This window comes from Pteropus medius, unplaced genomic scaffold, assembly GCF_902729225.1.
Source record: "Pteropus medius unplaced genomic scaffold, Ma_sr-lr_union100, whole genome shotgun sequence".
NCBI classification, from domain to species: domain Eukaryota; kingdom Metazoa; phylum Chordata; class Mammalia; order Chiroptera; family Pteropodidae; genus Pteropus; species Pteropus medius.
The window spans coordinates 3,386,538-3,607,555 of NW_024356248.1; the positions used below are offsets into that span (position 1 = coordinate 3,386,538).

At 38.6% G+C, this 221,018-nt stretch overlaps 12 protein-coding genes, 1 non-coding gene and 3 pseudogenes across 14 annotated transcripts; 9 read left to right on the plus strand and 7 right to left on the minus strand.

Moving 5' to 3' along the window:
- Window positions 1-26,126: 26,126 nt before the first annotated feature.
- CNTF (ciliary neurotrophic factor) lies at window positions 26,127-29,331 on the minus strand. Its single transcript, XM_039860447.1, has 3 exons — window positions 29,132-29,331; window positions 28,101-28,268; window positions 26,127-26,992 (listed from the first exon to the last, which is right to left on the minus strand). The coding sequence occupies exons 2-3, from the start codon at window positions 28,212-28,214 to the stop codon at window positions 26,504-26,506; spliced, it is 603 nt and encodes a 200-aa protein (XP_039716381.1). The 5' UTR covers window positions 28,215-28,268; window positions 29,132-29,331; the 3' UTR covers window positions 26,127-26,503.
- Window positions 29,332-30,117: 786 nt separating this feature from the next.
- On the minus strand, window positions 30,118-66,491 carry ZFP91 (ZFP91 zinc finger protein, atypical E3 ubiquitin ligase). 2 transcript variants are annotated; one of them, XM_039860445.1, is made up of 11 exons: window positions 65,967-66,491; window positions 61,406-61,434; window positions 41,098-41,313; window positions 40,807-40,843; window positions 40,029-40,127; window positions 39,363-39,497; window positions 38,542-38,592; window positions 38,038-38,116; window positions 36,974-37,088; window positions 34,314-34,413; window positions 30,118-33,971 (listed from the first exon to the last, which is right to left on the minus strand). In XM_039860445.1, the coding sequence occupies exons 1-11, from the start codon at window positions 66,323-66,325 to the stop codon at window positions 33,461-33,463; spliced, it is 1,731 nt and encodes a 576-aa protein (XP_039716379.1). In that variant the 5' UTR covers window positions 66,326-66,491; the 3' UTR covers window positions 30,118-33,460. The 2 variants fall into 2 exon arrangements, with proteins under 2 accessions (XP_039716379.1, XP_039716378.1); XM_039860444.1 differs by having other exon boundaries at window positions 40,029-40,130; window positions 65,967-66,439.
- A 55-nt stretch (window positions 66,492-66,546) lies between these two features.
- Window positions 66,547-98,804, plus strand: LPXN (leupaxin). The gene is made up of 10 exons (XM_039860446.1): window positions 66,547-67,915; window positions 69,467-69,539; window positions 73,513-73,670; window positions 79,006-79,052; window positions 85,651-85,750; window positions 88,372-88,539; window positions 89,443-89,616; window positions 89,735-89,816; window positions 97,085-97,233; window positions 97,562-98,804. Exons 1-10 carry the CDS (start codon window positions 67,775-67,777, stop codon window positions 97,829-97,831), a joined length of 1,362 nt encoding a protein of 453 aa, XP_039716380.1. The 5' UTR covers window positions 66,547-67,774; the 3' UTR covers window positions 97,832-98,804.
- On the minus strand, window positions 72,487-72,605 carry LOC120600880 (5S ribosomal RNA). Its single transcript, XR_005652300.1, has one exon. It is a non-coding gene; the product is annotated as a 5S ribosomal RNA (ribosomal RNA).
- A 9,330-nt stretch (window positions 98,805-108,134) lies between the features above and the next one.
- LOC120600792 (olfactory receptor 5B2) lies at window positions 108,135-148,554 on the plus strand. The gene is made up of 7 exons (XM_039860323.1): window positions 108,135-108,348; window positions 110,053-110,117; window positions 134,179-134,252; window positions 136,161-136,246; window positions 143,221-143,379; window positions 143,886-144,017; window positions 147,589-148,554. The coding sequence occupies exon 7, from the start codon at window positions 147,589-147,591 to the stop codon at window positions 148,552-148,554; it is 966 nt and encodes a 321-aa protein (XP_039716257.1). The 5' UTR covers window positions 108,135-108,348; window positions 110,053-110,117; window positions 134,179-134,252; window positions 136,161-136,246; window positions 143,221-143,379; window positions 143,886-144,017.
- Window positions 114,733-115,597, plus strand: LOC120600741 (olfactory receptor 1444-like; annotated as a pseudogene).
- LOC120600794 (olfactory receptor 5B12-like) lies at window positions 127,794-128,777 on the plus strand (annotated as a pseudogene).
- Window positions 139,243-140,290, plus strand: LOC120600793 (olfactory receptor 5B12). Its single transcript, XM_039860324.1, has one exon. It carries the CDS (start codon window positions 139,346-139,348, stop codon window positions 140,288-140,290), a length of 945 nt encoding a protein of 314 aa, XP_039716258.1. The 5' UTR covers window positions 139,243-139,345.
- A 6,401-nt stretch (window positions 148,555-154,955) lies between the features above and the next one.
- On the plus strand, window positions 154,956-155,650 carry LOC120600795 (olfactory receptor 5B12-like; the record flags this gene model as incomplete). The annotated part of the gene is given in 2 exon segments (XM_039860325.1): window positions 154,956-154,983; window positions 154,986-155,650. Coding segments are annotated over 2 exon segments (693 nt in total), but the record flags the coding sequence as incomplete, so codon positions are not given.
- Window positions 155,651-162,775: 7,125 nt separating this feature from the next.
- LOC120600675 (olfactory receptor 5B12) lies at window positions 162,776-163,876 on the plus strand. Its single transcript, XM_039860150.1, has one exon. The coding sequence runs from the start codon at window positions 162,911-162,913 to the stop codon at window positions 163,874-163,876; it is 966 nt and encodes a 321-aa protein (XP_039716084.1). The 5' UTR covers window positions 162,776-162,910.
- Window positions 163,877-176,051: 12,175 nt separating this feature from the next.
- LOC120600683 (olfactory receptor 5B12) lies at window positions 176,052-177,454 on the plus strand. The gene is made up of 2 exons (XM_039860165.1): window positions 176,052-176,080; window positions 176,489-177,454. Exons 1-2 carry the CDS (start codon window positions 176,063-176,065, stop codon window positions 177,452-177,454), a joined length of 984 nt encoding a protein of 327 aa, XP_039716099.1. The 5' UTR covers window positions 176,052-176,062.
- Window positions 177,455-185,749: 8,295 nt separating this feature from the next.
- LOC120600629 (olfactory receptor 5B2) lies at window positions 185,750-186,697 on the plus strand. Its single transcript, XM_039860047.1, has one exon. It carries the CDS (start codon window positions 185,753-185,755, stop codon window positions 186,695-186,697), a length of 945 nt encoding a protein of 314 aa, XP_039715981.1. The 5' UTR covers window positions 185,750-185,752.
- Window positions 186,698-192,356: 5,659 nt separating this feature from the next.
- Window positions 192,357-193,352, minus strand: LOC120600742 (olfactory receptor 1S1). Its single transcript, XM_039860255.1, has one exon. The coding sequence runs from the start codon at window positions 193,302-193,304 to the stop codon at window positions 192,357-192,359; it is 948 nt and encodes a 315-aa protein (XP_039716189.1). The 5' UTR covers window positions 193,305-193,352.
- Window positions 193,353-200,789: 7,437 nt separating this feature from the next.
- LOC120600743 (olfactory receptor 10Q1-like) lies at window positions 200,790-202,438 on the minus strand (annotated as a pseudogene).
- A 5,266-nt stretch (window positions 202,439-207,704) lies between these two features.
- On the minus strand, window positions 207,705-208,649 carry OR10W1 (olfactory receptor family 10 subfamily W member 1). Its single transcript, XM_039860257.1, has one exon. It carries the CDS (start codon window positions 208,647-208,649, stop codon window positions 207,705-207,707), a length of 945 nt encoding a protein of 314 aa, XP_039716191.1.
- A 7,046-nt stretch (window positions 208,650-215,695) lies between these two features.
- On the minus strand, window positions 215,696-216,655 carry LOC120600745 (olfactory receptor 10Q1-like). The gene has a single exon (XM_039860258.1). It carries the CDS (start codon window positions 216,653-216,655, stop codon window positions 215,696-215,698), a length of 960 nt encoding a protein of 319 aa, XP_039716192.1.
- Window positions 216,656-221,018: the final 4,363 nt, after the last annotated feature.

Below are 221,018 nucleotides of genomic sequence, written 5' to 3' on the forward strand. Positions count from 1 at the left end.
ATGATTCCACTTATTCGAGGTCTCTAGAATAGTCAAATTCATAGAAACAGAAAGTAGAATGGTGGTTGCCAGCAGCTGGGGTGGCGGGTGGGGGGGATGAAGAGTTGTTGTTTAACGGGTACGGAGTTTCAGTTTTGCGAGATGAGAAAGCTCTGGAGATTGAACAATGATGTGAATATAAAAATACACTACTGAACTATGCAATTAGAAATGATTAAGATGGTAAATTTTGTTTTACGTTATTCATTTTTATTATGTTTACCACTGCTGAAAAGAAAAAAAAAGTCATGCTGTCTGACAAAACAACCTGCAAGGTGATGCCTGTGTGCCACTAAACCGGCTGGAGAAGGAAGCTTCTCCTGCAGGCAACACCTGCCGTCCGCACTGCCCTCCGCACTGCCCTCTGCTGGTCGGCGATGCCCAGGCAGCGAGGAGCGCTCCCCGCGACCGCCCCCCCAAAATCAATCGTCCATCAGGAGCGGAGGTTCTTCCTTTAGGGTTTGAAAACAGGCAGAAAGTATTCTTTGCTCATGGAGTGAAAACTTAGTCAGAAGCCTGCACCTTAAACCACGAAGGTTGGAAGCCAACCCCTCCTTCGCTCTCTCTCTTTACACCTGCCCCTGAGTTTATACCTCCACATCTCTTCAACCAAGTGGCGGCCTCTACCAGCTAAACCATAGCTTGGCTGACGTTAAAGATGAAAAGGTATGATTTCCTCCCAGGGTGGTAGTTTTATCTCTATAGGCTACACATTTGATCGCCTGGGAAGATGTGTATATCACAAATTCTTCTGACTCGTGATGGAGAGTTTTTTCCCCCTAAATTGTTCGTGTCACCTATAAAGGCTGGCTGGCTGGCCATAGAACGGGTCGAATTCCTAGAATACTCTTCAGGAGGCCACAAAAAGATGGATGGTTCCAGCCAGGGTCAAATGTCCGTAATAACTCACTTACATATCCTGCATGAAGATGGCATGAGGGCTGGGCTAAGCCAGGACACTGGCAGAGCAGGCCCTCTATCTCTCCAAAGCGTCTCGCAGTCTCTCCTTTTCCATGTGGCCTCTCCAGCAGAATACGCAGTCCGCTTAGGGCTCTCAGAAGTGCAAGATTTAAGCGCCAGACTGACACAGCTTCATGTCTGCCTCATCGAATTGGTTAAAGTCAGTCACAAGGCCAGGGCAGATTCTCTGTGGGATGGGACCTCACAGGGGCATGAATCCTTGGAGGGGTGGTTAATTGGGGACCATCATTGGAGATCAGTTACAACAATGGGTAGGAAAAAGATGCTGAGATGTAGAAGGATGAGCAGAGAGAAAAGCCTGAATAAAAGTAAAAAGTTGGTAAAAAAAAAAAATAGAAGAGAGAGGGCTAGTTACAAGTGTACACTTTGTAAAGAACAGTAAATGGACAACTGGTTTGAATGCGAAGCAACAGTCACATTGCTGGGAACTTGAATATTAGGCTTAGCAATGTGAACTAAATTTTGTCCAGTAGTTCTCAAATCTAACAGTGCCACAGAATCTCCTGGGGACTGTGGAATGCCAACTGCCCCAGTCATCAACGTGACCTACTGATAAGACAGAGAATACTCCCTTAGCAGAGACTTGGCTTAAGGGGGAAAGGCAAGGTTAAAACTCATTGAGAACTGCAAGCTTGGTTTAAGGCAGGTTCTCTCACTGAAGAGGGAGGAAGGTCCTAATTAGGATTGGGTAAAAAAATCGTAACACAACAGTCTAAGGTTGACAGCAAAAGCAAGGTAAACAAATGATTCGGGTAATCTTAGGGCACAAAGCATCGATGCTTTCACCGAAGAGTTGATGGATGTTATAGAAAGTTTCTGTGATGAATAATGAAGGTATTTGTCTAGGTGAGAACCTCCTGGATTAGTAAAGCGAGGTTAATGAAGACAATGGAATAGTAGCATCATGTTAATGTAGAGAGTCAGCTCTGTGGAATGTAAGTAGTTTGGTTCTCAGAACTGTCAAATACAGATTCTTAGAACTCATCCTCAAAAGTTCTTATCCAACGAAATTCAAGAACCCTGTTTTTAACAGTCTCCACTGGGAATCAACACTATAAGCTGAAATGTGGAGGACACACACCACCCCAAAATATGCCGCTTTCGTTCATTGCTTATTTTGAGCTAAAGCATTTGAAACACAGCAAATGCAGGGAGATGCTTTCTCTGAATTTCCCTTATCTGCCTAGAGACAGATCCTCCAAAAGGAGCTCAATCATCACAGACTTCCTCCCCAGGCATTGTAACATTGACTCAACACAGAAGAAGAGGCTAGAATTTCACACCACAACCAGACAAACTTTGTCACAATCGTACCTCCCATCTATTCTCGTAAGGGCCCATGCACGTTTCCTAAAAGTCATTTACTCTTCCCTATAAGATCTACAAGCTCCCCTATGCTTTCCCCAGTAAGATGGTATTTAAGATTAAATTCTAAAACCACCTCTTGGAGTTACTCATTTTCCCCTGAGTAAGCGTCTGTTTTTCTCTTGTTAATCTGTCTTTTATTACAAGGAGTCTCAGTTAAGAACTCAGAAGGGTAGAGGGAACTTATTTTTTATTACTACGAAGTAACGGACCACTGCAGCTTTTTTGTTTGCACATCTGCCAGGATCCCAGCTGTGTTTCAGGAGATGGGGACATCTGTGCAAGGACCCCAGCAGTCACGCAAATGAGATATAATGATGGCATCGACTGTGAGTTTTGAAGACACAGGTTAATTTAGTGATGCCGGGCAGGGCTTTCCTTTCTCCCTGCCCATTTTCCTCATCTCTGATGGTTCTGAGTCTTCTCCAAGCTAAGTGACAGAGAACACGAGTATCCATTGCCAGCTAAGACTGACCCAGGAGAAATCCTTGAGGAAAAGTATCATGGGAAAGACAAAGAGGCCACAGGAAGTGGGGATTTTCAGGTGCCTTTGGAAAAGGAAGGGAGTGAGAACTAGAAGTTTCTTTGAGCCTATAGGTTCCTTGATCAGTGACTCAGGTGTGCCTGGCAGGGCGGGGATGGAGGTGCACACAGAGGGAGGAGGAGTGATTTAGAGGTTTAACCTAGAACTCCCATCAGCTCACATTCAGAATGAGAAAGGCCAGATTTTAGGATCCCTGGGCCTGCCCTGACTTGAACTATCAGAGCACTCAACTGAAAGAAACCCCCAACCCCCACCACTGACCTCTCAGCCTGTCTGACCCTTAATTGGTATAATCTTTGTTAAATTACTCTTTGTTCCTCTCTTTCTCCTCACGTTCGCAGAAAAGATGTTCGCGGAGATTGTCTCTCGTCCCGAAGTCACAGAACTACTAAGTACAAAGCTATCTCCCAAATCCAGTTCTGCAAACGCCGACCCACTCTCTTCTTTCCTTCGTGGTTATCTCCTCCTCCCTTTTCACAAGCAGCATGATTTTTTCAAGCAGTACGATCACGTGTCCCGTTTCTTTATTTTAAAAGTATATAGACAGATAATGCTGCAGTTAGTTAAAACTGTGATTCTATTGAAAGAAGTTTGTCCTTTTGTGGTATTATTGAAGACCACTTTGCATCCTCATTCATTCATTCATTCATTCATTCCTCCATTCACTCATTCATGTATTCCCTCCCCAACATTTAGTGTATGTTGAAATGAGACCCCTAACATGCAGGGCCAAGATTTAGTCAGTAGCCTCAGGGAGGGCGTTAGCAGTCAGTGTGGGTTCTGATTGGCTGGGCCTGCAGCTTGCAGGGAATTAAATCTTGGGGCTATTTCCTCTGTCGATCTGCCAGGGTAGTTGCGTGTGTGCCCCCTGGGGTGCTCAGGTGGGGTGCAGAACAGCCTGAGTCTGGGAGGTGAAGTCAAAAGGCAGAGACCCAGATCCCACCCCGGTACAGTCTGATTTTGTGCGACCTTACATGCACATCACTTTCTCTGGAAATCAGTTTCGCAGTGGATGAGATAAACGTGTACCATTTTGGTAAAAGAAAACAGTATGTGTCTGTGTGCCTGGGCGCATACATGAAGCCACATCAGCGAGGATCACCTACCTATTCACAGCGGTTTTCTCTGGGGAGTAGACCTGGGGAAAGGAGGTCTTTTCTATTTATCTAACCTCTTCACTCTTTTTAAATTTTTTATAACAAGCGTTTGTTGTAATTTTTAAAAAGCTGACAGTTTAAAAAGTCTTATCTGTCCCTGTTTTGCAGGAAGTCACGCTGCTCGTCAGAGGTCACACGGAGCCTTGGCATCTGACTCAAGGCTGTCCTGCCTGTTTGTTCTTTACGCTGCCCCTGAACAACCGAGGGATGGGAGACTGGGCCCCGTTTGGCTTTCCTAGGCCCCAGGCCTCCGCGAATGCTGCGCAGGGCTGGAATCCAAACATCCGCACAGAGTCTTCCTCGCCTTCGTCCTGCTGGCATCTGGACCACGTCAGCAAATGCTCGGCCACTGTTCAGTCAAAGCACGTTGATCTTCTCTTGTAGCCACTGCTGTAAAATGCCCACAAACCTGCCCCAGGTCCTGGCAAAAGACCTATCATCAAACATGAATTTCTAGACAGTTTTGGCTTTATAATGACATGCAGCATCTGTTCCTAAGTCATAGGCTTAAGGGACTGAGCAGGATGGAGAAATTGAAAAGATTACTTGCCCCTGTCCTAGGAAGATACATCATCAGGGGGCAAAAAACCTTACTGTTTTCTAACAGAACAGTCTTCTCTATAGCAAATAATCCATCCCAAATTACCTTATGATAAATCGATCATACTTCATCACAAAAGAATGTAAAACTAAGGGTTGGCAGGAACCACATGGTGGTAGAAAGAGCATTAGGCTTTAGATTTAGACAAATCTGGATGCAAACCCAGACCTCATACTAGTCACTTAACCCACGTTACTGAACCTCATTTCGTGCCAGGCACTCTGCTGGGCATTTTACATCCAACGGCTCAAGCCTCAAGAGGTTCGAATGGCGCTCATGGTGTAACAGATAAGGCAAGTGGGCTCAGGGAAGAAGACCATGCTCATCTGTACCCTGCTACCTCTGGACACTGCCACCTCTCCCATGCATGATGGGGAGAAAAGACTTCTGCTCCAAGCTCACAGTTGCAACCAGGTCCAACACGGAGTGATGCCCCTGGGTCGTGATCCTATGTGTCCTGTCCAGGAGCCTTCTTTAACTGCAAAAGCCCTAGGAGGAATAAAAACCAAGCCCCTGACACTGAACAGTGGATGGAAGCTGGGCTTTAGCTCAGATGGACCTGGATTGAAATGCTGGCTCCATCATGTCCCTACCTGTGACCCTGGGCATTTTACTTGACTTCTCCAGGGCTCAGTTTCCCAATGTATAAAAGGAGAGGTGAAAATGAGATTATAAAGCACCTAGCCCAGGGTCTCATTTTGAGCAGCTGCTGATCTCATGGAGAGGGGACTCATAGAGGAAAAACAGGAGGGAAATCCTTGGGCCCTGAACCGTTTGTGAGGTGTGCTCAGACCCCACTGAGATGTTCTGTCCTGCCCATAAGGCAGCACAGCCACCCCTCACTTCTTAGAGCTGCCCTGAGCCTGGCCCAGTCGGGGAAGGGGCTCATGTTTGGAATATCTGCTGAAGGCCCACAAGGAAATCAGCCTGGAGTGAAAGCTACGTGTGACCTCCCAGGTACACTGCCCATAGGCTGGTTGGCCAGCTGGGAAGAGGCCCAGTCTTCCAGACTGTGCCCCTGGGGCCACTTCCTTACCCACCCTGTGCCTAACACCTGCAATAGCAGGACTCTATCTGAATCCTGCGGCCAGGAACAAGTGATGACTAAAAATATCAGGTGCTCAATAGGTAAGGTGTAATTTTCTTCCTAGAGCTGACTTCTCGGGGGGGGGGGGGGGGGGGGGGGGGGGGGGCTCAGGCACTGACTCTTCATCAGCCTTGTTCATCTCTTCCTGGCCCAGCCCAAAGCCTGGAATCTGCTGGGGTTCACTCCCCTTGGTGCTCCTGATAAGGGAGCTCGATATTCTTTCTTGAAGACTTCATCGAGAGGCGTCTTGGGGAGGGGACTGCTCCTTTGGGGAGGAGCCTGAGTCGGGCTGAATCACGGTCCCGCAGCTGGGCATATTTCAGCTCCCAGGCCAAGGACTTACCCTCCAGAACCCCGAACCATGATGAAGCTGAGGGGCAGCAGGCTGTCAAGGAGAAGCTCTCCTCCAGCCATGGCCCTGTGCCTTGCCCCACTCCTGGTCCTGCTTTGTGCCGTGTGTGGCGGCACAGGGGATAAATGGGAACCCGGCATCCAAGGCTGCACGCAGGCGCCGAACGTGTCAGTGCTGGGGGTGCTGCCAGGAAGCGGCTGGAACAACCTGCGGAACGTGGAGCTGGGGCTGGTGCTGTGGCACAACTATTCACAGTGTCGCACCACACACGACGGCGAGTACCTACCTGATCCCAGACCACCTACCTGTACGTGGTGCCGTGGCGGGAGAGCGTGGTGGAGCTCATGGACAAGTGGCTCAGTTACACGGACACCTGGGCGGCCTCCATCAACGCCGAGGTATTCTATCTCCCTATGCTCAACGGCAAGTTCTCCTCCGACTTCCAGAACGTCAAGAAGCACGACTTGGAGCACGAGACGGTCACGACCAGGGTGCAGGTCCGCCATAACATCTACTCCGTGACGGCCCCGGGGATCCCCAACTTACACCGTGCCTTTCGGCAGCATCTGGTGACCATCAGCGATCACCTGGAGAACAGTGAGACCCGCGAGGCCGATTACCTGGCGGAGATGCTGGTGCTTCGGTTCGGCACGCACGTCCTCACGCACGTGGATGTGGGGGCCAGCTTGGTGCAGGAGGACCAGGTGAAGCGGGACCTGATGAGCGATAAGGCCATGGAGAAGACCAGCATCTCGCTCGCCGCCTCCGCTATGTTTTTCAAAGTGGTCAACGTCGGGGCCTCGGCCTCCTGGCAGGAGCAGAGCCAGCACTTCCAGGACTACATGCAGAGCACGGTGTCCTCCAAGACGCGCAGCTACGGGGGCAGCCCCTTCTACCCCGGCGTCATGCTGCAGTCCTGGCAGGACAGCATCGGCAAACGGCTGGTGGCCATCGGCAGGGCGGGCCTGCCCCTGCCGACGCTGATCAAGCCCGAGGCGCTGCCGGAGCTGCCGGAGCCCGCGGTGCACCGCGTGCCGGGCGCCGTGCACGCGGCCATCTCCCGCTACTACGCGGTCAACGTGCATCCCGGCTGCCTGCGGCGCTGGTCACCAGACTTCAACCCGCAGGCCAACGTGGACGACGGCTCGTGCGACGCCGGCGGCCGCACCAACTTCAGCTTCGGCGGCGTCTTCCAGGAGTGTGAGGCCGTGTCCGGGGAGGATGCTGAGAACCTATGTCAAAACTATCACGTCGCGAACCCGCTCACGGGCAGCACCTCGTGCCCGGCCAACTACACGTCCAGCACCCTGCACAGAGAGCTGAAGACGTCGACGCAGGCCCACCCCGAGTGCAAGAGACAGTGCAGGAGTTGCAATCTGTTTTCAGAGTGCTGCGATGACGTGTGCACCACGCGCGCGTAGTCAAGAGCGTGGTGCGCCTGGTCACCTCCTGGTGCGTGCCCGCCCAGACCGCCATGCCCGTCGCTTCGGGCTTCCTCTTCGGAGGCCTCTACAGCTCTGGCAAACCAAACCCGCAATGGGTTTGATCTGGATCAAATATTGGCTTCTATTAATTCCTCGTGCCTCAGTTTAGTCCTCTATAAAATGGAGTTAGCATGTTAAATGCCCTGGTTATTTGAGAAGATTAAACAAGCTAATGGATACAAAACACTATGGAACAGCCTGGACTTTCTAAATTTGAAATCTATCACATTAACACTCGGGGTCTGATTTACCGCTGCTTTCAGAGTAGGACCCCCAAATCAAATCAGATAGACCTGGGCTCAAGTCCCAGCACAGCTGTTTACCGGCTCTGTGACCACAGGCAAATTGCCTCACCTCTCTGAGAACTAATCTCATATATAAAATGGAGATTATCGTATGACTAATGTCATAAGTAGTTACAAGGATTAAATGAGATAATGCAAGGAAATCCCTTAGGACTGTGTCTGACCTGTCGCCGTGAGCTGTCGCGGTGTGGAGATAATTCTGGCGGTGATGTACTGTGATGTGTGGAGGCCGGCGGTAGCAGAGTGCTGGGTACACAAAGATGAATGACTCACAGCTGAGTGGGTCAGACACCCAGAAAATGTAAATTATTCATTGTGAAAACATCACAGAGCATCAAACAAAACATTATGAGAAAATAAATGAGGGACACAAATTCTAACTGGGAGGGAGCTGTCACAGCTCCTGAGATGGGATCGGACTAGGCTCAGCCAGGCGTGTTTTCAGATTTCTTCCATTCTGGCCTGGGAGGACCCTTTCTACAGCGACTGAATGGTCTCAATTCATTTCCTGAAATAGCCCCAAATGATATGACACTGAGCTCCCCTGCCGAGAGAGAGAAGAGGTGGAAATTAGGGCATAATGGAAGGTTTGGGCATGATATACAAAAAAAGGAAGGCAGAACAGATCACCCTATAAGTCCAAATCTGGACTCTTGTCACTACCGAAAGGAGGCACTATTAATAATTATATAGAACATGTCGACCAGAACATATGTCACTCCACTTCCATAGGTGACTGTTTGCCGTTGGGCTGACCCACCTCGTCACCCTGATCTCCAGCTAGCCGGTCCCCATGACACACACACCCAGTGTGTTGCACACACGGATCTCCACGTCCAGTCAGTTCCTGGCTGGGCTTCTGCCTATTGAGAAATCGTACTCATCAATCAAGACTGAGTTCCAATGCCACCTGCCCCCAAAATACATTTTAATTTACCCCCTTCTCTCCCTACCTTCACACACACCTTCGTTCTCCAGGAAGAATTCATCTCTGTCTCTTTAGCAGCATGTTACTATGAGGGTGTTGCTTTGCGTGAGTTCTTTACCCAGCTTGACCATGAGCTCTTTGAGTGGGAAAAGGATGGTGGTGTGCTCATCGTAGTTATTTCTACAGCTCAGCAGCAGGCAGAACATCTGAGGCACTCTACAAGTTCCCCGAACAGAAGAAAATCAGAAGAGGCCTTGTGAGGCCCCAGGTGGTAAGACCCAGCTACCAAATCCTTTTAGGGTATCTGCCCCTCTTGGATTCTCAAATGTATTATTATTTCATTAATAAACCAGCTTTAAGCCTTGTTTTTCCCATTCTAAGTGCTTGAATAAATACTCAGATAAATAAAACTCAGTTTTCATCGTCTCAAAATATTCTAGGTAAGTAGACAGCTAAAAATAAAAGGGGTGGGAAAGGGGGAGGTGACAGCCCGGTGTGATTGCCCAGTCCTCACATTCCTTTGAGAGCTCTGAGTAACAGGGGGCGGGGGGGGTGGGGAAGGGAGGCTGCGGAAACTGATCCCAGCTGTTGCGATATTGCACACTGTCTTCTCCTGGAACAGGCTTCTCTTGGACAACTGGGTTGTTGCTACCTTGTGGACACTGTAAATCATGTAAAACAAAGAGGTGTTCCTCTTTCTTTTGACTTCTAGAAAGCTTAGACCCAAATTTTGGCCCCTTCTCCAACATGATTTTAGTTCTAACTTTTCTGCCTTTGCATTCCCTCTTTATTGACTCATTTTTTCAAAAATTTATCTTACAAGTATGTATTCGCACAAAGCACCATATATAGACATATATGGGTGTGTGTGTATATATATACATATATATGTGTGTGTATATATATATATATATATATATATATATATATTTTTTTTTTTTTTTTTTAATAAAGAGAAATGAATATAGAGCTGAGGCATTGTGGAAGGAGACTTACAAGGAAAGGCCTGGTAAACCTCAGAGCCCCTCCTTATCTCAGCCACAATCTCATATCTCTAGGCTTAGGCTTGGTCCAAACCCATCTTTTCTGGTGATTGTTCTCTGTACTTCCTAGAGAGGCACTGTTGTAAACCCAGATAGTCCTGGTTATCCTGAAAATTTAACAATGAAAACTAATTTTAAATTTAATTGATGGGTTTTTTAAAAAGCAAGTTAGGGGTGTAAATAGAAGTGAGGTATGTATATATTATAAAAATAATGTGTCTCAACATCAAATGGTTGGGAATCAGTAAATTATAGACAGACAAATCAGCAAGGTTGGGAGCCCAAATTTCAGACTGGGGTTCAAGGAAAATCTCCTAAACTTCATAGTTTGGGGAGTCCAAGATAGAGAGAGTAGGAGGTAAGAAAGGCAAGGCATTTACATCATTCATTCATTCATTCATTCATTATGGGCTCCTAAGAAGAATGACCCTTTCCAAAGTGTTGAAGATAAAAAACACTGAAGGAAGAAATATAGCAAACAATCTTTGTGACCTTGAGTTAGGCAAAGATTTTTAGATATGACACCAAAAGAACAAGTTAATAAATTGGACTTTGAAGGAAACCATAATATGTCACCCCAAAATATGCTCTTTGACATACAAATTATTTTGAGCAAAACACAATTAAGAGGCAGCAAACACACCAAAAAGCTCCCCCTTTTTCTGCCTAAAGGAAAGCTATAAATTCTACTTTTACTGAAGACAGACTTTTATCAACCTAGAAATGACATCAAAGGAATCTGTAAACAAACCCTATTCCTTTAGTTTACTTATGTTTCCATAGTTGGCCGCCCTCGGAAGCCTAAGCTTTCCTTTCTCCTGTCATTTCTCTACAAATATACTCTTTGTTGAAGATGCTATAAAGGCTGGAAAAATAAGCCACCATTTTGAGTTACTGTTGGTTCTGGTTTCTCCTGCACGATGTGCACTGCATGCCTTAATAAACTTCTTTTCTCTTGTTATACTGTCTTTTTTTATTGAAGAGTCCCAGCTGAAAATCTAAATGAGTAAAGGTAAAGTTCTGCCTCCCCTACAACTTCATCAAAATTTAAAACTGGGCTGAGAGAAGGACTCAAAGCTCTGAAACATAATATTTATTTGAATATGAGGTCAGCACACATGGCTCACGGGCTAGGCACTTGTTTTTGTAAATAAAGTTTTATTGGAACACAGCCACACTCATTGGCTTATTATCATATTATCTCTCACTGCTTCCATGTTACAGTGGCAGAGTTGAATAGGTACAACAGAGGTCTTGCAGCACACGAGCCTAAAATATCTACTATTTGGCTTCTGAAATAGTTTGTAAACCCTTCATATGAAGCACACTATCCATCGGAAACCAAGATGTGTTCATTCTTTCAAGACTATGGTAACCAAGTGGGGACTGAGACTGCCAGACTGCCCCTCTACCACTGTCCAGTTCCCTCCGGCCTGGAGCAGCTGGCTCCTAGAATCCAGATTGCCTCCAGCGTACCCCAGCGTGTCATACAAACATCATCATTTCTGTGAAAAAGGTTGGGAAGAATTTATCTAAAGCAGTAATCACTCTCCCAGGACATACTACCTTCCATTCCCTTTATCACTATCTCTACCTGCCTCCATCCCGTCATTCAGGTGACATTTGGTGAGCATCTACATTATGCCAAGGAAGACACAGCCCCAGCCTTCAATGGAGCCCACACTTTAGCATGAGAGAGGCATGCACACAAATATGCAATGTGCTAAGTCATGTAATAGTAATGCAAAGAAAAAGGTTGGCTTGTACACCCAAATACCTCAGTCTGAATACCAGCTTTGCCAGTTCTCTGTTCTGCAACTTTGGGTGAGTCATTTAACCTTTCTGAGTTTCAGCTCGTTTCTCTATCAAGTGACAATGAGAGTAACATCAAGTGCAATGGGGCGTTGTGAGGATTAAGTAAGCAGCTAAATGCAGGGCATCTAGTTCAGCATCAGAACTCAAAATTATTATCAATCTCAGTAGCAGTGGTAGTAATAGTTGTCAGTAGTAGAAGCAATAGTGATAGTAGAGGTTGTATAAGGTACAAGTCACAGCAAAGAGAAGAGAGCAGTGAAATAGGAGTTTACTGATCAGGGATGTTTTCACAAAGTGACATGTGATCTGAATCTTGAAGCCAGAACAGCAGTTAGTCATGGGGAGGGGGAGATGAGGGTACTGATAGAATACAATGAAAACCTTCTTGGCAGATGCAAATTTGCCCAAGATAAGAGATGGAGAGTGGGTTTCTTGATATGCCTTAGATCTGCTAAAGTTCTGGTGACTGTCAGAATGAGAGGGGGCTCTGCCCTTGGATTTGGACAAAAGGACCCTTCGAGTTCCCTTTAGGACTAAGGCAGAAGAACTGCCCTACCCCTCGTGATTTTTCCTTATCTTTCTTTTCCTTTCCTTTTTCTCATGGCCTCTTTTATGCTGACTTGAAGAGGGTCACTGATCTAAAACCTCAAATGCTTTCTCATTGCTTATAGAATGAATCTAAAGTCCTTAGCATGTTTTCAAGGTCCTTATGATTGAACCCCAACCTTCCCGTCCGGCTTCATTCCGAGTCACTCAGCTCCCCACTTCTCCCTCCATGTTTCCTTCTCCGCTTTCGACTCAACATATTTCAAACCCGGCTTGCAATCTCCTCTGCTACCCCTCATGCCGGTTCCCCGTTTTGTGTTTCTTGCCTAAGTTATTCACTATTATACTAGCTGGGAGGGGGTCTTTTTGGTTCCTTCCTCTTTCTAAAACTCACAATCTTTCTCCCGAAGTTTTCAAACCAAATCCTCCATCATGATGTTCAGAGCTGTCTTCTTTTCTCCATTCCCACTGTCACTTTTAAGTCGGGTTCTCCATTATCTGGGTGTTTTGCTTCTGGTCTTGTCCCCATAAACCCATCTGTGCACAGCGGCTTAAGTGCTCCCTTAAAAAATGTAAACCCAATCGTGTCGCTTGACTGCTTAAATTTTTCCAACGGTTTCTCTTTGCAGTGTTGATATCCATTAGCCAAAGACCACCAGGACAATGCCTACAGTCAAACGAAGTTGGGTTTACTGGTTTGTTGCAATGAGGGAGACAGCACATCGTGGGGGACATTGGGGTACCCCAATAAGAAAGTATTAACAGGGATTTGTTATAGGATTTTATCTTGGTTAGGTTTGGGAATAATTACAAGCTGGTCCGAGGCTCACAGCCAGTTAGCCTAAGCAACCTAAATATTAGAATAATATTAGAATTATTATAGAATAGTATGGTAGAATAGAACAGAATAGCATAATAATCACACACAAAGTTACCTTGAGACCATGATAAATGAAACAAAACAAGCCCACTTCATAATTTTGTCTAATCACAGACAAAAGCAAGGTCACTGTGCCACCCACAAAATACTCAGTCATGGAATTGCCCCCACCTTCTGACAACATGTAATCTAGAGCAAATCTCTGCTTCCTTAGGCCCTCCCCCAGATCATCCAACCAAAGCTAAATCCTGTAATAATTTCTATCTAACACTCTGTTACTGAGATGCCTTGTGGCTTCCTATGGCAGGTGTTCTTCCTCACTGACACAAGTAATAAACTCACCTGTTTAACTACAGGTGCACATTTGGCCTTCTGCCAATTCCTTGAAGACAGGACGCTCATTCAGGGTTTTGCGCTTATCGGTTCCCTCTGACTGTAATACTTTACTCTCAGATCTATTTCCCGTCATTCAGATTGCAGGGGAAAATAAACCACTCGAGAGAGGACTTTATGGTCCTTAATCCTAAGTAATTCTACCATATTACCTTTTTTACTCCCTACATAATTTGTATCGCTCTGTACATTATATTATTGCGCATTGCCTGTTTTCCCCCAACAGAATGCGAATTTTAAAAGGTCAGCGACTATGTTATGCTCACTGTTGTATCCCAGTGCCTCTAACATTTCCATGAATAACTGTACATATCTTACCTTGAGCACAATAGCATCTTCTTAATGGATCGCTCTACCTCCAGCCTCTTTCGCCTCCAATACAGCTCTTACATAGCTGTCTGGATAGTTTTCCTAAAACAAAGGGCAGAAGCTAACATCATTCATCTTCAAAAATCTTTCATAGATTCTCTCTTGAAAGCATCATCACCTCACTCCTCTAATCTTGCCCGAGTGTCGATCAGTGTGAACATTACCGAACATGCCACATCTTCAACCTCTGTTGAACAAACTCCAAAAGAGTCTGGAGACTGTGGCTGGAAATGAATGATAAAGATTTATTCACGGGTCTTAGAGTTTGCAAACTGGGAACAGCTAGACAAACCCCCAAAAGTGTTCTGAAACAGAAAGAAAAGAGTTCTTACAGTAAAAAGTGAATTCTTGAGGAGGCTTAAAAAAAATTTTTTTTTTTTTTCTATCAGACTTTCAATCTTTAGCTTCCTATTTTGCCAAACACTTGGTCAAAAAGTTATTAAATACTTTCAAATATCTTGTCAGATTTCAGGCTGAGTCAAATAGTAAATATTTCTGGCACGATTAAGCAATTCCACAGACTCAAGAGTCATTTCTTCTGATGGTCAAAAGAAAGAAGTGACAGCCTGCAGGCAAACTGTCACAGGCAGGCGAACTGTCAAGCCAAGCCCTTAGGGCACAGGCAGTAATAGCAATCCCCGGGAGAGAGAAGACAAATATCCAGTCATATAGCCTCGTGTTGTAGGTATCTCTTATATCTGTAATTTTCCATTAGCCTATTACAGGAGATTCTTGCTTTTAATTATCTGCTCAAATGAGCAAAGTTTCTTTTAGGATACTTTTAGAGCTATTTTTTCTTTTTCGAGTTATTTTGACTTTTGGAAACTTCTGCAAATCGAAGAATGTATTATTCCATTGTGCCTAGAGAGGTTTGGAATTCATTGACTAAAGGAGGGCCCCGGCAGTAGAAACATGGGTTCTTTTACTAGCAGACATATTTCTTAAGTTTTAGAAAGACGTGCTTTTTCAATACAGCACAAAACATATTCATTTTTCAACACAGCACAAAACATATTCATGAACAGACCCAAATTTATCTTTTAGTTTCTCTGTTCTAAGAAGTCAAAAGCAGATAAACTTAGACTTCTTTAACAATTAATGTTTCAGTAGTTTACTTAATTTGGAAATGGTGTAGATACTCAAATGAGTTTAACTTGACTCATCATTTAACTTCTCTTAGCAAAACTCTAAGGTTTCAAGTTACCAAACGATTTGGGGTAACTATTTAAGTAGATGTACCATAAAACATAAATAATGCTGAAAAGTTTACCTAAAAACTTTGAATCCCATCTACAGTTATTTATTTTACTTGTTCTCAACAATTATATTTAGGTTACTTATGAAAATTTTATCGTACCGAGTTATTTTCTTGCTGACGACATTTGCAACGGAGATAACATGAACTTATTTGACTAATAAACACAGATAAAATAAAAGTATTATACTTAATTCTGATCATTCTAAAGGTATTTAACCAAAACAAACTCAAAACAGTTTTCACATCAAGTATTTTCTCAGATCGTGTGATCTGGAAAAACATTTTGGGTTAGCTTCTATTATATCTTTGAGAATTGTTTGTATAAGTACTTAATTCCGTTTAGGCAATTCCGCAGAGCTCTTTTGCAAATCAGCAATACCATCTAAAGGTAGAAAATACCACACAACACAAATGAACATATAGACAGACGCAAACAGATAATTTCATTTTTAAAATTTCAGCCATGAGACAGATACAATAAGGCAAATATCCACTAATTTACAACAGTTGGAATAAGTTAAGTTTATTCATGCAGATGTCTAATGTGTTTTCTTATTAATATTTGTGGAGAAGATAATTAAGATTTGTTATTTGTCTTTACTGAGGAGCCTTGGAATCAGACCAGCTGTTGGTCCTTTAAAAAAACAAACTTTTTTTTCTTCAGTTTGAAGAATTGAGGATGGTAAAGGTAGGTGGGCTTTGAGCTGCTTCTAGAGCTGCATTTCTGGTTTTGCAAAGATTTATAGGATAAGAATAATTGCTCCAATTCCCCCAAAGAATTGGGCTGTAACTTAAGTGACATCATAGGTCGAGTATATCTTCCTAATTTGCCTCCTTCCCTCTGGGTACATAGTTTTATTTTAGCTTTGAGGACAAGGTTTTAAATAGATTTTTTTTTTTTTTCCTATCAGGCTTTGAATCCTTAGCTTCCAATAGTGCCAAACGCTGAAGCAAAAAGTTACTAAACACTTTCAGATATTTTGTCAGATTTCAGGCTGGGTCAAACAGTAAATATTTCTGGCACTATTAAATAATTCCACAGACTCAAGAGGGTGCACAGATTATGACCTTCCAGAGTCATTTCTTCTGATGACCGAAAGAAAGAAGTGACAGTTGCAAATGGAATTGTTTTTCATTTCTTTTTATGAAAATTCATTGTTACTATATAGGAACGTTATGGATTTTTGTACATTGATTTTATATTCTGAAACTTTACAATATTCGTTTATTATTTCCAATAGTTTTTTAGTAGAGCCTTTAGGGTTCTCTATATAAGAATTAAGTCATCTGCAAAAAGTGACAATTTTTTAATTTATTAGGAATAAACCTAATGAAGCATTTGGAGAACCTATACACTAAAAACTATAAGACATTATTAAAAGAAATTTAAGAAGACACAAAGAAATGGAAAGTTATCTCATATTCATGGATTGAATTAATCAACATAGTTAAAAAGACCTTATTATCGAAGGCAGTATACAGATTTAATGCAATTCCCATCAAAATTCCAATGGCATTCTTTAAAGAAATAGAACAAAAAATTATCATCAGATTTGTACGAAAGCACAAAAGACCCTGAATTGCCAAAGCGATCTTGAGTAAAAAGAACAAACAAGGCCAGAGCTATCATTCTGTTTGACTTCAAATTATACTACAAAGCAACAATAATCAAAACAGCATGATATTGGCAGAAAAACAGACACACAGCCCAATGGACCAGAATTGAGAGTCCAGAACTAAACCCCACATATACATGAACAAATAATTTTTGACAAAGGAACCAAAAACATACAATGGAGAAAGAAAAGGCTCTTCAATAAACGGTGCTGGGAAAATTAAAAAGCCACATGCAAAAGAATTAAATCAGCCTGCAATCTATCACTATGCTCAAAATTAACTCAAAATGAATCAAAGACCGGAATCAAAGACCTGAAACAATAAACAGCACAGAAGAAAACATAGGTACTAAACTCATGGACCTTGGATTTAGAGAGGATTTTATGAATTTGACCTCAAGGCAAGGGAAGTAAAAGCAAAAATAAATGAATGGAACCATGTCAAACTAAAAAGCTTCTGTACAGCAAAAGAAACAATCAACAAGGCAAAGAGGGAACCATCTGAATGGGAGAAGATATTTGCAAACAATGCCTCCGATGAGGACCTAATTTCCAAAATATATAAAAAACTCCTACAGCTCAACAATAAAACAAACAAACAAACGAACAAATAATCCAATTAAAGACAGGCAGAGGATCTGAACAGACACTTCTCTCAAAAAGACATACAAATGGCCAACAGACATATGAAAAGATGCTCAACTTCACTAGCTATTAGAGAAACGCAAATCAAAACCATAATGAGATACCACCTAACACCTGTTAGAATGGCTATTATCAACAGGACAAGTAATAAGAGTTGGAGAGGTTGAGGGGGAAAAGGAACTCTCATACACTGCTGGTGGGAATGTAAACTGGTACAGCCACTATGGAAAACAGTACGGAATTTCCTCAAAAAACTTCAAATAGAAGTACCTAATGACCCAGAAATTCTTTTTATGAGTATTTACTCTCCAAACTTGAAAACATTTATCCACAAAGATACATGCACCCTGATGTTCATAGGAGCATTGTTCACAGTGGCCAAGACATGGAAACAACCCATGTCCTTAGACAGATGATGGATAAAGAAGATGTGGTACATATATACAGTGGAATATTATTCAGCCATGAGAAAAGATGAAATACTGCCATTTGTGACAATATGGATGGATCTTGAAATTACCATGCTAAGCGAAATAAGTCAGACAGAACAAGTCGAGAACCATATGATTTCATTCATATGTGGGGATATAAAACTAAAAGTAACAGACAGACATGACAGAGACTCATGGACATTGACAGTGGATTAGTGGTTATCAGAGAGAATTGGGGGAGGGGGCATTAGTGAAGGGTAAGAAGGGTCAAATATTTGGTGGAGGAAGGAAACTTAACTTTGGGTAGTGAAAACACAATGAGCTATATCTATAATGTATTATTGAATTGTACACTTGAAACCTATTTCATTTAATTAACCAATGTCACCCCAATGGTTGTGATAAATTAAAAAAAGAAAAATGAAAGCTTGCATGTCCAAGGCAGGTAAAAAGTCATGTCGGGCCCTTGGGGCACAGGCAGCAATAGCAATCCCTGGGGGGAGAGAAGATAAATAACAAATTCGTCACATGGACTTTCTGGTGTTTTATGTATCTCTTGTTATATCTTTAAATTTCCATTAGCCTATTACAGGAGATTCTTGCTTTTAATTATCTGCTCAGATGATCAAAATATCTTTTAGAATCATTTTAGAGCTTTTTTTTCTTTTTAGAGTTTTTTGGACTTTTAGAAGCTTCTGCAAATCAAAGAATGTATTTTTCCATTTTGCCAAGAGAGGTCTGGAATTCCTTACCTAAAGGAGGGCCCTGGAGGTAGACTTAAAACAAAGTTTTTCCTTAATGGTCATTACAGTTTTCAATTATTTTGGTTCAAATGGTCCATTTTATTTAAAAGGCAGAAGAAGAGAAATCAAAATGTTTGTACATATAACTAGCTAGAGTTACTGTAAAAGAAACTTTTGGGGACATCTAGAGGGTGAAGATCCCATCCATGTCAAAGATAAATTCTCCTGACAGCTGGCACAGCTGGACAAAAAGGACAAGAGATATGTCAACCGAAAGCCCCAGGTAGTTTGTTTAAATAGATACTGGTGCAGGAGATCTGCAAGCTCACTAGTTAGCGGGAAGCTGAGCCTGGACAGCAGGATTATAGGATTTATGCCTGGTCCTCCCCTACGAAGTCTCTTATTAATCAGCAAAGGAGTTTCAGAAAAAGTAAGTTCAGAATTTTTGTTTGTTTGTTTAGTTCAGAATTTGCTTTAGTTAGCTTCAAATTAGTTTCTTGAAGGGAGGCACTCTTTGAACCATTTAATTTCTTAGGGGCCTCTAAATAGCAATTCAAAAAGTGCTTCTCATTCAGCTTGTTTAAGATATCTAAGATTTGCTCACTGTGCAAGTAAATATCCTAATTTTGGAATCTCGAAAGATACCCAGGGTGGCCGGTGTAATACCAAATTGTGCTTCTTATCAGAAGTCCATCAAGACAGATATTTAGCAGATAGACCATAAATCCAGCTGGCATTGCAGAAAGGGGTTGTCTCCCCAGAACAGACTTAGAAAAAGGGTGACCCATGACAAAAACCAGTGTCAGAGGCCCAGAGAATAAAACCTCTGCACCTCAACTAAGGAGGGGGATTTGGAACCAAGAAAACTCACCATGGATCTTGGAGCTGTCAGGGGGACGACAGAGTCTAAAGGGCTCAAGCAGCCCCCTTGCTCGTACCTGATGGCAGCCCCCGAATTAAAGTGGAGTGTTCTTCAGGTTCCATGACCCTGACACCACATATGTGAAAGGGACTCAAAGAGTTCCAAGGTTTTGGCTAGAAATAAAGGATAAAGACTCATTCACAGGTCTTAGAGTTTACAAACTGGAACACAGCTCGGCAAAAACCCAGAAGAAAGAAAACTGAAGAGTTCTTATAGTAAAAGGTGAATTCCTGAGAATCATCAGACCTGCATTCTTAGCCCTAGGACTGGTCCGGGGTGGTTATCGGACAGCTGTCAGGCAGTCTGGATGAAGGACGCCAGGTGGTCTAGAGAATGGGCGCCAGGAGATCTGGTCATGTCTGGTGGTTTGGACGATGGATACCAGATCGTCTGGTGAGTCCTTCAGGGAGTAATCAGAGGGTTACCTGGAGGTCTGGTGTATGTCCAGATGTGCATTTCGGCATTGTCACAGGACTAGAAATTTCAAAAAGTTTAAGTTCCCAGACTAGTCATATCGAGAATAGAATCTTTCCTCCTGCCTCAGTCTTCATAATGTTGATAATTTTAGCATCTTGGTTCAAGTGAGTGCATTTTATATATTCCCTATCTTTACTCTTTGCTTGCTTTCAGTAGCCAAGCCTTGACAGGTGCTGTCTCTTCTACCCAAAAATGTTCTTCCACACTCTTCCTCTTTATTTTTTTTTCCCCCCTGAAGGCAAAATCCTAGTCATTTTCCAAAGCCTAGCTCACGAAGTGCCTCTGATGAGCAGCTCTGTCCAAAGCTTCCTTCCACTGGGCTCTTACAGCCTTCCGTTGTGCTCGGGGGACTACTAACCCCACTTCTGTCACAGCCGGTCATATGACTGTTGTCTTTCTCAGGAGACCACTAGTGTTTCCAGGGCGTGGAGCTCTCAGCTCTCTGGGCCTCTGTTTCTTCAGCTGTAAAATAAGAATCCGCCTGTCTACCTCCTAATGTTCCTGTGAAGCACAAATGAACGCACGTAACGCCATTAGATCGTGGACTGGCAGAGCGTAAACACCATCTAAATGTTTGCTATCATGAATAGTCCTTTCTGTATCCTTAGTTCTGAACCAGAGTAGGTGTCAGTTTGTACCGCTTTGAGTAAGCCTTAGAGCCAAGAACCAGGCTGGGATTTAAAAAAAAATTTTTTTTTTAGTCACCTGCTCAGTTTTTTTAGGTAACTCCCAACACCTTCTCTCCATCCTATCCTTGGGGGGACGGGAGCCAGAGAGTGTAAAGAGAAGAAAAAGTAGTCGAAAACCTTTACCTAGTGGTGTGGCATAAAGGTGGGTGTGACCTAAAGATAAGACACCTGTCTCAGAAATTTATTTTTAAAAAGCTTCCACTGGTCCTTCATTCAAGTGATACTTATAACCCAGAAGGAATAATATATTTGACCATTACCTCAGAATGTGCACCATTTGGGACACATGGGATATAAGACTACCAAATTACAGAAAAGTTGGGGGTTGGGAGAGTTATGAGCTGCTTTTCTCAGAGCTTCCAAAGGCTCATTGGAGGTAAAGGAGCTAGACAGCCCCGGATGCCAGTGTGAGAAGGACAGAAATAGAGACATCGGATGCTCCCTAAGACGAGGCTGGTCTAATGGAGAAGCGGGCAGGTGCCATGTGACATTCCCAGGACCAAGCTGTAGGTCTCATTCTCCAACTTTCCAACTGGGACACTAGGGCAGTTTGCTGAAACCTTCTGGCGTCCGCATACTGTGTAATGATGAGATCAAACTAAACGAAGTTTGAGTCCCTGTGTTACAGGGAGGATGCTGGTGGATGGCGGGATGGCTCTAAGTGCATGCTTTAAAACATTCTGGGTGGCATCTTGGTTTGCACATCTCCTTGACTCTCTAGAGAGCCTGCCAGACTTCTCTCCAGAATGTGTTGGACCCGCCTACTGTGACAGCAATCTTCTGGGTATAGTGAGCAGCCTGAGTCTCACTTAGCCCTCCAGGGAGGTAGATGATTCTGGAGGCCGAGAGTGGGTCAGCTCCTAGTGGCCAAAGGCCACAGACTCAACGGGGCAAAGTCTAGGCTGTAACCAAATGGAGAGTGGGTTGCAATATTGTTTCTCACCTCAGTCAGTCTTACACTGACCCGAGCTATTCGAGACATTAAATATACCTGATGTTTGCATGCCGTTTACAAGTACTCTCAGACGCTCGATTTGTCGAAGCCACGTGAAGTTAGGATTTGTCATGTTTCTTTCAGAACTGAGGAAGCTCAGAAAAAAATGGCTTGTCCCAAAGTCTGGGAACTTAATAGCGTTTGTCACAGAGCAAGATTTCGTGCAAGTCTGTACTGGATTTATCCGAGGAAAGTGAACTACAGAGATGGAGAACGAATTTCAGTATAAGATGATCTCGATTGCTAGGTGTGTCCCATGGCAGCGGAGCGGAGTGGAGTGAGTTTTGGAGCCAGAACTAAAACTCTAATTCTGTCACGTAGTATTAGAGGAGGAAGCTTGGACATTTCCCTCATTCGTGAGAAACTATCTCAGAGGATTAAATGCTATAAAATAGTGGCGAGACGCCTGCCATTAAGTAAATGCAGCATTCTATTTCACACTGCCTCGAACACGTGGATAAAAATACAGGATCTCTTGGCATTTGTTCACATTTTCCCCTATGTGATTTCCCACAACTTAATTTCTACCCTCACACGGACTAGAATGAGCTCGTCAGCGTCCTTCTGTCCCTCAAAGGCGTGATGGCAGTTCAAATACTTGAAATTAAACTATAGACAAGGAGACCTCCCCTCTCGGCGGGCTAGCTGACGCGGGTCGGGACAATCTACCTTTCCCAGGCTGACCGGCCGCGGGAGCTCCCCAGTGGCCTGGCATCATGGAGATTTACCTAGCACGCCTGATTGAGCCTGGCCTGGCTGGGAGGATTACTTTTCATCCAGTGTTGAAATCACTTGAAATTCCTCTTGTTCATCCAAAGAGACAGGAATAAAAGAAGCAACTCATGGTCTTGCTGAGCTAAGATCTGTCTTGTTAGCCATCCTTTGCATCTTCTCCTCTCGATCTGCCGAAGATGGGTCGATCGGAGTAATATAAGAATCTCACGCACGAGGATTTTCTCTCTCATGCCCCACACGGGTTTCATCAAAAAATCAAACGATATTTATCTGTAGGCCTTAGAGCTCTCTCGAAGGTTTTGAGTGGAGAGATGAAATTTTTGTCATTTTCGCTTTGAACATTCAAAGGGTTTCATTCTTGGGTCTGATGCTTGAAGCTGAGATAGGATGAGGCAGGAAGCCAAACCATTCTTTTTAAACACCCGGGCCTAAACACTATTGGTACACACACACCCCCAAAATCCTTTTTTTCTCCTTTCCCTCTTTGCCAATCTCTTTCTCATCCTGACAGAAGGCCCCCGGCTTTATGCATTTCCATTTTAGTCCTCAGTAGGGGGAAGAGAGGATTCACCAACAACAATCATTCTAAATGTTTCAGATATGTCTCCCTGAAATATTTACTTGTCTTCTCCTCTCGAATATTCACTGGTTTGACCAGTGGTCACCACAGTGAGTCACCCATCAGGCTGTACTCTACAGCAGCCTAAAATTACAGCAATTCCGGGGGCTAGGATTTACCTTTCGATTTTTATTAACACTCTGCGCGGTCCATTTTTAGGAGAATTCTCACCTCCCTCAAACATGATTATCTTAAAGCATGGAATAACCATGCTTGGCCTTTGAGTTTGTGGTAATTTGCAAATATTTTCCAAATCACCCTTCAGATCAATGCCAGAAGAATTTATCAACTCTTCAGCGTGCAATTCCTTAAGAGAATTCAGGGAAACCGACTCTCTTTACCCACAGAAAGGACATTTCTGGAGACACTGGGATGGAAGTCATCTTCTTTACGAAATAAGAGTTAGGGCCGAGGAACTAAATTCAGGCATTTTAATTATATGCACGTAAAGAACTAAAACCTAAAGATCAAAAATCTCTTCCGGATTGTGGATGCTTAAGAAATATAGACTCCCCCAGCATCACCGTTATCCCACATCAGGATTATAAAATACACACCTACAGCACTAGCCTAATGTCAATCCCTCCTCATTCGACCTGCTTGATGTCGTGTCTGCACATTCAGATCCATACACGTTTATGTCTTTATTATTATGGCTAAGCGCCCATTTCCCCCTTCCCCTGATCTTTTTTTGAGGAGTTCCCTCACACTTCTTTTGAGGCATACTGCAAGTTTCTTGAAGAAGAAACTGATTGATACACAGCTCATTTCAGTGCTGGAAGCAAACTCCTTCGACCCGCTGCTTACACATCTTCCTGTTTCCTCCCATTCCATAGCTAGAACTTGTGCTTTTTCTGGACCCTCTGCCATTTCAAGTGTGCCTCTCAGATATAAATATTCCTTCAGATGCAACTCGGCAGAGCTGACGCCAGGCTCTGTCAATTTCCTAAGCTTGTGCAGGTGTCTGCCCTGCAGCATTTGCTGAATATAAACACAAAATCCTGTGTGTGTGTGTGTGTTGGGGGGGAGGGGTCACTCCTTTTGGATTTAGCAAGTTTGTAACCAGTTATTCTCTCACAAAGAAGTTTTAGTCCTACCTTTCTTCATTAAACAAAAAGAGCCTAAAATACTATCCAGATAAATTGAAGAGCTTCATGTTAATAACTTTATCAATCAAAAATAGAGCTCTTAAGCAGAAGAAACAATTTAAGTGAGAAAAGCTTGAATGAAATACACCTCTAAGCATTCACAGAATTATCTACCTACCCCATAATTACAGATAAATATAACCAAACAAAACCTCTAGGGGTAGCCGGACCCAAATGTTTATTATTGCCTCACTTTTAACCAGGCAACTCTTTCCTGTTTCTCTTTATGTGGTACTCAGCCAACCATGGCGGCGCAACTCACACCTCCCTCCTGCAGAAAGAAGCGACTCCTGGCTGTCTTTGAGCTCCTTCCTTTAACTCCCTAACACTTCAGCCTGTGCCTTACAATTCGAGCCGAGCATTGATTTCTTATGTGCATCCAAGCTCCTTTCTATACTAGAGAGCAGGCCCTTGCTTCCCTTGCTTTTCCATAATTCCTAGCCCGGAGTCTTCTCATAATATTGACTTCATGGAATTTGGGAACATGAACCCATGTGGGAAAGGACACAAGCTAACACCCGTCCCATCTCATGCAACCTATGGGAGCTCACCCCCTCTGACTCAAGGGTCGGTTAAGAACACAGAAACCTCAAATAAGGAAACTAAGCTGATGTAGACCCCCAGTCCAGGGTCTCGAGTTTAATTAATTGGTAGGAAATGATACACCTGAGAACTTTTGGATTCACGCTTGTGCCACTAGTTCACAGGCCCGACTGCAAATGACCTTTCCCATGAACGCCCTTGTTTACCGGTTGGCACCTTTCCCGCTGTGGTTCTCTCCAGAACACGACACACAGAGCCCTGCCCCTTCGTGGCGAAGCGTGGAGGCTTTGCTGTGCATGGGTTCAGCATCCCTGGCACTCCCGCTGGGAACGGCGTCAGCCCTGCCCTCTCTCCTCATGACTAAGTCCAAGGAGCGTGTGCTGGGGAGTTCTGTGACTTTTTAACCCGAGCAGTATTCGCCCATCGTCCGTGAGTGCTTGGGTGACTGCATCACTGCCCTGATGACGGCGAATGCGTGGGAAGCGGGCATCGGCTGTGCCGACCCCAGATCCAAGAACGTTAGTGGACACTTCAAAGCAGGGGGTAGCACCGCACGCCCCAGCTTCCCAAGTTCGGAAGTTTGGTGGGATTTCCACTGCTCCTTCTTTGCCGAGTATGGATGACAAACAGTGCCTTTGACACTAAAATCGTGCCATTCAGGACATGTACAGTGGTCCCCCCTGATGCACAGGGACACAGTTTAAGACCCCCCCAGAGGACGCTTGAAACTGTGGAAAGTACAGAACCCGATGTATGTTTTTTCTTAACAGTAAGAGATGAACAACCAATAATAGATCAACTATGACAATATATTGTAACGGAAGTTATGTGAACGTGACCTCTCTCTCTCTCTGACAACTGAGACGGCCGTGACTCACAGGTGGGTAGTGGATACAGTGTGGATACGTTGGATGAAGGGATGATTCATGTCCTGTGGGGGATGAAGGGGGACTTCCCGAGATTTCATCACGCTACTCAGAACGGCGCGCAATTTAAAACTTATAAACTGCTTATTTCTGGAATTTCCCATTTAATATTTTCCGACTGCGACTGACACGGGGAACTGAAACCATGGAAACTGCAGAGGAGGGGGGCCACTGTCCGCGGCCGTTTTCTCAGTGTCAAGGACACATGTGCACAACTCCCACCCCGATGTGGCCAGAGGCGCCGTGAGAGAGGCTCATAATCGGGCCTCTAAAGTGAAGGGCAATAGGCTTTGGAATGAAAAAGAGCTGGGTTCAAACTCCGTGTGCCATTTGCTAAGTGGGTAGCAGGCCAAGTGATGAATTTCGGTGAGCCTGCTACCTTCTCTACCAAAGGGGAATAACACCACCTCCCTCGACGGGGTTGTTGTGAAAAATTATAATATACATAAAGCCCCTGGCATATTGCTTCGACGTAGTAGATACTCAATAAATGTTAGTTACTATTTTTATTATCCAAGAGTTTGAATTAGCTAGAGTCCGTGATTTTAATTCACGGTTATCGTCCTCTCAGAAGAGCCATCCAGGACCAGAGTTAAAAAATCTACTTATCCTGGGAGGCTGTTAGTTAGTGGGTAGAAAAAGTTAGAGCACTGAAGTGGAAGAATATTGCCCCTGCCACCACTTCCTGCCACCCCGACATCCCCCCACCCTCCCGCCAATTAAACCTGCATGCCCACTTGTCCACGTCTCCAGCGCTATTGATGAAAACGCCTGTGGTCTTAGAGGTGTTCGAAAATTTAAGAATGGGAAAGCAAGGCCTCAAAGCACTAGGTAGATTCCATTAGAAAAGAAGGGGGTGGGGTAACTGCTACATTTTCTTGTCGTTGGCAACATAGTGGCTTCCATGTGCTGAGATCCCGATCTGATGAGAAGAAATGACTCGAAGGTCGTGAATGGACCTCACCGTCCACTGGGAAAGCTCCTGCAGCACCTTCAGGCCCCACAGCTTCTTCTCAAAGAGACCACCTTCTCCAGCAATAACGGGCAGCCCGTCGGCCTCGTTGTGGGGGATCTTGTGTTCCAGGAGCGCCATCAATTCCTCCAGCTGATAAGTGAAGGCAGCAACCTGCAGCAGAAGGGTGTGTATTGCTTGATGGAAGTCACCTTCAGCTGGAGATAAATGCACTCGCTGGTCTTCTAAAAGCCTGGTCAACATCACGTGGAAGGTACGATAGGCTTGGAGGTTCTCTCGGAGTCTCTCGGCCTCAGTCAGCTCGCCCCACCGGTCAGTGCTCGCCGTTGGCACACCGTCCACAGAGTCCAGGTTTATGTTCTCGTTCAGGCCCTGATGCTTCACCTGGCCAAGGATACAGAAAAACATCACGTCGTCTGTAATCACCCGGACATTCTTGCTTAATCTCTAGATCTCATATAAAATCTTATTTGCCTCCCTGGTCAAAGATCCAAATCGTAAAGGAAATAAAAAGTCTGGAACAGGAACTCTTGATTTGGGGTCCATGAGAGGTCTTTAGGAAGACCCTCTTCTCCTGAAATTATACACACTGCTTTGACTACCTGTTCATTTTCCTGGGGAGAAGAATCTGCAGCTTTCATTAGGTCCTAAGTGTTGGAAACCACTGGCCTAGAATAACTTTGCCTTTGCACTTCAAACTCCTTCCTAGAAACTGGAATGTTTTAATCACACTGGAGTTTTAAGTATTGTAAACATACTTGAAGATGCTGGCCACACCTAGGTAGCCCTAGAATGTAGCCAACGGTGAGGACAATCCTTTAGAGAATTCAGTGGGAATTAGTTTTAAAAAATGGGTACTCCGAAGTGTGATTTCTGACTGGTGGGGCCGTGTGAAGCTACTCTCCACGGGGCCTGGAGCGCTTCCACAGATGGCGTAGGAGCACAGATGAGGGTCTCCCTCTCTCAGAAAAACAATCTGATCTCACAGTGAACGCCTGAAGAATCTAGCACTTCCCTTTCGATAGTGTGGGTAACCTTTCTATTCAGACCCAGAAACACTTCTGACACATGTAATTAATAAGTGGGTGGCTAATACGTTATAGGAGAAACTTCTTTCACGTACATAGCTCAAAAATTCAGAACAATGTCTACGAAGAGCTCATACTCAGAGGGCTCATGGTTAATCTATTCCGGTAGAATTCAGAGTGTAGGCAGCCTAATTAAAAACAGCCTCCAAGACGTAGAGCCAAAGCTTCCTAAAATCCCTTCCTAAATGTACATTTTCTTATTCAAGGAACATGTCTCGACAACCTAGATAAGGTCATATGAGTTTCCTTAAGGGAAGGGACCATGACAAATGACATGTGCCCAACATACGACTGACTGTATGATTGGGACTTTCATAACTGGTAATGAGGCTGGAGCATGATGGTAAGGAGTTGGATCGGAAGAGATGATGTGAAAATAGACAACAGAAAAATAGGCAACTTACATAAGATTCCGTAAGAGCAGTCAGGTCTGAACGCATCTTCCTCGCTAGCCAGATAGAGCGGCTACACAGGTCCCGGCGGTGAGGGGTCAGCAGGGAGTGCTCTGCGAAAGCCATCCCCTAGCTCAGCCGTCCCAGGAAACGAGTGAGCTGGGCTTGCTTCTGTTTACACTGGTCCAGATAACAAATGTGACTCTCAGACTAAAACCACTGGGCATTCTCTACTAGTGGAATTGTACAAACTCCCCTCACCACCCCCGCCTGACTCAGAGGTGGCAGCAAATTCCTGGCTGTGGAATTTTGTGCCTGTGGAATCAAAGGCCCCTATTTAATCAGCTTTTTCCCGCTGCAGCATCTGCCTCCATCTCTCTCCTCCACCGAGTGCCTAGCGTACTTGTTTTTATATCATTGTTTTGCTTTTGCACTTAGCAACAAGGTCACTATCACACTAATAATCCTCATGACACCCTGCCTAATTGCTATCTATTTTATACACACAGATAATCATTTTATTTTCACCCTTCCTTGTGTTCCCTATGTCCTTCCACTTTTTTCTTTTGGCTTGGTACTCACAGCATTACTTTATTGATATAGCTATCGTTTATGAAGTACCTACCATGGGCCAGACACTGTGCTAAAGGCTTTAAAGCCTTTATTTACTCTTCAGAATAATTCTGAGATAAATATTATTTCTCCCATCTTAAGAAGAAATTGAGGTTAAAGGAATTAATGTGCACAAAATCTAATAACGAGGCTCAAAATGTAAATATAGGTCTTTCTCTCACCGACTTTCCAATTCTATTCTCTAGGTAGTTCACATTCTGTTCAATAAACAATGTTTATGTGAGAGAGATCCTTTAAGAATATAGCCTCTTTTTACTCCCATCCTTCTGCTATGTTTTAAAAGTTAAATTGACAATTAAAAATCAGCTAAGCAAGCATCTCTAGTCTCAATCACGGTGCCTTCCTTGGAACTGCTACAAGAGGAGGAAGGGCTGCTCTTTTCCCAAGGACAGGAAACACCCAACACTGACCTGGTAACATTTCTAAGGCAGTCTCACTCAAGTGACAACATGCTTTTCTTTCTTCCTTATCGGTCGTACCACATGTTTAACGAAATAAGAGAACGAGTTAGGCTTTCAAATGAGGGCAAAAAGAGTTTAAAAGCTCTTAAGAGAATTGCTCCTCTGTCACATGAATGCAGCAGGTCAGAGCAGCGGTCCCCAACCTTTTTGGCACCAGGGACCGGGGCTCCTACAAGAATCTAGTCTGATGATCTGAGGTGGAGCTGAGGTGGTGATGCTGGCGCTGGGGAGCGGTTTCCAATATAGATGAAGCTTCGCTGGCTGGCCCACCGCTTACCTCCTGCTGTGCGGTCTGGTTCCTAACAGGCCATGGACTGGTACCGATCTGTGGCCTGGGGGTTGGAGACCCTTTGGGTTAGAAGATGATGCTAATTGGGTTAAGAGTTGCAAGTTTCATCCTCAAATGAATCAATTAGCTTTCACTATTTCATATGACAGACATTACCTCTGAAGTGAAACACATCTTTTCAGGGGCAAAGGGAGAAAGAAACAAGGCCTGGCTGGCTGTCACAGCAAGGCTTCTAAGAAAGTAGGATTCTGTCTTCTTTTTAAAAAAGTCAGTACTTGACATACACTGAGTTTTGTGAAGAAGCACTGATATTAAATGCTAGCAAGGTTTTGCCATTATCAGAGGGAAATTAACCTCACGGCATCCCTGACGTTCTTGTTACTAGATAAATATGGCCACATTTCCTAGGGGAAGGCTGTTGTTGAAACATGGGTTTTCCAAGTTTGCCATAAGATCACAGGATCATACAGCACCTCGGCATTAGAAATCAAGAACCTTACAGTCAAGTCGACCACCTGATTCTCAGCAGGAGTGAACAGTGTCTGCCACGAATCCTGCTGAGGGCACGTGGTTTTCTTATTTACCAGCATCGGTGTTTTCACCCTGGGACAACTGTAACTCAGTACAACCAAGGAAGACCCGTTGCTTCCATAAAGACAATTTTATTTTTCTTCTTTACATATTTATTTTGGATATGCCTTATCTAGATTAAGAGAAAACAAGGATTTGAAAAGCAGAGTATCCCTTTTATTATAATTTCTTTTTACATAACCTTTTCAACCTAGATTCAGGTAACTACCTGTCTCTCCCATCATAGGAGAAGGGTCCTGCACATTACAATAGGCAAAAAGGCTTTTAGGAAATAAAATATTTTAAATTGATCCATTACAATTTTTCAATTTTCTTGAGTACATTGGAAAGTGGGAAAAAGACAGGAAGGAAAAATGGTTTTCCAAACAACCAGACTGTAACATCCTCTAGGTTTAATACACTCTTTATATTTTTTCTCCAAACAGGTACAAAGGAGGTTCAAGTGCTCTATGTGGATGCTTTTCCATACCTTAATATATATATTTTTTTACTCCCAGTAATCCTGGCCAGTGTTAAATCTAAACTCTCTGAAGCACATTAAGTCTCAATTATGCAAAATAACCCTGGGCAAACACAAACAAGGGGGAAGCATAGAAATAATGCTTATATCTCAACTACATTTTCAGAATCTAGAACTGCCAATTCGAGATGGGGAATATGCAGTGGGGAGAAAAGGTTACAGAATGTGATTAAGAATCGGAAATTTAGAATTTTAAGATTAAAAGAGCTTCTCGGAAGGACAATGAAGTAAACAGCACGAGGAGCGTAAAGGAATAAGGGAAGAGGGCCCAGTATAAGTCGGTTTATTATCAACTCCATCTTATGCTAGCATCCCTTTCTCGAAAGGAAAAAGATAAAAGTCCATAAAAAATATTTCAAAAGGTACTGCAAACTGCTATGATAATTTGTTGAAGCAAATTGCAGGCAATTGGTAGCTACAAAGAGGACCCCCACCCACCAAAAAAAAAAAAAAAAAAAGGGAAAAGAAAGGAGAAAGAACATAAAGTTTCTATTAGAACGAACTAGTTGCTTTTGGTGGGGAGAGGAGTGTGAGATAGGAAAGAACACATTTTCCTTCTATCTCATAAAAAAATTTAATGCAGTTTGCTTTTATGTAGGTGGCTAAAATATCTGATGACTAACCACTAAAATGTAATTTATGGACACTAAGGATAAAATAAATGTGACAAAGACAATGTGGAGAATAGATGCTAGCTAGTGAAACAGAACAAAATGGACTTACATGGGAGGTGAACAACTTTGTTGTGGGCCCACCCAATAAATCTTATATTTCCAAATCTACTCAACATACCAAAGTCAACTCCAAATCCTTACTGTGGGCAGGAAAGCATATTCTATATCCCTTCTATCCTTATTCCATTTTCTACCCCCACAATGGAGGGTTGGCAGGTCTGCAACATTCTGAAAAGAAACAATAGTGCATTCAAGACTGTGCACTGTAGGTGTTTCACTCCCTATTCCCTGGCATCCCAACCGCTGACACCAGTGGGTGTCAAGTAAGCCTCTTTCAGAGATGACATTTTGTTACCCCTCTTTTTGGGAAAAAAACAAAAGAGAAAATTGATAAACTTTGTAGTTTTAGTGTTTGTGAAAAACAAGCTGTTCCTTATTTTGTTCTCAGCAAAACTTCATTCTTTCCAACAGCATCGCACATTTCTGACAAACAATGAACAGGGCAGGCCTTGAATTCTTGCTTCTGAGGTACACAGGAGGCTAGACATTGCCCTGATAATTCCCTAAAAATGAGCCAGAATAGGTTTTTAGTCTTCTGGGAGTTACAAACTCGTATAAAACCACTACCTGTCTCTCCCGTGGACAGCGATAAGCAATCCACATGATGAAAATCCTTATCGCAAGGGAAGTGGTAATTCCCAGAATTTCAGGTGAAAGCCAAAGCCATTACCATACAGACCATTAGCTTTGTCTATTGAAGCCTTTCCTCTTCTGAAGTGACATTAAAAAGGAAACAAAATAGAACAATTTTCTTTGACTTAAACCTGTACGACTCACAGACTATTCCTTCACTAATGGCAGTGTCCTTCACTAATCGGGAGCTACAATGAACCAATGACAATGATAAAGCAAAGCAAAAACAACGACGACGACAAAGCAAGGGGCCAGCGTTGGGCCAATAGGGAGGTATGTGTAAAGAAATGATGGGGACAAAACAAAATCAAATCTGCAAGAGAAAATCTGTTATCTATAATTCAGACCCTGAACAACCTTCATCCCCTCAAAATTCCTAAGTCTCAATGCTCTAAAAACTCACAGAGCACTAATTATGACAAACCTAACATTATTCCCTAAAAATTAGGCTTCCGAAAAAGCACTAACCTACTGTAGTGATTTTATTAGTGCTGAGGACCAGCTTAAAGGCCACTGGAGAGCTATGATTTGAGGCTGGCTGTGCTTCTTCAACCCTCTATCTTGCCTTCAATAGTACCTCTTATGGAAAGGACCCCATGTCAGAATAATCTACTCTCTCCCAGCCCCACACAATATAGCAAAAAGACAAAAAAAAAAAAAAAAAAAAAAAAATCAGACTTTCCGTTAATAAATAAGGAATCTCAGGTTCCACAACACAAAAACACACATGTTCAAAGTGCAAATTTCTGCCATTAGTCTGGGACTTTACTCACTGTCTCACTGATACACAGCCCTGTCCTATGGTCAAAGAGACCACGCAGAGGGCAGTCCCCTCCCTCTCGGGAGCCTGCTTCGAAGCAAGCGAGCACCACTGAGAACCATATGGACGTGTTAGGAGGGGGACTGAGCTGCTGGGATCAGAGAGGAGGGAAGTGGTCCCCAGGTATCCTTCCTTTCCGAAACCCAGTGGGGAATGGAGGAAAAGGGATGAGAGATGTGTGCTGTTTTAACAGCTCACCCTAAGGGGCCCTAAAGTGCCAAGTCAAGCTGCCAGCCTCTAGAGATTAGAATTACAGGATACGTTAGGGGACAGTGTTGCGATGGGTAAGCCAGAACCACAGGGCAGCAGGAAAGGAGGAGGGGTTCAGAGGACAGTAACACACCATTAGAGTTAAAAGCTGACCCGGAGCACATCAGAGTTACAGGCTGGAGAAGGGGATCTGCTGACGAGCAAGAAGTCCGCCTGGCTGGAAGTGAGCATGAGGATGACCCTCACTTTAATAAGAGCTTCTTATTTTTTGTCTGCCTTCTGGTAAAGGCAACATCGATTTTATAAAGGGGACAAGAGAGGGAGAAGGGGTGGGTGTATGTGTGTGTGCTGTGATCCACAATGGAAAGAGCAGGCCCTTCGGTTATTTTACTAGATTTTAAATGCTTAAAATTTTTTTTGTCCTTTTTATCTTTTAAGTACAAAGTCTGAGCTGTCCCAGTGCCCCAAATCTTCCCTGCTACTAAGGTCCAGTAGAGTCTGAATCTTCAATCAGAACCTCTGTGGTAGCACCGAGTATATCCGAGTTCATGACCAGCCCTTCAGTGCCGCCACTGCTGCCACCAGCCACAAAGATCTTCCCATCAGCCATCAGGCTCACCCGCTCCGTCCCACTGCAGTACGACTTTGACACGCCTTCTGCCTCTAGCAGGAGGCACTCTCCAGAGGTGGAGTTTCCCAAGGGCTCAGGAAGAAGAGGAAGCCCCTGACCGTCTGCAGGTTGTGTCAGGGACTCTGGGTTAGTGCCCAAGATATCTGTGCTGGTGATGAGGGCGCCTGCATTGGCAGCCAGAGCTTCGGCGATCAGCACCTCAGGGTGGCTTTTTGCTTTGTGAGCCACTACACTGTCCTTCTTCTCAAATTTTTTGCCACAGATATTGCAAGAGAACTGGTAGAAGGAGTCTGCGTCATGCTTCTTCATGTGCCAATTAAGGGATGCCTTTTGCCGACAGGTGAATCCACAGATCTCGCATCTAAGGAGAGTGGAAGAGGAAATGGCTGATCACACAGAGAAATAAAAGCTCTCAATTCAGAGTCAGGGTGGGAATGCAGAGATCACATTTATAAGCAACAGTCAGTAACATATACTTCTTGTGAAAGATCAGGAAAAAGTACTAGATGAACACTAATCTGATTTCTTCTGTTTGTCTGAAAGATAGAAAAAGGTCACTAAGTAGTTCCCCCAACAACGCCCACTTTAATCTGATATATTAAAAAAAAGAATAGTGGCAGCTGAAATGTTTGTAAAGGAGCCAACCCTCAGGTGGGGTACAAGTACTTCTCAGCCAGATGTTCACCAGTAAATAAATACTCACTGTAATGGCTTCTCGCCAGTATGAATCATCCGATGCACTGCCAGATTGTGAGAACTCTTGAAGGCCCGAGCGCAGTATTCACAAATATAATCCCTTTGATCTAAGAAAAGTAATGTGGTTAGTGTTCCATTTAGAATCCCTCTAAGAATTTTTCTTCCTGGTGTACGATAAGCAAGCAGACGATCAAGCAGGTCAATGCAGAGTAAAAGCAACACAGTGTTCAATGTATAAACCCTTGGGTAAACAAAATTTTTAAAAGAAATATATAGTTTTCATCTTTTTCTTTAAACCAATACATTCAGTAGCATGAGGACCTGTTCAAACAAACAAGGAAACAAAAAAACCTAGATAGAAATATGAGAACTGAAGTCATAATCTCGATTTTATCAGTAATCCAGATCTTAGATGAACTGCTTAGCAAGTAAACAACTACATTTTCCATAGATTTTATTCTTTAAAAGTTTTTCACACACTGTGAAAGCTGAATGCTTTTGTATAAAGAATTTGGCCTTCAAACAACAACGACAGACCAAAAGAACCACCACCGTGAGCAAAGAATTTGGCATTCCTCAGAAGAAAAGTAATCCACATCTAAAGTGGTAATCATCTACTTTAGGTTTAAAAAAATGTTACACAAGAGAAACAATTTACATTTCTCTCAAAAGATGCAAGTTGCTGCTATCAAATACATCTCACCGTACCTGTATCTACCTCATTCTCCTACCCCGTATCTTCTACACCATTCACAACTACCTCCCTCTGTCATTTCACAGGCCCCCCCAATTTCACAGGATTTTTGATGAATCTGTTAAGAGTATGGAACCTATGAGGCAAAGGAGTATTGGACTTAATTATTTCTTCATCACTTGGTTCACAAGAGAGTAGACAAACAGACGCTCAATATTGTTTGTTGAGGGAATGACACTGCATTTTCTATGCCTTACACTTAAGATTACCACAAAGAGTGAAAACACGAGGATAAGTTAAAAGGCAAACAGTAACGAATTTAATCCTATACTTTATCCCAAATAGTTTTAAAACAAAGTGTGGGGAAACAGGTTTTTCTCAAGCTTGAATATACTTGGGAATCACCTGGGATCTAATTAAATGCAGATACTGATCCGGCAGGTCTGAGGCAGGGCCTGATGCTCTGTATCTAACAAGAGCTCAAGTGATGCCAGTGCTTGTTGGTCTAAATGTCGAGTAGCAAGCTCTAAAAACGCACACTCCTAACCCAGGGGACCCCGCATTATCTCCTGGGTCTTGTCTACTTTTTCAGCTCCACAGTGGCATCATGGCAAACTGGTGCGGTACCCATTTGCTTAAATAAATTGTATTTTCAAAGGAAGTCCACATATACTAATTTGGAAAAGGAAAACTCACAACACTGACATAACACTGTATTAACTAAATATTAATATTTGGAATTAACTAAATTTCTAAAAGTGACTTTGTCATCGTAGACTTACGACATTTAGCTAGAATAGTCTAAAAACTGGTTGTCAGAAAGTACTTTTCTACAGGATAAAATAGTTTAACAGGAAGAAAAAAATGTGGAGAAATGGCAGCACCTAGCAAGAAGCAGCGCAGCCAGCATCGTCTCTGAAAAAACGTAACGTAATTCAAACACTGTAGACTTTGGAATAATTAAGACTGGTATTTTGAAAGTCTACCACATGCCAGGCCCTGTGCAATCATTAGCACTTTCTATGTTATCTCATTTCCTTTTTATAATAACCCATCATACTGGTTTCATTATTATTCTTGATTTGCCTTAGTCACACACACAGTAAATGATGCAAAGGGGACATATATCAGTATGATCTTGGGCAAGAGACATGAATGGCACCTCTGCAACTGGAATTCCCAGCCTCACCTTCTACGACTTGAGAAAGTAACATGTAATAATCAAGTGTCCAGCATATCTTTGACTAGCTCTCATATCCAGCCAAATTCTTCCCATTAGCTACACTGCACCAAGATTATCAGTAGCTAAAAATGAGTGGAATTTGAATTCACTTTATAATGTGTATAACCGAGACATTCAGTTTCTCTTTTTGAGTCAAACAGCTCCTACATGAGGTTACATGTGAATTCAATAGCAGCAGAAGTCCCAGGAGCTCTTCAGTAGTTACCATAAACTACAAGCAAACCTCTCTACCACTTAGGCTTTCTCTTCATAATCTTCACTTTTAAACCATAAGAGCTACTACAAGCATCTACCCGAATTGGAATTAAAAAATCCTGCTTTTGCTAAAAACTAGTTGTGTGAACACAAGTAAATTATTTAATGTTGCTAAGCTTCTGGTTTCTTGGATGTAAAACAAGGCCAATACAAGCAAACCTGGTGAGGCTGAATGGATGGCTAAGTAACAATATATGTAAAGTGTCTGGTCCACAGTCGATACAGAGTGTGTACTCAAAAAAAGACCATTAGCAATGTCATGGAAGTTCATCTCAAAGAAGTCAAAGGAAAACAATTAAAAGCCCTAGTTTATTCATCCCCTGTGAAATTTGTTTTATTACATTTTTTCCCACCTTTCTCCCACGCTTGACTGTAGATTCTTTTAAGATTTCTGTTAGAAAAAAAAATCATTACCAATCTACACTTAAAAGTGCAGTGTATTAGCTACTTGATAAACATTTTTTTTAAAAAGTACCGGTATGATGTTTGGCGTGTCGCAGAAGTTGCTTCTGGAGCCTGAAGAGTCGCCCACAGGAGGGATGGGGACATACATATTTCTTCTTCAGCAAATGCTGATATTTAATGTGGTGCTAAACAGTAAAAGAAAGTGAAAAAGGATAAAAATTAAGGCTTCCTGAATGCTTGTTCCTTTGCTAAGTTAAAAGCACTGAAGGACAATCAAGTACTTTGTATAAGGATAGGGGGAGGCAGTACAATCAAGAGGTTAACAACATCGGCTGTGGCAACAGGCTTGGATTCCAATCTGGGTTTTGCTGTTTACTAGCAGTGTGAAATCAGATGATATATACTTAAACACTGCAAACTCCAGTTCTCATTTGTAAAATGGAGATCATGATAACTGTCTTACAGTGTTCTTGTGGGGATCTAGAGATTACATATTGTATGGTGCTTAGTGCAGCAAATGGCACATAGCAAAAGAATACTAGCTAACGTTAGTATAACAGAGCCAGAAATCAGACCTTAATCTCATGTTATACTTGCTGCTAAACTGAAGATCAAACAGGCATTTCTTAAGCTTTAGTAATTCGTATTTCACTTTCATGTTTTCTGCCAGACCTAATGTAAGTTGTATCTTTATTCACGTTAAAAAAAAAAAATCTACACACTTAAAACCTACAAACTAAAATTTTTAAATTTATTATAAACAATATTCAATAAATCACTGGTTTGAGTTACTAATCTTATTTTTAAAAAGTACACATTAAAATAAAATCTGTTCATCTGTGTTTTGGAATGTCGTTACAATCATCTCTTATATCAGAAGTACTTACACCACGATGGGAAACACTGGAATTTTCCAAGATTCCAAGGAAATTCTCCATTTGGGCTCACGTTGTTAAACACCTTTTTTTTTTTTTTTTAACGTGATGATTGAAGTAATTTTACATTGAAAGATTTTCTTAACATTTCATGTCAATGACAAAGCCTACACAAGTTCACAAATTATAATTTGTGAACTATGAGAGCTAGTAATGGAGCGTGACCTGAAAGGCTGCCTTACATAACAACTTCACTGACCTGCAAATAACGAGGGTGAGCAAGAACAGTTCCACATCCTTCCATCTCACAACGAACATATTGGATTGGAGGTTTTTTTCTATTATCAATATGGAGGAGAAAAGTTAGCAAAAGAGGCAGTCTGTTGCCTTTCACTGAAAGTGCACTATTAGAGAATAGTAAGTTTATAGTATGAAGAATTAAAACCTCTTTACTAGTATATAGCTTGCATAGAATTTATGTTAGAAGTAACCAGAAATTGCCAAATGTTTAATAATGTTTATAAAAAACAAAGCAAAATAAACCAGCAACCCCCCTAAAGGGTAAAGAACTATTAAGATTTTTAGAAACTTTAAGATCCTGCAGTGGAAATAAAAATATAGTAACACTGAATCAAGAACATTAGTGAAACTGCTTTTGTGAAATTTTTAAATAGCCATTCCTGCAAGATTATTATGACTAAATATGAGTCAACTACCTACCACCAGAAAAAAGATACAACATAGTAGGAGTATAAATTCTCACCTTCTTTTGGGTAATCGTGGACTTTTGTCATCTTTTCGTCTTCTTCCTCTCCTATAATTAAAACAGAATAAATAAACTGCCCACATATTCCAGACTGAAGCTTGAGTGAAGTATTGCTGTAAACAATACTCAAGACCAAAGCACAGGTGGCAGAAACAAAGGGCAACGCAGAATACATAAAGTCACAGACATATCTTGCAACCAAAGATTTCACTCTGAAGTTAATTTCACTTTCAAGTAAGTCTGTATCACAAGTTAATATACATCTTCCATAAACTATATAATACTATGGAAGATGTGGATAAACCTCAAGGTTACTATTTGAAGAGCTGTTTCAGTGAAAAGTCTATCATTTAAATTTTGTCAATTTAAAAAGTAGAGTAAAAAGAGTGTATCACCTAAAACTCCCCAAAATATAAACTATACTCTCCTTGCGATAGAACCAAAAAGCCTAAACACTTGAAAAAATCTTATTTCTGCAACAGGAAATTGTTGCCAGACAGAAAATTTTTACCTGGTCAAGGTTATTATGTCATTTACCTTCTGGCCCTTCTTTCGAAGGTCAACATTTGCCACACTTTTTCTTGCTGTTCTATTCTCTGCATCCCTATACCCACTATCTTACCCACTCGTTTGTATGTCTTTTAAGCATTGCTTTGCATTAAACTTTTCAAACGTTTGAGAAGAGTCTCTGCAATAAAACTGTCAGCTGCTTGGGGCAGCAGTATGTACGTGTCAACATCCCTACTCACACTCCCACACCCTGTGTTCCACTAGGGAAATCTGTTAGGTTTCCATTTTAATAGCAATTGCCCACTCACTTCCTAGGCGGTTCCTCATCCTCCCTAATTTCATTCTCTTCTTCTTTCACCTCTACCTCTACTTCCACTTTAATTTCTTTCTTCTCTTTCTCTTCTTTCACCTTCCCTGATTTTCTCCGTGGCTTTGGGGTTTCCCTGAAAACACAAATACATTTCAACATTGTTAACTAGCAGAGGATCTTTTCAAGGAAAACTGACAAGGTAAAGCCTAGTGTTACCACTGACTTATTGTAAAATTATGATCCTCAGCTCATGAAATGTGATTTCCAGACAACCATTCCTCATATGGACAGTAATAAGTATTTAAAACCTATGGGATGACTCCCCAGGCTAATGATGCTCTAGAAGGAAATCTCACTATAGTTGTAAAGAAAAACAAGGTAAAAATAGAAAATTCTAAGTATTCAGGCAATTCATGATATCTTATCATAATAAAACATGCAGACATCATAATGATATGGAAATGATCAAAATAAATGGAAGAAAGGGCTGTACACAAGGGGGTAATAAGATAATGTTAGATTTGCAAAATTAGTGCATAACTAATTATCCATTTAAAATTAAGACTATACCCATTAGTTTGGCAATATGGCAAGAAAAAAGCCTGGCAACAGTTATTTCCTAACTCATTTTTCACTGACATATCTAGAGTAAAATGAGACATGCCTTTCTAAATGGGGTTTGTAGGTCTCATCTCTTGGGTCGTCTTTGAATGGTATTTCCTCTTCACTGATTAACATCTCTTCTTCCTCCTCCTCCTCATCACTACTAAAAAGAAGCAAATAAAAATTAGAAATTCTAATGTAAGGATTATATCTGAGAAAATTCGATTTTCTAATTTTAATATATGTGCTGCCAAAGAGAGCACTGGATTTTATTTGGTAATTTTTTTAGAGATAGCCAAAGAGTCACAAGAAGTTATCTAGACTTTTTATACTTAGTCTAGTTGAATTGCAATCCAGCTCCTTTATCCTGAAGACCTAGAACTGAAAATCCTAGATATGCTATCACTTCATTAAATAAGGTAATGACTACTCAATGACATGAAGAGTTAAAAATCAATCGACTCTATAATACCACATCTAGTAATCTGCTGTATCAAAAAAGATCCATCCACACACAGAAAAAAAAATTCGCATGACTTATCACTCAAGATACTGATAAAATTTCAATACCCTGATCTAAAACACTCACATTTCATATTACTGCCTAGCATGGAATAAGCCAGAACACAGAAGATACTCAAGACAATTTCTGAACTACATAACTAAAGGTTACATGGTTAAAACTGTCATCAAGAACAAAGCAAAACCTAAACTGAATACCAAAACTGAAGTTAATTTCTGTTACAGCTCAAAATATGTTCAAGTAGAAAACAACTTTGAATTGTTTAATATGACTGTACTCTAGGTCCCCAAGGGTTTAAGTATGAAAAGCTTCTTACCTAATGCCACCTGGAGATTGACGCTCTTCTGCAACATCTGGAAAAATAAAGCCAAAATGAGACTTACGTAGGTATATTTTCTCCCTATAACTGAGAGACTCGAAGCAAATTACTATGTGAGGTAATCACACAAAAGGAGAACATCTGCAAATTGTCAAAAAGGAACCCCTTCCTAGACTACCACACCTGCCCGTCCCTGAAAGTCAAGCTGTTTTGGAAAATGTTCGGCAGTACGTGTAAAATCAATAGGCCCCTGGCTCTTAAAATAATCACACTCTACTTGCACTGTACCATAATCAAGCGGATCTGTATTTGGTTCCGACTTGCAGATGAGCTGCAACGAACCAGTCTTGGACCTAGAGCTTCGGGTGGTCTCTGTGTCACGATGCCGAGAGACAGATGTTCTGCTGCTGCTACTGCGCCAGCCCCGGCTGGGCCTTGCTGCAGCAATGGAAACTTCCTGAGGGAGGGCAGAATCGTCTTCTTCCTCTTTCTCTTCCTTGGGATCTAGATGAAAACATATACCATTCTTGTTAAGTTTACAGTTAAGCAATAGCCATCTCTGTATACCTAATATTATACATGTACTCAATGAAAAGATGGATTTTTTTTCAGGGGAAAAACCCTTAGATTTTTTAACGAAATAAGAGAAAACACAAAATGGGAGAAAAATCAAATAAAACATATCCCTACTGTCATCTCTCTAAAGAAAAAACATCATTTTGTAAAGTAGTTAATTTTATACTGCTTTATCTACTAACAAGTGAATGGCTAAGAGGAGCATGTAAAATATATCAAAGTATATTCAATTAATGGAAATCTAACATTTAGATCTAAGACAAAAGAAACTAACGTGAGTGATCCCAGAAAGATGACTGGCTTGAAAAGAATCACAGGTCTGGATGTTCTAACCACTGACACTGTCAAGGAGTTGCTGAAGAGGGACTCCGTACCATGAACGCCTCCCCTTGACCCTCGCAGTTTCACTGAGAAATCATGGCACGAGTTTAAATTAACCTACAGGGCAAAACTCGACCAAGGCCAGCCCTGGTGCCGTTCTGTTCCAGTTGTTCTATAAGACACCGCACACAGGCACACACACCATCTGCTACTGTTACCCTGTATGTCCCCAGGCTTTTAAGGGAGAATTAGATAAGGTAGGGTCACCCTCTTCTGTGCAATAGATAACAAAAACATTTAGAAATTGGCTTTCAAACCTAGAGTAGCTTATTACTTGTCTCTACATGAGTTAGTATATTAAAAGTTAGGCTATTTCGATGATAGAAGAGTCTTTTAATAACCTCAGAATGGTAAAGGCCTTCTTAAGAATAGCAGAAAATTTCACGTCATAGGACTGATACAGCTGACTACATAAAAATTTTCTGCATCGCGAATTCCGTTACAGGCAAAGTCTAACAGCTCAATCGAAAAATGATAACTCGGTAAACAATATGGCTTTCAAACATGCAAACAACAACAAAAAAGCTCAATCCACCCATAATAATAGAAATTTAAATGAAAATGATAGTGTGACACCATTGTTCCCCTATCATATAGGCAATAATCCAAATGCTTGACAGCACAGCACACAGGCCAGGCTGCAGGACAACAGGCGTCCAACACAGACCAGGGCACGTGCACTGCCAAAACCTCTACGGAGGACAATTTGGCAATATCTTCCAGAATTATAAATGCACACATCTCTTCATATTCATTTCTGCTACTAGGAATTTATCCTACAAAACCACAATTACTTATAAAATGACACATATAGTCATTACAGCATTGTTTTTAGTAGTAAAAGAGTAGAAAACTAAATATCAGGAGGTGACTGGTTATAAGAATTTTGATACATCTAGTCAATGGGCAACAGCATGGAAATCAAGTCCATGACACTTAATTGAGCAAAAATCCAATATTCATGTAATACTCAAATATTATATATGTTTTATGCTTCTTATAGAAATAATAATAGTGCTGGAAAGATAATGCAAGAAATTGATAAACACTAGTCATCTTCGGGGAAGGTCCAAAAATACACCCATCAATTCCATCTTGAAGCTTTTACCTTAGGAAAACAAACTAGCACACAGTGGTTCACTGAGCATGTTTATAACAGATAAATAATGAAAATAACCTAACCTTCCACCAACAAGGAAGTGTTGAAATAAACCATATTACCAAGATGAAATGTTTACATAGAGGATCTGTAAAAAATGACATGAATTGTTGGCAAAAACATTGTTAAATGAAAAAATATATACAGACATTGTGTATGTATGTGTAAAAAGATCTGTAAAATACAGCTTCCTCCACTGTGGAACAAGGTGGTGACTAGGGTCTACTTCAGCTTTAACTATACTGTTTAAAGGTTTTATGAGAATATATTCAGGCAACAGAATAAAATTAGTTTGAAATGTAGAGACGACCAGCAGTGGGAACTTAAGAACCTGCCATAATTATTAAATCAGATGTGCATTTCTGTTCAGTTTTCCTTTCTACTCTGTTCTGTTTCCTACCCTCCCCGTGATCTACTTTAAGTATCAAAATAAAATAAGAAAGGGCTACAGTTGAAAACATTTTAAAAACGTTCTAGTCTAACTACAATCCAGTAAGTTTTACTCATCATAAAGTAACTGGAAAACCAAAGAAGATAATCTGGTCATGATCACAAAACTAGCTAAGCAGACTTAGATCTAAAAATCCTGTCTTATGACCAGTAATCAAGGACTTTTACATATAGATCATGACTGCTTTTAAAAGAATTTCTTCAAAGGGAGTCAGTCAATACCTTCCATAAAGTATTATAACATTAAATAATGGAAGGAAAATTTATTCAAACCAACTATGCCAGTTTGGACTTTAAACACACTCTATAATCTTCCTGTACCCCATAAAGAGCTCTTCTTCTTCATAATGAAAGAACTGTGAGCCCACCCCTTCTCATACTGTGGATCGTAGCCACTAGACAAATGATAGCAACCTGATGAGAATTGCTTATCGTTAGAAATAAAGCATAATAACCTGTCTTATTGAAGACCACATCCATCCCCCAAAACTCGTCTTAAAAAATTGTCAGAGTGATATCAGCAAAAATGTCCTTCAATAGCGTGTGTGTGCTCTCTCTCTCTCTTTCTCCCCTTCTCTCTCTCCTGCAGCTCTCTACCCACCCCGCCCTCCCCCAGCCCCAGCTCTTCCTTCTACTTTCCTTCCCTCCTTCCCTCTCTGCCAGAATCAATTTTGTAAAAACTCTGGAAAACCTTTCAGAAAGGTTTACAGCAATCAAGTAAACACTGAATCAAGAAAAAGTTAAGCAAGACATTTAAAAAAAATCTGTCAATTTACTTGTTGAACACAACAAGCTAAAGGAAACAGAGCTTTTAGAGACCACGCAAGACAAAGAATATGGTCTTTTAAAAAAATATGCTCAAAGAGCTATAGAAAACCACTGACAAAGAATTAAAGGAAACCAGGAGAACGGTGCTACAACAAATAGAGAAAGTCAACAGAGATAGTAATTGTAAAAAGGAACCAAATTCTGGAGCTGAAAAATATAACTAAAATGAAAATTCAGTGGAGGGTTTCACCCAACAGCAGATGTGAGAAAGGAGATGAATCAGCCAACTATAAGATGGGTTAACTGAGAGTCTCTAGTCTGGAGAACAGACAGAAAAAGGAATGAAGAAAAATAAACAGAGCCTGAGATACCTGCGGGACCAGTATGCATACCAACATACACATGAGAGTCCCAAAGGGAGCACAGAAAATGGAGCAGAAAAAATACTTGGAGAAATAAAGGCCAAAAACGTCCCCAAATTAAAAGACATGAATTTACACAAATAAGATGCTCAACGAACTCCAAAAAGGATCAACTCAGAGCTCCACGACAAGATGCATTATAATCAAACTGTCAAAAACTAAAAGAGAGAACCTTGAAAACAGCAAGGAAGTGACTTATCAGGTATAAAGGATGCTCAGTAAGAGTAACAGCCTGTTTCCCATCAGAAACCATGGAGACCAGAAAGCAGAGGGACTACCTTTAAAAATGGAGAAATTAAAACATTCCTAGATAAACAAAAGCTGTTTGTTGCTCCTGCCGTACAAGAAATGCTATAGGGAAAAGGTGAAAGGAAGCAGCAGCACAAATTAATAGTTAAAAAACAGTCATAGGGATTTAGAGCATAGCACAGGGAACAGAGTCAACATTATTGCAATGGCTGTGTGTAATGCCAGATGGGTGCTAGAGTCATTGGGGGGATAGCTTCATGGACTGTATAAATGCCTAACTTTTTTAAATGAAAAGGAAGGAAGGAAGGAAGGAAGGAAGGAAGAAGGAAGGAAGAAGGAAGGAAGGGAAGGAAGGAGGAGGAAGGAAGGAAGGAAGGAAGAAGGAAGGAAGGAAAAGGAAGGAAGGAAGGAAGGAAGGAAGGAGGGAAGGCAGGCAGGCAGGCAGGCAGGCAGGCTGGGTGGCTGGCTGGCTGGCTATAGAGTCTGAAAGGCTGAAATGAAAGGACTCTAGACAGTAACTCAAAGCCATACGAAGAAATGAAAACAGGTATAAAGGTAATAACGTAAGTAAATATAAAATAGTATTATTGTATTTTTGGTTTTTTAACTTTTTCTCCTACATGACTTAAAAGACAAACGTATAAAACAATAATTAAAAATCTATATTAATGGGCACACAAGACAGAAAGATAGCAAGTGCTGGTTCCTTTTTGCTTAACAGTTCATTCCTCGATTTCTCTCTTTCCTCTCACATTTTAGTATAAGCAGCAAGTAGAAACCAGGCTGCACTTTCCACACTTTCTTGGAAATCTTCTCAGTATATATACAAGTTAATCACTTAGATGTTCCACTTTTCACCCAACAGGCACAATTCAGACAAGTTCTCTGCCACTGTGTAACAAGGATCACTTTTCCTCTGCTGTCCAGTAACATGTTCATCGCTTCCTTCTAAGGCCTCCCCTGGTCATCTTGAATTCCCATATTTCTGCCAGCCTTGAGGCAATCTAGGTAGCTCTTTTTTGATTAAGTGCCTCAGAATTCTCCCAGCCACTGGCCATTAACCAAAACCATTTCCACATTTTTAGGTATTCTGCTGCAGCAACACTCCACTTCTGCATTAGTTTCCTAGGGTGGCCATAAGAAATCACCACAAAGACCTGCTTGTCTGCAAAGATCCTATTTCCAAATAATGTCATAGTCGCATGTACTCAATACCTTTTCTGGGGGAATCAATTCAATCATTGTAAATAGCTCTATTGCTATCAGACGATACAGAGCTCAAGTCAAAGACTGATATATAACAGACACTGAATACTGATAATAAGGGTCAATCAATCAAGATATAAGATACCTGATACATGACAACTGACGGGAGAAAGAGGCAGTACTGAAGGAAGTTGGATGCTTCAATACAACTTTAATGGATAGAATAACTAGTCAGAAGTTCAATTAGGAAATAGAGGACTTTAGCAAAACTACAAAAAAATTAGGCCAGACATATACACAAAAACAGCAGAATACACACACACACAGAAGATTCTCCAAGGTAGAACCTATGTAAGGCTACAAAACGGGTCTCCAATTTTAAAAGACTGATATCTTATAAAGAATGTTCTCTGATCACAATGGAATGAAACTAAAAATTGGTATCAAAGGAAAAACTAGAAAATTCCTGAGCATGTGGAAAATAAACACCACACTCTTAAACAACCAATGGGTTAAAGAAATCACAAGGTAAATTAGAAAATACTTAAAAATGCACTAAAATAAAAATGCAACATACCATAACTTATGGGATGCAGTGAAAGCATTGCTTAGAGGAAAATTTATATACATAAATGCCTACATTAAATAGAAAAAAAAGCACATTTCTAATCAATAACCTAATTTATACCTTAAAAAAAAGGGGGTTGGGGGGAATAAAAGCAGCAAACCAAACCCAAAGCTACAACAAAGGAAACAAAGGTAGAACAGAGATAAATAAGAAAACAGAAAACCAATAGAGAAAAATCAATGGAATCAAAAGCCGGTTCTTTGAAAAGATCAATGAAATTGACAAACCTTGAACTAGACTAAGGGAAAAAAAGAGAAGACTCCAATTAATAACACTTTAAATAAAAGTGAGGACATTATCACTAACTACAGAAATAAAAAACATTGATTATGAGAAAACAATGAAAAACTGTATGCCAACAAGTTAAATAAACTACATAAAATAAACAAATTCCCAGACACATACATACTAACTCCAGAAAGAGAAAATCTGTACATACTTATAACAAGTGAAGATGCTGACTTATTGATCAAAAACCTCCCAATGGAAAAAAAGTCCAGGAGCAGATGGTTTCACTGGCGAATTCCACTAAATATTTAAAGAAAGAATCAACATTAATCCTTTTCGAGCTGAATCCAGCAGCAAATTAAGACTATGCAGCATGTTAACACACTATGAACAAGTGGGATGCATCCCAGGATTTTGAGGGTTGTACAACATACAAAAATCAACTCATGAATATAACATATGTGAACAGATTGAAGAAAAAAAGTCCACACGATCGTCTCAATTGATGCAGTAAAAGCATTTGACAAAATTACAAATTTTCATGGTAAGAATACACAACAAACTAGGAACAGAATGGACCTTCCTCAACCTGACAGGGCATTTAACAAAACCCTAGAGCTAATATACTCAGTGGCAAAAGACTGAAAGCTCTCTCCCTAGGATCAGGAAGAAGACAAGGATGGCCTCTTTCTCCATTTCTATTTAAGACCGTCCTGGAAGTTTTAGCCAGAACAATTAAGCAAGGGGAAAAAAGGCACCCAAATTGCAAAGAAGTAAAACTATCTCTATTTGAAAATGATCTTATTTCTAAAGGAAATTCTAAAGAATCCACAAAAACACTATTAAAGGAAACACAAATTTAGCAAAGCTGTATAATACAAACTCAACAAAAATTAGTTGTTTTTCCATATACTGGTGATGCGCGATCCAAAAAAGGAAGAAAAGGATTGCATTTACAATTAAACAGAATAAAATACTTAAATATTGCTAAAATGGTAGGTTGAATATAATCTCTACCAAAATCCCAGATTCCTTTTCAGCAGAAATTGACAACTTAATCCTAAAATTCATATGAAAATGCAAGGGACCCAGATTAGAAAGAAACAACCTTGAAAAAGAAGAACAAAGTTGGAGGACTCACTTTGTTCTTCTCAAACTCAAAACTCACGTCAAAACTACAGTAACTAATTATTAGTACTACAGTGTGGTACTGACAGGAGGACAGACATATAGACCAATGGAACTGAACTGAGCATCCAGATATAAACCCATGTATCTATGGTCAAATAATTTTCAACAAGGCTGCTAAGACCATAAATGGGGAAAGAATAGTCTTTTCAATAAATCGTTCTGAGACAACTGGATATCCACATGCAAAGAATGAAGTTGGACCCTTACTTTGTATCATACACAAAAAATAACTCAAAATGGAGCAAAGACCTATATTTAAGAGCTAACACTAAAAAACTCTTAGAAGTGAAGAAAACCTACAGAATGGGGGAAAATATCTGCAGGTCACATATCCAATAAGAGTCTAATATCAAGAATATATTAAAAACTCTCAATTCAACAACAAAAAGTCAAACCATACAATTAAAAAATGGGCAAAAGACTTAAAATACACATCTCTCTAAAAGTACACAATGGCCAAAAGTATACAAAGATGCTCAATGTACGTCATTATTGAAATGCAAATCAAAACCACAATGAGATCACCACTTCAAACTCACTAAAATGGCTACATAATAATTTAAAAAAGTAATAACAAGAGTTGGAGGAGGTGGAGAAATTGGAATTTCTGTACATTGCTGGTGGGAATGTAAAATGGTAGTCACTGAGGAAAACAGCAGTTCCTCAAAAACACAGACATAGAATTACCAGACTCAGCAATTCTTCTCCTAGGTATATACTCCCCAAATTGGCAACAAGTATCCAAACAAATACTTGTAATGTTCACAGCAATACAACTCACAACAGCCAATATGTGGAAACTCAAATGTCCATCAACTACTGGATAAACAAAATGTAGCATTATCCAGATACTGGAGTATTATTCATAAAAAGAAATGAAGTACTAATACATGCTACAAATATTGAAATTATGCTAAACAACAGAAGCAAGACTTGAAAGTTATATATTGTATTGATTCCATTTACATAAAATATTCAGAACAGTTAAGTTTAATATTTTAAGGTAATTAAAGTAAAAGCAGATTAATGTTTTGTTAGAGGCTGGGGAGAGGGGCAAACAGGGAATGATTGCTTTTAATCAGTTAAGGGGTCTAACTTGTTTAGGATGAAAATGTCTGGAAGCAGGCAGAAGTAAGGGATGCACGACATTGTAAATGTATTAAATGTCACTGAATTTTAAGCTTTTAATTTTTGTTCATTAATTTCACATCCCCCTCTATATATGTATGCATATGTATGTATATGAAAAAAAATACTGTCAGGCTTCCTGAGACATTAACTACAAAAGGGTAATTCACACATTAGCATAAGCAATCCTGATCAGATAGAAAAGAACAAATTTTTTGTGTGGCACTTGAAAGGCAATTTCTAGCTGTTTCTCACAAAAGCAACTGATCGGAGGAGACTCTTGATATGTAAGAACAGAGGAAAGCCACAGCAGCCTAGGTGAACACCAGGAAGGTCACTGCCTGAGCACCATGCAGACACAGCGAGTACAACCATATCTTTGAAAGAGGAAGAAGGGACAAAGAAAGAGTGGTTGATAGTGTGAAATGAGATGCGAAGGTACTAGTGCTACTGGCAGGAATGTTTCTCCTAATTTTTCTAGGTAGCAAAAGGTGAAATGTAGGATTTATCTCAATCCTACAGCAACAGATAATTCTTTCAAAACCACCTAACTCACCAAATTCCGAGAGCCACCTGAGCATAAAATACTTCAAGATAGAAGGGTCATCCTAACATGACCTGGCCCTCTTTCAGGGTACCCCATTTTTCTATCTCGAGCTTAGACAAATTAAATGACTTGTTCAGGATTACAAAGCTAACATTGACCGTTGGATGAAACAGGGAGTGGCTGGTTGATAGGCTGGGAAAAAGCTAGAGTAAAGGTCTTCTCATTTCTTTAAATACTTACATTTCCTCTGAGAAACTAATAAACCTTAAACACTGGTTAAGCGCTTGGCAGTACAGTGGATTTTTCATCTTTTAAAATTTAGTCCTCATAACCATCATGTTATTGTCTTTATAGATGAGGAAAACAAGTAGTAACTGACGTTCCCCAGACTCACGTATTAAGTTGTAGAGCTAGCATCTGAACCCAGGTCTAAGTCCAGAGTCTATATTCTTCCTCTGTACCATGCCTTACCACATAAAAGGGAATAAGGAAAGCACAAGTCCAAGGGCTTCCTGCAGATTGGACTCATTACCACCTAGCCTTAGGTTCAAGAGCCAAGAGAGGGCCCCATTTATGTAATACAGTGACCTAAAAGACTACAAGAATGATTCCATAAGTGAAAGTCTAAAATTGCATGTAGTATTTTGCTTCAAAACAGAGAACTGGAGGATTTTTTTTAATGATTAAAAGACAGTAAAAAAGCTGAGAGCGCTTCAAACTTCAATTAAGAAATTAAATGATTTGTACATTTCGATCTGGTTTACTCATTTTTAAATCAACAAGACTGTGTGTATATGTGTTAATATTTAGATTTTCCTTTCTTGTTCTAATCATTTCCTTCACTGTTCACTACATCTGTTTTTATTTAATTTCCAGCAGACACCACCCACTGGAGCCTTGAGAGAGAGGAAGGATGAGAGATATGAACATTTACAAAATTTCTACAGATAAAAATTAGAATCACAACTCAGTGTCACTTATTTTCAAAGTATAGGCGTTAGGTGAATAAATTCTCTCTCTTCAAAACATTAAAAGACAGCTTAGACAAAAGTTTGAGAAAGTAAAAGGATGCTTTCTCTTTGAAACTGCAGCTCTGAAAACCAGTGTTCATTAACTTAATGGTCTCTATAGCTAACAATTAGCTCAAAATTTAACATTTCAGTTTGAATAAAGCAAGGTGAACTCCAAAGAATGAGTGGGCACTACTAGCTAGGTGATAGAGAGGAGGGGAAATAAGGTGGAAGAGTGCATGTAAATGTCATGAGATGGAAAATGGAGTAAGACCAGTATGACTGGAGCAGAGAGAACACGACAAAAACTGTCATCATTTATGTCACTGAGGCCGCCAGAAAATTCGTAATAAAAAAGGTAGCCACAGAAACCAGGGCAAGAGTTTAAGTAGGAAGGCATGATCAGATTTCCCATTTTAATGTTCATTCTGGTTGCAGGCGAGAGAATGACTTAGGTGGGTAGATTCAAGGAGACCAGCTAAGTCTACTGCAACAGACGAGGCAACGAATAATAGCTTGATAAAGAACAGCATTGTAGATGCAAAGAACTGGAAATATGCAAAATACCTGAAACAGACCAGACAGAACTAAAGAATGATTTAGTAAAAAATAGAAAGGTGCCATGGACTTAGTTATATATATGACCTCAACAATTGGATGGTGGTAGCATTCACAGAAAAAGATCAGGTGTTTTGATCAGGTGTTTTTCTGTTGCTTTGTTTTGAGACAGAGAGAATATGTATTCCATTTTGGACATGTCTGAGATGTCTGTTGAATAAAACATCTGTGCATACACAGGCCTTCCTATTGGCATTTTAATACTTTAAAAATAAAAAAAAGTTAGGGAACACCTGAAACAAAGAAAATCTTTAATGAGAGGCTAAATAAACGAATGAGAAAAACAACTTGAGAGAAATGGGCAATTCAGGGAACAGAAGAAATGTGTACACATATGCATATATCCTAGAATGGAAGGTAAGTATATCATTAGATAAAGAACAGTACACCATTTAACAAAGTTCACTCGGAAAAAAAAAAAAAAGCTCTTGGAAATTTAAATAATAGCAAAAATTAAAACGTTGAAAAGGTGTGAAGTTAAGCTGAGAAAATCTCTAAGGAAGAAAAACAGAAAGGGTTAAGAAATGGGATAAAAGAGAAACTTAAAGGCTGAAGAAAGCAAAAGTGACATAGTTAACATAGAATATAAAATCTGCCACAAATTAGGGACATGAGGTGTGATAGTTAATTTTGAGTCGAGCTGGCTAGGCTATGGTATCCAGCTGTTTAATCAAACACCAGTCTAGGTGTTGCTGTGAATATATTTTTTAGATGTGATTAATATTTGTTAAGTAGACTGAGTAAATTATCCTCCAATACATAGATGGGTCCAAAAGCAGAGTTCATGGAACAGAAATTTGTCCTCAAGAAAGCAACACAGAAACCCCAAGTTCCCAGTACTGTGGATTTTAGACTCAAGACAGCAACACCTCTTACCTGAATTTCCAATCTGGTTTGCCCTGTGGATTTTGAACTTGACGAGCGCCACAATCATATGAGCTAATTCCTTAAAATAAATCCCTATATAAACGTATCCCATTGGATTGATTTCTTTGAGGAACCCTGACTTATGCAGACTCTGCTACTGATAGTGATTCCAGAGGAAGAGAATCTTAAGGATGAGTTTTCTGAATTGGTTCCAGGGTTTCTGAAATTGGCTCTCTAATCTGATTTGATTTAAAGGCACCAAAGACTCTAACGTGAGCACCAGAAATCCATGGCATGACGTGGCAACAGAAATAAGCAAGATATCACCAGTGGATACCCCTAATCGAATACTTCTAAAAGACCAAGTTCTGGTGATCATGTATTTGATACCTTAGAACATTTCAAATAAGTATGAGATTGGCTGGTTGCTCTTAAATTGCACTGGATAAAGTGGGGAAAGATAAGGATGTGCTCAGGTATTCAAATTCCCAGCTCAAGCACCACATAAATAATCTGAAACGTTTTATACCTTCCCTGAAAGAAACCCTTATCCTCTGTAGCTGCAGAGCAGAGACTGATGAAACTAAACCCAGAGTCTCACACCAAGGTCAATCTGAGTGCCTAAATCGGCTAGAGGCAGAGACCAACAGAGTCCCTGAAATGGCCACACTCCCCAGGGTGATCAGCTAGCTACCTGGTGGCAGATAGCCACTACACCAGACCACTTCCATAACAGAAATGGCAGTGTTTTGTTCTTACTGGAATAGACACTTACTCTGGATATGGATTTGCCTCCCTTGCACACAATGCATCTGCCAAAACTACCATTCATGGACTTGCAGAACACCTTATCCAGTAATGGTATTTTACATGGCATTTCTTCCGATCAAGGAACTCAGTTCATAGCAAATGAAATGTAGCAATGGGCCTGTGCTCATGGAATTCACTAGTTTTACTGTGTTTCATACCATCCTGAAGCAGTTGGCTTGATAGAATAGTGGAATGGCAATAGCAAACATTGGTAAGGTGGTGAAGAGACAGAAACCATCATCTGCTGATGATGGGAACACAAGTGTCATAGCCACTAAGGAAAAACATATGTCAGTTTCTTAAAGTTAAACATATATTTACCATACAATCCAGCAATCCCATTCCTAAAAAATCCCATACTCGAAAGAAATAAAAACATTTGTTCACTTAAAGACCTGCCAATGAATATTCAAAACATTATTATTCATAGTACCAAAAAGTAGATCAGGTAATGAATAATAAATCAAATGGTGTATTTCCATACACAGGAATAAAAATATCGATACATGCTGCAACGTGGATTAATTTCAAAAATATTAGGCTAAGTAAAAACAGAGGCACAGAAACAAAAAACACATATTGTATGTACAAATCTATTTATAAAATGTCCAGAAAAGGCAAATCTACATACAGAATTGTATACTTGAACTAGGCGAATTTTGTCACATAAATTATGACTCATAAAGTTCTAATAAAACACGCACTGCAGCACTATTCGTAAAGGCCAATAACTAAAAGTTACCCAAATGCCCATCAACAGTAAAATGGATAAACTGTGATATAGTCCCACAATGGAACAACATACAATGTAAGTAAACAATCTATAACAAATGCAACATAGAGGAAATGTCACACAACGGTGAGCAAAGGAACTCTGTATGAAAGGGTACATACTGTATTATTTCATTTGCACAAAATTTAAAAACTAGCAGAACTAATTTTGTGTTGTTCAAAGTCAAAATGTTTACACTTGGAAATGGTCATGTTCTGTTTCTTGAGCTGGTGATGGTTAAATGACTGGGCTTGCCATGTGAACATTCGAGAAGCTGTACATTTATGATTAAGTGCACTTTTGTATATTTATACCTTAAGAGTTTTTTAAGTCACCTGTAATCCCAGAAAAAATACTCAGAACTATCAACTGTCCTTCAATCACGTTTGGTTAAATTAATGTAATATACATATGTAGCAGCCATGCCCACAAATATCTATTTAACTCTTCCTTTACTTAAAGAAGCAATCCCACTCCTAGAAATATAGTGGGATTCCCAAATAGTTTAAGCTAATGGTTTTCCAAATATAATTTGTATATGCCGAAGAGTCCCCAAGACCTTTTCAAGTTTTCAAGCTCAACTCCACACATACATACACACACACAGCACACACACACACGACCACAAGACACACACACACACACACACACACAGAGCTAGGATTTTGAGTTGGATTACATTACATTTATAGATCAACATGGGAGAAACGACATTTTTTCTCTTTTTAAAGTACAGTTGATATACAACCTTATATTAGTACTACTAGTTTCAGGTGTACAATATAGTGATTCGACATTTTTATACCTTACGATGTGCTCACTCCACTAATTCTAGTAATCATGTCACCACGTAAACTTATCACAATATTGACTATACTCTCCTTCCCCTTTTCATCCATCCCTCCATCCCCCATCCCCTCTAGCAACCATCCCTTTGGTCTTGTTTCTGTAAGTCTGTTTTGTTTGTTTAGATTCCACATGTAAGTAAAATCACATGGTACTTGTCTTTCTCTGCCTTATTTCACTTAGCATAATACTCTCTAGATCCATACATGTTGTTGACAATGGCAAGATTTCATTTTTATTGCTGAGCAATAGTCCATTATATACATATATATCTTCTTTATCCATTTATTAGTAGACACCTAGGCTGCTTTCATATCTTGGCTATTATGAACATAGATAGGGTGCATACATATCTTTTCTAATTAGTGTTTTCATTTTCTTTGGATTAATACTCGGAATGGGAATTGCTGGATCTTACGGTATTATCTATTTTGAGGGATCTCCATTTTTCACAGGGGCTGAACCAATTTGCAGTACCATCAAAAGTGCACAAGGGCTGCCTTTTCTCCACATCCTTGCCAACACATATTTGTAGACTTTTTGATAATGGCCATTCTGACCTGTGTGAGGTAGTATCTCATCATGATTTTGATTTGCATTTCCCTGATTAGTGATGTTGGGCATCTTTTCATGTCTGTTGGCTATCCATATGTCTTCTGTGAATAAATGTCTTTTCAACTGTATTACTTGTTACTGAGTGGTATGAGTTTCTTATATTTTGGGGGTATTGGCCCCTTAGCAGATATAGCATTTGCAAATATATTCTCCCATTCAGTAGGTTTGTCTTGTTGGTTTCCTTTGCTGTGTAAAAAGCTTTTTGGTTTGATGTAGTCCCATTTGTTTATTTTTGCTTTTATTTCCCTTGCTTGAGGGAACGTATCCAGAAAGATATTACTCAGACTGTCAGTTTATCTTCTATGTTTTATTCTATGAGTATTATGGTTTCAGGCCTTAAAGTTTTTAACCCATTTTGAATTTATTTTTGTATGTGGTATAAGAGAATGGCCGTTTCATTCTTTTTCATGCATCTGTTCAGTTTCCTCAATACTCCTTCTACTTGACAATACCAAGTCTTCAAATCCACGAACAAAGTACATGGATTTGTTTGCTTAGGTCTTTAATTTCACTCAGCAATGTTTTATACTTTTCAGTGTATAAGTCTTTCACATATTTGTCAGATTCATCCCTAAGTAGTTCATATATTTTGATACTATTTAATGGTATTATTTTTAATTTAGTAATTTCAATTTTTTGTTGCTAATATAGAAATATAATTGATTTTACATTGATCTTATATCATGTGGTAGGGGGTTCAAGATGCCTTGTAGCCTTTGCCTTCAGCCTTTGGAACACTGTCCTGAGACCTTCATGACATGAAAACCTCTGGATTGAAAGACCACTGAGGAAAGGAAACAGCCCAACTGGAAAAATAACAGATCACTGTATTTTAAACCACTACATTTTCAGATGGTTTGTTATACAGCAAAAGATAACTGATACAAGAGTTTAAGGGGAGTCACAGTAAAAGAAAACAGTTTAGAAATTCTCAGAGAGGCAAAATTACAAACAGAAACACTAAGAAGTTAGGATACAAGTTAGATGTTGAACTAGGATCAAAACACCAAGCCAGTTTAATGAGGTAAGTAGACATAAGACTAAACCACAGGTACCTCTAAGGTAATTAACTGCACTGAAGCTTAAAGGGTCTTTGCCTGGACGCAGTTAGATCAATCTGGCTAGTTTTAATTCAGAAAAGCGTGAAACTTCTTGGACTTAAAAGGTCAGGGAGAATTAAATCAGAGCTAATTCCTTTTTGTCAGAGGTTCTGGTCCACTCAGGATCATCTCAGTGTGAGGATAATGTTCTGCCCTGAAGTAGAGATGGCTGTCTCTTAGGGGTTTTGGATTCTTATCAGCTGAATATAGGTTTTCCCATTCAGGACCTTATGTTTCTTCTGCTTCAATTTTCTTCTACCAGGGCATTCTGCTGCAACTCTCAAGTGGTTCTGGTAGGGAAAGGGATTTCAATATAAAATAATTACTATACATAACATAATAAACTTATAACTGACAGAGACGGTTCTTATATCGTAATCAGCAAAATGTTATGAAGTTTTTGCATGTAAGAGACAGACTCATTTACCTGATTCATAAAATGTCCCATAACTGAAATTAGCTGATAATGAAGGCTTTCTAAGCCTGTCACAATCAACATACATCATAAATGATATATGTCTGTACTTCTGGATGTCTGAACTAGAAACATGATTAAAAGAAAGGAAGAGATCATTCCCAAGAAAGGAAGAGATCATTCTCACACTGAGAGAAATAATATGGTTCCTGCAACCTTAAGGAAAGAGAATAAAATGCTTATCTAATGTACTGTCAGCCATCTGAGACATAAGCATTATTATAATATTCAGAAACCTGAGTTTCTGAAACCTGATCAGACTACTCGGTGTATTTCTATAATTAGCTCTACTTTATTTTTCATAAATAATTAGTAAAGTCCATATTGAAATGTTAGCCAATCTCAGCAGTATTAAGAGAAGTCAGGGAAAGCAAGTTTTTCGAAAAAACTTATATTTAAGTCAACTTTAGAAGAGTTATCATTTAATTTGTGAAGGAGAATTATTTCACCTAAAACCGACAACATACCTAAGGATTAAGACTGAAATTACATGTGCCTCTTTTTTAACCTAGTGATTTTCCTTCCAGAGCTCTCTTCTACTCAAAACCTAGAGCATTTTATTTTAACAAGGGAATCCAGGTTATCAGCAAAGATTCAACATCTTTCAAGGAAGTTGTGAAAACAGTGTCCTAAATAACTTCTCACATCATTCTTTGCCCGGAAACTCAAATGGCAAAAATGAAAAAGTTAGACTTTTCTCATTGTAGTGCGGAAAAAAAAGTGGGAATGCCTGTTCTACATATTTAAGAATAAGATAAATACAGCTGACCCTTGACAATGCAGGCGTCAGGGGTGCTAAACCCCTGCGTACTCAAAACTCAAAACTCCACATAGAACTTTTGACTCCCTCAAAACTTTATTATAGACGACTGTTGACCAAAGACTTAATGATAACACAAACAGTCCATTAACACATATTTGCATGTTATATGTATTATAAATTGTATTCTTACAAAAAGCTAAAGGAAATGATTTTAAGAAAATCATAAGGAAAAGAAAATATATTTAGAGTACTGCACTTATTGAAAAAAATCCACTTATAAGTGGACCTGCACAGTTCAAACCCAGGTTGCTCAAGGGCGAACTGTATTGTTTAAGAATAGTAGAAATGAGAGGATAAGAAATAACCAAAGGTATTCCAACACAGGGAAAAAAATACTCTGATGAGATCAAAACCATAAAAATTGTTAAAAATAAATTCTAATTTTTTTAAAAAGGAGCTGCCATAATCTATAAATTAGATTAAATCAGTAAAAACAAAAACTATGATCCAGAACAACAACAAAAATCAACCTAATATTTTAGTAATTCCAGATATTATGCTGATTATAAACTGGATAAGAAATATAGTTAAAAGCCTAAACAATCTAAGTAAATTCCCAGATCTGTCATGAACTCATCTGACGACAATCTAAGCAATCTCTTCCAAACATTACTACTGCATAACAAGAAGAATACCTGAAAATAGTAAAATGATTTTGAATGGGTGAGACCCAACATTTAATATGATCAAATTTTCAAGCACCCAGTATTCCAAAGTATGGTTTTCCATAAACCCTAATTTTTCTGAGATAGTCCACACAGACACAGACACAGACACACACACACACACACACACACACACACACACACACAGGGGAGGGGGAGGAGCCCTCTTAGTTAAGTTAGATAACTGATGCATACTTTGGTATTTACATTGCATATTCCTCAAAATCAAAGTCTCTGAGAAGTCCTGCAATAAATAACCTATCTAACATTGATGATTCAAGCACTGCCTATATTTATTCGACTCTGGAATATTTATTATTTTATGAAACACTTGTGACACACTTTAGTAAACATTAGGAGAGTACTGTCTCCTTTTTTATTATGTTTCATCTTAGGCAGTTTTAGTTGAAGGTCTGAAAGTGTAAGAAATTAAAATTAGTGCATAAAATAACAATGGTATTATTGATAAACTACTTAGGCAAACCATCTGTTTATTTCATTATTGTAAAGATAACACTGGTTCAAAACACAGAACAGAATGAAAACACAGCCAAGTTAAAAAGAAACTAGCCAGGCTCCATCCCTCGAAATTTCTGCTAACACTCTTGAAAGTTCCACAATGATGATGATAATCCCCTGGCATAGAGCAAACTAAACTTTCATGTTTTCAGCTTTCTCCTTTTTGCTGCTTCTGTGTGGAATGCTCTTCATCCAGATATCTATCTGCATATTTAGGTGTGAGCTCAAATGTCACCATGCCATCTCATGGAAACTTAGCCTCTCCACCCTGAACTCCATCACACATTACACTGTTTTAATTTCTTCATTGCACTTATTTGATTACCAGCACAACCCAGTACCTACAATGGTGCTGGACATCTGGTAGATGCTCAATAACTACTTACTAAATGAATAAACACTATTTTTGCAAAGCCAGTTTCCATCTGTTTTATATATACCCAATCAGGGTTAAATAAATATATCAGGAACAGGGATCAATACTAATGTGCTTCTTTACTATTATTTCAGTTTGAAAAAGAAACATGGCACTTTTCAATTTAATAATTTAAAAACAGCAACTTGCTTTTTTGTGGGTGCAATATTAGTTATTTGTTCCATCATGTCAAACGTTCTTATCCTTAACTGAAGGAAAGCATATAATTTCAAGTTGTTTGGAGTAAAGACTAAAAATCCTGAAAACATCTTTTTAATATTAGTAATACAGAGATAGTCATATCTCTAGAAAATATCACAACCTGTTCAAAGTCTTGAAAAAACCTCAACCTTTGGAATGAGTATGAGTTACTTCACTTAAAATTCAGCAGACTGAACACGAAAACTAGTCTGAAGTAATATTCTACTTTTTGAGAAGTTAAATACAAGAAAAAGGGAAAGAATTGAAGTAAATTCTAAATATTAAACAGCACAGGAAAAAAGTGACTACTACACCCATTATTTCTTTATTCACTGATCCAGCTGTATAAATGTATGTAAGATACAATTTTTGTGTACTGTTCACAGAGTTGAAGCTACTGTAACAGGTAAACTAATGAATGGAGATGGGAGTTGGAGACTATTTCTTCAAAATTTTACAAACTTAACGGCTACCTTTTATGGAGTGCTCAATGGATGCCAAGTATTGAAATTATTTGCAATAAAAGACAGAACTTGAACTCAAATCCTGAGTTCTAACTTTAGATCCAGAGCATTTAAATGCTGGATTAGAATGGGATTGATTTTGAGACTGAAATGCCCACAATGCAGCTTTAGCCTCTCCATAGATGTACAAATACTGTTAAAGACGTAGTTGCCAATTTCTGATTTAAGACATAAGTTTATTTCTCAACAGGGGTTCAAAATTTTAACCACATCTGCAAGTTCTCCTCAAAGCAGCCCAAAATAATTTCTTGAGACATACTTTTTAGACACACAAAATAATTTTAGCTCTGATTAATAGCAGACTGGGTTTTTTTTTTTTTTTTGAATAAGAACTGCTCTGGTATTCGATTATCACCTGTCTCTACATTTTCCCCACATCATAAAATTTCCAAAATGGTCTCTAAATAAGGAACACAATCCCCTCCATTCCTGGCAGACATACCCTATTTTCCAAGTAACATCAGCAACAAAACCAAAAATTGCTAGGCAAAATAGTCACATAAAGCTTTCCATATTATATTATATATATTACATATATATAGGAGGGGAGGGGAGAGAGGGAACATAAACATATAAATTAAGTGGCACCCCTTAGTTATTAAGTACACTTCTATCAGGACTGGGCCAATATCAGACACAATAAATGAAATATGCTTAAAAGTATATTTGTTCCAGTTTTAAGAAGGATGCTATACAGTTAAACTTAGCATCAGGGAACAGTCAATAACTAGAACAAATAATGATGTGAATGAGCAACTGGCCCCACATGATAGGGTCAGTTTCGATAACCCAATCTGCAAAGCCAAAATAAAGTCTCTTTTAAAAAGTGCTTTAAAAGAAAAAGCAAACATTAGCTTCCCTTTATAATTCAGATAAACAGAAGACTACATTCAATTAACATATCTGGTTTGCTAAAACTCTTTAAAGAGAAACGACCTAATGATCCCATTTAATTATTCACCGGGATGCAATCTTAGAATGCTTTTCTTTCCATTCTTCAAACTACATTTATAATTTGAGTCTCTACCAGTATCTAAATTTTGTCTATACTTTACTTTGTACACTGTGTATCATCCCTTTCTCCTTGTTACTTCAAAAAAACAAAAACCAAAAAATGAACAAACAAAAAAAACAGCAGCTTAAAAACTTCAATAAACTGACATCAAATAATCTGCTTTCCCATTAGATTTCTAAATAATGCCAAAAAATTCTGCTTGCCTAAACCTTTTGTTATCTAAACAGGTTATATCTAAACAAGTTGTATCTTTTCCAATAATTCTTTACTAAATAAAAGTCACTTTTAAATGGGAACAATATGAATAATCAGACTGAAGCTCATTCTATTTTCTATCAGATTATAATCAGTGTAATGTAAATGAGAGGCAAGAATAACCAAGTCTTACCTTTGTCAGTTGTTACTTTTTCTACGCATCTGAAAGAAATGAGAATCAAATATTAAATGAACAATTTTACACACTTTAAGACGCAATTATTTATCTCTCAGGTTCATCTACAGAGTGACATAGACAGCATCTAGTGCAGTGTTGCCCAATACAACTTTCTGCAGTGATGAAAGTATTCTGTATCTGAACTGTCCAATATGATAGTTGCAACGCGGCTACCTAGTACTTGAAATAGCTAGTGTAATTGAGGAACTAAATTTTAAATTTTGATTAATTTGTAAGTTTAAGTAGCCACATGTAGCTATCATATCTAAGCATACAGCTAGAGTATCATTCCACAGTTGTTTCTACGTAAAAAAAAATTAACACCAAAAAATACTAATTTTGTTATATTAAGTGGTTATATAATAAAATGTCCTTATTTTACACAAATGCAGTAACTAGGGGTGGAATAAAATAATGTTTGAAATTTTCTCTAAAATACTTCTGGCCAAAAGAAAAAGAAAGGGAAAAGGGACAGAGGTAGCAAGTATGGCAAAAATCTCAATAATTGTTAAATCTACCTGATAAACACTGGGGGTTTCATTATACTATTGTATCTATTTTATATCTGAAAATTTTCATAATAAAAATTTAATGAACCTAAAAGAAAACCATAACGCTATTTATTAAACTCAAATCAAAATCTATTTCTAAAAAGGCAACAAGATCAGATCTCAGAAATAAATACAACTTGCACTTTACAAATTAGATAGCAACAGTAAGGAGTTTAATTTGTTATAAACTACTAATTTAAAAAAATGTTACTCCCATGTTTTTAATTTGGGAAAATTCCTATCATACATAATCGTTGAGTACAGTATAATGAACCAGCCCCCCTCCCCTTATACCCATTACCCAAATTCAAACATCAACATGCCTTGGATCTTTACCATAAAGATGTCATACAGTATCTCTCAGCAGTACAAAGTTTTCTTTTTTTGAAAGTAAACCTAATACAAATGAAGACTCTTATGTTACAAAAGAATATCCAAGTGAATACAGAAGCCATAACATAATGCAAATTCTGTTCTCTTTAGAAAGAATAGCTTTTATTTTCTCATTCTATATTTTTAAAAATAGCTTGGCATTATAACTTTATTTTAAATTATATTACCAATGTCTCAATAACGATTAGCAAAAGATAACTGTTAATCATCCTAATTCTAAATAAGAAGCACAAAAATAATTGCTAAAATTTGAAATGTAGAATAAACTTTCTGAAAACCTTGGGAATGGTTCAATGTTTCTACTATACTGATCACAAAAGAAGGTAAACTCGGGATCTTAGTTTTGTACAACTGAAGCCTTCTCCAAAGAGCCATAAGTTTTTTCAGTTCAAAATATTATTGCCTCTTCATTCTTACTATCCACGATCCTCATCTTTTCCTTACAAAAGTAAATACCAAGAAAAGTGTCACCCAAAGGTTTACTACCATTTTACTTCTAGCAAGAAAAGAAACCAAAATGGAATTACATATACCAGAAAATAGAGCAATATTTTCTTTATTTGTAACCTATCTGAACCTAAAGGAGTACATTTAAGAATACTCAGTTTTAGTTGGTAGGATTAACCAACAGCTAAAATAGAAGTTTAAAAAGTATTTATTGGCTGTTTTAAATTCTGATAAATGAGACTTACTGTCATATGGTAGAATGAAAAGCTTTTTTGCATTTTAACCTAATTTAACAATTAGACTGTTTCTATATTAGTAAACAATATGGAAACAATGGATGTTTTATTTCATGAATAAAAAAAAATTTATGGAATTAAAAAAATGTAAACAAGTATATACATACATCTGTATTTGAAATATAAGAACTTATTATTAGCCTTTAAGCTTTTATTTATATTGATTCTATCATTTAACTTTATGCCTTTCTCTTGAGTACATTCAATAAAAAAAATTTTATTTCCCTTCAGATTTCCTACTCTTCTCATTAACGTCTGAACATTCCAATGCAAATGTAAGTTGTTATAAGCTTAAGAAAGTTTAGAAAAACTGTAACCTAATTATCATTGAACTATAAAGGTCATTTCACAAACCATTAATTATCAGTTATAGATGAAGCAGATTTAAAGAGGTTAAGTGACTTGCCGAAAGTCACTTAGTATTAGAAAGCTGGGACCTGAAACTTTCTGCGTAAAGTCCAATGGTTTTTCTACTGTATTATTTTGCCTTCTAATAAGAAAAGAGGTTTCAATCAAACCAAACCTCTATTTTATATACCTTTAAACTACCGTACACTTTGCTGTCTCTTCATTAAGAGAAACAATTGTAGGTTAAACAGCTGATTACTGGGAATTTTTAGGGGTCGATGTTGGGATATGGAAAAATAACCTGAATAGAACAAGTTATTAATAGAGATTAAACCTCTTACTTCCCTTTTTTAAATTGTCATGATGTTATTTGGAAAACAGACTTGAATCAAGGTCAGAAGACATTTGACCAGGGTTCAGTAAACTGATCACAAAACCTCTTGAAATGTCTTAAAAGATTAAACTTCCTACTTAGTTTTAAACTTTATTTTTACCACTCTGAAAATCTGTAAACCAGGTCTGATAAAACCTCCAATGATCAATACACTTTCCCCTTATAGTGCAAGGTCCTTGAAAATGAGATCCATGTCTCATTTATCTTTATGAACCTTAGCTCAGCATAGTACCAGGCCCAATTACAGCTAAATTAAGGTTTACCAAGCTGAAATGCTTTAGGATTCCTTTGATTTCCACAGCAGTAAATTGAAAATGTGTAACAAAAAATTATGAGAACTTGTTTCAAAAATCCAATCAGAATTGCATAATTTAGTACACATAATCAAGAGATAGTTCTGAGGCTAAAAGAAAGTAAAAGAACACTAATATCTTTTATGATACTGGATAAGGGAGGGACACTAAGACTATTCCTTCCCACAGAATACTGTGGAGAAAAAAGTGAAGGGATTTAATTAAGTCATCTTTATCCAAGTTTGACTGTTAAAACATTTATATTGTGGAAACAAAAAGTCATTTAGTACTTTTTGGCCAAGAGGTAGGGAAAAAATAAACCATGACAGTAGGTAAAAGTACTACTCTAGCTATAATTATCTTAAGAGATCATTTCTATAAGTAAAACTGATGAAATGGTAGTAGGGAAATGTGTCAAGGTAAATTCAACTTTCGAATGCGTAGGTGAGAATGGAAAGGAATTTAAAAAATATATTAACATTCCTATGTATAACAAGAAAAACGAGAAAAAAACAAAATTTTGCAGAATTTATATGAAAACACACCAATATTGCCACTTAAATCTCTATCATGCCACCACCACTCAAAACAATAGCTTTAAATAAACATTCACTCTGTACCGGACTTTGTGCGTTAAGTGTTTCACATTATCTAATTCTCAAACTAATCACATAGGGATTAACATTATGTCCTATAGATAAGGAAACTGAGGTACCAGCTGTTTAATAAGAAATTTGTCCAAGGAATTTATATTCGAATAAAGCTAATGAGAATTTAACTCTTAATTTTGGAACAAACATGTTTCAAAATTTAAATATACCAGATCTGGTGTAAGCCAAGTCTTGCCACACTATTGGGGAGGGGCAAGTACTTAAAACTCTGACCCTGCTTTCACTAATTTTTTTCATTTGAAAGATAAAAGATATTTTCAGTAACGATATTTTCAGTAATGAATTCAATGGTGAATGTGATTAATTTCTAGAATTTACAAATATACGAGCTTCAGCGTTTTCAACATAAGAACATTATTTTAATAAACAGTTTAGTTATATTCCTGGTTCCTCTATTATCTCTAGGAAATACAGGAATTCTTTTCAGGTAAGTCTAATTTTTAAGGATGAAGTTCTTTCATTAAGACGTATGCCAAAACAAACAAAAAAACATACGCGACTTGGCGAAAACAAAAAAATGAGCGAATATCCTTAATCTAAGCTTATTATATAAAAGACTACACTTAACAAAATTGGCAGGGCCAAGTTTTTACCCCACTGGTAAGCACTAAATTTCTAAAACGAATGATGTGAAAATTCAGTGGAGTGGGAAAAGCTACGTAAAGATACTGGTACAACTGGCTCTTGAACTAATTAAGGGGGGAGGGGGGACACACTTTTGAAGGCTAAGATCGCGCTGTTGATTTCTTAATAGGGATGTGATGTAATACCGGAGTGCCGCCGTAAGAGGGAAAGGGATAGGCTGACAAAGGGAGTGCAGATGCCAGAGTGCGAGATAAGCCTGCGGCTGCAGGGAAGGGGTGACTCACTAGGGAGCAGAAGAGACCTATCCTACAAAGAACGATTTCACGGAGTGGGGAAGTGGCTCGACAGAGGACACTGGGATAGGGCCAGGAAGGAGTGATAAGAGAGCTACCAGGAAAGCGGTGTGACATCTGGCGTGCGAGCCGGCAGGGGGCAGAGCAGGAAGGATGTCACGTGGAGTGGGCGCTACGGGAGCCGAGAGGGTTGCGTGCGGAGCGAAGGGGGTCTTTCCCACCGCCTGGAAGACTGCGTTACTCACAGGAGTCGCGGACTCTTCTTGCCCTGAGCTGGAGACGGGGGCTTCGCGGCCTGGGACTGCTGCCCTGGGGCGTCCGGAGGCCTGGCGCTGGGACTGCTCCTCCGCCGGCGGGGATATTCGGCCTTCCTCCGGCGGGACACAGCGGCAGCAGCGGCAGCGGCCGCCGCCGCCGCAGCGGCCCGGCCCCGGTCCCGACCTCCCCTCAGCACGCGGCTGCTAGTGGTCCCCGCAGGCGCCGCCGCCGCCGCCTCGGGGGGCTGCTGTTGGGGCTCCTCTAGAGCCGCCTTGGCCGCCGCCGCCTCTCCCCCTTCCTGGTCCTGCTGCTCCGGGGGTCTCGGCTCTTCCGTCTCCCCCGGCATCGGGGCTCGTCCGTCCCCCACCCCCTTGTCCCAGGTGGCGGAGGCGGAGGCGGCGGCAGCCGCGGCGCTGCTCCCCCCGCCCCCCTGCCTCCCGGAGCGTCCTGCTCTCTCCCTCAGCGCTCCTCTCTCCCCCCGCCCCTCCGCCCGGCTCCGAGGGCGCCCCCGCCCCGCCACTCACGCCCTGCTACCGCGCGCGCGCGCCCCGACACGAACGCTCAGCGGACCAATCGGAGAAGAGAAATGGCTTCTTCTGCCCCGCCCCCACGGTCTCTCCGCAGCGACGTACCGGTTCCCTCCCCCACCGCTCCTTTCAACCAATCAGGAGAGAGCTCCAATGGAGCGCGCGAGGTTTCCTTCCCCGCGCACCCGTTCTCACCGTTAAACGGCTGTGTCTCGCGACAATCCTAAAGTGACCTTCCCCCCCCTCCGGAGCTCCTCGCGCGTTAGGGGCAGTGAGAGAGGCAGGTCTCGCGAGGAGGTTGGTGGGAAGAAAACGCACCTCTTTCCCCGCTTCGCGCGCACCCTGGAGTGGCTGCGCGCGCACCTGCCTCCCTAAGGAGCCGCTAATGCCACAAGGGCTCTTCCTAGCCTTCCTTAGGCCACGGAAGTAGCCTCGGCGTTCTTCTGCCTCCACCCTGATCCCACTTTCCTGTATGTGGTGGCCTTTCTGTCCCCAGCGCTGCCAGGTCTTGCAGGGAGAAGGGGCAAATTTTTAGAGCTGTCGCTTCTCCTTTAAGAAAAAAAGCCGCGTCGGCTGCCGGATGAAAGTCTCTGAAAAAATGGCGGCGGTAGAACAGAGGCGGGGTCGTGAGGGCAAGGAGGACCCGCCTCTTCGGCGCGTGCGCATGGTTAACTTGCCCAAAAGCATTCTGGGAGATGAAGTCTCATTTCTCTTAATGCTTTAGGGAAAAAGATAGGAAACCAGAGGAGAAGAGGATGCCGGGGAGTTTCTGACTGACGCACGGTGGGGAAAGTAGTTTAGTATTTACACAGAGCAGGCTTACTTTTCCAGGGAGGCAGTGTTTCCGGGTTAGGTGCGACGCCTGCGCAGATCTGGTGTAAATGTTCGGCCAGTTACTGGAGGATTTCTTGGGAAGATTTCACGACTTTTTTGCTTGGCGTTGGCGAAGCATTACTGGGGTTGTCACGTAACAGCCCTTGGTTTTGGATAGGTGGCACCTTATCTGCGACCAGCTAACGTTCATGTATGCAATATTCGTCTCGTCATCCTGCGTCTGACCCACTGAACTGAGCCCCCAAAGGTCAGGGACCGAATCTGGTTCCGTTGGGTCGCCGGGGGCGTAGCACAATTCTCACCTCTTATTTGATTGTTAATCAAAGTTTGTGGAAAGACTTGTGGAGTTGGTTTCCGGTAGACATTGTGGAGACCAAGGAGCTGGCGTCGGCTTCTTAACTTGGCTGCGGTCCTTGGCCTGGAGGGAAGTTAGCATGACTAGAGTCACCAACCCGAAGAGACTGAAGATCTCCCTCACGCTTCCCGCTCCGAAGCCACCTGCTTCTGCGGTTTTCAAATGTTTCTGCTGCACAGGAAACAGATTAGCAGCTTTGTCAGAATTTGTGGCCACTAGGGTATGCAACTAAATCGTCTTAATGCGTTAAACGAGAGTTTCCATTTGCTTATCTACACGTTGCGTTTGGTGATGACAGCGGGCCTTTTGCGTTCCTTTCTTGCCTCCTTTCGCCCATTATAATCAAGGGGCGATTTGCAGGACTAATTTCTTACCCCTGGGCGATAAAGCATCCAGAGATAAAATGCTCAAAAGAAAGCGATGTAAACAAGATCTGGCATCCAATTCTAACTTTCACATGAATCATTCAGTTAAACTGCAGATAGAGTCCAATATTTGCAAGCCAAGTGCTGAAGCGCATTTTTCCTCCTAATATTTTGACTCAGTTACCACTGCAGATTAGACAAATGTTTTCTGTTTTCTATTGAGTGTTCTGCACTTTGATGGAGCTAATGGCATTTCAGTTGTGCAAACTGGCATAGTGTGGATGGGAATTTTTTCAAACTCGTTTGCAGTGAGTAGACTTTTGGAAGAGCACTGACATCCAATGGCTGCTCATAGTAATGCAGAATGGGAGGCTCCATTTAAAAAAAAAAAAAAGCCTTAAGAGTCTCTAGGGTTTGGAGAATGATCACCTTAAAAAAAAGACCACTGAGTTGTAGAGGAAAGTTCACAGTCTTCGAAGTTAAATGTGGACTTAGTAGTAGCAAAGCTACCTATTAATTCTATTTAGGAAGTTACTATTCCTTGAATCTACTCCACCATTGGTAGAAATAGAAGTAGTATCTATTTCACAGAGCTATAATTATAGTTCTTTACACACTGGCTTCCCATAATAGGCCTTTTGTAAATGTTTTATTTCATTCAGGTGAATAAAATCAGTGGTAACAAAGAAAAGTTTTTCATCACTTTTCAGAAGACTGCTATAAAGCAGTAACTAGGGAGGAATTAAACTTAACTGAGATGTCTGTAGCTTAGCACCTGGTGTCTGAACTCTTCCAGTTTTATTCTTCATGACCCTTATAGTTGTTTGCATTTTGGACCACTGAAATAACCTGGCCTTGAGAATCCAAATGTGAGTTATGCCTCTGCTGCATTTAATGGATTTACAATCTATTCAGCAAAACAGGTAAATATAATTTCTGGATAATTAAGTAAATAAAGACGGCAAAATGAAATAATAATAAAAAAGACAGCTGGATAACTCTGATGCAAATTTTACGAAGGAGACTATGCCTCCACGGTTCCCCAGCTTCACATACACACACACAAATCAGATTCCTCGATGCACAGTTACTGTGGGATACCACAATTGAAAATATGCCATTTCCGTGAATTTAAGATGAATTCTGGCACATAGTAGGTGCTCACATTTTTCGCAATTAATTTTGATTCTTAATCACCTTGGCCAGCACCACCAGAACTCCAATTTTACTACCTGCCTTTCTGTTGGTCTCATTTTTAAAACTCTGACCTACAAAAAAGTGGGGGAAAAAAAAAAACCCTCACTAAATCAAAAGAGAGGAAGTGCTAAGCAAATACAGGAACCAAAAAGGTTGTAGAGGCTGCTGCACACTGTCTCATTCAGTTCCTTCGCGGTCCTCTCCTGCAGCACACGCCAAGGCGGCACCTCACAACCTCTGTGGCACGAGAGCATCTTGGGTGTGTGACAATGGAAGAGTTGGGTGAGTGAGGAGCTTCTTGGAGGAGAAACAGGGAATACAGACTTGGCTGCTGTCTCCATATGTGGTGGGAAGTGCTGCTGGCTAGATGAACAGTAGTGCTGGAAGATTTTATTTTCACTTCTCTCCTGACCTCCGCTTAGACAAGAGTGAAGCATGAGGAACTATGATTGTTTGGGGGAAAATACGGGTTCTTTGTTTTCAGTGGCATAAATGGCGGAGAGTGTGATGCTAACTACAGAATAAACTCTGCGCAAACAATTTGGGATTGAATTGTGATTGAAATTGTTTTATTATGAGCATTTATCCTTTGGGGGCTACTGGAGATCACAGGGTGATCACACAAGTTGGCAACTGCAGAGATGTGATTTGGGGAGAAAAAGAAAGAAGAAGGTGTTAGGAGAGGAAGACATAGAAATACAAGCATGAAGGAATTCACAAAGGTTGGAGAAAGGCCAAGGTGGTTTCATTTGTTCCATGATTTAGTGTTAAATCAAGAAAACGGCACTAAAATTCCAGTGATTTTATTGCTAAGCTATTTATTCAGAGGAATTCTGAAGGAACAGATTACTATAGCCTGCAAATATGATACCTCCTTCCATACCAAAGTATTGAAAACCAGCAGCAAAACTATTGGCCACATGGCTCAAGAGAGATCGCTGATTTCAAACTTTGGAATAATGAAAGGTTTATCATTCTTGGGACTCATTCCATATCGTTTGCCAACTTTCGTTGCTGGCTTCCTTACTAACACTGAGTCACTAACCCAATTTCCAAGCTGTATGTATTTCACGGTGTTCTGGATTTTTGTATATTTGAGGTATGTCAAAAGTGCAAACGACAACTACAAAAAAAACCCCCCACACTATCTTGCATATTGTCTTCTTAAAAAATTGGAGTATAATTTAAGAGCTGGAGGAATAAAGGGAGGCAGGCAAATTACAGGAGGGAAGAGGAAAAGGTGGTGGTTGATAAATACATATCGAACTGTTTTGGTGGTAAAGCCTATATGATACTTGGGGTAGAATATATTTTGGATTTGGGATAGAATCCAAATTCTTATCTTGTATGGGGGTTCAGGAATTTCACATTTCCACTTGAGTTTCACTAGAGTCCAGCTCTGCTCTTTTATTTTAGGGATACCTAATGGCTTTCGTGCAGGTAATTTAAAAAGGAGCTAATAGTTTTCAGTGACTTAAGACATTTTTACCTGTTAATTATTTTAGTGTCTGAAGCAATCCTCTCAAATGAGTAGTATCCACTTTTTATTTTTTAAATGAGAAACTAAGAAAAGCAAAACGACTAATTCAGCGTCACTCCCAGGTGCACCTGACACCAAAACAGATTAAGCTACAAGGTATTCTCCGATTTTAGAAGTGTACTGGCTCAAACGCTCAGCATCTGATTATTTTCCACAAATCAAGTGCTACACACAGACAAGGACTAGAAATTTCAGTCTAGTACCCCTTACCACCAGTCATCTGGTATTTGTCATACTGAAATTGGTCATCTTCAAATTACGGAATCTGGCAAAAGGCAAGATTGTTTTGGGGTGTTGGTGATATGTGCACTCAGCAAACAGGAAGAGAAAGGGCTGTTAACTCATGACCCAGTCGGGAGAGTTTCAGTAACTTTGGCTAGTGGGTGTTTCTAAGGGTAACTTTCTACTCTTAGTGATATGGTTTGCTTCTCTTGTAGAGAGCCTCCCCTCTCTCCTAATCTTTAACAGTCTTTTTCTTTTGAATCCAGGAGGACCCATGACTTCTGGTTGGAGCAAAGTTTAGAAAAGAGAGAAGAAAAGGGCTATTTCTTAATAGAAAGATACAGACTAAAAATTTGAAACTCAGAATTTTGGCATTTGGTCTGGATAGTAAAGTTGTGAGGAAAGAAGTTTTTTTTTCTTTTAGAAACCTTTCATTATAGAGAATTTAAAAATATACAAAAGTAAAGAAAATAGTTTAATGAAATCTGATGTTATTTATCAACCAGCTTAAACAATCAAGTCTTGGCCAATCTTATTTCACATACTCACCCATTCCTTTCATTCTTGTATTATTTTAAAGCAATTTCAGATAGTATATAATTTTAAACTCTATAAATATTTCAGCGTAATGTCTAAAATAAATATATATATACTTATACAAATAAACAATACCATTACCACATCCATAAAATCCTTAATAGTAATTCCTTAATATCATAAAATACTGTTATAACACCTAAAATGTTAACAGGAATTCCTTAATATTATCAAATATCCTTACATAAAATAAATTAATAGTAGTTACTTAATATTATTGAATATCCTGTCAATGCTTAATATTCTTGATTGTTTCTTTTTTCGTTTACTTGTTTAAGGTTCATATACTGAAATTAGTTAAAAGTCTCTAATGTCTTTTTTAATTTATTGGTTTCCCTTCCATCTCCTTTTTCCATTACAATTTATTTGTTGAAGGGTAATTCACCCTGAAGAATTTAGCTCAGTCTGCTTATCTCTAAAATGGTGCATAAAATTCAATATTTTTGTGAGATAGACGATTTGGAAAGAGCTATAGATTTTATTTGTAAAAAAAATGATTAGATCTTTTCTTATGCCATGAAGAAATACTCATCCCTCCAACATCTGAAATAAATGAAAATCTGGTGTAGGTTTTTTTTTTTTTTTTCCATGAGAATGAAGTTCATATTCCTTATCTGAGGACTTTGGAACTAGGCAGATCCTTAGAAATAATATAATCAGTACTTTGCAAACTTTTAAAAACTAACTTGTAAGAAAACCACTGGTGATCCACTAATGGGTCTCAACCCACAATTCGAAAAATACTATTGTAATTTAAGTGCTCCATTATATAGATAAGAAAACAGCTTCAGAGAAGAACATGTCATGCCCAGATGATCCAGAAAATCTGCACGAGAATGTTGAGAGTTGTTGTTGTTGTTATTGTTTTAAAGCCTACAGCACCTGGTCTTCCTAAGTGGTCTCCCATCCAAGTACTAACCAGGCCTGACCCTGCTTAGCTTCCGAGATCAGATGAGATCGGGTGTATCCAGGGTTGCATGGCTGCAGACATCCACATGAGAATGGGAACTGGAATTTCTGACTTGAAGTTCGTGCAGAGGCTGGAGGTCAGATAGCCCAAGAGCTGACAGCCAGGTTGTGTGCTCAGTAGTGATGTGACCTCAAACAATTTATTTGGCCCTTTCTTGATCTACAAAATGAGGACGATGATATCACCTGCCTCTAAAAATTAGGATGACTAAATTAAATATATAAACTCCTGACCACAGTGCCTGTCATGTGTTAATTTTTATTAATTATTATTAATTTCATTATATCATAAAGGTAATAGTGTAATATTTGTAAAGTCCAAGAAAATACAGGAGAAATAATCTCAACGATTTACATCACCACATCTTGCTTGATTTTGTGATATTTTTTTTTTTCTCAATTTCTTTTATCCCCACACCCTAAAAGACAGAATACATATACTTAGCTTTGAGAATTTTGTTAGGTGTTTGGAATATAAGAAAAAAATAATCAAGATTAAGAGTAAATGTTACTGTCCTGGTATATTTTTAAAAACTGTAATATAATTGCTCATATTTTTTTGATAAGAAAAATATGTAGGATTTACTTTTTTTTAGTTGGGGATCTTTATGGGCAGTTCACCTGAAATGAATGATAAAAATCAATATGCTGCAATAAAGGGAGTCAAATTATAGATTGAGAATATGAAATTGAATGCAACCATAGGAAACAAGAAACAGGCCATAGCGTGTGGAGGCTTAAGACACCTCCTGATAGAATAGACCACATTCTTGAAGTAAAATAAGGAGTAAGGGAAGATGTTTGAAAATAGCTTTAATGCAAGATAAGAAGGAGATGAATGGAGGCACAGTGGGGCTGTTTAAGGGGGAAATTATTCCAGAAGACTTATATATTTTAAAGCATGATACCTTGTGTCTTATGATATAGATGCTTTATTGGAGGAACTGGAACGCTCCACCCTCCAGGACAGTGATGAATACTCCAGCCTGGCTCCTCTTCCCGTGGATCAGCATTCCAAAAAGGAGAGTGACCGTGCCGAGACCTCAGAGATCCTTTCTGTTCAGGATGGCACAAGTTCTTTGCCGGTAACTTTTCATCTATTGGAGTACTTTTAAAACAGACATTTGTGTGCATTTCTGAAAATGAATTATATCTCACATAAATGATATGAAAGGACAATCATATATTCCAAGAAAGAGAACAATAACAACAAAAAATCCTTCAATGATAACTTTGAGAACTAATTTTTTTTTTTCTAATGAGGGCATAGTAACAAAGTATTCCCTAATTTACTTGGAATATTCTAATATTACTTTCAATAAGGCCAGGTGGCAGCTCAGACAAGTCTTTTCAGAGTGACTTTTTAGGGTCACCACTTTCCAGGTCTTATTTTCTGCTAAGTATATTAAGAAATTCAGTTATTCGTATACCCAGAGATGATGAAGCTCTAGGAAATAGCCATGAACGAACTAAACTCATAAAAGAGGATGCATAAAAACACCAGAAATCCAATTTGTTAATTTCTAGTTAGAGTTAAAACCATCAGGTAGAATAGATGCTCATATTTGCTGATATATGTATTCCCTTCCTATGAAAAATACATGTACCTATGTTAGGATTAGAAGGTTGTTTGATAAGAATGGAATTAGTCTAAGAGGAATTAAGTAGATGCTTTTCATATCTGATGTCTTTGGACTATGATATTCTGATCCTCCATTGTACACTAGTATATGAAATCACCAGCATCACAGACCTGAAAATCGAGCCCATGGGTAGGTTCCCCCTTTAACTGTTCTTATCTTTAGCTGAACAGATACCATTTTCAGGCTGTACATATATCTCCACACCAGTGAGTTACTGTCTTTGTTCTCACTGCTAGATTATAGCCATAAGCCCCAAATTGGTCTGCTATTCTGGCCCCCTTTAATTTTTTCTCAAAATAGCAGCCAGGGTGATCCTGTAAAATTTAGATAATGTTGTTTTTCTGCTCAGAAACCTGCAGTGAATTCTCATCTCATTTGGAGTAAAAGTCTTAGTCTTTACACTGGCCTTAATGGGGTGTCCATTTGTCTTGGTTCACATGGGACCAAGAGCCCTGGTTTTATGCTTGTCTTCTTGATATCCATTTATTGGCTTAACCTTTACCCCAGATTTTCCATTTTTTATAAAGTTTTCTTATTAGCATTTACATTAAAGTAAACCAGCATGGGTTAAAAGACCTCCATTAGTTTCTCCTGGCTTCTTTTACAGTCTCATCTAATAGCATACAAAACACACATGCAGTGAACAGTTCTTACTTCATTATGGCTAAGTCTAAAATGTGACTAAATTATATCTCGTCTCCTTTCCTGATCTTGTTCAGACAAAACCTAAGTGACAGCACCCTTTTAAGAGTAATATGCAAGGTTCTGGCTGTTAAAGCTAATTGCTTAAGCACAGTAGTCAAGGCCAGCTAATTCCTTTGGTCTTGGGAGGTGGCAGGACAATTTATGAGGCTTTCCCCGCTGCTGGCCACTTGGTTTACCACCACTCATGCATGACCTGCTGTGTTCCCCGTGGTGGCCTGTGAGATGCCTCTATTCTCGGGTTAGAAGGAAAAATGGGAAATTGTGGCTTAATGTCATACAAATTCTGTTTAGGAGATAGAGGCTAAGCATTCTGGACATGAAGTGTGGTATAATCTAAATGTTTATATTTAAGCAGTTTTGTCATTACTTGTATGTGTAAAGTTATAACTTTGTTTTATTATTTGGTAATGCTTTTTAAAATTTTGCGATAAATGCTTTTAGCAGCATTTGGCTCAAACTAAAACCAAAACCAAAACTACATGTTTAATTATCTTAAGAAAGTTGATGACAAATATGTAATTTGCACAAAATACTTGTCAACATTTACTGTCCACCATGGAGGCAAGTAGAGATATCACTGTCCTTTTAAAAGCCAGAAAACACAGATATGGTGAAGAAGCATCAGCATCTATTTCAAAAGTTAATAATTTAAGAAGAATGAGCCCAAAGATGATGACTGAACGTGTACAGCTGCAGGAGGTGTGTTTACATGTCATTGTGAGGCACACCTTTGCAAAACCGCCAAATGAGGTCAGATTTATATCAGTGTCAGCAGAGACCCCTGTTAGAGAATTTGTTATTTCCAAAATTGTTTAATTTTTTCATCCAATTCAAAGGGTCAAAATTAAACATCTGACATTGTTATATGCCATTTTTATACAATTGCATTTTATATATATATATATATATATATATATATATAAAATTACCCGTTTACAGCATATACAATATATAAAAATATATATACATTTGTAATTTAGTTGAAAAGTTCAACAATGAAGATATGATGTTAGTTTTTTATGGGGGGGGTGGTAATAATAGGAATACGGATTTTGGTGGAGCACAGCATTGTGGTAAAAACAATGTTCTTACATACTGAAAAACCTGTGGAGCAAAAATGTACTTGGAATTGGTTGTGATGTGCACAAAATTCATGACTACATTCAAATGAGCTGTAGTATTCTACCACTCAAAATAGAAACTGCAATTGTCAAAATTTATATACATGCACAATCAGAGTGTGTATGTACATATATACCAAGTAGTGTATGTGTATGTGTATGTGTATATATATATATACACAAAATTTTTGTGACAGAGCTGATGTTTAATCCTCAAATTTTTCAGCATAGCTGTATCTCTGTATTCCCTGTCATCTATTGGATTTTAGGAATGCCTGAGGCTTTGAAAAACACATTGTAAAGCAATCTAAATTTAGGTCACCTCATGTGCAAAATCAGTTGGAAAAATTTAATCAAATTATTCAATGAATGTAGCAGGAAAATTCAGCTTTTGAAACTTTTAGCAAGTTGCAATTACATAAAACAAAACTTGCAAAAAGGCAGAAACTCAAATCTCTGCCTTCAGAAGCCAGGGAGAAATTGAACAGATCAAAAGATGAGAACTCAAATGGTTTAATTATATGAAATTATACTTTGGAATGGTTTAATTATATGAAATTATACCTAATATGAAAATATACTTTGGAAAAAATCTTGACTTCGACAGAGCTCCTACTTGTAATTGGATAAATTTATATTCTCCACCAAAATGGGATGAAATTATGAAGGCTTATGATTTTGCAATATCCACATTTGGTGAAATGTTAAGAGGGATCACACAACGAGACAATGTAAAAGCTCTGTCCTGTAAAAATTTTGAAGAAAGGTGCTTTGAAATATAGCTCTTGTGAAAATATTGGGGCTGAAATATTTATATGATTTAATACAAAAAACAGAATTGAGAATATCTTTTATTAAGCAGATTTTTCTCTGAACTTATAGGTTCATGCGCATCTAGAGAGGGAGTACTTTCTCATTTAAAAATATTACAGTCTACAGAGAGGCATCAGTTAAATGTGTCAACTATTCCAAATATATTAACCATAAAATGCAGCTGTGCAGGAGATAGCAAATTTATAAAATATATGTAATAACTTAAAGGAGAAGATAAAAAACTTTATTAAAATAGATGGCATAACATCATACTAAAATATGATATAACTACAGTGGGAATTATAAACTTTTAAGTGTTTTGTTTTTAATATTATAATTCATTAAACTAAATTCCAGCAATTAGTGACCACAGCTTCAAATATCTTTAAATAAAAATCTGGTCTTATGCAGTAAAATAAATAAATAAATATATATATATCATATAAACAAAAGACATTTTCAGAAAAAATTCTACATTGCAATGTCAGAGACAGCAATGATAATTAGTTGGTTCACACACCGATTAAGGTGTGTGAACCTATATCAGAAATCATTATCTACTTGTGCTGTTTTAAAATGTTCAATTAATATGAAACTCTTAAAAAATATTTTTGATTTAATGTTTATAGCTATCTGTCATTTAAAAATATTCTAGAAAATTTGGTCTTGAAATTAAGTTTTGAATGGAATTATTGTATAGTTCCACGAATATAATAAAACCAAACTTTTGGTGAACAAATACACATTTTAAAAAGTATATAATATTAATTATTTTTAGTAGCCCTTTCATTTTCAGAAGTGTTCCCAGTTTGAACAATAAATTATGTGGTCACTCTACTTGTATGATCTGGCCCCCTTTACTCTTTGCCCCTGTCTCACTGGTTCACTCTGCTCAGGCCACAGAAGCTCCAGGGTGCCCTCCTTGCTTTTCCTTCTACCTGGACCAGGTTACCCCTGATATCTGCAAGCTTTTCTCACCTCCTATCAGTCCTCGCTCAAGAATCCCTTTCTCAGTGAGTCCTTTCCCGATCAGTATGTTTATCTTATTTATTTATTATTTATTTTTTAATTATTTTATTTTTCAATTACAGTTGATATGCAATATTATACTAGTTTCAGGTGTACAGCATAGTGGTTAGACATTTATATATAGCTTAAGAAGTGATCCTCTTGTTAAGTCTAGTACCCAGCTGGTACCATACATAGTTATTACAATATTATTGACTATATTCTCTATGCTGTACTTTACATCCCCATAACTGTTTTGTAACTGCCAATTTGTACTTAATCCCTTCACCTTTTTCACCCAGGCCTCCAAGGCCCCTCCCATCTGACAACTATCAGTTTTGTTCTCAGTATCAACACGTCTGTTTCTGTTTTGTTTATTTAGTTTTCTAGATTCCACATATAAGTGAAATTATATGGTATCTGTCTTTCTCTGTCTGACTTATTTCATTTAGCATAATACCTTCTAAGTCCATCTATGTTGTCATAATGGTAAGATTTCATTATTTTTTATGGCAGTCAATATATTTTTAATTGCCATTTCTTCCACCCCCAATTAATTTTGCATATTAATTAATTTATGTTTTACACATTAATTTGTTTATTATCTGTTTTTCACAAGGTCCAGGGTAGACAATTTTCGTCCATTTGTTTTGATTTGTTTTATTTTTTGGCTGCTACATTTCCAGTCCTGGCACATGATAGGTACTCAATGAATATTTGTTCAAAAAATAAATGAGTTGTGGACCAACCTTCCCTTAGAGTCCCACATTATTTCTTTTGGTGTGTTAAGTCTGATCATGTTAGATCCTTCCTCTATACGCCATCCTGTCTAGTTAAAGGGGCTTTTTGCTGACTCATTTTATGTGTTTGGTGGTTTCTATCTGAGTACTTCTCTATTTCATTGCTTTTAGGGCAGGGAGAGGGGCACCATTATTTGTTCACATTCCTGCTACTCTGCTTAGAATTTGGCCTTTCTCTGTGGGGTGGCTGGTATTCCTCTGCCTTCTAAAAGAAGGTCTCAGAGATATGCTAGTTATCAAGCTAGAAACATCCTCTCTTTCTGGGTGTAGATAAGTGCTGACATTCTACTAACAGGAATTTATTCTTTGTTCTCTGTCACTCTGTCTTAGGTGCAGCTCGTGTATACTACCAATATCCAGGAACCCAATGTCTACAGGTATTTTTTTATTATTAAATACTTGAAAAAATTAAAGTTATTAGATGATTATTCAGTCTGTGTTTGGACATAAATTTGCTTAGAATTTGCCCACCACCTTCCTCCTCTCTCCATACTCTTCGAGCAGAGGTGGAATTCGGCCAGGCTGACTTGGCAATGTCCCAAGGCGCCTGGCTTCTAGATGGGTATCCAGGCTGATGCGCTCTTCTGTTTCCTTCACCACCTGAAATAGTATAAATAGTTCGAACCATCACAGATGTTTGGCCCAGCTATTCCAGGCCACCAACAGAAATTTCAGCAAGATGCCAACAGAGTAGGAGCTGAACTAAGAGAGTGGGTCTTACTTAGTTCAGGGCTGAACTAAGGTAGTGGGTCTCCATGACAGACTGATGAGTGTATATTGTTTCATTCCATATTTGCTCAACATTTATTTAGTGGATGGAAGGACTTCCTTTTTCACAAAAGTTACATTTTGAAACAGATCCATTTACTAAATCGTTTCTGCTGACCAAAGCAGTAACAACAGTCTGAAAAAATTAGAAGGCCACTTTCCTCATTCTGTCTTCAGGTGCAGTTTTAAAAATCAGACAACTCTCTGGGAAACAAAGATCTTAAAATGTAGACAGTCACGGCTCATGCTTGGTACAGAGTACTGCACCACACCTTAGTTTCAGAATTGCAGCCAGTGGCCCATGCCTGACACCACATAAGGGAAGGACCTGCGTTATCAAGAAGTCTTTTTATAACTTCCCACTTGAGGCCACTTTCTACTCTGATGGGATGGAGGCTAATATATTAATACAACTGCCAGTTAATTCCCGTTCTGAGAAGTTGCCTGGGGCAGACCCCCTAGACCTCCTTGTCAACCCCTCTGTAAAAAAAATCAAAACAGAGCAAAACAACAACAACAACAAAACAGTACCCAGCACACAATAGGCTCATAGTACATATTTAGCTTTTTAAATCCAGGATGCCTAGACTTTGATGGGGACACTAATGAACATATAACATGAAAACCAGCTCAACCAGCAGCCATTTCTCTGATCTGTCTTCTGAGCAATTGATGGCACAACAATACTAACTTGCCGGTGGCCCTCCCCCATAGTAAGTCTTTGATCTAGCTCCTCTCAGACCCATCTGTCCCTCTTCTCCTTCTCTGCTCTGTATAACAGGGGAACCAACCCCTGTAGGCGGTGTTTTCTAGGCTCCAGGCCAGTTTTCTCTCACTGGCTTCAACCAATGGGAAGCATTGTGGGGAGACTGGAGGGCGAGAGGCAGGGAAATTTAAGGCGTTTTCTCCCCCAATCTCACACTCCCCCCACAGTGTCTCTGTCAGCAGTTTTATCTCCTTCATGGCTTCAGCTGTGATTCCAGCTCGTGCTGCTGACTTGGGCCCCGGGGCTCTGGTAACTTGCCTCTTTGCTTTGTCGCTGTGGCCTAATGACTTCCTGCCGTGGCTAATCTCTGGGTTCCCTCGGTGTCCTCTGTTTGCTTTTTAGCTCTCCCATCACTTGTGTAATCAAATTTCTGTATTAAATTTCTCCTGTTTACTCCCAGTTTTTATATTATTCTTAGTGGACCTTAGCTGATAGCCTTCCCATTACTGAATGATACTTGCTTTGCAGACCTTTGTGGGAGACTGATACAAAATCCAGGTGACTCAGTAGATATATAATAGATTGGTACAAATCTCTGAGGCTTGTATAATATAATTCAGAGTGGACCAGTCTGACATGCATAGATAGAAACTAGAATTCTTACATTCTGTGTTCACCATTTCCTCTGATTTGCTTAAACGAAGCAAACATTACTTTGGACCTTGAAAGTATATTCAATACCAGTTGTGAATATAGCAATGTAAAAATACTTCTAATGTAAGTTATATATTATTATATATTATTAACATTATGACCAATAATTTAGAAATGTATTTTTTACAAGTACAAAAATAATTTTGGTAAGAAGAGGGAGAAACAATTCATAAAAACAGGAATGAATGGGGGAAAAAATCCAGCACAATGAAACCCCTCACTTGAGAAGTCTGGATTCTCTTAAACACATCTCTTGTGATTTATATTATTAAAATCCCTGAGTAATGAAGTAAGTTGTTGCTGCTGGCCTAGCAAACTACCCTTACTGTTTTCAAGAAGTGAGCAGACAAATCAAAGGAGCTCTAATTTGAGGTTCCTCTCTAGAGAACATTTCCTGTAGTGATCTAATCATCAATCTTTGAAAGCTCTCATTTCTTACTTAGAATGTCATATTGCTGACTCAATTACCATTAGGGTATCATGACAATGATTTACTTCCCTTTTTTCATTGCACTAGGAGTCTGGTTAAAAACACAGCAAGAATTCTTTGAATAAACACAAGTATGTCCCAACTGCGAGATGGACAGGCTTTCAGAATTGTACAAATCCACATTAAAAACTACACTTATACTATGCTGGGGCACAGGCCAGAAGAATGTGCTCACAGTCCAGCCACCTTTTGTATTTCCAAGACACATACCTGTGGCAGCAATTACTAAGGGATTATGGCTGAAAAGAGTTGTGAGGGACCCGCTCCTTTGCACTTTCTTGGAACCTCCAAGGAATGAATCAATCACTTGTATACCTGACCATTTTTGTTTCCAGATTTAAAAAAAAAAAAATCTGATGTCTGGAAAGAGGCCATGTTGTACCTAAAAGGCAAAGTCTTTTATCTTAAGAGGGGTAGATTTCCACTTTCCTCCTACATTTTCCTGTTGTTAAGTAATCAAATGTAAGTCAGTCAGTAGTTGGACATGTACCCAACCCAAGAGAGAGTCCTCTTTCCTTAAGAGAGGAGAGAGCCATATTTCTTCTACTTGTATCCTGGTTGGCAATTACATAAAAATAAGTAAAGTAGTCAATTTGTGTTTTTATTTTTGAAAATATATTTAGTGAAAAACTTAGAATAGTTGGTTTTATCTATAGCTGTGCATGCGAGAGAGAGAAAAGAGAGGGGGAGGGCCGCTTTGGTGGGCGTTAGCTGAGCTCTCTTGATTAATGTTGATTATAAATGTTACTCAAGTCAGTTGCCTGCATGACCCAGTTTTTCTACTTCTCAAAATTTACTCTATGGAAATAAATAAATATGGGTGCAAATATTTATTTAGCAGTATCGATGATAGCAAAAGTTGGAAACAATCTAGGTGTCTAACAATAGATAATTGGTTTTATAAACCATGACACATTACACATTTGAAAACTTACATACCCTTTAAACATCATTTTGGGGGATAGGTTAGCATGGTGAGAGGGAACATAAGCTTTGCAGTCTATAGGCCCAAACTCTGTTGTTTACTAGCTGTGTTATGTAGAGTAATGTTTTTATCTTCTCTAAGCCCCATTTTTTTTCATCTAGGAGTGACAATACCTTACTCTTAAGATTGTTATGAGGATTTAATGAGGATATGTGTAAAACTCTTTACAGAGGGCCTGGCTTAGTGTGGACACTCAATAAATGTTAGCTGTTATGATTGCAAAGGACAGAAAAAGATGTGCATAAGGATATGGGAAAATGTTCACTTTAAAACATGAAAAAAATCATTCTGATTTTCTAAAATTACACACAATCATAGAATATCATAAAGCTGTAAGCCAACATGTGTAGAGGAATTAATTGCCTCTCAAAAAGAGGATTATGTGTGGTTCAGATGTTTTCTTTATATTCCTCTGCAGTTTTAAAATTTTCTACATTTAATATATTAATTCTATCCTTAAGAAGAATTTTTAGTAGGAATCACAATATCATGACCATATTAATGTCATTTGCTGAAGATCGCTTATAGAATCATGGCATATAAATATGAGCATGTGTATAACTCAGACATACGTGAGAACTGCACTATGATGCTCCATCCGCCACCCCTACCACCTCACCTGTTGGCTGTGTATATTAGTTCTTTCCTGGTATCAGTGACCTTTTTTTTTTTTGCAAATATAACAATATATACACGATTATTTTATAAACTCATTAAACTCAAAGAAGTACCTTCGGCTCAATATTGCTGTGAACCTAAAACTACTCTAAAAAATAGTCTTAAAAAAAGTTAAAGAATTCAGAAATATACAGAGAATAAAGCTAGCCTTCCTCTCCTGGAGTCTTTCTTCCAGCACCTGAATGCCAGCTTTATGGGTAACTGCTGTCAGGGATGTCTCCTTATATACCTTTGTGTATGCATATTCACATTTATGTCTATGTGCTTATAAAATTACATAAATGGAAGGATTTTTCATAATTTCCTGGGATTTGCTTTATTGTGTTAACAGTGTATCTTCAAAGTCTCCCTTAGGTCATATCAATCTATGTCTGCATTCTTTTTAGCAGTGCGTGGTATTCCATAGTGCGAATAAACCATAATTTATTTGACTATATCTCCATTTGGTTTAGTTTTAATTTGCTCATAAAAACTGTATTGTTTTGTGTATTAAGGAATGTCTTTGTAATTACTTTATAGATATGTCCAATTTTTCTCTAAGGTAGAGTCTTGGAAGTGAAATTGGTATTTACATTTGAAATATTGATAGTTGCTGCCTTGCAAAGGATATTATACATTTACATAGCTACCTATGGTATATGTAAATGTGTATGTGTAGATATAATGCTGACTTTTGCCAACACTGAAAATTGTCAACCTTTCAGCATTTTGACTAATGGGTAAAAATTGATAACTCACTGTTTAATTTGCATTTTAAAGATTGAGAATGAGCATATTTTTATATAGTTAACATTCAAATTTCTTTTTTTGAAATTTGCCTTTTTTTCCTTAGCTCAGGTTCTATTGGGGTGTCTTTTTATTATTGATTTAGAGACTTTTTTATATTCGAATATTATTTGTTTTAAATATTTACTTATTAAAATTTTTTTTACACTGTTGATATTTTTCTTTTTTGACTTCACTTCAGAGTTTTATGCCTTAGGAAAGTCTTCATCACCCCAAATTATAAACAATATTATCCATTTTCTTCTAGTATTTTTATATTTAAAAATATTTATATATTTAATTCATTTAAAAATTACTCATGTGTATAGTGTGTTACACATCTAACTTTATTGTGTTCCAAATAGGTTGTCATACCTTTGGAGTCTGTTTCTGGTGATTTTAAATGACATGTTTATCATAGGCAGTGTCATAGGTACAGGAGTCTGTATCTGGGTTCACTATTCCACTCTTTTGATCTATTCATTTCACACAAATTTAATTATGATCACTTTATAGGATTTTGCATCTATTGGGACAAGTCTTCCTTCTTTTTCTTTTTCTTTTTCAAATTTGTCTTGACTATTCTAGCCTATGAATTTTAATATTGGCTTATTAATTAACATGAATAATTCTATTAGGATTTTTACATGAATTGCATTGCATTTACGGTTTAATTGGGGGAAACTGACATCGTATCATGTATCTTTATTTCTGTGGATCTTCTTTTATATCTGCCAGTGGTTTTTCTTCATAGAAATCTTACGTATTTTGTGTTAAATGTATTCTTTAATATTTAATCTTTTTTTTATTAGTATTATATAAACGTTCTTTTCTTCTCATTAGATTTTCGAATTGGTCACTGCTGGTCTATAGAAAAGATACTAACTGTTATACTAATTATTTTATTTTATTCTTGTATCTAGTCACCATCCTGATATTTTTATTCATTATAATAATTGTTAGATCATTTACCTGATATTGTCTGGGTATATGATCATATCATCTATTTAAAAAGAAAATAGGAGAGTGCTTTGCCTTTTTCTTCAAAATATATACATCTCTTATTTTTACTTTTAAATACATTTGATAATGCATTCCAGAATAATGTTGAAGACCAGCAGTGATAGTAGGATTCTCGTCCTTTTCTCTCAATTAAAAACATGCTTAGTATTCCACTCTTAAATATAAGGCTCTTTATCATTTCTTATAGACGTAGTTTATCAAATTATGAAATTTTTTTTCCTTGATTTTAAACAATAAGAATGGTGGTTGAATTTGTTTTTAACTGCTTTTCATCACCCATCAATATGATTTTAAATTTTTCTCTTATTTGTTACTATAATGAGTTGTATTAATCCTTTTCATAATGTCGAACTATCCTTGGATGACTGGTATAAACACTACCTAGCCATGGTATTTTTAAACACATTTCTGCTGTTTTTATTTAAGCTTCTCTCTCCTTCTCCCTGCCCTCCCCCTACAATGTTCTTTGCCTTCACAACCCTTTCCATTCTTCAGAGGCCATCCCACACCCCCATGCCCACCTCTGATAAACTCTCCTTGACCTCTCTACATTCCTAATGTCTGTTCCGCATACTTTAAGAAACCACCTGTATTTTGTTTTATGAGTGTTAACAGAAGCTAATGCCTTATTTTGCCAAGCAAACTTTAAGCTCCTTGAGATCAGAGCCTGGATCATAGTATCTTTGTGTCCAGATAAATACATAGCACAAAATCGAGTTCATCCGTCGAATTAAGTTATTTTGGGAAAATGAATGACAGTTTAGAAGTGTTCCTAAAGGGGAATGTGGAGCTTAACATTGTTTGAGTTTTGATGTGTTTGTCTGATTTTTTGTTTTCTCCTTATAGTGAGATTCAAGAGCGGAAGGAATCACCACCACCTCCTAAAACCTCAGCAGCCACTCAGTTGGATGAGCTCATGGCCCACCTGTGTGAAATGCAGGCCAAGGTGAGCACAGTCCCTGTGATAAAGCCTTCAGGCTTTATCTTTTTGGAACCCAGCTCCACATTCCCCCTTTGGATGATAGAGATGAGAGAGGAAGTGCTCTAGTTGGGACAAGCCCTGAGGGCATCAGCAGCAAGGCCAAATGAAGTGTGACAGGACTGGTAAGAGGACCTGCCTGAGCAGGGCAGAGCAGAGCTTGTGCACAACCTGAGGCAGAGCAAGGGCAATCAGAGTGTCGCTTTGACGATAAGCGTGAGGAGTCCTGAGCCCCATATTGAGATAAAATCCAACTCCTTGCTCTAGCCTCCAGGGCATGAGTGGCAAGCTCATGTGGCAGGCAGGGAATGCAAATCAGATAAATGGGCTTAAGAATTTATCAAGGGAAACATCATCTAGAATTCTTAAGGTAGGGAACCCGACCATTCTAAATTGATTGGAGGATTTGCTATGCACACATGAGGTGGCTATGAAATAATTTCAAGGCAGTATATAAAAATAGGGATGGAGCAAGAACCTTATCTTTGTGGCTCACCTCTGGACTCCTAATGCCCAGCACAGTTTCTGACACAATGTGAATAATATGTGCTTATTAGAGGGACAAATGAATAAACATCAGAGACAAATTTTCTTTAACGTTCACCATAAAGCTGAGTGCATTCCTCATTGTGCCATATACCTGGAAATACTAGAAAAATATTCTACATTAGGACTTTTAATTGTGTGGTGTTTTCTAATTGATTTAGCATGTGTCTTGGTTTATTTACATTAAAAAAATAGCTGTTTATTTTTTGATAGGCCATACATTCACATTGTACAACAATCAAAAGTAACAAAAGTTTACAGTGAACTGTTTCCTTATCAGCTCTGTCCCCAGCCACCCAATTCCGTCATATGGAGGTAGTCAGTATTTCCGGTTTCTTACATTATCTATTCAGATGTACTCTAGAATACACAAGTAAATAGATACAGATGTAAATGCAGATGTAGAAATAGATATATTATTGTGTTTTTACTTAGTTATTATTCATATTCAATTCTGGTCACCTTTTCAGGCTTTTTAGACATTAACCTTTTGAACACTAATCTTTTCAACATTAACTAACATTATATAACAAGAGAGGAAGGAAATCTGTCAGATGATAAAAGTTCCTTGAAGGGAAATGAGTATTTTGGATTAGCGAGATAATGCGAGGTTACTCCTGGCCGGAAAAATAGGATAAGTGGAGGCCTGAAGTCAGATCACGTAACAGATCACGTTCAGGAGACTGCAGAGCCCCTGACTGTCTTTAAACAATGGGGGCTTTTTACTGAGTGATGAAAGATGAGATTGAACAGGTAAAGCGAGGGGAGCGGGTGGGAGACTGAACACCTGTATGATGTGTGCAGATTTGATGCCAGAAGCGATGGACAGCCATTGTAGTTTTCTGATCGGGGAGTATTAGATAGAGCCGTAGCCTGATTGGAAAGGAGTTGGGAGAGATGGAATCAGGACATGAGTTGATGAAGGATAAATTGAGCATCTTCTTTGTAATTTGAGCCTTTTCCTTTGAACGTTTTACAATAACTATTTTGGAGTTTTGCTTAAATAACTACAATCCCTCAGCAAGTCTTATCTGACAACTTCTTACCACCCTCTCTGCTAACACTGGTCTAAGTCATTATTTCTGGTTTGAGTGATCATAATAGTCTCCCACCTACCTAATGTCTCTAGTTCCATTCTACACTTCATTCCTTTCTCAGCTACCGCAGGGTCTTATAAATCAGATTCTTTCACTCTCATGCTCGAAGCCCTCCAATGGTTCTATTTCCCTTGAATAAAACCCAAGCTTTTACCATGAGGGTAAAAATGTGATTGTTGAGATCTTAGCCTCTCTCTCCATTATCTTCTCCTGCCACAGTCAGTCTCACTCCCTCTGCTCCAGTCTCACTGACCTTTCTTGCTATTCTTCAAATGTACCAAACTCTTTCTTTCCCTTGGGTCTCCCCTCCCTCGGGAATGCTTTTCCCACAAATATCAATATTTCTGTGTCCCTAAGTACATCACTCAAATGTCTGTACAAATATCACATCCTTAGAGGTCCTTCTCTGATCACCTGTGTCTAAATCAATTCTTCCTCACCATCTCACTCTCTGTCGCTTTTATCTCAGTATATAACATATCTTATTTCTACCTGACATTACATCTTATATTTATTTAATTGTTTATTGTCTATTACCCAGAAAATGTAAACTTCATGAGCCTAGAGCAGTGATTGGCACAAACTAGGTGCACAATAAACATTATAGAATAAATGAATAAAAAAATTAATCGTTGACCTGTGGTCACCATAAGAGCCGGAAAAGGTATCATCTTCATCTATTCATTTTTCTAGGTCAAAAAGATTTACAAATGAAGGAAGATTAGTCAGATTTCATTCCTGAGTCCTGAGGAACTTAGAATGAAAAAGAATGAAAGCATTTTGATTAGTGTTACAGTGTTGAATTTTTCCATGCCTTGGAGGAAAGTTCAGGAAAGACTAAAGGGTCAGTCAGTAGAGGTGAGCTGATAGGATCAGGCAGAAGATGCCAATGAGGATAAACGTCTAAGAGGTTGACTCTCTTCATGGTTCTCTCCTCGGTACCAGGTTGCAGTGAAAGCAGATGACAGCAAGAAGCACTTACCAGACAAGCAGGATCACAAGGCCTCCCTGGACTCGATGCTAGGGGGTTTGGAGCAGGAATTGCAGGACCTTGGAATTGCCACAGTGCCCAAGGGCCATTGTGCTTCCTGCCGGAAGCCGATTGCTGGAAAGGTGGGAAGGGCCAAAGTGTTGGTCCTATAGCCATCTATGTCTGTCCCACCAAGGACTGCTCTTTTTCCTTATGTTCTAAGATGTTTTAGTGATAGTTACTCATTACTGATCACTCTACAGTGCTCTAGGCACTGAGCTAAGTGCTTTGCAAGTATCCCTTCATTTAATGGTCACATTATTCCATTAAGGAAGACTTATCATCCCCTTTGTAAAGATGAGGAAACTGAAGGCTCAGGGGACATTAACTGACAGGTCCAAATCTAGTAAGAGGTAGAACTAAGATTTGAACCCAGGAGACTCTGACTCCTGAGTTTGAGCTCTCAACCACTTTTCTGGACTGCCTTTACTGAAAGTGACTTTCTCACTGCTCCTTCTGTTCAAACATCCCCAATTTAAATCGATTGAACACAATTTTCAGCTGCATTCAGCTTCAGATCATGGCTACAACCCCTGCTCTGCATCATCCTTCACCGAAACCATAATAAAGGTCTGTGAGACCTGTCTGCATGGGGCGTAAGGTGAGATGTTCAGATCAGGGGAGTGAAAACTGTCATTTGTCCTTTTCCCCTTCCAGGGATCCCTTTCACACTAAGGCTGTAGTCATCTCTTGTGTGTCATTGCTGTGCTCTATTCTGTTTCTCCTGCCCTCTGGGGCAGTATGGCCATAACAAACACTTCCAGGCGTTATCAGCGTGAGCAGTCAGGGAAGCAGGCACCCTTTTCCCAAAGCACGGACAACAGGCTGCACAGGGAGGACCTAGGTCCAGGCCTCAGTGTTGCGTGTCTCCAGGGAGTGCCATTTACATGGAGCGCTGTGTGAAGAGGGCCCTCCAGAGTTGTGCAGCCCACAGGCCCTAGCTCATCCTGCTGGGCTCCCGTGCCAGGCTTTATTTCATCCTCCAGGTCATCCATGCACTAGGGCAAGCATGGCATCCAGAGCACTTCGTCTGTAGTCACTGCAAAGAAGAGATCGGCTCCAGTCCCTTCTTTGAGCGGAGTGGTTTGGCCTACTGTTCCGAGGACTACCACCATCTTTTCTCTCCACGCTGTGCTTACTGTGCCGCACCCATCCTGGATGTAAGTAAACTCCTCTCCCCCTGCTTTCATGTAGCCCGTACTCACTCATTTAGAACCGGGGTTACGTTTTACATCTCTGTGGCATTCTCATCTCTCTCTGTGTGTGTTCTTTTTCTAGAAAGTGCTGACGGCGATGAACCAAACCTGGCACCCAGAGCATTTTTTCTGCTCTCACTGTGGAGAGGTGTTCGGTGCAGAAGGTACAACCCGGGGTACCTTGATCTGCCTTCCTTGATCTACCAGGATAGACTAGGTTCCTGTCACTACCATCCAAGGGCCCATTTCAGTTGCGAGATGTCATCCCTCTCCCCCTTTTTCCAACATTTGTAAATTTTGTTTAAATTGAATTTTTTAATCAAAGAAATACGAATGCTTAGTTTAAAAACTCGAACATTACTTCAAGGGTAATAGTGAAAAAGATTGACCCCTGCTTCTTTTTTCTCCACCCCAAATCTAGATTTTTTAGATTTTCTCCACCCCAAGTTCTGATTTTTTAAAACTTTTTTTCTGTTATTTACTTGTGGTTTAAATAATATACAACTATCGATTGATCCCCCCAATTTGAATCATTGTATATTCACTTTTTACTAGGGGACATGAGGATTTAGAAATTTTATAACTATCCCACCTTACCACCAACATATTTCCCCTCCCCTCCATCCTCTCAATATATAGTCGGGTCAGATCAGTGTTCAGCATGTACATGCAGATGATTTTATACATATTGCTCACAGTTGAGCCAGGTAGCAGACTAGGATTATAGTAGAGCACGGATTTTGGAGTCAGACTGCCAGGTTCAAATCTCTATGATGTTATTCAAGTCATTTAACTTCTCTGTATATCACTTTCCTCATCAGTAAAATGGGCCTAATAAAAATGCTTATTTTATAGGATCATTTTGAGGATTTTAAGAGACAATACCAGTAGTGTTCAGAATAGTGCCTGGCATATGGAGACATGATAATAATTAGTATCATTATAATCATGGTTTCCTTTTCGTGTAAATTTGTTTTTTCTCAAAGTTAATATTTGGATACCTTTTCCATTAGCTTAATTTTCATTGTACTTATCGCTAATTTATCTGACAGAACTGTAAAATCCTTCTCAAAATGGTCAACCACATGTGGCGAAAGGTCAGTTTCATTTGTTTTTTCTTGTGGACATTGGTCCAGGAGACTTTCATCCCCCTGCTCTAGCCTGAAATGGTTTCTCCTCAGGCCTGCTGAGAAGCAGTTATTCTGGGTCTCTATCTTGGTGATTCCTATTACTGTTTTCCTCTTTGGATCCTCGGTTTTCAGATCACATGGCTTTTTGTGCATGTTACTGTCTTTATTTTGGTGGAGCACCTCCTCTAGTAGCTCCTAAGAATGGATAGGAGGTAAAATTTTTGAGACCTTGAATCTCTGAAAATAGTTTTGTTCTGTTGCCTGGGTATAGAATTCTAGGTGGAAACTCTTTTCTCTCATAATTCTGATGTCTTTGCTTCACTGTCTTCCAGATTCTATTGTTGAGAAGTTTTTATTAAGATTTTGTTCTTATTACTGATCCTTTTTGTGTGATCTGTTTTTCTCTTTTTGCAGGTTTTTTGTCCCTTTTGTTTTCTGAATTGTCTTGATTTTTTTCCTGACTTCTTTTTATATTTGTTTTGAACAAATATGACTCATGCATAGAATCAGAAAGCTTCTTTATTTTGTCTTTTCCTGTCCTTTCAGAAGTAACTCAATGGGGAATGTTTTCTCCTCTCTCCTAAATAAAAACTTAGGTAGTTCCATGTCTTTTCTGATTACTCTTAACAAACAGGTCTAAGTAGAAAATCAATTTAAAACACAAAACAAGAAACTGAGTCCTTAGGTAATTCAGTCTGTGCAATAGCTAAAGCTCCCAAGTTATTTCAAGTGATAGCTACTCTCTCCCCTGGTGGGCTCTTTAAAAGGCTACAGGAGGCCAGGGAAGGGGATTATGGCCTCCACCTGTCCAACAGCTCTTCAGACTTGCAACCAATCTCATTTCCAGCCTTGAAGACTGTTTTATACATTCAGTTCCTGAGCCCCCCTGATATTATGACGCTCTGGATGGCATCAGTTTTATTGGTACCTCTCCTTGGTAGAGATGTAGCTTTCAGTTTTCTCGTTTTTGCCAAGCTAGTTGCCACTCTTATACCTACTCTAAATTTTTGAAAATTTTATTGATACCTCACCTGTGGCATCGCCTCTCCTTTTCTCCTTTTCCTTGTGAGTCTTTCTATTTTAAACAATTCTTTAACTATCATGTTAGTGATGTTTCAAGAGGGAGTGAAGATAATCCCACGCGTCATGTCCCTGGCCAACGGGGACTCTCTTAATAATGGGCATATTATTTTGTATATTTCTCACTATTATTTATTTAATCTCCACCACAATCTTGTGAGAGTAATTTTATTCCACATGTTACCTGGTTATAGATGAAAACACTGAACTCAAAGAGGTAAAGTGATTTTCTTAAAGTCATGCAACCGGAAAGTCAAAGAATTGGAATTTAAATTTGGGTCTTATTTCTGCAAGTTCTGTGTTTTTTCTACAATATCGTAACTGCCCCTTGACGGACACTCCATTCCAATTCTGCTGTTAGATATTTTTACTTTCTTGGCACCAACATGATCTACTTTACGTGAAGATAAACCTGAATCGAGTAGCAAGAATGTAATCCACTAGCAAAGTGCTTTGTAGTAATTTGCTTCTTCACTGAAGCTTGTTCACTGCTTTTCACAAATCATTAGGTCTTTCATTTCTCAACTGCACTTCAGTTACGTGGCATTTTTCATTGAGATTTAATCTAAAGCATATTGAAATGTGTCATGGTGAATTTATATGGTACTGGTAGCCATAGAATTCTGAGAGTTAGTTGAGTAGAACAGTCAGCAAGTGAACACTGGGATAGAACAGTCAGCAAGTGAACACTGGGATAGAACAGAAATAGGATACAGACACATTTCGAGAGACATAAGTCATATGCAAAAGAAAACTATCCAATCCATAGGATGACCAGGAAGCACCATGAAGGTAGCTAATTCTCACTGTTCTTGATTTGGGCCATTTCTAAACAAACAAGGTTGATTGGGTCATTTAGGACTTTACATAAATACAATGCCACACCTAGGATATGTACCTATTTAGACAACTGATAAAAATGCCATTTATTAATCAGAAGCTCCTCTTGGGTAGTATTTTTGTTTATATCCTTTGCTTTCTGTAAATAGGTCTCTTACTATATGGTTAGTCTATTAATTGGGTGACATCCTGCTTTACCCCAAGTCACATAGTCACACACAGAGTTTCTATAATGACAGCTTAACGATTGAGCCTTTTGGGAAATTAAATTTTCTGCATTTTTGTTTCGGCTCAGGGAATTCTTCTTTAAGGTTCAAGTTGATAAGCACATCAGGCCTTAGCATCCTCCTGTAGGGACTAGGTCTTCAGTGCCTTCGTCTTTCTTTCTAATTGTTCATTATCCAGGCCGTGCTGGTGCTCCCTGATTTCCCCTGTGGCCCAGCACCTCCTTCTCTCTGTGACACTTTTAATTGTTAGTGTCTCTCATCCATCCTTCCGAAGTAATTGGCCCCAGAGAGAGCCTCCAGAAAAGTAAGCGCTGAAACTTTCTCAATTTATTGGATACTGAATGCAGGGGTATCACAGAAAGTTTGGCTGATTGCTTTTGATTTCTCTCCTGAGACTTACTTGAGTTCAAACAGAGGCTGTCACTTCCCTGCTGTCTCATTCTTGTGACCAGCTACCCTGCAGATGCCTAGATGAAAGTCATTCCGAGATTAGTTGGTATGTCTTATGGTTTCCTCAAGTAACACCGACTTGCAGGCAAGCTCAGTTTTAGGTCGTTTGCATCACCCGAGGACTTGTCAAAAATGCAAACTCTGAGTTCCATCCCAGACCTACTGTCTCAGAAACTCTGAGGGTGGGGCCCAGCCTGCGATCTGCGTATTGACATGCTCTGCAGTGATAGATGCACACCAGCCTCTCGAGAAATGTTGTGCCACACGACAGCAAGAAAGATGGCCATGCATGTTGCATTGTTTTTCTTAAAAGAAGAGTAGGCCTTCGCACAGACTCTAGACATTCTTTGATAAAGTGAAAAAAGTAAAGTGAGCTCTTCTGTGTCTCGGGGAGAAGAACGCAGGACAGCTGATAAAATTATTGGTTTAGATTCTTAGGTCTACAGGCCTCAGAAGTCTGTTAAACTGAGTGCTTTTCCGAGACAGCATAATTGAATGAAGCAAGTCATATCAAATCGGGATCATGGAAAAACTACACCTACCTGATTTGGGTCCCCACCTCTAGCTGTTCCTATTGTCCTTCTTTGATCTGGCTGCTACTATCAAAGTGAATTTCTAGAAATCATGTTCTTGAGTGGGCTGCTTTCCAGTCCACTGTGCGTGCTTTGCTTACATGCTGTTTTAATGGGGCAGAGGTAGAGCACTCATATTTACAAAGCTACTAAGTTATGATATTTGGGCTCAGCTGATACTGTCAAGGTCAGGATGCATCTAAATTAGGCGTGTGACATCCAAGTTAGGCTTTGACGTTAGGCCTAGGTTTGAACCTCAGCTCTTCCACTGACAAGTTGGTAATATATGAGTTCTCTAAGCTTCCCTTTTCTCACTTGTGAAATGTGAGGGGGTGTTGCTGTGAAGAATCTAATTTCGATTTAGTACTGTAGGTAGAGCTCTCAGTTGGAACAAGTACAAAGCAGGTGCTGTATAAGTGGATTTCTTAGTCATCTTCGTTTAAGGTAGACTCTCCTAGTAGATGCTAAAGGAGATTTCTTTAGCATAGAAAAGTTCACATGTTTGTACATATTCTAGTTAACCCTGAGGTGAGATTCTAGACAACTTACTTCTGGAGCTGGTGGTCTCAATTTCGCTGTTGTAATATTGTTGATTTTGCTATTGTAATATTGTTCACATGACTGCTCATCACTAAATATTTATCGAGCAACTACTATGTATGCGTCAGGTACCATTTTTGGTACTAGGAAGACAGTGACAAAAAAACAAAGTTCCTGCCTTCATGGTGCTTGTATTCTAGAGAGGGAGACAGACAATAATTCAACTAGCCAACTAACTAATGAGAGAGAAAGAGAGAGAGTGAGTTAGTTATAAGATGCTGTTTGAGATAGGATGGTCAGGTCAATTGTTCTCTTAAGCAAACCCCTGAGTGAAGTACCCAAACATCTGGGTATCCTGGGAAAGCACTTTTCAAAGCAGAGGGAACATATCATTTGAATAAGAACTTGAAGATGAATTAGTTTATTATATATATTTTTAAATGTAAAGACAATAAAAAGACTGCAGAAATTTTCACTTATAACTTATTACCTTTTTAAACCAATACAATATAAAATTTTTTTCTGCCAATGTTTTTCTATATTTATTAATATTTATGCATATATTTGTTATAGTATACTTAAAATTCCCTTTTTTTGCTCAAGTCTCCATATAGTTTTATAATTTTATGACAATAATTTTATCAATTATTTCATCAGGTCTTTATATAGGCAAATTATAAAAGATTATACACCTGAAAAGCATTATTTATAGTTTCAAATATTGGAAACAACTAAATGTATTCATAATAGTATATTTAGATTACTTCTGATGTTTTAGTAGTGCTGCAATGAATATCTTTAAACATAATATTCTCTTCTTTTGAGTCATTTGTATGGATTAATTCCAGGATTGAGATATCTATTTTTTTAAATTAATTATTGATACACATTATCAAATGGCTTTCCAAAAGAATAATAACATTTAACTTTATTACCAGGAATATATAAATATGTGAATCACTCCATATGTTTTCCATCATCGGGTATATTTATTTATCACTGTTTCTACTGCTTAGTTAAAATTAGAAATTAAACTAATAATTAGCAAAACCTTCAACTTTATTGTTTTCTTTTGAGTTTTATGGCTTACTCATAATTTCAAACATGTTACTTTTTGGGCTATCTATGTGTAAAATGGACTTTAAAGGGTATAAAAAGGTAGTTGCTGTGGTGTCTCATCCTCCGTTATTTGGACATAGGATCTGTAAGATTCCAGCCAGGGTTTTTCAATATGTTCCTAAGAGTGAGAATTTCACATATTAAAGAGAAAGCACTTATACCCCAATGAACTGATTTTTAAACTTTTTTGTTACGGAACAAAAAACACAAAAGTGCTTCCTTAGTTAGCTTCAATACATATCAACATTTTTGTGAAACAAATTTCCTCTGATACCCACCCACCCTTTATTCCTTGTTGGCATATTTAAAAGCAAATTCTAGAAATCATGTCATCTCATCATTAAATACTTCAATGTGCATCACTTTCAACTGATAAGAACTTTTTAAAAAAATATAACTACCTTCACACTTAATGAAATTAACAATTTCTCATTATTACTTAAAACCCATATCCAAATTTCTCAAATTTCTCAAAAATGTCATTTTCTTGGTTTGTTTGACTCAAAATCCAAGCAGGGTCTATGCTTTGTATTTGACTGTTTTGTCTCTTAAAATTTTTAAATTTTGTAGCAATCCTCCTTTCCCCACTTTTTATACCATTTATTTGTTAAGAAACTGGAACCTATGTCCTATAAATGCCCCATGTTCTTGATTTGACTGGCTGCTTCCTCATGATGTTGCTTAACTTATTGGCTTTATCTCCCCTCCTCTTTCTGTATTTTCTGCAAACTATTAGTTCAGAACTAGAGACTTGATTAGGTTTAGGTGCAATATTTTAGGGCAGCGGTCTCCAACCTTTTTGGAACCAGGGACTGGTGTTCCCATGAGAATCTAATGCCTGATGATCTGAGGTGGAGCTGAGGCGGTGATGCTAGTGCTGGGGAGTGGCTGCAAATACAGATGAGGCTTTGCTCGCTCGCCCGCCACTCACCTCCTGCTGTGCGGCCCAGGGATTGGGGACCCCTGTTTTATGAGTGAAGGTCAAGGATAGGTTATAGACGGTGGATACTGTATACTTCCAGTGAGGGAAGACAGACCACAAAGATGTTTTCAGATAAAGGTAAGTGCTATAAAGACAATAAAAAAAGAAGTGATAGATACGGCTGTAGAGATGTCTCTCTGATAAGATGATTTTTGAACTGATTTCTGAATCACGAGATGAGGCTAGCCATATCAAGGCCGGAGACAGGACTGAACAGGCTAACGGAAGTATAGGACTGAGGTAGGCATTGAGGAGGAAAAGATCTTAACACTGTTAAATGCTTGCTTTGAACCAGGTACAATACTAAAACCCTTTACCTGCCCTATCCATGTTTCTTATAACAGCCCTTGGAGGTAGGTATCTGTTATTCACCCCATTTTGAATATGAAGACACTGATTTTGGGAAAGTTGGAGCCATTGGCCTCTTCGCTGCTTCCAATTTGTCTCACTGTCTCAAACAGCAACAGTGAACCCTTGATTTTTCTCTCTCAGGCTTTCACGAGAAGGACAAGAAGCCATATTGCCGAAAAGATTTCTTAGCCATGTTCTCACCCAAGTGTGGTGGCTGCAACCGCCCAGTGTTGGAGAACTACCTTTCAGCCATGGACGCTGTCTGGCACCCAGAGTGCTTTGTTTGTGGGGTCGGTATACTCTCTTATCTTTTGGAAATAGGGAAAATCAGCAGTTCATCCGTCTGAGAAGCAGAACTGCATCTGCTAAGAGGGTTCACAGTCTGGGATGAGGAGTGGATGTAGGCTTTCTAAAGGGCCACAAAACACAACATCTGGTGTAGGCATGTCCTTGTCTGTTTTGCAAGTGGGCAATGTCATAGCCTCTGTTTGGCTAAGACCTGAGCAAATTCCTGCAACGAGCAGATAACTGGCAGGAATTTCAAGGCTGAGGGCTTGACCTTGCTGTTTTACTTCTTGACATCTGCATTCCTTTTCTTTCTCTTCTCTCCACCCCCAGGACTGCTTCAGCAGTTTCTCTACTGGCTCCTTCTTTGAACTGGATGGACGTCCGTTCTGTGAGCTCCATTACCATCACCGCCGAGGCACCCTCTGCTATGGATGTGGACAGCCCATCACTGGCCGCTGCATCAGTGCCATGGGCCACAAGTTCCACCCTGAGCACTTCGTATGTGCCTTCTGCCTGACACAGTTGTCAAAGGGAATCTTCAAGGAACAGAATGACAAGACCTATTGTCAACCCTGCTTCAATAAGCTCTTCCCACTGTAATCTCAGCTGAACCCACTGCCTCTTCAGATCCCCTATGAAATTTAAACCAAGAGAGAAAAGAGTGCATTCGTTGCTACTGACTTCTGCTCATTAGGCTCACAGAGAAAGTAAAGTGGGTGAACAAATGAGGGAACTTCTATCTGTGACGTGACTCGGCTCGTAATCTTAATTTTTAGAGTTCTGGTCTTATTTCTTTTCCTGATTGGGTACTTGGGTTTAGACGTGGGTCCTGCGTCTAGCGCCTCTGCAGCTGTGTTTCCCACACGTACATGTTCGTTTCACAGCTGGTTTCCTCAGACTCCTTTGTTCCACTCCTTCGATGGCTCTCATAACGAGGCTTTTCCAAGCTTCCTATATTTCCCTGTGACTCAGTTTCCCACAACCACTGCTGTGGACTTTATCCTAGCTGTCAGGAATCTGGGGACCACCCTTAAGCTCCTTGCATCTCCCTTCAGTATATTTCTCTTTTTCAAGAGGAAGTCAGTTTTACCTGGACAGCTTAGGGTGCTGACAACATTGATTAATAAAGTGGCTTGTGTTTTAATGATTCGATGTCACATTAGTTTGGTAGATAAACTTTCTGCTTCTCATGTTAATATACTAGGCACTATTCACAAGTAAATTTGTACAATACCTTTTGTTTGAATTCCATACAAAAAGCTCTTTTTTAATCAAAATAAATTAAAAGGAGGGATTCTTGTTCACTAACTTTTCTATTAATTTGGGCCCATAATATTCATTTTGTTTTATTGCACTTAGATAAATGAATCATCTTACAAGGTCACAAAGCTTCTTAAAATTGTTTTTATCTCTTAAATTACCTAAGGAGAAAAATTGGATCTCCTCTAGGCACTTGCAAATTCATATTTGCATATGCATGCATATCTCCAAATACATAAAACTGTGTATATTAATTCCATCCAGATTTTTGTGTGTCAATTATATTTCAATAAAGCTGTTTAAAAAATGAAAATGGATGTTAACTTCACAATTGTCTCATGAAGGCAAACAAGATCGCTGTTTTTAAAGCATCTCTGAAAAAAGATGCTATAAAAAATCATTTGACCATTTTCTATTTTGGATTTGGAAATCCAAGTCCCAAATAAAAATCTCTACTCAATTATTTGTTCCTCTGCAAAATATTATTTGCAAGTAAGGTTGTAGAAAAGCTAGTTAGGTTATTAAATAATCTGACTCATGTCCCACCTCAAGTAAGCTTCCTCCAAAGAGATATTGATAAGATCTGTACTATAATGTTCTTACCAAAGTCTTAAAGATACTATACGATTATTTGTTTAAAAAAGCAGGTTCAATTACTGAGAGAAACTCCTTCACTAAAGGTATTTTTAAAAGTAACACTGAATTTGGTGTCTTCAGATCAGCATGCGCATAGAATTTCTTGGAGCACTGATGGATTAAATGATTCTTACCAAGCTTATTATGTCTATCTCCTTTGTTGGAATGGATAATAAGGGGTTTTAAGAGTTAAAAGGAAGTGGTAACATTTCATTCTATGAAATAGGAACTTCAAATGCATCTCAGCTACGTGGAAGGCCACACAGATAGGGAGCCATCTGGCCTCATGTCCTGTTTGGTTGGCTGAGAGTGCTAGACTAAGCAAAATTTACGTTCAACTTCTAAACATCCTCTTTGCTGCATTTGATTCTATGATGTCATGTGCAGGTGTTAATACGGCAGTGCTTGTGGTTGCCTTGGCCATTTGACAAAACAAACTTGGAGTTTTAGCCCTTAAGAAAGAATGTTCAGATGCTCAAACTTTTGTTAAGGATTAACTCTTTTGAGATTTCAGAAGAATCTAAATATTTAATAATATCAGAGGAAAGCCAGAGCTCACTATGGTGGAGTTACGAAGTAGAGAGTTGTTCTTCTCATGATGAATGTACGTGGCTATACTTAACATTCAGAAAGATATGCTCCCTTCAGGACCAGCATTTTGGCCCCAGAGAAGCCACTCACAAGTAAAAAGTTCTATTTTTTAAAAACCCAGAAATACTATTACTCAAACTGACCATCTACCTGTTTACTCTTGGTTCTGAGTAATTTCTAGCTTTTAAAAAAAATAAAACCTACCCTCAAAGAACAGAACACACACACACACACACACACACACACACACACACACACACACACACACACATATATATATACATGTATATATATGTATATATACACATACATACATGCATACTATATATGTATTAGTTTGGCCAATTATTCTTTGGAATAAGTAATCCTCCAACGTGATACTTTAGTAAAAATATCAATTATTTTTGCATATACGTTCTAGAATGTACTTTTCTTAGAATTATGGGATGGCCGCCAGGCTCATTCTTCCCCTTTCATGACCAGTAGAGGGAGAAAGAAGGCTTCTCTTTACTTTGCAAGAAAGTCCAGAGATTCATCCCGACTGGACTAGCGTGGGTCACATACTCGCAAGTGATTTTTGCTGGAGGAATGGACTATGCAGCTTGGATTTAACCAAACTGGACCATTCCCGGAGTTAGGGGCAGGACTGAGTTCCTCAAAAGACAAGGGCTCTGTAGAGGAGATGTAAATACTTTAAGGATCTGGTTACTGGTAAAAAGGTGGTAATCATGAATTCATTCATCTATTAGATCAAAAGCAAAAGTATTAAGAGTTGCTCAGTTTCAAGGTAATATAGAAGGTAAGCAAGTAGACATCTCCAGCCCTGAGGAAAAGTGTCTGAGAGCTTTACGGAGTTCAAAAGCAGCAGAGAGCCAGGAATAATGGTGCTATTAATGACACAAGGCAGATGTACTGGTCTTCCTTAGGCCCCCAGGGGCACAGCAGTAAGAAGCATCCAGAGCAGCTTCAGCCTGGAAATGTGTAGATCTTCTGGCCAAAATAAAGGCGAGGAGGAATGACAACTTTCTTTAGGGACAGGGGTCTTTGACATGAGCAAGTCCTTAATAAGGGCAGTGGTGGCAGCCACTAAAATATAGGACTGAAAAAGCAATTACCGGCCCCCAAAATACTGTGGAGGCTGAGTCACTAGGTAAAACTCACCATCAGGGCAGCATGTAAGTGCTAAGAACACAGAACTCCAAGGAGAAATGGAAACCTACTGGGGTCCAGTGGATGAGAAGAAAGTCTCAAATAAGAGCCAGTGCCTGAGTCGTGCTTGTCAAAACTATGTAACTTTGCCAAGAGGCAGCAATGCCTCGCATCTGCTCTGTACCAAAGGAGACAGTTTATGTAGACGGTTCCTCCTTCTCAGTTATGGCAAACGTGTAGTCCCTAAATCAGTTTCTGTAGGAAGAGAGCTTCTAAGTCCGTTTAGGTTCATAGACTGTGGATTCTGGACAACAGCACAGACTTTAGCATCCTGGTGAGAACAATCCATCTTCCCTTTCTATCCTGGATATCCCCAAATAGTAATGACACTGTATTCTAGGAGTCACTTCTTTTTGTCAGGGATAGCTACCCCAATTCCTGGGAAAGATATCTCAGATCACAGGTGGTGATGGAACAATTCCTACAGCGGAGAATGAGCAGACCAAGAAATGAGAAGATTTTATTTCTTTTCAACTTTAACATGGCAGCACAATTTACAATAGCCAAGATATGGAAGCAACCCAAATGCCCATCGACGGATGATTAGATAAAGAAGTCATGGTTCATATGTACAATGGAATATTACTCAGCCATTAAAAAAAAAAATGACCTCCTACCATTTGCAACAACATGGATGGACCTAGAGGTTATAGTGCTGAGTGAAATAAGTCAGACAGGGAAAGATAAATACCATATGATTTCACTTATATGTGGAATCTAAGGAACAAAAAGAACAAACTAATCAAAAACAGACTCACAAATATAGAGGACAATCTGGGGATGGCCAGTGATTGGATCAGGGGTAGACATGTGACCCTAGCAAAGCCAATCCGATTGCTCTCCAGGACCTGTGCTTGGGACAGAGATCTTCTCATTCCATTAAGATACTAGTCGTAGAATAATAAAAACTCATTGCTGCTGGGAAATTCCTTATTGTCACTTAGAGAAAGTCTGCCTGACAAAGAAGCTGAGACAGAGGAAAGTAAAGCTGAGTAATGATGAGTCAATGTCTTCTTTTTCTGAGCTTCTTAATCTCAGAATGGGAAGTTATGTGAGCAATAAAAATCTCTTTTTTTGCTTAAACTGATTAGAGTTGTAATTCTGTCACCAATTAATTGAATAAGCAGAACAGACATATTTTCTCTAAAACTTAAAGTATTATGAAAGAATGAATAAACGAACGAATTAGCTCAATAGTGGCAGAAAATGTGCATTGCCCATAACCATGAAAAACAGACAAAAATAGTATCTGACCACTTTCCAATGGTTTTTAAGTTAGAGAACTTAAGTTTTAAGTTTGAGGCATTCTATGGATAGAGTATATTTAGAGTAAAACTTTTTGCTCCTGTCCAATTTGTTAATAAAATCGAATAATGCGTTGTAAATCATGTCACGTGTGTTGCATTGTCCAGTGCTCATCCACAGAAAACGATGAAATCTTTAATGTTGCTGTAATGCTATGTATTTGTAGTGAATAATAGCTTAAAAAAATCTTGACGTCTTACTTGCAAACAAAAAAGAAAAAAGAAAAAATTTTAAATCATAAGAAAATTGAATTTACATTTATCCTGAAACTTGTTACTTGAAGAAAATCGGGTCTGCATGTGGTTGAAGAAGAGCAGGAAGACATCTGTGATGACTCCGACAGGAGATTTCAGGAAGACTTTTCAGTGCTCTGGAGGCTGAGGGTGATGCTTTTCATTATGTCCAATGACACTTGGAAAATATGATGTTCTCACTCCAGCTGCTCTTGCATCGTCAGACATGAGTTAAATACTCAAGGCTTGAAAAGAAAGTGAGAAGCTTAGAGGGAGAGAGAGATTTTCTTAAGATAACCTGAAAATTTTGAAGGAGAGGCAAGGAGAAAGGGAGAAAGTTATATATATTTATATATATGTATAAAACTCACGAGTTGGGCGAGATGAAATTTCCAGAGCTTCCAGCAAAGCAGGAAACATGGGAAACGGGAAGAGCGACACATAACACATTCTTCGTAAGACAAAGAAGGCAGAGGTGATGAAGGCCGGGTCGGGGTAGCTGTCTGTGACTCAGTTACTTCCTTCACACAAACTGCCGGGGAAAGCTATCACTCATCCTGTAGTATCTTAGTTAGGTTTTCTTAGAAGTCAATCCTGAGACTAAGATTAGTGTGCAATGATCTATTTATGATGGAAACTCTGGATATGTGGGTAGGAGAGTGGGAAATGGGATAGCAAAGGGAAGCAGGCCGATTCGGCGTGTATCAGTGATCAGTTTACTGGTCTGGGAAGTTTGAGCTTAATATTCTTGAGGACCTCTAGGATTGACTGTAGGGCACATGGGATGTCAACCAACTCCCCTACCCATTTTTTGAAAACAGAAAGAAAGAAAGGAAGAAAGGAAGGAAGGAAGGAAGGAAGGAAGGAAGGAAGGAAGGAAGGAAGGAAGGAAGGAAGGAAGAAGTAAAGAAAGAAAGAAAGAAAAAGTCAATTACATGACCAGGACGAGATCACTCAATTTTAGTGCTAACACCAGAGAACCAGACCAAAGTTTGCTTCGTCCCTGCCTGGGACACTTTTCGAAGGGTCCACATCAACAATGTAAAGCACATCTCAGAAATCTGGCCCACGAGATGAATTTCCAAAGGACGAGTGAGAGCACTAGGGCAGGACAGTGATTCACTGCTGCAGCCTGTGTCGTTTTGGGGGATAGTGAAAAGAACAGTAAGTAGCCTTGGCACCAGATGAACTGAAGTTCAAATGTTGATACCACCACTTACAAACTGTGTAAATATTAGTTAAGCTATTTATCTTCTCCAAACTTCAGTTTTATAATATGCTAAACGTGGGTAATAATACCTCTCACATGGGTTTGCTGTGAGGATTAACCAAGATAATACGTGAGAAAGGGCTATGCAAACCGCCAACAACCATACATAAAAGGCATTAGCAAAATAGCCCAGGAGATAAGTGAAGAAGTCGGCATAGCTTCCATCTCTAGCATTTCCATGGAGACGGTCAAAGTGTAGCAGGATTTAGTTGTTTGGGGATGATTTTAGAAATCTTTTTTAAGGCTCAGGATGAAAGCCGAAGGAATCTAAAATGCTGGGAGATTAGAAGAGTTTGGGTTTGAGCTCATAATCTTTCTCTGCAGCAACATATTGACAAAGTAATGCTCAAGAGTGAATGATTTTCATGGTACAGGAAATCCATCTATTTAGCCCTTTAGATAGAAAACAGCTAACCTCGATTAAGGAAGTAGAGCCACAGGAAAAAAGTTTAGGAACCTTCCAACGCCATGATTTTCACTGCCTGTCAATGGTCTAACCATAAATCAAAGGGAATTCTCAGGAAAATTCTTATTGTCATCGTTACCTGTATTAGTTTGCTAGAGCTGCCCTAAGAAAAATATCGGACTGGGTGATTTAAACAGCAGAAATTTATTTTTTCACTGCGCTGGAGGCCGGAAGTCTCAGATCAAGGTGTCGCTATGTTTGGTTTTGCCTGAAGTCCCTCTCTTTGATTCACAGATGGCTGTTTCCTCGCATGACTTTTTCTCTATACGCCTCTCTAGTCTTCCTTCCTCTTCTTATAAGGACACCAGCCCTTTTGGATTAGGGCCCCACCCTAATTTGACCTCTTTTAACCTTAATCATCTCTTTAAAGACCCAATCTCTAACTACAGACACATGTGGGATGAGGGCTTCAACTTATGAATTTTGTGGGGATGCAATTCGGTCCAAAACATTATTTAAAAGAATACTGCAGAAAAGATACAATGCCACATCTGATCAACAACTAGGTGGTGTCACTCAGTTTACTAATCTCAAACTCAAAAACAGGAAATTTTTTTTTAAGTGGACCCTTTATTATATTCACAGGCAATAAAAACCCCAGAGCTACTGTTAGGCATGGTTTGAGTCAAACATGGTTTTGAGGTCAGCAACCTCAGTGCCTTCTTCCTGTCTGTCTAGAGGAGGGCTTGATCTTGCTGGGCTTGCAATGCCACCATGTCTGCCTTCATTTCTAGCAGCTTCCTTTCACTTAATGAAAGGAAGATTGAGGTCTAATTTGGCATCTGTTTGGACTTTGATCACTTTGCCCATTACTTATTATTTTAACTGATGTAGTTCGAGTTTTATTTTCCCATTTTCTGCTCTGAGGGATGAGAATTAATTCTCCAAAGTAATCATTTTCTTTTTGACGTTAGCAACCCGAGACACATTTGCTGAGGAGTGATCTCCAGCTGCGTCTTAGGGACTGTGTCTTTGTAGATGATATTCACATTGGCTTCCATGATCTTGACCAAGGCAGATACGATGGTTTCTGCTTGTTGAGCAGTAAACCCGTTTTCTCCGAGTTAACACACTGTGGTTCGGGCCTTAGTGTGTTTCGTTTGGGACCGGTGTTTCTGAATCGTAGTTAAAAGGTGAGGGAGACTTGATGAGGTGGGGTTTGACTTCGGCGTGGGACCCATCCCGGCTTTACTGCTGACTAGTTTCATTATCTCGTGCCACGTCATTTGGTTTTCAATCATTCATTCATTCACTCGGTGAATGTGAGCATCTCTTTTGAAATGTTCTGTAGAAAAGAAAGATGCATTAGAAAGGTAGTTCTAGGGATAATTGGAGTTGAGAAATACTTTTTGCATATTTGTGTACTGAGAGGGAGAAGCTCACAGAAACGGAGATATTGGAGACTTACGATGAAGATTAAGATGAATAAGAAGCTCTAAGATGATAGAAATTGATTAAACTGGCTTCTGAAGGACACAGATGAGATGGAGGCAAGAACTCAGATAAAAATATGATCCTTAGAAAAAAGGATGGTTCTTCTATGTGTTTACATACTGCTGATGGATGCTGGTTTCCTTTTCAAAGGTGGGAGGGACAGATATGTCAAGGCACCAACTGGAACTGTTCCTTTTTATTTTTCACTAACAAATAAGCCCTCAAGGTTTACCAAATGACAAATAGATACATTTCCATTTCTGTTGCTAATGAGAGACACACAGTGCTTTTTTAAAACTAACACGTCTGGTGACTGGAATGTTATTTTGGTGAGTTAAAAACAAATACATTTCTCTTATGTAAGTTTTTCAAGTGGCATCTCTGTGCCTAGTCCAATTTAAATAGAGAATCAGATGGAATTTACATATTCAGTACGACCGTACTGTCTATAGGCACTGTTCTAGGTTCCAGGAGGATGAGTGAGACACAGGTTCGGTCCCCAAGGAGCTTACAGTCTAAGAAAGGTCACGTATCCAGTCTTAACATGAGCTTGTCCATACGGGATGGTTTTTCCCTGGCAGTGGAGGTCAGTGTAGTGAGAGGCTTAGGGGTTTGGGGATGGGAAAAACAAAAGCATTAGGTTCTAGGAAAGGAAACAAAAGGAGAGAGAAAATGAACATTAGTAAATATTATAAGGCAATCTGGAAAATTGTTATTAGTAGAAGGACGGATATATGTTTCTGATAACCTCAAAAAAAATGTATGGTGGAAATGGCTTTCATTTGATTTGCAAGTGAAAGTATTCCAACCTGAGGGAATAGCATGAAATAAGGCAAATGGGGGCGGGGGCTCACGTGGTATGGTAAGTGGAGAAAGGAAGTTGTTTAATGAGCATCTACTGTGTGCCAAACACTAGAGTAGGTGCTCTTGGGTGTGTGTGGATGGAAGGTAGGGTACTCGGTGGTTCCAAAGAGAAAACTGAGAAGATTGGTTGGGGCTAGTTTTCTTTGAACATCAGGTTGGAGAGGTTACACACTGTCTTGTAGGCAACGAGCAAGTCCTCATGGTTTTAAACACTGTGAACTAAAGACAGAATGGGAAGTAGCAGGAGCTGTGACCATGCATGAGCTGAGGTGCCAAGGAGGTGCGAGCTCCACTGACCCCTTGGACTTTACTTACAAAACACGGGTGCAAAAAATAATATTATTAATAATTTGAAGATGGCAACTGCAGAGCATTAAACCCCAAGGATGGGGTCCTTCTGAGCACAGGGCCCTATGTGACTATACTAGATGAACATCTGTGAAGCTCGCTCTGGAGTGACCTTTTAGTGTATGTGCTGCTGAAGCGAGCACAAGGAGTGACTTTCAAGAATATCGTTTCAGGAGATTGGGGGTGGGAATAGTCGAGGCTGGAATGCGTGGATTGAACATAGAATGGGAGATGATGTAGACCACTCCCAATAACTTTAAAGGTAGAAGGAGGAATACCTGTATAGCATGAGGGTATATTAGGGTGGGAGGCAGCTTCTGGAGAGTTTCGAGGGGAGGAATGGGTAACTTAAGCAAGTTCGTGGATAAATAAATTAGGTGTGTGTAAGGGAGAGTATAGCGGACAGGGACTAATTGCCATAGTAAGATATCACAAAAGTACATAGAGATGGGTCAGCAGTATAGGTGTAGGGGACAGGGAAAGAAGGGGGGAGCTTGTGAGACAGGAAGTCCAAAGAAGACAAGATGGATTTAAATGGAGAAGCTGAGAGGAAGTGAACATTACATGGCCCCAGTCTTAGCGGAGAAGGGGAAGATGTCATCTGCCGGGAGTGCTCAGGGAATTCTGGAGAAATTGGTGGCGAAATTGGTGGTGAGTCAACGAGTCCTAGAGCCACAGCTTTCCATTATGCCGCCAATCATCTGCATGGCTCTGGGCAGATCGGTTCCCTGCTACGAATCTCAGTTTATTCCTGAACCAAATTAGATATTTACACAACACGTATTTACACAGTGCTCAGTATTATAAGTGCTTTACATCTATTAACTTCATTAATTCTCACAACAACCCCTTAGGGAGGAAGAGAGAAAGGGAGAGACTAAGTGACTTGTGTGGGCCTCCCCAGCACTAGGGGGAGAGCTGGGATCTGAATCCGTGCATCTGGCCCCCTGGCTACTGTAAGGGTCACCTCTGGGCTATGGTGTCTTGTGTGCCTTAACACCTAATGGTCTCTTAGATCTGATGTGTCCATGAAATTAACATTCTTAGACAGACTAGTAGTTTCTTGATTCTTCCTCTAAGCCCAGAGCACCTTTGCTCTATGAACTTACTGGTCAGAGCCTCAGAGGAAGAGAAGCTCTTATTTTCCCCATCCAGCACCACCAGAAATGGCTCATGACATGAAAGGCTCGAAATGGCCATGAGGTGGCAGCATTAACTCGAAGATAGATGGACGGACACTGACACCCGGCCTTAAACTAACCCCAAATTTAGCAGTGGCCTCTTTCTTCTCTTTCTTTTTCTAAAACCCCATCGTATACCTTTTTGAAGGTAAAGTCACCATTTGACTTTGGAAGGAGACCAACAATGAAGAAGCCAGAGACGTCAAAACAGAAGTAATCCCCCAGGAATGAAGAGCCTTTGTGAGGGAAAAGGTAAATTCAGTGCCACGTGGAACTGCTGAGGCTTCAAGCCACTGTGATTGATTTAAGTCATCCATTCAGTAAGTAGCAGATTCTAGGTCCCTCACTCGCCAAAATCTGGGACCATTCCACATTACCATGCTAATAATCTTTATGTTAGGCTGTTTAATTTTTTTAGAATGTTAAGCTTTGGTAAAGAAGAGTACAAAATTATTTTAGAGAGCCCGATGTTTTGGCTAAATTGTCTCAGTTATTAGAGTGTAGGAAGCTACAGATCAAGTTTTCTCTTCTTTTCCCTTCCCCTCTTCCCACTTCTTGCTTTTCCTCTCTATTCTCATTTTTCTTTTTTTTTTTATTCTCTCTCCTTCTTCCTCTATCTGTTTTATCTTTGGTCGTATTGATCAAATGCAATAACGAGCAGGAAATCTAGCCTTTGGGGTCAGGATTTTAGATGCTACAAAATCCTCAGAGGGATGCAAAAACATCCTTGGTCTCATCTCACCTAGCTTGCTACCTACCTGGAACCTTCTTATTTTTTTCTTGTAAAAAAAATAATAATAATAATTTATTCTAACAGGAAATTCCTTCATGACAATAGTTTCGCGAAAAAAAAGACTAGGTAAACAAGCTTCACTTTTGCAGTTGACTTTACTGGAACACGCATTTGTGAGTCCCCGTAGGATACAGGACCCATTTCTAGAGAGCATTTCTGCTTGTCTATGTTGATTGTCAGTAGAATACAGTGTAAAAACATATAGACTTCGTTGCAGACAGACTTGAGCATCTCTGCTTTCTGGAACTATAAGATGATCCAGGTTTTTCTGGGATATTCCCTTCTTTAGTCCCAGAAGGAGTCATTTCTCTAAGGAGCCCTGGTTTCTTTTATTAAAAAATATTACAAGAAACTAAGATCTTTGCCCTAGGTACATACCGAAGTTTTCACATCTGTAAGATTGAAAAGATAATACATTTCTCATAGAGTTGTGTGAACATTAAGTGAACTAACACATATGTAGTATTTAATAAGAGCCCCAAACATAGAAGGCATCCAATATATGATCATTCAGTAGAGGTTGAAATAGGATCTTTGGCTCTCTGTAAGCTCTATATTAAAGCTCATTTAAAACAAAGTTAAATGGGCGGGGGGTGGGGGGGGGAATATCCTGAAATTGTTTTGATTCACAAGACTCCTTGGAACTTGGGATTCTTTAGTCAGAACTGGATTTAAGCGAAATAGTGATTCTGGTGTTTATCATCTATCTTTGGCATTTAAAATTTCCTCCTCGTTTAGTTTTAGAGAAAGAGCTAAATACCAATACTTACAGGAAGTCTTCTTTGAGCGAAATGGAGATGGTTGGACTCTCCAGCTCTTAGCAAGGCATTTTTGATGGAACTTGATGATCAATAATTTTAGCCTGTGATTGAAAAACGGGAGTGGGGACTCCCCCTGGGCCTCTGAGGCTCTTTCATGTCACAATAATGTTTCATCCCCTCAGGAAAGTGGTATTTTGATGGCTCGTTTGAAAATAAAAGATTTGATGGTCACTGAGCCTCGAGTTGCACTAAGGTTGAGACCTCAGGGACCATCCTTCCAGAAGACCCCAAATCTACCTAGATGCCAGCTCCCAGGGGACCCCAGCCCTCCCACATGGTTTGGAAGCTGTTGCTTATCTCTGAAAGCAACTAAAGTGCCTTCACACTTTTACCACACAGCTTCAGGAAATCCTTTACTGTTTGAGATTTGAGGTTCTCGGAGGCTAAAGAGCTTTTCTTTTCTTTTTCAGACTTCAGAAAGTCCAGTAGTTGAAGGCAGCTCTAAACTGAGATCACACAATTCCCAAGGAGCCAGGTATGTTTTCCTTGACCTTTTTAAAAGCAGCATTCTTCACAGCGAGTAGAAATAATTTGTCTAGGAAAAGGGCTCAAAAGAAGGGGCTCATATAGAAATGACTCAATTCCATTTTTTCCACTGTTCTCTGCCACGTCTCATAACAAAATTGAGACGGAGTGAGCCTCCCATAGGTAATTCTGGGTCATAATTTCTTCAACAGAAACTGACATCGTTATTGCAAGATAGAGTGCTGAGACCAACTGGTGTTAATAAAACCCAGGAACCAAGTTCACATGAGCAACCAGCAGTTTAATAATAAGATAAACAAATTAGTTTGTACTGAACACCCATTGTAGACCACACAGTAGCTGGATTTTTCCATATTTTATATTACTTAATCCTCTATTAGTAGAGGGAAATTGATTTGCTTGCTAGTAAGCATTAATACCATTATTCCAACTCAACCGTTGCACTTCTAGTCCATTTATTCACTTAACCAACATCTAAAAGTCTACTATGCATCTTGCGCTAGTCTAAGCCGTGAACAGTGATTCACAAAACGGTGACAGACCTTGTCTCTTTCTTCATGGAATTTAGTCTAATAGTTTACTATTAAGAGTTTCCTTTGGAAATTTCCAAATACGATGTGATGGCTGGGAGTGCTTCTTCAAACCCCTTTAGAAACAATTCTGATAAAACTTTTATTTCCAGACTGTCTTGGTGGTTTAGACTTCTATATATATATAATCCCTTACGTTTTCATGTTTTTCAATTTTTAACACACTTTCTTATTTGTTGGTCAGTCTAACACGTAGTATCTTTAAATATTTTAAAAATGTCTTTACTCTTTCAAGGCTCCTTCTGATATTTATTTTGGGCCTTTGCAGAAAAACTTGGCCTTTGTGGGGCTTGAGAGGGAAAAAATACACCAGCAGCAGCCACAGCAGCAACAGGAGTGGGGTTAGGGCCTTGTAACCCTTCAGGGTGCGGCACTGAGCGAAGGAGGCCTTTCTTCTCTCTGCGTGATTCCAGATTTCTCTTTGCTGCTCTGGATCCAGGTGTGTTTCTTAACAGTGACTGCAATGCATAGTGGAAGGGGTTGTCCATCAAAGGACCATGGGAAATGCCTTGAATATTAATTGCTAACGAAGATGGCAGCCTGAGGCAGTTCCATGTAGGAAGTGTGTGATACCTGTTAGACATCAGAACTATAGCTTACGTCAGTGTTAACCAAGGTAACTGATTGGCGTTGGAGCTGATGTTTTGGAACAGCACTAAGAATCCACGGCGAGGCAGCTGCCTTTCACTCTTGGAGTTTCTCCAGATTGTTGATTCCACCTTGTTTTGGGGAAGAGGTTGTTTTATGAGATAAGAAGATGGATATCTCTTTAGTTGAAGGATCGTAGTGCTTAGCAAGCGATTTTCCCTTTTTGAACTCCCCCAGCAAGGAGCAGAAATACTTGGAATACTCTAGACCTTGAACTAGCCACTTATCTCACGTAAGTATTATATATATACATATGCTGTAAGATATGTAAAATATAGAACTCATGGAATTCTTGTGATTGCAAATGAGCACAAAGAGTTTCATAAACTCTAGAACAGTGGTTCTCAACCAGGGACAATGTTGTCCACCCCCCTGCCTCCACCCCAGGGAACATTTGGTAGTGTCTATAGACAGTGTTGTCACAACTGGGAAAGGGAGTGTGTTGCTGGCATCTAGTGGGTAGGGGCCAGGGATGCGGCTAAACAGCCTTTGATGCACAGGATGATCCCTCTCCCCTACCTCCGACCAGCAGTTGAGAAATTCTGCTCTTGGGTATTGTATAGATACTGCGATTAAGTAACTGTGTGACCTCGAGGGGCGCCACATACCTCAGTTTCCTGATATGTAAGATCAGGAAGCTGCTTGTCACTGATTAGAGGATATTATGTCTGCTAAATTAGAGAGAGCACATACATGCCAAAAGTAAAAAAAAAAAAAAAAGAAATAGATGTAATGGAAAACACTGTCAGTTGAAAAGTTAATTGATACATTAGTGGATGGAAATCTATCAATAAGCAAAAGGCAGATGAAAAGTATAAGTCTAGGAATTTATAAAAGTCTAGGAATTTACCTTAAAAGTCTAGGAATTTTCCTTATCCTAAGGGCAAAGAATTGTGAGAAGATGCACGAGGCATTCCCTGGAGCATTGTTTATAAAGATGACAAACTGGAATCGAGGGAGTGGAATATCATCAGATTCCTGTCCCGTAGCGTTTCACAAGCCGGCTGAGCCGGTTCCGACGATACCAGGCACAACACTAGTGCGTGGAATTGTCGTCTGAGCAGGACAGTCTGGGCCGCCTGCTTCTTTCTGTGTTATGAGAAAGGTTCCTTACACATCTGATCAATGTGGTTGCTTTCCAAGGTGAGCCAAGGTTGAGCAGAGATGAAACGTTTTTCTCCTTTCAGTCCCTTGTCTCTTCCATTCCTTTCTTCCCTATACCTTTCTCTCTTCCCTTGTCTCCGGCTGTTTCCATCCGCTCTGTGACCAGGGACAGGAACAGTCTGTAAACTGTCCGGGCTGAGGAAGGAAAAACAATAGGAGAGAGATAGGGCCCTACGATTAGGACACAAGGCTTTCTCCAGGCCTGTCCATCCCCAACCTCACTTTACTTCTGAATATTTTTCATACCACCGGTCTAAGCTAATGTTTTGGCAGGAAACATGGACCCAGCTAGACAAGTGAACAATAAGCTGTTTGTTGTAGAGTTAGCATGAAAAAATGTTTAAACACTTTGACGTTCTATGCAATTCGACAAATATTTATTTATGTGTGCAAGGGGCCATGGCAGGCTGGGTGGGTGGGCTAGACGGGAGGAAGACAGTCTCTGCCCCAAGGGACTTAGCGTCAGTTAAGGAGCTGGATGGTTGCCCAACTAATTGTGTGATAATCAACCAAGACCCAAGTGCTTTGAGAAAGCAGAGAAGGGAGGACTGAACTGTGACCGGGATCAATAACAAAGACTTCTGATAGGAGGCGGAGATATTCTTATCTCCATGTAAATATATAAATATAAATTTCAATTTCATCACTGTTGAAGGATAAACTCATAAAGACATTAAAAGTCGTAGTTAAGAGCTCTGGATTTAATATCAGACAGGCCACTTTCAACACTTACCACTTATGTGACTTTGGGCAAAAGTTGTTTTATTATTATTATTTTTTTATTATTTTATAATAATAGCTCTCCAGTCCCCATCTAAAAACTACTAGGTTTTAGAATAGTAGCCAGAAAAAAGGAGAGCACGTGTAACATATGCAACTTGGAAATAATCTAAGAAAGAAAGCAAAATGCTCTGTTTGCATGTTTTATATTATGGAGCATTGTTTATAAGAGTGACAAACGGGAAACGCGGGATTGGAGTATTATTATCTGTACAGTTACTCCTCGTATAAAATGAGGAAAATAATAGAATCAACCCCAAAGAGTTGATGTGAGAATTAAATGAGCTAACCACAAGTAAAGCCCTCGGAGCAATGCCTGGGATATAGTGAGATATTATTATGACTAATACCATAGAATTATATGTGCATAGAAAAACAGCGAGACATCTCCATAGAGGCTATGTTCTTGGGAGTGAAATAAGAAGACAAGGAATGAGGGATTTATACTTTTTACTTCATACTATTCTCTTTTTGGTTTTTAAAAATTAAATAAATAAACTCTTAAGAACGATGCTACTAGACACATAATCATTTGTTTTAGATGATGTAAACAGATAGAGTAATTCAAGCTCTGAGTGTATGGACCTTGGATTCTTTAATATGAAGGTGTGAGCTCTGATTCTGGTCTCTAATAATTAGGTTATCTTGGTCAATGTTAAATTCTCCAAGCCTTAACTTTCTGATCCATAAAATGGGCATAATAGCACCTATCTAACAGGATGTAATGCTGTTATATAAGGGAAGGGTCTAGCATGTGCCTTACCCATAGTACATTCTCAGTCTATATTAGTTTTCTATTTTTATATTGTTGGAGCCCAGTGCAGGAGGCCCCAAGATATCCCACAATGACATATTGATTATTTCAAATTAAAATGACTCGAGAAGCAGCGGGAGCAGAAGGAACTCCCTGACTTGCCTCTGTCTCTAAAGACAGGAAATAAATCTCCATGTGACAGGTGCCCTTCCTGCCCCCAGGGGCTGAGAGGTGACCTGATCACAAGAGTTAAAAAATCCAGAGTCCAGAGTCGGAAAAGCCTGTGTCAACAAACCTTGTAGCCTCGACTCATTTACTCCCTGAGCCCAAACCTTCCTTAGATTCCTTTGCAACAAGCACTAACGTTCTTTGTCCTGGCAATTTCTCACATTTTTATCCTCCCTTTGTCTAAATAGTATAAGAAGTTTGATCATTTCTTTGAGCCTCAGTTGAGTGTCATATTCTCCCGTGCGCGTGTATTTAATTGGGTTTCTCCTGTTCATTGAGTCTTGCGTCATTTTTATTATTTTATTAAGATTTAAAGAAGGATAGAGGGGGAAAGTCTCCCCCTCCCCAACACAATTATGACGTCATTCCTCTTATACTTCCATCTGGGTGTCATCGGCTTCTCTTCTTTAATCACCAAGCTAAATTCAAGTTGACCCGAATGGAGAATAGCACCGAAGTGACAGACTTCATCCTCTTGGGATGAACCGATGACCACAACGTTCGGGTTCCCCACTTCCTAGTATTTCTGTTCACCTCATTGCTCTGGCGGGGACGGGGGGATGCCGGTGGTCATGCACTCTGACTCCCACTCCCACACGCCAGTGTACTTCTTCCTTTGCAGCCTCTCCTTCGCAGACTTGGGTCGCTCGTCAGCCGTAGCTCTTAAGATGAGGTGGCCGCATTGTAGTTAGGGAACAAAGTCATCTCCTGCAACGGATGTGCCGCTCAGTTCTTCTTCGTTGTGGGTTTTGCCGCTGCTGAGTGCTACCTCCTGGCCCCCCAGGCCTCTGACCGCCACACAGCCATAGGTAGACCTCTTCATTACACCAGCACCATGACGACAGGTGTGTGCGCCCTCCTGACTGTTGACTCCTATGTCTACGGCTTCCTCAGTGCTTCTATCCACACTGCAGACGGCTTTAGACTTCCTTCTGTGGTTCTAATGCCATTAATCATTTGCGTGTGTGTGTGTCAATCCCCTACTCTTGGCTCTCTCCTGCTCCTACAGAAGCATCAGCAGCTTGGTTGTCTTCTTTGTCGTGGGCTTCAATGTCTTTTTGCCCCTCGTGGTCATCCTTACCTCTTACCTCTTCACATACATCACCATTTAAAGGATGCATTCTGCTGAAGGATGGAAGAAAGCCTTCTCCACTTGGGCATCCCATCTCACTGCATCTTCTACGGCACAATCATCTTCATGTACTTACAGCCCAGCTCCAGCCAGCCATGGACATGGACAAAATAGCATCCGTATTTTACACTGTGGTGATTCCTGTGCTGAACTCCTTTGATCTAGAGCCTTAGGAACAAAGAAGTAAAAAATGTTCTCTGGTAACTATTCAACAAACTTCATCTCTAGTCTTTAAGTGTGAGTAGCAAGTAGGCTGGTCACCAAGGGATAAACCTCCCCTGAGACGTAGATGCCATCATGACTTTTGAAGTTTGGCCGATTTCAGTTATTGCTTCTCCCAAAATAGTAGTTACTCCTGCCACTAGGAGTCATAAAAAGCAGCAATTCGAAATGTCTCATTCAGGAAGATAATCTTAGTTTAAGGGAAGAGCAACATGTGTGTATTCACGATGGAGTCACCAAACTTAAGGGTGCAGAGACACGCGAGAGTTTAATTTAGAAGACAAATATTGTCTTTCATAGTCCTTGGAACGAGAAATGCTTTTTTCCCCTCCAAACCTTCTGCAAGTTTTGGTAATCATGTTGGACAAAGGCCAGAAAACATAGAACAGAGTACAGGCTTTCTAAAGAAAGGTATGTTTATTCAGGTTAAAGTTTAAACAAAAGTTTAAAGTGTCTACATCCTTCTTGCCTTTGTTTCTTGACACCGTTTAAAGCAAAAGATGAAAATATGAACTGAATGCGCTGAATTTCTCCTCCACATTTTTAATTGGAAGAAATTTCCATTCACCATTAAAATGTGGTGTCAGGATTACATCTTCCTTGTATGATATGTATCAACTAGAACGCACAGCGTGATGCTTTTCATTTCTTTGGTCCATGGATTTGGAAGCAAAGTTCCTAATGCTGACAAAAGCTATCTCAACAGTTTTAATAACATCTCAGAGAAGATTGTAATTTAAAGAACAGAGCACCGGTCCAAGAGTCAGGTGGCCCAGTATTAAATCCGCCCGTCTGTGCCTGCTCACATGGCTGCCTTTACTTATCAGTGGTGCACTAATGTGTTCTCCTTCTGTTAAAGTGTTGGGAGAACTTTGGTAGAGAACAATAAGCCACCTTGTGTATATAACAGCTTCAGTAGATAAATTGTTTAAACTTTAACCTGAATAAACATACCTTTCTTTAGAAAGCCTGTACTCTGTTCTATGTTTTCTGGCCTTTGTCCAACATGATTACCAAAACTTGCAATAGGTTTGGAGGGGAAAAAAAGCATTTCTCGTTCCAAGGACTATGAAAGACAATATTTGTCTTCTAAATTAAACTCTCACGTGTCTCTGCACCCTTAAGTTTGGTGACTCCATCGTGAATACACACAATAGCTTTCTGTGCCCTCTTCGCTTCTGCTTCTTTTAATAATTCAGTTCACCTCTGGATCCCTGTTGCTTTCTGATGTTCTGTAATCAGATGCTGCCAGAATACAAAACCCGGCGGAAACTGACTTTTTAAGATAGGAATGGCGTGAGGACGCACAGCGCCAGTCCGCCTTCCCGCCTCAGGTCACGTGCTGGGTGGCGGGAGCGCATGTGCGTGGGAAGGGAGTGGCGGATACTTCTCACCTGTCAACTGCTCCATGGCGTTTGTAGCTACAGTTAGTGTAAGTCGCCGCATAGTTTGTGATTTTAAGATCTCTGACACACTCACACAAAAAGATAAATGTTTATTTTAACTGTGAACACCAGAAATCTCCATGGGCCAAATCAAGGAAATTAGTTTTGAGATGATCAAACTCCATCATGCGCGGGACAGCCTGTGTCTGAGAAGGGATGATCGTTGAATCTTGTGGAGAGAGGAGCGAAGAGGGAGCTCGGGAACATGAGGTGGACCTGTAGGAGATGCTTTCTCGGGCGTGTGGCCGCCGTCTCCTAAAGAGCTGCTTCTGCATGGCAGGCCTTCGCATCCCAGAGCTGCCTCATCCAGCCTCTTGTTTCCCCGCTTTAGCAGTGGGACCTTCCCAGCAACACACATGTAGGAGAACGGCCTTTAGAGGCCAGGATCCACTTCACGCAGCAGTCATTCTCAGTAACTCATAGAAGTTACAGACTTCTCAAGGACACCTAAACTCAGAGATTTGGGAAGCAGCTCCCCCAACACTGAGTGCTTTCCAGTTTGAGCTCATTTTTACTTATCGATATAATTGACTGCTTTTCCTTTTCCCTACTCCTCCTTCTCTACTTCCTGCTTTCTCTTCTCTTTCTTTTGTCTTCTCCTCAACCTCTTTCTATCTTTAGCACAAGTGAGAATTTTCCTCACCACTAAACCTTTAAGTCCCCATAAAAAATTAAAGGCTGTAGTTTGTATATCACAATCATGGCAGTATATAGTAAAGTGTGTTTCTGGGTGTGTTTATTTCTGCCTCTTTCAGTTTAAGCAAAAAAGTATGTGGCTCTTCTAAGAGTTAAATGCCTAAAGCCTACCTATTTCTGTTTTCTGTTGAGGTCGTCTCAGACTCGTGTTACAATTGACTGCAAAAGGGTATAAAAGAGTACTAGTTCTAGTATCAAAAGCTGGAAGAAAATCCTTCTTCTTCTTGTCACTTGTGTGACCTCAAGAAAGTCGTTCAATCTCTCTGAACCCAACCTACAGATTAAACTGTGAAGATAACACGAAACACAGTATGTGAACATGCCTATCGTAATGAATGCATATTGATACAGCTAAGATTCCTGGAACAGCTCTCACTTATCTGCCCTTGTGCTTCCCACTCTGGGCTCCTGTGCTCCCTCGCTCTCCATCGCATCCGAGTCCAAGCCTTCATTTCCATCCATTGTTTAACTTCCTTTCCTCCAACCTCCCAGCCCTAAGGCAGACATATTTCAAGCTGACATTACACGAGTATTCATTTACAGAAGCTACTCAGAAGGAGATGTCTTGTCAACAGCAAGGCATCAATTTACAGAATACATATTACTTTTTCACTTCCATGTGGGAAATCTGTCAAATGGAGATGAAATGCCCATTTGGCTATTAACAACACCCACCGCCTCCCTGCAGGAACGGTCTGATGAATAAAAGATACTGTAAAACCTGTAGATCAAGAAAGTGCAATAAAAGCACAGGAAGACTTCCTCCCTGAAAATGTCCAAAAACAGAATGTGAAAAAACATAAATCGGGACAATTGTTTATATCAGGATAGATAATCCTTTTGGAAAAGGATACATGATTGAGTTATTCTAAAGAGAAGGCTCCCTTTGTGCATTAGAGAATTTGTTTAGCTTTACATACAGGAAAAGAAAAATTAAAATATTAGGAGTTCTTGACCATTGAAGCTAGCATTAGTGTCAGAACTCGTTAGCCCTCAAAGAGCCTTCAAAAATAACCTAAATCAACCCTTTCATTTTGCAACAGAAAGCCCTGATTCCCACAGTTTAACTTGCTTTAACTCACAGAGAACCAAATCCTACTTGACTCTTACTCATCCTTTAAATTCTAGAAAGTTCTTGATGTGTCAGAAGACATTTTTGCTTTTACTTTCATTTGTTCACCATGAGATAGATTTTTGTGCTTTAATTTCACAGCTAAGGAAACCAAAGCTTTGAGGAGTTAACTTGCCTGCCTACTGTTAACAGGAGGAGCCAAGATTTGAACATAAGTCTTGCCTTCCCTGCCCAATTCTCTGAGAAAAGTAGCCTTATATTTTAGTAAACTTCAATAGAGGACTTATTCGAAGTATAAATCATTTACAGACACTCTTTCATGATAAGTTCCTGCCGTGTGGAAAGGCCCTCTGGAGAGTATAAATATAAGACTATAAGACGTAATTCTTATTTCAACAAAGCAAATCCTCCTGCATATATGGTGACTGATATAATGCACTGGAGATAAATGACTCAGTGTTCAATAACTTTGTTGGTGGGAATTTTCCCTATACTCTAAGGAACATGAATGGATCAGTGTGCATTTATTTTTAGTCGTGGTTTGCATGGGCTCTTTGAATGCTGCAGCCCATGGAGATAGCCAAGCTCCAGCCAGTGTTTACCAGGCACATGCTGCAGGAAAGGCTGGGTGTGAGGTCTGTGAAGGAACCAGGTGATATACAACACTGTTCTTGCGTCAGGAGCAGCTTGCGAGCAGTGCAGTGGAATAAGGCACATACTTCTAGATAGGTGACAATTCAGGGCACTTGCGGTCATTGTCAAGTGAGGAGTATAAAAAATAATAATTAGAACTCTTCAGGGATGAGACAGAATGCTGGGGGCAGGAAAAGCTCCCTAGTGGAACTTGAGCTAGTCTCCGAAGGAATAATATAGAAAGAGCCCAGAATTCCAAGATAGGATACTTAGCTTCTAGTCAAGACTCTCCCACTTACCAGCTGTAAAACTGGCATAAGCTGTTTATCTTTGCGCCAACTTCTTCATTATCAAAGTGGAGGGAATATCACCAGCCATACCACACCTTCCTCGAATGAGTTAATAGGCAAGAAAGCTTTGTTTTTTTTTTTTTAAGTTTTAGCTTCCTTCGGTCTTGACCTGCCTTCTTCCTTAGTTATAGTTCTTCTGTTCAGCTAGTCTTCAGATGGTTCTCCAGGTTGATTGTTCTATAATTTAGTTGTAATCTTAATATGGTCATGGGAGGGGGCAAGCACAACATTTACCTACTCTGTCATCTTGACCAGAACCCTGGAAAGGCATTTTTAAAATCGCTACTCTCTTTCTAATGATAGCATTGCCACTGGTAATTATATTATAAGCAGAGCTGAATGGATGGAGTGTAGCGACTCACCTGAACTCCATTATAAGGATGAGATTGCACATGGCAGGAGTTTCTGTTGGCAGGAGCTTATAAGAAAAGCAAACCACTCAGATTAGAAGTCAGTGAATCACCGATTCCCCAGTCCATTACTTCCACAGGCAATTAGGACTTGTTCCATCAAAGTGGATGAAGAGCCTGGACCTCTGACAACAAATATGTCCCTAAAGAGAAATCACACTTTTATGAAGAAACTTCTGTGGGATCTCACCACTGAGCTATTCAGACCCAAGCCCAAGAATCTTACACTCTGTTCATAACACGGAATTTCTCAGTTGTTGGCCTGTGTGTCTTGGAGGATGAGATGGGGCATAAGATTTTTGTAGCATGTTTAACCAGGAAAAAGTTAGTGTATACACACGTGTGTGTGTGTGTGTGTGTGTGTGTGTGTGATATAGATATGTATATATATAGATATATGTAGATATATCGATATGTTTTTTAAAAAAACTTTCTACACATCAATGAGAAAAGACAGATGACCCAAAAGAAAAATGCAAAATTTAATTTCTAGTCTATCGTTCATGTTAATTTGTCTTATTTCTAAGTTTAGCGTAATGACGAACAATGCTGATGTGAACATTTCGGTCATATATCTTAGTGCACATATTCATTCATTCCTTTAGGGTACGTATATGTGAAGGTGCAATAAGGTTATATACATTTTCAACTTTACTAAATAAGGTGGCACTATTTTCCAAAGCAATTGTACCAATTCACACTCCCATCAGCAGTGTGCGAGAGTTCCCACAGCTGACACTTGATTATTACTGGACTTTTAAATTATGCCAATTTGAAGAAAGGTTAATTTTTTTAATTGTTTTCTTAATTTCCATTTCCTTGATTACTGATGAAATTAAACATGCTTTTGTGAGATTTTTAAGTCTTTTGGCTATTTTTCTATTGTGGAAAAATAAAGAAAACCACAAATGGATACAAACAGAATGTATAGGAATGGGTATTTAGAGGCTTCTGCTTTATTCCTGACTTGAATGATGGATATATTATATATTGGTTTTTGCTTTATAACTGTTATTAAACTCAACCTAGATGTTTTATACACTTAAAAATATGTATATCACAGTAATAATGTTTTAAAAAGATAAACATAGCTCCTATATATAGAGTTTATATAAATTTTTGTTATGCACTTTCTGTATAAGATGTGTTTCACAATATAAATGATAAAAAAAGATAAACTCAACAGAGCTCCTGTATTTAAGAAGTTCATAGTGTAAGCTAGAGACAGCACTTACATATAAGTAACTTTTCTTCTATGTAGGAAATAATTAAAAAAAAAAATAAGAGATACATAGAAAATGCAATAATAGAATAAGTAAAGAAAGGATAGATCCCGGGGTGGGGAATTAAAGATGATAACATTAGTTCTGGACAAGAAAGATGCCGTGAAATGGGAGGGAAGCTATGCAAATGTATTAGGCAAACAGTGTTCTCCTTGTCTGGATTATAATATTCATGAAAAGAAATAATGAGAAAAAAGTTTGAAATGGTAGAAATTGGTGCTCAGATGGGAAGGATAGTCTCTTTCGGATTAAGACTTTGAATTTAAACTACAGATTCAAACTCCACTGGGAAAGTCGAGATATCATGCAGATGTCAGAGCTAAAGGGAGAATCTCATCTTCTGTAGAACATTGAGAAGGATTTTGCTTATGTACCTTCGTGAAGGTAAAGCATTTGATTCTGTAAACCTCTCGATATTCTTTTGGTTATCTCCTTTTTTTTCTTTATGTTAGTCTGCGTTGGTCTCTATAACAAAACATAACTGATATATCTAGCATGCGAGGGTCACTCCACTGAGGACTGTCTAGTGAATAAGAGACAAGTCCCCATCCTCCAGAAATGGAAAAGTAGAGTAGACATGTAAAAAGCTAAAACCATAAGATAAAAAAAAACCTCTCAATAATACAAGAGACATCTGTAAGCATTTCAACTAGCAAATCGGTAGGAAAATGAATAATGCAGAGAAAGCGTAGCCACAAAATTTATCTTACTAGCAGAAGGTGAAGTCATTACCAAGTCATCCATTTTGTAATCATTTTTTTTCTTGCTAACGATACTGAAAAAGATCTGAAATTATTGGTACCTAGGTATAACAAAGATCTTAGGGCTGTTTCGGTTTCACTGTGGCTGGTTCCCAACAAGGAAGTCAAGGCCTGTGTAGCAGAAGTGGCCTCTGAGCGTCTCGAGTCTAAGAAGTGGCTGAGCCAGATCTTGGGCTATATTTTACCTCTGCAGGCCTGGCTGTCTTGGCTGGTGGCACAAGCCCTTTTGTGCTTGCTTCTTCCTGCATGTTTCTGATAGAGTCACCCCTTGTTCTCATAAACACATTACTGGTTCTCTCTTCAGATAATGGTCACTTTATATCTGAGCAATATGTTGGCCTGGCTACGGCTGGAGAGAAAGACATATCCAAGAGCCGATACATTACCTTTCAAGTTAGTAACGGCAACCTCTTTTCTTTGGGTTTCTAGTTAGCTACTCTTTACACTTTCCCTCTTCAACTCCAGGCATCTCTTCCGTCAACAATAGTGTCTCCCATAGTGCATGCCACAGGTGAGCTGCCTGGACTTCATGGCTGAACTCCCTCCAGGAACTGCCTTCAGCTGAAGGGAGCCACATCACCGAAGGTAACTGGCGTCCAAGATTGGTCATTGCGAGATACAAAGGCTGGCCCCCACCCCTGGCTTGTCTCCTTAAGACAGCTCCTGAGGGCCATCCCAGCTCCAGAGTCCCCTGAAAACTTGGCTGAGGACTTCGGCGTCACTGCATCACAGCCTGGCTTCTCCCTCTCTCTGATGCTACTGTCATCTTTCCCTCACAGGTGCTATTCCCAAGGGCATTTCCCCAGCGAGGCACCTGCGTGCAAATCTCAGTCCCATTCGATTTCCCAGCAAATATGATCTAAGTAGTCTCCTCACCTACTCTCAATTCTATGAGAACGTCTGATGTCCAAATAATATCGTTCCGCTTTCTGCAGGATTGTGATTTGTGTTGCCAACAATCTCAGAGATAAAACCCTCGATATCCAGACTTGATTTGAAGTAAGCAGAAAATAATAGCTCTGAGGTTAGTGCACACAACATCTACATTTTCTAGTGATGTAAAGAGCCTTAGTGACTGCCCTTGAGTCTCCCCAAATATTTCCTGAGGGTTTCGTCTGTGCTAGGAGCTCTGCTGGGCATGTCATCTATGTCTTTCATGATTACTCCGTTACCATTTAATTTATTATCTTAGTTTTATGGTTGATTAGACTAAGGCCCAGAGAGGTGAGGTGATTTTACTAAAGGTCAAATAAGCTGGAGAAGTGCCACCACATTCTATGAAATGATTAGCAGTTCAAGAACAGGCACTCTCTCATCTTCACCTTCTTATCTGAAGCACCTAGCTTAGTACCCAGCACATAGCAGGTGCTCAGTGATCCTTACTGAGCGAATGAAAGATTGTACATTCAAGGAAAGGGAATTACAATTTTATCATGCCAGATATGTTTTCTATGTTTTAGTGTATGTTATATCTTTAAAATTCACAATAAATCTGTGAGGGGCAAATTAAACTTCCCATTTTACAGCTAGTGAAACTGAGGCTGAGAGACACAAGTGCTAAGTGGTAGAACCAAGATTCTGATTTATACCGTTTTCGGGCTCTGCACGCTTTCTACTATATCTCAATTTACCCCATCTCCTATTAGTCAGGTAGGGATTTCGAGGCACAAAATCCTTAGGTAGCTCGCTCCCCAGGTTATAGTGCTAGAAAGTGGCCGCGCAGAGTCTAGGCCCTTGATTTTCTATCTCCCACTTTACAGCAGTGGCTAGTTCTGCTCAACATCCATGGGACTCCGGCTGCCTTTCCCGGACTTGGTCGGGGAGATGATAGTCTCACTTAGATGGCAAAACTCTTCCCCAAATATAATACTAACTATGTAGGCCACCTGCCCATGTGATTATATTTCATAACTCGAAGCTAAAAATAGCTCTCGGTTTGCTTGGCCTGTTTATAACATATTAAAATCTCATATTCTAAGTCACTCGCTTCTTGGATTAATGTCAAGATTACGGCTTTGCCTGTTTCTCTCTCTCTCTCTGTCTCTATCTCACCCAGCAGGGAGTGGATTATGCTTGTCCACGTTATTTTCCACATAAATTACTGAGCACTTACTTTCAGAGATGAATTTCATGACCTTATTCTCTTTGCTGTGCCTGCGGAATTCATTGTGGAAGGCAAGAGAGGAAGCGGTCAAGGGAGCAGGCTCTAGAGCCAGCTGGGGGTGTATTCTTGGGCAAGGTGTGAAACCTTTGTCTTAGTTTTCTCATCAGTGAAATGGACACAAAATAATAACCTATTTCCTGGAATTGTTGTGAGGATTAAACAAAATAATTCACGTCCAGTGTTTAGCTCAATTCCCAACAGAGAGAGAGAGAGAGAGAGAGAGAGAGAGAGAGAGAGAGAGCGCGTGCACATAAGATAAGTAAAAACAAAAGACAACAAAACAGAAAATCACCAGCACCTAGCATGATCAACTTGCCCATTTGCCTGGGACTTTCTGGGTTTAGCTCTAAAAGTGCCAGGTCCCAGGAAACCCCTCAGTCCTGGGCAAACTGGGGTTGGCTACTTTATTCTCCATCAATGAAACAAACAGAAGGTTCTGAGTTATTTATTTATTTACATAGTAGTTGTTGATAACTCATACATTCCAGACATTTTGATGGTATTCAAAAGGTAAATGAGACAAAAATGAGTCCTCAAGCTAAGAGAGAATCATGAAAATGGGCAAATTATAAATGTCCCCTTGAAAGTTGTCATGAAAATATTCAGAGTATAACTCTGAAATGCACTGTTCCCGGGGGTACACTTTGTAGGGATTTCATGGATTACATGCTTCTGTCTAACAGGGAATTTTTTTTCTCCCCAAAAACTAACACTGTGGAAGAGTTAATAAGTTTACATGGGAAAATGTGTTTCCATGAGCAATTTACAGTTAAACAGCTTTCTTTACTGCAATACTTCTCAGCATCTTTAATAGGCTAATGAATATTTTACTCTCTAATATGTTTTAAGTATTGTTTCTAAATCTTCAAAAAAGTTTCAATAACACGGAATTATTTTTAGGACTTATAGAATGATAACCAGTGTTCCACAGAGCTTTGACAGAAAAGGAAATCTAGGTGGTATCTGGCATTGAACCCAGAGAACTCAGACTCCGGTGAAAAGCACCAAATCCCAGCTTCTTATAAATAGAGCATCCATGCTTCGGTGATAATAGCCCAAGCTGTGGTTCTTAACGGCTTTTTTTCTTTTTCTTTTGCTTTTTTGGTTCATGAGCCTCTTTTCAGAATTTGATGAGCACATAAATGCACAGAGGATAAAAGACACCAATCCAGAGGCTTGAACTTTGCAGAGCATCCTGGAGAGATGCTGTATTTTCTTAGGAATTAAAAAATCTTGTTCTCTAAGAGAATTTTGGGCCTTCATATCAGCAGGGATGGGGGAAAAAAAAAAACCCTGCAAAGACTGAAATAAATTCTGACACAAGAAAGACTCACATGTAGACCAGCACAGAGTGGTGTGAATGCACAAAAGCAGTACTTAGACAAAATAATAGGAATCACTTTGATATATCAAGTACTTGCTATCACTTAATTGAAAGGTTATTTATCATGGTAGTTTAGGCTGTGGTTTCTGAAATCAGACTTCTAAGTTTTAAATATTGTTTTATCATTTACTGGTGATGCAACACTGGAGAAATTACTAAAACCTCTCTTAGTCTTAGAATTCTCATCTATAAAGCAGAAATCATAATAGCATGTTTTCACAAGGCTTGTAGAAGTTGCATAACATAATTCTTTCAGCCTAATGCCTAGCTCACAGTAAAGCTCAGTATACATTAGCTATTATTATAATATGATTAAGTGGGAATTATCATTATCAATTTCATTTCACAGAAGTAAGTGAGGATAAGCGATCTGTAGCAGATTAATCCTATCAACCACACTCATCTCACAGAGTGAGTTAATGTAACCTGATGCAGCCAGTCCAACTGCTTATGTAACCCTTCTACTTGGATGACCAAAGGGAATCTCAAACTCAGCATGACTAACCTGCGATGGTCTCTCTTGTTCTTGCCCAAACATTTGCTTCTTTTATACCATCCCTTGTATCACTATACAAGAAATGGAGTCAACATTGTTCCATCTTTCTCTAATGCTCCATATTCACTATATCGGAAAATCCAGCTAGCTCTACTTTTGAAATATATCCAGAATTGGATAGTGTCTCATTACCTCTCTCACTACCACCCTGGTCCAAGCCATCACCATCTTTTGCATAGATTAATGAAATTAATGCGAAGGAAAATGAAATGGGTGAGATCACAGGATCCGGGTTTCATTTGCATGTGGAAGCCCTCCTTAACCTCGCCTACACTTTGGATCCCTAGATAGAGCCTGTCACTATCTTCAAACGATAAGAATATCTACATTTATTGAATGTTAAGTGCAACATTGTTATCTCCACTTTACAGATGGGGAAATTGAGGCTCAGAGACCTTAGTCAATATGTAAGATGACTCAGAAAACAAATGGATTCTTACTTGGCATAGCTGGGTTGGCCACTAAGTAGAAGAAGGATACATTTGTGAAAAATTGGAAGAGGATATAGAAGGAATATGAAAGTGGAAGGAATTGGGGATAGAAGCAAATGGAAATAGTGAGGGTATAGGATCCTAGAATTCCTTCTATTACAACACTCATCCCTTTAATCCATACACAGACCAATAACTGTCTTAGTTCTAATGTGTAAAAACTTACAATGTCAGTTTGCATTATCAATCCAGTTTGATAATGAGTTCAAGGAAAAATTGACGGCCAAATGATATTAAGGAATACCCAAAGTTAGTTATTTAGTTTATGGTGGAGCTAGAATTTACATCCTGACTTCCCTAGCCTGGACTCATGCTTTTAACTTTTATTCTCTAGATGTCTTTACTCTTTTTTACATGATTTCTATATTATCCCCCTGTGTGGTAATTACACATTCTATGTATCTTATTATCCTGTGAGACTATCAAAGGCTAGAGCATGATATATTAAACTATGTTTTGCCAGCATATAATACTGCTCTTGATACAATAGATTAATAGCAAAATGGTAATTGAAGTGAAATAAATTAAATTACACTAACCTATTTTATTGCATATGAATATTTTGTGTCAGTGTTTAAAAATCTGAATTGGGAGGCTAACATATCCCAGTCAGTAACTAATCCTGTGATCTCATATAAGTCACTTTTTTTCTCCACACTTTAGTTCAATCATACATGAAGATAGAAGATTGTGTTATGTTATCTCCAAACTCCTTTTAGCTAGAACACTCAAAGTTTCTAACAATATCAAAGAATTACATCTTGTTGTTATGCCCATGTTAGAGTCAGAGAATTCTGATAGAAGGCATACATTGGACATAATGATGGCTCTAAGCACAGTTACTACCTAGATCCTCTTTTCTCATTGCTATAGGGCATTCATGTAATTCACAAATGACCCCAATGGAAAAGAGTACACGGGTGACGGAATTCATTCTGCGATAATAATGGATGACCCAGAACTATGGCTCCTACTCTTTATGTTCTCCCTCGTCCACTTTGTCACTCTGGTTGGGAACTTGGGGATCACATTGGTCTTGCTGGACTCTCACCTCCACATCCGCATGTGCTCCTTCCTCAGTGATCTCTGCCTTGTGGATTTAGGTTACTCCACAGCTGTCGCTCCCAAAGTGATAGCCGATTCCTTATAAATAAAAACAAGGTTATTTCCTACAATGCATGTGCTGTTCATATATTCATTTTTTAGTCTTTCTTACTGTAGAAACTTTTCTTTTGGCCTTAATGGCCTATGACTGCCATGCAGCAGTGTGTAAATCATGACGTTACATCATCAACATGACAGTGAGAGGGAGTGCGTGTCTGGTCATAGACTCCTATGTTCTTAGTTTCTTGGACACCTTCATGCATGTCTGGAACATGTTAAGCTTTTTTTTTTTTCCTGTAGATCCAATGTGACCGATCACTTTTTCTGCGGTGGGTTTTCTCTCCTGGTTTTCTCATGCTTAGACAACTACAGAAGTGTGATGGTTTTATTTGTTTTGGTGGGCTTGGATGTCCTATTTGCTAACCTGGTCATCTTGATCTCCTACTTGTTTATAGTTATCACCATTCTGAAGATGAACTCATCTGAATGACACCGGAAGGCTTTTCCCCCTGATTTCCCACCTCCCTACAGTCTCCATCTTTTACGGGATGGGCATCTTCATATACTTACAGCCCAACTCCAACCATTTCATGGACACAGACAAAGTGGCCTCCGTGTTCCACAGCATGGCCATCCCCATGCTAAATCCACTGGTCTACAGCCTGGGGAACAAAGAGGTCAAGAGTGCCTTTAAAAATGCTGTGGAGAAGGCAAAGTCTTCCATAGGATTCATATTTTAATTACATAGAAGCAACAGTAAGACAGTTTCATGCATCTTAGATCAGTCTAGGGACAATATTGAATTGCTAGGCCAACAATTTTATAAATTTCTGAATTACTTCCCCCCAATTCTTTACTAAATCTATAAAGCAAATGTCTTGACAAATATGAGACCTCAGGTAAAAGTAGTTTAAGAGGAATCAATCGCAAACCTATAATTCTTGTTTATTTTTATTGCATTTCATTTGTTTATATAATCATCCATACTCCCGTATAGGCAGCTACAGTCACGTGTATATTTAAGTATATGTCCACACACATCTCATTCATGCAAACCCCGTGTAATTCACACACCCATAAATGGACAGAGAAATAAATTCAAGAGACAAATAGAATTAGTCTATTTTTATAATATAATTTAAAACAATGATTTTGTATCTGATAATACATTCTTAAATGTGAACCTGTAATTTTGAAATAGAAATAGTCCTTATGTGTGTGATTTTTCATTTTAATTTTTAAAACTTTTTATATACAAATATTTTGTTTTCACACTTAAAATTGGTGCCAAACATTCTGGGTATAGTTTTATTACTGAATATTTTTGTTTGTTTTATTCATTTTTCAATGATAATAAATGTCATTATATGGGCATCTTTATTGAACTCAGTTTTTATCTTGATTGACTACATTATTCAGAAGCAACACCTTCATATGACAATTTTAACAAAGGAAGCAGACCAGAGTATAAGAAAAAATAATAAAAACATATTTTAATTCTCTGAAATAAAAATAACATTTAATTTTAAAGTAAGGCTTGACTCTTAGTCTTCAGATACTCAGCCCAGGACACATTTCATGCTTCTTCTTTCATGTATACAGCCAAGCAGCCAACTTATATATAGGTTACCATTGAAGCTAAAATTAGAGGTTGACTTGACTGGTCCTCGCCAGTTTCTAAAATAATCCAAACTAGCTTTTTAAATTTTGGTATGTTAGTACACTAAGAATCATTCAGAGGAGTGAGAGCAATTATGCAGATGTCTTTTAAAAGGGAAAGTATTTTACTGAGTTTAAAGAGAATTTCTTCGAATTATCAATACTCTGTTTATTGGTTTATCTTTAAATATATCCTTCCCAGCTAAATGAGTTGGGACACTTTTATGATACATATAAAATTATATTTCCTAACTTTAGAGTTATATGTGGGAAGAGTGAAGTATGCTTTTTCCATGTGGTATCTGAAATCTAGTATCTAGGACTCCTGTGGTTCGACATGAAATATGAACGCATCTTTTTTTTTTTTTTAATGGCATAGCAGAGATATTTAAGCGTATGGGACATATCCTTCAAAACCAAGTGAAAAGACCACAGCCAGGAATTGTCTCTCCTCATAGGGAATGGTTTTTCTTTTGTAGAAAAGGAACTGGGATCTTTCTTTTCTCTAAGTTATCCTTACGAACTGCCAAAACCTAACCAGAATCATTTAAGTGTAAAGAATCAGGGCTGGCCCAGTATAAAAAGAAAAACATGGAGCCCCATTGTTAGAAGTTTATAATAACTTCAAGTTGGCAAAAGCAAGGCATCAAACCCAGCGCAGGACTCTGTGTGACAGCTCAGGATGCCGAGTGACTGCATAGGCCATGTGCCCATGAAGCCAGCCATGAAGAGCCCTCCTCTGCTTAGATATAGTCCTTTACAAATTGCAACAAAATTGATATTTAAAATGAAATTATTCTCCACATTTTATGTTATCTGGGAAATGCAAGTTAAAACAACAACGAAATATAACACTGCACACCCACTAGAATGGCCCAAATCCAGAACACTGATAACAGCAAATGCTGGAGAGGAGGTATAGTAGAAAGAATTCTCATTCATTGCTGATAGGAACGCAAAATAGTACAGCCAATAATCAACAGGACAAGTAATAACAAATGCTGGAGAGGATGTGGAGAAAAAGGAACCCTCATATACTGCTGGTGGGACTGCAAATTGGTACAGCCACTATGGCAAACAGTATGGAGGTTCCTCAAAAAAATTAAGAATTGATCTACCATATGATCCAGCAATTCCTCTACTGGATATTTACCCCAAAGACTTGAAAACCCATATCCAAAAAGGTATTTGCACACCGATGTCCATAGAAGCGTTATTCACAGTGGCCAGGACATGGAAGCAACCAAAGTGTCCTATGATAGATGATTGGCTAAAGAAGCTGCGGTACATATATACAATGGAATATTACTCAGCCATAAGAAGAGATGAAATGCTGCCATTTGTGACAACACAGATGGACCTCGAGATAATCATGCTAAGTGAAATAAGCCAGACAGAAAAAGTTGAAAATGACATGATATCACTTATATGTGGGATATAAACCTAAAAGCAACAAATGAACAGGGCAAACAAACAGAAATTCATGGACATGGACTGTAGACTAGTGGTTACCAGAGGGTAGGGATTAGGGGAGAAACAGGGAGGCAGATGAGGTAAAAGGGGTTAAATATGTAGTGACAGGAAGAAATCTAACTATGGGAGATGAACACACAGTGTAAATATATCTATATCTATATCTATCTCTCTCTCTCTCTATATATATGCACCTTACTGTTAAAGTGTACAGCTGAAACTTATTGGATTTAGTTAACCAATGTCATCATAAAAAAATAATAATAAAAAAATAGTACAGCCACTTTGAAAGGCAGTTAGGCAGTTTCTTATGAAACAAAACATACTCTTATACAATCCAGCAATTGCATTACTTTGTATTTACCCAGAGGAGTTAAAAACTCAAGTCCACACAAAAATCAGCACAAGGATATATATAAGCATATAAACAGCTTTATACATAATTGTCAAAACTTGGAAGCGACCAATATGTGCTTCAGTAGCTGAATTAATTAATTAACTGTGGTAATTCAGACAATGAACTATATTATTCAGTGCTAAAAAGAAATGAAAGAGAGCTTGCTCCCTGGCATATATCATCAATTTGGCTCAAATAAACTCATAAAAATTCAAAAAATAAACTCATAAAAATTCAAAAAATAAACTCATAAAAATTCAAAAAATAAAAATATTCAAAAAAATAAAATAAATGAGCTATCGAGCCATGAAAATACATTGAGGAAATTTAAATGCATACTACTAAGTCAAAGAAGCCTGTGAAAAGGCTACATACTGTCTGATTTCATCTATATGACCTTCTGGAAAAGGCAAAACTACAGAGACACAGTACAGTAAAAAGATTAGTGTTTCTAGGAGTGAGTGAGGGAGGAACGAGTAGATAGAGCATAGAGGATTTTTAGGGCAGTGAAAATACTCTGTATGATATTATAAAGATGGATATATATCATTACACATTTATCCAAACCCATGGAATGCACCACACCAAAAGTGAACCCTAATGTAAACTATGAGCTTTGTGTGATTATGTGAGTTCATCAGTTGTAACAAATGCACCACTCTGGGGGATGCTAATAACGGGGAAGCTATGCATGTGTGGAATCAGGGGTAAATGGGAAATCTCTGCACCTCCTTCTCAATATTGCTGGGAACTTAAAACTTCTCTAAAAATAAAATCTACCAAAAAGTTGTTAGAAATATTACTCAACCATAAAAAAAAAGAACGAAATTTTGCCATCTGCAACAACATGGATGGACCTAGAAGGTCTTGTGTTGAATGGAGTAATTCAGACAGAGAAAGACAAATGCTGTATGATTTTATTTACATGTGGAATCCAAAGACCAAAATAAACAAAATAGTAACAAACTCATAGATACAGAGAACAGTTCGATGGTTACCAAATGGGAGGGGAGTTGGAGGATGGGTGAAAAGGGGAAGGGATTAAGAAGTACAAATTGGTAATTGCAAAATAGTCATGGGATATAAAGTATAGCATAAGGAATATAGTCAATGACATTGTAATAATGTATGGTGTTAAATGGGTACTAGATTTATCGCTTCATAAGTTATATAAATTTCTGATCACCATGTTGTACACCTGAAACTAATGTAATATTATATGACAACTGTAATTGAAAAATAAAAGAATTATTTAAAAAACAAAATAAAAATTACCTTCAAAAATATATCTGAGGGAATATAATTGCTTTAAAAAAAGTTAAGTTAGAGATAAGTAAAATGTTCATATAATGTTTCATGAACTTTATACATATGCGCATCAGATTATATGTAAGTAATATACATATCAATTTATAAGTATATGTATATTATCCCTCTATGTGTACATATACAAAAAACTGTATATATATTAAACTTATAAGTTTATGTATATTGTCTATATATGTATATGTATATAGTACATATATATGTATATAATGAACTTACAGAAATAGGACAAAAGTATATTAATGTCAAAGCTCTCCCTGATTCCATCACTCTTCTTCCCATAAAGTATATACTATTTATAATTACATGTTTATTCATATATACGGCATTTTGTTCTACATGTAATTATATGCTTCTCAGAGTGTTTGTTTGTTTAGTATCTATCTTCTCCGTTAGACTTAAGCGCCACGAATGAAAGAATGCTATTTATTTTGCATGGGTTTGTCATCTCAGGGTTCATCATCATGGCCTAAACACATTTGGGATCAATCAAGAGTTGAATGAATTGATATTTCTTCTCAATGATGCAAACGTTAAAGATGAATTAAGTGAAGCGCTAATTCCTGAGCTCCACTTGTCTTGCTTAAGGAGGTCACACTGTGGCTCGGTTTGTGCATTATCAAAGAGGGTAACCGTAAAGAGTGCAAATACACCCAGGATCTCCCTCAACAAGCATAGCTGGATCCCCACAGACACTTTAATCACTGGTTCTCTACTTAGGCGAGCTAAGGAGTTTTGTAACCCCTCAGGGTATTCGTCCCTCGAGATTTCCATGACTAGATAACTCCTTTCTGGTTTTCATTCTTTAACCTTTTGAGACCCACATCATCGCGCTTGACCTCGTGTTAGAGGGTGCAGCCCAAGACTCCAAGCTCCTTCAGCTATTCCTTTATTCATCTGATTTGTTAATAGTTGTCTAGTGGCCACAAGGACATTTTCCCAAACTGTGACATTTCTAAGAGTATGCAGCCATGTCCAGGGTAAACAATCCCACATAATAGTGATGATGATTGTGATTATGACGGACACCCTTTGCCAAGTATAAGGCATTTTAGGAATTTTCCTAGTTTCTTATCGTAGCTGTAGTGTACAGGGTGGGTGTTATTGGGCTGCCTTTTCATTATTTCCATTTTACAGTTGAATGTATCAAGGTTTAAACAGGGTTAGTGATTTACCTAAGAAAAGTGAGCTGCAGATCCAGGACTAGCTTTCTTATTAGCCGATAGCATTTTTTCCTTCAGTTTCTCTCTGCCTCTAAGGAACTTTAAATATTTTGGCCAAACACTAAAGAAGAATACTCCAACAGCTTGTTGCCTTTTTTTTCACAGGCTATATTTCTGATTTGAGATCCACTCACATATGAAGGTGCTGGACTTGCATGTTGTACTGTTCAGGAAATAAGGTAAAACTATAAATCTACTAAATCAAATCCGGCTGCATTAATTTGCATGGGTAAAGGTAGTCAGAAAAATGAATCAAGAAAGTGATTTCTCCTTTGGTTTACTCTGAGCTCGGGCTTGAATATTTTGAATATTTCTTGTATCTGTTTCATACAACCAGGGATTATATGTCTAAACAGTGTAGGGGTCTTATCAGAACATGTAGATTTATCATGCGATGTAGCAAAAAAAACACACAAAAACCTTGAGTCTGCGAAGTGTAAGCTTGTTCAACTTTAAATAAATTATTTAAACTATTTTAACCTCAGTTTTCTCTTTCAGAGAATAAGATAATATTAGTCATTTTGACTAATCACAGAGTTGAGAGAATCAAATGGAGTATTAATATAAAATTTTATTGTAATATGGGAGCTAATTAATATTTAAATAATAGAAAAATCAGGCTGAGAAATCAGTTACAAAGTGAACTAAAATGGAAATTTGTTAAATTACAAAAGAGATAACTAATTATGGAAATAAATAGATCTGACCGTAAGTTCTAATTCTGCCATTAGAGATTTTTCTGGTGTTGGACACTTCATTTATTAACTATTACATGGGAAGACTGATGGATTATAGTGTAAATGAGATAATTTATACTATCATTACACAGGTCTAAGCAAATGAGAAAACAGTGCTCTCTCTTGGGAATGGAGAATTAGAATAATGCATAATATTCATAAGTTTACATTTCTGTCTCAATCCACTAAGTATCCTGAGGTCAGAGAATGTGTCTTGTGCATCACTGTAGGCCTGGAAATTAGCACACAACCTGGTACCCCACAGGTTCAAGGAGTGAATGAAGGAATGGAAGCATTCAGCTCTTTTTATGGCTTATTGGTTGGTATTACTAAAGAGTTATGTGCCCTTTTTACTATTTGAGATTTTTTTGAGAGTTGAAGTGTGTTGTAAACTTTCGTGGACGCAGTTCTTGTTATTCGACTAAAGTCCAGAAAGGAAGGTTATTTGCACAATATCACACAAACTGTTAAGTATATTTGATTCCCAAGTGTGTGCTTTTTAATTATTCACGTTGACTCCCAATGATAGATTGAATCGCTTAGTCAATCGATAAGTCAACTCAATGAGTTATTTTGTTGTGTCCAGTTTAGGTTAAATGTAAAAAGTTTAAAGTAATATTTCTTCTGATAAAGAGCTAAGACTTAGATTCAAAGTACCTTGGCTTTAAAATCCCAGCTCTGCAACTTTCTTCAGCCTTAAGCAAGTAACTAAATGTCAGTAATCTTCAGTTTTCCTACCTGTTAATTGGGGATAACATCTCACACGATATATGAGGATTAACTCAGTAGCACAGACTCTAGCTTGGTGATGGGAGCACACCAAATGCTCAATAAATCACGTCTATTACAGCTTAAGTCACTGTGAAACATGACTTCCACTATCATTATAAAAAATGATAATTTATAATAAAATTAAAATTTTTTTACAGTAACAAAGTGATAAATTCTATTGATTATAGTGGCATAATTGTATCTGAAGAGGAAGGAGCTGGGAAGTCTTCAAAGAAGCTTGGGAACTTGTGTTATTCTTTGAAGAGCACATGAGATTTGTATTGGGAGCAGAGAGCATTTTGTCAGGAAAATTGCATTTTTTAGTTTGTACCGTCTGGTGGTTCATTCCATAAGAAGTTTCTATGTGTGGAGGAAAGAAAGATAGGAGAGCAATAAATGCCTTGAAGAACCATTTTAATTCTTAATCTCTTTTCAAGACTAAACAAGTTTTAACTTTCTTTTTTTCTCTAGGAAGATGTTGGATTAAAACCTAAGATTTCATATGTGGATAAGAAAGTTAGTAAAAAAAATTTAAAATGATTCCCAGCACATTGTTGTTGTTGTTGTTGTTTTTTCCAGAATTTGAGCTATCTGTATCTGTGCTATTGGTTTAAGTGAGCAGTCCTTTAAGGAACCAAGAGAGTATCCTAGTCACCCTGTTCTGAGTAAGTAGCCTACATATACCACTAATAGCAGGAGTGAATTCTGCCCAGAATTCTCCATACTTCGTCATGATCCTCACCTGTCTAATTGCCTTCAAACCCCCACCCTTGCCTTGAGACCCATAGAACTAATCTCATCATCACATTTATCATGATGTCACTCAACATGAAGCTAAGGATTGCTGTCAGGCCTCGACTCCTACAAAATGATGTCTATACCTCTCTGTATATCTCCTTTACTGACCTGGCTTCCTCTCCTGCCTGACTCCTGAAATCCCTCCACTGTGCTCTTTCAAGATTATAGTCGGTCATCAAGATAACCCAATATGTTCTGAATGTTTCCTCTGACAGTCTGCATTACCTACTTGGTTCAATTGAAATCTGGGTCCTGGGACAGTGCTTTCCTTGAGGCCACCTCAAGTGGTGGCAATTTTCTCTCCCACATTCCCCTCGCCACCAATCTCCTCATCTTTTTGATCTTGTAATATTAGAATGCTCTAATTTTTGTCTGTTTAAACTCTTTTCTTGAGGGGGTGACGTTGTTTAGTCTTGTGGATTTAATATGATATATTAATGCTAATATGTACGTTGCGTCATTAGAAATTACCAACATAGTTCAAATTAATTAATCTGTTGTAGCCAGTTCTCCTCTCTAAAATCCAAATCGTCTATCCAGTTGTTTGCGCAACATTTAGACTTGAATTTCTAAAAGGAATCTCAAATTCAATGAAATAATCTCTTTTCTCCCTTTTCCCAAACATCTGCTTCTTTTATACTATTCTGTGTATCACTATGCAAACATTAGAGTCAGCATTGACCCCTCTCTTTTTCTCATGCTCCTTTTTCAATATATCAGGAAATTTCATCGGCTCCACTTTTGAAATATATCCCAAAGGGGATAATTTCTCATTATCCCTCTCACTACCATCTTAATCCAAGAAATTGTCACCTTTTACCTGGCATATGACAGAGGCTCCCTAATTTTTCTAGCACCTTTCATTCTTATCTTGCTAAATTTAATCATCAACAGATCTAAGAGAGTGATCCTAAGGGAAAGCAGATTTTGTCACCTTTTGGCCAAATCCTAATGTTTTCCAATGTCATTCAGAATAAAAGTCTAATGACTTTAATGTATGAGGTCATTATAGCTTCACCCTGCTGTAACTCTGACCTAACTTTCCTTTCCCACTGCCACCTTGTTGGTTTTCTTGCTGTCCCTTGAACAATTTTGGCACGTTCAAGCCCCAGCACCATGGATTAGCTGTCACCTCTGCCTAGAATGTTCTTTCCTCAAACTCAAGCTCTGTTCCCCTGTTTCTTTTAGGTATTTGCTGAAAAGTTTAATTTTATGGATGAATCTCTCCCACTACCACATTTAAAATTATACCCACCTATCTCTAAATTTATCTATCTCCCGCTCAGTGTTTTTAAAATGTCTGTGCACACTATATAATTTTCTATTCATTTTATTTTATATCTACCTCCATTTCTAATATAGAAATTACTATTTTCCTTTTATTCCAGTATATATGCCATATGACAATACCTTGCTTATAGTAGCCACTCAATAAAAATTATTGAGTAAAATTCATCACTAGATCAACTATTTAATTGCTCCAGTAAGATTAATCTTTTAAAGATTTTTAATCTCTACATTATTTAGCTAAAATTTTAAAGGAGATAAAATTTTCAGACTCCATTTTGGAAAGAATCTCGATTTAGAAAAATAAGTGAAGATTCCATAATAGGATTTTTATGTAGGTTTCAAAAAAAAAAAAAAAATTCCTTATATAGTTTATAACATCAGTGATAATATATAAAAAATGGTATTGTTTTTATCTGTGATAGTTTTTCAGATTCAGAGAATGGAAAAATAATGGGACAAAAGTAAAACTCATCTACGCTTTAAATTTTCCAAAAATGGATACATTTATTGAATGCATATTCAGTTCCAGACAATATTATTATTCTCATTTTATTTGGGAGTAAGGGGGACTGGGGCCTAATATTAGCACAGTAGTTAATATCCAAGGTGAGTCAGAAAATAAATGTATTCTCACTTGGCACAGCTGGAATAGCTGCTCAAATACATAGAAGTCTTGTGTGAAAAATTTGAGGAACTTATATGAAGAATATGAGAGTAGAAGGAGTTTGGGAGGAAAGCAAATGGCGTGAGTGATGTTATCAAATCTTCGATTTCATCCTTATCTGGAAACTCCATCTTATCGTATCCACCTCTTTAATGCCAGATAAATCAAGCCCTCTGTCCAAATCATAATACCTAACAACTTACAGAGTTCCAGTTTGCATTTATCAACCCAGTTTGATAGAAAAAAAATGAAGACTGAGTGATGTTGCACACTACTCAAGTCCATTGATTCTGTTCACGGCGGAGGTAGGATATGCTTCTTTTGACATGGTTTTAACATGGCTCCAGATCAGAGCAAAAGTTAAGAACTATATTAATGTAATAAAAGTAAAAACTTTTTCTAGATGTTTTTATTCCTTATACATGAACTTCTACTGTTTCTTATTCTTTGATAAATAACACATTTCATGTACTGTGCTATACTGAGATCATTTTAAGCTAAGGATATGTTTTATTTAATATCTTTGGCTATCATATACCACTGATCTTGACACAATGGAAAAGATAAAAAAAAGTTAATCGAAGTACAATTAATTTAATTTCATATGAATTTTATTAGCTATTCTAGTATAATATAAAGAATAATTTGTGATTGTTCTGTAAACTTCAAATTGGGAGTCTGAACTCATTGAGCAACTAATCTGAGAATATTACATGAGTCTTTTCTTCTTTTTATTTTAATTCACTCTTCTATAAAGTCAGGAGGTTAGGATGCATTATCTCCAAATCCTTCTATCTGGATATTCTATCATCTATCAATAATTTACAACTGTGTTTTATTGTCATGGCCATCCTTTAGATCCAGAGACTCTGGGAAACAGGCTACTGCAGTACTGAAATAAGGCACAGAGTACACACGATGATTGATTTCAGCAGATTCTTCCCTCCATTTATCATTCTGATTCTGTTTTCTTATTGCTGCAGATCAGTCACATAATTCCCAATTAGGCCCCATGGAAAACAGTACCGAGGTGACTGAATTCATTCTTGTGGGGTTAACAGATGACCCCAAGCTACAGATCCCACTCTTCATTATCATCTGTCTCATCTACCTTATCACTCTGGTTGGAAACCTGGGCATGATCGAGCTGATTCTGTTGGACTCTCGCCTGCACACTCCCATGTACTTTTTCCTCAGTAACCTCTCCCTGGTGGACTTCGGTTATTCCTCCGCTGTCACTCCCAAAGTGATGGCAGGATTCCTCACAGGAGACAAAATCATCCCCTACAATGCTTGTGTCTCCCAGTTCTTCTTCTTTGCAGCTTTTATCACTGTAGAAAACTTCCTCTTGGCCTCAATGGCTTATGACCGCTACGCAGCAGTATGTAAACCCCTGCATTACACCACCACCATGACGACAGGTGTGTGTGCTCGTCTGGTCATAGGCTCCTACGTCTCTGGCTTCCTGAATGCTTCCATCCACACTGGGAACATTTTCAGGCTCTCCTTCTGCAGGTCCAATGTGCTTGATCACTTTTTCTGTGATGCCCCTCCTCTCCTCGCCCTCTCATGCTCAGACAATCACATCAGTGAGATGGTTATTTTCTTGGTGGTGGGTTTTAATGACCTCTTTTCCATCCTGGTCATCTTGATCTCCTACCTGTTTATATTTATCACCATTCTGAAGATGAACTCAGCCGAGGGACGCCAAAAGGCCTTTTCCACCTGCACCTCCCACCTCACTGCAGTCTCCATATTTTATGGGACGGGCATCTTCATGTACTTACAGCCCAGCTCCAGCCATTCCATGGACACAGACAAAGTGGCCTCCGTGTTCTACACCATGGTCATCCCCATGCTGAACCCCTTGGTCTACAGCCTGAGGAACAAAGAGGTCAAGAGTGCCTTTAAAAAGGCTGTAGGGAAGGCAAAGTCTTCCATAGGAGTCATATTTTAATTACATAAAAGCAACAGTAAGACAGTTTTAGACAACTCAGATTTGTCTGAGGGACAATATTTACCATTCTAGCCATGACATTTCTAATTCCATGTGGTAATTTCTCCAGTTATTAATTAATCCTACAAAAAAAGTCTTAAAAAATATGATACTTAGGAATAATAGGTTCAGAAGAATCACCTATTAATACATAATTCTTATTTGTTAAATTCTTCTTAGTAAATATATTCACTCACACTCCCACATGAACATGTACACTCACATGTATGTATAAGCATATGCACACACATATATCATTTATGGGAAACTCGTTAAACCTACATACCTACAGAAGGAGAAATTAGTTAAGATGTACATGTGATAAGTCTATTGTTAGAGTAGCATCTAAAACAATTATTTTTGTGCCCGAGGTCACATTCTTAATATAAATATTTGACTTAGTAAATATATATAATATATATTATATGTCTCGTGTATGTTTGGTTTTCAAAAATCCTATTTCACATTATCTTTTTACATATGCAAAAGCAATAGATTTTATATTTTTAAAATTAAACTTTATGAAAATACTTCCAAAGTTTCTTGAGTGTAGATTTATTATTCATTCTTTGTTTATGGTTGTAATGAAATCATATGCTGATACATGGGAATTCATTTTCCTAGCAAAATTTCCATATTAATAAGTCATATCTAAAAATAAATATTTATATGACAATTTTAATAGAGAAAAATGACACAATGTAGGAAAAAGAAAAGAATGATAAAGGCATATTTTAGTTCACTTAAATAAAATTATAACATTTAATTTTTAACTTTCAATTACCAAAAAAGACAATAGTATTAATAACTTATTTGTATATAAATGCTATGAATTCATTATTGTACAAATCTGCTAATATTTTGATTCTTATTATGTTAAAATTTTTAAAACTATATGTACATCCATTCCTTTCTTCAAATTTGGGAAGTTTGGGGACATTCATTTCTTCAAATATGCTTTCTGTCCTTTTCTCTCTCTCCTTTTTGGACTCCCATTAGGCATATGTTAATATTCTTGTAGTATCCCGCTATTCTCTGAGACTGTTTATTTTTCTTCATTCTTTTTTATTCCCGTTTCTCAGGCTGGATATTCTCAAGTGACCTGTCTTAACGTTCACTTACTTTTTCCCTGCCAGTTTAAATCTGCTATTGATTCACATTAGTGAGTATTTTGTTTTTCTTTTCAAATCAAGAGTTTCTATTTTTTTTTATTCAAGTAATTGGGGTGACATTGGTTAATAAAATTATATAGGTTTCAAGTATACAATTCAATAATCATCATATGTAGGTTACATTGATTTTTCACCACTTAAAGTCAAATTTCTCTCTGTCACCAGATATTTAACCTCCTTTTACTTTTCCCCTTTCCTTCTGGCGACCACTAAACTATTGTCTGTGTCTATGAGTTTTTGTTTGTTTGTCGCTTTCAGTTTTATAGCCCACATATAATTTCTATTTTTTTTTTAATCTATATCTTTATTGATTTCTCTATTTGGCGAGACACTATTCTCATACTTTCTTTAATTCTTTAGATTTGATTTCCTGAAGTTCTTTGCTTTCCGCTCAGTTTCAAATAGTGGGGAATTATCAGAAATAGGAAGAGTTTGGGTAACAGGCATCAAAAAAAAAAGTCATAACTCCTGTTGGCCATGTTATAGTTACTACATAGAAAAATAAATGAAACTGTACACTTAAAATCTATATAATTTTATAAACCGTTGCCTTAATAAATTTAATTTTTTAAAAAAGAAATACAGTGGAGGGTTTTATGAGTTCCAGGATTGTTCAACTTTGTCTGTAACTCAGAGGGTAAACCAAATGTGCTACAGGTGAATCCTTGTTTTCCAATTTGTTCGACAGCTCAAGCAGTTCGTACTTTGATTTTTCTCTGTCTCATTTCTCAGTTCACTAATTACTAACACACACCTCAACCCCACAGTTATGTGGCAGGGTCTTTGGAATTAACTCGTGGTGACTCATAAGGTCTTAAAGGGATAAAAAATTTCTTCCAGAGAAAATAAATATTCTTTTAAAACGAATGGAAGTTTTCTGACAAAAAGAGTAAGACTTTAAACAGTATGGAGTTTTCTCAGAAAATTAAGAGTAGAATTACCATATGATTCAGCAATCCCTCTTCTGGATATCTATCTGAAAATTTGAAAACATTTATTCGTAAAGACATTTGTACCCCTATATTCATGGCAGCATTATTCACGGTAGTCAAGACATGGAAACAAAGGTGTCCTTCAATAGATGATTAGATAAAGAAGACGTACATATATATACAATGGAATAGTACTCAGCCATAAAAAGATGAAATACTGCCATTTGCTACAACATAGATGGATCTTGAGAATATCATGCTAAGCGAAATAAGTCCAACAGAAAAAGTTGAGAACCATATGATTTCACTCACATGTGGAATATAAAACTGAAAGCAACAAACAAACAAGACAAAAACAAACACTCATGGATACAGACAACAGTATATTGGTTACCAGAGGGATATGGGGTGAGGGTACATAGAAAAGGATAAAGAGTGTCAAACATATGTTGACAAAAAGAGATTGGACTTTGGGTGGTGACCACACAATGCAATATTACAGATAATGTATTATAAAATTATACACTTGAAACCTATATAATTTTATTAACTACTGTCCCTCCAATAAATTTAATAAAATAAAAAAGTGAGACTTCATAATCGTTTTATAGTGTTTGATGAGAGTTTACAATGTACCACTCTCTGTTTTAAAGACTGATAAATATTAATTTATATGCTCCTCATAACAACCATGTGAAGTCGGCACTATCATCATTTCCTTTAAAAAAGGAGGGAATCGAAGTGCACAGGGTTACATAATTTGTAACCTTCCTCACATGAATTTCAGGAAGTCATGTCACCATGGGGCAACACAACTTTTATAACATCTCAGCCTGATTTCTGTTATGCCTCTCATGATTCTGCCTGACCGTCATCAGGAAAGCTACGTCTGAATGTCTTCTGTTGAAGACGTCTGCACTGTGAAGGAGAAATAACCCCGAGTCATGTAAGTACATCAGTGCTATGCCTTCACAAGCTATAAGTCTCTACGGCTTAATTGCTTCTTCTCTAAATGACTGGAGTGAGAAACTATGTCTGCTCTCTTGGGTACCTAGTCCCCTGACAACTTCACGTATGCATAAATCCCTCTGGTTCCCAGTCATTAACCTCTAACGGCCCAACATGACTCTATCTGACATCATTTTATAGGGACCAGTCTGTATGCCGAAGGACTTTTGGTGTTCTTTTATTGATCTTAATGTAAAAGGTTGTTCATTTAACTAAGTGGACTTATTTCACTGGCATATCACTCTGAGCCTGCAACGATGGTCAGGGATAAACCCTTAAGCTGAGTGTCGTCCACAGTGAGTACAATGACCTTTTCTTGGAGTTGCTCAGCCCTTTACAGAGTGCATGTCTCCTATTTGTCCTCCCAACAGCATCCCTGTGTGGCAGATTAAAGAATATTTTATAATCTTCACCTAATAATTACCTTTTCCTTACATTTTCCAGCCTCTAGGAAACTTAAATCTTTGCGACCAGACATTAAGTAAGGACTTCGATGGGACCCTGTCTTTCTTTTTGAGAGGGACTAATAATTTGAAGATCATAAATGAAGTTGTGTCGTTTTCCTTGTAGAGCAAGGTAAATTTCCGGCTCACTCCTATGGTCTGTTGAGATCGTGGTGTTCGATGTATTATATTAAGTTACAAGGGCAACATATTCCTGTGGATTTTTCATGTCTAATGTCCCAAGTTTTAATACTCTCATGCTTCCATGTTGTTTAGCTAGAGTCCAGATGTTACGACTATCTCAATGAATTAGGAACAAATGGTGATTTTTTTCAAATAACAGAGGATGGTATTTTTCTCATTATTTAAAATTCCTGTGCTTAAGAAAGCACTCAGTAAATGATAGGCACCAAGCAAATGTTTGTCAAGATAACAAGTGAATAAATAAATGAATGAGGGAATGAGTCGCTAAATGAATTATTTATTGAGCCTGTTCACTGAACACATTCTGCAGTTCATGGTTCTATATTATTAAAGCCTAGTCTTATGTGTTAATGTACACAGACGTTTTTAGAGGCTCTTGATCAAAGATTTTAGACTTTTTTGAACAAGGAATCCACAGTAAAGGTATGATTTACATTGTCACTCAGCATGCAAACACACACGCACGCACACACACACACACACACACACACACCAGAAAAAAACTTTCAAAAAGCGCTACTTATTTTTTCATTTTCAATGCATATTTGCTTTCTATTCTTTTCTATCTTAAATGAGCCCAAATATTTAAAACATTTAGAAAAATATTTGTGCATATTAAGTGCTGTAGGAGTTAGGAATTATTACTAATAATTGTGAGATAGTGTTATACGACAATTTGTGGTAAATTAATTCTCCAAGACTCAGATTACTCAAAACAAATTTATGGAGGGTTTATTTGTTGAAGATTTGATAAGTGTAAAACATTTATTGATTCAACAAAAAGGAGTTTTATGAAATATTATTCTTTGTTATATTTCAATAGATACATTTCTCTTCTGATTTAAGTAAGTTTTACTGAGTATATCCTAAGGGGAATTTTAAGAAAACTATTGACATTAACTATATTGAATAAATGTAAATTATTATGTATAAATATATTCTGATGAAAGTATCAATGAAATGCATATGAATTCTGTTCCCTTTAGATTCTTCATCTAGAGTCTCAGAGCATTTATAATTGGAGATGTTTGATCTCTCATTGCAAATTTCTCTCTACAGAGCTACTTTTGTATGGAAATAACAATGATTTCTTCACTAGTTCATTCATCCAACAAAAATTCATTGACTGTGTAATATGTGCTATGCACTGTGCTAAGCACATGAATACAAAGATAAATAAATCAAGGCTTTTTCAAGGTGCAATCTAGGATGCGATGGATATGTAACCATGTAAGTCAAATAAAGTTTCCCCAATAAGTGTAAAGAAGTTATTATCTCCATTTTGTCATTTTTGGGGAAAAAAAGGCCTTTAGAGAATCTTGAAATCATGTTCAAACTATTAAGTGAAAAAGCTGAAATTCAAATATTGTGTCTGGTCCTAAATGTCAAGCACTTTTTATTACTCCAGACTGACTTACAATTATGAAATTATTTAATCATTTAGTCTCCTTAATTATCATCTATTATGTGCTCATTTATATATTAGGTACATTGGGTCATACAGAAAAAAACTTTAGGCATCATAATACATTGTCAATGTTATGCATTGTTTCTATTAGTATTCGGGCTTGGATTCAGACTATTAGAGGTTTGAATCGGTATGAACTAGGACAATAGTACCTGGCATGAAGGGCAACACAGCTACCCATTACGTTGCTGATATTATTGTTAGGATTAAAAAGATGTGGTCTACAGGACACATTTACTGCCTAGTGGGAAAGAGAAACTTCAACATCCTTCAATACCTACTTCTTAGCTCCCACCATTTCTCAGCTCCCCTATTTCTCAGCTCCCCTATCTGCATCTTGCCTCACGTTTCCTTTCCCGGACTTTCTCAGTGACCGATTCTGGGCCTCAGTTCTTACCAGGCATGACCTAAATGATGGCTTGGCCTGGAGTGGTAGCACTAGAGGCGGTGATGAGTGAATGAATCTGGGATACATTTTAAAGATAGAGATAACAGGACATGCTCACGACTACAAGGAACACTTGTGACAGAATAATTCTGCATTAGGGATCCTTTGTTGAAGACCTTATCAGGCTTGACCAAGTATTTAGCCTGGACTCTGAAAATCATGGAGGCTATTTGATAATGAGACTACACAGTTGGGTGAAATAATGGGTACAACCTTCAATAGATTTCTCTTGCAGAAACCATGCCATGAAAAATAGCATCTCAAATTTTGTTATCTGGTAGTACCCTAGAGCTCAGTCCCCGTTTTCTGTAGTTAATATTTGTAAAAAATAGTATGTTTATTGAAACAAATTCGAATGGAAGCTCTGAGGTCACTCACCTATATAAGTTTCTTCAGTAATGTGGCTCCAATAATTCTGTTGGATTTATTTTGTTAATTTTTTAAAACAATCTTACATACAACTACAACTGCTATTAATAATAATAATAATAATATTTATTTAATAATAGCAAAACAAAAAATTATAGTAAAACTTACGATTTATTGCATGCTAACCGTGTATTAAGGACTATCCTGAGTGATTTAAATATACCAACTTATTAAATTCTCTAAACAGCATTGTGAGGTGCTATTATTATCATCTGTTTTAAACTGAGGCACAAAAATGTGTTGACTTGCCCAAGGTTGCCCACCTAGCAAGTGGAAATGCCAAAACGAATGCATACAGGTCGCCCCAAATTCTTTACCTCCACAATATACTGCCTCTCTATAGACTTGCATTGTTTTCAAAGCACCTTTTTACATTACCGTAAGAATCTTATGACATAGTAAAAATAGGAAATATGTTGCCCACGTTATTTTTTGGATGAGAAAATTAAAGCTCAGAAAGATGTATGCTGCTTTTCCAAGGGGATAAAATGAGGATGAGCATCTTCCTCCATTCTCTCCCCTCAAGAGGATGAAGCAAGGCATAGAGGCGGTACAGTACAGTGCTTGGGTCATCAGAGTTTTGAGATTTTTACACTTTTTTTGGCATATCTTTTAAGGGGGACAGTTATCTCTGAGGAGTGAAAGGGAAACTATCCTTTCTAAGATGAATGACAATTGCTTGGATGATAATCTTATAATTCACAGTACTTCACATCCAGAAAACCAGTGATGCATCATTTTTTCTCAGGTAACTGCATAATAGGACAGCTGGGAGATTAATGAGATATATCTATTCTTCTCAGACTACCTGGCACGTGGGAAATGTTCAGTTATTATGAGTGTTATCTGGCTCAAGAATTATAGAGTTATTTACAGAGAAAGCACAAACTTTCAACCCAAATGAAAATAAGCAATAGATATTTTGAAGAGAAGCCCATTTGGAATACTGGAGTGGTGTCAGGAACTCACAAATATGTACAAACCCTTACAAATTGAAAATGGAGGTCAGAAGGAGCCAGTCTCAGGATTACTGGGAACACTGCTTTGCTAATGGGATCATGGTGTGCTCACGTCATTTGGGTGACATGGGTGTGCTGTAAGTCATTTCCCATGCATAGAAGTAATTTATTCATTTTGCTTCCCTTGTATTGACAGATGAAACTCAATTTCAAAATGGCTTCCATGGAGAATAGCACCGAAGTAAAGGAGTTTAGACTCTTGGGACTGAGTGACACCCCAGAGCTGCAAGTCCCCCTCTTCATAACATTCACTCTCATCTATCTCATCACTCTCGTGGGAAATCTTGGGATGATCACGTTAATTCTGCTGGACGCTCGTCTTCACACGCCCATGTATTTCTTCCTCAGTAACCTCTCCCTGGTGGACTGTGTTTACTCCTCGTCTGTTACTCCCAAGGTGATGGCTGGGTTCCTCACGGGGGATAAAGTCATCTCCTATGGAGGCTGTGTTGCTCAGATGTTCTTCTTTGTGGCTTTTGCCAGTACAGAGTGTTTCCTACTAGCTGTCATGGCTTATGATCGTCATGCAGCGGTGTGTAAACCCTTACATTACACCACCACTGTGACCGCCAGCGTGTGTGCTCGAATGGCCATAGGATGCTACATCTGGGGTTTTGTTGTATCTGCCATCCACACTGGATTTACCTTCTGCCTCTCTTTCTGCCATTCCAATGTAGTCCATCACTTTTTCTGTGATATCCCCCCAATCCTGGCTCTTTCCTGTTCTGATATCTACATAAATGAAATTGTGCTTTTTGCCTTAGGAACTTTCAATGTCCTGTTTGCACTTACAGTTATCTTGACCTCCTACCTGTTCATATTCATTGCCATCCTGAGGATGCGCTCAGCAGAGGGGCGGAAGAAAGCCTTCTCTACTTGTGCTTCTCACCTCACTGCCATAACCATGTTCTATGGAACTGTAATCTTCATGTACCTACAACCCAGTTCTAGTCATTCTATGGACAATGACCAAATGGCATCTGTATTCTACACAATAATAGTCCCCATGTTGAACCCTATTGTCTATAGTCTAAGAAACAGAGAGGTTAATAATGCTTTCAGAAAAGCCGCTAACAAAATGAAGGTGCTGCTCAGCACATAGTTTTAATTAGAGAAGTTACACAATCTGTATAGTTAATCAGTTGTCTATTGTTATGCAACAAACTACCACAAGACCTAGTGGCTTAAAACAACAGCTTTTGTTGCTCACGATTCTAAGGCTCTGCTGCTTTCACATGGGCTCACTCCTGAGGTTGCATGTCTTCTGCCTGGTCAGCTGGGCTGAAAGGTTCAAAATGGCCTTACTCACATTTCTGCATGTGGATTCTGGCCACTCTCTACTGCCGCTTCACGCGGTCTTTCATCTTCCAGAGGCTGGACCAGCTTTCTTACATAATATTTCCAGGCCAGCTCTCTCAGAGTATGATGCTTTCATTCCAAGAGTTTGTACTGAGAAAAAAGTGATAAGTTGAAGTGATCTTATATTTCCATTAGAGAAAATAAAGCTGTAGCCTCACTGTTTTGGTAGAGTCGAACTGACACTAGAATCACAAGCGTTTAAAGTGAGCATTTCTCCTCTTCACATTGACTCTCATCACCAACCAGGTTCAGAATCGTGGAAGGAACTGTGCACTATAAATCAAGTAAGAAGGTCATGCCATTGACAAAAAAAAAAAGTTGGTCTAATCAAATTTAGATCTGGAAGAAATATTAAAGATGATCTAAGTTGTTACCTTTATTCTATGAATAAGAAAAATGTATCCTCAACTGACTACTCTCATGTCTGAGTCTTCGTGAACTCTGCTGTTCATATCAAGTGCATCTTCCAGCTTTCCATGAGCGTCCATCCATTAATTTTTTTGGTAACGATCCCCACTCCAGGCTCTCATGTGCTGTAATATCCATTCCAGTGATATTGTACTCATATATGCATTGATGTTGAGGGACTTGCTCAGGTTGTACAACTCTCAAGTGGAAACTTATGAGGAGAGCCCAGGTAGCCTGACTCCCACAATGCAACTCCACCTTCATTGGTATGTTATTAAACTCAATTGAGGTGATAAAGCTATCTGTTTTCATTTATTATCAATCACTGTGGCCCCTGAAATGTATTCAACTGCTTTCCTTTTAGAGTCTCTTTCAAAAGGCTGTTGATTTTTTCTTCTTTAAACTCTCTACTATCTCTATATATTTAGTTATTTATTTTGTTTATTATCAGTCTCTTTCCTCTTTAACATAAGCTTTAGGAAAATATGGATGTTCAACTATTTCCTATCCGCAAATCCTAAAACAGGGCCTGACCCATAGTAAATATTCAATAAACATCTGTTTAATTAATTTAATGCATGGAATCCAGGTTTCTTTGCTTGAGGACCAGGCACATCTCCAACACACCAAGTCTAACAGAACTAACTCCCTCTTTCTCTCTCTCTCTGCTTCTAAACATATTTCTCCTTTAGTTGTTGCTGTATCTCTAAATGACAGTAACACTAACTCAGAGACGTGGAGTCATTCTTGAGCTCTCTTTTCCTTACTCTTTGTATCCTATTCAGCAGCATGTCATTTAGATTTTATTTGCATGAAGATAGTTAGATTTTATCTGCATGAAGACATTAGAGTGTCCTTTTCTTGCATTCTCAATGCTATATACCTAGTTTAAGTATCTCTCTCCCTCCTCTGTTAGTATCTATTGCAAATCCCTGATCATTTTCATAGTGCTAATAATATTTATAAATTATTCTGCATTTAGTTGTTTCCTTGTATCTCTATCCCATAAAGCTGTAAATTCTATGAGGATAAGATCTTGTCAGTATCGTTTTTCCATGGCGTTTCCGAGTTTGATTGGAGTTAGGACTCAATAAATGTATAGACTGATTGAATGCATCATTTAAAAATTAGATGTTTAATAAATTAATTTTGAAAGCAGACTATTCAGTCCTTATTATGTCAAGTATCTATTTGTTGAAAGAAAAGTTTTAAATGTTATTACTGTTTTCAGAATTCATACATTTGAAAAGTGACTGTTTTATGACTCTGATTGCTTGTACTATTTTCTTTGACACCATCTGCCTAACGAACATTTGGTTGTTTTTCATTTTTTAAAACTCATTTCAACCTCCTTTTTCTTCATGAGCCTTTTCTGATTGCTGGTCCAAGTAGAATTGGCCATTGACTCCTTTGTGCCCCTTACTGTACTCCATGAAGATATCTATCATCAGCATCCTTGACTCTTTGTTTCAGAGTCTTGGTTTGGTTTTCGTGATAATGTGTGTGTATTATTGTGTGTGTGTGTGTGTGTGTGTGTGTGTGTGTGTTGTGTGTGTGTATAATATATATATTATATATATATATATCTTCCTTACAGGAAAAAATTTAAATACTATATTTAGGAAGTGAAGTGTAATCCCTTCTACCTTGAGTGTAGACTGAACTTAGCGACTTGCTTCTAAAGTAAAGAGTATGCAGGAGGGTTACAAGGTACATTCTATGGAAGAAACTGGCAAAAGATAAGTGATCATCTTGTTTAAGAGATCAAGGTAACATCTCCAGTGGCATGTCATGTTGTGCCAAACTGGTCATAGAGACAGAGACATGAGCATGACCCCAGTGTGGACACAGGCATTCAGAAAACCACCGACATAGGATTCTATAGCCTGACAACACACCCTCACACTTGTCATGATGGTGGTTGTTTTGTACAAGTTCACATACTGCTGCACAGATGTCATAGGCCATTCAGGCCAAAAGGTAACTTTCCACTGTGGCAAAGATGGCAGCAGTGAATTTCTGAGCAGCATATATGTCATACGATATAACTTTGTCTCCTATAAGGACCAGCCACTTCTTTGTGAGTGACCGTGGAGAAGTAGCCAAAGTCCACCAGAAGGAAGTTACTGAGGAAAAAGTACAAATAAATTACCGAGGGAAATGATGATGAGCATAACAGAGACGGAGACCTGCAGTTCTGAGACGCTCTTCATCCTCTCCAGGATAAACTCCATCACCTCCACACTGTTCTCCATGGAAATGTGATGCCCTGTAACAATGAGAAACAAATGGCTAATGTAATGAAATGAAAAAGATATTACCTTGCATTATCATTATGGCAATAATTATTTTCTTCAAAATTATACAGATGTAAAGCATAGATGACCTCATAGAATGACTTAGGAGATGTTCTCACTTATTCTATTTTTTGAAAGAGTTTGAGAAAAATTGGTATATATTTTTATTTAAATGTTTTTAGAATTCATCAGTGAAGCCGTCTTTTCCTGGGATTTATTGTTGTTGTTATTGAAAAGCTATCATTGATTCATTTGCTTATTTTGTTGTATGACTGCTCAGACTTCCTATTTTCATATTTTGACTCAGTATTCGTAATCTATGTATTTCTTAAAAATCGTATATTTCATCTGGGTTATATATTATTAGTCGTATAGTTGTTAATAGTATTCTATTATAATATTTTTATTTCTGTAAGGCTTGTGTTAATGTCCCCACTTTCATTTCTCATTTTAGTAATTTGAGTCTTTTCTTTTTTCTTCATAATCTATAAAGGTTTGTCATTTTTGTTGAACTTTTCAGAGAATAAGCTTTGGCTTTGTTGTTTTTTCTATTGTTCATTTCACCTCTCTCTAATTTTTATTATTTTCTTTCTTTTTCTAGTGTTGGGTTTAGCATGTACTCCTTTCTCTATTTCCTTAAGGTTGAAAGTTAAGTTACTGATTTGAGATCTTTCTTCATTTTTAAAATAAACACTTGCAGCCATAAATTTCTCTATGAGCACTGGTTTTGTTAACTCAAAATTTTGATATGTAGTATTTTCATTTGTCTTAAAGTATTTTCTATTCCACTTTTGATGTCTTCTTAAACCCATTACTTGTGTAAGAGTGTGTTCTTTAATTTCCACACATATGGTCATTTTCAAAATTTGACAAGTTTTGGGCCATATTTCTTAAAATGTCTTTTCTGTCCTTTTTCTCTTCTCTCATTCTGGCATTCCCTTTATGCATATCTTGGTATAATTAATAGTGTCCAACAGGTTTCTTAGGCACTTTTAAGTTATAATTTTTTTAAAAATTTATGTTCCTCAGATTGGACTACATTTATTGACTTATCTTCAGATCGACGCATTACTTCTTCCTGCTCAAATCTATTGAAACACTCTAGTGAAGTTTTAATTTCATTTGTACTTTTCAGCTCCAAATCTACCTGGTTCCATTTATAATTTCTATTTCTTATTTAATAGCTGCTATTTTATGAAAAAATCATTCTCTGAGTCCCTTTAATTCTTTATCAGTATTTCCTTAAGCTCTTTGAGCATAATTAAGACAGTTGATTTAAAATCTGTGACTATTAAGTCTAATGTGTTTCTCCTTCAGGGACAGTTTCTGTTAACTTCTTTTTCTTTTCGTGTGTCTGAATGGGACATACTTTCATGTTTTCTTTTTTTGTGTCTTTTAGTTTTTCATTGAAAACTGCATTTTTAAATGCTACAGTGCAATGATTCTGGGAATCCGATTCTTCCCCCTCCTAGGGTTTGGTTGTGTTGCTTGTTGTGGGTTGCACTTGTTCAACGGGTGAGTTTCTAAACTGCTTTGTAAATCACGTATGCTTCGGTATGTGAGATCCCAGAAGTGTCTGTTCCTTTGGCTTGATGTCAGTTACTGGTTGGTCAGCTATTTCCCTAAACTCTATAGTTAAGTCACCATTTTCCTGATTCAGTGTTTGTTTGGTTGTGTAAACCTTTGACTATTTTCCAGAGTTCTGACAAAAAGGATTCTGAAACTTTCTGCTTGCTTTTTTTTTTTGCTATTTATGTGGAACTCTCTTCTCTGCCATTTTTCCTACTTCTCTCTTATAAAGACATTGGCTATTGCTTTGAGGTCTCAGTGAATAATCTAGGCTGATCTACCATATCCATACTGTTAATTAATCACAACTGCGAAGTCTTTGCCACATGAGGTTACTGTATTAGTCGGCCTGGGCTGTCATAACAAAACACCACAGACTGATTGACTTAACAACAGAAATTTCCTTTCTCACAGTTCTGGAGCCTAGAAATTCCAAGACCCCTGTGCTGGACAACTCAGTTCCTGGTGAAGACTCTTTCTGACTTGCAGATTGTCACCTTTTCACTGTGTCCCCACATGATGGAGAGAGACAGTTCTAATATCTCTTCCTCATCTTCTGGGGCACCAGCCCTGTTGGATTAGGGCCCCATCCTATGACTTCATGTAACCTAATTCCCTCCATTTAATTCCTATCTCCAAAATAATGATATTAGGGAGTTAAGGCTTCAACTTGTGAATTTGAGGGCAGGGGACACAATTCAGTTCATAGCCATCATTATTTAAAGGTTAAAGATATTATGAACTGATAGCTTCAAGCCATTATTTAGCCTCTCATAGATTTGTTTCTCACTACGCCACTGCATGTCCACCACACAGCTTGTCCTGGGAAGGAGAGGATCCCTTCTCTCTATGTGGTCACTGAAAGACACCAGGAAATGAAAGCTTCGCCATCCATAGCTGCACCTTCTGGAAAGTGAAGCCTCCCCTGGTCTCCGTGGCAGAAGAGACAATCGGAGTATTGTGCCTGTGTTTCAACCCACTCAGAAATGGCAAATAATCAATTTTTCCCAATGTCCATTGTTTAGAACTAGTAAGACTCTGCTGAGCTGCAATGGGGCAGTCACATGTAGGGGAAGCAGATGGAATGTTTGAGCATCAATATATTTGTGAAAAACGCCATATCAATATTTGATCAATCAACATGTAATCTTATGGAACATATGATATGTGCTAAAAATTGCACTCCGTTTTGTGTATATGTTATATGATCATTTTCTTATCAATCCTATGAAAATTACATGATAGTATAGTCTCTCTCCTTACGAGTTGAAGTTTGGAGGAGTTGAATAACTTGAAGTTGGGGCTAAGCCATCTGAGTGCATGGAATGCATTTGTAACCACAAAACTTTCTGCATTTAGTGAGGTGTGATGTCTCCTTGGGAGTGTGCGTTCAAATGCAAGTGTACAGATAAAAGAGTGGATCTTGTTCCTTTGTTGGAGAAAAACACTCCTAGGCCAGAACTGTGTTGGTAAGGCAAATGCGGAGGTTAAAAAAATATTTCTGAGATTTTTTTTGAGACATCTTTGCAAAAGAGCAAGAAAGGAAACGAGATTTAAATATTTTTTAAACATTAAAATACCAACTGCTGGGAAAGATATGAAGCAACTGGTATGCGTTACAGGTGGGGACAACATAATAGAATTCAGAAAACGGTTTGGCAATTTCTTTTTCAATGGAGCACGTATTTACCTTCTCACCAAGCAATCCTTCTCACAGGTATTTACCTAAATGAAATCAAAGCCTATGTTCACAGAAAACATAGGTATATTTTAGACCAGCTTTATTCAAAATCACCAAACGCTAGAACCACCCTAATGTCCCTTAATTGAGGAATGGATAAGAAATCCATAATGTCAATAAAATGGGGTAATACTAAAAGAAAAAATCGTCCCTTACAATGCTGTGTCTCCCAGTTCTTCTTCTTTGCAGCTTTCATCACTGTAGAAAACTTCCTCTTGGCCTCAATGGCTTATGACCACTACGCAGCAGTATGTAAACCCCTGCATTACACCACCACCATGACGACAGATGTGTGTGCTCGTCTGGTCATAGACTCCTACGTCTGTGGCTTCCTGAATGCTTCCATCCACACTGGGAACATTTTCAGGCTCTCCTTCTGCAGGTCCAATGTGCTTGATCACTTTTTCTGTGATGCCCCTTCTCTCCTGGCCCTCTCATGCTCAGACAACCACATCAGTGAGATGGTTATTTTCTTGGTGGTGGGTTTCAATGACCTCTTTTCCATCCTGGTCATCTTGATCTCCTATCTGTTTATATTTATCACCATTCTGAAGATGAACTCAGCCGAGGGACGCCAAAAGGCCTTTTCCACCTGCATCTCCCACCTCACTGCAGTCTCCATATTTTGTGGGACGGGCATCTTCATGTACTTACAGCCCAGCTCCAGCCATTCCATGGACACAGACAATGTGGCCTCCGTGTTCTACACCATGGTCATCCCCATGCTGAACCCCTTGGTCTACAGCCTGAGGAACAAAGAGGTCAAGAGTACCTTTAAAAAGGCAGTAGGGAAGGCAAAGTCTTCCATAGGAGTCATATTTTAATTACATAAAAGCAACAGTAAGACAGTTTTAGACAACTCAGATCTGTCTAGGGACAATATTTACCATTCTAGCCATGACATTTCTAATTCCATGTGGTAATTTCTCCAGTTATTAATTAATCCTACAAAAAAAGAGTCTTTAAAAAATATGACACCTAGGAATAATAGTTCAGAAGAATCACCTATTAATACATAATTCTTATTTGTTAAATTCTTCTTAGTAAATATATTCACTCACACTCCCACATGAACATGTACACTCACACGTACGTATAAGCATATGCACACACATATATCATTTATGGGAAACTCGTTAAACCCACATACTACAGAAGGAGAAATTAGTTAAGATGTACATGTGATAAGTCTATTGTTAGAGTAGCATCTAAAACAATTATTTTTGTGCCCGAGGTCACATTCTTAATATAAATATTTGACTTAGTAAATATATATAATATATATTATATGTCTCGTGTATGTTTGGTTTTCAAAAATCCTATTTCACATTATCTTTTTACATATGCAAAAGCAATAGATTTTATATTTTTAAACTTAAACTTTATGAAAATACTTCCGAAGTTTCTTGAGTGTAGATTTATTATTCATTCTTTGTTTATGGTTGTAATGAAAACACATGCTGTTACATGGGAAATCATTTTCCTAGCAAAATTTCCGTGTTAATAAGTCATATCTAAAAATAAATATTTATATGACAATTTTAATAAGAGAAAAATGACACAATGTAGGAAAAAGAAAAGAATGATAAAGGCATATTTTAGTTCACTTAAATAAAATTATAACATTTAATTTTTAACTTTCAATTACCAAAAAAGACAATAGTATTAATAACTTATTTGTATATAAATGCTATGAATTCATTATTGTACAAATCTGCTAATATTTTGATTCTTATTATGTTAAAATTTTTAAAACTATATGTACATCCATTCCTTTCTTCAAATTTGGGAAGTTTGGGGACATTCATTTCTTCAAATATGCTTTCTGTCCTTTTCTCTCTCTCCTTTTTGGACTCCCATTAGGCATATGTTAATATTCTTGTAGTATCCCGCTATTCTCTGAGACTGTTTATTTTTCTTCATTCTTTTTTATTCCCGTTTCTCAGGCTGGATATTTTCAACTGACCTGTCTTAACGTTCACTTACTTTTTCCCTGCCAGTTTGAATCTGCTATTGATTCACATTAGTGAGTTTTTTGTTTTTCTTTTCAAATCAAGAGTTTCTATTTTTTTTTTTATTCAAGTAATCGGGGTGACATTGGTTAATAAAATTATATAGGTTTCAAGTATACAATTCAATAATCCATCATATGTAGGTTACATTATTTGTTCACCACTTAAAGTCAAATTTCTTTCTGTCACCAGATATTTAACCCCCTTTTACTTTTCCCCTTTTCCTTCTGGTGACCACTAAACTGTTGTCTGTTTCTATGAGTTTTTGTATGTTTGTTGCTTTCAGTTTTATAGCCCACATAAAATTTCTATTTTTTTTTAATCTATATCTTTATCGATTTCTCTATTTGGCGAGACACTATTCTCATACTTTCCTTAATTCTTTAGATTTGATTTCCTGAAGATCTTTGCTTTCCGCTCAGTTTCACATAGTGGGGAATTATCAGAAATAGGAAGAATTTGGGTAACAGGCATCAAAAAAAAAGTCATAACTCCTGTTGGCCATGTTATAGTTACTACATAGAAAAATAGCTGAAACTGTACACTTAAAATGTATATAATTTTATAAACCGTTGCCTTAATAAATTTAATTTTAAAAAAAAGAAATACAGTGGAGTGTTTTATGAGTTCCAGGATTGTTCATCTTTGTCTGTAACTCAGAGGGTAAACCAAATGTGCTACAGGTGAATCCTTGTTTTCCAATTTGCTCGACAGCTCAAGCAGTTCATACTTTGATTTTTCTCTGTCTCATTTCTCAGTTCACTAATTACTAACACACACCTCAACCCCACAGTTATGTGGTAGGGTCTTTGGAATTAACTCATGGTGGCTTGTAAGGCTTTAAAAGGATAAAAAATTTCTTCCAGAGAAAATAGATACTCTTTTAATTTGAATGGAAGCTTTCTGACAAAAAGAGTAAGACTTTAAACAGTATGGAGTTTTCTCAGAAAATTAAGAGTAGAATTACCATATGATTCAGCAATCCCTCTTCTGGATATCTATCTGAAAATTTGAAAACATTTATTTGTAAAGACATTTGTACCCCTATATTCATTGCAGCATTATTCACGGTAGTCAAGACATGGAAACAAAGATGTCCTTCAATAGATGATTAGATAAAGAAGACGTACATATATATACAATGGAATAGTACTCAGCCATAAAAAGATGAAATACTGCCATTTGCTACAACATAGATGGATCTTGAGAATATCATGCTAAGCGAAGTAAGTCCAACAGAAAAAGTGAGAACCATATGATTTCACTCACATGTGGAATATAAAACTGAAAGCAACAAACAAACAAGACAAAAACAAAAACTCATACAGACAACACTATATTGGTTACCAGAGGGATACGGGGTGAGGGTACATAGAAAAGGATAAAGAGTGTCAAACATATGTTGACAAAAAGAGATTGGACTTTGGGTGGTGACCACACAATGCAATATTACAGATAATGTATTATAAAATTATACACTTGAAACCTATATAATTTTATTAACTACTGTCCCCCCAATAAATTTAATAAAATAAAAAAGTGAAACTTCATAATTGTTTTTTAGCATTTGATGAGAGTTTACAATGTACCACTCTCTGTTTTAAAGACTGATAAATATTAATTTATACGCTCCTCATAACAACCACGTGAAGTAGGCACTATCATCATTTCCTTTAATAAAGGAGGGAACCGAAGTGCACAGGGATTACATAATGTGTAACCTTCCTCACATGAATTTCAGGAAGTCATGTCGCCATGGGGCAACACAAATTTTATAACATCTCATCTTGGTTTCTATTATGCCTCTCATGATTCTGCCTGACCGTCATCAGGAAAGCTACGTCTGAATGTCTTCTGTTGAAGACGTCTGCACTGTGAAGGAGAAATAACCCCGAGTCATGTAAGTACATCAGTGCTATGCCTTCACAAGCTATAAGTCTCTACAGCTTAATTGCTTCTTCTCTAAATGACTGGAGTGAGAGACTATGTCTGCTCTCTTGGGTACCTAGTCCCCTGACAACTTCACGTATGCATAAATCCCTCTGGTTCCCAGTCATTAATCTCTAACGGCCCAACATGACTCTATCTGACATCATTTTATAGGGACCAGTCTGTATGCCGAAGGACTTTTGGTGTTCTTTTATTGATCTTAATGTAAAAGGTTGTTCATTTTACTAAGTGGACTTATTTCACTGGCATATCACTCTGAGCCTACAACGATGGTCAGGGATAAACCCCTAAGCTGAGCGTCGTCCACGATGAGTACAATGACCTTTTCTTGGAGTTGCTCAGCCTTTTACAGAGTGCATGTCTCCTATTTGTCCTCCCAACAGCATCCCTGTGTGGCAGATTAATGAATATTTTATAATCTTCACCTAATAATTACCTTTTCCTTACATTTTCCAGCTTCTAGGAAACTTAAATCTTTGCGACCAGACATTAAGTAAGGACTTCGATGGGACCCTGTCTTTCTTTTTGAGAGAGACTAATAATTTGAAGATCATAAATGAAGTTGTGTCATTTTCCTTGTAGAGCAAGGTAAATTTCCGGCTCACTCCTATGGTCTGTTGAGATCGTGGTGTTCGATGTATTATGTTAAGTTACAAGGGCAACATCTTCCCGTGGATTTTTCATGTCTAATATCCCAAGTTTTAATACTCTCATGCTTCCATGTTGTTTAGCTAGAGTCCAGATGTTACGACTATCTCAATTAGGAAAAAATGGTGATTTTTTTCAAATAACAGAGGATGGTATTTTTCTCATTATTTAAAATTCCTGTGCTTAAGAAAGCACTCAGTAAATGATGGGCACCAAGCAAATGTTTGTCAACACAACAAGTGAACAAATAAATGAATGAGGGAATGAATCACTAAATGAATTATTTTTTGAGCCTGTTCACTGAACACATTCTGAAGTTCACGGTTCTATATTACTAAAGCCTAGTCTCATGTGTTAATTTATACAGACTTTTCAGAAGCTCCTGATCAAAGATTTTAGACTTTTTTGAACAAGGAATCCACAGTAAAGGTATGATTTACATTGTCACTCAGCATACAAACACAAACGCACACACACATACACACACACACACACCAGAAAAAACTTTCAGAGCCCTACTTATTTTTTCATTTTCAATGCATATTTGCTTTCTATTCTTTTCTATCTTAAATGAGCCCAAATATTTAAAACACTTAGAAAAATATTTGTGCATATTAAGTGCTCTAGGTGTTAGGAATTATTACTAATAATTGTGAGATAGTGTTATACGACAATTTGTGGTAAATTAATTCTCCAAGACTCAGATTACTCAAAACAAATTTATGGAGGGTTTATTTGTTGAAGATTTGGTAAATGTAAAATATTTATTGATTCAAAAAAAGGAGTTTTATGAAATATTATTCTTTGTTATATTTCAATAGATACATTTCTCTTCTGATTTAAGTATGTTTCACTGAGTATATCCTAAGGGGAATTTTAAGAAAACTATTGACATTAACTATATTGAATAAATGTAGATTATTATGTATAAATATATTCTGATGAAAGTATCAATGAAATGCATGTGAATTCTGTTCCCTTTAGATTCTTCATCTAGAGTCTCAGAGCATTTTCCTTTGGAGATGTTTGATCTCTCATTGCAAATTTCTCTCTACAGAGCTACTTTTGTATGGAAATAACAATGATTTCTTCACTATCCATTCATCCAACAAAAATTCATTGACTGTGTAATATGCGCCATGCACTGTGCTAAGCACATGAATACAAAGATAAATAAATCAAGGCTTTTTCAAGGTGCAATCTAGGATGCGATGGATATGTAACCATGTAAGTCAAATAAAGTTTCCCCAATAAGTGTAAAGAAGTTATTATCTCCATTTTGTCATTTTTGGGGAAAAAAAGGCCTTTAGAGAATTTTGAAATCATGTTCAAACTATTAAGTGAAAAAGCTGAAATTCAAATATTGTGTCTGGTCCTAAAAGCACTTTTTATTACCCCACACTGACTTACAATTATGAAATTATTTAATCGTTTAGTCTCCTTAATTACTATCTATTATGTGCTCAGTTATATATTAGGTACATTGGGTCATACAGAAAAAACTTAAGGCAGCACAATACATTATCAATGTTACGCATCGTTTCTATTAGTATTCAGGCTTGGATTCAGACTATTAGGGATTTGAATCGGTATGAACTAGGACAATAGTACCTGGCATGAAGGGCAATACAGCTACCCATTACATTGCTGATATTATTGTCAGGGTTAAAAAGATGTGGTCCACAGAACACATTTACTACCTACTGGAGAAGAGAAACTTCAACATCCTTCAATACCTACTTCTTAGCTTCCACCATTTCTCAGCTCCCCTATCTGCATCTTGCCTCAGGTTTCCTTTCCCAGACGTTCACAGTGACCGATTCTGGGCCTCAGTTCTTACCAGGCATGACCTAAATGATGGCTTGGCCTGGTGTGGTCACACTAGAGGTGGTGACGAGTGAATGAATCTGCGATACATTTTAAAGATAGAGATAACAGGACATGCTCACGATTACAAAGAACACTTGAGATGGAATAATTCTGGCATTAGAGATCCTTTGTTGAAGACCTTATCAGGCTTGACCAAGTATTTAGCCTGGACTCTGAAAATCATGGAGGCTATTTGATAATGAGACTATACAGTTCGGTGAAATAATGGGTACAACCTTCGATAGATTCCTCTTGCAGAAACCATGCCATGAAAAATAGCATCTCAAATTTTGTTATCTGGTAGTACCCTAGAGCTCAGTCCCCATTTTCTGTAGTTAATATTTGTAAAAAATAGTATGTTTATTGAAACAAATTTGAATGGAAGCTCTGAGGTCACTAACCTACATAAGTTTCTTTAGTAATGTGGCTCCAATAATTTTGTTGGATTTATTTTGTTAATTTTTTAAAACAATCTTACATACAACTACAACTGCTATTAATAATAATAATAACATTTATTTAATAATAGCAAAATAAAAAATTACAGTAAAACTTACGATTTATTGCGTGCTAACCATGTATTAAGGACTATCCCGAGTGATTTAAATATACCAACTTATTAAATTCTCTTAACAGCATTGTGAGGTGCTATTATTATCATCTGTTTTAAACTGAGGCACAAAAATGTGTTGACTTGCCCAAGGTTGCCCACCTAGCAAGTGGAAATGCCAGAACGAATGCATACAGGTCACCCCATATTCTTTACCTCCACAATATACTGCCTCTCTATAGACTTGCATTGTTTTCAAAGCACCTTTTTACATTACCGTAAGAATCTTGTGACACACTAAAAGTAGGAAATAAGTTGTCCACATTATTTTTTGGATAAAAAAATTAAAGCTCAGAAAGATGTATGCTGCTTTTCCAAGGGGATAAAATGAGGATGAGCATCTTCCTCCATTCTCTCCCCTCAAGAGGATGAAGCAAGGCATAGAGGCAGTACAGTACAGTGCTTGGGTCATCAGAGTTTTGAGATTTTTAAACTTTTTTTGGCATATCTTTTAAGGGAGACTGTTATCTCTGAGGAATGAAAGAGAAACTATCCTTTCTAAGATGAACGACAATTGCTTGGATGATAATCTTATAATTCACAGTACTTCACATCCAGAAAACCAGTGATGCATCATTTTTTCTCAGGTAACTGCATAATAGGACAGCTGGGAGATTAATGAGCTATATCTATTCTTCTCAGACTACCTGGCAAGTGGGAAATGTTCAGTTATTATGAGTGTTATCTGGCTCAAGAATTATAGAGTTATTTACAGAGAAAGCACAAACCTTCAACCCAAATAAAAACAAGCAATAGATATTTTTGAAGAGAAGGCCATTTGGAATACTGGAGTAGGGTCAGGAACTCGCAAATATGTACAAACCCTTACAAATTGAAAATGAATGTCAGAAGGAGCCAGTCTCAGGATTACTGGGAACCCTGCATTGGTAATGGAATCATGGTGTGCTCACATCATTTGGGTGACATGGGTGTGCTATAAGTCATTCCCCATGCATAGAAGTAATTTATTCATTTTGCTTCCCTTGTATTGACAGATGAAACTCAATTTCAAAATGGCTTCCATGGAGAATAGCACCGAAGTAAAGGAGTTTAGACTCTTGGGACTGAGTGACACCCCAGAGCTGCAAGTCCCCCTCTTCATAACATTCACTCTCATCTATCTCATCACTCTCGTGGGAAATCTTGGGATGATCACGTTAATTCTGCTGGACCCTTGTCTCCACACGCCCATGTATTTCTTCCTCAGTAACCTCTCCCTGGTGGACTGTGTTTACTCCTCAGCTGTTACTCCCAAGGTGATGGCTGGGTTCCTCACGGGGGATAAAGTCATCTCCTATGGGGGCTGTGTTGCTCAGATGTTCTTCGTTGTGGCTTTTGCCAGTACAGACTGTTTCCTACTAACTGTCATGGCTTATGATCGTCATGCGGCAGTGTGTAAACCCTTACATTACACCACCATTGTGACCACCAGCGTGTGTGCTCGAATGGCCATAGGATGCTACATCTGGAGTTTTGTCATATCTGCCATCCACACTGGATTTACCTTCTGCCTCTCTTTCTGCCATTCCAATGTAGTCCATCACTTTTTCTGTGATATCCTCCCAATCCTGGCTCTCTCCTGTTCTGATATCTACATAAATGAAATTGTGCTTTTTGCCTTAGGAACTTTCAATGTCCTGTTTGCACTTACAGTTATCTTGACCTCCTACCTGTTCATATTCATTGCCATCCTGAGGATGCGCTCAGTAGAGGGGCGGAAGAAAGCCTTCTCTACTTGTGCTTCTCACCTCACTGCCATAACCATGTTCTATGGAACCTTAATCTTCATGTACTTACAACCCAGTTCTAGTCATTCTATGGACAATGACCAAATGGCATCTGTATTCTACACAATAATTGTCCCCATGTTGAACCCTATTGTCTATAGTCTAAGAAACAGAGAGGTTAATAATGCTTTCAGAAAAGCTGCTAACAAAATGAAGGTGCTGCTCAGCACATAGCTTTAATTAGAGAAGTTACACAATCTGTATAGTTAATCAGTTGTCTATTTTATGCAACAAACTACCACAAGACTTAGTGGCTTAAAACAACAGCTTTTATTGCTCATGATTCTAAGGCTCCGCTGCTTTCACATGGGCTCACTCCTGAGGTTGCATGTCTTCTGCCTGGTCAGCTGGGCTGAAAGGTTCAAAATGGCCTTACTCACATTTCTGCATGTGGATTCTGGCCACTCTCTACTGCCGCTTCACGCGGTCTTTCATCTTCCAGAGGCTGGACCAGCTTTCTTACATAATATTTCCAGGCCAGCTCTCTCAGAGTATGATGCTTTCATTCCAAGAGTTTGTACTGAGAAAAAAGTGATAAGTTGAAGTGATCTTATATTTCCATTAGAGAAAATAAAGCTGTAGCCTCACTGTTTTGGTAGAGTCGAACTGACACTAGAATCACAAGCGTTTAAAGTGAGCATTTCTCCTCTTCACATTGACTCTCATCACCAACCAGGTTCAGAATCATGGAAGGAACTGTGCACTATAAATCAAGTAAGAAGGTCATGCCATTGACAAAAAAAAAAAGTTGGTCTAATAATTTAGATCTGGAAGAAACATTAAAGATGATCTAAGTTGTTACCTTTATTCTATGAATAAGAAAAATGTGTCCTCAACTGACTACTCTCATGTCTGAGACTTCGTGAACTCTGCTGTTCATATCAAGTGCATCTTTCAGCTTTCCATGAGTGTCCATCCATTAATTCTTTTGGTAATGATCCCCACTCCAGGCTCTCATTTGCTGTAATATCCATTCCAGTGATATTGTACTCATATATGCATTGATGTTGAGGGACTTGCTCAGGTTGTACAACTCTCAAGTGGAAACTTATGAGGAGAGCCCAGGTAGCCTGACTCCCACAATGCAACTCCACATTCATTGGTATGTTATTAAACTCAATTGAGGTGATAAAGCTATCTGTTTTCATTCATTATCAATCACTGTGGCCCTTGAAATGTATTCAACTGCTTTCCTTTTAGAGTCTCTTTCAAAAGGCTGTTGATTTTTTCTTCTTTAAACTCTTTACTATCTGTATATATTTAGTTATTTATTTTGTTTATTATCAATCTCTTTCCTCTTTAACATAAGCTTAAGGAAAATATGGATGTTCAACTATTTCCTATCCACAGATCCTAAAACAGGGCCTGAGCCATAGTAAATATTCAATAAATATTTGTTTAATTAATTTAATGCATGGAATCCAGGTTTCTTTGCTTGAGGACCAGGCACATCTCCAATACACCAAATCTAACAGAACGAATTCTCTCTCTCTCTCTCTCTGTCTCTCTCTGCTTCTAAACATGTTTCTCCTTTAGTTGTTGCTGTATCTGTAAATGACAGTAACACTAACTCAGAGACGTGGAGTCATTCTTGAGCTCTCTTTTCCTTACTCTTTGTATCCTATTCAGCAGCATGTCATTTAGATTTTATTTGCATGAAGATAGTTAGATTTTATCTGCATGAAGACATTAGTGTCCTTTTCTTGCATTCTCAATGCTATATACCTAGTTTAAGTATCTCTCTCCCTCCTCTGTTAGTATCTATTGCAAATCCCTGATCATTTTCATAGTGCTAATAATATTTATAAATTATTCTGCATTTAGTTGTTTCCTTGTATCTCTATCCCATAAAGCTGTAAATTCTATGAGGATAAGATCTTGTCAGTATCGTTTTTCCATGGCGTTTCCGGGCTTGATTGGAGTTAGGACTCAATAAATGTATAGACTGATTGAATGCATCATTTAAAAATTAGATGTTTAATAAATTAATTTTGAAAGCAGACTATTCAGCCCTTATTATGTCAAATATCTATTTATTGAAAGAAAAATTTTAAATGTTATTACTGTTTTCAGAATTCATACATTTGAAAAGTGACTGTTTTATGACTCTGATTGCTTGTACTATTTTCTTTGACACCATCTGCCTAAAGAACATTTGGTTGTTTTTAATTTTTTAAAACTCATTTCAACCACCTTTTTCTTCATGAGGCTTTTCTGATTGCTGGTCCAAGTAGAATTGGCCATTGACTCCTTTGTGCCCCTTACTGTACTCCATGAAGATATCTATCATTAGCATCCTTGACTCTTTGTTTCAGAGTCTTGGTTTGGGTTTTCCTGATGTGTGTGTGTGTGTGTGTGTGTATTATATATACATATATATATATATATATATATATATATATATATATATATGTATGTATGTATGTATAATCTTCCTTACAAAAAAAAATTTAAATGCTATATGTAGACCTCTCCTAGGAAGTGAAGTGTAGTCCCTTCCACCTTGAGTGTAGACTGAACTTAGTGACTTGCTTCTAAAGTAAAGAGTATGCAGGAGGGTTACAAGGTACATTATATGGAAGAAACTGTCAAAAGAGAAGTGATCATCTTGTTTAAGTGATCAAGGTAACATCTCCAAGGTAACATGTCTTGTTGATAGAATGTATTCCCTTGACAGGACATGATAAAAAGGTCATTTCTGATTCTTTCTCAAAACCTATCACCTCTGTATAACCATGACCAAAAATAATCAGACGAACATAAATCGAAAGACATTTTACAAAATATTCAATTCTACAAAATACCTATTAAGGTAATGAAAAATAAGGAGAGACTGAGAAACTGTCACAGATCAGAGGTGAGCAGAGACATGACGAATATGTGCAATGTTGTATCTTGGGCTGGATCCTCTAAGAGCAAAATGACATTAGTTGAAAAGTAATATGAATAAATTCTTGAAGTTGTAGATCATAGTTATGTATCCATGTTGGTTGCCCAGATTTGGCAAATGTATTATCATAAGGCAAGATGTTAGCAATAGGGGAAACTGAATGAGAGATATGCAGGACTTGTCTGAATCATTGGAGCTAAATTAACAATCATTTATGTAGAAATTCTGCAAATTGAATCAGATTGGAAACTAGTCTAATTTTTTTTTTATAATTTACTAAATAAAATTCCTCTTACATTACTGTGCTGCATTTTTCAAAACGAAGAATCCAATATCGGTACTTTAGTCTTAACTAAAGTCCAGAGTTTATTCAACTATCACTAGCTTTTCCAATGATGTCCTTTACTGGGTCAAGAGCCAATATCAGACACAGATAAGTAAATAAAAATAGTTATTTTCAGCCAAAAATCCAGTAGTGTGTTACCAACAATGCATAACTCACACAGCCACTATTAAGTTGGAAGGGAAAATATGGGAGTATGGAGGAAAATAAATGGAGCAGGCTAGAGAATCATATCTTGAAAATAATTTGGGTTGTGGTGACTAGAATGTGGGAGCAAATTGATAAAACAAACAACAAACGAAACTTCCAGGTTTTTAAAAAGCATAGCATTGCTAAAAAATCTATGCTTTCATTTAAAAATTCTTTGAGTATTAAATCAATTCTAGAAATTCCAAATCGCATGGTGGAAGTCAGCTGCAAAATGATATTTCTTACGGAGAGCAGACACTTCAACATCTCCTTAGAATGTCGTAAAGAGTAATGGATAAGGAAGAAACTTCCAAAGATTAAACCAGATTCTAAAAAAAAAAAAAAAAAGAATGGAAATGGAGTTCTTAACAAAGAGAAAAATCAAGATCTAAGGTAGAATTATCTATCATCCTCAAGACGGATTTGAGGGGATGGGATACTGGGGGAGGGGGATTGATAATGCCGAGTAAGCAAAATTCCAAAATTGGCTAATATGTCTTCCTTTTTTCTCTGTTATGAATGAGTGCATTCCTCCTCTTATTATGTTTACCCTGCTTCAACGGTATATATTGAATGTGTACATGGGATAGGCTAAGCTTTCTTTTTAGTTCATAAGTTGTTGGATTGAAAGGAACCACATTTGGAATGGATGGAGACAAATGTATCCTTTATATACAATGATAATTGAGACAGAGGCATGAGCATGACCCCAGTGCTCATGCCTCTGTCTCAATTATCATTGTATATAAAGGATACATTTCTCTCCATCTAGAAAACCACGGACGTAGGATTCTATAGCCTGACAACACACCCTCACACTTGTCACGATGGTGGTTGTTTTCTAGAAGTTCACATACTGCTGCACAGATGTCATAGGCCATTCAGGCCAAAAGGTAACTCTCCACTGTGGCGAAGATGGCAGCAGTGAATTTCTGAGCAGCATATATGTCATACGATATAACTTTGTCTCCTATAAGGACCAGCCACTTCTTTGTGAGTGACCATGGAGAAGTAGCCAAAGTCCACCAGAACGAAGTTACTGAGGAAAAAGTACAAATAAATTACCGAGGGAAATGATGATGAGCATAACAGAGACGGAGACCTGCAGTTCTGAGATGCTCTTCATCCTCTCTAGGATAAACTCCATCACCTCCACACTGTTCTCCATGGAAATGCAAGGCCCTGTAACAATGAGAAACAGATGAGTAATGTAATGAAATGAAAAAGATATTGCCTTGCATTATCATTATGGCAATAATTATTTTCTTCAAATTATACAGATGTAAAGCATAGGTGACCTCATAGAATGACTTAGGAGATGTTCTCACTTATTCTATTTTTTGGAAGAGTTTGAGAAAAATTGGTACGTATTTTTATTTAAATGTTTTTAGAATTCATCAGTGAAGCCGTCTTTTCCTGGGATTTATTGTTGTCGTTATTGAAAAGCTATGATTGATTCAATTTCTTATTTTTTTATATGACTGCTCAGACTTCCTCTTTTCATATTTTGACTCAGTATTTGTAATCTATGTATTTCTTAAAAATCGAATATTTCATCTGGATTATATATTATTGGTCGTATAGTTGTTAATAGTATTCTAGTATAGTATTTTTATTTCTGTAAGGCTTGTGTTAATGTCCCCATTTTCATTTCTCATTTTAGAAATTTGAGTCTTTTCTCTCTTTTTTCTTCATAGTCTATAAAGGTTTGTCATTTTTGTTGAACTTTTCAGAGAATCAACTTTGGCTTTGTTGTTTTATCTATTGTTTTTCTATTGTTCGTTTCACTTCTCTCTAATTTTTATTATTTTCTTTATTTTTCTAGTGTTGGGTTTATCATGTACTCCTTTCTCTATTTCCTTAAGGTTGAAAGTTAAGTTACTGATTGAGATCTTTCTTCCTTTTTAAAATAAACACTTGCAGCCATAAATTTCTCTATGAGCACTGGTTTTGTTAACTCAAAATTTTGATATGTAGTACTTTCATTTGTCTTAAAGTATTTTCTATTCCACTATTGATGTCTTCTTAAACCCATTACTTGTGTAAGAATGTGTTCTTTAATTTCCACACATATGATCATTTTCAAAATTTGACAAGTTTTGGGCCATGTTTCTTAAAATGTTTTTTCTGTCCTTTTTCTCTTCTCTCATTCTGGCATTCCCTTTATGCATATCTTGGTATAATTAATAGTGTCCAACAGGTTTCTTAGGCCCTTTTAAGTTATAATTGTTTTTAAAATTTATGTTCCTCAGATTGGATTACATTTATTGACTTATCTTCAGATTGACTCATTACTTCTTCCTGCTCGAATCCATTGAAACACTTTACCTTCTGACCAAGCAATCCTTCTCACAGGTATTTACTCAAATGAAATCAAAGCCTATGTTCACAGAAAACATAGGTATATTTTAGACCAGCTTTATGCAAAATCACCAAACGCTAGAACCACCCTAATGTCCCTTAATTGAGGAATGGATAAGAAATCCGTAGTGTCAAATGAATTTTTAATTTCATTTGTACTTTTCAGCTCCAAATCTACCTGGTTCCATTTATAATTTCTATTTCTTATTTAATAGCTGCTATTTTATGAAAAAATCATTCTCTGGGTCCCTTTAATTCTTTATCAGTATTTCCTTAAGCTTTTTGCACATAATTAAGACAGTTGATTTAAAATCTGTGACTATGAAGTCTAATGTGTTTCTCCTTCAGGGACAGTTTCTGTTAACTTCTTTTTCTTTTCGTGTGTCTGAATGGGACATACTTTCATGTTTTCTTTTTTTGTGTCTTTTAGTTTTTCATTGAAAACTGCATTTTTAAATGCTACAGTGCAATGATTCTGGGAATCCGATTCTTCCCCCTCCTAGGGTTTGGTTGTGTTGCTTGTTGTGGGTTGCACTTGTTCAACGGGTGAGTTTCTAAACTGCTTTGTAAATCACGTATGCTTCGGTATGTGAGATCCCAGAAGTGTCTGTTCCTTTGGCTTGATGTCAGTTACTGGTTGGTCAGCTATTTCCCTAAACTCTATAGTTAAGTCACCATTTTCCTGATTCAGTGTTTGTTTGGTTGTGTAAACCTTTGACTATTTTCCAGAGTTCTGACAAAAAGGATTCTGAAACTTTCTGCTTGCTTTTTTTTTTTGCTATTTATGTGGAACTCTCTTCTCTGCCATTTTTCCTACTTCTCTCTTATAAAGACATTGGCTATTGCTTTGAGGTCTCAGTGAATAATCTAGGCTGATCTACCATATCCATACTGTTAATTAATCACAACTGCGAAGTCTTTGCCACATGAGGTTACTGTATTAGTCGGCCTGGGCTGTCATAACAAAACACCACAGACTGATTGACTTAACAACAGAAATTTCCTTTCTCACAGTTCTGGAGCCTAGAAATTCCAAGACCCCTGTGCTGGACAACTCAGTTCCTGGTGAAGACTCTTTCTGACTTGCTGATTGTCACCTTTTCACTGTGTCCCCACATCATGGAGAGAGACAGTTCTAATATCTCTTCCTCATCTTCTGGGGCACCAGCCCTGTTGGATTAGGGCCCCATCCTATGACTTCATGTAACCTAATTCCCTCCATTTAGTTCCTATCTCCAAAACAATGATATTAGGGGGTTAAGGCTTCAACTTGTGAATTTGAGGGCAGGGGACACAATTCAGTTCATAGCCATCATTATTTAAAGGTTAAAGATATTATGAACTGATAGCTTCAAGCCATTATTTAGCCTCTCATAGATTTGTTTCTCACTACGCCACTGCATGTCCACCACACAGCTTGTCTTGGGAAGGAGAGCATCCTCTCTCTCTATGTGGTCACTGAAAGACACCAGGTAATGAAAGCTTCTCCATCCATAGCTGCACCTTCTGGAACGTGAAGCCTCCCCTGGTCTCCGTGGCAGAAGAGACAATCGGAGTGTTGTGCCTGTGTTTCAATCCACTCAGAAATGGCAAGTAATCAATTTTTCCCAAAGTCCATTGTTTAGAACTAATAAGACTCTGCTGAGCTGCGATGGGGCAGTCACATGTGGGGGAAGCAGATGGAATGTTTGAGCACCAATATATATGTGGTAGGGTCTTTGGAATTAACTCGTGGTGACTTGTAAGGCTTTAAAAGGATAAAAAAATTTCTTCCAGAGAAAATAGATACTCTTTTAAAATGAATGGAAGCTTTCTGACAAAAAGAGTAAGACTTTAAACAGTATGGAGTTTTCTCAGAATATTAAGAGTTGAATTACCATATGATTCAGCAATCCCTCTTCTGGATATCTATCTGAAAATTTGAAAACATTTATTTGTAAAGACATTTGTACCCCTATATTCATTGCAGCATTATTCACGGTAGTCAAGGCATGGAAACAACAAAGGTGTCCTTCAGTAGATGATTAGATAAAGAAGACGTGGTACATATATACAATGGAATAGTAGTCAGCCATAAAAAGATGAAATACTGCCATTTGCTACAACATAGATGGATCTTGAGAATATAATGCTAAGCGAAATAAGTCCAACAGAAAAAGTTGAGAACCATATGATTTGACTCACATGTGGAATATAAAACTGAAAGCAACAAACAAACAAGACAAAAACAAAAACTCATGGATACAGACAACAGTATATTGGTTACCAGAGGGATACGGGGTGAGGGTACATAGAAAAGGATAAAGAGTGTCAAACATATGTTGACAAAAAGAGATTGGACTTTGGGTGGTGACCACACAATGCAATATTACAGATAATGTATTATAAAATTATACACTTGAAACCTATATAATTTTCTTAACTAATGTCCCCCCAATTTAATAAAATAAAAAAGTGAGACTTCATAATTGTTTTATAGTGTTTGATGAGAGTTTACAATGTTCCACTCTCTGTTTTAAAGACTGATAAATATTAATTTATATGCTCCTCATAACAACCATGTGAAGTAGGCACTATCATCATTTCCTTTAAAAAAGGAGGGAACCGAAGTGCACAGGGATTACATAACGTGTAACCTTCCTCACATGAATTTCAGGAAGTCATGTCACCATGGGGCAACACAACTTTTATAACATCTCAGCCTGATTTCTATTATACCTCTCATGATTCTGCCTGACGGTCATCAGGAAAGCTACGTCTGAATGTCTTCTGTTGAAGACGTCTGCACTGTGAAGGAGAAATAACCCCGAGTCATGTAAGTACATCAGTGCTATGCCTTCACAAGCTATAAGTCTCTACAGTTTAATTGCTTCTTCTCTAAATGACTGGAGTGAGAGACTATGTCTGCTCTCTTGGGTACCTAGTCCCCTGACAACTTCACGTATGCATAAATCCCTCTGGTTCCCAGTCATTAACCTCTAACGGCCCAACATGACTCTATCCGACATCATTTTATAGGGACCAGTCTGTATGCCGAAGGACTTTTGGTGTTCTTTTATTGATCTTAATGTAAAAGGTTGTTCATTTTACTAAGTGGACTTATTTCACTGGCATATCACTCTGAGCCTGCAACGATGGTCAGGGATAAACCCCTAAGCTGAGCGTCGTCCACGATGAGTACAATGACCTTTTCTTGGAGTTGCTCAGCCCTTTACAGAGTGCATGTCTCCTATTTGTCCTCCCAACAGCATCCCTGTGTGACAGATTAAAGAATATTTTATAATCTTCACCTAATAATTACCTTTTCCTTACATTTTCCAGCTTCTAGGAAACTTAAATCTTTGCAACCAGACTTTAAGTAAGGACTTCGATGGAACCTTGTCTTTCTTTTTGAGAGGGACTAATAATTTGAAGATCATAAATGAAGTTGTGTCGCTTTCCTTGTAGAGCAAGGTAAATTTCCAGCTCACTCCTATGGTCTGTTGAGATCGTGGTGTTCGATGTATTATGTTAAGTTACAAGGGCAACATCTTCCCATGGATTTTTCATGTCTAATATCTCAAGTTTTAATACTCTCATGCTTCCATGTTGTTTAGCTAGAGTCCAGATGTTACGACAATCTCAACGAATTAGGAAAAAATGGTGATTTTTTTCAAATAACAGAGGATGGTATTTTTCTCATTATTTAAAATTCCTGTGCTTAAGAAAGCACTCAGTAAATGATAGGCACCAAGCAAATGTTTGTCAACACAACAAGTGAACAAATAAATGAATGAGAGAATGAATCACTAAATGAATTATTTATTGAGCCTGTTCACTGAACACATTCTGAAGTTCACGGTTCTATATTATTAAAGCCTAGTCTCATGTGTTAATTTATACAGACTTTTCAGAGGCTCCTGATCAAAGATTTTAGACTTTTTTGAACAAGGAATCCACAGTAAAGGTATGATTTACATTGTCACTCAGCATGCAAACACAAACGCACACACACATATACACACACACACACACACCAGAAAAACTTTCAGAAAGCCCTACTTATTTTTTCATTTTCAATGCATTTTTGCTTTCTATTCTTTTCTATCTTAAATGAGCCCAAATATTTAAAAAACTTTGAAAAATATTTGTGCATATTAAATGCTGTAGGTGTTAGGAATTATTACTAATAATTGTGAGATAGTGTTATACAACAATTTGTGGTAAATTAATTCTCCAAGACTCAGATTACTCAAAACAAATTTATGGAGGGTTTATTTGTTGAAGATTTGGTAAATGTAAAAAATTTATTGATTCAACAAAAAGGAGTTTTATGAAATATTATTCTTTGTTATATTTCAATAGATACATTTCTCTTCTGATTTAAGTATGTTTTACTGAGCATATCCTAAGGGAAATTTTAAGAAAACTATTGACATTAACTATATTGAATAAATGTAGATTATTATGTATAAATATATTCTGATGAAAGTATCAATGAAATGCATGTGAATTCTGTTCCCTTTAGATTCTTCATCTAGAGTCTCAGAGCATTTATAATTGGAGATGTTTGATCTCTCATTGCAAATTTCTCTCTACAGAGCTACTTTTGTATGGAAATAGCAATGATTTCTTCACTAGTTCATTCATCCAACAAAAATTCATTGACTGTGTAATATGCGCCATGCACTGTGCTAGGCACATGAATACAAAGATAAATAAATCAAGGCTTTTTCAAGGTGCAATCTAGGATGCGATGGATATGTAACCATGTAAGTCAAATAAAGTTTCCCCAATAAGTGTAAAGAAGTTATTATCTCCATTTTGTCATTTTGGAAAAAAAAAAAAGGCCTTTAGAGAATTTTGAAATCATGTTCAAACTATTAAGTGAAAAAGCTGAAATTCAAATATTGTGTCTGGTCCTAAATGTCAAGCACTTTTCATTACCACAGACTGACTTACAGTTATGAAATTATTTAATCGTTTAGTCTCCTTAATTATTATCTATTATGTGCTCAGTTATATATTAGGTACATTGGGTCATACAGAAAAAACTTAAGGCAGCATAATACATTGTCAATGTTATGCATTGTTTCTATTAGTATTCGGGCTTGGATTCAGACTATTAGGGGTTTGAATCAGAATAAACTAGGACAATAGTACCTGGCATGAAGGGCAACACAGCTACCCATTACGTTGCTGATATTATTGTTAGGATTAAAAAGATGTGGTCTACAGGACACATTTACTGCCTAGTGGAAAAGAGAAACTTCAACATCCTTCAATACCTACTTCTTAGCTCCACCATTTCTCAGCTCCCCTATCTGCATCTTGCCTCAGGTTTCCTTTCCCAGATGTACTCAGTGACCGATTCTGGGGCTCAGTTCTTACCAGGCATGACCTAAATGATGGCTTGGCCTGGAGTGGTAGCACTAGAGGTGGTGATGAGTGAATGAATCTGGGATACATTTTAAAGATAGAGATAACAGGACATGCTCACGATTACAAAGAACACTTGAGATGGAATAATTCTGGCATTAGAGATCCTTTGTTGAAGACCTTATCAGGCTTGACCAAGTATTTAGCCTGGACTCTGAAAATCATGGAGGCTATTTGATAATGAGACTATACAGTTCGGTGAAATAATGGGTACGACCTTCGATAGATTCCTCTTGCAGAAACCATGCCATGAAAAATAGCATCTCAAATTTTGTTATCTGGTAGTACCCTAGAGTTCAGTCCCCATTTTCTGTAGTTAATATTTGTAAAAAATAGTATGTTTATTTAAACAAATTTGAATGGAAGCTCTGAGGTCACTAACCTACATAAGTTTCTTTAGTAATGTGGCTCCAATAATTTTGTTGGATTTATTTTGTTAATTTTTTAAAACAATCTTACATACAACTACAACTGCTATTAATAATAATAATAATATTTATTTAATAATAGCAAAATAAAAAATTACAGTAAAACTTACGATTTATTGCGTGCTAACCATGTATTAAGGACTATCCCGAGTGATTTAAATATACCAACTTATTAAATTCTCTTAACAGCATTGTGAGGTGCTATTATTATCATCTGTTTTAAACTGGGGCACAAAAATGTGTTGACTTGCCCAAGGTTGCCCACCTAGCAAGTGGAAATTCCAGAACGAAGGCATACGGGTCACCCCATATTCTTTACCTCCACAATATACTGCCTCTCTATAGACTTGCATTGTTTTCAAAGCACCTTTTTACATTACCGTAAGAATCTTGTGACACACTAAAAGTAGGAAATAAGTTGTCCACATTATTTTTTGGATAAAAAAATTAAAGCTCAGAAAGATGTATGCTGCTTTTCCAAGGGGATAAAATGAGGATGAGCATCTTCCTCCATTCTCTCCCCTCAAGAGGAGGACGCAAGGCATAGAGGCAGTACAGTACAGTGCTTGGGTCATCAGAGTTTTGAGATTTTTACACTTTTTTTGGCATATCTTTTAAGGGAGACAGTTATCTCTGAGGAATGAAAGAGAAACTATCCTTTCTAAGATGAATGACAATTGCTTGGATGATAATCTTATAATTCACAGTACTTCACATCCAGAAAACCAGTGATGCATCATATTTCTCAGGTAACTGCATAATAGGACGGCTGGGAGATTAATGAGCTATATCTATTCTTCTCAGACTACCTGGCACGTGGGAAATGTTCAGTTAATATGAGTGTTATCTGGCTCAAGAATTATAGAGTTATTTACAGAGAAAGCACAAACCTTCAACCCAAATGAAAACAAGCAATAGATATTTTTGAAGAGAAGGCCATTTGGAATACTGGAGTAGGGTCAGGAACTCACAAATATGTACAAACCCTTACAAATTGAAAATGAATGTCAGAAGGAGCCAGTCTCAGGATTACTGGGAACCCTGCATTGGTAATGGAATCATGGTGTGCTCACATCATTTGAGTGACATGGGTGTGCTATAAGTCATTCCCCATGCATAAAAGTAATTTATTCATTTTGCTTCCCTTGTATTGACAGATGAAACACAATTTCAAAATGGCCTCCATGGAGAATAGCACCGAAGTAAAGGAGTTTAGACTCTTGGGACTGAGTGACACCCCAGAGCTGCAAGTCCCCCTCTTCATAACATTCACTCTCATCTATCTCATCACTCTCGTGGGAAATCTTGGGATGATCACGTTAATTCTGCTGGACGCTCGTCTTCACACGCCCATGTATTTCTTCCTCAGTAACCTCTCCCTGGTGGACTGTGTTTACTCCTCGGCTGTTACTCCCAAAGTGATGGCTGGATTCCTCACAGGGGATAAAGTCATCTCCTATGGGGGCTGTGTTGCTCAGATGTTCTTCTTTGTGGCTTTTGCCAGTACAGACTGTTTCCTACTAGCTGTCATGGCTTATGATCGTCATGCAGCGGTGTGTAAACCCTTACATTACACCACCATTGTGACCACCAGCGTGTGTGCTCGAATGGCCATAGGATGCTACATCTGGAGTTTTGTCATATCTGCCATCCACACTGGATTTACCTTCTGCCTCTCTTTCTGCCATTCCAATGTAGTCCATCACTTTTTCTGTGATATCCTCCCAATCCTGGCTCTCTCCTGTTCTGATATCTACATAAATGAAATTGTGCTTTTTGCCTTAGCAACTTCCAATGTCCTGTTTGCCTTTGTAGTTATCTTGACCTCCTACCTGTTCATATTCATTGCCATCCTGAGGATGCGCTCAGCAGAGGGGCGGAAGAAAGCCTTCTCTACTTGTGCTTCTCACCTCACTGCCATAACCATGTTCTATGGAACTGTAATCTTCATGTACCTACAACCCAGTTCTAGTCATTCTATGGACAATGACCAAATGGCATCTGTATTCTACACAATAATAGTCCCCATGTTGAACCCTATTGTCTATAGTCTAAGAAACAGAGAGGTTAATAATGCTTTCAGAAAAACCACTAACAAAATGAAGGTGCTGCTCAGCACATAGCTTTAATTAGAGAAGTTACACAATCTGTATAGTTAATCAGTTGTCTATTTTATGCAACAAACTACCACAAGACTTAGTGGCTTAAAACAACAGCTTTTATTGCTCATGATTCTAAGGCTCCGCTGCTTTCACATGGGCTCACTCATGAGGTTGCATGTCTTCTGCCTGGTCAGCTGGGCTGAAAGGTTCAAAATGGCCTTACTCACATTTCTGCATGTGGATTCTGGCCACTCTCTACCGCCGCTTCACACGGTCTTTCATCTTCCAGAGGCTGGACCAGCTTTCTTACATAATATTTCCAGGCCAGCTCTCTCAGAGTATGATGCTTTCATTCCAAGAGTTTGTACTGAGAAAAAAGTGATAAGTTGAAGTTATCTTATATTTCCATTAGAGAAAAAATAACTGTAGCCTCACTGTTTTGGTAGAGTCGAACTGACACTAGAATCACAAGCGTTTAAAGTGAGCATTTCTCCCCTTTGCCTTGACTCTCATCACCAACCAGGTTCAGAATCGTGGAAGGAACTGTGCACTATAATTCAAGTAAGAAGGTCATGCCCTTGACAAAAAAAAAGTTGGTGTAATCAAATTTAGATCTGGAAGAAACATTAAAGATGATCTAAGTTGTTACCTTTATTCTATGAATAAGAAAAATGTGTCCTCAACTGACTACTCTCATGTCTGAGACTTCGTGAACTCTGCTGTTCATATCAAGTGCATCTTCCAACTTTCCATGAGCGTCCATTCATTATTTTTTTTGGTAACGATCCCCACACCAGGCTCTCATGTGCTGTAATATCCATTCCAGTGATATTGTACTCATATATGCATCGATGTTGAGGGACTTGCTCAGATTGTACAACTCTCAAGTGGAAACTTATGAGGAGAGCCCAGGTAGCCTGACTCCCACAATGCAACTCCACATTCATTGGTATGTTATTAAACTCAATTGAGGTGATAAAGCTATCTGTTTTCATTCATTATCAATCACTGTGGCCCTTGAAATGTATTCAACTGCTTTCCTTTTAGAGTCTCTTTCAAAAGGCTGTTGATTTTTTCTTCTTTAAACTCTTTACTATCTGTATATATTTAGTTATTTATTTTGTTTATTATCAATCTCTTTCCTCTTTAACATAAGCTTAAGGAAAATATGGATGTTCAACTATTTCCTATCCACAGATCCTAAAACAGGGCCTGAGCCATAGTAAATATTCAATAAACATTTGTTTAATTAATTTAATGCATGGAATCCAGGTTTCTTTGCTTGAGGACCAGGCACATCTCCAATACACCAAATCTAACAGAACTAATTCTCTCTCTCTCTCTCTCTCTCTCTCTGTCTCTCTCTGCTTCTAAACATGTTTCTCCTTTAGTTATTGCTGTATCTGTAAATGACAGTAACACTAACTCAGAGACGTGGAGTCATTCTTGAGCTCTCTTTTCCTTACTCTTTGTATCCTATTCAGCAGCATGTCATTTAGATTTTATTTGCATGAAGATAGTTAGATTTTATCTGCATGAAGACATTAGTGTCCTTTTCTTGCATTCTCAATGCTATATACCTAGTTTAAGTATCTCTCTCCCTCCTCTGTTAGTATCTATTGCAAATCCCTGATCATTTTCATAGTGCTAATAATATTTATAAATTATTCTGCATTTAGTTGTTTCCTTGTATCTCTATCCCATAAAGCTGTAAATTCTATGAGGATAAGATCTTGTCAGTATCGTTTTTCCATGGCTTTTCCGGGCTTGATTGGAGTTAGGACTCAATAAATGTATAGACTGATTGAATGCATCATTTAAAAATTAGATGTTTAATAAATTAATTTTGAAAGCAGACTATTCAGTCCTTATTATGTCAAATATCTATTTGTTGAAGGAAAAAATTTAAATGTTATTACTGTTTTCAGAATTCATACATTTGAAAAGTGACTGTTTTATGACTCTGATTGCTTGTACTATTTTCTTTACACCGTCTGCCTAAAGAACATTTGGTTGTTTTTCATTTTTTAAACCTCATTTCAACCACCTTTTTCTTCATGAGCCTTTTCTGATTGCTGGTCCAAGTAGAATTGGCCATTGACTCCTTTGTGTTCCTTACTGTACTCCATGAAGATATCTATCATTAGCATCCTTGACTCTGTTTCAGAGTCTTGGTTTGGTTTTTGTGATGCGTGTGTGTGTGTGTGTGTGTGTGTGTGTATAATATATATATATATATATATATATATATATCTTCCTTACAGGAAAAAATTTAAATACTATATATAGACCTCCCCTAGGAAGTGAAGTGTAATCCCTTCTACCTTGAGTGTAGACTGAACTTAGTGACTTGCTTCTAAAGTAAAGAATATGCAGAAGGGTTACAAGGTACATTCTATGGAAGAAACTGGCAAAAGATAAGTGATCATCTTGTTTAAGAGATCAAGGTAACATCTCCAGTGGCATGTCATGTTGTGCCAAACTGGTCATAGAGACAGAGACATGAGCATGACCCCAGTGTGGACATAGGCATTCAGAAAACCACCGACATAGGATTCTATAGTCTGACAACACACCCTCACACTTGTCATGATGGTGGTTGTTTTGTAGAAGTTCACATACTGCTGCACAGATGTCATAGGCCATTCAGGCCAAAGGGTAACTCTCCACTGTGGCAAAGATGGCAGCAGTGAATTTCTGAGCAGCATATATGTCATTTGATATAACTTTGTCTCCTATAAGGACCAGCCACTTCTTTGTGAGTGACCGTGGAGAAGTAGCCAAAATCCACCAGAAGGAAGTTACTGAGGAAAAAGTACAAATAAATTACCGAGGGAAATGATGATGAGCATAACAGAGACGGAGACCTGCAGTTCTGAGATGCTCTTCATCCTCTCTAGGATAAACTCCATCACCTCCACACTGTTCTCCGTGGAAATGCAAGGCCCTGTAACAATGAGAAACAGATGAGTAATGTAATGAAATGAAAAAGATATTGCCTTGCATTATCATTATGGCAATAATTATTTTCTTCAAATTATACAGATGTAAAGCATAGGTGACCTCATAGAATGACTTAGGAGATGTTCTCACTTATTCTATTTTTTGGAAGAGTTTGAGAAAAATTGGTATGTATTTTTATTTAAATGTTTTTAGAATGCATCAGTGAAGCCGTCTTTTCCTGTCGTTATTGAAAAGCTATGATTGATTCATTTTCTTATTTTGTTATATGACTGCTCAGACTTCCTATTTTCATATTTTGACTCAGTATTCATAATCTATGTATTTCTTAAAAATCGTGTATTTCATCTGGGTTATATATTATTGGTCGTATGGTTGTTAATAGTATTCTATTATAATATTTTTATTTCTGTAAGGCTTGTGTTAATGTCCCCACTTTCATTTCTCATTTTAGTAATTTGAGTCTTTTCTTTTTTCTTCATAGTCTATAAAGGTTTGTCATTTTTGTTGAACTTTTCAGAGAATAAGCTTTGGCTTCGTTGTTTTTTCTATTGTTCATTTCACTTCTCTCTAATTTTTATTATTTTCTTTCTTTTTCTAGTGTTGGGTTTAGCATGTACTCCTTTCTCTATTTCCTTAAGTTTGAAAGTTAAGTTACTGATTTGAGATCTTTCTTCATTTTTAAAATAAAGACTTGCAGCCTTAAATTTCTCTATGAGCACTGGTTTTGTTAACTCAAAATTTTGATATGTAGTATTTTCATTTGTCTTAAAGTATTTTCTATTCCACTTTTGATGTCTTCTTAAACCCATTACTTGTGTAAGAGTGTGTTCTTTAATTTCCACACATATGGTCATTTTCAAAATTTGACAAGTTTTGGGCCATGTTTCTTAAAATGTCTTTTCTGACCTTTTTCTCTTCTCTCATTCTGGCATTCCCTTTATGCATATCTTGGTATAATTAATAGTGTCCAACAGGTTTCTTAGGCACTTTTAAGTTATAATTTTTTAAAAATTTATGTTCCTCAGATTGGACTACATTTATTGACTTATCTTCAGATCGACTCATTACTTCTTCCTGCTCAAATCTATTGAAACACTCTAGTGAATTTTTAATTTCATTTGTACTTTTCAGCTCCAAATCTACCTGGTTCCATTTATAATTTCTATTTCTTATTTAATAGCTGCTATTTTATGAAAAAAAATCATTCTCTGGGTTCCTTTAATTCTTTATCAGTATTTCCTTAAGCTCTTTGAGCATAATTAAGACAGTTGATTTAAAATCTGTGACTATTAAGTCTAATGTGTTTCTCCTTCAGGGACAGTTTCTGTTAACTTCTTTTTCTTTTTGTGTGTCTGAATGGGACATACTTTCATGTTTTCTTTTTTCGTGTCTTTTAGTTTTTCATTGAAAACTGCATTTTTAAATGTTACAGTGCAATGATTCTGGGAATCCCATTCTTCCCCCTCCTAGGGTTTGGTTGTGTTGCTTGTTGTGGGTTGCACTTGTTCAACGGGTGAGTTTCTAAACTGCTTTGTAAATCACGTATGCTTCGATATGTGAGATCCCAGAAGTGTCTGTTCCTTTGACTTTATGTCAGTTACTGGTTGGTCAGCTATTTCCCTAAACTCTATAGTTAAGTCACCATTTTCATGATTCAGTGTTTGTGTAGTCATGTAAACCTTTGACTATTTTCCAGAGTTCTGACAAAATGGATTCTGAAACTTTCTGCTTGCTTTTTTGTGTTATGAGGAACTCTCTTCTCTGCCATTTTTCCTGCTTCTCTCTTATAAAGACATTGGCTATTGCTTTGAGGTCTCAGTGAATAATCTGGGCTGATCTTCCATATCCATACTGTTAATTAATCACAACTGTAAGGTCTTTGCCACATAAGGTTACTGTATTAGTCGGTCTGGGCTGTCATAACAAAACACCGCAGACTGATTGACTTAACAACAGAAATTTCTTTTCTCACAGTTCTGGAGTCTAGAAATTCCAAGACCCCTGTGCTGGACAACTCAGTTCCTGGTGAAGACTCTTTCTGACTTGCAGATTGTCACCTTTTCACTGTGTCCCTACATGATGGAGAGAAACAGCTCTAATATCTCTTCCTCTTCTTCTGGGGCACCAGCTCTATTGGATTAGGGCCCCATTCTATGACTTCATGTAACCTAATTCTCTCCATTTCGTTCCTATCTCCAAAACAATGATATTAATGGGTTAAGGCTTCAACTTGTGAATTTGAGGGCAGGGGACACAATTCAGCTCATAGCCATCATTATTTAAAGGTTAAAGATATTATGAACTGATAGCTTCAAGCCATTATTTAGCCTCTCATAGATTTGTTTCTCACTACGCCACTGCATGTCCACCACACAGCTTGTCCTGGGAAGGAGAGCATCCTCTCTCTCTATGTGGTCACTGAAAGACACCAGGTAATGAAAGCTTCGCCATCCATAGCTGCACCTTCTGGAACGTGAAGCCTCCCCTGGTCTCCGTGGCAGAAGAGACAATCAGAGTGTTGTGCCTGTGTTTCAACCCACCCAGAAATGGCAGGTAATCAATTTTTCCCAAAGTCCATTGTTTAGAACTAATAAGACTCTGCTGAGCTGCAATGGGGCAGTCACATGTGGGGGAAGCAGATGGAATGTTTGAGCACCAATATATTTGTGAAAAATGCCATATCAATTTTTGATCAATCAACATGTAATCTTATGGAACATATGATGTGTGCTAAAAATTGCACTCTGTTTTGTGTATATGTTATATGATCATTTTCTTATCAATCCTATGAAAATTACATGATAGTATAGTCTCCCTCCTTACGAGTTGAAGTTTTGAGGAGTTGAATAACTTGAAGTTGGAGCTAAGCCATCTGAGTGCATGGAATGCATTTGTAACCACAAAACTTTCTGCATTTAGTGAGGTGTGATGTCTCCTTGGGAGTGTGCGTTCAAACGCAAGTGTACAGATAAAAGTGTGGATCTTGTTCCTTTGTTGGAGAAAAACACTCCTAGGCCAGAACTGTGTCGGTAAGGCAAATGCGGAGGTTAAAAAAAAAATTTCTGAGATTTTTTTTGAGACATCTTTGCAAAAGAGCAAGAAAGGAAACGAGATTTAAAATATTTTTTAAACATTAAAATACCAACTGCTGGGAAAGTTATGAAGCAACTGGTATGCGTTACTGGTGGGGACAACATAATAGAATTCAGAAAACGGTTTGGCAATTTCTTTTTCAATGAAGCTCATATTTACCTTCTGACCAAGCAATCCTTCTCACAGGTATTTACCCAAATGAAATCAAAGCCTATGTTCACAGAAAACCCTTTAGGTATATTTTAGACCAGCTTTATTCAAAATCACCAAACGCTAGAACCACCCTAATGTCCCTTAATTGAGGAATGGATAAGAAATCCGTAATGTCAATAAAATGGAATAATAGTTAAAAAAAAAAAGAAAGAAAGAAAGAAAGAAAAAAACAAAGATTCCATTACTGGTTAAGGTAACGACATTGATGGATCTTAAACGCATTATACTGAGTGTAAGAAGCAAGACTCCTGGACTAAATGCACTAGAATCCCAGTCCAGGAAGTTCCTGTAAAGGCAGTTATGCACATAAAATAGTTAAGTGGTTTCCAGGCGCAGCAGGTGGGAGAAAGAGTGAACCACAAAGAACCTCAGGGTTTGTTTATGTGATGGTCGTCTTCTGGATCTCGATTGTAGCTGTAGTTACATAACCACGCACATTTGACCTAATTCTTGGAACTACGCACACATATGTGTGGATGTTACTGTTTGTAAATTATGCATTAAAAAATGAAAAGAGAGAAATAACAAGTAATACCAAAATATGTATGTACATTCAATATGTGCAGCTGGGTCCTCTTAGACAATTTAATAGCTTCTTCCCTAAGAAGGAGGGATGAGGAGCTGTGAGTGCTCTCATGGGGTGCATTCCCTGAGAGCTCCGTGTCTCTATAATTCACTCCTGGTTCCCTTGCCTTGGCCTCTGAAATACTAACAACACTCCACATGACATCATTTTAGAGGGACCAGACTGCATGCTGAGTCCTTTGATCATCACATATTCATCTGAATGTTAATTCAGATGAGTTAACATTGAACCATGGCCAAGAAAATCACCCCAAGATAAAAATTATATTGAGTGATTTTAAAATGGTCACCCTTTACCAAGTTGTTTTATAGACCTCCCTTTATTTGCTATTTACAAACACAATCCCGTAAATTATGTAGGAGAAGTAATTTCATATTATTTTAAAGAAAAACAAAAGGAAAAGGTAAGGGGTTTCTCTAAGGATACAGCAAGAATTCATGGTGGATTCTCTAAGGATACAGCAAGAATTCATGGTGGATTCATAAACTTGGAGCCTAGGTTAGTGGGTCCTTGTTAGCGTTTTTTCCTCTATCTTTTCCTGTCTTAGGGAACTTGAAACCTTTTGATAACTACCTAAAATATAGTTTTATTTACCCATTATTTTATGACTGAATTTCTGATTTCGCACTCACTATTCAGGACTGACTGCCCCTTCTCTTCAAGGAGCAAGGTAAGCTACTATATTCCATATACACTATTAGTGAAAAGCATAATTCATGCCAAAACAACAGGGAAGGGACACATACTATGAGTTATTCAAGCAGAAAAACATGTTTTGAACATATTTTTTCTAAAATAGTGAGTTGGGGCTGGAGTATAAATGTCTAAATTTCCATTTGTAGGGAGTTTAGTGATACTTATGAAATATCCTGCTGCTTCCCTGAAGAAGATGAATAAAAAATGAAATCAATGATGCTCTGATGGAGTAGGCGGTAATTTCATCTTGTTCACCATCAGTTGATCTTCTACTGGAGGTTTACAAAAAAGCATAGGTGTAAAGTGACCATTCTTTAAAGTACAAAAGGAACTAAATAAATTAGCAAGATCAAACTGTAGTTTAATCTTTTCTCCATACTCTTATCCTTGTCATAACTGTCATCTTTAAATACGCTGACGGAGAGGTGGCTAAAAGCACACCGAATTTGATTAGGTTGAAACTGGGTTTGAATCTTGCATCTTGAATCTTCTTCATACTAGTGATATAGTTGTAGAATATCACATGACTTCTAAAATCCTTAAATTTTAATGGTAAAATAAAATAATAATATTACTCATTGTGCACACACACGTATGTGTAAAGCTCGTAACATTAGACCAAGATAATTCTGAAGTACAAATTATTAATGAAATAATGCACATGGCATTTATAAATTTCAATTTCACTACAATTTCTTTTTCGTGAGTCACTTTTTCTCTTGATTTTTCACTGCTACAGGACATCTCATAATTCCCAAATAACACTGATGGAGAACAGGACAGAAGTGACACAGTTCATCCTCCTAGGACTGACCAGTGTCCCAGGACTACGGATCCCCCTCTTCATCATGTTCACTCTCATTTACCTCATCAATGTGGTCGGGAACCTGGGGATGATCGTGTTGATTCTGCTGGACTCTCGTCTCCATACTCCCATGTACTTTTTTCTCAGTAACCTATCTCTGGTGGACTTTGGTTACTCCTCAGCTGTCACTCCCAAAGTCATGGCTGGGTTACTTATAGGTGACAAAGTCATCTCCTACAATGCATGTGCTGCTCAGATGTTCTTTTTTGTAGCCTTTGCCACTGTGGAAAATTACCTTCTGGCATCAATGGCCTATGACCGCTACGCAGCAGTGTGCAAACCTCTGCATTACACCACCACCATGACTATAGATGTGTGTGCACGTCTGGCCATAGGCTCCTATGTCTGTGGTTTCCTGAATGCCATCTTCCATGTCGGGGACATATTCAGCCTTTTCTTTTGTAAGTCCAACGTGATCAATCATTTTTTCTGTGATGTTCCAGCAGTCATGGCTCTCTCTTGCTCAAATAAGCACATTAGCGAGGTGGTTCTTGTTTTTATGTCGAGTTTTAATGTCTTTTTTGCCCTTCTGATCATATTGATTTCCTATCTCTTAATATGTGTAAGCATCTTGAAGATGCACTCAGCGAAGGGGCACCAGAAGGCTCTGTCTACCTGTGCTTCCCACCTCACTGTGGTCTCCATCTTCTATGGAACAGTCATCTTCATGTATTTGCAGCCCAGCTCCAGCCATTCCATGGACACAGACAAAGTAGCCGCTGTGTTCTATTCTATGGTCATCCCTACGCTGAACCCCCTGGTCTACAGCCTGAGGAACAAAGAGGTCAAGAGTGCATTCAAGAAGGTGATTGAGAAGGCAACTTTTTCTCTAGGATTGAGATTTTAATCTTTCATTATGCACAATAACCTTGTTTAATTCCTCTCAAACTTTCCACATGCAGTAAATTACTTTTTACTGTAAATGCAGACCCACACTGCATTTAAATTCCTGAGATGACATCCTTGTCTTTTCAAAAGTCTTTGTCTAGTAACAAGAAAACATATGCAGAAGTATAATACCTGAATGAGGATGGCTAAGGGGAAGCATTAAAAACTTGGGGACCTGCTTGTCAAATGTTATTAATGACATTAACATGTCGAACAGGAGCACAAACAAGCCCATGAACAAGGGCATGTGGACGTGCCCCACGTAGGCTCACACTTATCACAGTGGGAAATTCATCAGAGGTAAATGAAGTGTTGCTAATTTTTAATAAAAATAATTTGAGTAGCTGAGATATCAAATATAAAGTTGAATCTAACCATAACTATTTCTTTTTATTTTGAATAACTGTTCTAAGATTCTGAATAGGAGAAAAAGGTCATGTATTTTTGAATGAAACTATGTACCTTTTGGCACATTTTATTGAGAAACATAAATATCACATCTTAAAAGAGTTAATATTTCTGTCTTGACTGAGTCGTTTTGTAGAATCAACATGTTCCCATTACAATTTTCAAAAAGATAAAATAATTACTCTAATTTCATAGCTTACCTTTGAGTTTTCTCTTAGTATTGTACATACTATGGATTTAGATCAATGTATAATAAATTAAATCCATCATTATAATGTCATACAGAATATTTTCACTGCCCTAAAAATCCTCTGTGCTCTGCCTCGTCATCTCTCTCTTCCAAAACCCCTGGCAACTACTGATCCTTTTGCTGTCTCCATAGTTTTTCCTTTACCAGAATGTCATATTGTTGGAATCATACAATATGTAGCCTTTTCATATTGGTTTCTTTCATGTAATAATATGTATTTAAAGTTCCTCCATGTCTTTTCATGTCTTGATAGCTCATTTCTTTTTAGTGCTGAATAATTGTATGCAGTTTATTTACCTATTAATCTAATGAAAAAAATCTTGGTTGCTTCCAGTTTGGGCAATTATGAATAAATGTAATGAATAAATGTATGAATGTTATTGAAACATTCATGTGCAGATTTTTGTATGGACATAAATTTTTAACTCATTTGGGTAAAAACCAAGGAAGATGATTGCTGGATTTTATGGTAAGAGTATGGATAGTTTTTCAAGAAACCTCCAAATTGTCTTCGAAAGTGGCTGTTCCATTTTGCATTTCCACCAGCAGTGAATGAGAATTCCTGTTCCACATCCTCGCCAGCACTTGGTGTTGTCAGTGTTCTGGATTTTGGACATTTTAATAGGTGTGTAGTGGTATCTTATTGTTGTTTTAATTTGCATTTCCCTGATGACATATACTATGAATCATCTTTTTTTTTTTTTATGGTGACATTGGTTAATGAAATCCAGTAAGTTTTCAGTGTACAATTCAACAGTAAGGCATATATATATATTGCGTGCATTGTGTTCACCGTCCATGATTAGATTTCTTTCTGTCACCACATATTTGACCCCTTTTACTCCGTCTACCTCCCCCTTTCCCCCTCCCCCTCTGCCCTCTGGTAACCACTAGTCTATTGTCCATGTCCATGAATCTCTGATTGTTTGTTCTGATTGTTTGTTGCTGACACTATACATTAGGTTTTACAAGTTATACTTCTAATGTATGGATTTTGTTTGTTTGTTTTTCTATTCATTTCTCTTGCATTTGTGTTACTTACACTTAGTAAGTGTAGGGGTTTCTGTTACTTTATTCACAAAACTACAAGTTGGCTTTTCTCAAGTATGGTTAACACAGAAGAATAAGAGTAACACAAAATTCAGTTGACTGTGCTTTGCACAAAATCTTTATGCTTTCTAAATCTAATGACATTAATTATTGACTAAATATTGTCTTTGCTTATCCAGTCTTAAAAATCACTTAAAAGTATTTTTATGTCAGATTCTCTCGTTAGGTTTTGATGGCATTGACACCGTAGACTGTGAATTATTCATCCTTTTAGTCCCAGGGCCAGACTCAGAGCCTGGTAAAGCTCCCCCATTACTCACTGCAGTGGGAGCCACACCTTAGAATGGATATAGCCTCCTATGGAGCCTACCGGCTGGAAATAATAAAGGACCAGGACAGGCACGCAAAGATGGCAACCGACTTAAATTAAACAACTTGAATCTAACCCCGATGGCTCTTATTATATCAGAAATGGGCTAGAGGAAACCAGAATAAAAAGAAAATTACAGATCTGCTCAATCGATGTTTATATAACTGAGAAGATTCTGGCACCATGTGAGTTTAATAGTTTTAATAGGCAAGACAATTTGTTTTCTTTAAAATAAAAAATTAAAAAAAAAACCAAACTTTTTTTCTTCCTAAAATGTCATTCACTGTAAAATGTTAAAGCAACACCGGGTGTAATATAAATCGCTCTATCCTATGAAACAAAACAACTGTTTGGTTACATATTGCTGTATAACCAATCACCTCAAAGTGTAGGGACTTAACATAATAACCATCATTTTACTGTTATCTCTGACAGTCCTAGGAGTTGACTGGACTCAGCTGGGCAGTTTTTGCTTGAGGTCTCATGTGCTTGCAGTCAGAGCTGGGACTGGGATAAGCTGAAGCTTCACCTACTCATATGTCAGAAGACTGTTCAGGGAACACAAAAATTTGTAGGCTAGAACAGCTGGGGCTCCTTGGGCTTCTCTCTTAAACTCCATGTGTTCTGTCCATACGGCCTCTCCAGCATGACGGCGTCAGAGTAGTGGGACCTTTTACATGATAACTCAGGGCCCCAGAGGTGTATGTTCTGAGAGAGAGAGCACCAAGTGGAAGCTGCATTGACTTTTTTTAGTGAGTTCTTAGAAATCACACACCACCTCTTCTGGGATACTCTATGTGTCAGAGGAGTCCCCAAAGCCCTCCAGGTTTAAGAGGAGGGACACAGATTATGTCTTATAATGGGGAAAAGGCCAAGTCCTTCAACAGCATGTGGAATGAAAATATTGTTGTGACCGTTTTCTGGAAAATACAATCTGCCATGACCACTGTTAATTTTCGTTGACTCTCCTCCTCAGTCTCTTTCTGCATATTGTTTTGCATAAATCCGTTTTCATGATATCTGCTGATATAAAAACTTCTGTTCACATTAGCCTAATTGTTATGTTACAGGAAAAGAAACTGAGGTTAATAACATGGCTTGTCACAGACTGAGTTAGCTGCAGAGTTAATTGGGCCAGACTCTGAGTCTCTTGGTTACAAATCTAGGACTCTCTACTACTGCACATAGCATAATAAAAGCAGAGCTCTGTGATGTTTCATGTTGAAGTTGTGGGTGGAATAGAGTAGATTTTGAGGTACTTAAGGAAGGCAGGACAATTAAGAGGCTAGTTGGTAACCCACATAAAAGCAGGTGGCTTTCCATTTGTAATGAAAACTCAAATGAAACGTAAAAGCTTAAGAGATGTTATAGAGAAAGGCAAGTGGCTGATTGTATATTTCCTCTTAAAGAAGTTGGATTTTTATAACTTAAGAGAAAAATAGAAGTAAACCTAGACTGGGAGCAAATAAACCCAGACTGGGGGCAAATAAACATAGATTAGAGTTGGAGGCCAAGGGACAGTTATTAAAAAAAGGACGCCCCCCACCCCTCTTTTTTTTGGTGTCTATGACATACTAGGCGGTATGGTAATTGTCCAACATACCTGTAAATTTAGCCACAAATGGCTTTGGGATGATGAGGTTATTTTTCCCATTTTACAGATGAAGAAGATAAGTTTAAATGTTTAAATAGTTTTCCTTAGATACACAGATGGATCGCAACTTGCTGAAAAGCCAAGATTTAGAATCAGGTCTTTTGCAGTAGAGTGTTCTATACGACAGAGCAATTGCTAGAGAAATTGGATTGAATAATTAGTACTGATTTGCTCCAGAGACAGAAATATTTAAAAAGAGAATTTGGACAGGGAAAAAGAACACACTTTTCTGGGTAACTACAGAATATTTTTTAGGCAAATATCTGAAAAACATCTCCATCAACCAGTAGGCATCTAGATTCACAAAATCCTAGAGCTGGAGTGAAACTCAGAGCTCATGTGATTCAATGATTCTTAGCACTTCGGGGCCACTGAGGGGTGTTTTCAGAATACAAGTGCCTGATTCCTTCCTTAGAGTCTGGGTTAGTAGATTCAGGGTGGGGTTTGGAAGGAAAGCAGTCACAGCTAGTTTGCAGCTTTCTCTCAGCCTCAGGGCAATCTGAGGTTTGACTCTCAAACAAATCTCTCTTGCATCTAATCTAAGAATTGAGTAGGTGTAGACCAGATCCAAGATACATGACAGTTCTGCTGAAATGGCTTTGACATGACGAGAGCACTTGTATCTGTTGGTTAAAATTGATTATGGAGAAATCTGTAATTGATGAGTAACCTGTATTTGCTGAGATGCAGCTGCACCAGAAAATGAGTGCTAGTTACTGACCTCTGAGGCGGCTATGTGATAGGCAAGTCTTAATGCTTCATGAACTCCAGGGCTGAAGTTTCCTTGAACTGAGCTGGTCCACACCCGCTCAACACTCATGACCATGCACAGCCTGAGTGTGGAATGACTGAGATATTTAGAAGGCATTCCTGGGAATCATGAGACATCTACTACACTGTCACTGTGTGTATTGGATGGCTGTCCCATATCCTCTCTGAAAGCTTTCTTAAAGCTCGATTCTTGGTATATCTTGTGAGTTTAATTGCCAAGCTGAACCCAAGACCACTGCAGGTCTAGCAAAGGAATCCTTGCAGGTCTAAGCATGTAAATTTTGAAAACTTTGCTCCGGGTGATTCTGATGTGCACTCACAGTTGGAAACAACTGGGACCAATGGCCTCATTTCACAGATGAGAAAATAGGCTCAATAAAGTGGGCTGACACGCCCAAAGTCTCACAGACACTTGGGGACAAGTGAGGCAGGACAAGAACTGATGTTTTCTACATATGCACTCTCTGGTTTTCCATTAAAACACATTTCCCAAAATGTGTTTTGCACAACACCAGACCCATGAACTAGACTGTGATGAATCATGTCCTGTCTGATCAAATAAGTTTAATTTTGAGAAATGCTGCGTACCATGTTAACTTCCTGGAGGTTTTTTCTATACTAAAGGCTCTTAGAATTTGTCTAGTTAAGACATTTTACTTTATTTAACTCAGAGTTCCCCTAAATTATTCGAATGTAGGATCTCTCATCTTTACAACTATTGAACATCTCACTGAATAGTACCTTGACAGAATATTGAGAAAAGTTGACCTAGAGAAATCTAGATTGAATAAAGGAATTAGAATAATTATTTTCAAAGCTGCCAAATATAGACTGTAAGCACTACATGCACTAATTATAGCCCAATTTTAAACAATCCTCATCAAAGTTTTCAGTAACATAGATAATACTCAAGACATGTTTTATGGTTGTGACTTATGGGAATTAGGGGGCTTGTTTCCAAGATCAGAGCTACATGAAAAAGCCCCAGCCCCTCAGAGATTGAAATAGGAGGCAGATATCGGAAAGCTTTATTAAAAGCTGAACCATCACAACTATGCCACAAACTCTGGACAGAATCGTCCATCTGGTTATGGGGATAAAAGGAATTCTGATGCCTAGGGCATCAAAGGGAAGAAGCTCTTCCTGTTGATAAGCTTTCTCAGGGCACCTTTCATGTCTTTATTCCTCAGGCTATAGATGAAGGGGTTCATCATGGGTGTCACCACAGTGAATAGTACTGCACCAATCTTATTTTTGTCATCAGGGTGAGTGGACGAGGGGAAGAAATAAACCCCCATAATGGTTCCATAGAAGAGCAATACAACTGTCAAGTGAGAGGCACAGGTGGAGAAGGCTTTCCACTTTCCCTCCGTGGATGAGATTCTCAGCACAGCCCTGACAATGCAGATGTAGGAGAAGAGGATGAGGGCAAAGGGGAAGGTGATGACTGATAAACCCACGATAAACAGCACAAGCTCATTGATCATTGTGTCTGAGCAAGACAGTTTGAGCAGAAGGGCCAAGTCACAGAAGAAGTGTGAAAGAGTGTTGCTGTCACAGAAGCACAATCGAAGGAGCAGAAGAGTGTGTGTCAGGGCAACAATATTACTGAGGACCCACGGAACAACTGTGAGCAAAATGCAGGGCCTGGGTCGCATGATGGTCATATAGTTCAGAGGGTGGCAGATAGCCACAAAACGGTCATAGGCCATGACTCCTAAGAGGAAATTGTCAATGACGACAAACACGATAGAAAAGTACATCTGTGTGAGGCAGCTCTCATAGGAGATGGATTGACTCTTGGTCTGAATATTCACCAGCATTTGGGGGACTGAGGTGGAAATGGAGGAAATATCAGCAAAAGATAGATTAGCAAGGAAGAGATACATTGGGGTGTGAAGGTAAGAATCCAAGCCAATGGCTAGAATGATGAGGCCGTTCCCAACCACCGTGACCAGGTACATACCCAGGAAAAGCACAAAGAGGAGCCTCTGATGCTCAGCCTGGTTGGAGAGCCCCAGGAGGAGGAATTCAGAGATGGTGGTTTGGTTTCCTTGATGCATGTTTCTGTTGATCTGAAGAAAAACACAGGGTCTTCATATCCCACAAGGAACCCCAATGTGGGGTTCAGCTACAGCCATTGAAGAGAAAGAGGTTCTCCCTCTGGGCTGGAGGGGAATGAAGCGGGAGAAAAGGTTACTGAGTAAGGAACTGTGTCAGCAGTTGCAGAGCTTCAGGAAATGTCTTAGAAAGAAGAGACAAGACGTAATAGATACTTTGCAATGAATATGTTTTAAACTCTAATATAATTCTTATGTGATTCTACAGTTAGCTCCAAATGCCCCAAATTCAGGACACTATATAAGGTGTACTCCATATTCTAAAGATGCTAAATATCCCTGAAAGAAATACTTAAAAATGAACAATCCAATCATAAGAACTTTCTTATTTTTCATCCTCATCCTTTAAATCTAAGAAGACAGAAATTTGAGAAATCATTAAAGTGAAGAGTTTGGGGAAGTAGAAACAACTGGGAGAAAATTCACTAAGCCCCGGGATGATTGGGGTTTGGTCAGAATCCGGAACTGGGTGTTTTTGAGTGACAATCTCCAATCTCGCCTTTCTATCCTACCTCTTCCATCAACCAGCGGTCCTGCACAAATTATGCTGAGTCTCTGAGGCACCTGCCTCACTGGTTAAGAGCAGCACTAAAACCTAAAAAGGCTTACCTCTGAAAAATGGTAAGATCTCAGGAAGCTGCTGGAATTTAGACCCAATAACTTAACTTGTTGACAGAGTCGCAGCAGGGAGACTGAGAGCTGCTCTTATGTGCTTTCTAGCACATTTTCCCCTAGAACCAGAGTCACCGTGTTGGGTTCCCATGGGGCATTAGCTCCTGCTAAATCCTTTGGGATTATATCCCTGAGATGTTTTCCCCAAGACCAACAGTCGTTTTCAAATCCCAGTCTCAATGAGGTAAATGAGGAATAGGCAGGCAGCCCTGTTTTTCTGTTTGTTCATGTTCAGGTGCCTCTTCCTACTTGTGACTTCCTCTTTGTGACATAATTGGTTACTGCTCTCCGTAGCAAGTGAATTGTGTGCAGTGTGTCTTATGCTCCCAGTGAGATGGTAAGCATTTTGAGAGTCCCTTCTCTGTTTCCCCTCTAGTGCCTAGTAGAGGAGGAGCACTTACTTAGTAGATACTTTGAGAATTGAGTTCAGTTCTTGTACTAGGGATTATGACTCCAAAGAGATGCTATTTCTAATGGAAGGGGATAGTCCATGGCTTCTGAACTGCTTGAAAGGATGTCCATGTAGGAAGGGATTCTGGAGACTTAGTGATTCAGCATTCAGGGCTCTTAAATGCAAACCAAAGAAATAAACTCTGGCTTTGTAATATTGCAAAGAAACATCTTGAATTGACATTGAGTGCTTCTTAGATATACTGTTCAAAAGGCTGGAAAAACAGACCCTGAAATGGACAGGAGCAAGGGAGTGTATAGCCAGAGACACAGCTCAAATCAGTTTCTTCCTTCTAATGCTTGGATACGCCTCATAACATAGTGCAGCAAAAGTAACAGCTAAGCGTGTCACAGTCCTCATGTCTGTAGCTGGCCCCGAGGCTCTATCGGATATTTTTTTATCTCTTCCCTCTATCATTCCTTAGATTCCCTCACCCTTGGCTCATACTTTGACTGATCTGGATTGTTTTCTGTCGGACCCAGAAATTTTTCCTTCAGGGATACAAGTTCTCAGTTGTCCTGACCATTTGGTTTGTGGTTGTTGATAACTGCTCATTGCAATCTTTCCTCCAGAGTTCAGATTTACCCTGGTTCAGGGTTGTAGGAACAGGAAGCCCATTTTCTGTGCGTGAAACTGTGGAGCTAGAACTTGAATGTTAGTCCTATCTAAACAGAAGGACTTGGAAAAATCTCCTGAGCTTCTGACTGCATTTTATTTGGTTGAAGTTTTTGATGAAATATTACTCAGGCCTTACTCTATATCTTGTTCTGGCCTAAGTATTATGAAAAAGTCACGAGGGCTAACACTCAGGTTCTATCAGTCGATCTGCAGATATAACATGTGCACAAGAAGCAAGAGTTTGTACTTGTCAAAGGCAGGTGGAGACAAGCAAAATGGTCACTGTAAGACATCAAGCATAATAGGGGAAATGCTGCAAGAATTCTAAAGATGGAGAACTACCTGTGGCCTGGGGTAGGAAGTAAATATTTTATGGAGGAAGTGAACTAGAGCCATTCTTCTAAAACAGGTAGGTTTTATATGAATGGAGAGATACAGAGAGGGATTTTGAAGCAGGGGGATGATATGAGTGAGAGCCAGGTGGTGAGACCATGCATGGCATGTTCTGCGTTCAGCAGAAAGACCAGTGTTGCCAAGACTGAGTTTTATACAAAGAAGTAAGAAATAAAGTCGTAAAGTTGTAACTTGGGGCCTGACCCTGGCATGCTTTTAATGTCAGAATAAAGTGTTTAGATTTGCATTTACCAGCTCCTTACCAAACATTTCTAGTTGCTCATAAATTACACAAAGCAGAGTAATTCAATGAACAGTCATAGAATCTCTAGAGCTGACAGGCACCACAAAGGTCTAATAGAACATCACTCGTTGTACAAATGAGTAAATTGATCCCCAGGGGGATGGGTGACTTGTTAACATCAGCTGATTAGTTTTGGCAAAACCAGAACTAGAACCCACATGAAGTGGTTCCTAGTCCAATGACCTCAGGCTGATGTAGTAGAAAGAGCAGGGACTTTGATATAGGACAGATCTGGGGTTGAATTCCAGCTCTGCCACTTAATGGGTATGTGACTTTGGTCATGTCACTTAACTCCTGAAGGCTTCTCTTTTCATATCAGTAAGCTGGTGATGACATTTGTAAAACACCTGACTTGGTCCCTGGAATATAACAGCTCAATAGATTTTAGCTTTTCCTCTTTTGTTTCCTCCTAAGGTATAATTTAAGAGCTCTCAAACCCCAGCCTCTTCTCTTAGCTCGTCTGAGATAAATGCTAATACAATCACCAAGGGCTCAGAAACAAAACATCTATAGAAAGGCCTGGTTGAGTCACAGGTGTGCTAGGCTCTGGAACAGTGAGAGATGGGAATGGAGAAGAACTGGAAGATGTGAATCAGTCAGAGAAATTATCCAATGATAAAAGCCCATTTCATACGTCAAGCAAAAAAGACACAGGAAAAAGAGTGCAAAGGAGATATTAAAATTAAAAAAAAAGATGGACTTACAGTGGATACAGAAATTGGATTAACAAATTGTAGTATATTTAGACAACGGAGTATTACTCGGGAATTAAAAAGAACAAACTGTTGAAACACACAACCACTTGTATGAATCTCAAAAACCTTTCATTAAGTGAAAGAAGCCAGACACCAAAAATACATACTGTATGACTTCCATTTACATGAAATTCTTGAATGGACGAAACCTATTAGTGAAGGGAGTCAGAGCAATGGTCGGTTGGGCAGGGAGAAAAATTGATGAGAAAAGAGCACAAGAGAATTTTTAGCCAATGAAAATATTTCAGTGTTGAATACGATTGCCCAAACACATGGAACTGAACCACTAATAAAAACAAAACAAACTCACCGCTTTTTCCCTTGTGCTTCAAGTGGAATTTGAGTCTATTATCATATCATAGTCAATGGAAAATCTTTTCTTGCCTTATCTTTTCTCCCAGATAAGCAGAGGTGAGATGTTAAATCTTCGCTGGGACTCTGGAAGCAGAAGCTAGGAGACAGTGTGGAGCCAAGGATGCCCCAATGAATGATAACATCCAGAGCGAAGGTTCATCCTCCCAAACAGTCTAATAGGAAGTTAATCCACAGTGGACAAGATAGAAGAGAACAAATATGTGGCAGTTTCTCAGAAATAAGACCCAGGATAGAACAAGCCGGCAGCAGGCACTTATGTATAACTTCAGGAACTTGCTTGTAGCCTCCTATGTGTATATGGAAGAGAGTTGTCAATGCAGACATTTTGGAACTAGAGTTCCTAAGAAATCCTTGGTCACAGAAAAAACAGTATTTGGTATATACTAATAATATGCCTTCTTGGAGAACACACAGAATTTAACCAAAACTTATGCTGAGGAAGACAGTGGCATATCTTCTACTATGGTCTTGCAGATATTATTCTCTAGAGAAAAAAAGATGGACTTATAATTGTGTGCTTATTTCCCCAATAGTCTTTAAACTTCTCGAAAGCAAGAATTTTGTGTTTTTGTCTATAAATTCAAACCTATAACCCAGTGCCTGACATACAAAATGGTCCCTTCTTCATCCCCAAGTCACTGACCCTCAACATTCTTCTTCTTATACTAAATCCCTGCTCTCTCTACCATTTGTCTATTTATTGTCCCTGCTCATGAATGTTAGATCCATGGAGTCAGGGACTTTGGCAAATAGCAGATTCTTTTGAAATATTTGTTTAAAATAAGTAAATGAATGCATAAAAAGCATTTATTGAAGGAATTGTTGTATTATGACATAGAGGGGTGTTTCTAAAATAGTTTCATAACAATCACCAAGTATGTGGTCTGCCCATCTCTGTTGAGTAGCCTCTTTAACAAAGCTATGAACACCATACTTTTTCTTTCTCATGAGAGTTGGATTGAAACCAATAAGGAGCAACTAGGTCAATTCTCAAATTGGAGCTAGTAGGCAAAGACAGGCCCCATCACAATCATCACCATATTTCTAGCTTCTACTGAATTTCACTAGAATCTATAAGTTGACAATGTGTTTTTTAAAGTCACGAGAGAGAGAGAGAGAGAGAGAGAGACAGAGAGAGAGAGGCAGAGAGAGAGAGACAGAGAGAGAGACAGAGAGAGAGAGAGAGAGAAACATGGTCATCTTTATGAAAACACCTGTTGAGAGTCTTGATGGGTGTTGCAGCAGGTTATTTTGACCTATCCAATATCCATAAAACAAACTATCTGCCCAGGATGCACTGTTGTGTAATCTCTCATTCGATCATTTCTTCATTTAGCCATTTCTCCATCTACACTTACTGGTTGTAATTAGACATCACAAACACGCATGAACGCACACTTTCTATATGGTATCCTTAGTCTTCAACATGAGAGAATTAAAAAATACAATTCCTGAGAATTTTCAGAAACACATAAAAGTATGTCATTCTTAAAATATTTTCAACACTCTTAAACTCTTTACTTATTATTATAGGTATTTAAATTTAATTAATAACTGTAACACTAAGTATATTTGTATATACCAAGTACTGTAGACTATAACGAATAACCAAACACTGGAAAACACCCATGAATATTATTGCGTGGTATTTTAATAACTAAGCATTCAGATCTCCCAATAAAATTACTAGCCCTACACAGAATCACATGTCAAAATTGCCAATTTAAGGACTTACTTGCTTCGAAAATTTGTTATTTCTTGGTACATCACACATAGGATTTGTTTAAAATATCCTAAGCATTTAAACTTATGAATATTAATTTTATTTGCAAGAATGACTTTCTGTTCAGCAGATGGGACCACGAACTCACACCTGGAAACAGCGGGCTGACTGCTTGGATCACGACTGCTTCTCTTGCAGTGCTTCTTGTCCTGGTTCAGAAATGTAGACCTAACCTTGGACTCTGCACGTCATGTTTTTTGCTCTTGCAAAAAACCGAACCTATCATCTCTCTGTGTTGATTATTATGCTATGATTCTTGCAGGAGAATTATAATACTTTCCGCAACTTTCCTGATTTCTCAACTATTTGGATTTAAATTTGAATTTAAAAATAAATACTTTTTTTTTTTTTTGAGAAACACTGGCAAGGAATTCCCACACAGAAACACCACTGTAACGAACCCTTCCTTTCATCCACCAGTTAAACCGTAAGAAAAAAGTTGGAGAAATCTACCGTGGCAACATACAAGTGATATTTTTGACTTGTTGTCTGGACTCAAGGTGCTTATGGATTCGTAGTGGAGACATATACTCAGTTAACCACACTACATGATAAAATGTATTTTAATAAAATTCCATCAAGAGAGGCATAGATAGAGAACGTCAATGGATGGAGAGGTTACTTTCTGGGCAAGTCAATACCAAGGACAGACTCACAAATCCAAAAGGCCGCATGAGGGGGTAAGCGGTGTTTAGAAAGAAGAATTTTGAAAGAAATGGTGAAGATACAGGAAAGGAAAAGTGAAGGAAACCTAAAATAGTTTTGCAGGTTCTGACTTCCACTTATGTTACCAGGAGGCTACCTTGTTATGGGTGGGCATCATTTTCTCAAGCGAAACATCATTGATCGACATTTCAGTCCCATCATTTGACTCATGATACACTCCACTCAGTGTTCTAACTCCAGAATCTAATAAAAAACTTCATGGAAAGACTCTCACATTAGGGAAATAATTTTTCACTAAGAAGGAGATGGAGATCATTCCATTCAGCTAAAATAGGTACAGGAAGGTAACTGGGGGAGCCCAGTAATTCAGTTGAAAGGATTGACCAAGCCTTTGGGGCCTTCTTCTCAACAAAGTATTATTTCACCCTCTCCTTTATGAGTTCCAAGTTAATTTTCTGTATGATTTGTGACGTTAAATACCAATGAAAGGAGTCATGAAAATGCAGTTGCAAACTCTCCTTTCGTTGGCACTCCAGACAACGCCTAGCCCAGCGTGTACATCCAGTTGATTCATTATGTTCTGATGTGACTTGGCCTCGATATGTTCATATGTGACCTGCCAACCAGAGGGTTTGCTCCCCTTCTCCAACATCTAGTTGGAACCAAAGACATTTCTAATATATTAAGTCCATGACTGTTCCCAGAATAAGTAACACTTTGTAGTTCGTACTCCTTATTCTCATGTGGCATTGGATTAAACAATTTAAAGCATCGAAAGTAGTTTTGAAGAGATACAAGAGTAACCAAGACAAAAAATGCTGATCTAAAAAAAATATGAAAAGTGAAGAAGGATTATGCTGTGCCGATGAGGGGTTTATGTGTCAAATAAATCTATATGAGCCTCAGAGAACTTTTAGAAATTATTACTTTTCTGATATAAGAGGAACACAGTCACATTTTTAAAAAGATGATTTGAAATGTATTAGTTAATGAAGAAGAAAAATATGCATAATTTTACAAATCACAGATAATAACTTTTTGGTGTTTTTCTATTCATCATTATGCATATACATTTTTATAAAATTGGGCTTCTATTATAAATATAGGTTTGTTTCTTGCTTTTATTATTTAGTTAAAATGATAAACATTGCACCTTATTATTAAATGTTAATTTACATACAATTTCAAGTATACAGTGTTACACTAATTTCTTAGATCAGTTTTAACATCCACTGGCAAACACTCATTCTCTTCCTGGACTCGAGGTGAACTAAGTCAACTTTAGGGGCGGGATCCAGACTCCTGCCTGACAGTTGTTGTGGCAAGGTCATTCTCCTTAAGAACTGTCCCCAATGCCCTCTTCAGCTTATGGGTCCTCAGGGCGTAAATGAGAAGGTTGAGCAGCGTGGTGTCAGCTGTAGACACCAGAGAGGAAAGCCGATTCTCCTTGAGGGTTTATCTGTGGTCGTGGCACAGGGACAGGAAACCGGACAGTCATCCAGCAGCGGGACCTTGCTGAGGTAGGAGGATCAGTGGTGCCACCTGCTGATTGGATCTCTGAGCAGCAGCCATTAGGAGACCTAGGAAGAGGTGAGAAAGGAGGAAGGGCCAAGACAGCCTGAAAGCCAGCAGCATAGCCGGCTCCTGCAGGCAGTGCTGGCATCCACAGGAGGCAGTTTTCCACACCGTGGCAAGGCTGTCACACAGAGAGTGCCTCGTCAGTGCGTGTTAATTCCTGACCACTCCCTGGCCTGGCAGGATGACAGAAAACCCAGGCGAGCAGTTGGGATGCATGGAGTGAAGGCAAATTGTTGCATTAAATAAGCTATAGTTTGCCATACATTTGTATCTAACACAATCATAAAATATATTTCTTTGACAGAATTATATGTTTTAATGAGTAGTCCTTACTTGAGGCATCTTTCACAGGATAAATTAACATCATTGCCTCTTCAAGAGGTGGGTTGTCTTAATGTATCGATGTCTTTATTCACAGGGTGCGTGAGGTGGGGGCGGGGTCCCAGACAGAGCAATTGCCATGGTTAGCTGTGAACCTTTAAGTGAGGGCTAGCAGACTAGAGCTCCTACACTGAAGGTTTTGTTCAAATTTTTCAAATCTTATTCAAAACACTTCCGGAAAATGACTGTAGACTGTGGATAATATAGGGCAAATATGGCAAAATCAAAATCTCAGTTGCAAAGTGTGAGAAAGTTGATATTAAAATTCTACTTTCGTCATTTGGATGGAGTTCATTATCAAGGCGACCTTCAGACACACCCCATCCCCCGTTCCCCTAAGCCTTCGATTGGTGTCAGAGGCTGATACACCGATGACGATATTCTCCAGAGCACCTTTGACTTCCTTGCTCCGCAGAGTGTAAATCAGGGGTGGAGTAAGGGGGCGACAAAGGTGTAGATCAGAGCTATTTGGAGGTCCTCAAAGGCTGACGCCCTGGACGGGGGATGCAGGTGTACCACGGCACAGACGCCATACTGCAGCAAGAGCACGGTGAGGTGGGAGGAACAGGTGGAGAAGGCGGGGCGGCGACCCTGCGTCGAAAGGATGCGCAGGATGGCCGAGGCGATGAACATGTAGGAGACGCAGATGAGCAGGAAGGGGAGGGTCAGCACGAGGATGCTCACGACATAGAGGACAGCCTGGTGCACGCGGATGTTCGCGCAGGCCAGCTGCAGGACCGGAGGCACAGCACAGAGGAAGTGGTTGATCGCCCGTAGGTGCTCCCAGAAGGGCAAGGTGAAGATTAAGGACGTGCGCTGCATGGTCAGGAAGAGCACCAGGCCCAGGGCAAAGGCCACCACCTGGATGTACAGCTTCTGAGTCATGACGAGGGTGTAGTGCAGCGGGTAGCAGATGGCCACATAGGCATCAGAGGCCATGATTGCAAAGAGAAAACAGCACCACCAGGTGTGAGAAAATAGAACATTTGGGCCCCACAGCCTGCCTGTGAAATGGGCTTCCGGGCCCCCCACAACATTGGAGAGCATCAAGGGTACCACAATGGTGTTGTAGCTGACCTCTATGAAGGACAGGCTGGACATTCCGGTGAACACATGGGACTCAAACTCAGTGGGGTGGGACTGGTTGAGGACAGGGCGCCTAGCAAATGTGTCTCCTGCGAAAGAACAGAAAGTGTTGAATCTCCCTTTCCTGGGTTATGTTACTGTTTGAAGAAAAGCAGGGACTTTAACTTTGACTCAGAATTACCTATTTAATATCCAGATTCCAATTTTGGTGCTTGGAATATGTGCGCAATAGAAGGTATGGGGTCGTTTTCCATGGAAACCGTCATGAATGGGAGACAGACTCATCTGTAGATGTTTCCGGTGACACGAAAGATGCCTGCACCGTTACTAGATTTGTTCGATTTCTTAATCTTGGTAGTGGTTATACTAGTGTATCTACTGTGTAAAAAATAGATCAGGCTGTACACTTAGGATCTGTGAAATTCTCTATATGTATCTCATATTTCAATAAGAATTTACCAGAAAAGTGAACACTTCTATTTAAATAATTTTGAAAATATCTACAACTATCCAACTCTCTAGTTTAATAAAAAGCAAAAAGTTAGCCCTTGTCAATTGGATTTAAAATACCAGAGTAAAAAAAGAAAGACATTTTACCAGTGATACCTATGTGTCTGTGTCACCAGAAACTAACATAATGTTGAATGTCATTTATATCTCAATAAAACGTTAAAGGAGAAAAGCAAGCAAAGATGCAAGGTACCCATTTTGTTGGCAAGGATCATAGCTCAGGGGGCAAGATTGTGTAGTAAGCAGCTTCCTGGTTTGGTGGCTTTTGGACTCTGGCAGAAACAGTGAAATGCTGGGACTAGAAATTGTTCCTGGAAGCTTTATCTACTTGTTCAGCCATTCCAACAATTTTGGAAACCACAGAATACATGATAAATAATACTTTTCGCTTCAGAAAAAAAAGTAGCCAAATAAAATTATATTAAGCATATTAAAAAAAGAAAAGAATGAAGAAGAAAAGGCTATTAGACTCTTGAAATTCGACAAGCAGGAAACAAGCTGATTAGACTACTCAACTGCAGACATGTGCTACCCTTCATGAAAAAGAAAAGATGACTCTGGGGGTAGAGCCTAGAGAGCAGTGCGGTGGACCACAGAGGGTGAAACTCTGGGCCCAGAGGGTGGAGCCATGAGGTAGAGAAGATTATGTCTTGATACCGCTTGCAGTAAATATGTAGGAAGATTTTGAAGTATATCTGTGTTCTTATTGTAACATTTTAGTTATAAATTTCATTTCAATTTTCAGGTCTTGAAAATTAATGAAGTCTGCCCTGTTTGATTTCAAAATTGGTTGGGACCAATAACTTCTTTCTTGCTTCCATTTTTCTCTCTTTTGAAACGGAATGTCTGTAACTGTTATTCTACACCTGTCTCATTATTTTGTTTTGGGAAGACATAACTTGTTTTCTAGTTTTTCAGGTCCACAGATGGAGAGGAATTCTGCCCAAGCATGGTTTATACTCAGAGTCTCATCTAAGACCTTGATTTCGATGGTTTAGATGATGAGATACGGGACTCTTGAGCTAATGATATTCAGATGAGATTTTGGACTTGAGCTGATGCTGTAATGGGTTGAGGCTTTGGGGGATGTTGGGATAGGATGAATGTATTTTGCATTTGGATGTGTTGTTAAATACAAGTGTCAAAAAATTTAGAGAACTTTACTTGAGAAGAAAATTTTCTTGAGCAAGAAGAACACCAAAATTAGGGAGACTTCAAACTGAAAGTGATCAGCATTTCACAAGCATCTCATCACAGAATGGCTTATCAAGTGAGAATGAGCAAGCTGTTGAACTTGTACAACAATTGGTTATTACAATGGGAATTTCCACATGGTGGGGGATTGGTTAAAAGTGATTATCTTCTACCATTTTAGGAAGATAACTTAAATTTTATTTATCATTATCAGAAGGATTTTCAAGGAATTACCTAAATTAATTTTTACTTCTGTTCATGAAAAAAGCTAGGTTAAGTTTTGCTTATACTGCCTAAGTGGCTTTGTCTGTTAAGGGAATTTTCAAGCCTGGTTTTCTTTTTGTTTTAAGAAAATGGGTCCCCCCACCCCTCAACACACACACACACACACACACACACACACACACACACACACACATCTTTTGGGTCCATCATAGTGATATGGTTGGAAATCAAAGATAAAGGGAAAACAATTTCACATTCATATGGGAAAAAACTCCACAAGAATACAAGCGATTTCTTATCAGAAAAATGAGAACCAGAAGGCAATGGACGGGCATCTTTAAAGAAGTGAAAGACAAAAGAGCATTCCAAGCATTCTATACCCAGTGAAAATATTCTTAAAATTAATATAAAAATGTAAAAGACTACTTGTAGAATTCCTTTAAGAAGTATTGACTGCTTAAAACAAAAATAGCAATCTATGATGAAATTTATAACTAAAATGTTACAATAAGAACACAGATATACTTCAAAATCTTCCTACATATTTACTGCAGCGGTATCATAATAATTCATAGTAGGCTGTGATAAGACTGCAACTACAAAATATAATAGCTAAGAAATGACTAGAGATAAAAAGTGTTTCATAAATTCAAAAAGAGGCCAAGAAGGAGAAAACAAGGAACAAAGAGATGGGATCAATGAAAAACACATAGGAAGATGAAATATACACACTCTAATCAGATTGGATTAAAAAGAAAAAAGGATGAGATATAGGCTCTTTGCAAGAGGCACACTCTATGTGTGAGAAAATATAGATAGAAACCAAAAGGAATAACAATATGTATCACGCAAATGCTAATCATACAGAAGACAATGTGGGTAAATTAAGATCCGACAAAGGAGATTTCAGGACCAGTGATATTACCAACAATAATAAAGAATATTGCTTAATGACAAAACGGTTAATCCTTCAATAAGATATAACACCACTAAATACGTATACATCTAATAACAGAGCTCTTTAACATACGGGAAACAAAAATTGTCAGAACTGAAAGAAGACATCGACAAATCTGCAATCATAGTTGTAGATTTTAACCCACTTCTATCAGTAATTGAGAACAGAAGTAGGCAAAAATTCATAAGAATATAGAAGATTAGAATGATACCTTAGCTAACTTAATTGACTGCACTCAATACTTACAGCATACACATTCTTTTCAAAGGCACATGTGACATCACAACGAAAACATAAAACAAATCTCAATGATAAAAATTATAATCTTGACTCAAAATCTTGGATTTTGTAATGAGCGTCAGTCCCCAATTTGGCCCATACTGGACACTTCTATTCAAAAGTAGGGAGAAAAAGGAGGCACATAGTTGTCACCAGTCCGTAGCAATTCTGACCCCATTGGGGCACGTCGCCAGGGTTCTCTACTGGCAGCAGCGGACATTCCTTTATTACAGCCCACTTACGTTCTGTAGGACTGGTTTCCTAATCCTCTGTGATTTGCAGATGTTGGCTCTACTCCCTGGGTCTATGTCCTGGGGAAGTTCTTTCATTTATATAAAAAAAGGTCCATGTTTGCACTTGAGTAGCTTTCTTAGCTGGCTTCCTGTCCGTACAAAGTTGAAAGGCAAGGATCTTTTTGTTGTTGTTCTTACAGACTGGCCATGTCCCTTTTTGTCACAGTCGATTGTGCTTTTATCAATACAGTACAATACAATGCAATACAATACAGCACACTGCAATACAATAAATACAATGCAATACTAATCAGTACAAATAACTTTTTTTGTATGTTTTCTATGAATTCTTTAAAGGTTTCACTCCACGGGTTCACATGTTTTCAGACCCGCTAACAGTTCATTTGCCATATATCCAACTTTACTGACAACCTCCTTGCTGTTTTTAAAGCCTCAGATCATTCCCGAACCAAGGCCACATACTTTGTGTCTCTGCTATGGCAACACGCCACTTCTAGGTACCAATGCCTGTATCCATTATTTATTGCTGCACGACAAACGATTCTGAAACTTAGCAGCTTAAAATAACAACCGTCTATTATTTCTTGCAAACTGGTAGGCGGCAGAGCCATTTCTTCCTGGTCTCGCTTTGGGATCACTCATGAAGCTGTGATCATATGGTGAGATGTCTAGGAAAAAGAGTTTGCAGAAGGCAATGGTCATTCACGTCTGTGAATTAGTTTCATCATGGAAATAGAATAAACACAGTCTTCCTTCACAGGAGTTTTGAAGATTCAGAGAATATATATATTTATGGTACACAGTAAGTACTAGTGTTAGCTAGTAACTAGTATTTGAAAACAGAAATATAAGATTGAAAAATAAGCTAGGGTGTGGCCATGGGAATGGACATCAATGAACAAGGATGCAGGAGGTCACAGACATGTAGGACCCTTCTGTATTGTTTCTCGGGAGGTTAATGCCTAGTACATTTAGATGCTTTAAATATACTAAATACACGAATAAATAAAAGGACAGCCACAAAGAAAAAGAAAAAACTCTTTCACACAATAGTTGTTTAGCAAATACTTTATTATGGGGAAATTGCATTGTGAACATATTTTCAGTTTTACATAAAATACTACCATAAACAATCTTTTTCTAATTATTCCCTGTTTGTCCCTAACTCTCAAGGTCCATCTCTGCTCTACCCTGTCTCGGAAGGTTAACCTCTGAGAATGGAATCATTCCGTATCCCCTGCTCCCTTGCTCCCAGATGGGTTTGGCCAATGGGAGACACAATAGGGGATGTGAGGATCCAAGGAGAGAGAGGTTGGGGTATTTATCTTCCTGCTCTGTCCTTACATGGTCACAGTTATGCCAATTGCTGCCTTTTCTTCTAAAGCCACAGTTCTTACCAAGTGGTTTCTCTTGCTAGATCTAGTTCTCACTAGTCTCTAGTAACACTGTACCTTCTCTTTGCCAGTGAGGTCTGGGGGTCAGAATGGCTAGTATGTAAGAGTGTCGTCACCCCTTATTGGTTCCCTCGCTCATACTTCAGCATATAATTTTTTTATTATATTTTTAAATTAAAATCTACTGAAGGACACAGCTGTTTCCAGCTGACACCTGAGATACAGTGTTATACTTGTCACTTTCTATTACGCTCATTTGTTAATTTCTTTTCTAGCAGAAAAATTCCTGAGTCTACTAAAATGGTAGAATCATTTGAAAGGTCTCTGGTACTCTGGTAGCTAAACAGTATCAAGAGAATTTGTAGCATTTTAAAATATCAGTTTTAACATAGCTGAGAGAAATCCCAGTTGCATGGGGATTTACAGGGCCTGGACTGGATCCGTTGTCTGACAGGTCATACACTCCTCTAGTGGTCCCGGGAGAGAGAGCTCCTGGCAGGAACCCTCCCGAGGGCTTCCTTCATCTCACTGTTCCTCAGGGCATAGATCAGTGGATTGAGCAGTGGGGTTCCCAGTGTGTACACCAGTGAGATGAACTGGTCCTGCTTGGGGTCGTAGCTAGAGTTGGGGCGCAGGTACATGAAGGCACAGCAGCCATACTGCAGCACGACCACAGTGAGGTGGGACGAGCAGGTGGAGAAGGCCCGGTGGCGGCCAGCTGATGACTGGACCTTGAGCACAGCAGCCACGATGAAGGCGTAGGAGGTGGCGATGAGGAGGAAAGGCACGGCAATGGCTAGCGTGGCTGCCACCAGCACCGACTGCTCATGGATGTGGCTGTTGGCACAGACGAGACGCATCACTGGTGGCACATCACAAAAGAAGTGCTCTAGACCCCGGGCCTGGCAGAATGGCAGAGAGAAGATGAAGGCCACCAGCTGCAAGGACAGGAACAAGCCGATGACCACAGAAGCAATGACCAAGCGGACACAGAGCGTCATGGTTATGATGAGAGGGTACCGCAAGGGGTGGCAAATAGCAACATACCGGTCATAGGCCATCACAGCCAGGAGCAAGCAGTCGGCACTGCCAAGTCCGATGAAGAAAGCCATTTGCGTGGCACAGCCCAGCACAGTGATGGTCTTCTCTGACTGTAGGATGTGGGCCAGAATGTGAGGCACCACCACAGCAGTGTAGCATATTTCCACCCCTGAGAGGCTGCCCAGGAAGTAGTACATGGGTGTGTGTAGGCGGGCTTCCGTGTGGATGGCCACCACGATGAGGACATTCCCGCTGATGATCAGTGTATAAACCAGGCTGACACCGAGGAAAGACAGGACACGCAGCTCGAGGTGCGAGGGATAGGCCAGGAACACAAACTCCATCAACACGGAGCGATTTCCCCAGGTCATTGAGCTAACAGGTTTACTGTGTCGCTAGTTACGGGAACAGAAGGAACAATCGGATTGAAAAAATCCTGGCTCACACTCTAAACCCCGGTATAATCTAATCCAGATTGGAGTTAGAAATGAAAAGAATTAGGACTAGTTCTATTTTCCCTCCTTTTAAACCAAATCTCTTCACATAAATAACTACAACTTCATTCCTAACTGCCAAGAATTGAGCTAGATTACATACAAAACTTTTGAGGAAAATACTCAGAGGAAGTTTAGGAAATTAAAAGCTCTTTTCAGTAGAAATGAGATTAAAATTCAATGCTTTCAATAAAGTTACAAGGAAGTGTCACGGAATTTTGGGGTGCAGAGGTTATAAAAGTGAGGGCAGAAAGTTGTGTTCTTGGTAGCATTATTCACAGTAGCCAAGGGATGGAAGCAATTTAATTGTCTATCAACAGATGATCGGACAAAGATCATGCACTGTAGAGATAGAAAGGGATATTATTCAGCCTTAACAAAGAGTGAAATCCTATCATACGCTATAACATAGGTGAACCTTGAGGATATTATGCAAAGTGAAATAAGTCAGTCACAAAAAGAAAACTAAAGCATGATTCCCCCTGTCTGAGGTATCTGAAGTAGTAAAACTTGTAGAAACTGAAAGGGGACTGGTGGTTGCCAGGGACAAAGGGGAGTGGGGAAAAGGGAGTTGTTCGGTGGGTATAGAACTTCAGTTTTGTACCATAAACATGTCTGGAGATCTGTATATGGTTCACAGCACTGTGCTGCGTATTTGAAAATGGTGAGGATAGTAAATCTTACGTCGTGTATTTAATTTTATGTTATGACCACACGCACACCCAAAAGGCAAGAGCCAACATTGTGTACGTAGAAGGGTTCTCAATCTGTAGTGATATTGGAAGATCATGTGTAAGTATATAGACGGTCCTAAATATTAAGAGCACTCAGGGCATGAACAACTTCTTTGTCCAACGGTTCACAAATAGTATCCGTTTCATTCATCCTCTTTTTTCTCTTCTGAATTTCAATAATGCTTTGAATTATTTCTAATGTCGCTGAGCATATTTCACATTGTATTACAACACGCAGAGGAGGGGCGGGGTATCAGTGTGAAGTCAGTTTTGAAATTAAATGGTGTGGGTTGAAAAATCCCATCTCCCAGCTCAGTGACTCAGGGCAATATATAACTTCTCTGAATCCTTGGTTCTTTTCTTGAAATTTATTTTAAAATTATAATTTTAAATATTAAAATTATTTAATATTTTATTAAATAATTACAATATTATTATTAGTTTCAGGTGTACAACATAGTGATTAGACATTTATATATCTTACGAAGTGATCACCCCAATAAGTCTAGTAACCATCTGTCACCATACATAGTTAGTATGATATTTTTATTTGAAAAATGGGGATAATAATTGTACTTTCCCCTAAGGGTTGTCCAGATTAAATGAGATCATAATGTAAAGTATCTACCACAATGCCTAGTCCACAGTAACAGCAGCCTCATATCAGATAACCATCATTCTTATTTGTAAGTTCAAGGGCAGCCATCCTTCCTTATTTATATTTTATCTCCCTATATCACCAACCTAATGATGCGCAAATTGTAGACACTCAAGAATTGTATGTTGAGCAGATAAATACATTGTAAAAAACATGCCATTGATACCCTTTTTCATTTTTAAAATTATTTCATAATCAAATCACTTTTTAAAGAGCCCTTATGGAAATCACTTTAGTGGCTCTAATTATAGAAAACATTTGGGCTGCACTGTGGAAAAAATCCCATCGCCCCATCGCTCAAGGGTAGCGTATCTAGGGCTATGACAAACCGATGTCATGAGGCTAGTCTACCACCTATATTATGATGGAGGACTTTGAAATGTGTGTGCTGATGATGACTTCTGAGAATTTTGTTACAGTCAGTCACACTCATCATCTTAAAGTGCTCTCCAGGATCTATAATAAAATACTTACATCAGAGCTATCATAGGTCAGGAATTCCTGCAGTTGAAAGGGACCTCAGGCATTGCTTAGTTCAGTCTCGTATTAGATACTTGAATCTCCAATAAAGTATCTGGACATCAAGTCACCTTCAGTGCCCAGGAAATCTCATTACCTCCTGGCTCTCTTGCTCCATCTTTGGAAGGATCGATGCTCTGAAAGTGCTTTCTTGTAATCGGCTGGAATCTACCTCTGTTCAATTTCTACATATTCATTCTGTTTTATATCATTGGGCAATTTCTACATGAATCAATTCAGATACTAAAGCCATTATTATGCAGTCCTACATTTTCATCCTGATTTATTTAGCTATTCCTGTGTGGCATGGATTTGATATTTCTCACAATTTTAGCTCTGGAAAGCCTTTTTTAAAAAAATATCTTCCTTAAAAATGTGTTGCATAGGACAGGTCTCAGGGGTGGTCAGCATTACAAAGATTTGAACATCACCCGTATAGTCATGGACGATCTATTTCTTCAATCTAATAAAAAATCAGATTAACTCACAGGTTTGTGTTCAATTGCTTGGTTTTCTCCTCACACTTACACTGATATTTAGCTCCTCAGATGTAAAATTACTAGTCCATTTTTCGTATTTTTGGAGCAACAAATCATCACCCACCATTCTAAAAAGATTTGTCCATGTTCTAGACTGCCAGCATTGAGATCTTTAGAAAATCTTTAATTTGTCACTTCACATCTTAACCATCTTTTCTTAAGTCACTCACATTTGATTTTTATGTATTAAGTACCAAGAAGCACCACACACAATGGTGATCAAAATGGTACAGTCTGTGCTCAAGTGGATATTACATCTTAATTCGAGAGGCAGACACTGTTAATTAAAGAACATGGCATATGTATAGATAGATAGGTGAGGGGATGGATGGATAGATAGATGACAGATCATAGAGCTGATTAACTGCTTTGAATAATAATAGTGTGTTAAAAGACTATCCAACATGGGGCCCGGCATAGTTTGTGATTAGGTGATTCTGAAAAGGCTTCCTGGAGGAAGTAATATTTAAGCTTAGATTAAAGAATGAAAATTAACTAGGAGAAGAGGGATAGGCAGAGTCATGAGGTCCATATTCTGGATAGATAAAATAGTGGATTTTGTGGTTCCAAGAGAGTGAAACTTACTATGTCAACATATGATCAATGTCTTATTCCAAGTTTTTACTAAATATTTAGTAAAACATTTAAGTTCAAGGGCAGCCAACTGCCAGTTTCTAGGATTCTCTATCCTGTTGCATCAGACAGAGATGAGATAAGAGCCCTTCAGCATCATCCCCAGAAATCTCCCAGTGCCTCCCAGTCACATCCCACATCACACCCTCATCTTTCCTTTGACCTCTCCAGCTAGCCCAGCCCAGTTGGAAAGAATAGGATGAGAAAAATGACCCATTCGCGTTCTGGAAATCTAGAGAGTCTAGGCTAAAACAGCTCTCCAAGAGTTCAATAAGTATGATCTTAAAAGTGGGGTTAGTGGGTTTGGCATTGAACAGACATATGCTAGAATCTCAGTCTACTATTAATACCATTGTTTTCTGGGCAGATTGTCTAATATTACTTTTTATTTCTTCCTGCTAAGAAATTGTAAATAATAATACTTAGATCCAACAGGATTGTGATGAGATTAAATAAGATAAAATGTTTAGAACACTTGGTTTGATGTATAAAACCTGTTAATTTGTATAACAAATGCTAATTCTTCCCTCGTTTCTTTGAATCTATGAAAGACACCATATTAATTAGGGGTGATATTAATAACGTCTGCTGTATTGTCTGTCAGGATTAGATGAGGTAGCATATAAGGAGAATGTTTTTATGAACTCTCAAGCTGTATAAAATTTTGTTATTTCTTCTCTCAATATTTCTTTGACTGATTAGTTATTATCATTCTACTGAGAAAAACTGTGCTTCCAAGTGGATTCAGAGAAAATACTGTAAGTCCTGGTCTGAGCTAGTTCAGAAATACTGGAGTCTCAACCGGTAAAGCCACTACTCACTTTTCTAAGTTGGTGTCAGCTGGTGCCTGGAACTTTGTAAATTAAGAAGGAGGTAGAAAAAGACTTTTTCTTAGCTCCAACATGACGGGTCTGCTCAGTTATATTCATAAAGAACAGGACCCAGCAGATGATGGATAGAGCAGGGAGGACCATGAGCCTGGAGAGACCATCCAGTGGGACTGAGACTTTAGTAACCTTCCCAAACAAAAGTCCTGGCCTAAATTACTTAGCTACCTAGGGTTTTGCTTCATAAGTTCCATCTCCCAGAAGGCAGTTTTGGTGATTGCTGATCTCCTGTTACCAGATAATTAGTCCAAACTAAAACTGTCCCTACACTTGGGATTCCCTGTTTAGGGTATGCTCGTCAAAGTAGAGACCAATATGAAACCTTTAGCAACATCCTTCGTGCCTTGAAAAATTTCCTGAGAAAAATGAAGTTCTCTAATCAAGGTCATCTGAACCTCCTATTTCAAGGAGTTCATACCACCAGATTGTCATAGCTGGATTCAGCCCAAGTCCCAAATTATTATCACCCTGGAGAACTGAGATAGTATTTTACATTTGATCTGGCTTCCATGGGACCTCGTATAGTACTGTATACTTAATAGAGCATATCTCATGCATATCAAATGTTTTATCTTTTCCATGCCTCTTTCTTTGTTTAACTCTCCTTGAGTGGAGACACTCCTATCAGTCTTAATAAATTAGCTTGTTCCTTGAAAATAATATTAGTCATGTATAATTTGTGTAAGTCTGAGTGTGATAGTATGCTCCCAAGTGCCCATTTATTCAAAGACAGTCCTCTGTGTGGTGGGTCTAGAGTGATTTATGTAGTGCTTTGATGTGTGTGTGTGTGTGTGTGTGTGTGTGTGTGTGTGTGCTGGATAGTCAGATCCCGATAGCTAGGCAGGGCCGAGCTATAACATCTTTACTGGTGTTTTACTGGTTCTTAACTGACACTAATTCCAAGAGTCTCAATAGTCACCGCAGTCAGAGTAGGTGCATATGGAGGCCAGGTAATAAATGGATTGTTTAGCTCAGGTTCACTTCATGGTGGGTCCAGTGGATCCCTAAACCCACCTTGTGATTATTTTTCCAGTTCGCAATGCATAATTGCCCTTACTCTGGATATAGATGTACCTTCCCTGCTCTTTAATCTTCTGCCAAAACTATAGATTCACAGAATGTTTTATTATGGTCATGGTATTCCATACAGCATTGCTTCTGCTCAAGAAACTCACTTCATAGCAAATGAAGTACCTAAATGGGCCCAGGTTCATGGAATTCAATGGTCTTACCGTGCTTCCCAGCATCTGGTGTAATGGAGTGGTCAATGGCACTTTGAAGACTGCTAAAGTCTCAGATCCTTCAGGAATGAAAGTTTGGGTCACCCCGATAGGTAAAGAACCATGATAAGCTGTGCACTTTCTGAAGACAAAAAGAGTATAGACTAGGTATTGGAAAAAGGGATTAATACCAGTTTTGACCATATGACCAGTTGCAGAAAATATGAGTGTAATTTTATGTGTATTTCCTCTTTATTTTAATCTATATGTTTGTATGTATGTATGCCTGTGTTTTTTCTTTCTCTTATCCCTTTACTGTATAACATAAGATGTGATGACTTCACATGACAGTATTTAAGTAACTCTATATCATACTATTTAAGTTACAGAATATCAAGTAGAAGGTCAAAATTGCCCAAGGACTTTGTATCCTTTTCTGGGGAAAGGGTTAACGTGTTTTCAGTTATATGTAGGACAGTCAAATCAAATTAGGCAGAAGTATAACTGTGTTATTGCCTTTACTGGAGATCAGGTATGGTTTAAGGAGATGAGTATGGCTGCCCAGTTGTCAAGGGGTGGATTTTGATGGCTAATTTTACTTGCCTATTTGGCTAGACTATGGTACCCAGTAGTTTAGTCAAACACCAGTCAAGATGCTGCTGTCAAGATGCTTTTTAGATGTGACTGACATTTAAATTGATAGACTTTGTGTAAAGCACCTTACTCACCATAATGTGGATAGTCCTCATCCAATCATTTAAACGTCTTAGGAGAAAAGACTGAGGTCTACTCACCCTCCCCTGCCAAAAAAAAAAAAAAAAAAGGGATCCAACTCTCAGAATGCCTTTGGACTCAAGACTGCAACATGTACACCTGCTGGAATTTCCAGTCTTCTTGCCTGGGTTGAACAATTAGGACTTGCCAGACTCCACAATCACATGAGCCAATTCTTAAAATAAATGTCTCCCTATTGTGTGTGTGTGTGTGTGTGTGTGTGTGTGTGTGTGTGTGTGTAACATCTTATTGGCTCGGTTTCTCTGGACAACCCTGACTAATATAGAGGATGACCTCTAGAAAGTTCGACCATGCCACTTGATGACTCACTCTTGTTTTCTGACAACTGAAGGGTTTTATGTTAGAAATTTGAAAATTACTCTCAACGTATTTTAATTCTTAGAACAAATTGATTCAGCTCCGTCTTCCCTGACATATTTGCACATTCCTGGATTAAACGTGGGAGCACAGATTAGACCAGCACACAGGGACTGTTGTTACATGCCAAAGAGGTTTAATGAAAGAAATGGGTAAATTTTCCAGGCAGTTATTTGTCACACTTTAAAGACGAATACAACAGAAGATATATTAGGCTAAGCGAAATATCTTTACAGACATTTTTCATCCAAAGCGCTGATCAAGGACTCAATTAATACTACTGCTTCTCAGGAGGAAGCTTCCAAGATAAGAAAGTTGCTTCAGAGGGCATATAAACTTTTAAATTGGAGCTAAATGAACACTAGACTAGCAGCCTACAGTATCCTTGTCCAGTTTTCAGAGTTTTAAAGTTTCAAAGAACTTCAAAATAATGAGTGTGAACTATAGCAACTAAGTGAATTAGGAAGATAGAATTAATGAAAAGACAAATTGTAGAGAAATAAATGTAAATCTGGCATTTGTATGTGAAAGTTTCATTGTTGTCACATGCTCGGGTATGTCCTTCAAGTCCCCCTTAAGCTTCAGGGAGTTCTAGTTGTGCCTTTGCCACTGATGACCTTTTTCAGGGCACTTTTGACATCCTTATTCCTAAGGGTGTAAATCAGAGGGTTGAGTAAGGGGGTGCCAAAAGTGTAAACGAGGGCAAATAGGCGGTCCTCATCCAGCGATGAGCTAGATTGGGGACGCATGTAGACCACGGCGCAGACGCCATACTGCAGCAGGACCACGGTGAGGTGGGAGGAGCAGGTGGAGAAGGCTCGGCGGCGACCCTCCGCCGAGCGAATGCGCAGGATGGCCAAGGTAATGAACACGTAGGAGACGCAGATGAGCAGGAAGGGGACGGTCAGCACGAGGATGCTCACGACATAGAGGACAGCCTGGTGCACGTGGATGTCCGCGCAGGCCAGCCGCAGGACCGGAGGCACATCACAGAGGAAGTGGTTGATCTCCCGGAGGTGCCCGCAGAAGGGCAAGGTGAAGATTAAGGACGTGAGCTGCACGGTCAGGAAGAGCGCCAGGCCCAGGGCGAAGGCCACCACCTGGATGCACAGCTTCTGAGTCATGATGAGGGTGTAATGCAGCGGGTGGCAGATGGCCACATAGCGATCATACGCCATGATTGCCAGGAGAAAACAGTCAACAGTACCGAGTGTGATAAAAAAGAACATTTGGGTCCCACAGCCAGCCAGTGAAATGTGCCTCCGGCTCCCCCAAATGTTGGAAAGCATCAAGGGCACCACGACGGTGGTGTAGTTGATTTCTATAAAGGACAGGCTAGACAGGAAGAAATACATTGGGGTGTGCAGGGAGCTGTGTGTGCACACCACCCAGATGATGGCCGCGTTGCCACAAAGGATCATCAGATAGAGGAGGAGAAAGAGGAGAAAGAGGAGAGCCTGGAAATGGGGGGCGGTGGTGAACCTGCGGAACACGAACTCAGTGGGGCCGGACTGGTTGAGGGCGGCGCTCCTAGCAAACATGTCTCCTGCAGAAGAAGAATAGAAAGTCCTGAATCTTCCTGGGCTGAGCTGACTTATTGCCTGCCTGAGTAAGATAAAAGATTTTAAGTTTTGTTTCCGCTATGGGAGTTTTCTAACTGTAACAAAATATGTGGACTAGGATTTTTTGGAAATTTTCATATGTATGTTTCTGAAGAAAAAGAAACAGACTTCCAAAATCTTTTGAATCATCAGCCTTTACATATGCATTCATAGGTGCTAGTTCTTTGCTTCCATAAAGTATTTGTAGTTATATAAATGTAGACACACATTTTACATATTTTACATGTTAAATTTCGAAATCTGGAATTCTTCATATTCATGTGGATATTTTGGTCTCAGAGAGGATAGGGAACACCGCTTTATTCTAATGTTACCCTAACATATGCCAGTAATATATATTTTCTTATTGAAGTATTTTCTGTAAGACTTCGCTCATCGACCAAGACTTTAGAGTTCAAATATACCGACAGGTAGAAGCTTTCAATGTGTGGTAAGCGAAAACAAGAGTGGAGCTTGCTGAGTTAAGAAAGATAATGATACTAGAAATTTCCTAGAAGGGAAAAAAGAAAGAAAAAGTAACCACTTTTCACAAAGTCACCACTTTTCAGCAGATTTGTATTTACAATATCCTTTTTATGATACAAACATGTAGGAGATGATGGATCAGTATCCCAAATGTTTTAAGGAAAACAAATTCTGATTAAGAGATCCTATGCCCGATCCAGTTGTCATGCATATATTCGAATTTTTTTCAAATTTGCAGAGGTTCTGGAATTATATTGTTTCCATCCATGCTAAAGCAATAACTCAATCTAGTTCGTTAAAACTGAATCAAAATAAAAATTAAGTGTCGGGTATTTTGTGATACAAAAGTAAGTTGTGAGAATAAAAACATAGTAAAACAGTTATGTCTAAATATTTATTTCATAATACTAAATATTTCTTTAATTATACATAAATATCATACTAATTTCTACACAATGATTCAGTATAACGACATTATTATTGAGATGTGGATAATTAAATTTATTATTTTTATATTCTTTATTTTTTCTAAATATATATAATACATGTCTTTACCAAATATTAAAGAGAAAAAAAATGAAAGAATGAAGTTATAGTTCAAAAGAAAAAGAACAAAAATGGATAAGGAATTATATAGAACAAAATCTTTTTAAAAATGTTGTTAAAAGCAGGATGAAACAATTAGGACAATAAATATAAATGGACATATACTTTTGTTGAAATACAAAGATGTTTAGATTGAGTTGAGAAACAAAAAGATATTTTTAAGGGGCAAAAAAAAAAAAATACTGTCGTGTAAAAACTATCACTCTTTTCACCCTCACAATTTCTGGAATTTCTAAAATATAAAACAAACCGTCATCCCCAAACAAAAAAGATGACAGAGATCTGATTATTCCTATGAGACCCCAAGGCAGCCAACTGAGAAGTTCTTAGAAGTGATATGACACTTTTAAAGATGGCCGATAGTTAACTGATCGTACTTAACCACCCTCTTCTCCTTCCCCCCTGTAAAATAGACTGTCAGGTGTCCGCACCACGCTGAACACCTGTGCATTTGAGCACTCGTACTTCCTCTAGCTGAGCTTTCTGCTCATCAAATCAGCTGTGTTTGTGTCCAGCTGTGAACAAACCAAGTACACTTGATATTGTTAAAGTTAATAAAATAGTGTATGAAATGTTGAACTGTGACTGTGAAAAATAGTTTTTTCAATGCCAATAAATTTTAATGTTATGGGAATATTTGATAAAAGTGAGTTGCAAACAAGTAATTTAACTGATGAATTAGCTCAGATGGGCATGAATGCTCTATATGTTTGAGGGGAAAGAAAACATAAAAAGATGATATAGCATGTGTTTTTCCCCCCACAAACGTCTTTATGTTTTCATTCCATTTTAAGGTCATCGACATTGCAAATTGTAGGCAAGGACTTGTGAGTATGGTTCACGTAAAAACACTTCAGTCTGCAACGATCAGTCAACACACAGAAAAGGTTTGTTCAGACCTCAGAAGGCTGGTGATAAAAATGTGCAATCATATGCTTTCGGTTAAATGAAGATTTTAAGGAACACATACAGTTTAAAATCCATTTCCTTATAACCGCCTTTTCCATTAATGGATCAAGCACTGACCCTAACTGCTTTTGATGAAAGGGCTTTTACTTTCCATAAAACACAAAAGGTTTTCTCCATACCAGCAATAATTACTTAGAACACTCTCATACCAATAGCCACACAAATAGAAAATATCAGTATATGTCTATTATCTTAAGACAAGTTTAAAGTGATGGCTATAGCTTTCTTTTCAATGAAAAAACTCAATATTTAAAAAATATTACGTACCTTCAAAATAATGTACGTAGTCGGTGCGAATCTGATAAATCCCAAGAGAACCTGAGTGTGGATACGTGTTTTGTGTCCCTCTGCACGTATTTCATAATGTGATTTTAAGTTTATTTGGAAGAGCAATTAAGTGAGAATAAATGTTCAAGAAAGAACAAGAGCGAGCTTTGCATTTGCTATAAATTGCAGCATAAATGATAATATGTCATAAAGATATAATTTAAAAAATTCTATAAATTCAAAAATCAGTGCAGGAAAATAGAGACAGTCTATAAGATAGGAAATGCCTTTGACTATATGAGCCCATAAAACATGGCAAAGGCAAGGGAGGAGAAGAGAGGAGTTCAAAGCATGTTTTCTGCCATCGGACTGCTTGGGTTCCGAATAATCTTGGACAATTTAAATAAAATCTCTAGACCTCAATTTCCTCATCTATGATATGGGAATAATAAGAAATGCTCTTGCCTGGAGGGTTTCTGTGGTGATATAATGACAATAAACGAAAGACACTTAATATAGTGCCAGCCCCTACAAACAGTATAGAATAATGGACCAATATTTATTTTGACATCCATTTCCTAAGTTACCATGTACTGACATTTATTTTGAGTGGCCAAAAAGCTTATCTTCTTAAAAAGCAAAATCGTAAAGGAATTAGAAGATTGCATAGTTAAGGGCAAACCTAAGACCTCAACCCAGCAAGATCGGTTATTGGAAGGTAGAGTCTACGCTGTATTCCTTGGTTCTTGGATTTCTCTCTTTTATTCTATAACAATTTCTTCACAATCTAGTAAAGATGTTGCAAAGACATATACAGGAAAGACAGATGAGTTGGAACAATTCCGTTAAAGTGTCTGACACAAATATTTGTACTTACAGTCTGGATTTATACTTACAGGAATGTGATTCGAGAAGCCTCGGAAAATGTCTACGGCCCCATATCGTCCTGCTAAAGGCACTGACCACTGTGAAGGCAATTCGTCAGATCATTACTCCTGTGAAAAAACACACAGGCTTTAAGGCTCTTCCACCTGCATTCTCAATAATGCAATCTGCACTTCTCAGTTTCCTTAGCCGACAACTTGCAGGGTTTGCATGACTGTTAATAAAAACATACAGAGAGTGCCTAGCTTTTTTCCCCCCAAAACTTTTTTTTATTGTAAAACATATGTAACAAATTTTATAGTTTTAACCACTTCAAATGTATAGTTCAATAGTATTAGGTACATTCATATTTTTGTGCAGCTGTCCTCACCATTATCTACCGAAATTGTTTCATCTTGCAAAACTGACACTTTATACCATTCAACAACTCCCCATCCATACCTCTTCCCAGTTCCTGGAAAACACTATTCTACTTTCTGCCTCTGATTTTGACTACTCCAGATACCTCATCAAAGTGGAACGTAGAATACATGTCTTTTGTGACTGGCTTATTTCGCTTAGTATGTCTAGCTTTTAACAGGGGCTCATCTCTTGCCATTTCCCCACCCTCTGCAATCCCCTGACCACTATCTTGTCACTCCTGAAATTACGGAAAGTCCCTCAGACTAAACGACATTTTCTTCCTTTCTTCCTAGGTAATTTCTACAGGTTGAAGCCCAGGAGTTGAGGCTGAAGACCAAGCATTTTGGATCTAGGAAAGAAAGATCCAAGTTTGGTCCTTGGCTTCACTATTTTCCAGTTACATAATGTTAGATAAGCCACACTCTAAGCCCCATTTTACTCTTCTGAGAAGTATGGATAATTATACCCTATCCACTATGTCATTTGATTTATTCAACAGTTTTGCATGTACTTGAAAATTCTCCCCACACTTTAAAGTCGGGATTGACAAACTTTTTCTCTAAAGGACCAGATAGTAAATATTTTAGGCATTGTGGGCCATGTTGGTTCCTTGCATATAGTGTCTTCCTCCCTCCTTCCCTCTGCGCTGCCCTCCCCCCCAGTTCATTCTTTCTCTTTCTTTCTTTCT

Coding starts and splice junctions, on each gene's coding strand:
- CNTF (XM_039860447.1), bottom strand. CDS start 28,214: ATGGCTTTCGCAGAGCACTCCCTGCTGACCCCTCACCGCCGGGACCTG. Junction 26,993..28,100: donor CTGCTCTTACGGAATCTTAT/GTAAGTTGCCTA, acceptor ATCCTTGGCCAG/GTGAAGCATCAGGGCCTGAA.
- ZFP91 (XM_039860444.1), bottom strand. CDS start 66,325: ATGCCGGGGGAGACGGAAGAGCCGAGACCCCCGGAGCAGCAGGACCAG. Junction 37,089..38,037: donor CTCACCCTCGTTATTTGCAG/GTCAGTGAAGTT, acceptor TTTACTGTTTAG/CACCACATTAAATATCAGCA. Junction 34,414..36,973: donor ACACGCCAAACATCATACCG/GTACTTTTTAAA, acceptor TACTTTTCTTAG/ATCAAAGGGATTATATTTGT.
- LPXN (XM_039860446.1), top strand. CDS start 67,775: ATGACTAGAGTCACCAACCCGAAGAGACTGAAGATCTCCCTCACGCTT. Junction 73,671..79,005: donor ATGGCACAAGTTCTTTGCCG/GTAACTTTTCAT, acceptor ACTCTGTCTTAG/GTGCAGCTCGTGTATACTAC. Junction 97,234..97,561: donor CAGAGTGCTTTGTTTGTGGG/GTCGGTATACTC, acceptor CTCCACCCCCAG/GACTGCTTCAGCAGTTTCTC.
- LOC120600793 (XM_039860324.1), top strand. CDS start 139,346: ATGGAAAACAGTACCGAGGTGACTGAATTCATTCTTGTGGGGTTAACA.
- LOC120600792 (XM_039860323.1), top strand. CDS start 147,589: ATGAAACTCAATTTCAAAATGGCTTCCATGGAGAATAGCACCGAAGTA.
- LOC120600675 (XM_039860150.1), top strand. CDS start 162,911: ATGAAACTCAATTTCAAAATGGCTTCCATGGAGAATAGCACCGAAGTA.
- LOC120600629 (XM_039860047.1), top strand. CDS start 185,753: ATGGAGAACAGGACAGAAGTGACACAGTTCATCCTCCTAGGACTGACC.
- LOC120600742 (XM_039860255.1), bottom strand. CDS start 193,304: ATGCATCAAGGAAACCAAACCACCATCTCTGAATTCCTCCTCCTGGGG.
- OR10W1 (XM_039860257.1), bottom strand. CDS start 208,649: ATGACCTGGGGAAATCGCTCCGTGTTGATGGAGTTTGTGTTCCTGGCC.
- LOC120600745 (XM_039860258.1), bottom strand. CDS start 216,655: ATGTTTGCTAGGAGCGCCGCCCTCAACCAGTCCGGCCCCACTGAGTTC.